The 288,358-nt window shown below is 45.9% G+C and overlaps 4 protein-coding genes across 12 annotated transcripts in view; 2 read left to right on the top strand and 2 right to left on the bottom strand.

Annotated features, from left to right (window-relative positions):
* BEGAIN (brain enriched guanylate kinase associated) overlaps positions 1-22,257 on the top strand; it is a 255,067-nt gene extending 232,810 nt beyond the window's left edge. For 2 of the 3 annotated variants that reach the window (XM_068254702.1, XM_068254704.1), the window contains 3 exons: positions 8,469-8,576; positions 9,685-9,768; positions 15,118-22,257. In XM_068254702.1, the coding sequence (XP_068110803.1) occupies positions 8,469-8,576; positions 9,685-9,768; positions 15,118-16,491 (1,566 nt within the window). In that variant the 3' untranslated portion in view covers positions 16,492-22,257. The remainder of the gene's footprint in view (positions 1-8,468; positions 8,577-9,684; positions 9,769-15,117) is intronic. The other variant, XM_068254703.1, reaches the window with a different exon arrangement.
* A 29,589-nt stretch (positions 22,258-51,846) lies between these two features.
* WDR25 (WD repeat domain 25) lies at positions 51,847-217,271 on the bottom strand. Of its 5 annotated transcripts, none has more exons than XM_068254701.1 (7): positions 217,194-217,271; positions 211,848-212,479; positions 128,947-129,094; positions 117,549-117,679; positions 87,640-87,810; positions 76,103-76,243; positions 51,847-52,556 (listed from the first exon to the last, which is right to left on the bottom strand). In XM_068254701.1, exons 2-7 carry the CDS (start codon positions 212,454-212,456, stop codon positions 52,335-52,337), a joined length of 1,422 nt encoding a protein of 473 aa, XP_068110802.1. In that variant the 5' UTR covers positions 212,457-212,479; positions 217,194-217,271; the 3' UTR covers positions 51,847-52,334. The 5 variants fall into 5 exon arrangements, with proteins under 5 accessions (XP_068110802.1, XP_068110800.1, XP_068110799.1 ...); XM_068254699.1 differs by lacking the exon at positions 217,194-217,271 and adding an exon at positions 215,248-215,348; XM_068254698.1 differs by lacking the exon at positions 217,194-217,271 and adding an exon at positions 214,879-214,952.
* On the top strand, positions 215,121-259,655 carry WARS1 (tryptophanyl-tRNA synthetase 1). Of its 2 annotated transcripts, none has more exons than XM_068254695.1 (12): positions 215,121-215,403; positions 223,184-223,352; positions 225,565-225,755; positions 229,141-229,354; positions 234,157-234,265; positions 237,393-237,512; positions 243,639-243,821; positions 248,144-248,244; positions 249,308-249,420; positions 252,083-252,256; positions 255,948-256,088; positions 259,329-259,655. In XM_068254695.1, the coding sequence occupies exons 3-12, from the start codon at positions 225,642-225,644 to the stop codon at positions 259,485-259,487; spliced, it is 1,428 nt and encodes a 475-aa protein (XP_068110796.1). In that variant the 5' UTR covers positions 215,121-215,403; positions 223,184-223,352; positions 225,565-225,641; the 3' UTR covers positions 259,488-259,655. The 2 variants fall into 2 exon arrangements, with proteins under 2 accessions (XP_068110796.1, XP_068110797.1); XM_068254696.1 differs by lacking the exon at positions 215,121-215,403 and adding an exon at positions 215,482-215,550.
* Positions 259,656-265,902: 6,247 nt separating this feature from the next.
* Positions 265,903-287,326, bottom strand: SLC25A47 (solute carrier family 25 member 47). 2 transcript variants are annotated; one of them, XM_068252367.1, is made up of 6 exons: positions 287,080-287,326; positions 279,168-279,211; positions 277,163-277,234; positions 276,895-277,077; positions 274,614-274,887; positions 265,903-268,283 (listed from the first exon to the last, which is right to left on the bottom strand). In XM_068252367.1, the coding sequence occupies exons 1-6, from the start codon at positions 287,108-287,110 to the stop codon at positions 268,003-268,005; spliced, it is 885 nt and encodes a 294-aa protein (XP_068108468.1). In that variant the 5' UTR covers positions 287,111-287,326; the 3' UTR covers positions 265,903-268,002. The 2 variants fall into 2 exon arrangements, with proteins under 2 accessions (XP_068108468.1, XP_068108469.1); XM_068252368.1 differs by lacking the exon at positions 279,168-279,211.
* Positions 287,327-288,358: the final 1,032 nt, after the last annotated feature.

Raw genomic sequence — 288,358 nt, 5'->3', positions numbered from 1 at the left:
GTGAATGGATAGGCTGCCTCCTCAGTGATGTCACTGGTCTCTAGTGAATGGATAGGCTGCATTCTCAGTGATGTCACTGGTCTCTAGTGAATGGATAGGCTGCATTCTCAGTGATGTCACCGGTCTCTAGTGAATGGATAGGCTGCATTCTCAGTGATGTCACTGGTCTCTAGTGAATGGATAGGCTGCATTCTCAGTGATGTCCCTGGTCTCTAGTGATTGGCCAGACTGCATTCTCAGTGATGTCTCTGGTCTCTAGTGAATGGATAGGCTGCATTGTCAGTGATGTCACTGGTCTCTAATGAATGGATAGGCTGCATTCTCAGTGATGTCACTGGTCTCTAGTGAATGGATAGGCTGCATTCTCAGTGAGGTCACTGGTCTCTAGTGAATGGATAGGCTGTATTCTCAGTGATGTCACTGGTCTCTAGTGAATGGATAGGCTGCATTGTCAGTGATGTCACTGGTCTCTAATGAATGGATAGGCTGCATTCTCAGTGATGTCACTGGTCTCTAGTGAATGGATAGGCTGCATTCTCAGTGATGTCACTGGTCTCTAGTGAATGGATAGGCTGCATTCTCATGGATATCACTGGTCTCTAGTGAATGGATAGGCTGCACTCTCAGTGATGTCACTGGTCTCTAGTGAATGGATTGGCTGCATTCTCAGTGATGTCACTGGTCTCTAGTGATTGGCCAGGCTGCATTCTCAGTGATGTCACTGGTCTCTAGTGAATGGATAGGCTGCATTCTCAGTGATGTCACTGGTCTCTAGTGAAGGGATAGGCTGCATTCTCAGTGAGGTCACTGGTCTCTAGTGAATGGATAGGCTGCATTGTCAGTGATGTCACTGGTCTCTAGTGAAGGGATAGGCTGCATTTTCAGTGATGTCACTGGTCTCTAGTGAATGGATAGGCTGCATTCTCAGTGATGTCACTGGTCTCTAGTGAAGGGATAGGCTGCATTCTCAGTGATGTCACTGGTCTCTAGTGAAGGGATAGGCTGCATTTTCAGTGATGTCACTGGTCTCTAGTGAATGGATAGGCTGCATTCTCAGTGATGTCACTGGTCTCTATTGAAGGGATAGGCTGCATTCTCAGTGATGTCACTGGTCTTTAGTGATTAGATAAGCTGCATTATCAGTGATGTCACTGGTCTCTAGTGAATGGATAGGCTGCATTATCAGTGATGTCACTGGTCTCTAGTGAAGGGATAGGCTGCATTCTCAGTGAGGTCACTGGTCTCTAGTGAATGGATAGGCTGCATTGTCAGTGATGTCACTGGTCTCCAGTGAAGGGATAGGCTGTATTCTTAGTGATGTCACTGGTCTTTGGGTTATGGACAGGCCAGAAAGCATATGTATTCCTGGTCCGGTAATGATTGGTCCTCACAATCTCTGCGCTTGGGAAAGGGATAATTTCCAGTGAAAGCTTCTCCTTCAGTCCTGAGATCTAACAGAGCTGAGGCCTCATTATAGGAAAGTGCTGATATGTTTGCCGCAGGCTCCCTGGTGAATCCTCCATTCATCTCTCCAAAACTAAAGTAAAAAAGTTTGGCCAGAGCTCTTTCTTGCTTATCTTATGAGGAAAGTCGAGCGGCACAACAGGGAGAGAATGATAAATGAAATGAGTTATATTGTTCAGCCATATCATAGGATGTCAGTTACAGTATCTCAGTTCTGTGGCGTGGGGGAAGCAGAGAACAATGCAATCCACTTGTTTTATTGTTCTCTGTTGTGCTGCTCGCTGGTCTTCAAGAGAATTTCTGTGCAGAATGGGGGCAGATGGGGGGCTACGTCACAACATTACACACTACCAGTGTCCAGTCCCCCTCCCCCGCATGCATGAAAGACCCCCCCCCCCCTTCCTGACGCCTAACCCTAAAACTCCGCTTCCTGATGCCTAAACCTAACCCTCCCCCCTTCCTGACGCCTAACCCTAAGACCCCCCTTCCTGGTGACTAACCCTAAAACCCCCCATGTGAGGCCTAACCTTAACTGCCCCCCCACATCCCTACCTCCACCGTAAATAAAGGTCAATATAAAAAGCATTACATTTTAAAAAATGATTTTCAAAAACAATACATTTCAAAACAATACATTTGAAACATAACTTTTCCAAAACAAAAAATTTCGGATGCACGGGTCCAGCACCTGCCATTTATCAGGCACCCAAATTTCTGCTTTTGGCACCCAATAGCCGATATTTACATTAGTGCCTAAGGGGTGCCCAAATTGTCCATTAGCCGCATGTGCCCAAATTTCCTGCCCCCCCTCCTCCAATCTCACCAACCCTTTCCTGTATGTTTTTCAATGAAATTTGAAGTGAAATGGATAGAGGTGTAACTACAAACCATAAGGGTAAAACTTTAAAGCAGGGATCCCCAAACGTTTTGGGTTGGGGGCCGGGTCAACATACTTCAGACAGCTGGGGGGTCGGAGTATACATATAGAATAAAGATGCAGAAGTCTTTGCGGGCCAGACAGTGAGGCATACCCAGGTGACAACCTGCATTGGACAGCAGTGTCACCTAATGTGGAATTTGATTGAAAACCAGCGAATAACTGCTTTCTGGCTTCCATGTGGATGGGTGGTGCCAGCACTGATATTCTATGTGCGTACCAACAATATTTAAAGATATAGCTGACCGCATCTATAAGCAATACATTTTGTGTGTGGGGGGCCGGTAAAAAAGCCTCAAGGGGCCACATTCGGCCCGCGGGCCTTAGTTTGAGGACCACTGCTTTAAAGGATCCACTTGGTTTACTCCCCCTGCTCTCCTCGGTGATGACCCCCGTGGCAAGGGGTCCATCTGAGATGGTTAAAAAACAAGTGTAGCCACCATGACTTTCCCCATGCCATCAATGTGGCCACATCAACACCTGCTCCGGTGGTGGGCCTTGTTGGAGGTTGGAGGGTGGGATGGTATCTGGAGATAAGTGAGGAAATGTACGGTGGTAACAGTTTATTTTGAGCTTTGTATGATAGGATGAGGATTTTAAACTGAATAAATGGGTGATTGGCAGCCAATGGAGGGACTGGAAGAGAGGAGCAGCATCAGAGAAGAGGTGGATGAGGCGGGAAGCAGAGATCATTAGGGATTGGCAGAGGGGCAGCATCAGAGGTGCGGGAGGAGAGGTTGACGAGAAAGAGAAGAGGTGGATGAGGCGGGCAGCAGAGGTCAGTAGGGATTGGCAGCATCAGAGAAGTGGGAGGACAGGTGGATGAGATGGGTAGCAGCGTTAAGTAGGGATTGGCAGAGAAGGCAGTATCAGAGGAGCGGAAGGAGAGGTGGAAGAGACGGGCAGCAGAGGTCAGTAGGGATTGGCAGAGAGGGGCAGCATCAGAGGAATGGGAGGAGAGGTAGAGAAGACGGGCAGCAGAGTTCAGTAGGGATTGGCAGAGAGGAGCAGCATCAGAGGAGTGGAAGGAGAGGTGGATGAGACAGGCAGCAAAGGTCAGTAGGGATTGGCAGAGAGGGGGAGCATCAGAGGAGAGGTGAATGAGACAGGCAGCAGAGGTCAGTAGGGATTGGCAGAGAGGGGGAGCATCAGAGGAGAGGTGAATGAGACAGGCAGCAGAGGTCAGTAGGGATTGGCAGAGAGGGGGAGCATCAGAGGAGAGGTGAATGAGACAGGCAGCAGAGGTCAGTAGGGATTGGCAGAGAGGGGGAGCATCAGAGGAGAGGTGAATGAGACAGGCAGCAGAGGTCAGTAGGGATTGGCAGAGAGGGGGAGCATCAGAGGAGAGGTGAATGAGACAGGCAGCAGAGGTCAGTAGGGATTGGCAGAGAGGGGGAGCATCAGAGGAGAGGTGAATGAGACAGGCAGCAGAGGTCAGTAGGGATTGGCAGAGAGGGGGAGCATCAGAGGAGAGGTGAATGAGACAGGCAGCAGAGGTCAGTAGGGATTGGCAGAGAGGGGGAGCATCAGAGGAGAGGTGAATGAGACAGGCAGCAGAGGTCAGTAGGGATTGGCAGAGAGGGGGAGCATCAGAGGAGAGGTGAATGAGACAGGCAGCAGAGGTCAGTAGGGATTGGCAGAGAGGGGGAGCATCAGAGGAGAGGTGAATGAGACAGGCAGCAGAGGTCAGTAGGGATTGGCAGAGAGGGGGAGCATCAGAGGAGAGGTGAATGAGACAGGCAGCAGAGGTCAGTAGGGATTGGCAGAGAGGGGGAGCATCAGAGGAGAGGTGAATGAGACAGGCAGCAGAGGTCAGTAGGGATTGGCAGAGAGGGGGAGCATCAGAGGAGAGGTGAATGAGACAGGCAGCAGAGGTCAGTAGGGATTGGCAGAGAGGGGGAGCATCAGAGGAGAGGTGAATGAGACAGGCAGCAGAGGTCAGTAGGGATTGGCAGAGAGGGGGAGCATCAGAGGAGAGGTGAATGAGACAGGCAGCAGAGGTCAGTAGGGATTGGCAGAGAGGGGGAGCATCAGAGGAAAGGTGAATGAGACAGGCAGCAGAGGTCAGTAGGGATTGGCAGAGAGGGGGAGCATCAGAGGAGAGGTGAATGAGACAGGCAGCAGAGGTCAGTAGGGATTGGCAGAGAGGGGGAGCATCAGAGGAGAGGTGAATGAGACAGGCAGCAGAGGTCAGTAGAGATTGGCAGAGAGGGACAGCATCAGAGTAGCGGAAGGAGAGGTGGATGAGACAGGCAGCAGAGGTCAGTAGGGACTGGGGAGGGGCCAGTCTGGTTTTTGGTAAGCCGCAGCGTAGGGTGTTACGGTAGTCAAGACAGGATATGATTAGCGCATGTACAGGCATTTTGGTTGCCTCTAGTGAGAGGAAGGCCAGAATTCTGGAAATTCTCTTGAGATGGAGGTAGCAGGAAGTATATATGTGGTTATTGGGGAGTTTTCTACATTGATGGTCACTATGGGTGGGGGAGCAGGAACTATCACAATCCCCGATTTGTTCATGTGAAGTTTAAGGAAACTAGATGACCTGAATGCCGAGAGAGCAGAGAGGCAGTCAGGGAAGATAACAGCGTAGAGAGGTCAGGGGTTGGGAAATAGATGTGTGTGTCATCAGCATAGATAGCGAGTTTCTCACTCTATCCGTCACGATGCACAGAGCACTGATGTAGACAATTTCAGAGCACAGCGGACGCATTGCCAATCCATCAAATTAATATCATTTCTGGTGTAACAGACATGCTGTGCATCTAAACCAGGAGTCAGCCGGGGGGGACAGGAGAGAATGATGTGTACACTCCCACACAGATGTTTTCTGAACTCTGCTGATGTCACTCAACTGTGATTTTGGGCCAGAAAAATAGAATTTAGTTATAAGAGATTTTTTTTTTATTTTTTTTTCAGTATATCTTAGATCGATCTACTCTTTTACCTAATTCAGTTTGGGAGGAAAACCATTATAAAAAACTTTGCTAAACTGAACTTACTTAACGGAATACTGTAGGGGGGTCGGGGGAAAATGAGTTAAACTTACCCGAGGCTTCTAATGGTCCCCCGCAGAAGTCCTGTGCCCGCGCAGCCACTCACCGATGCTCTGGCCCCGCCTCCAGTTCACCTCTGGAATTTCAGACTTTAAAGTCTGAAAACCACTGCGCCTGCGTTGCCGTGTCCCCGGTCCTGCTGATGTCACCAGGAGTGTACTGTGCAGGCACAGACCATACTGCAGGAGCGAGGACACGGCAACTCAGGCACAGTGGTTTTCAGACTTTAAAGGCTGAAATTCCAGAGGTGAACAGGAGGCGGGGCCAGAGCATCGGTGAGTGGCTGCGCGGGCACAGGACTTCTGCGGGGGACCATTAGAAGCCCCGGGTAAGTTCAACTCATTTTCCCCCGACCCCCTACAGTATCCCTTTAAAGTCAGAAAACCACGGCGCTTACGTTGCCGTGTCCCCGGTCCTGCTGATGTCACTAGGAGTGTACTGCGCAGGCACAGACCATACTGGGCTTGTGCTATACACTCCTGGTGCTGTCAGCAGGAGCAAGGACACGGCAACGTAGGTGCAGTGGTTTTCCGACTTTAAAGTCTGAAATTCCAGAAGTGAACCGGAGGCGGGGCCAGAGCATCGGTGAGTGGCTGCGAAGTCACAGGATGTCTGCGGGGGACCATTAGAAGCCCCAGGTAAGTTCAACTCATTTTCCCCCGACCCCCTACAGTATTCCTTTAAAGCACACCTGAACCGAGAAGGATATGGAGGCTGATATATGTATTACCTTTTAACTCATTAACAACTTCAATAGAGTTATCGCTTTTGAGATAAGTGCGCTGCTTCTGATCTCAGCCTGCAGAACTCTTTGTGCTGTAAATTCTTGCAATGCTTTGATCTCCCTCTGCTAGCAGAAAATATACAAAACTGAAAGCAGAAGTCCTCTGTTATTGTCTCACACTGCCCCCTAGTGACAAGTGGTCATAAATACACATTACAGCAGTACTTATTAGAAGTAAGGAAATATAACAAGTAAGAAATAAAAAAGTGCTAAAAAGATTGGCCTGAAGCATTTGCAAGCCACTAAATAAATTGGCGGCTTAAGAGTTAAACAATGCAGATTACCTGGCTATGCTGATCCTCTGCCTCATGCTTGTTTCAGGTGTGTGATTCAGACACTACTGCAGCCAAAAAGATCAGCAGGACAGCCAGGCAACTGGTATTATTTTAAAGTAAATAAGTATGGCAGTCTCCATATCACTCGTAGATCAGGCGTATTGCGTTCTCTCTTTGTATTTTATCTAAAATACCGTAATAGTTTTATGCATATCTTATTTACATTTGTACCTCTGCTTTCGTTGTTTTAGACGGTATAAGGACTTGGGGGATCTTCCGCTTCAATCAAATATCCCAATTAACTATAGATAGAACTAAGTGGGTAGCCACTCCCCTTGTGGGTGTGGTTGTAGGATGCGCCTTAGCACAGGGCTATTTATTTGCTATGGCTGCCATTAAACAACAGCTATGAGCTCTTCATTAAAATATCCCAATTGAATGTTGATAGAACCAAGTGGGTGGCCACTCCCCTTGTGGGTGTGGCTGTAGGATGTACCACAGGGCTATTTATTTGCTATGGCTGCCATTAAACGACAGCTATGACTAAGGGCTAGCTTGTCCGAAACATGTCAGCTATGTGATTTGTTTTGTCCATTAATAAAGGAAGCTCTATTTGGGCAACGTGAAGATCATCCTCTTTCTTTTGCCACAACTGAAATTTGTTGTAGTAAATTTAATGATGCGTCAAGGTACTTAAAGTGAACCTAAAGTGAAAATAAACAGGTGAGATAAACAATTGTATTTAACCCCCATACTCCTAAAAAATCCCCTTGTTTAGCTGTCCCATGGTTTTATTTTATATTGAAATATTTACAAAGTAGATTGAGTGTTTTCTTGTCTCTGCTCAATGGCAGCCTATTAAGTGTCCCAGAGTTAAAGTACGTGAACTATTGACATTTTTCTATCTCGTCCCTGCCCTCAGAAGTTGTATTCTGCCAGGAAAACTTTTGTGGCTGTAATCTGTTTATGTGATATTTACTATATTCATAACAAGGTACCGACAAGACAGAAGCTGTCACTTGCATGCCTAAAAATTAACTCTTTCAGGCAGCAAAATAAAACAAGACAAAGAACCTGGTTACTAATATGTTATGCACTGTACAGGCACATTTATCTTATCATGTCACATGTTGCCTCGGGTACACTTTAACCCTTTTGGGACCGTCTGCCTAACCCCCTTAAGGACCAGGCAATTTTGCATGGGGGGGGGGGGGGGAGGGGGTCGGGCAGCCGGATCCCTGGTAAGGCTAAGCTGGGTATGGTGTCCCCAGCGTGGTCAGGTGTCCCCCGTATTGCAGGCAGCCTATACTCACCTCCCAGGCTCCAGTGATGAGCTGCTGTGGACCCCTCAGCTCTGGCCGGCATCCCCGCTCATACTGACGTTAAGCTCCGGGTCACGGTTTGATGACGTCATCAAGCCGGGACCCGACACTTACACCAGAGCGAGTGGGGATGCCAGCCAGAGCGGAGGGGAGCGCCGATCGCCGGGGGAACGTCAGGAAGGTGAGCAGATCCTCTTCTTCCTCTCCCACCGCCGCAGCTCTAACAGTGATCACTATGATCCGCCGGCGATCATAGTGATCACGTGATCAGGAGCCACTCGTGATGGCTCCTGATCACTGAGGGGAGATGTCAGCTGTCATATGACAGCTTAATCTCCCCTCTCAGGTGAGCACAATCGCGTCGGGAGCAGAAACTGCGTGTGGCGTAAATTCTACGCCGCATCAAGCCAGAGCAGCCACAAGTGCGGTATAGGATTTACCTACGGCGGTCCCAAGGGTTAAAGATGCTTTTTCCGCTTACGGGGCCACAGGCTCTAAATCTCAGCAGTGGTTTCGGTTTAGTGGTATCCCCAAGGTTGATAACCCTCAGTAATGGATTGCATTGCTTCACACTGATTGGATCTGAGAGACAACTTATTGCCAGTGTAAATGACGTGATGTGTCTATTCACAGGGACAACACTATGAAGAGGAGAAGAGGGCGCTGGGTCACGAGGTCATTGCACTCAATAACCATTTGCTGGAGGCCAAGGTGACGATTGACAAATTATCGGAGGACAATGTGAGTAGCTGGTTGGAGCTCGCAGTAAAGGGCTAGATGAAGTCTTGTGTTAAAGGTATGCATGCCACAAGTTCAGAGGCTCGAGGCTATGTTCACACTTACCCTATAGCCTCGAATATAAGTCAACCTCGTGTATAAGTTGACTCCAATATTTGACCCTCTCAAGCTGGAATTTTGTATTGACTCAAGTATAAGTCTACCCAGCAACGTTAATGGCTGCACTTGGGGACCAGGAGAGGTAAATTACTGCACTACATACAGTATTGCAGACCCCCCCCCCCTGACCCTTAAGTGCAGCCAATACCTCCTCCAGGCCTCCAAGTACTGCAATTATCCACTACCCTTCCAGCAGCCCACTATCCCCCCCCCCCTTTTTTTCCCCTTGCTGTGGCCAGGCCTTTTAGAATTATGTTTTCTTGGCATTTCCTTTATTAAGAAAATGTCACTTACCACTGGGTATATTGCAGCAAATGGGAATGTCACTAATAGCACACACATTACTCAGTGTGCTCAGTGTTGCCCGCGACTCGTGTATAAGCCGACCCCTATACTTTTACTTAGTAAGTCAGACCTAAATTCCTAGACTTATACTCGAGTATATACAGTACATACATATGTATTTTGGCACAGATTTTTCAGACATCACATGGATTCGTATGTGAAAATACATTTGTGATTTTCCACAACAGCCCAATGTAAAAATAGGATGCAAACAGCACCTGAGACGAAGCAAATGATGGTCCATCCACACGTACACTCCAAACAAAAAATGATCATTGGGTGTGTGGTGGTTTGCGTTTCATGATTCAGAATAAACAAGTGCAAACGTTGGCGGTTGTAAACTTCGACTGAGTCTACAGAGACAAATTTGGGAAATATTAAATTCTTCTGCTGGTAGATAAGGGAACAAAATGTAAGAAAAAAAATTCAATACAGTCTAAAGAAAATATGTGTTCTCCTTTCAAAGGCCAAATGTAGCGTAAAATGGACATTATTATTATTAGAGTTGGTTTTATGATGAAATACAACATTGGCTCAGCGTAATGTTAATGTAAGCTCTGTGAAAATGCCTAACCGTAATGTTCCTTATTCCATTATGTCATCGTAGGAGCTGTACCGGAAAGACTGTAACTTGGCGTCACAGTTATTGCAGTGCAGCAAAGGCTTCTACCGAGCACACAAGCTATCAGAGGTAGGCGTAGCATTCATTAGCTGTATCCTAGTGAAGTCCCAGCTAGTACATTTGTATGTAGTTTTAAAGAGAATCTAAAGTGGATAAAAAACAAACAAAAAAAAACGCCTAGATACTTACTTAAAGGGGAACTTCAGCCTAAGCAAACATACTGTCATAAAGTTACATGTTAATTAAAATACCGTATATTCGGGCGTATAAGACTACTGGGCATATAAGACGACCCCCCCAAGTTTTCCAGTTAAAATATAGAGTTTAGGATATACTCACCATATAAGATTACCCCTCTTCCAATGCACACCAAATAAAAATTAAAAAAAACATCATACACTGGTGCTATGTATGAAAAGATACTGGTGCTGTACTGTATATGGTACCCAGTAGATAACAGTGTACATGGGATTAACTGGTTCGATTGGTCAGCTCTCCCTCTCCAAGGTCAGCTCACCTTGTCTCCCCGTTTATCAGAGCGGTATGGAAGAATGCCCATAAAACCTGCCTCTTTCACCATTCTGGCCCCGCCCTTGTATCCTATTTACCTCTTTCTCTGCCTCTCAGATCTCGCACATGTGCACCTGTGCAGTTTCACTACAGTCCTCAGCAGCGAGATCTGAGAGGCAGTAACAGGATAGGGCGTATCACCCGGCATCAATGACACCTGGTGTATAAGATGACCCCTGACTCTTCAGAAGATTTTCAAGGGTTAAAAAGTAGTCTTATACGCCATAATTTACAGTAGATAGGTAATATAATCTCTTACTTACCCTGTTTTAAAAGAACAGGTAAATGTTTGTGATTTCATGAGGGCAGCCATCTTTTTAATGGGAGCAGCCATCTTTTTGGTTGAAAGGAGGTGACCGGGAGCATGAGACACAGTCCCAACTGTCCTGTGTCCTGATCACCCCTCCCAGTTGAGTGCGCTAGACTTCAAATCTCAAATTAAAAAAAAAAAAAAATACCACCAAAACAGTAGAACAAGAACAACAACATCAGGAATCCCATCATGCTTTGCACAACATCAGGGGAAAAATGCCCGGGAAGTTTTCTTCTGTGCAGCTAAAAATGGGTCTTGGGTAAGAAAAATAAAGTTCTGATGCTGTGAAACTGTTAAAGAAACACCAAGCCTTTTCAGTGCTGCTGAGTAGATTTTTAGTCTGGAGGTTCACTTTAAGGAGAGGGAAGGCTCTGGGTCTTAATGAGCCATCTCGTTGCTCTCCCGGTCCCCTCGTTCCAGTGCTGTCCCTGCTGTTCAAATCTCCTGCCGCGGGAGGCTTCAGAAGTCTTTGAGAGCCAGAGTACCCCGAAGACAGGTGACTCTGTACTACGCATGCGCGAGTGTGTGAGAGAGTGTGCCTACGCATGGCGCAGTACGGAGCCCCCAGGCTCCCAAATACTTCTGATGCAGAGTCTCCGACCCTTCCAAAAGGTTTCATATTATAATGCAATGTTCTATTAGAAATCAGAGATCTCTTTGACTTTTTATAGAGCAGTCTCCGACCCATCGGTTGGAAACTACTAATGGGGAAGCCAGCGCAGGAATGAAGGGATAGGGAGAGGGAAGGAAAGGCTCTATAGGACTCAGAGCCTTCCCTCTCCTTAGGTAAGTATCTTTTTTTTTTTTTTATTAACTTCAGACGTACTTTAAATAGGGATGGTCAGAATTGCCGGCTTCTGTTACTGCGGAATACCGATGGTAATGCGATGTCCGATTTCTGAATTTTTTTTTTTTTTTTTTTACAAAATACGTAATATTTTGCGGATGGCTATAATTTTTGCGTACATTCGCAAAATATTACAGATTCTGTTAAAAAAACGATACTTTACATTACAATATAGTTGTAAACAGTTAATTGGCTAAATATTTCTGAATTTGGAAGCATTCAACCGATCAGAGAAGGCAGAATTTTTAAAACAGAAATCGGATTGCCATGATAATTATAGGCCAATTAAAAAATTTGGATACAGCAAGTATTTTCGAATCTTTCGATTGGCCTAAAATTTCAGAGGTTTCCCGATTTTCATGGTAAATCATCTCCTTCTCTGATTGGTCCAATACTACTGAGTATTTCCGATTTTTCGATTTACCGCAAAAATTAAGAAAATCGGTAGTACTCGGCAGAACAACGATGGAACGATTGGCCCGATGGAGGAACGGGAAAGCTTTATGCTATCCAGAGGCATTGTTCTTCTAAGGTAAGTATCAAACCTGAAGTAAGTTTTGTCATTTTAGGTTTACTTCAATTAGTCTTGTAGGCACTAATAAGAAATCGATAGGATATATACAGAAATTTTTTTTTTAAATAGTCTATAAATTAAACACAAATTATTACCAGGCTATATTCTCCAAATCTTTCCTATAATTGAGTAGAGTAGAAGAAAAAACGGGGCACCACTCCTTAAAATTAGAGATGGGCCGAACGGTTCGCCGGCGAACTTTGGGGGTTCGCGTTCGCCTGGACCAGGCAAACTTTTGCGGAAGTTCGATTTGCCCCATAATGCACTATGAGGGTCAACTTTGACCCTCTGCATCACAGTCAGCAGGCACATTGTAGCCATTCAGGCTACACTAAGCCCTGGAGCCCCCCCCCCCCTTATATAAGGCAGGCTCGCCGGCCATGACACTCACTCGTGTTTTTTGTTTGTGTGTGTTGCTCACTGACACTGACATTATACAGCCCTATCTGTTGCAGCTGGACCTTGGTAATTGTTATTACTGAGCCAGCCAGGCCCTGCCTAACTATCTATACTGGGACACCTACCTATGCCTACCTAACTACTGGGGCACCTACTTACCTATACGGGGACACCTACCTATACTAGGGGACCTACCTATGCCTACCTACCTATAGTGGGTCTCCTACCTATGAATAGCTAACTACTGGGACACCTACCTATACTGGGACACCTACCTATGCCTACCTACCTATACTGGGTCTCCTACCTATGCCTAGCTAACTTCTGAGGCACCTACCTATGCCTACCTACCTATACTGTGACTCCTACCTATGCCTAGCTAACTACTGAGGCACCTACCTATGCCTACCTACTTATACTGGGTCTCCTACCTATGCCTACCTACCTATACTGGGTCTCCTACCTATGCCTACCTACCTATACTGGGACTCCTACCTATGCCTACCTACCTATACTGGGTCTCCTACCTATGCCTACCTACCTATACTGGGACTCCTACCTATGCCTACCTACCTATACTGGGACTCCTACCTATGCCTAGCTAACTACTGAGGCACCTACCTATGCCTACCTACCTATACTGGGACTCCTACCTATGCCTAGCTAACTACTGAGGCACCCATCTATGCCTACCCACCTATACTGGGACTCTTACCTATGCCTACCTACCTATACTGGGTCTCCTACCTATGCCTAGCTAACTTCTGAGGCACCTACCTATGCCTTCCTACCTATACTGTGACTCCTACCTATGCCTACCTACCTATACTGGGACTCCTACCTATGCCTAGCTAACTACTGAGGCACCTACCTATGCCTACCTACCTATACTGGGTCTCCTACCTATGCCTAGCTAACTACTGAGGCTCCTACCTATGCCTACCTACCTATACTGGGACTCCTACCTATTCCTATCTAGATACAAGAAGATAATAAGATCATTGCTTCATTGTGGACAGACCAAATTTGATCAGCTGGACAGTCACTGTTGTTCTATCATTGAGCTACCACAGCCCGGCGACCATATGGGCTGGAAAACTGCCACGGCCTGCACTCTCGCCATGCTGCGCACCAGTCCAGCATGGCCGTCACTACGCAAACAGCTATTTGCGGTGCGTTACACAGTGAGTTTGGTGTGTCAGTGTGAAGCAGAACTCTAATTACTCCCTGATTGATGTATACACATGCAAGATGTTTGAAAGTACTTTAGGCCTGCAATTTAGCATTCAATGTGATTTCTGCCCTTAAAACGCTGCTTTGCGTCACATCCAGATTTTTCCCCGGGACTTTGGGCATGTATCCCACTCCGCCATGCCCCCCTCCAGGTGTTAGACCCCTTGAAACATCTTTTCCATCACTTTTGTGGCCAGCATCATTTTTTCTATTTTTCAAAGTTCGCATCCCCATTGAATCCTATTGCGGTTCGCAAACTTTTCCGCGAACCGAAAAACGGGGTTCGCGAACCTAAAATCGGAGGTTCGGCCAATCTCTACTTAAAATCCCTTTATTCCGGTGGGGTAAAAAGGAGGTACATAGCAGTGGGGGTATCAAGTGCCTGACAGCTGTTTCGCTGGTTTAAACCAGCTTCTTCGGGGGCAGATTCTGCCTCTGAAGAAGCTGGTTTAAACCAGCAAAACAGCTGTCAGGCACTTGATACCCCCACTGCTATGTACCTGCTATTTCCCCCACCGGAATAAAGGGATTTTAAGGAGTGGTGTCCCGTTTTTTCTTCTACTCTACTGGATTACAAAGACTTCGGATGAGCACGCTCTATGTCCCAACCCCGGTGTGTCTGTCCTGCTGCATTTGGTGCCAGGTACTGCTTTTTTCTGCTCACATTTCACTTTCCTATAATTGTTAAGAGAATTATGTAACCACTTTAACTGAACACTATACTGTTTATGTATAGCCTGGGTACTTACATGTCAAAATATTGGTCCTGGAAGTTCAGAAGAGTAGCAACAATTAATACAGCCCTATCTAAAAATATGACAGCCTAATTAGCACAATAATAGCACCTTCCGTATACCTAATTGCACTCGATTGTACCCTTATGTCGGTGGCCACCTATACAGCCAATGACAAAGCTCAAAAATCCTCAGCTAATCATTGAAGTGTTTAGGAATGTTTCGTGGGGTGATTATGACTTTCAGTTGATACACATTTTATGCAAACGTACACAGCTTGCAAATGTACTGGACTGGTCCATTTCTAAGTTGCCTATATTTGCATATCATTTCCATAACATTTGCATCAACTTGTAATTATTAGCATCTCACTGACCTCCCCTTTTTTGGCAAGTAAGACATTATCGTATATTCCCTATTTCAGCGTTTCTGCCTCGGGTTTTGCTTTAAATAGAGGCATGTTGCCAGCGTTTCTTAATCAGCAGTAGTATCATGAGTCAGGGGGATATTTTTATCAGCCGCCAGTCTGGGGTTCCAAACACACAGCCCAATCAGTTCATGGGCAGACATACGACATAATTAACATCAGACAGTGAATTAATCACGGGGCTAAAAATAATGCTATAAAAATAAAAGAATATATTTGTCTCTCGTAACCGTGCCTGTTAGAAATTGTTTGTGTGCTTCATCTACAAAATTGTAACTCGTTGCCTTTTTTATTTCCTTTTTACTATTTCTTCCCCCGCAGCTGCCAGCTGACTTCCAGGAAAGCGTAAGTGAACACTTGGAAAAACATGGGTGTAAACTAACTGTTCCCCTCTCTAACGCAACCTATGCTGACAGCGTTCCTACTTGTGTCATTGCCAAGGTGCTGGAGAAGCCCGATCCCAACAGCCTGTCTTCACATCTATCAAGCAACTCAATGAGGGAACTTAGCTATGAACATGGAGGTCAAGAACCAGAGGAGAAATTCCGCCAGAGGCAGCAGTTCAAGTCGGAGATCTACTGCAGCGACACGGCCCTGTATTGCCCCGAGGAGAGGAGGAGAGACCGGAGGCCGAGCTTCGATGTACAGGTGAAAGACGAGGTCTTCTTGCGATCTCAGAACTCTACGGACAGCACGGTAGAAGACGGCTTCCACTCAAGTTTCTCCCATGAAGCCTTCAATGAATATGTAGCATCTTTGCCAACGTCCAGTTCCTACTCCAGTTTTAGTGCTACGTCTGAAGAGAAGGAGAACAACCAAGCCAATACGCTAACAGCTTCCCAACAGGCCATATACATGGGAAACAGGGATGACCTCTTCGAGAGAAAGTCCACCACTGGCTACGAACATGCAGCCAGTCCAAGGTTCGTAAAATCAAAGTCTGTCCAACACATGGAGCACAGTCCGGAGAATGCGGTCTCTCCAAATTTCACCAGGTCTTCCTCCTATGTAGAGGAGCCATTTCACTTCTCAAGAATCCGTACTCAACAGACAATGGGATCTCACAAGTCGCACAGCGAGTGTAGGAGCTCCAACCTCTCAGAAGATGATCTTCCAACGCAGTGGAGGCAACTCAGCGTAGAAGATATTGGTGCATACTCTTTTAGCAATGACGGGCGACTTTCCCAGTGCAGTTTTACGGAACAGTATTTTGCACCAAGTCCAGTTAAGCAGTTGGAGAGCAGAATGAGTCCCTTGTATGCCAGTTACAAGCAAGACAGTTTTTCTGAAGGAGAAGAGGTTTGTCAGGGCAGAATGGGAGACTCGTGTTTTTTAAGAACAGACTCTGGCTTGAAAATTGACATCAGTGCCAGTTGCAAACAAGAAATGCTATCTACCTTTAAGTCAAAAGAAGCAAGAGACCAAAAAAGTGAGCGGATGAGTCAGTTAGGGAGTAAGAGCATAGACTCCAACTCGTCGGCCAAGAGGGAGTACGTTGACGTCAGTCCAAACAGCTCAGCCGAATCCCTTACTCAAAGTCCCACAGAGGCTCCGGACCTACACCAGTCTTCCATTGACCAAGGACATGGCAGCTTCCATGGCAAGCCCCAGCCATTCCAAAGAACTGGGAGTATCGGGCTGACCAGAAAAGATAGTCTTACAAAAGCACAAATGTACGGCACCCTTTTGAATTAACGATCTTCCAAATTACAATAAGCAACATTGCAGAGAGAGAGAAGACGTACGTACACATTAACGCAAAGGATGCTGGGAATGCTGTGTTTTTTTTCTAATGATTCTGCCATGCCAGTATTAACAGTTGTTTATCTTGTGTTTGTGTAACTTTGCACTTTTGTGGAAAGCTTCCAATTCGAGGGGTAAAAAAGAGAGTATTTTAATGAACCTACAAGTCCAGAAGCAACACCCTTTCTTATCAGATTTGGTAGTGCACAGCAAGAGAGGACAAACTTACTGTGTCATTTTTTGCACCGTTTATGCCTATGCAGAATTTTAAAGTACCCATTTTGAGCCAGTAATTAAAGTGGACCTGAACTCTTGCACAGGACAGTAGGAAAACATAGAGAAATGCCCCCTGTATGTATTTAGAGAGTTTAGCCTGTCTAATTCCCCCTCATCTGTGACTAGTCACAAGTTGTAATTTGATATCTCTGCTGTGTCAGCTGGCTGCCTTAGCAGAGCAGCACATTTGTAAACACAGGATGATAACAATATGTCTGCTACCGTGACAGCAGGAAGTAGATACCCTGGAGATTTATTTTAGGGTTTGTATCAGCTGTAACAAAGAAATGTTTTTTTAAAGGTTATTAAGCTGTTACTTATCTTTTAGAGCATAGAGGAAGTGTTGAGTTCATGTCTGCTTTAAACAATATATGTAAAGCTAATACTATTGCCCATGAAGCTGTAAATAAAGTTATATGTTTAGTTATGTCCTGACTCATCCAAATAGCATAGGTTGGGCAGATAGCTAAACAAAGTGCTGAGGACGGCCTCAAACTTTATCAGGCCAAACGTTGTTAAATATAAATCATAAATGGTATACCTACTAAATGGGCAAGTTACTGAAGCTTAATGGATAGTTTGTGGGTCTCTACAGGCAAAGTAAAGACAGGTCACAAAATGGATGATTATTTCCTGTCCTGCTGTGCACCATCAGACTTATAAGAAGGGAAGAGTAAGACCATTTGAAAAAAGGAAAAAAATTAAAAACATTTTTGAAAATTTTAACCAAATCCTAAGAGCAAGGTAAAGTAGAACACTTCATACATAGCCATTGAACCCAACTTTGAAGCTAGCCATACGCGAATCAACTTAAAGTGAACCCGAGGTGGTAAAAAGAAAATGGATACTTACCGAAGAAGAGGCAGATTTGAGGATCCTAAAGAGGGTTCTGATGTCCTCCTGGCCCCCATCGTTGCCACTCGCTAGCCCACAGAGCATATCCGACGAGCTTGTTGAATATGTTTGCGTGGCTGTGCTCCCCGTGGTTACTGCATGTATGAGCGACTTTGGCTTAGTGCGCAAGCACAACCACACTTTGAGCCATGCTCATTGATGTAGCGGACTACGGGTACGAACATCAAGGCGGTCCCGGGCAGCGGGGTTGGTCTGGAGGAGCAGATAGGAAGCCTCTGGAGGATATAGACGGTTCCAGGGGAGAAGCCCGTGCTATCATAGGGTGGCCCAGAGCTGCTTTGGGGCCCAAACTATTAACTTTCCCTTCCTCCGACACAGGGGACTACGCTTCAGATCAGGTGGCCTTGTGGCTACACTTGTTATAGGTGAGAAGATCATGATGGTCACACTTGCTTTATGACCCTTGTGAGATGGGCCCCAAGGCCGTGAAGGGCACCAAGGGGAGGCAACGGAAGGGGTTGAACATTGGGGGGGACATCAAAGGCCACTAGAGGCTTCTTCCCTCTTAGGCAAGTTCTATATTTTTGTTTTTGTTTTACTTTATGCCGTCTCGGGTTCAATTGACTTTCAGTTCTTTGATAAAAATATTGACTGGTGAAAATGAAAATCACGCTGAATCGCGAGATTTTGCACGCAAATCGTGGAGCCGAACACGATCGCGGGCAAAGCGCCAAGTGTGAACCGGCCCTAATTAATGCAGAGTTCATTTTGTAGGGTAAGTACAAAGGAAGTACAAACAGGAGAGGACAGTAGAGGTGAGCGTATGTAAGCATGCTTCTAATTTCAGTTGATCAAAAAGGCATTGATCGAGATTCGAGAGGTCTCAAAAATGTGTTGGATATTTTTACAATCGACGCAAATTTTCCAACCTTTCTTGTGGAGGTCATGTAGTCTCTGCAGTACGGATCAATCGCCTTTGGACAAAAACATTAAAAAAACTCCAAACTGATTTGTAGTGGATTAATTGAAACAATTGGTTTGACTGCTCAGTGGACTGGAAAAATTGACTCGTGTATGGCTACTTTAATATGATTGCATTGCTGCTGTCCGGTTGCAGGAAACGGGGTGATTCAGGTTTCTGTGATGCAGAATATTTGCAGTCACATATTGCAAAATGAAACCCCTTGATTTAGCAGAGATAACCCATGCTTCTCAGGCTGCTGAGAGATTTTTAGTCCCTCAAATGTTGCCCCCTGCCTTAAATTGTAGCCCAGAATTTTTTTTATCAAAATATAATTTTAAAGAGTTGATAAAAAAAAACTGAAAATATTTTACTTTTGAGTGGATGGAATTGTGCTGGGTCAAGCAACAGTAAATTTGATGTCTAGGCGAGACTTCTAGCCAAATCAGCAAGTCCTAGCTCTGTATGCCTTCTGAGGTCTTTGTGAAAGATCTCAAACTCTAAAGCAAGGCAAAATGTTCCTCCTAGTGTGCCCATAACTACCCTTATTTCATCGACCTGCAACCCTTCTCTTCTCCCTCAGTCTCCCCCTCCAGTGCTCCTCTGCTGTTCCCTTCCACCACTTTGTCCTCCTGTGGTTATTTCTGCTTTATTCCTCCAAGTCTTCTTCTCCTGTTGCCCTCACCAGTGTAAGGTTGTGCATAGAGAAGGTTAAGAGGAGGAGACAATTTTAAAGAGGGATGTTTTAAGGAACATATTTAATAATAAACGTGAACACCAAATGCCAGACAAACTGGGTGGCCATGGACCTGATAATCTCACTAGGCATCACACCATTGCCAATGCCTATGGGAAGCTGACAACTCATGTGCCCCTCCCCTAAGTATGGCGCTAATTAGACCTCTCTACAGTAGAGCAGAGATCAGAGCTCATGGACTCCTAAAGCTGGATCTCTCCACCCTGGTCAACAAATGGTATAGGAAGAAGGTCCAGCCCACCCAGAACCCATTTCCCTTTGAAATACATTTTTTTTGGTGAGTCAACCCTTTAATACTGCTTTGAACCAAAGCAAATCTCAACTACAATCCCACATTGCTAAGATTGTAGATTCACTTTCTTTGTGGCCTCTTTTTTTTTTTTTTTTTAAAAAGGCATTAGACCATTAGGTAGCGCTTGGCAAGAAAAGCTGTTGAAGCTGATTAGCATTAGGGCAGAATGGCACAAGTGTTGGTTTGTAGGGTGTTCATGTGTACTAATTAGCTTGGCAAAGAAACAGTATGATGCCACGTGACCCGGTCATCTTTGCTGCAGTGGGATGTATTGGAAGTCCAAAGTTGCAGGGACTCTGGTCTGTAGTTGGTGATGCTTTCAAAGGCAACAGGCCTCTTAGATGGGCGCCATTGGGCCTGGGGCACTTAACATTTTAATGCACAAAACTCCTTCAAAACTGTGAATAAATAAACTTAATTTGAGTTTGCAGTCAGAGTGTCCCGGTCGACGGTGGTGTTGAGGAGGACAAGGGGAGCCTCTGGATTGCCAAGACCAATGTAAGTATCTAACTTTTTGTTTCCCGGATAGTAAAAAAAAACCTTAAAATAAGAGAAGATGAAAAAATACCTCATACGAGAAAAAAATGGGAAAGGGCCAATATGTGTGAAAGTTTAAGTCAATAAAACACAGTTTGGGTTGGTAATTGATCCTGCTGTCTTGAAGTTCCTTTTCTGGGACCCCCACCTACTTCAACAGCCTTCATCGCAGTCTGGCTCACATCTTGTTGTTAGACTTCCTCTTCCACTTGACGAGGGTCTGCTGAAGATCCATTATCTTTGAGGTCTTCCACCCGACTAACAGGCTGCCACCAGTTTCTCCTTTGTTTATAGACTTGGCTACATAAGCCAGCTGCGTGGTCTGGACAAAATCATAAATAGAGTAGGATTCCAAGGAAGTCTGTTAGTTAAAAAAGCTTGAAGACTATGGGCCTTCTTCAGACTCTCTTCAAACGATGTTAAAGACTGCGATATAGAAGCCATTCAACTGTCTAGGATGATGGCTGGGGTCCTCTAGATTTTAGAATAAAATACAAACTATGTGTTTTATTGACTTTTCCACACCTTGGGCCACTGCAAACCCTGTCCCTTGCCTGTCCATGCCCTCCTAAAGCACTGTCCCCTTCTTGTCCTTGCTCCTCTTTCCTCCACACACAAGCACTATTCCTGGCCAATCCAGGTCCCTAACAAGCATTGTACCCTAGCATGCCATGTCCACCACAAACCCTGTCCCATGCCTGTCCATGTCCACCACAAACCCTGTCCCCTGACTGTCCATGTCCACCACAAAACCTGTCCCCTGCCTGTCCATGTCCACCACAAACCCTGTCCCATGCCTGTCGATGTCCACCACAAACCCCGTCCCCTGCCTGTCCATGTCCACCACAAACCCTGTCCCCTGCCTGTCCATGTCCACCACAAACCCTGTCCCATGCCTGTCCATGTCCACCAAAAACCCTGTCCCCTCCTTGTCACTGTCCACCACAAACCCCGTCCCCTGCCTGTCCATGTCCACCACAAACCCTGTCCCCTGCCTGTCCATGTCCACCACAAACCCTGTCCCATGCCTTTTCATATACATCAGAGTCCCTTTCCTCTGCATATCCATGTCCACCACATACCCTGTCCCCTTTCTGTCCACTATAAATCCTGTATCCTGCCTGTCTCTATCCATCATAGACCCTGTCCATGCCTCCTTATCCCCCGCAAGCACTGTTCCCTACCTGTCCATGACAACCTCACAAGCATGGCTTCCTGCCAGATGTCCCTCCCCACCCACAAGCACTTTCTCTAGCCTATGTCCCCTACAAGCTCTGTTCCCTGCACAACCTCCGCCCCCCTACCACCACCACCTCCACCACCACAAGAAGCACTCTGCCTTGTATTCCCGCAATTATTGAATAATTGTTTGCTTTTGGATGATCTGCTTAGAAAACATATATTTAAAAAAATTGGCAACAACATTCCAGCCGCATCACCAACTACAGTCAGGTCCGGCACGGCAATGTGGCCAGTACTGTGTATACATGAGGCATTTTCTAGTCCGTGGTAGAGAAGACTGACTCAACAGACCCTTACCAGCCCCTCATGTACTACCTCACAAGTAATTGAGGGGCGCCTGTTAATATTTTTTTCCTGTAGGCTTGCATTTATATTGGTAATACCGCATGAACTGTCCTTAATAGTGTCGTATTTTGCATTATTCAATGAAAGCACCAAGTTGAGTTGTTTTCCCCTTTTTTACAAGGATTGTGTTTTTAAGAGCGTGTTTCTAAATGAACAAAACTTTGAAAAAAAAACAACAACAAAAAAAACAAAGTGGAACAAAACCCGCTGGTTGTCCCCAGCGTTCTGATATTGATAAAGTTGGCGGATTTAATGTACCTTTATTAACCCCTAAACCCTTCTCAGGAATAGGTTTCCTTACCGTCATTTTTGGAATGGTGTAAATGTGAGAAGCAGGGCGAGATTCAAAACATTCTATTTGTTCTGGTTGTTATTCTGTTTTTGTTTTTTAGCTTCTTTCCCTTTTCTTTTAACTTGTTATTGTACCTATACCTTAAAGAGAACCAGAGACGAAGCACCCTCATGTATTTTACCATATATATCAATAGGAACATGACAGTAAACACCTGCTCTGCTCTTCGTTTCCTTTTTCACTGCTCAGTTTGCCTGTTATCAGCTCTGATAAGATTCCCCGACTTAGCATTCAGTCTGGCTTTGCCCCATAATGATTATAGCTGAGTCAGTCTTCTGTGAGGTCTTTTCAAACCCAAGCCTACCCCCTTGTGGCTCTGCTTTCCTGCTATGTATCCTCCTAGCAGGAAATCAGAGCCAAAAGAGGGCAGGCTTGGGCTTGAAAAAAGATCACAGAAGACAGATTCTGCTATAATCATTACGGGGCAAAGCTAGACTGAATGCTCAGTCAGGGATTCTTATCAGAGCTGCTAACAAGCAAACTGAGCAGTGAAAAAGGAAACAAAGAGCAGGGTAGGTGTTTACTGTCATGTTCCCACTGATTTATAAGGTAAAATACATGAGGGTGCTTCGTCTCTGATTCTCTTTAAAGAGGCCATACATGATACAATCAAATCAATCGATCTTCGTATTTGTTTCAGTCGTATAAAAAATTGTAAAGAAACTTTTTTTCAGTTGGAAAAAAAACTATCAATTTTCTATTTTTTTAATTTAAATACACATTTTATCGGTTATGTTGGAAAAATCAAATAGAAAAATATCAAAGTAATCAATCGTTTGTTAGATACTTTGGGAAAAATCACTCAATAGTGTATGGTATATTGGTTCAATTTTTCGGATTATCCAATCAAGTGGAGAAATTAATCAGATTTTTTTTTTTAAAATTACTTTTCAATTCAAGAATTACAATACATGTTTCTGTTTGTAACATTGAAAAAATCTGACCAATGTACCACACTCACGTGTGTTCAATTTATATCCAATTATGAAAAAAATTGCTGAAAACTCTGAAAAAATTGCTTGGGTCTGTACATTAAGAAATTGATAGTTGACACCCTACAACATGCAATTTTCATAAAAATTGATTATAAAAAAATACACCACTCCCAATTAGCTTATATCGAAAAAAACGAAAAAAAAAATGTAATCAGATTTCTTGAACTAATAAAAAAGTTTTCAGTTTTTCTGTACAACTGATCGTTTTATATTGAATTGCCATAAAATTGGATAATTTTATTGTGTCATGTGTGGCTACCTTTAGTGTGATTAAAGCGTGTTAAAATTAGGCTCTGATCAAAATACTGCAATATAATGTAGTATACTAGCATGACTCAATTTAGCTCTGTTTTAAAATACAGACATGTGACCCATAGTTCTTATAAAGAAATGAGTTCCAAAAAAAAGATTGTGAATCAGATTATTTTTGAGAATGTGTCCTTACACCCTGCAACCAGAATACTATCAGTATAGGCACAACATAACAGCTCATGCTGTACCTACCAAAGGAAGATATGCCAGTATTTTAAAAAGGAGCTAAACTAAGTAATGCTAGTATATTGCATTATTGATCAGGGATACATTTCCAGACATTTTAAGCACACTTAAAGGACTACTGTAGGGGGAAAGAAAGAGTTGAACTTGCCTGGCACTTCTAATGGTCCCCTGCAGACATCCTGTGCCCGTGCAGCCGCTCACCGGTGCTCTGGCCCCGCCTCCGGTTCACTTCTGGAATTTCCGACTTTGAAGTCGTAAAATCACTGCGCCTGTGCGGCCGTGTCCTCGCTCCCGCTGGCGTCACCAGGCGTGTATTGCGCAGGCGCAGACCATACTGGGCCTGCGCAATACGCTCCTGGTGACATCAGTGGGCGTGCGGATGCGGCAGCGCAGGTGCAGTGGTTTTCAGACTTTAAAGTCGCAAATTTCAGAAGTGAACCGGAGCATCGGTGAGTGGCTGCGCGGGCACAGGACGTCTGCAGGGCACCATTAGAAGCCCCGGGTAAGTTCAACTCTTTTTCCCCCGATCCCCCTACAGTAGTCCTTTAAGTGTGAGTTTACTAACACTTTAGGTGTTGCAGTGCAACAAGTATCAAGTGGACGACACAAGCTAATTAAATATTGAGTAAAAGTTGTAGATAAAGTTTGTTTAGATAGTTTTTCTGCATGCAGTCCAAACTGCTGTAGTACAATATCTGAACACCATGCGTTTGTGAGTCCAATAACCGTAACCATACCTCTCCACAACTCTTATAGAATACCCCCTAAGGGCGAGGTCACATTGGCACCTCTACGCTACCTGTACATCGACATCCCAGCATGTCTAGTGTGCCAAATAAATGGTGCAACTGACAGAAAGCAAACCTGAAATGAAAAAATAATAATAATATTAATGTACTGTATGCATAGTACAGATATAGAATACAGCATTAGTACCAAAGAAAAGAGTCTCATATTTGTATTTTCAGTTATAGAGCTTGTTTGATAACTGCATCATACTGTCACAGTGGATACATATGAATTGGCCGTCGGGAGACTTGGGCGCAGGATACAGCCAGTATGGCTTATCCTGCTGCTGCACAAGTTCCCGGTGGCGTTAAATACTATTCCCCCTCCAGGTCCACGTGGATGGTGGGGAATGCTATTCAGCTATTGCTGCAAGGCGAATTACAGTGTTTTAGAAGCAAATTCAGCTCCGTCTTCTGACGGCGCCGAAGTTATTGACTGTGCACTACTATAGCTGTAATTCCTATTACAGCCTATGGTGGCGCCGTCTGCACCCAAATCTCCTGCACTGTAATCACAGCGCTCGGTCACAGTTGCAGTTTTAAAACCACACTCTATCTTTTAAACTATAAAACACAGCAGAAATAATGACCCTTTGAACTTTCCTGCAGTAAAACCTTATCTCAAGGTGTCTCTCACCGTTTATTGGCTTTTCAAGTGCTTCAGAAAACAGGACTGTATTGTACCCAGTCGGTCGAAGAGCTCAGAGAAGCTCTTTTGCATAGATAACACATGAAGTTATTTAACGCTTCCTGTACTGGAAACAATATGAGACTCTTTCCTTTGCTACTAATGTTCTATTTCTTAGCTGTATGACACGTACATATCATCTCATAAGTTTATTTTCACTTCAGATTTGCTTTTAAGGTGATATTCTATATTGACCTGATTTAGGTGAAAACACAGAGGTAGTTTAGTAATTGAATGCTAAAATTAAATATACAATTAATTTGAGATTAACATAGAATATGTGGACCAGCTGGTTAACCACTTCGGGACCGGCCGCCTAACCCCCCTTGAGGACCATGGCAATTTGCATGGAGGGGGGGGGCGTTTGGGGGTGTCGGGCGGGCAGATCCCGTCTGTGGCTGGCTGGGTATGGTGTCCCCCATGGAGGCAAGTGTCCCCCCTGTAGCTGGCAACTTTCACTCACCTTCCAGGCTCCAGCGATGAGCCACAGTAGCCACCTCTTCTCCAGCCGGCATCTCCGCTCCAAATGACGCTAAGGTCCGGGTCGCGGCTTGATGACATCATCAAGCCGGGACCCGGCGCTGACATCAGACAGAGCAGAGATGCCAGCCAGAGCAGAGGGGGGCGCCGATCGTCGCAGGAACGGCAGGGAGGTGAGTGGATCCTCTTCTTTCCCCCCTACCGCCGCAGCTGTCAAAGTGATCACTACGATCCGCCGGCGATCGTAGTGATCACGTGATCAGCAGCCATACGCAATGGTTGCTGATCACTCGGGGGAGATGCCAGCTGTCATATGACAGCTTAATCTTCCCCTCCGGGGGCGCACGATCGCGTCAGGACGGTTCTTTAGCGCGGACGTTGAACCAACGTCCGGTCAGAACAGTAGCACCACCTGCTGGACGTTGATTTAATGTACCTGGTCTGCAAGTGGTTAAATAATTGATGACAACACAAATATAAGCTGTTTCGTGGCCTAAATCATTTCCTCAGGCCTGTGCCACAGTGACTGGCCGAAGGGGCCTCTTGTAGCGAAAACAAGTCAAGGTTTGAAGATTTAAATAGGAACTTAACTGAAAGATAGTAGTAGAGGGGAAAAAAATAAATCAATACATTGTAAGAAGTTGAAAAACAGAAGATAGATTAAGGAATGAGTAATTCGTTCAGGTTATTTTATCCACCCTGAGTCGGCTGGTCAGCATCTTTACTACGGGCAGACAAGGAAAAAACAGACAGCACCAACTGCCTTTTTCTATAAACACACCCAAGAACAGGATATCTATCTATCTATCTATCTATCTATCTATCCATCCACAGAGGGAGATACTGCTTGCTTGTCAGATGGAGACAGCCATTATTTCCCACAATGCAAAGAGGTTCACAGATGGGAAACTGTCAGGACCATGGTGATGACATCACTCTGTGGGAGGGGTTTTGCCACAATATCAGCCACACAGGCACCCCTGCTGATCTAGTGGAGAAAAGTAAAGATTTCTTGTGAGAAAGGGGGTATTGCTACAGATTGAGATGAAGTTCAATCCTGGTATAAAGTAAAGATAATTATGTGCTCTTTATCTTCTTATGCTGTCAGGAATGTTAGTCACAACATGTTCTATGACCTCTAATAAGTTATCAAAGAAAATTGGTGCTACAGAGAGACTGTGATTTATAGTCCTGGATTATTAACCCTTCTAGTAAAATAAGACCGGAACATAGGCAAATTCTACACAGGATTGGTGCTGTTTATCTCATCAAGTTTCCGTGTCACTTTACACAACAGCCAAAGGCATTATTTGAAAGTCAGAAACAATTACAGAAACCCATGTGACCTCGCCCCCCGGGATTCGCACACATCTTTGACTGCTATATATAGGTGAGATATTTGCAGTTGCACTTTATGATGTATTTTTCTTGTGTTTCCTTCTCTTCTATTTTTTTTAAACACTTACTTTATGAGCTGACCGCAGGACAAGTTGGTTTACCATCTGATTTTGCTGCTCCCCTTCTCAACACCTGTGTTGACCCCCTGAAAAAATGTGTCTATTCTTCTAGTCTTCTAACTGTGACATTTCCATTTTCGGAAACAATAATGAATGCATTTTGAAGTATTTTGTAATTTTCAAATGATGAAATCTCCTAAAAATGAATAAAAAGTATAAAAAAACTTCTGACGTATTACCGTGGCTGTTTCTAATATCATTATTTGTTGTGGCAGTGATCTGATTAGATATTTGGGATTCTCACTCCCCCCTCCCAGGAGCATTCCACATAGCTGCACCTGACAGGAAAAAAGATGACCTATGATAAATTTAAAGAGGAACTCCAGTGAAAATAATGTAATAAAAAATTGCTTCATTTTTACAATAATTATGTATAAATGATTGTGTTTGCCCATTGTAAAATATTTCCTCTCCCTGATTCACATTCTGACATTTATCATATGGTGACATTTTTACTGCTGGCAGGTGATGTCAGTGGAAGGAGATGCTGCTTGCTTTTTAGTTGGAAACAGCTGTTATTCCCCACAATGCAACAACCATGGTCCTGACTCCTGACATCACACTGTGAGAGGAGTTTCACCACAATATCAGTCATACAGAGCCCCCTGATGATCTGTTTGAGAAAATGAATAGATTTCTCATGTAAAACGGGGTATCAGCTACTGATTTGGATGAAGTTCAATTTTTGGTTGTAAAATATTGTAAAAAAACAAAACAAAAAATACTATTTTATTTATTTCACAAGCTGAAGACCCAGCGTTGCTCTGGTATGTATTTAGTTTTGTTGGTTCCGACTACTTTTTCTAACCTCAACACACAGTAACTCAATGACCAAGCTTGTGAGCTTTGGGGTCCTGGGTATAAATAATGTGAGAATGGAAGCAGTTTGAATTTTCCAATTGCAATCAAGAAAACAAATTGATTAACTGTGGCTTCCCCTTCATCTGAACTTGTATTTCAGTCACCCAATGACCGATTGTGGCAGGTTTGAGGCCTCTGCCATTAAAGGATACCACAGCCGAGCTCTGGTAAAAAGTCAAGGTGCAGCGGGTAGGGGGGTATAAGCAAATACTTACCACGCCTCCCGTTCCTCTCTGTTACTCGCCATTCTGCTACAATCAGCACCATTATTCTGGGCGACTCCTAACCCGGACATACAGCTCTGCGTATGCGCAGTATGTCCATTCTGCTCCCGTGTCGCGGCGTGTGCGCCCTACTGTAGTGAGCACCACGTGCTGAGTGGAGACATGTGGGGAGCGAGCGCGCTCCTATCCTCTGTGACATCACTTTGCGTGGCCACAGGGGAGTGGACGTACTGCGCATGCGCGTTACTGTATGTCCGGGTTTGGAGTCGCCAGAGTTGTCGAGAATAACGGGACTGAGTGTAAGAGAAAAGCAAGTGACGGAGTGGAATGGGAGGTATGGTAAAAATTTGCTTCTACCCCCCCTACCCACTGCACTTTCACTTTTTACCAGAGCCTTTTGGCTCTGGTATGCTTTAACAGTGGAAGAATGGCAGCAATTAAAATATCTACCTTGAAAATCAATACTTGAATTTTGATTGGCTGTTGTAGGCTCCACCCACTTTCCTGATTATTAATCCCAGTTGCCCAGTGAGCAACTGTGTCAAGTTTGAGAACCCTGCGATTAACAGTCGAAAAATGTATGCAGTTTACAATTTCCCATTTTGTTGTTGTTGGCTCTGCCCACTTTTCATCATCTTGACACAGTCACTCAATGACCATGTTTGTGAGCTTTGGGGTCCTTTGCATCAATAATGTGAGAATGGAAGCAGTTTATCACTCAAATCATTGTCTGTTTGTGGCTCTGCCTCCTTTTCTGAATTTGAACCCCCAGTCACCCAATGACCGACTGAACCAGGTTTAACCACTTGCCGACCGCACACTCATAACGTGCGTCGGCAAAGTGGCAGCTGCAGGACCAGCGACGCAGTACTGCGTCGCCAGCTGCAGCCTAATTAATCAGGAAGCAGCCGCTCGTACGAGCGGCTGCTTCCTGTCAAATCACGGCGGGGGGCTCCGTGAATAGCCTGCGGGCCGCCGATGGCGGCTCGCAGGCTAGATGTAAACACAAGCGGAAATAATCCGCTTTGTTTACATTTGTACGGCGCTGCTGCGCAGCAGCGCCGTAAGGCAGATCGGCGATCCCCGGCCAATCAGCGGCCGGGGATCGCCGCCATGTGACAGGGGACGTCCTGTCACTGGCTGCACAGGACGGATAGCCGTCCTGTGCAGCCCCGATCACCGGGGGAGGCAGCAGGTAGGAGAGGGAGGGGGGAATTTCGCCGCGGAGGGGGGCTTTGAGGTGCCCCCCCCGCCACCCACAGCAGGCAGGAGAGATCAGACCCCCCCAGCACATCATCCCCATAGGGGGGAAAAAAGGGGGGCAATCTGATCTCCCTGCCTGCACCCTGATCTGTGCTGGGGGCTGCAGAGCCCACCCAGCACAGATCAATCAAACCAGCGCTGGTCCTTAAGGGGGGGTAAAGGGTGGGTCCTCAAGTGGTTAAGGCCTCTGCCACTAACAGTGCAAGAATGGCAGCAATTTAAATATTCCCTTTGAAAACAAATAGGTGAATTTTGATTGGCCATTGAAGGCTCCACCCACTTTCCTGAATATTGATTCCAGTCACCCATTGGCCAACTGTGCAAAGTTTGAGAACCCTGCCATAAACAGAATGACTGAAGTCAATCAAATTAATCTGACAGGCTGTTTGTGGCCCCGCCCCTTTAATGAATTTGAACCCCAGTCACCCAACGACCGACTGTAGCAGGTTTGAGGCCTCTGCCACTAGCAGATTAAGTATGGTGGCAATTTAAATATTCCCCTTCAAAATTGATAGATTTATTTTGATTGACTGTTGTAGACTCCACCCACTTTCCTGAATATTAATCCCAGTCACTGGACAGCTCCGGTATTGTATGTCAGCACTGGACAGCTCCGGTATTGTATGTCAGCACTGGTCAGCTCCGGTATTGTATGTCAGCACTGGACAGCTCCGGTATTGTATGTCAGTACTGGACAGCTCCTGTAGTGTATGTCAGCACTGGACAGCTCCTGTATATCAGCACTGGACATCTCCTGTATTGTATGTCAGCACTGGACAGCTCTGTATTGTATGTCAGCACTGGAGAGCTCCCGTATTGTATGTCAGCACTGGGCAGCTCCTGTATTGTATGTCAGCACTGGACAGCTCCTGTAGTGTATGTCAGCACTGGACAGCTCCTGTATTGTATGTCAGCATTGGACAGCTCCTGTATTGTATGTCAGCACTGGACAGCTCCTGTAGTGTATGTCAGCACTGGACAGCTCCTGTATGTCAGCACTGGACAGCTCTGTATTGTATGTCAGCACTGGACAGCTCTGTATTGTATGTCAGAACTGGACAGCTCCTGTAGTGTATGTCAGCACTGGACAGCTCCTGTATGTCAGCACTGGACAGCTCTGTATTGTATGTCAGCACTGGACAGCTCCGGTATTGTATGTCAGCACTGGACAGCTCCTGTAGTGTATGTCAGCACAGGACAGCTCCCGTATTATATGTCAGCACTGGATAGCTCCTGTATTGTATGTCAGCACTGGACAGCTCCTGTATGTCAGCACTGGACAGCTCTGTATTGTATGTCAGCACTGGACAGCTCCGGTATTGTATGTCAGAACTGGACAGCTCCTGTAGTGTATGTCAGCACAGGACAGCTCCCGTACTATATGTCAGCACTGGACAGCCCCTGTATTGTGTGTCAGCACTGGACAGCTCCTGTAGTGTATGTCAGCACTGGGCAGCTCCTGTATGTCAGCACTGGGCAGCTCCTGTATGTCAGCACTGGACAGGTCCTGTAGTGTATGTCAGCACTGGACAGCTCCTGTAGTGTAGGACAGCACTGGACAGCTCCGGTATTGTATGTCAGCACTCGACAGCTCCGGTATTGTATGTCAGCACTGGACAGCTCCTGTATTGTATGTCACCACGGGACAGCTCCCGTATTGTATGTCAGCACTGGGCAGCTCCCGTATTGTATGTCAGCACTGGACAGCTCCTGTATATCAGCACTGGACATCTCCTGTATTGTATGTCAGCACTGGACAGCTCTGTATTGTATGTCAGCACTGGACAGCTCCTGTATTGTATGTCAGCACTGGACAGCTCCGATATTGTATGTCAGTACTGGACAGCTCCTGTAGTGTATGTCAGCACTGGGCAGCTCCTGTATGTCAGCACTGGGCAGCTCCTGTATGTCAGCACTGGACAGCTCCTGTATTGTATGTCAGCACTGGACAGCTCCTGTATGTCAGCACAGGACAGCTCCTGTATTGTATGTCAGCACTGGACAGCTCCTGTATTGTATGTCAGCACTGGACAGCTCCTGTAGTGTATGTCAGCACTGGACAGCTCCTGTATGTCAGCACTGGACAGCTCTGTATTGTATGTCAGCATTGGACAGCTCCTGTATTGTATGTCAGCACTGGACAGCTCCTGTATGTCAGCACTGGACAGCTCTGTATTGTATGTCAGCACTTGACAGCTCCTGTATTGTATGTCAGAACTGGACAGCTCCTGTAGTGTGTGTCAGCACTGGACAGCTCCTGTATGTCAGCACTGGACAGCTCTGTATTGTATGTCAGCACTGGACAGCTCCGGTATTGTATGTCAGAACTGGACAGCTCCTGTAGTGTATGTCAGCACAGGACAGCTCCTGTATGTCAGCACTGGACAGCTCTGTATTGTATGTCAGCACTGGACAGCTCCTGTAGTGTATGTAAGCACTGGGCAGCTCCGGTATTGTATGTCAGCACGGGACAGCTCCTGTATTGTATGTCAGCACTGGACAGCTCCCGTATTGTATGTCAGCACTGGACAGCTCTGTATTGTATGTCAGCACTGGACAGCTCCCGTATTGTATGTCAGCACTGGACAGCTCTGTATTGTATGTCAGCACTGGACAGCTCTGTATTGTATGTCAGCACTGGACAGCTCCTGTATGTCAGCACTGGACAGCTCCTGTATGTCAGCACTGGGCAGCTCCTGTATGTCAGCACTGGGCAGCTCCTGTATGTCAGCACTGGGCAGCTCCTGTATTGTATGTCAGCACTGGACACCTCCTGTATTGTATGTCAGCACTGGGCAGCTCCTGTATTGTATGTCAGCACTGGACAGCTCCTGTATTGTATGTCAGCACTGGACAGCTCCCGTATTGTGTGTCAGCACTGGACAGCTCCGGTATTGTATGGTTAATCATGAGGGGAGGGTGATTCCCTCACACTACATCTGTTAACCCTGTGTGCGCGAAAGCTCTCACTGGCGGCTGCCTGTGTCTCTGAATGAGCTGTCTGCAGAGAGTAGAGGAAATGTATCTTATGTGCAACATAACCATTTGCAATTGTGTGTGAAACCTGACACCAGAGGCTTTTCATATACGGTAACTCTGCATTCTGGTATGCAAAAAAAAGTATAATATTAAAACAGAGTTTCACCTTTGCAAATTAAACATTCCAAAATCTAAACACATTGAATTAAAGCTTTTGCCTCTGATAAGATATATGAAAAGTAGGAAAATATTTACACAGCTAATTAGACATTATTTGTACATTGTCATTTTAAAACACTTGGTTTGATAGCGTTCCTTTAACCACTTAAGCCTATCTGGACAAATATGTTCATCCAGATAGGCTTCGCTGCTTGTAGTGTGCGGTGCGAGCGATCGCGCGTGCTCCAGTGGCCCGCCGTTAGCCCCCCGATCAGTGAATGGGATTACAATTCCCATTCACCGATCCAAGTTCCCCACAGAAAAACTGACAGTCTCTTATCAGAGACCGCGGTATTTCTTCCCAAAAAAAGTTCCCCGTCTTCTTTCTAGTTCCTGGAAGCGTCATCGTACGCACACCCACACCAAAAATTACCGAAATAATTTTTTTAATTAAAGAGAATCTGTATTGTTAAAATCGCACAAAAGTAAACATACCAGTGCATTAGGGGACATCTCCTATTCCCCTCTGACACAATTTCGCCGCTCCCCGCCGCATTAAAAGTGGTTAAAAACAGTTTTAAAAAGTTTGTTTATAAACAAACAAAATGGCCACCAAAACAGGAAGTAGGTTGATGTACTGTATGTCCACACATAGAAAATACATCCATACACAAGCAGGCTGTATACAGCAATACCTTTTGAATCTCAAGAGATCATTTGTATGTTTCTTTCCCCCTTCTGCTCTCATGCACTGAAGTTTCAGGCTGCTCTTTTCTTCCTGCAAACAGCTTTGCCCTTGTTTGTAATTCCTCAGTATGTGAAAGCCCAGCCAGCTCAGAGGACGATTTATCTAGCTTGTAAAAGATACGAGAGCAGAGAGAAGCTGCACTAATCTAAATATCACACAGGCAGTGTGCATAGAGGGGCCAGAAAGGGTGAGTTCATAGCAGAACCACAACACTGAAGAACTTGGCAGCATTCCAGACACTGGCTGACAAGTCTGACAGGGGAAAGATACATTGATTTATTACAGAGACTGTGATAGCAGAAAGTGCTGCAGTAAGCCAGAACACATTAAAATAGCTTTTGGAACTTGTAGGATGATAAAAAACAGGATGCAATTTTTGTTACGGAGTCTCTTTATAAAAATTACAATTAAAAACAAACAAACAAACACCTAAATAGTTACCTAAGGGTCTGAACTTTTTTAAATATGCTTGTCAAAGGAGTATATTAATATAATATTTTTAAATTATAGGCTTGTAAATAGTGATGACGCAAATTGAAAAAATGCACCTTTATTTCCAAATAAAATATTGGCGTCATACATTGTGATAGGGACATAATTTAAATGGTGTTATAAACGGGACAAATAGGCAAATAAAATACATGGGTTTTAATTACAGTTATATGTATTCATTTCAAACTATGAAGGCCAAAAACTGAGAATGAATTTTTTCCATTTCTTTTTCGTAATATTCCTGTTAAAATGGATTTAGAATTGTAACGATTGGTGTCAGCATGCAGAGAGAATCTGATTATTGGTGATCTGCAGTATCACCAAGAATACAGATATATACCCGATTATTAATGATCTGCAGAATCACCGATAATACAGATACATTGCTAACCTCTGGACACCTGAAGCGTGTAAGTGTTTGGTGTAACAGTAGTAATTGGACCACCGGGGTAGCAGGTGGTCCAAAGAGTAGAGACAGACTCTACTGCAGTCAAGGACTCTAGGAGGAGACCCTGACTGATTTTGCAGCAGTGCCCCCTCTGAGGAGCAGGGGGCCCCTGCAGGAGGGCTGAGCACCCAAGGGATGGGTGACAGCCAGAAAGGTCGGGCAGGCCGGGTCGGCAACACACAGACAGATAAAGTACAAAGACAGGAAGCTGATTCGGTATCCAAGGCAAGCAGGGTTTGGCAACATGTAATCAGAAATGCAAGGTACCGAATCAGAAAGCAGAGGGAAAGTCAGGAAAGCAATAAGTCATAACAGATATCAAGCAATGCCTAGTCTAGGTGTGAGGTCCGTGGTATCTACACACTGGAACTAGTCTGATGTATAACAGAATGATAACACAGGTTCCCTAGTCTGGGTGTGAGGTCCGTGGTCTCTACACCCTGGAACTAGTCTGATGTATAACAGAATGATAACACAGGTTCCCTAGTCTGGGTGTGAGGTCCGTGGTCTCTACACCCTGGTACTAGTCTGATGTATAACAGAATGATAACACAGGTTCCCTAGTCTGGGTGTGAGGTCCGTGGTCTCTACACCCTGGAACTGGTCTAAGGAATAACACAGATGATACACAGTATTCCTAGTCTGAGGTGTGAGGTCCGTGGTCTCTACACCCTGGAACTGGTCTAAAGAATAACACAGATGATACACAGTAAACTGGCTCAGTGTGGATTCCCAGGTCCACCTGGTTCCACCACACTGAAGGATCTGACTAAGGTCTGAGTGCTAACACATAGGTATTCGCAACGCCAGACAACCAGCAACTGAACAGCAAGAGATATATATAGTAAAGCTCTCCACAGCGCCGCCCAGCACCCATCAACCAATCACCTGCTGAGCTGGGATCAGCTGACCGCCTCGATCAGCTGACCCTTCTCCTATTGGCATAAAGAGCCTGTGTTGCGGCGCGCGCAGCTCTCCATCTGTGTGCACTACTAGGTCCAGACAAACCAGAAGCATGTTGCTGCGGGGAAACCGCCGCTCTGTGCGCGGATTCCGCCGCCTCACTGTCAGAACACGCGGCGGTTTCTCCGTAATCCATCACAAGAATCATTTAATTCTTAGCAAAATGTATCACCCAAAAAAAGCCTAATTGGTGGCGGAAAAAACAAGATATAGGTCAATTCATTGTGATGAGCAGTGATAAAGTTATTGGCAAATGAATGGGAGGTGAAAGATGCTCAGATGCAAAAAAGTTTACAACCCTGAGGTTCTTATGCTGTTGCTTATCTTTTAAAGCAGAGAGGAAGTTCTGAGTTCAGGTCCACTTTAATGCTTTGCTGTATGTGACTTCTCAGGGCCCAGCTGCTGCACATATATATGGGAATAAGTCTTTTAGATTTGTAATTTAGGTGCAGCAGACGCTCTCCCCGGTCGGCAGGCAGCGTGTCGAGAATACAGACAGCAGATTATGGAGTCCGCTTTCCTCCCGGTGAAATAATGGAGACAGCGGGAGGCGGTCGTTGCCGGATCCTCGCGCTCTGATCCCGCTTGATCTTGCCGCTGTTTGTTTATCCTCCACCTCCCGCGTTTGTCGGATTTTCCTCGGGCAGATGGCGCAGCGCTGTGAGTCACGGATCTTCCCCTTCTGAACAATGCCACTTTTTCTGGATGGGTGCCACGCTGACGGAGGGGCTGGAGCCAATAAAGATAATAATCCCTAATGCCCGGGAATTTCCAACACTTTCCTGTAATGGAAGCCAACATGAGGTTTGACAGTGAAGCGCGAGGCTTGCTGAGAATATCAGCCATTCTCTCCACCCAGCGACATTTCAGCTTTGTGATTATTTTGTTTTTTTTAAGACCGTCTTTTGTCGCAGAAACAGGAAAGTATTACTTTCCATGCAGTTAAATGCTTCATTCACACCTAATAATGAAAACGCAAGTGTTTTTCATTTTTGTGCACTGTTTTCCCCCCCCTCTCGGCACTCCACTGCACACTGCATTTTTGGAAAAAGCGCTTTTCTCAGCGCTTTGGCAGGGCGGTTTTGAGATTCACTCCCTGACGCAAGTCAGGAAGTGAACTCTTTGACCCGGAAAAGAATAAATAAAATGTGGTTGATGCATAAAGCCATGCTAACTCTTAGCACGACCGTGCTATGCTTCGCGCAGGGTTTACCGCGCATTCAGAGACACAGGCAGCTGCCAGTGAGAGCTTTCTCACACACAGGGTTAACAGATGTAGTATGAGGGAATCCCCCCTCCCCTCATGATATAACAACCGTTTGCGCATGTTCATACAACACAACGCACGCAAAAGTATGCATTGCGCCGCGTGAATGCACGCTAATGGTTGTTACAGCACATGTAAAATTTTATGCGAAGCATAGCGTGGCCATGCTATGAATTAGCACGGCTTTGTGATTCAACCCTGATGTATTTATTCTAAAAAACGTGAACGCAATCGCAGCATAAAGCAGTTTTGTGAGCGTTTAGCGCTCTTCCTATACCTTCCATTATACGAAAATCGCCCCAAAAATGGTACAGGCAGCGCTTTGCTGATCGCACAGCGCAGGAACCGCGCTGGTATGGACCTTCTCAAAGAGATTCATTGCACAAAAGTTTTGTAGGCAATTTTCAAAATCGGTTGAAAAAAGTCTGAAAACTCCCCTAGTGTGAATGAGCCCTCAATCCAACTTTCTCTTTTGATTGTTACTATAATTATAAACTGTTGACTGTTGTGACCAATTGACCCTATAGATTGATGTATGAATGGCCATTCTCTTCCTGCCCGGTGTCAATTTCTGCCTTTGATCGACATAATGCACTGCTAGCTTTACCTCTGTGTGTTCTCTCAGGTCTGCTTTCAGCAGTGGCGGCCCCAGCTTCACATTTTTGGGATGGCACATATGGGGCCCAATGGTTGGCTGGTGGGGCCCATTCGTGTGATCAACATCGTTTGTATGGCGAGCTTTAGATGTTTTTTACCTAACTCAGGTGATAAAATTGAGGCTAGCTAGTTCAGCAATGAAAGGGACCGAATGTAAGCATCACAAACGGTACAACTCACAAACACAACTCAGAATCTTTTAAGTAGATTGTCCAAATGATGGTTCTATTATTTAAGTTACCTACAGATGTACTTGGCTAGGTTGCTGGAATGCTCAAATCCTTACGTGCTAGCCAGTTGCTCTTGTGTGGGCAGATAACAGACAAATCACTTTAGCCCCCAGCCTGTGTCTGAGGACTCTACAAGCAAGGGGAGGGGGAAGAGGCAGGGGGGAGAGAAACACTGTGGGCTTGATTCACTAAGACAAATAGCATGCCATATCAGAGTTAACACGCCTTATCAGAGTAGCATAGTGAGCACTATGAACTTATGCCTGCTAATTGACAATGACAAGAGCTCCTCTCATCCTGCCCTGAGCCCCTGCGGGTCCAATCACTTTAAAGGTCATTACCTTTGCACTTTGATTGGCCCAATAGGCCGCCTGTCACTTGACAGCACACCTGGCGGGCAGCCTATTGGGCCAATCAAAGTTCATAGTGCCTGCTATGCTACTCTGATAAGGCATGTTAACTCTGATAAGACGTGTTAACTCTGATAAGGCATGCTATTTGTCTTAGTGAATCAAGCCCGGGGTGTGCAATTCCTTATCTTAGTAGCTAAGCATTGCTGGAGACTAGAGCTTTTGTTTTACAGACAGGAAGTTTTGAACCAGGATTATGTAAATTAGAAACTCTAGTTTATTGGCTAATTTAAATGAGTTATCAGGCAATCCTTAAGAAAATAAGTGCTACTTACCCAGGGCTTCCTCCAGCCCCGAGCTCCCAGCATGTCCCTCGCCGCAGCTCTGCCGTCAGCCGTTCGCCGCAGCTCGCTCCCGGTCCCCGGCGATGAAGTCAGGGCGATCTCCAGGTCGGCCTGTACTGCGCCTGCGCGAGCGGCTCTGTCAATCACTGCCATGTGGGCCAGAGCGGACTGCGCAGACGCAGTAGTTCTGGCTGGAGGAAGCCCGGGTAAGTAGTACTTATTTTCTTTAGGATTGCCTGATAAGTCCTTTAACCACTTGAGGACCCACCCTTTACCCCCCCCCCCTTAAGGACCAGCGTTATTTTTTGTGATCTGTGCTGGGTGGGCTCTGCAGCCCCCAGCACAGATCAGCTGGCACGCAGAGCGATCAGATCGCCCCCTTTTTTTCCCCCCTATGGGGATGATGTGCAGGGGGGGTCTGATCGCTCCTCCTGGCTGGCATGTTGCGGGGGGGGGGCACCTCAAAGCCCCCCTTCGTGGCGAAATTCCCCCCTCCCTCTCCTACCTGCTCATCCCCGGTGATCGGGGCTGCACAGGACGCTATCCGCCCTGTGCAGCCAGTGACAGGCTGTCCCGTCACATGGCGGCGATCCCCGGCCGCTGATTGGCCGGGGATCGCTGATCTGCCTTACGGCGCTGCTGCGCAGCAGCGCCGTACAATGTAAACAAAGGAGACAAATGTCTCCTACGTTTACATTTAGTCTGCGAGCCGCAATCAGCGGCTCGCAGGCTATTCACGGAGACCCGCTCCGTGATCTAACAGGAAACGGCCGCTCGCGCGAACGGCCTTTCCTGATTAATTAGGGAGGCACCTGGCGATGCAGAGTTGCGTCGCTGGTCCTCCAGCTACCACTTTGCCGCCGCACGGTATGAGTGTGCGGTCGGCAAGTGGTTAAAAGAAAAAAACAGTAAGCTTTTAGCTAGTAAGCTGCCTTCAATCCTGTTGACTTACAGTCAGAAGGAGTTAGAGAGATATTTTTTTGCAAGTATAAGTGTCATTCAGATACATTCATTACAAGGGATCTTGCAAGGATTGTGAGGTATTTATGGCAAATAGATAAGACCCTTGGATTACTTAGAGGCTACATAGGCTCAGGCTGATATGGAGAGGTTTTTTTACAGACCCTATCCTGTTTAGTGTACACTACTAGAGCCTGGAAACAGTATGTTACTGAGCAAGGGGGGTGGGGACGCTCGGAGGGGGGGGGGGGGCAGTGATTCCTGGGGTGGGCAGGCACTGGGCCAGTGCCCCAGTGTAGTGCCGTCACTGTCCCTCAGCCTTATCTGCCTGTGATAAATACTTTCAGCAATGTATTGAGAGCGTAGATTCACATATACGGCCACCACCAGGAAAAAAGTAAGTGGGGTGTGTCTAATCTCTATAGCACAAGTAAAGAGCTCCTTTCAAATATGTATTTTATATTTTACTATTTTTCATGATAGCGCTCCTTTAACTATCACCAGCAGGCTGCTATGGACGGTGTAACCGGCGTGAGCCGAGCACTTATAGAAAGTCCCCTGAGCTCGGTGGGGTGCCGGCGGCTCTAAGGATGGGCTTCTTCCAGCATGATTGAGCTGCAAGTTGGAAGACCGGAGACTGACCCAGCTGTGCGATTCCCGTCCGTCCAGAACATTTTAATTGCTGCCGCCTGTCAGTCAAACGTAGGCCAGAAACGCCATGGAAACCGGGGGAATGTTCTGCTGATACAATCACAACATTGCCTATTCCTGCGTCATCCCAGACTAATATCACCGCAGTGATAGGAACCGGCTAACCTGCTGATCCTCCAGCCCCACCAAACACCATCCCAGACTAATATCACAGCAGTGATAGGAACCGGCTAACCTGCTGATCCTCCAACCCCACCAAACACCATCCCAGACTAATATCACTGCAGTGATAGTAACTGGCTAACCTGCTAAACCTCCAACCCCACCAAACACCATCCCAGACTAATATCACCGCAGTGATCGGAGCCGGCTAACCTGCTGATCCTCCAACCCCACCAAACACCATACCAGACTAATATCACTGCAGTGATAGTAACTGGCTAACCTGCTAAACCTCCAACCCCACCAAACACCATCCCAGACTAATATCACCGCAGTGATCGGAGCCGGCTAACCTGCTGATCCTCCAACCCCACCAAACACCATACCAGACTAATATCACTGCAGTGATAGTAACTGGCTAACCTGCTGATCCTCCAACCCCACCATACACCATCCCAGACTAATATCACTGCAGTGATAGCAACCGGCTAACCTGCCAATCCTCCAACCCCACCATACACCATCCCAGACTAATATCCCCGCAGTGAAAGGAACCGGCTAACCTGCTGATCCTCCAGCCAACCAAACACCATCCCAGACTAATATCACAGCAGTGATAGGAACCGGCTTACCTGCTGATCCTCCAACCCCACCAAACACCATCCCAGACTAATATCACCGCAGTGATCGGAGCCGGCTAACCTGCTGATCCTCCAACCCCACCAAACACCATCCCAGACTAATATCACCGCAGTGAAAGGAACCGGCTAACCTGCTGATCCTCCAACCCCACCAAACACCATCCTAGACTAATATCCCCGCAGTGATAGGAACCGGCTAACCTGCTGATCCCCCAGCCCCACCAAACACCATCCCAGACTAATATCACAGCAGTGATAGGAAACGGTTAACCTGCTGATCCTCCAGCCCCACCAAATACCATCCCAGACTAACATCACAGCATTGATAGGAACTGGCTAACCTGCTGATCCTCCAACCCCACCAAACACCATCCCAGACTAATATCACTGCAGTGATAGCAACCGGCTAACCTTCTGATCCTCCGGACCAACCAAATACCATCCCAGACTAACATCACAGCAGTGATCGGAGCCGGCTAACCTGCTGATCCTCCAACCCCACCAAACACCATCCCAGACTAATATCCCCGCAGTGATAGGAACCGGCTAACCTGCTGATCCTCCAACCCCACCAAACACCATCCCAGACTAATATCCCCGCAGTGATAGGAACCGGCTAACCTGCTGATCCTCCAACCCCACCAAACACCATCCCAGACTAATATCACTGCAGTGATAGGAACCAGCTAACCTGCTGATCCTCCAACCCCACCAAACACCATCCCAGACTAATATCACCACAGTGATCGGAGCCGGCTAACCTGCTGATCCTCCAACCCCACCATACACCATCCCAGACTAATATCACTGCAGTGATAGGAACCAGCTAACCTGCTGATCCTCCAACCCCACCAAACACCATCCCAGACTAATATCACCACAGTGATTGGAGCCGGCTATCCTGCTGATCCTCCAACCCCACCATACACCATCCCAGACTAATATCACCGCAGTGATAGTAACTGGCTAACCTGCTGATCCTCCAACTCCCCAAACACCATCCCAGACTAATATCACAGCAGTGAGAGGAGCCGGCTAACCTGCCGATCCTCCAACCCCACCAAACACCATCCCAGACTAATATCACAGCAGTGAGAGGAGCCGGCTAACCTGCCGATCCTCCAACCCCACCATACACCATCCCAGACTAATATCACCACAGTGATCGGAGCCGGCTAACCTGCTGATCCTCCAACCCCACCAAACACCATCCCAGACTAATATCACCGCAGTGATAGGAACCGGCTAACCTGCTGATCCTCCAACCCCACCAAACCCCATCCCAGACTAATATCACCGCAGTGATATTAACTGGCTAACCTGCTGATCCTCCAACCCCACCAAACACCATCCCAGACTAATATCACCGCAGTGATAGGAAACGGCTAACCTGCTGATCCTCCAACCCCACCAAACACCATCCCAGACTAATATCACCGCAGTGATCGGAACCGGCTAACCTGCTGATCCTCCAACCCCACCAAACACCATCCCAGACTAATATCACTGCAGTGATAGGAACTGGCTAACTTGCTGATCCTCCAACCCCACCAAACACCATCCCAGACTAATATCCCCGCAGTGATAGGAAACGGCTAACCTGCTGATCCTCCAACCCCACCATACACCATCCCAGACTTATATTTCCACCTTCCTCTATTTCTATCTTTTCCCTTCCTTTTTCCCTTGTTTTATCTTCTATAACAAATTTTGTTCACGTTTTTATATTTTTTGGACTATAAGACATACTTTTTCTCCACCAAAAGTGGGGAAAAGTCACTGCGTCTTACAGTCCAAATGCAGGGAGTTCCTGACTTGTGAAGGACACAAAGAGGCATAGAGTAGGACACCGAGAGACACAAGAGGTACAAGGAGGCATAATCCACAGGATGCCCCTTCATCATGGAAGCACCAGGTTTAGTATATATTTCCCCCCTGGTTTTGTCCTCTAAACTAGGTCCAAAAAAAGTATTTGTTTCTGCAACATGTAGTGCATCTCTGATTATAATGTAAAGGACTCAGCCTCCCTGATTTGAGCGGTCTGCATAGTCATGTTTATTGGATTCTTGTAATCAGATATCTGTTTTCTATAACCACGTTTGCAGTTACTTTCCTGCATATATTCTGTATATGTATATGAGCAATAAAACTTGATTTTCAAAACAAAAATAAAGAAAAAGAGTTTTAGAAGCAGATGGAGGTGACGCTAGTGTGTGTCCAATGACCCTGTTCAACTGCAAGGGCAGAAGCTGGTGTCAGCTGGTGGCAGAGAGGGCAACCAATATAGTTATGTGAGGATCAACATTTCAGGTTATAGCGAAAACAATTTCTAAAGAAGAAGAAGCTATTGGATCTCAGCCTGGCTACATGGAAAGCACTTACACTCTTATTTTAGAGACCACAGATACACTTGATAAGGGATCTACAGGGCTCATACAATAATTTACATCGAGCCCGCCGTTCTGACCATATGCGCAACAAAGCGAATGAAAGTCGGTGTTAATAAACGTTGGATATGGGGGTTATTAATCCATGAAGCAGAGGCAAAGCAATTAGCACTAGGCTGACTACAGGGCCAGCAAAGAGCCGACCCCATTGGCTGACTTAGGTGAGCTGCACGGTTACTGCAGAAGAACGGCGATAATGCGGCCAATATCCATATGCATTGATTGGCTTTACATGTCGATCCTCAATGGTTTTCAGCTGGGTCTCTGGCTTTAAAAACACTTTCCTAGCAGAAAATGGCTTCTGAGAGCAAGAAAGAGGTAAAAAGGGGAATTTCTTATCAGTGACGGTCACACTGTAGTCACTTCCTGTCTGAGTCAGGACAGAGTCAGCCACTCACATATCTGATATTTAACTCTTTCAGACAGAGAAAAAGAAAAAGAAGGAACACCGCCTAGTTATTTGTGTGCTAGGCACTGTACATATACATGTCTATCTCATCATGTCATGTCACATCAGGTGTCCTTTAAGGATTGACTGATCGGGTCTTCTTGCAGTCCAAGGGACTCTCAGAAGTCTTCTCCAGCTCCATAATTCAAAGGCGTTGATTCTTCTGCGCTCAGTCTGCTTTATGGCCCAACTCTCACACCCATATACATTGCTACTGGAAAACCATGGCTTTGACTATAAAAACTTTGACGAGGTAAAACCTCTGCTTTTTATTACATTGGCCTCAATTCACTAAGCTAATCTCCTGTCTTTAATAACGTTTGTAGAGTGATCACCATGGTGATAAGGCATGTCGTATTCAGAAAACATTTTACCTCAGGCAAACCTAAAGTTAACTCTTCTGTCTTTAACTTAACTCTACAATCCTTAAAATAACTCCAGAGTTAAAGACAGGCTGTTTATTAACTGTGTGTGAAAATAACTACAGAGGAGGTAACTTAAGGAATGAAGAGATAAGATAACTCTCTCACTAAGAGGTGGTAAGTTTTCTCTTGCCTTATTATCGCCAGCATGATCTTAGTGAATTGAGGCCATTGTCCAAATTTGGTTACATAGTGAGTCTAAGGCCTCTTGCACACTGCAAGCGATTTAGATTCAGATTCCGCTTTTTAATCTGTTTTTACTTCCGATTCAGATTTGCAGTTTTCTCCCTGCACACTGCAAATCGGAATCTGAATCTGATGTAAAAACTTATTAAAAAGCGGAATCAGAATCGGAATCGCTTGCAGTGTGCAAGAAGCCTAAGGGCGGCCAAACTATTTATTTTAATATTAAAATAAATGGTTTCACAGAAAAAAATGTTTTTCTTTTTTTGATGAAGAAATGTTATCGGATTTCCCATTGTTTAAAAATATTTTTCAAAGGGCTGTGGTGGAAATTTCCGATCAATTTTTAAGAGAATTGAATTGGGTAGGATAGATGCAGGGTTGTAACTAAAGGGGAGCGGCTTCTGCAATCGCAGGAGGGCCCCCAACTTCTAACTTTCCTTTCCTCCCATACAGGAGTCCATCCTTCAGATCAGGTGTGTTTGTGGCTACACTTGTTATGGGTGTAATGATCATGATAGCCACACTTGTCCTATGACCCTTGTGAGATGGGCCCCAAGGCTGTGAAGGGCACCAAGGGGAGGCAAGGGAAGGGGTGTGACCATTGGGGGAGGGGCATCAAAACGTTGCTGCAGAGGGCATGTTTTCTAGCTATGCCCCATATAGATTGTAAATGTCTTGATTTAGTCCTTCAATTTAATTTTGAGTTTTCAATTATATTATTATTATTATTGGAGAAAATTGAAGACAGATGTGCGATACATTGGTCAAAAGTTACAATCAGTTGGAAAAATCGATCCGAATTCTTGAAAATATTTACATTTTTCTCTCATGAAATATACAAAAAAATTGTATTGTGTGTGGGGCCACCTTAACCACTTGAGGACCTAGGGCTTTCTACCCCTTAAGGACCGGCCACTTTTTTTCCATTCAGACCACTGCAGCTTTCACGGTTTATTGCTCGCTCATACAACCTACCACGTAAATGAATTTTGGCTCCTTTTCTTGTCACTAATAAAGCTTTTTTTTTGCTGCTATTTGATTGCTCCTGCGATTTTTACTTTTTATTATATTCATCAAAAAAGACATGAATTTTGGCAAAAAAATGATTTTTTTAACTTTCTGTGCTGACATTTTTCAAATAAAGTAAAATTTCTGTATACATGCAGCGCGAAAAATGTGGACAAACATGTTTTTGATAAAAAAAAAACCCATTCAGTGTATATTTATTGGTTTGGGTAAAAGTTATAGCGTTTACAAACTATGGTGCAAAAAGTGAATTTTCCTATTTTCAAGCATCTCTGACTTTTCTGACCCCCTGTCATGTTTCATGAGGGGCTAGAATTCCAGGATAGTATAAATACCCCCCAAATGACCCCATTTTGGAAAGAAGACATCCCAAAGTATTCACTGAGAGGCATAGTGAGTTCATAGAAGATATTATTTTTTGTCACAAGTAAGCGGAAAATGACACTTTGTGAGAAAAAAAAAAAAAAAGTTTCCATTTCCTCTAACTTGCGACATAAAAAAATGAAATCTGCCACGGACTCACCATGCCCCTCTCTGAATACCTTGAAGGGTCTACTTTCCAAAATGGGGTCATTTGTGGGGTGTGTTTACTGTCCTGACATTTTGGGGGGTGCTAAATTGTAAGCACCCCTGTAAAGCCTAAAGGTGCTCATTGGACTTTGGACCCCTTAGCGCAGTTAGGCTGCAAAAAAGTGCCACACATGTGGTATTGCCGTACTCAGGAGAAGTAGTATAATGTGTTTTGGGGTGTATTTTTACACATACCCATGCTGGGTGGGAGAAATATCTCTGTAAATGACAATTTGTTAATTTGTTTTACACACAATTGTCCATTTACAGAGATCTTTCTCCCACTCAGCATGGGTATGTGTAAAAATACACCACAAAACACATTATACTACTTCTCCTGAGTACGGCGATACCACATGTGTGGCACTTTTTTGCACCCTAACTGCGCTAAAGGGTCCAAAGTCCAATGAGTACCTTTAGGATTTCACAGGTCATTTTGAGAAATTTCGTTTCAAGACTACTCTTCACGGTTTAGGGCCCCTAAAATGCCAGGGCAGTATAGGAACCCCACAAATGACCCTATTTTAGAAAGAAGACACCCCAAGGTATTCTATTAGGAGTATGGTGAGTTCATAGAAGATTTTATTTTTTGTCAAAAGTTAGCGGAAAATGACACTTTGTGAAAAAACACAATTAAAATCAATTTCCGCTAACTTGTGACAAAAAATAAAATCTTCTATGAACTCGCCATACTACTAACGGAATACCTTGGGGTGTCTTCTTTCTAAAATGGGGTCATTTGTGGGGTTCCTATACTGCCCTGGCATTTTAGGGGCCCTAAACCGTGAGGAGTAGTCTTGAAACGAAATTTCTCAAAAATGACCTGTGAAATCCTAAAGGTACTCATTGGACTTTGGGCCCTTTAGCGCAGTTAGGGTGCAAAAAAGTGCCACACATGTGGTATCGCCATACTCGGTAGAAGTAGTACAATGTGTTTTGGGGTGTATTTTTACACATACCCATGCTGGGTGGGAGAAATACCTCTGTAAATGGACAATTGTGTGTAAAAAAAATCAAAAGATTGTCATTTACAGAGGTATTTCTCCCACCCAGCATGGGTATGTGTAAAAATACACCCCAAAACACATTATACTACTTCTCCCGAGTACGGCGATACCACATGTGTGGCACTTTTTGCACCCTAACTGCACTAAGGGGCCCAAAGTCCAATGAGTACCTTTAGGATTTCACAGGTCATTTTTGTTTCAAGACTACTCCTCGCGGTTTAGGGCCCCTAAAATGCCAGGGCAGTATAGGAACCCCACTAATGACCCCATTTTAGAAGGAAGACACCCCAAGGTATTCCGTTAGGAGTATGGTGAGTTCATAGAAGTTTTTATTTTTTTGTCACAAGTTAGCGGAAATTGATTTTAATAGTTTTTTTTCACAAAGTGTCATTTTCCGCTAACTTGTGACAAAAAATAAAATCTTCTATGAACTCACCATACTCCGTACGGAATACCTTTGGGTGTCTTCTTTCTAGAATGGGGTCATTTGTGGGGTTCCTATACTGCCCTGGCATTTTAGGGGCCCTAAACCGTGAGGCGTAGTCTTGAAACCAAATGTCGCAAAATGACCTGTGAAATCCTAAAGGTACTCATTGGACTTTGGGCCCCTTAGCGTACTTAGGGTGTAAAAAAGTGCCACACATGTGGTACCGCCGTACTCAGGAGAAGTAGTATAATGCGTTTTGGGGTGTATTTTTACACATACCCATGCTAAGTGGGAGAAATATCTCTGTAAATGACAATTGTTTGATTTTTTTTACACACAATTGTCCATTTACATAGAAATTTCTCCCACCCAGCATGGGTATGTGTAAAAATACACCCCAAAACACATTATACTACTTTTCCTGAGTACGGCGGTACCACATGTGTGACACTTTTTTGCAGCCTAGGTGCGCTAAGGGGCCCAACGTCCTATTCACAGGTCATTTTGAGGCATTTGTTTTCTAGACTACTCCTCGCGGTTTAGGGCCCCTAAAATGCCAGGGCAGTATAGGAACCCCACAAGTGACCCCATTTTAGAAAGAAGACACCCCAAGGTATTCTGTTAGGTGTATGACGAGTTCATAGAAGATTTTATTTTTTTGTCAAAAGTTAGCGGAAAGTGACACTTTGTGGAAAAAAAACAATAAAAATCAATTTCCGCTAACTTTTGACAAAAAATAAAATCTTCTATGAACTCGTCATACACCTAACAGAATACCTTGGGGTGTCTTTTTTTCTAAAATGGGGACACTTGTGGGGTTCCTATACCGCCCTGGCATTTTACAGGCCCAAAACCGTGAGTAGTCTGGAAACCAAATTTCTCAAAATGACTGTTCAGGGGTATAAGCATCTGCAAATTTTGATGACAGGTGGTCTATGAGGGGGCGAATTTTGTGGAACCGGTCATAAGCAGGGTGGCCTTTTAGATGACAGGTTGTATTGGGCCTGATCTGATGGATAGGAGTGCTAGGGGGGTGACAGGAGGTGATTGATGGGTGTCTCAGGGGGTGGTTAGAGGGGAAAATAGATGCAATCAATGCACTGGGGAGGTGATCGGAAGGGGGTCTGAGGGGGATCTGAGGGTTTGGCCGAGTGATCAGGAGCCCACACGGGGCAAATTAGGGCCTGATCTGATGGGTAGGTGTGCTAGGGGGTGACAGGAGGTGATTGATGGGTGTCTCAAGGTGTGATTAGAGGGGGGAATAGATGCAAGCAATGCACTGGCAAGGTGATCAGGGCTGGGGTCTGAGGGCATTCTGAGGGTGTGGGCGGGTGATTGAGTGCCCTAGGGGCAGATAGGGGTCTAATCTGATAGGTAGCAGTGACAGGGGGTGATTGATGGGTAATTAGTGGGTGTTTAGGGTAGAGAACAGATGTAAACACTGCACTTGGGAGGTGATCGGACGTCGGATCTGCGAGCGATCTATTGGTGTGGGTGGGTGATCAGATTGCCCGCAAGGGGCAGGTTAGGGGCTGATTGATGGGTGGCAGTGACAGCGGGTGATTGATGGGTGGCAGTGACAGGGGGTGATTGATGGGTGGCAGTGACAGGGGGTGATTGATGGGTGATTGATAGGTGATTGACAGGTGATTGACAGGTAATCAGTGGGTTATTACAGGGGAGAACAGATGTAAATATTGCACTGGCGAATTGATAAGGGGGGGTCTGAGGGTAATCTGAGCGTGTAGGCGGGTGATTGGGTGCCCGCAAGGGGCAGATTAGGGTCTGATCTGATGGGTAACAGTGACAGGTGGTGATAGGGGGTGATTGATGGGTAATTAGTGGGTGTTTAGAGGAGAGTAAACGCTGCGCTTGGGTGGTGATCTGATGTCGGATCTGCGGGCGATCTATTGGTGTGGGTGGGTAATCAGATTGCCCGCAAGGGGCAGGTTAGGGGCTGATTGTTGGGTGGCAGTGACAGGGGGTGATTGATGGGTGATAGGTGATTGGCAGGTGATTGACAGGTGATCAGTGGGTTATTACAGGGAAGGATAGATGTAAATAATGCCCTGGCGAATTGATAAGGGGGGGGGGTCTGAGGGTAATCTGAGCATGTAGGCGGGTGATTGGGTGCCCGCAAGGGGCAGATTAGGGTCTGATCTAATAGGTAACAGTGATAGGGGGTGATTGATGGGTGATTGATGGGTAATTAGTGGGTGTTTAGAGAAGATAACAGATGTAAACAATACATTTGGGAGGTAATCTGACGGCGGGTTTGCGGGCGATCTAATGGTGTGGGTGGGTGATCAGATTGCCCGCAAGGGGCAGGTTAGGGGCTGATTGATGGGTGGCAGTGACAGGGGGTGATTGATGGGTGATAGGTGATTGACAGGTGATCAGTGGGTTATTACAGGGAAGAACAGATGTAATGAATGCACTGGTGAATTGATAAGGGGGGGTCTGAGGGCAATCTGAGCGTGTGGGCGGGTGATTGGGTGCCCGCAAGGGGCAGATTAGGGTCTGATCTGATAGGTAAAAGTGACAGGTGGTGATAGGGGGTGATTGATGGGTGATTGATGGGTAATTAGTGTGTGTTTAGAGGAGAGAATAGATGTAAACAATGGATTTGGGAGGTGATCTGATGTCGGATCTGCGGGCGATCTATTGGTGTGGGGGGGTGATCAGATTGCCCGCAAGGGGCAGGTTAGGGGCTGATTGATGGGTGGCAGTGACAGGGGGTGATTGATGGGTGATTGACGGGTGATTGACAGGTGATTGACAGGTGATCAGGGGGGATAGATGCATACAGTGCATGGGGGGGGGGGGGGGGTCTGGGGAGAATCTGGGGGGTGGGGGGGTGATCAGGAGGGAGCAGGGGGCAGGGGGGGGGTATAAAAAAAAATAGCGTTGACAGATAGTGACAGGGAGTGATTGATGGGTGATTAGGGGGGTGATTGGGTGCAAACAGGGGTCTGGGGGGTGGGCAGGGGGGGGTCTGATGGGTGCTGTGGGCGATCTGGGGCGGGGGGGGGGGAGAAAATCAGTGTGCTTGGTGCAGACTAGGGTGGCTGCAGCCTGCCCTGGTGGTCCCTCGGACACTGGGACCACCAGGGCAGGAGGCAGCCTGTATAATACACTTTGTAAACATTACAAAGTGTATTATACACTTTGTATGCGGCGATCGTCGGGTTAACATCCCGCCGGCGCTTCCGTATGGCCGGCGGGATGTTGCGGCGAGTGAGCGGCGACAGGCGGAGGCGGAGGATCGCGTCACGGATGACGCAATCGCTCCGCCCATGCCCAAACAAGGACCGCCGCCATTTGTCAATACGGCGGTCCTTGCGGCGTCTGCTTCCCGGCCGCCATTTGTCTATACGGCGGTCGGGAAGTAGATAAAGTGAACCTAAAAAAATGAGATTAACTCACCTGGGGCTGCATAGGGGGCGATATACAGGGCGAGGGCACCGATCGTCTGCAGGGGGCTGAGGGAAGCCCCAGGTGAGTTAATCTCATTTTTTTTTGTTCACTTTAGGTTCATGAATCGCATTTTTTAAAAAAATGAAGCAAATACTTACCTAAGGAGAGGGAAGGCTCTGGGTCGTATAGAGCCTTCCATCTCCTCTCTCGGTGCTCTCTATCCTGTGCTGGCTCCCCCCCGTTTCACTCCCCCACCGAAAGAGTATTTGGAAGTCTTGGGGAGCCGTGTCCTTCCAAAGACGTGCGGCTCCATACTGCACAGGCGTGAGCGTGCAAGAGAGCGTGCTTGCGCAGGCGCAGTACAGGGCGGCCCTTCTTCAGGAGCACTCGGGCTCCCTGAAGACTTCTGAAGCCTCCTACGGCCGGGTAAAGCAGTATTTGCCTAAATTAGTCAAATACTGCTACCAGGCGAGCCAGCACTGGAACGAGGGGACCAGGAGAGGAGCCGGAAGGCTCTATAGGACCCAGAGCCTTCCCTCTCCTTGGGTAAGTATCTATCTCATTTTTTTCAATGCGGTTCCCATTCACTTTAAATGAAAAGCTCCTGTAAAATCAACACAGAAAGTACATTTCTTAGAAATCCATTTTAAAGCTCAAGTATGTTTACACTTTAAAAATGAACTTTACTGAATTTTACCTAATGAATATTTTTTTTTTCACAATATTCATTCATAAATTATTCTTAGAGTGTTTACCCAGAAAATGTTTCCTCACCCTGATTCACATTCTGAAATGTATCTTGGGTGGCGACATCTTTACTGCTGGCAGGCGCATCACTGCGGAATGCTTGTTTGTTTGCTACAAAGTGAGCAGAAATAACACCTGCGCCCGTATGCAATTAACTTTTCATTTAACTCTTTTTCTCCGAGGCGATATTTTTACACCTTGTCAATGTAAACCCTTTTAAACCACCAACAAGGAATAAAATACTAAAAATAATCTCGATAGTACTTTTTTTCAACTACTTTTTGATACTTTTTCAATTGCCATGTGCTGAAAAGTTACTTTAAAGAGAAGATGAAAAAGTATCTCCTACCAAGAAACTCAGGATAAAAAGTTAATTGCAAGTGGTCTCTGTTCTCCAGAGTGCATTGGGAGGAGAACAAGGCTGTATTTATACTTTTTCCGCCCCTAGGCCAACTCTCTTGCAGCTTCCCTTCCATGTGCAGCAGCCCCCTCCAATTCCATGTGCAGCCCCCTCTTCCATGTCTAAGAATCACGTACAGCCCCTCCCCCTATTCCTTGTGCAGCCCCCTCTTCCATGTCTAACCATCGTGTACAGCCCCTCCCCCTATTCCTTGTGCAGCCCCCTCTTCCATGTCTAACATTCATGTACAGCAGCCCCTTCAGTTCTATACAGATCCCCTTGGGCAGCAGCTTCCTATTTCCATTTGTTGCTCCTTATTAGCAACCCCTCTATTCCATCTGCAGCCTCTACTTCCATATGCAGCAACTCCTCTTCCATGTCCAACCGCAACTTGGCCAACTGCCGCCCAAGACCCGGGCCTTGGTGGCCTTTGCAGAAATCCGGTCCTGGAGGAGAAGGATTTGGGACATCATATCCTGGGCTAGGCATCACTGGGAGGGAGGAGCTATATACTGCTATATATACAACATATATAGAAAGCATTTCTGCTGCTGAAATCAAGATACTTCATTTTGTATCCTGAACAATGTATTCAATTCTACTATTTGTTGTTATGGTGCCCCTTTAAATACCAACTGTGCTTTGTGAAGGTGTTTTGGGGCTGCAGCTCCTGGGATATGTCCAACTTCGTGATGATCATCTCCGGCCATGAATGCTCACTGCCAAACTCTGATCTGTCCGTCCCAGTAAGCTGTCGCCAGGAGGGAGGTCAGAACCGGGTGATAATTAACAGTCACACACGCGTTGCCGTCGCCGGGCAGAGATCTGATGATCTTTGACGTATGATAATTGTAGAAGTACACCGCGCCCTCAGAACTTCCCGTCACAATCAGAGACCCATCAGGCGAGAACTCGCAGCCCACAGCGAAACCTTCCACCTGTAAGAAATGCAAAAAAACAATGAAAGAGACTTAATGAGCTTTTCTGGGAATAGGTCAGGCTCTCCCCCATTGGGGGCCAATCCGGGATGATTCTACATTCCAAACAAGCGTGCAGCATTGTCTGCTCTGCAGCTCACACTAACTACATTCCAAACAAGCGTGCAGCATTGTCTGCTCTGCAGCTCACACTAACTACATTCCAAACAAGCGTGCAGCATTGTCTGCTCTGCAGCTCACACTAACTACATTCCAAACAAGCGTGCAGCATTGTCTGCTCTGCAGCTCACACTAACTACATTCCAAACAAGCGTGTGGCATTGTCTGCTCTGCAGCTCACACTAACTACATTCCAAACAAGCGTGCGCCATTGTCTGCTCTGTAGCTCACACTAACTACATTCCAAACAAGCGTGCGGCATTGTCTGCTCTGCAGCTCACACTAACTACATTCCAAACAAGCGTGCGCCATTGTCTGCTCTGCAGCTCACACTATCTACATTCCAAACAAGCGTGCAGCATTGTCTGCTCTGCAGCTCACACTAGCTACATTCCAAACAAGCGTGCGCCATTGTCTGCTCTGCAGCTCACACTAACTACATTCCAAACAAGCGTGCAGCATTGTCTGCTCTGCAGCTCACACTAACTACATTCCAAACAAGCGTGCGCCATTGTCTGCTCTGCAGCTCACACTAACTACATTCCAAACAAGCGTGCGCCATTGTCTGCTCTGCAGCTCACACTATCCACATTCCAAACAAGCGTGCAGCATTGTCTGCTCTGCAGCTCACACTAACTACATTCCAAACAAGCGTGCAGCATTGTCTGCTCTGCAGCTCACACTAACTACATTCCAAACAAGCGTGCGCCATTGTCTGCTCTGCAGCTCACACTATCTACATTCCAAACAAGCGTGCAGCATTGTCTGCTCTGCAGCTCACACTAACTACATTCCAAACAAGCATGCAGCATTGCCTGCTCTGCAGCTCACACTAACTACATTCCAAACGAGCGTGCGCCATTGTCTGCTCTGCAGCTCACACTAACTACATTCCAAACAAGCGTGCAGCATTGTCTGCTCTGCAGCTCACACTAACTACATTCCAAACAAGCGTGCAGCATTGTCTGCTCTGCAGCTCACACTAACTACATTCCAAACAAGCATGCAGCATTGCCTGCTCTGCAGCTCACACTAACTACATTCCAAACAAGCGTGCAGCATTGTCTACTCTGGAGCTCACACTAACTACATTCCAAACAAGCGTGTGGCATTGTCTGCTCTGCAGCTCACACTAACTACATTCCAAACAAGAGTGCTGCATTGTCTGCTCTGTAGCTCACACTAACTACATTCCAAACAAGCGTGCAGCATTGTCTACTCTGGAGCTCACACTAACTACATTCCAAACAAGCGTGTGGCATTGTCTGCTCTGCAGCTCACACTAACTACATTCCAAACAAGAGTGCTGCATTGTCTGCTCTGTAGCTCACACTAACTACATTCCAAACAAGCATGCAGCATTGCCTGCTCTGCAGCTCACACTAACTACATTCCAAACAAGCGTGCGCCATTGTCTGCTCTGCAGCTCACACTAACTACATTCCAAACAAGCGTGCAGCATTGTCTGCTCTGCAGCTCACACTAACTACATTCCAAACAAGCGTGCAGCATTGTCTGCTCTGCAGCTCACACTAACTACATTCCAAACAAGCATGCAGCATTGCCTGCTCTGCAGCTCACACTAACTACATTCCAAACAAGCGTGCAGCATTGTCTACTCTGGAGCTCACACTAACTACATTCCAAACAAGCGTGTGGCATTGTCTGCTCTGCAGCTCACACTAACTACATTCCAAACAAGCGTGCAGCATTGTCTGCTCTGTAGCTCACACTAACTACATTCCAAACAAGCATGCATCATTGTCTGCTCTGCAGCTCACACTAACTACATTCCAAACAAGCGTGCGCCATTGTCTGCTCTACAGCTCACACTAACTACATTCCAAACAAGCGTGTGGCATTGTCTGCTCTGCAGCTCACACTAACTACATTCCAAACAAGCGTGTGGCATTGTCTGCTCTGCAGCTCACACTAACTACATTCCAAACAAGCGTGCGCCATTGTCTGCTCTGCAGCTCACACTAACTACATTCCAAACAAGCGTGCAGCATTGTCTGCTCTGCAGCTCACACTAACTACATTCCAAACAAGCGTGCAGCATTGTCTGCTCTGCAGCTCCCACTAACTACATTCCAAACAAGCGTGCGGCATTGTCTGCTCTGCAGCTCACACTAACTACATTCCAAACAAAAGGGAGCTCATAGCAAAAGAATATAAATTTATTAATACACAAAGCAATGAATAGCAATGAATGCAGAACTGTCAACAATATAAAAACACCCTCCCTAAAACCAAACCAGATCAATGGGGTAAATAGCATGTGTCCCTAATAGGAGTGCACTTCCTATATACTGGAGATTCAAGCATGCATAATATCTTCAGGCCCAATTGAACTGTAAAGTGATGGTGTGCAGCTGATCAGCCTCATAAGTGTGGAAGATCTTCAGATTCCCCCCGTGTGCAGATAAGCACGCCTCTGTGTTAAACACTTACGCAGCCATTACTGACACAGGCAGTGTCAAACCTCCCCAGCGTCAAAGGAAATTCAAGCCAGCTATATGCAGTAGTGTTGGTCCACTCACGTGTGCAGCCTCGGGGCCCCGGCTGCCATTCAATTCCTCACTTCCCAGACGGGACTCGTGGTGTGGCAGCTCTCTCCTCCGTAGGTTGCGGGGTGCGGCGAGTGTAGCCGTATGCGACCCGACCCTGGACCTTGAATGCTGCTGCTGTTTGGAGGAAGGTTGCGGAGGCACGGGGGGAAGCCACGCCTACCGGCCGAGGAGCGTCACCACCACGTAGCACGTGACGCGTTTCATCCAATCAGGATTTCATCAGACGTGTGACGTCAGGGTAAGACGCTTTGCTTTTATGCCCATCTTGGGCTTCCCAAATTTGCATAAAATTTAAAAACGACAGTTCAGCGTATGCCATGTATGAACCATGCAAGAGGCAGATCAGGTGTAGCAACACAATGCTCCTATTCATAGGAACACCTTAATGTTCAGATCTTTATTTAAACCAGTTGGCATCAGACTCCCACATCTATAGATTAACTCCGACTCCTTCTTTCTGAGTTCACAATCAAAGTCGCCCCGTCTGGGGCTAATGTTCAGTTTATATATTCCCATGGCCATCAGACCTTTTGGGTTTGCATCGTGATCAGATTTGAAATGTAGCACCATTGGGTTCAATTTCTTTTTATCAACATTAGGGTTCCTTATATTTGCCACATGTTCTCTTAAGCGTACATTGAGGGCTCTGTATGTTTTGCCAATGTATATACGATCGCATGGACAGCGGATCTGATAGACAACCCTTTCAGTATTGCAATCAATTCTATCGTTGACATGAAACGATTCAGATCGGTCCCAATTGTAGTACATAGTGTCTTTTTTAATGAACCTACACATATCACAACCTGCACAAGTATACATTCCCTTTTTCTTTTTTTGTATTTCTTTTTTGCGCCTGTCCCAACCAAATTCACTGCTGACCAGAATGTCACCCAAATTTGTACTCCTTCTGGCGGCTATATGGGGGTACCCTCCCACAGCCTTTGCTATTATCGGGTCCCTCCCCAACAAATGCCAATGTCTATTAAGAATATCCCTAACTTCTTTAAAATGAGCCCCATAGGTCATCACTATTCTAGACACTCCTGCGTCAGTTTTTGATCTGGTTGAGGCAGGCTCCATCCCCTCTGGGTTAAATTTTGGACCAAGGAGGGTCCTTCTTTCCCTTTTTAGTGCATTGTGGTATGCCGTTTTCACAATTTTGTTCGGGTACCCCCTTGCCTTTAATCTAGTCATCAAATCCCCTGCTTCTTTTTTAAAAACATTGATATCAGCACAATTTCGCCGCAGCCTTAGGAACTGGCCCGTGGGAACAGCCCATTTTTGTGCAGGTAGATGTGCGCTATATGCAGACAAGAGGGTATTGCCCGAGGTTTCCTTCCTATAGGTTCTGGTTGTTAGGGAGGTGCCCATTTTTCCTATCAGTAAGTCCAAAAACGAAATTTCCTGCAGACTATAAGTGAATGTCAAAAAAATATTCCTATTGTTCATATTCAGCTCAAGAACAAATGACTTCAAATCTGCCTCTGTACCTTTCCATAGGACAAAAATATCGTCCACATAACGTATCCAGAGTGCGACGTGCTCCCCATACCCACGAGTGGCCCGCACCACCTCCTGCTCCCAGAATCCAAGGTGGAGACACGCGTAGGCAGGGGAGCACGCCGCCCCCATGGTCACGCCCCTTTTCTGTCTATAAATGTTTCCATTGAATTCAAAAAAATTGTTATTCAAAATTATCTTCATGAGGTCAAGGATAAACTCACCCTGTCCATCATAGTCAGTGTAATACACCCCCAAATAATGTTCGAGAGCTTCTAGGCCTTTATCATTGGGTATGGAGGTAAAAAGCGCTTCCACGTCCAACCCGACGAGTAGCCAGTCCTTTTCGACATGTACCCCCTCGATGCCTGCCAGCACATCCCTGGTGTCCATAACAAAAGAGGGTAAATTGCTTACAATGTGTTTAAGCTTCAAATCTACATATTTTGAGATCCTTTCTAGAGGGCTATTATTCCCTGAGACGATAGGACGTCCCGGGGGAGCCTGCAAATTTTTATGAGTCTTCGGCAAAATGTAAAAGGTTGGAATAGTATACTCTGTCACCATTAGGTATTTTAATTCCCTTTCAGCCAATATTCCATCTAAAAAGGCCCACTGTAATTTTAAATTAATTCTCTCTATCAAATCCTTAAATGGGTTGACTCTCACCCTCTCATAAGTGGATTGATCACTGAGAAGTCTCCTGACCTCAGCTTCATATTTGATTCGAGTCATTATGACTACATTTCCCCCCTTATCACTTTTCTTTATTATGATATTAGGATTTTCTTGTAATTGAGTTAAGGCCAGCCTCTCATCTTTAGATAAATTATCCCTACCTTTTTTTCGCCAATCAATATTCTTTAGGTCTTCAGCGACTAGATCCATAAACATGGATACATACCTATTTGAACCCAAAGGGGGCATAAATGAAGATTTAGGGCGTAATTTTGTAAATCTAGAGCAACGGTCCTGAGGGCCATCATCTGCCTCAATAAAGAGCTGTTCAAGATCTATATCGTCTACATCGATAGGGGATTGGGGAGTCATGGACACCACGGACGCGCCGGGGGCATCAGGGGAGTACATCCGTCTCAAAAGCACACGTCTCAAAAATAGCTGGATATCTTTAAAAATTTCAAATTCATTACCGCCACTAATTGGGCAAAAACTTAATCCATATTTCAACAAAGTTAATTGTGTATCCGAAAAACTTTCATCAGTTAAATTAATTACATCAAGGGTTTCTGGGCACCCCCCTAAAACTAAATCATCGACCCTCCGCATGTTACCAGACTGGGAGTCTGAATGTAAGGCACACGGTCTGAGAATTATGAAAATCTTTGTGAAAGAGGAGAAAATACAAATCATAGATATTGAAAAAGAGTTGGAGATAAGTGCTCTAAAATTAAATGAATGTAAGAAAATGGATGGCTTCAGTGAACTTAATGAAAAACTGAAGCGGGAAGTGGAAAAAAATCTTCATTTATGCCCCCTTTGGGTTCAAATAGGTATGTATCCATGTTTATGGATCTAGTCGCTGAAGACCTAAAGAATATTGATTGGCGAAAAAAAGGTAGGGATAATTTATCTAAAGATGAGAGGCTGGCCTTAACTCAATTACAAGAAAATCCTAATATCATAATAAAGAAAAGTGATAAGGGGGGAAATGTAGTCATAATGACTCGAATCAAATATGAAGCTGAGGTCAGGAGACTTCTCAGTGATCAATCCACTTATGAGAGGGTGAGAGTCAACCCATTTAAGGATTTGATAGAGAGAATTAATTTAAAATTACAGTGGGCCTTTTTAGATGGAATATTGGCTGAAAGGGAATTAAAATACCTAATGGTGACAGAGTATACTATTCCAACCTTTTACATTTTGCCGAAGACTCATAAAAATTTGCAGGCTCCCCCGGGACGTCCTATCGTCTCAGGGAATAATAGCCCTCTAGAAAGGATCTCAAAATATGTAGATTTGAAGCTTAAACACATTGTAAGCAATTTACCCTCTTTTGTTATGGACACCAGGGATGTGCTGGCAGGCATCGAGGGGGTACATGTCGAAAAGGACTGGCTACTCGTCGGGTTGGACGTGGAAGCGCTTTTTACCTCCATACCCAATGATAAAGGCCTAGAAGCTCTCGAACATTATTTGGGGGTGTATTACACTGACTATGATGGACAGGGTGAGTTTATCCTTGACCTCATGAAGATAATTTTGAATAACAATTTTTTTGAATTCAATGGAAACATTTATAGACAGAAAAGGGGCGTGACCATGGGGGCGGCGTGCTCCCCTGCCTACGCGTGTCTCCACCTTGGATTCTGGGAGCAGGAGGTGGTGCGGGCCACTCGTGGGTATGGGGAGCACGTCGCACTCTGGATACGTTATGTGGACGATATTTTTGTCCTATGGAAAGGTACAGAGGCAGATTTGAAGTCATTTGTTCTTGAGCTGAATATGAACAATAGGAATATTTTTTTGACATTCACTTATAGTCTGCAGGAAATTTCGTTTTTGGACTTACTGATAGGAAAAATGGGCACCTCCCTAACAACCAGAACCTATAGGAAGGAAACCTCGGGCAATACCCTCTTGTCTGCATATAGCGCACATCTACCTGCACAAAAATGGGCTGTTCCCACGGGCCAGTTCCTAAGGCTGCGGCGAAATTGTGCTGATATCAATGTTTTTAAAAAAGAAGCAGGGGATTTGATGACTAGATTAAAGGCAAGGGGGTACCCGAACAAAATTGTGAAAACGGCATACCACAATGCACTAAAAAGGGAAAGAAGGACCCTCCTTGGTCCAAAATTTAACCCAGAGGGGATGGAGCCTGCCTCAACCAGATCAAAAACTGACGCAGGAGTGTCTAGAATAGTGATGACCTATGGGGCTCATTTTAAAGAAGTTAGGGATATTCTTAATAGACATTGGCATTTGTTGGGGAGGGACCCGATAATAGCAAAGGCTGTGGGAGGGTACCCCCATATAGCCGCCAGAAGGAGTACAAATTTGGGTGACATTCTGGTCAGCAGTGAATTTGGTTGGGACAGGCGCAAAAAAGAAATACAAAAAAAGAAAAAGGGAATGTATACTTGTGCAGGTTGTGATATGTGTAGGTTCATTAAAAAAGACACTATGTACTACAATTGGGACCGATCTGAATCGTTTCATGTCAACGATAGAATTGATTGCAATACTGAAAGGGTTGTCTATCAGATCCGCTGTCCATGCGATCGTATATACATTGGCAAAACATACAGAGCCCTCAATGTACGCTTAAGAGAACATGTGGCAAATATAAGGAACCCTAATGTTGATAAAAAGAAATTGAACCCAATGGTGCTACATTTCAAATCTGATCACGATGCAAACCCAAAAGGTCTGATGGCCATGGGAATATATAAACTGAACATTAGCCCCAGACGGGGCGACTTTGATTGTGAACTCAGAAAGAAGGAGTCGGAGTTAATCTATAGATGTGGGAGTCTGATGCCAACTGGTTTAAATAAAGATCTGAACATTAAGGTGTTCCTATGAATAGGAGCATTGTGTTGCTACACCTGATCTGCCTCTTGCATGGTTCATACATGGCATACGCTGAACTGTCGTTTTTAAATTTTATGCAAATTTGGGAAGCCCAAGATGGGCATAAAAGCAAAGCGTCTTACCCTGACGTCACACGTCTGATGAAATCCTGATTGGATGAAACGCGTCACGTGCTACGTGGTGGTGACGCTCCTCGGCCGGTAGGCGTGGCTTCCCCCCGTGCCTCCGCAACCTTCCTCCAAACAGCAGCAGCATTCAAGGTCCAGGGTCGGGTCGCATACGGCTACACTCGCCGCACCCCGCAACCTACGGAGGAGAGAGCTGCCACACCACGAGTCCCGTCTGGGAAGTGAGGAATTGAATGGCAGCCGGGGCCCCGAGGCTGCACACGTGAGTGGACCAACACTACTGCATATAGCTGGCTTGAATTTCCTTTGACGCTGGGGAGGTTTGACACTGCCTGTGTCAGTAATGGCTGCGTAAGTGTTTAACACAGAGGCGTGCTTATCTGCACACGGGGGGAATCTGAAGATCTTCCACACTTATGAGGCTGATCAGCTGCACACCATCACTTTACAGTTCAATTGGGCCTGAAGATATTATGCATGCTTGAATCTCCAGTATATAGGAAGTGCACTCCTATTAGGGACACATGCTATTTACCCCATTGATCTGGTTTGGTTTTAGGGAGGGTGTTTTTATATTGTTGACAGTTCTGCATTCATTGCTATTCATTGCTTTGTGTATTAATAAATTTATATTCTTTTGCTATGAGCTCCCTTTGGTTTACCAAATTGTTTGATATATCTATAGAAAGGTGAGACGAGCACTACATACATATTGTAGATACACAGGTTGATATCCCGTAGTGTGGGGTGTTCAGCTTAGGTACATTCCAAACAAGCGTGCGGTATTGTCTGCTCTGCAGCTCACACTAACTACATTCCAAACAAGCATGCATCATTGTCTGCTCTGCAGCTCACACTGACTACATTCCAAACAAGCGTGCAGCATTGTCTACTCTGGAGCTCACACTAACTACATTCCAAACAAGCGTGCAGCATTGTCTACTCTGCAGCTCACACTAACTACATTCCAAACAAGTGTGCAGGATTGTCTGCTCTGCAGCTCACACTGACTACATTCCAAACAAGCGTGCAGCATTGTCTACTCTGGAGCTTACACTAACTACAATCCAAACAAGCGTGCGGCATTGTCTGTTTTGCAAGTCACACTTACTACATTCCAAACAAGCGTGCGGCATTGTCTGCTATGCAGCTCACACTAACTACATTCCAAACAAGCGTGCAGCATTGTCTGCTCTGGAGCTCACACTAACTACATTCCAAACAAGCGTGCAGCATTGTCTGCTCTGCAGCTCACACTAACTACATTCCAAACAAGCGTGTGGCATTGTCTGCTCTGCAGCTCACACTTACTACATTCCAAACAAGCGTGCGGTATTGTCTGCTCTGCAGCTCACACTAACTACATTCCAAACAAGCGTGTGGCATTGTCTGCTCTGCAGCTCACACTAACTACATTCCAAACAAGCGTGCGGCATTGTCTGCTCTGCAGCTCACACTAACTACATTCCAAACAAGAGTGCAGCATTGTCTGCTCTGCAGCTCACACTAACTACATTCCAAACAAGCGTGCAGCATTGTCTGCTCTGCAGCTCACACTAACTACATTCCAAACAAGCGTGCGGCATTGTCTGCTCTGCAGCTCACACTAACTACATTCCAAACAAGCGTGCAGCATTGTCTGCTCTGCAGCTCACACTAACTACATTCCAAACAAGCGTGCAGCATTGTCTGCTCTGCAGCTCACACTAACTACATTCCAAACAAGCGTGCAGCATTGTCTGCTCTGCAGCTCACACTAACTACATTCCAAACAAGCGTGCACCATTGTCTGCTCTGGAGCTCACACTAACTACATTCCAAACAGTAAAAGAGAGGATAGAAACCGCTCACCCCAATAGAGCAGTGCCAGACCAGGATAGCTAGTCCCATGCAAACTTGAAACAACGAAAGGGTCTGCACAATGCTCCTAAGATCCTTTGTCTTTATTTATGGACGTATCCAAATAGGTCAACACACAAATCCAGCTGACATGTTTCGGACCCACTGGTCCTTAATCATAGCCAGAGTGCAAATGGTACAAAGCCTCCTATGTACCCTCCTCCGATGGGGTGGGCGGCTCCCGGGAACACGCCCAGGGAGACGCCCCTAACCCCACAACAGGAAGGGACATGTACAACATAAGATACAAAATAAACATAGCAATACTGCTTGATCCATGGCTAGAAATTGGGTCAAAGCAGGAGGCATACAGGCATAACATACAGAGTACCAATCAAATCCAACACCAAAATGTATGTCAGAAAGGTAATATAATAAAAATTATAAAATTATGTAGAAATTGTAAATTGTACAGTTAAAACCATCGAGGAGCAGCGTGTACAGAGAAAATGCAGTCTAAGTTAAAAGCGCCAAGTCCCAGCGGGAATTCAGGCCATTTGGGAGCCTTGTACCCAATCTAAAGATCCATAAGGCTTCCCGGCTCTTCAGCCGTTTGGTTGTATCACCTCCTCTCTGTGCAGAAAAAACCCTCTCTAAGGCATGGAAGGAAAAAGAGGACATGTCACCCTGATGAACCTGGCGAAAATGTTTCGCCACATTGGAGACGTTAGCGCTAAGCCAGGCCGGACCGCAGTAATGTTCCCCTATTCTAGCGCGTAAAGGTCTCGTGGTGCATCCCACATACTGTAGGGCACAAGCCCCACAGGTAATGAGATACACCACATTCGACGTCCCGCAATTGATAAATTGTCTAATGGGGAAACTGCGTCCATTCGATGTCGACGTGGCAACCCGAGTGCGGGTATAGACTTTGCAATAGTGACAGGTCCTCACCCCACATCTGTATGATCCCAATACATTTAACCAGGTGGAAGACCTGGTTCGGGACTCATACAGGCTGGGGGACAATGACTGAGCCAAGGTTGGAGCACGCCTGCTTGCAAAGCGTACCCCCTGCTGCAAAACACAACGTAGATCTTCGTCACCCTCCAAAACTGGTAGATATTTTTTGAGAATAGACACAATCTTATCATATTCCTTACTATATGTGGTAACAAAAGTGGGTTTGGATACCCCTAAGTGCCCCTCCGGCTCATCCGTACTTTTTAGCAAGTGATCCCTACTTTTGGAAAAAGCCTTGGCCCGCGCCCTGTTGATCATCCAGGTAGGATACCCCCTCTCCTTCAATCTAGTCCCCACTGCTGTGAACTCCTCCTCGAGCCAGGCCCCCCTAGAACAATTGCGGCGGGCCCTGATAAATTCCCCAACTGGAACCCCCCGTATGGTATGTTTTGGATGACAACTGGTGGCCCGGAGGGTTGTGTTCCCACTACATGGCTTTCTATAGGTCCTGGAATGTATCCTACCCTCATGAGAATCTCCCACCAGAGTGACATCCAAATAATCGATGGAACTGGCCCCCCAATTTGAGGTGAACTGTAAATTCAAGGTGTTAGCGTTCAACTCTCCCACAAAAGAGGGGATGTCCTCAGGGCTGCCTCTCCATACCAACAAAAGGTCGTCAATGTACCTCCCGTACCACGCAACATCCCCCAGACGGCGGCTCCCACCCCCAAAGATGTAGCACTCCTCCCACCAACCCATGTAAAGGTTGGCTAGAGACGGAGAGAACTTCGCCCCCATGGAGGCGCCACACCTCTGGAGGTAGAAGCCACCATCAAACGAGAAATAGTTGCGGGACAGGAGGTACCTGACGGCCAGACATATGAAGGCTCTCAGATCCTCAGAGTATGCGGAGTATTTCTCCAGATGGTGCTCTATAGCCCGGATGGCCAGATCATGGGGGATGCATGAGTACAAAGCCTTGACATCAATTGTCACCCACACAAAATGATCGTTCCAAGGAAATCCCTCCAAACTTGCAAGCAGGTGCTTTGTGTCTCTAATGTAACCTGGGAGTCTCATCACAAGTGGCTGCAACAGAGAGTCAATCCACTCACTCAGGCGCTCCCCCAGAGAGCCAATGCCGGCCACAATGGGCCTGCCCTCCGTGGGTGCGCCCGGCTTGTGGATTTTGGGGAGGTGGTGAAAAATCGGGGTGACCGGATGGGTCACAGCCAAATAGTCAAAGAGTCTCTGATCCAGGACTCCTAAGTCTCGCCCAAAGGACAAGAGCTCAAAGAGCTCCATTTGGAAACCTCTCATAGGGTCTCCCTTAAGTTTTAGATAAACTGTGGGGTCTCCCAATTGTCTTAGTGCCTCCATTTTGTAACTGTCACTATCAAGAACGACAACGGCCCCTCCTTTATCCGCATTTCGAATAACAATACTAGAATTGCTCTTAAGGCTCTGTAGGGCCTGTCTCTCGCGATGCGAGAGATTGGAGTTCCCAGAGCTTCGGGTCCCCTCCAATTCAACCAGGTCCCTCTCCACCAATTCTTGAAAGGTTTCTACATGGTGGGTCCTACTGGTTAGAGGGTAAAAATCTGGATTTCGGGTACGGATGGGCTTTACATCATCTATGGAGATTAATCCTGAGTTTTCAGCTGCCAGGCAGTCCAAAGCCCATCTGGCCCGCGTTTCCTCAAAATCTCCAATATCAGTCGCGCCCACCATAGCCCTGTTACCAGACACTCCACTCTCACATTTCAGAAAATGCTTTCGCAAAAGGATGGTTCTCACAAACCTATTTACATCAATGATGGTTGCAAACACATCCATGTGATTGGTAGGTGCAAATGAGAGACCCTTTGCGAGAACATCTCTCTCAATATCAGTGAGTACATGTTTGGACAAATTGACTACGCTGCAAGGTGCGGCTCCCCCGGACTACCACATCTGGTCCTATGTTTCACTCCCGCCCGTCTGGTCTTTCCGTCTCCTCCTCCCCTGCCCCTCCTGCGGCCCTTTCTCTGCCTCCTGTAGGGGGTAACCTGGCCTCGGGGGTTTTTTGGGTGCACATCAATATTATGGTCCATAACTCTCCTGGACTGTATAGGTTTTCTGGAATCTGAGGAGTCGGAAACATCCGACACCTCCGGGGAGCTGAAGCTAACTCGTCTGCCGTGGTTCTGTCGTGAGCCACGTAGGATAGGCCTGGGTGGCCTGGGTGACCTGGCCATGGATTCCCATTTTCCCCACTCATATACCACCTCGCGTCTGTAGTCCTCCACATCCCTTAGGTACTTAGTCCTTTTTGTTTCAGTAATGATGGACTCTAATTTAGCGATATTCTCACGCATCCTGTTATGCAATTTGTCATATTGTTCAAATTTCTCAAATCTAACAATATTAGTTTCTAACTCAGTGATTTTAAATCTCAAGTCCACCAATTTAGATTCTTCATAAGAGATGATGAGTCTCATCAGAGCCAGGGAACAGTCCGTAAGGATCCCTGCACAGAGAGGAGGTGATACAACCAAACGGCTGAAGAGCCGGGAAGCCTTATGGATCTTTAGATTGGGTACAAGGCTCCCAAATGGCCTGAATTCCCGCTGGGACTTGGCGCTTTTAACTTAGACTGCATTTTCTCTGTACACGCTGCTCCTCGATGGTTTTAACTGTACAATTTACAATTTCTACATAATTTTATAATTTTTATTATATTACCTTTCTGACATACATTTTGGTGTTGGATTTGATTGGTACTCTGTATGTTATGCCTGTATGCCTCCTGCTTTGACCCAATTTCTAGCCATGGATCAAGCAGTATTGCTATGTTTATTTTGTATCTTATGTTGTACATGTCCCTTCCTGTTGTGGGGTTAGGGGCGTCTCCCTGGGCGTGTTCCCGGGAGCCGCCCACCCCATCGGAGGAGGGTACATAGGAGGCTTTGTACCATTTGCACTCTGGCTATGATTAAGGACCAGTGGGTCCGAAACATGTCAGCTGGATTTGTGTGTTGACCTATTTGGATACGTCCATAAATAAAGACAAAGGATCTTAGGAGCATTGTGCGGACCCTTACATTCCAAACAAGCGTGCGGCATGGTCTGCTCTGCAGCTCACACTTACTACATTCCAAACAAGCGTGCGGTATTGTCTGCTCTGCAGCTCACACTAACTACATTCCAAACAAGCATGCATCATTGTCTGCTCTGCAGCTCACACTAACTACATTCCAAACAAGCGTGCAGCATTGTCTGCTCTACAGCCCACACTAACTACATTCCAAACAAGCGTGCGCCATTGTCTGCTCTGTAGCTCACACTAACTACATTCCAAACAAGCGTGCAGCATTGTCTGCTCTGCAGCTCACACTAACTACATTCCAAACAAGCGTGCGCCATTGTCTGCTCTGTAGCTCACACTAACTACATTCCAAACAAGCGTGCGCCATTGTCTGCTCTGCAGCTCACACTACCTACATTCCAAACAAGCGTGCGGCATTGTCTGCTCTGCAGCTCACACTAACTACATTCCAAACAAGCGTGCGGCATTGTCTGCTCTGCAGCTCACACTAACTACATTCCAAACAAGTGTGCGGCATTGTCTGCTCTGCAGCTCACACTAACTACATTCCAAACAAGCGTGCAGCATTGTCTGCTCTACAGCCCACACTAACTACATTCCAAACACGCGTGCAGCACTGTCTGCTCTGCAGCTCACACTAACTACATTCCAAACAAGCGTGCAACATTGTCTGCTCTGCAGCTCACACTAACTACATTCCAAACAAGCGTGCGGCATTGTCTGCTCTGCAGCTCACACTAACTACATTCCAAACAAGCGTGCGGCATTGTCTGCTCTGCAGCTCACACTAACTACATTCCAAACAAGCGTGCAGCACTGCCTGCTCTGCAGCTCACACTAACTACATTCCAAACAAGCGTGCAGCATTGTCTGCTCTGCAGCTCACACTAACTACATTCCAAACAAGCGTGCGGCATTGTCTGCTCTGCAGCTCACACTAACTACATTCCAAACAAGCGTGCGGCATTGTCTGCTCTGCAGCTCACACTAACTACATTCCAAACAAGCGTGCAGCACTGCCTGCTCTGCAGCTCACACTAACTACATTCCAAACACGCGTGCAGCACTGTCTGCTCTGCAGCTCACACTAACTACATTCCAAACAAGCGTGCAACATTGTCTGCTCTGCAGCTCACACTAACTACATTCCAAACAAGCGTGCAACATTGTCTGCTCTGCAGCTCACACTAACTACATTCCAAACAAGCGTGCAGCATGGTCTGCTCTGCAGCTCACACTAACTACATTCCAAACAAGCGTGCGGCATTGTCTGCTCTGCAGCTCACACTAACTACATTCCAAACAAGCGTGCAGCATTGTCTGCTCTGCAGCTCACACTAACTACATTCCAAACAAGCGTGCAGCATGGTCTGCTCTGCAGCTCACACTAACTACATTCCAAACAAGCGTGCGCCATTGTCTGCTCTGCAGCTCACACTAACTACATTCCAAACAAGCGTGCAGCATGGTCTGCTCTGCAGCTCACACTAACTACATTCCAAACAAGCGTGCGCCATTGTCTGCTCTGCAGCTCACACTAACTACATTCCAAACAAGCGTGCAGCACTGCCTGCTCTGCAGCTCACACTAACTACATTCCAAACAAGCGTGCGGCACTGTCTGCTCTGCAGCTCACATTAACTACATTCCAAACAAGTGTGCGCCATTGTCTGCTCTACAGCCCACACTAACTGATAACTAACAAAAACAGACTCTGTTCAATTTGCTTAAAAGTGCACTATGGCAAAAAATTGTAAAATGTTAAATATGTACAAACATAGACAAATAAGAAGTACGTTTTTTCCAGAGAAAAATGAGCCATAAATTACTTTTCTCCTATGTTGCTGTCACTTACAGTAGGTAGTAGAAATCAGAAGTGACAGAAGTGACAAGTTTTGGACTAGTCCATCTCTTCATAGGGGTTAGACTTAACAACTGTCATTCAGGAAATGCTTTTGAAAACAAAGAAAACCCTGAGAATCCCCCCATTAGGAGATGGACTAGTCCAAAAGCAGTCCGTTTTAACTGCTTAATTTTTTTGCGCTGGAATGAATCACTGGAATTACTCTACACATTTCCATGAGTTCTAGACATGACCATCACTTTTCCTCCCAGTTTTCCAACTGAACTTTCATTAAAAAAAATAAAAAATTAACCTTTCCCAAGTTTTTTATTATTACGATTTGTTCAATGTAATGTTTTTTTCATTGTCTAAATAAGGAAGTAGCTGCTGAGGAAGTGGCTGGATAGTGTAATGGTTTCAAATCTCAGCTCTGCCTGTTCAGTAAGCCAGCACCTATTCAGTAGGAGACCTTGGGCAAGACTCCCTAACACTGCTACTGGCCTATAGAGCGTCCCCTAGTGGCTGCAGTTCTGGCGATTTGAGTCCGCCAGGAGAAAAGCGCGATATAAATGTTCTGTGTCTTGTCTTGTGTTATTTGTATGAGTGAGTTTTTCATTGTCTGACTCGGCGGCACATCACAGCAATTGTCCCCGACATCCGACAGATTCCCGTAAATTAAACATATTCTCTGTTTCAAAGCATGAAACCTAATATTAGCTCGCCCCGCTCCGTGCGACGCCAGCCGCGGCTCCGGTGATACCGCCACAGGTAACACTGTTTAGAGGAACTCGCGACGCAGACAAAGGGAGGAAGGATGAATAATGGATAAGGCGGCTGTGAATCTCGGGGCTGCCAGGTACAAAGGGCGGCATCTAACCGGGATCTCCGTCTCTATCCCTCGGCAGGCGTCTGATCTCCTGCGCTCGGTGAACCTGCATCGGCAGCTTAAAAGGCTCCGCTCCAAACACAAACGTCTCTGTAGTCACTAGAGACGCTTGGATTTCTGAGCATAACTTAAAGGGAACCTGAACCGAGTAAAATTATTAAAAATAAACACGTGAGGTACCTGAAAATGAATATTACATACTTACCTCGCCATCAGTTCCTCTCAGAAGCTCACCATTTCCTTCTAACAATGATTCCTTCCTGTTCTGACAAGATTTGGTCAGAACTGAAATATATCAGTGGCTGCCAGTTATAGATCAGTCGCTGTCAGTTATAACTGAAAGGACAACTGATGTGCAAGGTCCATGTTTTACTATAGCTCGAATGTGCAACGTTACAGTGTGCTGACCAGGAAGCTGTTATGGCCATTTTCAAAATGGAGAATACAATGGAACACAGTGGACAAACAGGACGCAGGAGAGGAGAAAGAGATTGATGAGTAGACTACACGGCAGGTAAGTATGACGTATGTATGTTTATTTTCACTTTTAATTTTCAGTTCAGGTTTGCTTTAAAGGGAACCTGTACTGAGTAAAATTATTTAAAATAAACACATGACGTAGCTGCAAATGAACATTACATACTTACCTCACCGTCAGTTCCTCTCAGAAGCTCACCATTTTCTTCTTACAGCGATCCCTTCCAGTTCTGACAAAATTTTGTCAGAACTGAAATATACCAGTTGCTGTCAGTTATATATCAACTGCTGTCAGTTACAACTGAATGTGCAAGGTAATGTCCATGTTTCCCTATGGCTCAAGTGGGCAATATTACAGTTTAACAGTGAGCTGACCAGGAAGCTGTTATGGGGTCATGGCCATTTTTAAAATGGAGGACGGAGAATTCCATTGATCACAGCTGACATAAAGGACACAGGACAGGAGAAAAAGATTGAGGAGTAGACTACCTGTGTATGGTTATTTTGACTTTTTATTTTCAGTTCAGGTTCTCTTTAAGGTTCCCTTTAACAGAATTCAGGTGCGATTTCCTTGACCTTTGCACATCTAGTGTATTTCAATGGCATCGCATTGACATTGCATTTTCGTGTTTTCACATTCGATTTTTCGAAATTTAAAAAAAAAAAAACTGCCTGCATTTTTTGTGTACAATGTGCGAATACCATGAAATGAACGTCAAAAGGAAGTCATAAAATTTCCGATTTGAAGAACAAAAAATATATGCACTAAAAAAGGAGGGGGCAGGGGGGTGGGTGTTGGGCTGGGTGTCACAATTATTTATAACTTCTTAAAGCAACAGTCGAGCTCCTTCCACGACATCAGCCTGTTCCACTCTACCCCCACCAAGCCCCCCTTTACAGCTTCCCGAGACTGGATTCTCAGTTACACAAGGCAGGGAATTCTGGGTAAGTGATAATATTAAATGTGTCAATCAAACATGCCTGGATGGTGTGTTTAAAGACTTTGTGCAATTGCTTGAAAAATATCATCTGTCACGATATTACTTATTTGATTATTTTTAATTAAGGCACGCCGCTAGCGAACGGTCGGGCTTATGTCAAGTCTGGGGGCTGCGAGGGGATTATTAGAGGCGGGTAAACCCAAACAAATCTCAAGGTATCATCACTCTCTATTAAAACAGAAATTACAAAAGAAAGGAATAATAAACCGAGAGATATGACAGGAGAACGTGACATGCTAGGTTCTGAAGGAACCTGACATACTGAATAAAATTGCTTATTTTTTTTTTACAATACTCATTAATCGATTACAGTATTTAGCCAGTGTTTGCTCATTGTAAAATCTTTCCTCTACCTGATTTACATTCTGAAATGTATCACTGGTGCTGATTTTTAGTTCTGCTAGATGATCTGTACAGAAAGGGCTTCATTCACAAAGCGGTGCTAACTGTTAGCACGCCTGTGAAAACCCCCTTAGCACGTCTAAACGAGCTTTTTGCGCGCAAAACTTTACGCGCGCACTGCACAGAGCACAGGGCGCTCCACGTGAAGTGCCCATTAAAGCCTATGGAACTCAGCGCGCGCATAGGACTTTGCGCGCGGTACTTAGCGCGCGATCTGATTGAGAAAACCGGTGCTAACCTACTTAGCACCCTGGTTAGCGCGCCTAAAGACTTTAGACGTGCTAAGTAGGTTAGCACCGCATAGTGAATCAAGCCCAATGTTTGTTTCTGAGAGTTCTATGCAGGGAGATATTGCTTGCTTGGCAGTTGAAAAAAAGCTGTTATTTCCCATAATGCAACGAGGTTCACAGACAGCAAACTGTCAGGGCCATGGTCCTGACATCACACTGTGGGAGGGGTTTCACCACAATATCAGCCATACAGCGCCCCCTGATGATCTATTGGAGAAAAGGAGCAGATTTCTCCTGGGAAAGGAGGTATCAGCTACTGATTGGGGTGAAGTTCAATCCTTGGTTACAGTTGCTCTTTAAAATGAAAAACATATATGGAAACTGATCCAGTCTTAAAGGATACCCGAAGTGACATGTGAGGACTGAGTCAGCCACTTACATACCTGATATTTAACTCTTTCAGGCAGAGAAAGGAAAAAAAAGGAACGCAGCCTAGTTATTTGTGTGCTAGGCACTGTACATACACATGTCTATCTCATCATGTCGCATGTCACTTCGGGTATCCTTTAATGACCTCAACAAATTGAAGGGAGACAATAGCAACAGCCCATAGTAAAGTGTGATAGATAGATAGATAGATAGATAGAGTGGTCGTATAATTATCATCTATCTATCTATCTCTCTATGGGCCTAATGCATGAACCGCTGGTAATATTGCCACGCATGGTACTAGCGCAAGCATGACCGGCGGTACATGGGTAGTACAAGGGTTGCTATGGTAACACACGAGTAGAGTGAGGAGTAGAGAGGTCTCCAAGAAGATAGAGAAACATTGAAAACACTTTAAAGGGGTTCTGTGGGGGTTCCTGAGGAGAAAAACTGCCACTTACCTGGGGCTTCTATCAACCCCATGCAGCGGTAATGTCCCACGACGTCCTGCTCCCATCTGCCGTTCCCCGCAGCCGGCACCGGGCTATTATTCGGCTGTCACACAGACGAATAATGTGCGTTGCCATGCCTCCGCTCGCGTCATCTGAGGCTTACTGCGCAGGCGCAGTACAACGGAGCCTTGTACTGCGCTTGCGCAGTAAGCTTCCGATGACGCAGGCGGAAGCAAGCGGGTGCGCGGCCACTGTAGCGCAGCCGCAGTTCGATCCCATGCCGCTTAGACCGGGGCCGGCGGCGGAGAACAGCAGATGGGAGGAGGGCGGCGTGGGACATTACCGCTGCACGGGGCTGATAGAAGCCCAAGGTAAGGGTCTGTTTTTCTCCTCAGAAACCCCTAACAGAACCCCTTTAAAGCGGGATTATTGGCCACAAAATCAAATTCCATTTACCCACTGCTCTGTGTTTATTATGTACTCTACATCCTCACCCTGCATTGCATGCATCCCAATATAATCAGAAATGTGCTTGCTGTAATTAATCTTATTTCAGTCAGCCTGGCTCTATTCTGGTAGATAGCCGGGGAGAGGAAAGCGTGTTATCTCCCCTCCCTCATTCCTGCTCCTCACTGATTGGCTGAGGGCAGTTCAGTGCGACACGAGGTTGAGAAGAGAAATACACCTCCCCCTCTGCAGAAGCTTCTGAAATACTATCTATGCAGTGCTCACATGTGTTTACAAAGCAAGCTAGATATGACAGTGCATTTTGTAGGAGGAATAAAAAGAGTAAGGGGGAAATGACACCAGGATTGGCTTCAGTCAGAAGCAGTAAAGATGGAAAATGCCTGGAACAGAATTCTCTTTATTTACTGTATAAAATTCACTGAAATCAAAACATGGGACAGTACAATGCATATGTTGTAGAACAAGTGTTTATCTAGTTATATATGTGCTTTTATTCCTGCGATAGTATGGCTGTGACTGCTGCTTTAAAATGTGGTGGGAAGGGGTCACTTAGCTTCCAAAAAGGTCACATATCAATAAGTACGACTAACATACTTTATACCAGCACTGCCGGGCAACACAAGTGTTTCTCGACTCCTCGGGTCAATTTTGTGTATGTTCATTTCACTTGTTTGTAGACGGCATTTTTCTGAAAGGTACCGTACCACATTTTTTTTTTATAAAACTGTTTTATAAAACCGTTTTTTTTATAAAACTTGGGTGCCCCCATAACACCCTCCAATGTACATAAAAATTGAACTGATTGAGGGATAAATGGCTCTGTTTGGATGGTACCGGCAGATTTACTACGCTCCTGGTAATCTCATTAGAATGGGCTTGAGAAGCAGTAATTTATGTAGAAGATGTCCTAATTCTGGGGGAGAATTCCTTCATTACAGGCATATCTGGCAGCATGTTAGCACGGTCATGCCTCTGATATTGATTATACCTACAATGGGTTTCTTTAAAGGGGACATGAAGTGACAGGCATATGGTGGCTGCCATATTTATTTCAGTTGTCTGGGGTCCTGCAGATCTCTGTGGCTGTTGAAGTGTCGAATGCTGGGTACACACGTTGAGATTTCCAGCTCGATTCGCGGGATCGAATGGATCAATTTGATTATTTCAAACATACTCGATTGGATTTCGATCTTTTTTTTATGTTAAGTATGCAAAATAGACGACAGGACCGATCATAATCCGATTGAGCATGTTTGAAATAATCGAATCGATCCGCGAATCGAGCGGAAAATATCAACGTGTGTACCCAGCATAAATCACACACCTAAAAGCAAACCTTGTTTAGGACAAAAAAAAGTAGATTTTTACTTACCCAGGGCTTCTTCCAGCTCCCCATAGTCTGTCAGATCCTTTCGGGGTCCCCTGGACCCCCTACAGTGTGCCGCTGCTCCTTAACCACTTTATCCACCACTACAGAATATCTACGTCCTCTGTGACTTCATCTAAGCCACGAGTCAGTAGATATAAGTCTTGTAACAGAAACAGTGCTGTGCAGGATTGGCCTTGCTCCTGTGCACATTTCTGGCACTATCTGATGCAGCACTAATTGGTGAATGGGAATATATGTTTCCTGAGCTAATGAGATTGATTTGTACCATTAAAAATACTTTTATTTTCTCAGTTCATAGTGAAAAATATACTCTGTAGCATAATTTCAGAATCAAATATCTTCACCATATATTGTGACAGGAACATAATCTAAGTTTTGTGATAAGCGGTAAGAATAGCCAAACAAAATGTGTGTTTTTTATCTACAGTAGCACTTTTTATTTTTAAACTGGAATTGGTAAAACTGAGAAATAATGTGTTTTTTTTTTCTATTTTTTTCCCATTAAAATTCATAGAAAACAACATCGTTCGAGGGAAAAAATGACATACAATGAAAGCCTAGTTTGTCTTTAAAAAAACAATATATATTTCATTTCTGTGTCATAAGTAGGGATAAAGCTATTGCTGATTAAATAAGGACATCGCTAAACTGTCAAAACTGCTCTGGTCCATAAGTGGGAAACATGGTCTGGATGCAGAGTGGTTAAAGTTGAACATTAACGGTACAATTTTTCCTTCAGATTTGATCATTCAACACGATTTGAACGATCTCTAAACTAATCGGAAGGCAATTATCGATTGATCCCTTTAACGGAATGATTTAAGAAGGTTGTACATTCCATTTGGATCATAAAATCCAACTTTTGGATCAATATTTTTTGCCTTCTCCAATCGACCAAAATCGTTTCACATTGATTTGCGCCACTATACAATTTGACCATAAAAATTGCGCCGAAAGGTCAAATCTGAAGGAAAATTTGTACCATTAACCACTTAAGGACCGGGCTTGTTTGCGCTGATTTGTGCAGCGTGGGCTCTCCAGCCCACAGCACAGATCAGCAGGCAGCCAGGGCGACCAGACTTCCCACCTTTTTTCCCCACTAGGGGGATGTCCTGCTGGGAGGGGTCCGATCGCCGCCGGCTATTTTCGTTCAGCGGGGGGGCTCCTCAAAGGCTCCCTCCGCAGCGATTTTCTTTCTTCTTCCCCTTCCCTCCCTCCTATGGGTGGCACAGGACCGCGATCCGTCCTGTGCCGCCTCTAATAGGCTTCAGCCTATCAGATGCCGGCAATCCCCGGCCAATCAGAGGCCGGGGATCGCCGAACTCCTTTACGGCGCTGCTACGCAACAGCGCCGTATGATGTAAACAGTGGGGATTTCTTCCTCGGGTGTTTACATTTAGCCTGCCAGCCACGATCGGAGGCTCGCAGGCTGTTCACGGAGACACCCTCCTTGAACTGACATGGAACGGCCGCTCGTTGGAAACACCACTGCGACCTGCATCCGCCTATTGGCTGACGTTGGTCGTTAAGTGGTTAAGGGGCACCTTTAGAGTGATCTGCGACTGGGGCTCTAGTCCCAGCTTGTACGCATGTGCAGTCCCGTCCTCAAACTTTCTGCGCATGCGCGGTACAGTTCTGTGTGGTAATAGGAGCGCAATTGAGGAGGCTCGCGGATGGGACCGGGCATGTGCAGTAGCTGTGACTAGAGCCTCAGTCGCAGATCTTTCTGAGGGAGCAGCAGCACCATGGAGAGCAGCCAGAGGACACTGAGACACCTGACAGACTACGGTGGGCTGGAGGAAGCCCCAGGTGAGTAAAAATCTACCTTTTTCTTGTCCCATTTCAGGTGTGCTTAAAACAAACATGCAGCTAATCCAGTCAGACTTCAGTCAGAGCACCTGATCTGCCGCATGCTTGTTCAGGGTCTACGGATAAAAGTATTAAAGGCAGATTATCAGTTAGACGGCCAGGCAGTGTGCATTGTTTAAAAGGAAATAAATATGGCAGCCAGCTCATACCTCTCACTACAGGTTCCCTCTGAGGCTGATCCTCCAGTTACAATAGTTCCTCAAAGTCACCGAGATCCGGGAGGCAGAGCAAACAGAGATTGCACCGATCTATTCATGTATAGGAAGTCATAACGAGACGATTTACCTTGTGCCCCTCATATCTCTTCCTCTTGTTCATTTTGTACGGCCGCTGTGCAGAAAACAAGGCGATGTAGTCTCCATTCGTCTGCGCTACGAACGCGCTCTCCGTCGGGTGCAGGGCGAGGCTTGGACAGGTGTATCGCTCCTGGAAGACAAGCATTTTGTTTTTCTTTTTGTAACATTATTATTTTTACCATTTTTCAGCATTAAGGAATGTATTTATTGAAGTATTTATTTCAGCATTCAGCTATTTGGCAGGATCCTCCCTCCCTGGGTAACATTGGTTAATGTCCTAATGACCCCCCCTCCCCCCTATCTATTGTACAGCGCTGTGTAACAAGTCAGTACTTTGTAAATAAAGTTAATAACAAATAAAGCGCTTGATTCAAAAATTTAAGGAGAGCTAAATCATTAGTTAAGCCATTTATCCACTTAAGGACCACAGGCTTTACCCCCCCCCCCCCCCCCCACCCAGTGACCAGGCTATTTTTCACAAATTAGGCCACTGCAGCTTTAAGCGCTCGCTGCAGGGCCGCCCAACTCAGCACACAAGTGACCCCGCCCTTCTGCCCAACAACAGAGCTTTCGGTTGGTGGGGTCTGATCCCCGGTGGCATGTTTATTTATGATTGTTTTTTTTAATAAATTTTACCTTTTTTTAATATTTATTTTCCAGCCCGTCCTCCCTCCCCCCGCCCGCCAATCACCGTGATCAGCCTATGACAGCCGATCACTCCTGTGGGTCACAGGGGGAAAGCCGTGTAACACGGCTGTCCCGAGTACAGCGCTGCCGTAGATCGCAGCGCTGTACGAAGTAAATAGACGGTGATCGCCACTAGGAAACTGATGACGGAGCGGAGCAAAACACGCCCCCCCCAGGACTGCACGCCGATCAGCGTTAGGCGGTCCTAGGGCTGCCGCCGCGTTCAAGCTGATTGGCGTTGAGCAGACGTTAAAAGGTTAAGGAGAGATAAATTAAGGCCCTGTTCAGACTGTCAGCGTTTGTAGAACGCGTATAAATTCAAAGAAATGCAAGTTGAAAACCGCATGCGGTTTTCTTGCGTTCGAATGTGTTTTCTATTGCGTTTTGCACACACACGTGACCCGGGTAACAGAAAAGTATTATGGGAACCGCAGAGGAAAACGTACGCTAAAAACGCAATAGTACGCGTTTTTGATACGCATCTATAGACTTTCATCGCGTCGGTTTCTGTGCGTGATGCACAGAACTGCGTGCAGCAATGCGGATGAGAAACGTATGCGTCTCATACCCATACATGTGAACGAGGCCATTCGAAAACATTAGTAGCCGTTCTATTGCGTAAAATCTTTCTGTATGTGTTCTGTAAAAACGGCTAGGAACGCACATAGTCTGAACGGGGCCTAAAAACTCCAGGTTCCAGGCTCAAATCTCTGCCTGGGCGCTATCTGCATAGAGTTTGTATGTTCCTCCTCTGTACACATGGGTTTCCTCCAGGCACTCCAGTAATAATATGGTAGGACATTAGAATATAGGTGCCCATAAATGGCACAATTTTTTCATTAAATGCGATCTTTCGATGCGATTTGAATGATCGTAAGTAAATTGAAGGCAATTATCGAATGTTCATATTTACTGAACGATTCTTTCTTCAAATTTGATCATAAAATTCAACTTTCGGATCGATTTTATCTCATCTAGCAATCGACCAAAAAATCGTTCACTATAGCTTGCCTTCATAAACTGTGAATTTTCGATACAATTTGATTGCAAAAATCGTTTCGATAGATCGCATTTGGTGAAAAAATTGTACTGCTAATGGACACCTTATGACTACGGTATGTACTCCACCGGGCAGCCCGGTGGTGTAGTGGTTAGCGCTCTCGTCTTGCAGCACTGGGTCCCCGGTTCGTATCCCAGCCAGGGCACTATCTGCACAGTTTGTATGTTCTCCCCATGTCAGTTTGGGTTTCCTCTGGGATGTGGGGTTTATACAATACAATACAATAACATTTCTATAGCGCTTTTCTCCCATAGGACTCAAAGCGCTTAGGCTCTCTCAGATTCAGTAATTAGTAGGATGAAGTATTCACACAACAAAAGTTATATTTCTGCAAATGCCAAACTGAACAGGTGGGTTTTCAGTCTGGATTTAAACACGTCCAGGGATGGAGCTGTCCTGATCTGTTGAGGTAAGGAGTTCCAAAACGTAGGGGCAGCATGACAGAAGGCTCTGGGACCAAACGTTTCCAGGTGGACTCTGGGTATGACTAGATTATTAGAACCTGTTGATCTGAGAATGCGGGGATTGCTACGTAGCTGCAACATATCCTTCATGTATCCAGGGCCTAGATTATTCAGGGATTTAAATGTCAGTAGGCCGATCTTGAATAGGACCCTCCATTCTATAGGTAGCCAGTGAAGGGAGTGCAGGACTGGCGTTATGTGGCAGTGACGGGGTTGGTTGGTTAGCAGTCTGGCAGCAGTATTCTGTATCAGCTTTTTTGGAAGACCAGTGTAGAGAGCATTGCAGTAGTCCAGTCGGGATGTGATGAAGGCGTGGACTAAGGTTGGCAGATCTTCTGGGGGGATGAGGTGCTTGATTTTTGCAATGTTCTTCAGGTGAAAATAGGATGATTTAACCACAGCAGAGATTTGAGTTCTGAAGTTTAAATCCCAATCAATTAGAACTCCCAGGCCATGATCAGAGCTGCGTAGATCCGTGCCTCCTATTCCCAGTGGTGAAGACTGCAAGTTAAGTTGTTTTGTTATCATGCTCTGCCCTCCTATCAGAAGGACTTCAGTTTTGTCTGCATTTAGTTTCAGCCAGTTGTCATTCATCCATTGCTGTAGTTCACGTAAGCAGGCGTTTATAGTTAGAGTTGGGTCTGTCACACCAGGCTTGAAGGAAAGATATAGTTGGGTGTCGTCTGCATAGCAGTGGTATGTCCTCCCACAAACCCAAAAACATACAGATAAGTTAATTGGCTTCCCCCTAAAATTGGCCCTAGACTACGATACATACACTACACAATACATACATAGACATATGACTGTGATGGGGACTAGATTGTGAGCTCCTCCGAGGGACAGTCAGTGACATGACTATGTACAGCGCTGCGTAATATGTCAGCACTATATAAATACTTAAATAAATTATAAATAAATATAAAGTGCTGCAGAAGATGTCAGTGCTATATAAATACATAATAATAATATGTTAGGACATTAGACTATGACTATGGTAGGATTAGATTGTGAGCACCTCTGAGGACAGTCAGTGACATGACTATGTACTCTGTAATGTGCTGCAGAAGATGTCAGTGCTATATACATAATAATAATAATAATAATATGGTAGGAGATTAGACTATGATAGTGATCTGCACACTTGACTCTCCAGCTGTTAAGGAACTACAAGTCCCACAATGCATTGCAGGAGTCTGACAGCCACAGTCATGACTCATAAAGGCAAATGCATTGTGGGACTTGTAGTTCCTTAACAGCTGGAGAGCCAAGTTTGAAGATCACTGGACTATGACTATGGTAGGATTAGAGTGTGAGCTCCTCTGAGGACAGTCAGCGACATGCCTATGTACTCTGTAATGTGCTGCAGAAGATGTCAGTGCTATATAAATACATAATAATTGTATGGTAGGACATTAGACTTTGACTATGGTAGGGATTAGATTGTGAGCTCCTCTGAGGACAGTCAGTGACATGACTATGTACTCTGTAATGTGCTGCAGAAGATGTCAGTGCTATATAAACACATAATAATATGGTAGGACATTAGCCTATGTCTATGGTAGGATTAGAGTGTGAGCTCCTCTGAGGACAGTCAGTGACATGATTATGTACTCTGTAATGTGCTGCAGAAGATGTCAGTGTTATATAAATACATAATAATAATATGGTAGGACATTAGACAATAACTATGGTAAGGATAAGATTGTGAGCTCCTCTGAGGACAGTCAGTGACATGACTATGTACTCTGTAAAGTGCTGCAGAAGATGTCAGTGTTATATAAATACATAATAATAATATGGTAGGACATTAGACAATAACTATGGTAAGGATAAGATTGTGAGCTCCTCTGAGGACAGTCAGTGACATGACTATGTACTCTGTAAAGTGCTGCAGAAGATGTCAGTGTTATATAAATACATAATAATAATATGGTAGGACATTAGACAATAACTATGGTAAGGATAAGATTGTGAGCCCCTCTGAGGACAGTCAGTGACATGACTATGTACTCTGTAATGTGCTGCAGAAGATGTCAGTGCTATATAAATACATAATAATAATATGGTAGGACATTAGACAATAACTATGGTAAGGATAAGATTGTGAGCCCCTCTGAGCACTGTTAGTGACATGTCTATGTAGTCTGTAAAGTGCTGCAGAAGATGTTAGTGCTATATAAATACATAATAATAATATGGCAGGACATTAGACTATGACTATGGTGGGATTAGAGTGTGAAGGTGGCAGAGAAGGACCCAGAGAGGCTTCCACCTTCTGAGGTAAGCATCTTAATTTGGCCATCACAAACCTCACAGGTCTGCTTTAACCTCCCTGGCGTTCTGGACGAGCTAGGCTCGCCGGAGGTCCCCGCTGGGCCGATTTTAATAATTTTTTTTTAACCATCCTGGCGGTCTATTAAAAACCGCCAGGGGGCAGCGCAGCCGTTTTTTTTAAATCATGTACTGAGCCTAGGGCTCGCTACATGATAGCCGCTGTGCAGCGGCATCCCCCCACCCGCTTCGATCGCCTCCAGCGATCTGCGATCAGGAAATCCCATTCTTTGAACGGGATTTCCTGGAGGGCTTTCCCCCTCGCAATGGCGACAGGCGGGATGACGTCACCGACGTCGTGACGTCATTGGGAGTCCCGATCCACCCCTCAGCGCTGCCTGGCGCTGATAGGCCAGGCTGCGCAAGGGGTCTGAGGGGTCTGCTTGCTGTGTGTCCTACCTGATCGCCGTTGCTCGCCGCCTATCCGCCGCTACACAGGCCCCTTGCCCCCCCCTCCCCCCCGAGACCCCGTGCGCTGCCTGGCCAATCAGTGCCAGGCAGCGCTGAGGGGTGGATCGAGACTCCCTGTGACGTCACGACGTCGATGACGTCACGACGTTCATCGCCATGGCGACGGGGGAAGCCCTCAAGGAAATCCCGTTCAGAACGGGATTTCCGGACGGGTCTTTGCGCCGGCAGCGATCGGAGGGCAGCGAGGGACGCCGCAGGGAGGGGGGATAAAAAAAAAAAAAAAGTGCAAAAAACGTTCCCGCGGGAACGCCAGGCAGGTTAATTAAGTATAATAAATACAGAGTTTTAGAAAATTTTAAATCAGTTTATCCGTTAATCGTTTATGAAAAACAACTCCAAATAACTATTTCAGCTAATTAAATGGAATAGCAAACTTCTTGTTTAGAAATAATTACTGTGTGTTACTGTGTCAAGAGGTACTTGAGATAATGTTTACGTGCCAGGGGTTGCTTAGTAAACACAGGCTTTCAAAAGCTGTACATATTAAAGTGGACCTGAACTCTTGCACAGGACAGAAGGAAAACAGAGAGAAATCGACCCTGTGTGTATTTAGAAAGTTTAGCCTGTCTAATCCCTCCTCATCTGTGACTAATCACAACTGTAATTTGATCTCTCAGCTGTGTCAGCTGGCTGCCATGGCAGAGCAGCTAATTTGTAAACACAGAATGTTAACCCTGCGTCTGCTTCTGTGAAAGCAGAAAGTAGACACACTGCAGATTTATCACAGGATTTGTATCAGCTGTAATAAAGGAATGTTTTTCTTTAAAGGTTATTATGCTGCTGCTTATCTTTTAGAGCAGAGAGGAAGTTCTGAGTTCAGGTTCACTATAACTACTTTAGGACCAAGATGATTGAAATGTACGCCCTGTTTTGGTGGTTACCTGGCTGGCAGGGCGTAGATTTCAATCACTTCCGCCTCCGGCTTTCTCGTCGCTCCCGCCAACCTCGCCGCTGAATCCCCGCCGTAGCTCACTGGCTCTGCCTGTCTCTATGACGGCAGAGTCATGTGAGCGGGTCAGGAGCAGATTTCATTGGCTCCTGGCCCTGTCTATCAATGTAAGCAACTCCCATAGGCTTACATTGATAGGCAGAGTCAGGAACCAATCAAAGCGGCTCCTGACCGGCTAACATGACTCTGCCGTCTCTATGAGTCTATGTCAGGAGGATCCCGGCGTGCGGCGGTGACGGCGGGTATATGTGTCAAATTGGCAGGATTCCGTTGTTATTGTACCAGCGGTCTCTGGTCCTTAAAGTGAACCTCCGGACTAAAAATCGACTCAGCAGCACTGAAAAGGCCTGGTGTTTCTTTAACAGTTTCACAGCATCAGAACTTTGTTTCTCTTATCCAAGCCTCATTTTTAGCTGCACAGAAGAAAACTGCCCAGGCTTTTTTCCCCTAATGCTGTGCAAAGCATGATGGGATTTCTGATGTTGTTGTTCTCGTTCTGCTGTTTTGGTGCAATTTTTTTTTTTTTACATTTTGAATTTGACATTTGAAGCCTAGCGTGTGCAGCTGGGAGGGGTAATCAGGACACAGGACAGTTGGAACTGTGTCTCCTGCTCCTTGTCACCTCCTTTCAACCAAAAAGATGGCTGCCCCCATGACAAAGATGGCAGCCCCCATGAATCACAAACATTTGCCTGTTCTTTTAAAACAGGGTGGGTAAAAAAGTATATTACCTATCTATTCTAATTAACACAACTAATGTAACTTAATGACAGTATGTTTGTTTAGGCTGAAGTTCCCCTTTAAGGGGGAAGAGATCGCTGGTACTTAAAGGGAGACTGAAGTGAGTTAAAATTCATGTTTTTAACTTTTATTTATGTTAAGCACTATAGCTAATGCTAACACGCTGCATCTCTGTGGCAAAACAAGCGGTTTATACCCCCAAATCCCCTGGGCTAAATGCGGGGAGCACTTCCTGATCGAGGCAGAGCTTAGGGCTGTAGTTCTGCCTCTCCGCGCGTCAATCCCCGCCTCTCCCCGCCCCCCTCAAACATCCTTCATTGAGAGGGGCGGGGAGAGGCAGAGATCCACGTTGGATTGACGCTCATGGAGGCAGAGCTGCAGCTGAAAGCTCTGCCTCCCCGGGCAGCAAAATACACGATCAAGAAAGTCGTTGATTTTTGCCCTGTGATTTGGGGGGTATAAACCCCTAATTTTGCCCGCAGGAATGTGGTGTTTTATCACTAGCTATAGTGTTTAACATAAATGAGAGTTAAAAACACGGCTTTTAAGTCGCTTCAAAGTCTCTTGAAGTGGTTAATAAATGTTGAGAAACACTGCTGTACACCACAGTGACACGAGAGCCGGTCTGCCTTCCTTTCGCTGCTGAGCGAACGCGGTTAATGAAATCTTATGAATCGCGAGCGAGGAATAATCTTCACAACAGCGTCACGCTCGCCTCTCATACACGGGAATATTAATAGGCCCCACTACAAGCGCAGAGTTATTTTCCACATGACAGACTCTGCGGCCCCGCGCTTGTAATGGAGAGGGACGCGAGGGCTTAGCGTAGGCGAGACACGACCCTGCGCGAAGTGACAGCTTTCCCGCAACAAATCCTCTGTTTGTTTGCCGGCGAGGGAATGTACTCTGAAGCCCGCAACGTGGCAGCGATGACTTCCGCTGCGTTTGGCACACTCAAGCGTGGTAGTAAACAATGCAATGTTTACCAGCAGCGGGGCGCCAAGGACGCCTTTCCTTTCACACTGAGGTCTTGTTGGAGAAAAAATACACAATTCGCTTCGTGTCACCTGAATGTTGTATGAGGATGCAGCGAAATGCATTGCAGATCATTGCCCGCAATTCACAACCAGACAAGGACCAGACAAGGATGGGCAGCACGGTTAGCAATCTCGCCTGGCAGCGCTGGGTCCGCGGTTCAAATCCCAGCCGGGGCACTATCCCTTTGTATGTTCTCCCCGTGTCTGTGTGGGTTTCCTCCGGGTATTCCGGTTTCCTCTTACATCTCAAAAACATACATATTAGTTAATTGGCTTCCTCCTAAAATTGGCCCTAGACTACAATCCATACACTACATGATACATACATAGACATATGACTATGGTAGGGATTAGATTGTAAGCTCCTCTGAGGGACAGATAACCGACAAGACAATATACTCTGTACAGCGCTGCAGAAGATGTTGGTGCCATATAAATACTAAATAATAATAATGGTTTTGTAGCTACAAAGAGGAGTTACAGAATGGCATACTTTTATAGTCACATGTCGGCACATTAGCTAAGAGTTGAGCGCTTTTGTCTTGTAGCGCTGGATTCCCAGGTTTGCCCCTGTGAGGGACAGTTAGTGACAAGACTATATATACTCTGTTAACCTGCTGCAGAAGATATCAACAACAACAATACATTTGTAAAACACTTTTCTCCCATAGCACCCAAAGCGCATAAGCTTGTCTTAGATCAGTACATAGTGATGTGATCATACAGTGGTTTGCAAAAGTATTCGGCCCCCTTGAAGTTTTCCACATTTTGTCACATTACTGCCACAAACATGCATCAATTTTATTGGAATTCCATGTGAAAGACCAATACAAAGTGGTGTACATGTGAGAAGTGGATCGAAAATCATACATGATTCCAAACATTTTTTACAAATCAACAACTGCAAAGTGTGGTGTGCGTAATTATTCGGCCCCCTTTGGTCTGAGTGCAGTCAGTTGCCCATAGACATTGCCTGATGAGTGCTAATGACTAAATAGAGTGCACCTGTGTGTAATCTAATGTCAGTACAAATACAGCTGCTCTGTGATGGCCTCAGAGGTTGTCTAAGAGAATATTGGGAGCAACAACACCATGAGGTCCAAATAACACACCAGAGAAGTCAGGGATAAAGTTACTGAGAAATTTAAAGCAGGCTTAGACTACAAAAAGATTTCCAAAGCCTTGAACATCCCACGGAGCACTGTTCAAGCGATCATTCAGAAATGGAAGGAGTATGGCACAACAGTAAACCTACCAAGACAAGGCCATCCACCTAAACTTACAGGCCGAACAAGGAGAACGCTGATCAGAAATGCAGTCAAGAGGCCCATGGTGACTCTGGATGAGCTGCAGAGATCTACAGCTTAGGTGGGGGAATCCTGTTTATAGGACAACTATTAGTCGTGCACTGCACAAAGTTGGCCTTTATGGAAGAGTGGCAAGAAGAAAGCCATTGTTAACAGAAAAGCATAAGAAGTCCCATTTGCAGTTTGGCACAAGCCATGTGGGGGACACAGCAACCATGTGGAAGAAGGTGCTCTGGTCAGATGAGACCAAAATGGAACTTTTTGGCCAAAATACAAAACGCTATGTGTGGCGGAAAACTAACACTGCACATCACTCTGAACACACCATCCCTACTGTCAAATTTGGTGGTGGCAGCATCATGCTCGGGGGGTGCTTCTCTTTAGCAGGGACAGGGAAGCTGGTCAGAGTTGATGGGAAGATGGATGGAGCCAAATACAGGGCAATCTTGGAAGAAAACCTCTTGGAGTCTGCAAAAGACTTGAGACTGGGGAGGAGGTTCACCTTCCAGCAGGACAACGACCTTAAACATAAAGCCAGGGCAACAATGGAATGGTTTAAAACAAAACATATCCATGTGTTAGAATGGCCCAGTCAAAGTCCAGATCTAAGTCCAATCAAGAATCTGTGGCAAGACCTGAAAACTGCTGTTCACAAACGCTGTCCATCTAATCTGACTGAGCTGGAGCTGTTTTGCAAAGAAGAATGGGCAAGGATTTCACTCTCTAGATGTGCAAAGCTGGTAGAGACATACCCTAAAAGACTGGCAGCTGTAATTGCAGCAAAAGGTGGTTCTACAAAGTATTGACTCAGGGGGCCGAATAATTATGCACACCTCACTTTGCAGTTATTTTTTTTTTTAATGTTTGGAATCATGTATGATTTTTGTTCCACTTCTCACATGTACACCACTTTGTATTGGTCTTTCACATGGAATTCCAATAAAATTAATTCAGGTTTGTGGCAGTAATGTGACAAAATGTGGAAAACTTCAAGGGGGCCAAATACTTTTGCAAACCACTGTAAATGTCAGACTAAACAGGTGACTTTTCAGTTTTGAATTAAACGTGTCCAGGGTTGGAGATGTCTTGATTAAGTTTGACAAGGGATTCCACAGGGTAGGGGCAGCATGACAGAAAGCTCTGCCACCAAAGGCTTTTACTTGAACTCTGGGGGTGGATCCTTTTGATCAGAGGTTGTGGGGGTGTGATGCAGTTGCAACAAATCCTTCAGGTATCCAAGGCGTAGGTCATGTAGGAATTGAAATGTTAGCATGCCAATTTTAAAAATGACAATGGCGGGGATGGCACGTTAACAGTCTTGCGGCAACATTCTGTACTGGCTGCAAGCGGTGTACATCTTCATTAGCAAGTCCTGCATGGAGGGCATTGCGGTAGTCCAGCCGCGATGTGATGAACTACGATTGGAAGATCCTCCGAAGGAATGAGGTGCTTAATTTTTGCAATACTCCTTAGGTGAGAGAAGGAATATTTCACAACAGCTGAAATCAGCACTATAAAAAATACTAAAATAACAATAAATAAAAAAGGACCTTGGCTTATAACTCACAGAAAGCCAGCAAATGTACTCAAAACCTAACCCCCCCCCCCCCCTCCCAAAGATTGTTGGTTTTACTGATCCACAGATACACGTGAACAAGGCCCCCAGCTGGCGGCAAGCCAATATCACTGAAGTGGGATTACACATCAAAGCTAAAATTTCAGCAACTACTCTTCGTTACATAAAAGAACATTTGAAAGCAATCCCAAGTATTCCCTCTGTGTAAAAACCTTTATTTTCACCGCAGACAGCAGTAGAAGCTTGCTTATCTCTGGTGTGGCTCTGGCTCATAGACACTCCAGCAGGAGGCACGGTTATGGACCTGAGGAAGCGGCTCTTGCTGTGAAACGTGTTGTCAAGTGCAAAAATTAAAAACAATTTGAATTTTGTCCTGATCTCTACACTTCCTATTTCCTGATCAAGGCTTTCAAAAAGAAGTTACCTGCTAGGTTTTTTTATAGCGGATATTGCTTTATACATCTATATATATTTCATTCAACATCGGAGGCCTCCAGCTACATATACAGCAGAGCTTCTTTATTGATTGTATTGTTTGAAAAAAACAAAACAATCCATTATACACTGTTCATTTTTTGTAAAAATGTATCCGAATTTTTAAAGATGGGACGAGTCCCAAATTTGCTTGAATCCAACAAGTTTCTCGATTTTCTTGAATCTCGAATCTAACGAATCCTGCACACTGTGTGATCCGCATAAGAATAGTACCTAGACTTAGAATATAGTATTCTTACACGGATCACGCAATTCTTATGTACAGGATTCTTTAGATTCAGGAAAAATCAACAATCTTTTTGGACCCAGATTCGGGGAAAATTGGGATTCGTACCACTGCTAAATATTTTCCAAAACTCCCCCCCCCCCCCCCCCCCCAAAAAAAAATAAAAAAAACAAGCTTACATGGAAAATCTGATTAGATATTTTGGCGGCCGTGCCAAAATCCCAGGCGATGATGGTGCGGTCCGCAGAATCTCGGCTCACCGAATCTGTCGTGCTGAGGAATTCTTTTCCATCACGGAGGAAGAGGACGTCAAAGTGCTGCTGGACAGAAGCTCTGTATACATGAATCACCTGCAAGAGAAGATTGGACAATCACTGCGCTGTGCAGGTCTATCAAGCTGGCCACTAACGATAATTAATCTGATGTACGTCAGTGGTTCCAAACGATCATTCATACGAATAATCGTTCCTAAACAATCGTTTACCAAATTTTATCATTAGTGGCCACCTTTACTGTATACACCAGTGCGATAAAACATAACCATAATCATATATTTCATCTACAAATAATAATGAATTACATTAATGTCAGACAGGAAACCACAGTAAAACAAGCCACTGTTCTGGTGACAACTATACAGTATCCTGGTGTCAGACGGTACAGGAACAGGAAGTGATGTCAGGTGGGACAGGAACAGGAAGTGAAAGGAAATGTACCATACAGGATCACAAAACCTTATGTTGAGTCTAATCCTTCCTCATCCAGTGTCCCAACTTCGTTGTCAATTGCGCGTTTGGGGGTGATTCAGTGGCAGGGGGAGGGAGCAGTTAAAAACTCACCTTCCAGGATCCACACACTGCATCTATCTTCTTCCTCCTCAGTGGCCGGCGTGGTGATCACATGCGCTTATGTCAACACAGGGGGCGCTGTTACCAACACGAGGGAGGCCTAGGGGGAGGAAGATAGACGCAGCATGTGGATCCCAGAAGGTGAGTTTTCATCTGCCTCTTTTACCCGTCGCTGAGGGGTGGTGGGAAGACAATACTTTGTGTAGGGGTGGGAAAGGGAGGAGGGATCTGGCTACCTACACTGGGGGGGGGGCTACTATTTTTTACACTCGCCCTGGCAGCAAATTCCCCCAGGAACTGCCATGCTCAGACTTTGAAATGAATCCATAACATTAGTATAACCACCAAGCACAACTTTACTTTTAGGGAATAAAGATGAAAGACAGCCTATTTTTATGCACTTCTGTCATCACAGGGGGCGCAGTTGCCAACACGAGAAAGGCCACGGAGGAGGAAGATAGATGCAGCATGTGGATCCCGGAAGGTGAGTTTTCATCTGCTCCCTGTACCCGTCGCTGAGGGGTGGTGGGAAGACAATACCATACCTCCCAACTTTTTGAGATGAGAAAGGGGGACACTTAAGCCACGCCCCTGCCACACCCCTGATAACGCCCCGGACACACCCTTAGTCACACATACCATAAAGATTTCATAAGAAACATATGCTGTTTTATAATTCACACCACACTGGTCCTTTCTGTCCTGGTTCATTTTCCTTCATAGTAACATTTTACAATTAGTAATATATCATTTTAAAGGATGGGAATAAAGTTTAGAGTCAATCAAACATATTTTGTAGTAGCAAAATATATATATTTACATAGAAAGAGGGACAAAGTCCTGGAAGAGGGACAAATAGAGAGACAGAGGGACAGGGCTCCCAAAGAGGGACTGTCCCTCCAAAAAAGGGACAGTTGGGAGCTATGACAATACTTTGTATAGGCGTGGGAGGGATCTGGCTGCCTACACCAGGTGGGAGGGGGGAGGGGGGGTTACTATTTTTTGACACTCGCCCTGGGAGCAAATTCACCCAGAAACTGCCCTGCTCAGACACCGGACTGAATCCACAGCATCAGCATGACAACCAGACAACTTTAACCTTAGGGAATAAAGATGACAGCCAGCCTATTTTTATCACTTTAAAGGGATACTGTAGGGAGGTCAGGGGAAAATGAGTTGACCTTACCCGGGGCTTCTAACGGTCCCCCGCAGACATCCTGTGTTGGCGCAGCCACTCACCGATGCTCCGGCCCCGCCTCTGGTTCACTTCTGGAATTTCAGACTTTAAAGTCTTAAAACCACTGCGCCTGCGTTGCCGTGTCCTTGATCCCGCTGATGTCATCAAGAGCGCACAGCGCAGGCCCAGTATGGTCTGTGTCTGCGCAGTACACTCCTGGTGACATCAGCGGGAGCGAGGACACGGCAACGCAGGCGCAGTGGTTTTCTGACTTTAAAGTCACAAATTCTAGAAGTGGACCGGAGGCGGGGCCGGAGCATCGGTGAGTGGCTGCGCCAACACAGGATGTCTGCGGGGGACCATTAGAAGCCCCGGGTAAGTTCAGTTCATTTTCCCCCGACCCCCCTACAGTATCTCTTTAAACCTCCTTCAGTTTGTATACGAGATCCAGGATATCTAAACACAGAAAACACTTTCATGATTTACAAATCCTGCAACTAATAGAGAGGATTTCTTTCTCCCCAGCTGGAATAAAGCAACATGTAATAGAGAGCCGCGCCCGCCAAGCGGATGGGAAGGTGCGACATTAATGAGCGGCACATCCTGCATAATGCCACAACCGCCGCGTGCAGCCGGTGCCAAATACACCAATTATAGCGAGAGAGGGAGGGTCCCGCTTCAACTGGAGTTTGCTGAACATCAGCGGGGTTTCTCCTAAAGTTTGCTTGGAGGGGTGATCAGCTGAGACAAACACTGCAAGAGTTAATCAATAATAAGCAGATGAGGATTCCGGCTACACACCCCTATTTCACAATGCGGTGCAAACAACAATCAGTCCACCAGAGCACCAGGCAGGACACGAGTACATCGGCATACATTTGAAAAAGTCGCAAGCTAATTTACGCGTGACGTTAAATAACCATATTACTAGCAATATCGGTAAATAGCAATTTCAGTGTGACATTAAATAACAAAAACGATAACAAAGGCGGTAAAAATTTAATTGCGATATTACATGATCGGTAAATTTACAGATAATCTTGAACCTATCTATAACCTAACCTCTCCCTACTCTCACACAGAACACTCCTCTGGTGGTGCCTAACCCTAAGATCACCCTGGAGGTGCCTAACCCTAAATCTCCCCTGGTGGTGCCTAACCCTAAGACCACCTTGGTAGTGTCTAACCTTAAGATCCCCCTGGTGGTGCCTATCCTAAAACCACACCAGTGGTGCCTAACCCTAAGACCCCTAGTGGTGCCTAACCCTAAGACTGCCCTGGTAGTGCCTAACCCTAAGATCCCCCTGGGGGTGCCTTACCCCAAGACCCCCCTGATGGTGCCTAACCCTAAGACCCCCCATCTCCGGTGGTGCCTAAGCCTAAGACTCCCCTGATGGTGCCTGATGGTCCTGTACTGCCCCCACCCAACCATTCTGTGCTGTGCTTTAGGGGAGCACAGCACAAGAAGGGGTGGAGCTCAGGACCAGTGCTCCACTGCTTGCCCCTGTGGAAGCAGGGAGGTCCCAGACTGGCTTTGTGACTGCTGCAGTTTACATGTTTGGGAGTTAAACTGCCTTTGTGTGCCAGTCTGCTGCCGGCCCCTTAATTCCTGGTGCCCTAGGCCATGGCCTTTGAAGCCTTTCCTCAAATCCGGCTATGCCAGTCACTGGCAATAGATTGGCATTAGAAACTCCCAAAAACCATCAACATGTCTGCTGGTAGGATTGTCTATTAAAGGAACACTAGCAAACCAAGTGTTAAAATGACACTGTACAAATAATGTCTAAGTGGCTGTGTAAACATTTTCCTACTTTTCATGTTAAACATAGTCAAAAGCTTTAATTCATTGTGTGTAGATTTTAGTTATGTTGGAATGTTTCATTTGCAAAGGTGAATCTCTACTTCAATGTTACACTGCTCTTTGTATGTCAGACTGCAGAGTAATGGCCCATACTCACGGGCTACAATTGTCGCAGCAACACTCGGGGCGCGCGTGTTGCGGCGACAGGTCGCCCGTGAGTATGGGCCGTCGCACGGGCGCGCACCCCGAACTGTCGCCCGTCGCTGATGCCGCCAGGTGATTGAAAGTTTCAATCGCCTGGCGACAGTCGCCGCCGCACCTCCGCCGCAACTGTCGCTAGTCCGCGTGAGTACGCGGACTAGCGACAGCAACCTCCATTGAGGTATGCGGAGCTTCCGGCGGGGGAACGTCGGCGACAGCTTCCGTCGCGACGCTGGTCCCTCTTCCGCGTGTGTACGCGGAGGGACCTGGCAAGGAGCCGTCGCCGGCCTGTCGCCCACACGCTCACGTGTGCTGCCGACAGGCCACTTTTGCTGCCCGTGAGTATGGGCCATTACAGTATATGAAAAGCCTCGGGTGTCAGGTTTCACACACAATTACAAACAGGATCATTTCCTCTGCTCTGGTGCAGACAGCTCAGTCAGAGATGCAGGCAGCTGCAGCTAGTGAGAGCTTTCTCACACACAGGTTTAACAGATGTAGTGTGAGGGAATCCCCCTTCCCCTCATGGTTCACTGGCCCGTCAGATTTGGGGTCAGTAAGTGTGAAAGGAATTTGATAACAGTAAACAAAAAAGTTAAGCATTGAAATGTATACACCAGTACTTAGCAGCACTTCCCAAACTATTCCTATCTCAATTGAAAAAAAAAAAAAAACATGTTAATCGATAGTGTTCCTTAAAGAGGAGCTGTTAGGTATAAGGTCTCAGAGAAAATAAACACATATATCAGTAGCTAAAGATTGGCTGTACTTACATTACATATGCATTTCACTGTCCACGTTTGGATTTCACAGAATTTTTATATAGTATATGCAGAGAATGATGCTCCTGACAGCCCATGGCAGGTTCCATGTTTGTGAAGCCAAATGTGTCGTCATGTCCTGCCTGCTTCTGATCACAGAACAGCTTGTACAGAATAACACAGTGTGCAGTGAATATTAATGAGCCATGTGGCTAGGAACAATAGCGGACTCCTGCAGAGTACTCTTCCAGGAGATTTATCTGTGCTGTGGCTGGACTGAGTTAGAAGCTGCTGAAACTTGATCCTGTCTTCTCCTTAGCAGCCGAGGGGAGGGCCCCAGAATGCTTTGCAGTATGGAATGCGGCTTGCGTCTTCCTTAGGAGCTTAGCTTTGCTGATAAGCACACATTAAATGTAAGAGAGATTTTTATCTTTAGTAATGTCTTTTTGGCTTCTGTCTAAACTGTTTAACACAGGAGAATAGAGGTTTAAATTAGCTTCTGCAGCCTGACAGTTACTCTTTAAAGAGACTGTAAAAAATGTTGAGCTATATTTATTCTGTCCTATAAGTTCCTATTACTGTTCTAATGTGCTCTGTCTTACTGCAGCCTTTCCTACTTGCACTGTCTCTGTAATAAATCTTATCTCCTTTCCTCTGTCGTGTCTGTCGGGCTGAGGCTTGAAAGTGTGGAATGTGCAGCACTGCTTGTCATTGGCAGAAGCTTTACACACACCCTCCAAGCTCTGCATGAGTCACACGGTAAGCTAGTTCTCAGCTATTGATACTGTGGTTAGAAGCCAGTCTTTTGTTTGTTAACACTGCCTAAAACTGTTCATTACAAGCCAGGATTGCAGCAGGGAGTGGCAGAAACCGCACAGAGGGGCACAGGAGAAAATAAGGAATAGAATGGTATGCTTTTTACTGTAAGGATTTTAGAGTACAGATTCTCTTTAATGCTAATTTAATTTAATGCATTTAGTGGAGTGTGCTGATCTATGTGAATCAATAATAAATACAGAATACGATCAACCTGTGTTTATTGAAGCAAATCTGTAATCAGCAAAAAAGAAAAAAGTTAGATACCTCAGTAGAGGGAAGTCCCCAAAGGCTCAACCAATCCTCCTAAACCCCTCCTCTGCCAACCAAGAACCTCTTCATCTTTGCGGCTGCACCCCCTTCCTTGCACAAGCATGGCTGCACTGCACAGGCACTAGCGGGTTTGCGCCTGCGCATTAAAATGGAGCTTTCATACACAGAAAAAGAAAAGCACAGCAGAAGTTGCTGCGTACTATAGTGCAGGCAAAAACCGTATTCTGCTGTCGCGTTTGTACGCAGAGCGATGCACGGCTGTGAACCATATTTGACATTAAAGTGGAGCTGAACTCTTGCACAGGATGCAAGGAAAACACAACAGAAATGCCCCCTGTATGTATTTAAAGAGTTTAGCCTGTGTAATTCCCCCTCATTTGTGTCTAATCACTAGTTGTAATCTGATCCTCCCCTGTGTCACATGACTACTTATGGCAGATAAGATATCAATATGTCTGCCTCCATGAAGCAGGAAGTAGACACACTGCAGATTTATTGCAGTGTGTGTATGCTGTAACAAAGACATGTTTTTTGTTTAAAGGTTATTATGCCTCTGCACTATCCAGGGACCCCTGTCCAGCAGGAAGTACATCACCAGTGGAGGGGGCGTGTGGGGGCGGAGCTATGCATATGACGCTGTCGGTGCACTCTGCTGCAGGGTCAAGTGAATGAAGCTTTGTGCGCTGCTGTGTGATGCGATGGGGCGGAGCATCGCACAGCAAACGCAATGGCCAGGTGTAAAACCGACCAACAGGTGTTCCTGTAGTTGGTCATTGAGTACCGATCTCAATGGCAGCCGTCACAAACAGGGCTCTACTGAACACTCGACTTACAAACATCTCACACATGCATACAAAGTTGTCCTAAGGTACAGAGTTCACTTACTATAGCGGTTTTTGTTATTGCATATTTCAGTTATTATAGGTTGCTGTATTGTATAAACTGTTGTAAGTTGTTGAAACCACACAAAAAAACTTGTGTCGGAACTGGATACTTCTACTGACTGCAAAAAATGTGAAAGTCTCATTAATCATTGCTTTTGCGCAGGGCTGGTTCTCTCATGAAGCAAGGTGAAACACTTGCATCAGGCGCAGGGATCACAGGCGCAGCATGTTTGTATTGTGTTTACACTTACAGCATGCAGTCAGAGTAGGAGGAGAAGCAAGAGGAGAGCGAGGTGAAGAGGTCATCATTGGGGAAAAAACAGCTTGTTGTGCTGTGGGAGGAGTCTGACAGTGAGTGAGGAGGGGGGAGGCAGGAGAGCATCATTGGGTAAAACCAGCTTATTGTGCTGTGTGAGGAGTCTGACAGTGAGTGAGGAGGGGGGGGGGAGGCAGGAGAGCAGCATTGGGGGAAAGCAGCTTGTTGTGCTGTGTGAGGAGTCTGACAGTGAGTGAGGAGGGGGGAGGCAGGAGAGCATCATTGATGAAAAGCAGCTTGTTGTGCTGTGTGAGGAGTCTGACAGTGAGTGAGGAGGGGGAGGCAGGAGAGCATCATTGAGGAAAAGCAGCTTGTTGTGCTGTGTGTGGAATCTGACAGTGAGTGAGGAGGAGGGAGGCAGGAGAGCATCATTGAGAAAAAGCAGCTTGTTGTGCTGTGTGAGGAGTCTGACAGTGAGTGAGGAGGGGGGGGGGGAGAGCATCATTGGGGAAAAGCAGCTTGTTGTGCTGTGTGAGGAGTCTGACAGTGAGAGGAGGGCAAAGGCAGGAGAGCAGCATTGGGGAAAAGCAGCTTGTTGTGCTGTGTGTGGAATCTGACAGTGAGTGAGGAGGGGGGAGGCAGGAGAGCAGCATTGGGGAAAAGCAGCTTGTTGTGCTGTGTGAGGAGTCTGACAGTGAGTTAGGAGGGGGAGGCAGGAGAGCAGCAGTGTTTCATTTGACTTGCACAGCAGAAGGGAGGAGCTGGCATTGCTGTCCTGACTGAGGAGGAATGGAGTGGCTGAGGGTGGCCAGTGTGCTTGTCACAGACTCACAGCCAGCCAGTGTGCTATTGTGTTGAGCTGCAGCATGTCATGTGAGGACATTAAATGAAGCAGAGTAAATTGGGTGCTGTGTGATCAACCCAAATTGGGGGGGGGGGGGGGGTGGCGTCATCCTCACAAGTTTGTTTCAGGCAGCAAAAACTTTTTTGACAAAATAGAGTAATGCAATGCAGGTTTACCCTGCTGCTGTAAAGAAGGCCTAGGGAGAAAAAATATAAAATCACCAAAAAACAAGATGAATATCACACAGTTTGTTTTATCTCATTGACTGCATCGACTTACAATGTCCAGTGTAGCAATGAAGGGACTACTTGTTCTTCCTGTTTGTAGTAGAGGTTGAATAACAAAATGTAAACCCATCAACGGGTGCCCACACTTTTGTATTTGGCCGTCTACACTCTCAGATGCCCATTATCTATTATTCTATTTAGCCGCGTTCATTTGCTCGGCCGCCATAAAGAGAAATGACTACACTAGGGTCATTTACAAAGTGTCCACACAGTCCATTAAACCCGCAAGTGACTAGATGACACTAATAAGCACTTTAATGCCCAGAAATCGCCTGTCTGTTCCAGGGGACCATTACTGCTCATCGCTCGCGTCCACAAGCAATTAAATGTCGTGGTATTTCTGGGAATGACAGCTGGAGCTCTGCCCAGGGAGGCCAGAGAGCGGCGGGGGGGGGGGGGGGGGACGCGGAGACGGGAGCGCGCGTGTCCTGCGTTCTGCTGCTCTGCCACCCTCACCTACTCTACATGCCGGGGACAGCGGCTACCGCCCAAGCGCTCAACACATTGGGCAGGGGAAGACGCAGAGATGGGAGCGCGTGTGCTCTGCGTTCTGCTGCTCTGCCACCCTCACCTACTCTGCATGCCGGGGACAGCGGCGCCGTCACACCGCTCAACACCTCGGGCGGAGGAAAGATGCGACGGTGGTAGCGTGTGGTGCCCTGCGTTCTGCCACCCTCACCTACTCTGCATGCCAGGGACAGCGGCGCCGTCACACCGCTCAACACCTCGGGCGGAGGAAAGATGCGACGGTGGTAGCGTGTGGTGCCCTGCGTTCTGCCACCCTCACCTACTCTGCATGCCGGAGACAGCATATTTATTTCCTTTTAACGCAGGATGACCGCCACAGAGTAGCTCACTTATTTCTTCCTGGATTTCATATGACGTCATCTCACAATGCGTGAGATTTGTAGGGAGCTCGTAAATGAACATTTCGAGGATCCGTAATCAGCCTGCCAGCTCGCGATTGTGGCTGGCAGGCTGTTAGGAAAAAAAAAACAGCCTACTTGTATTTGTACAGCGCTATGATCTAGTGCAGCGCTGTACGGGGGACAGCTCTGTCACTGAGCTGTCCCCAGGAGAGGCTTAAAATCTGATCCCTCTCACAGGCTTGTGCCTATGAGAGGCGATCCTACTTCTGGATCTCGGGGGATGGAGAAAAAAATGTATTTAAAAATATACTTCATAAATTATTAAAAAAAATAACAACATTGCAGCAGCAATCAGATGCCAAGATTAATTTGTCTGCTAAGTTGTATGGCCGTGCAATATACTGTTAAACCTGCAGTGTGCTGAATTGTAAAAAATGATCTAGTCACTGGGGGGTGTAAGCCTGTGCTCCTCAAGAAGTTAAGCAATACCAGTTACCAGGCCATCCTACTGGTCCTCTGCCTCTAATAATTTTAGCCACAGCCCCTGAACAAGCATGCAGCAGTTCAGGTGTTTCTGACATAATGGTTGATTCACTAAAACGAACACGCAGAAGTAGTGTGGGATAAAATGATCGCTCACACTCTATGGGCGGTCCTGTCAGCGTAGTGTGCGCTCTGAAGTTACGCATGGTCCTTACAAGTGACGCGCAATACTTTGCGATACTCCGGTAGCGTGGCCACGATACTTCACTAGCGCGACCTCTACTACGGTAAATAGATCAGCAGGGCTGCCAGGCAACTGGTATTGTTCAAAAGGAAATAAATATGGCAGCCTCCATATACCTCTCTCTTCAGTTCCCCTTTAAAGTGTACCAGAGCTTATGAAATGAAAACGTTTTATACATACCTGGGGCTTCCTCCAGCCCCATAAGCTCGGATTGCTCCCGCACCGCCGTCCTCCCGTCTGCAGCTTCGGTACCGGGTCCCGGCACTTCTGTCAGTTGGAGCCCGTCTGATGTAAGTGAAGTGTGCTGTAGCTGTTTGCGTATCTATCCAGCAGCCGCTGGAGAGATACGCAGAGGGCGCACATCTCCTGCGTAAACTGGCCCCGACTGGCTGAAGTGACGGGATCCGGTACCAGAGCTGCAGGCAGCGGAGGAGCGATCTGCGCGGATGGGGCTGAAGGAAGCCCCAGGTAGGTATAAAACTTTTTCATTTCATGAGCTCTGGTTTCCTTTAAAGAGACTCCGTAACAAAAATTGCATCCTGTTTTTTATCATCCTACAAGTTCCAAAAGCTATTCTAATGTGTTCTGGCTTACTGCAGCATTTTCTGCTATCACAGTCTCTGTAATAAATCAATGTATCTTTCCCTTGTCAGACTTGTCAGCCTGTGTCTGGAAGGCTGCCAAGTTCTTCAGTGTTGTGGTTCTGCTATGAATTCCCCCTTCCAGGCCCCTCTATGCACACTGCCTGTGTATTATTTAGATTAGAGCAGCTTCTCTCTTCTCTCTTATCTTTTACAAGCTGGATAAATCGTCCTCTGAGCTGGCTGGGCTTTCACATACTGAAGAATTACAGACAAGGGCAAAGCTGTTTGCAGGAGAAAAAAAGAGCAGCCTGATACTTCAGTGCATGAGAACTGCAGGGAGAAAGAAACACACAAATGATCTCTTGAGATTCAAAAGGAAGGCTGTATACAGCCTGCTTGTGTATGGTTGTATTTTCTATGTGTGGACATACAGTACATCAACCTACTTCCTGTTTTGGTGGCCATTTTGTTTGTTTATAAACAAACTTTTTAAAACAGTTTTTAACCACTTTTAATGCGGTGAGGAGCGGCGAAATTGTGACAGAGGGTAATAGGAGATGTCCCCTAACGCACTGGTATGTTTACTTTTGTGCGATTTTAACAATACAGATTCTCTTTAAGTGCCTTTATTTCTATAAACTGCTGTAGTAAAAGGGGGAACCAGAATTGGGGCTTTAAAGCTAACGTGACCCCATATTTAAATAAAAAAAATCGGATACTCACCTAAGGAGAGGGAAGGCTCGGTCCTAATGAGCCATCCCTCTCCTCTCCCGATGCTCTCCGTGCTGCGCTGGCTCCTCCGTTCACATCCCCCGCCGCGGGGACTTCGGAAGTCTTCGGAAGCTGAGTCCTCCCGAAGACAGGCGGCGCACACGCGAACGCGTCATAGAGGGCGCTCTCGCATGCACAGTGTAGAGCACTCGGGCTCCCGAAGCATCTCCAAAGCCTCCCTTTGGCCGGGAGACAGCGGTATTTGACCGAAACGGTCGAATACCGCTACGGGGGAGCCAGGACAACAGTGGGGACCTGGAGAGGAGAGGGAATGCTCTATGGGACCCAGAGGCTCCCTCTCCTTAGGTGAGAATCTGACTTTTTTTTTTTTTATGTAAAAACGGGTTCCCATTCACTTTAAAGAGGAACTCCAGTGAAAATAATGTAATAAAAAGTGCTTCATTTTTACAATAATTATGTATAAATGATTTAGTCAGTGTTTGCCCAGTGTAAAAGCTTTCCTCTCCCTGATTTACATTCTGACATTTATCACATGGTGACATTTTTACTGCTGTCAGGTGCAGGAGATGCTGCTTGCTTTTTTGGCAGTTGGAAACAGCTATTTCCCACAATGCAACAAGGTTCACAGACAGGAAACTGCCAGGACCATGGTCCTGACATCACACTGTGGGAATAGTTTCACCACAATATCAGCCATACAGCGCCCCCTGATGGTCTGTTTGTGAAAAGGAATAGATTTCTCATGTAAAAAGGGGGTACCCACTACTGATTGGGATGAATTTCAATTCTTGGTCACGGTTTCTCTTTAAGCAACTCTTAAGCACCCAATTAGCATTCGGCATCTCCGTGCCAAAAGAAATCAGGTTAGATCAGCGTCGGCCTCCCCCTGGCGCGGGGCTCTGGCTAATATCCATGTTTGTGTCTGGGAGGGACTCGCGGGCGAAACGTGTGCTCTGTCTGCTTCCCGCCATATTCTATATTTAGCAGAGAGGATGCAAACAAATTCAGCTTTCCTGACACATTCTCCTCACGCCGGGTACAGAAGATGCTTCTCTCTCAGAGATAAAAGTCTATTTTCATAGCGGCTTTGTTCTGCTCTGTGTCATGCGGCAATCAGAGCGCTGTGAAGGTTAAGCAAAGCGCACATCTTCGGGGTGAGAAATTGCTGTCACTCCGCTTGCTTTAATCAGACGCGTGTCGACTTTCTATGGAGGATGAGGGTTTGATGCGTCCGGACGGGGAGGGGGGCTGGGTAAACATACCGGAGGATGAAAGGTAAATCCAGATCTGTTCATTGTATCGTTGTTTGTCTGGTATATGAGGCTATTCAAGGCAGGGGCAGAAAGTGCTTTAATCGCCGTTCACACAAGTGACATTGGTTTGCATTAAAGTGAACCAGAGACGAAGCACCCTCATGTATTTTACCCTATATATTAGTGAGAACATTAGAGAAAACACCTACCCTGCTCTCCGTTTCATTCTGCACTGCTCAGCCTGCTTGTTATCAGCCCTGATAAAATCCCCGACTGAGCATTTAGTCTGGCTTTGCTCAGGGATCATTATAGCTGAGTCATTATAGCAGAGTCAGAACGGGGCAGGCTTGGGCTTAAAAAACCATTACAGAAGACAGACTCAGCTGCCTGACCACCCCAAATGCGCCCCCCCCCCCCACATGTAAAATGGCCTGGTCTTAAAGGGGGGTTAGTCCGCCGGTCCCCAAAGGGTTAAGCACCGTACCCCCCCCTTCCCAGTGGTTCCTGTTATCCCTCAGGCATGCCAGTTGGGTGAGACTTCCAGTTGCCTGAGTTCTGAATAACGGGGACAGTAAACACATTATAATTCTGTATATCTACTAATCCAGTGTTCTCCCCAGGCTCTTTTAGGCGGGTGCTCCGCCCGGCTAGTTTTGGTGAGCACCCGGCTATCCTCCTCCTATGCTGTAAGCAGTGTTGCTCACAGAAGCACCGGCCCGGCAATCTCTCATCTCGCCCCACCCGGCTACTTTTTCATTCCACCCGGCTGGAAAAAAAATTCTGGGGAGAACACTAATCCAGCAATATCACACCATAGGGCTCCTGATGTCTCCCATCTTACAGAAACTTGGAGGTTACGGGTAACTATCAAGAGTCAAAAACCCCTTTGTATAAAAAAATCTGATCCATTTACAGCTGACCTGAGTTCAGAACCTCCTCTCTGCCCTAAAAGATAAGCAACAGCATAATAACCTGTACAGGGAAACATTTCTTTGTTACAGCTGATACAAATCTTGCAATAAATCTGCAGTGTGTCTACTTCCCGCTTTTATAGAACCAGACAGAGGGTTAACATCCTGTGTTTACAAATTAGCAGCTCTGCCGAGGCAGAGGAGATTCCTGAGCTGACAAAACGGAGAGCTCAAATAACACTTTTGATTAGTCACAGATGAGGGGGAATTGGACAGGTTAAACTCTCTAAATACATACAGGGTGGATTTCTCTATGATTTCCTTCTGTCCTGTGCAAGAGTTCAGGTCCACTTTAAATGGAAACAGATCCATTTTGACAGGGTCGGTTTTCCATCCGATGCAGTGTGAACTGGAGATGTGGAGAGAACCCACAGCAAGCGCAGCCCTGTAATCTGTAGATATAATAAGGCCAGCGTTTCCTCGGGGTGCTATAATTAGACACAAAGCAATTGCCCTGCGAGAGGCCGTGTGTCAAAAAATAATGAAATGGGCGAGTATTGATCGCGCAGTAATAGCGGGTCACTGGTTTCCTCTCCCAGCTCGCAGAAGCGCGGCGCTCAGCTGAAGGTCAGAAGTCTCGCTGCTAATATCCTCCGTCTCTATCTGAAATTTCACGGATCGCAGGACGCCGCAGCTAACACACTGCACAGCGGAAAGTTAGGATACTTTATATTTGTAACTTACACAGTTTACATAAGGCTGGATTACCCGGCTTGCCTCAGACATGTAACGGAATGATGTTCTTTGCTATAGAAACTGAGGCTAATCAGCACATGAAATATACCTGCTGCCGTTTTTTTATAGCGGTCAGTGGAAGGTCATAGTCACCGTAGAGACGTAGCTAGGCGTTTTCAGGGCCTGGGGACAAAGACATAGTTTTTGCGACCCCTTCGCCCAAATTGGGCACAGCCACGCATCACAATGTGGGTGTGGTCAAGGGTGGAGCCAAATGTAAAAATGCTGTTTAGATAGCCAGATGTGCCCCCTATAGTTAGCCAGATGTTCCCCATTGTTCTGCTGTTGTTAGCACTTCTGTACTCCTCTGCAGAGGGAGGGAGAGAAGCAGGGGCACTTCTGGCATCCAGCCAGCTGCCTCTCACTCACTTGGGGGTGCAGTGGCCATGCTCTGTGCCCCCTTACAGAGCTGCGCCTGGGGACATGTTTTCCCCCTTGCCCACCCATAGCTACGCCTCTGAGTCACCGGCCATTTAAGGGTGAAGAGTACACAGCAGTCCAGATCCAATTACTTTAGATTGTAAGCTCACAAGGGCAGGGCTCTCTCACCCTTTTGTGTCTTGGATTTTGTAGTTCATTTCCTAACTCGCACTCGAACTTTACCTCAATCAGTAGCTGATACTCCCTTTAACATGAGAAATCTACTCCTTTTCACAAACAGACCATCAGGGGGCGCTGTATGGCTGATATTGTGGTGAAACCCCTCCCACAAGAAACTCTGAGGATCGTGGTACTCCTGGCAGTTTCCTGTCCTGAACCTTGCTGCATTGTGGGAAATAGCTGTTTACAGCTGTTTACAGCTGCCAAAAAAGCATGCAGCAGCTACATCACCTGCCAGCAGTAAAAATGTCACCATGTAATAAATGTCAGAATGTAAATCAGGGATTTAAAAGAATTTTACAATGGGCAAACACTGACTAAATCATTTATACATAATCATTGTAAAAATGAAGCACTTTTTTTATTACATTATTTTCACTGGAGTTCCTCTTTAAGTAAAGAGAAGGATGATGGGTAGAGAGACAGCAAGAAAGCGAGACAAACCAAGAGCTGGGGAAACAAAGAGAGAGATTAGAGAGAGGGAGATGGGAGGATGGGGTTCAATTTCTGATAAACTTCCTTAATACACAGCAAACAGGGAGACCCACTTCAAGAAAGTGCTGGACTTTAACTTCTTAAAGGTTCCCAAGGGAGGAAAGCTGTATATGTCTCAATCAAGAAATGTTTTCCTGTAAAGGTTATTATGCTGTTGCTTATCTTTTAGAGCAGAGAGGAAGTTCTAAGTTCAGGTCCACTTTAGCACGCATTACGAAGACTTGCGCCGGATTCATTTTCACGTTTTCAAGGATGAATCTAACTATAAAACTTAAACTTTATTGAGCCACCGTGTTTTTGACATTTCTTAATTTGCGGATTGTCCGGGAGAGGAAAGTCACTGGTACGGCAAATTAACTTTCTGTACCTTATACGGCGGAATTTTAATGGCGAATTTAATTACAGTAACAGATGGAATCGCGGTGGATAATAAGGTCAGGAAAGCAATGCTCGGAGGGCTTACGGGAGGCCGGGGACCAGAGACAACGACCTTACATGATTTCCACAGGCAGAATATCGCTACTAGGCAGGCCCTAATGTGCACAAATGGTTGCTATGGAAACTACAGATATAGAATGGGGCTTAGTAAACCATTATCTTGTTATGGCTGCTTAAACCCCGGCTACTGCTTCACCAGCTACAGATGAGCATCGCAAACTTCAGAGCTTAATACCCCTGTAAGTAAAACACCAGCCAGGTCCTTCTGATGCAGCGTCTCGTCCAATCAGATGCCTGCACAGGTATACCACAGACACAATGGTTCAGGGGCTCATGGATGGATAAAGGGATATGAATGAATAAGGATATGAGGATGTGGGTGTAAGGATCAGGAGAGTTAGTTAGATATGGATTAATGGATGAACATAAGCCAGAGAACGGGTTATTATTATTATTAATTATCGATTGTATTTATAAAGCGCCAACGTATTACGCAGCACTGCACAATAGATAAATCGGTTAATATACAATGCACGACATACAAGGCTCTCACAACAAAACAAGATCATGTAAATGTCTTTGATAGCAATAGTCAGCCCTGTTTCTAGGGGCGGGTAGGACGGGTGGCCACCTGGTGCGCTGTGAGAGGGGGGGGCGGTGCAGTAAAAGAGGGGGGGAGCAGCAGCAGCACATGGGAATCAGCCACGGGGAGAGGGACCCAACTTCTCCCTCTCCTCGGGTCCCCTATGGCTGGTTGACCTGCACTGTGGCACCTGTAGCTGACTACCTATACTTGGGGGCTAACTATCGAAACTTAAATAACATTTTCGAACCCACATGTTTGCATAATTTAAACACCTTCACACTGGGAACAATTTAGCCTAGAAACTGCCCTGGCAGTAATTCAGAGTCTTTGGTAAAAATAGGGTCTGTTCTAGTCAGCAAGAGGGTGTGTCAGACAGTGAGATTGCATAATCAAGCTGGAAACACTAGGGGGTGCTGCCTGAGGCTTACAATCTAAAGGGTGGGGACAGAGACAATAGGTGCATCTGTTGAGAGGGTGCCCAGAAGAATATATTATGGTGCTGATGTAGGGGTTGGGCGACCATGAAAAGGTGAGTCTTGAGGGCTCGTTTGAATGTATTAAAGGTGGGGGTGAGGATTATGGCTAGTGGGAGAGAGTTCCGGAAGGTGGAAGTCCTGCAATCGTTCATGGGAGTGAGATATGCGCAGTGTGACCAGGCGCAGGTGGTTGGAGGATCGGAGGGGGCGGGCCAGTATGTGCCTGTGGAGAAGATTGGAGATGTAGGTCAGGCAGATCATGTGCAGCAATTGAAGGGCTTTAGACTATGACTATAGTAGACATTAGATTGTGAGCTCCTCTGAGGACAGTCAGTGACATGACTATGTACTCTGTAATGTGCAGCAGAAGATGTCAGTGCTATATAAATACATAATAATAATATGGTAGGACATTACACTATGACTATGGTAGGGATTAGATTGTGAGCTCCTCTGAGGACAGTCAGTGACATGACTATGTACTCTGTAATGTGCTGCAGTAGATGTCAGTGCTATATAAATACATAATAATAATATGGTAGGACATTAGACTATGACTATGGTAGGATTAGATTGTGAGCTCCTCTGAGGACAGTCAGTGACATGACTATGTACTCTGTAAAGTGCTGCAGAAGATGTCACTGCTATATAAATACATAATAATAATATGGTAGGACATTAGACTATGACTATGGAAGGATTAGAGTGTGAGCTCCTCTGAGGACAGTCAGTGACATGACTATGTACTCTGTAAAGTGCTGCAGAAGATGTCACTGCTATATAAATACATAATAATAATATGGTAGGACATTAGACTATGACTATGGAAGGATTAGAGTGTGAGCTCCTCTGAGGACAGTCAGTGACATGACTATGTATTCTGTAAAGTGCTGGCTGCAGAAGATGTTAGTGCTATATAAATAAATACACAATAATAGTAATAATGGATAGATGGATGAGGAGAGAGAGCACGCTGGTTACATATATACATATATTTATATATATATCTATATATATGTATATATATACATATATATATGTATATATATGTATGTATATATATATGTATATATATATATATATATATATATATATATATATATATATATATATATATATATATATATATATATATATAGAGGAGTCGGGACACATGGGTGGGAGGGGGTGTACAGATAGGGATGGATAGAGCTACATTGATGGATGGATACAGGTGAAGGACAGATGGGTGGGTAGATAAGGGTGGGTGTAGATGGATGGCTTGGATGTAATCAGATGTATAGATGGGGGGGGGGGGGGGGGTGCACAGTAATGGCGGCCGCACCACTATGTAAGTAAAAGCTCTTTTTATGAATAATTTATTAGATGGATAAAGGCAGAGCGATTACAGCTGCATATGCAGCACTCCCCCTGGTGTTTTGGAATAGAAGTTCTTTATCAAGATATCCGTCTGACATATCAGCTTTAAAGAGGAACTGCAGTGAAAAGAATGTAATGAATAAAATTGCTTATTGTTTAACCACTTTACCACCGCGGGTGCGTGTATCTACACCCCTTTTAACACCCTTTCCCCACCAGGGGCGCAGATACACGCACCCCCCGCCGCTACCGCTGCTGTCTGCGCTCCCGCTCTCATGCACGCCGCCGCCCGCTCGCCCGGAGATCAATGATTGGGAAAAAACGTTCCCGTTCGTTCATCTAAGCCCCCCAGCAATGATCGGCTGCTTCTATGAGAAGCAGCGCGATCATTGCGATTTTCCCAGCCTCATTGCACCTCCTGTAAGCGTACTTCCTACGCTTACAGGACGCTTGCACAAAAAATTACTGTGGCCATCTTGTGGCCAAATAGTAAAACTACACCCAAAAACATTTTTCATATATAAATACAGTGTTACATTATAAATTAACTCATTACCTCCCACACTCCCCATTTTTTTGTTGTTGTTTTTTTGTAATAAAAAGAAAAAAAAATTACAATAAAAAAAATACATAAATAGTTACCTAAGGCTTAGGGACTGAACTCTTTAAATATTTATGTCAAGAGGGTATAATGCGCCTTTATTTCCAAATAAAATATTGGCGTCCAATATTGTGATAGGGACATAATTTATACGGTGTAATAACCGGGACAAATGGGCAAATAAATGTCATAGATTTTAATTACAGTAGCATGCATTATTTGAAAACTATAACATCCAAAAACTGAAAAATAATGATTTTATTCCCACATTTTTTCCTATTTTCCCATTAAAACGCATTTAGAATAAAATAATTCTTGGCATAATGTCCCACCTAAAGAATGCCTAATTGGTGGCGAAAAAAACAAGATATAGTTCATTTCATTGTGATAAGTAATGATAAAGTTATAGACGAATGAATGGAAGGAGCGCTGAAAGGTGAAAATTGCTCTGGTGCTCAAGGGGTAAAACCCCTCTGTGGTCAAGTGGTTAAAATATTAATATATAGATTATTTAGTCAGCATTTGCCCATTGTAAATTCTCTCTTCTCCTTGATTTATATTCTGACATTCATCACTGGTGGTGACATCTTTAGTTCTGCCAGGTGATCAGTACGGAATGTTCGTCACTGAGAGTTGTATGCACAGAGGGAGATATTGCTTGCTTGGCAGTTGGAAAAAGCTGTTATTTTTAACACATACTCAGCTGCAATTACTGTGCCTTTTATTCATTTCAGTGACTCATTCATCATAGAAACTTAGAGCTACACAGTGGTGCCCCAGGTGGTACGGAGGGATTTGGGTCAAAGGACTGGAAGATGCCCTGATTTACGGATACATGGGGGGTTTACCGAAACAGGCAAAAAGGGTGGCGGAGGTAAAATGGTAATGAGGCGACCACAGGCTGGTATTAGTAGTAATTTTGGCACCAGCAACCAAAATATCAGTGGGTAAGGCTAGGCGGACTGGGTTGTGTCTTTGGGGTAAGGTACCAGTGGGGGTAGTCCTTAGTGTGGGGAGGGGGTTATGGTTAGGCAGGGGGTTCTTAAGGATACACACTGTTGAGTGGGTTTTAAGGTAAGCTTCACTGGGGTGGGGCGTCCTTAGAGTTAGCATTAGGCATTGAGAAGAAGGGTTCATGTGATGGTAAGATTAGCTTATATCGTAGTCTAGGGGCAATTTTAGGGGGACGCCAATTAACTTATCTATAATGTTTTGGGGATGTGGGAAGAAACTGGAATACCCGGAGGCAACCCACACAGACACGGGGAGAACATACAAACTCCTTGCAGATGTTGATCTGGCTGGGATTTGAATCGGGGACCCAGCGCTGCAAGGCGAGAAAACTAACCACTACACCACCGTGCTGCCCAAATATATAAAAAAACAGTAAAATATTGGTAGAGATAACCGATATTTTACTATCGTAATTACCAAGTAGAATATCAGTCATTTTACCTCTCTGGCGCCCTTTATACACATACGCTGCTTTCCGGCACCTAGCTGACATCTAGGGGCAGAGAGAGGAAGGGATGGAGAAGCAGATATATGGCCAGGCACGACGCATGGATATACTTACCAGACCTCAACTTTTTTTAACCTGTGAATAGGAGGTAAGTTATCCTCCCTTTGCCTATTTTTATACATTACTAGCTGATGATCCGGTGTTACCCGGTTATGTATTTGGCTGGTGTTGGCTCCGTCCACTTTTTCTAACCCCAACACACAAACACTAAGTGATCAAGTTTGAGAGCTTTGCGGTTTTTGGCATCAATAATTTGCATTGAAATTAAACAAATCTGATTGGCAGTGGGACAACTTGAAAAGAGGTGGGCCGGCACTCAGAATGAACCGTGATGACAGTATGATCAGCTGTATAGATGGGCAAACTTCAGCAAAAACTGCGTGCTCAAGACAGTGTTGGAAACATGGCATCAAACGTAGAAAAGAAAAAGGAAATGATGTCTGGCACTGTAGTTTAATTTTCAGCAGCAAGTGTACAACAGTAGTATACAAACATCCATACAGGGTATGTGACACAAGATGTGGTACTTATCGTGCTGGTTGCTGGAGGTGGGAGGCACTGTGGGCGCCAGTGGGTGCACGGCCGTGCACCCACTGGCGCCCACAGTGCCTCCCACCTCCAGCAACCAGCACGATAAGTACCACATCTTGTGTCACATACCCTGTATGGATGTTTGTATACTACTGTTGTACACTTGCTGCTGAAAATTAAACTACAGTGCCAGACATCATTTCCTTTTTCTTTTCTATGTCTGATTGGCAGTGGCTCCACCCCCTTTCCTGAATTTGAACCCCAGTCATCCAATGACCAACTGTACAAGGTGTACCAGGTTGGATTGACCAATGACCAACTGTACCAAGTTTGAGGCTTGTACCATTAACAGTGCAAGACTGGCAGCAATTAAATATTCCCCCTGAAAATCAATAGGTGAATTTTGATTGGCTTTTTTAGGCTCCACCCTCTTTTCTGAATATCAATCCCAGTCAGCCAGTGACCATCTGGGCAAAGTGTGAGAACCCTGCCATTAACAGTGTAAGAATGGCTGCAGTTTATATTTTCCCAGTGAAATTTGTATTTTTCTCCGCCCACTTTTTGGTTTTGGGAATAAAAAGTATCCTGTATGTTACTCCTGGTAATGTACTATGTGTGCCAAATTTCATTCAAGTCCGTTCAGCCATTGCTGCGTGATTGAGTAACAAACATGCACTTTTACATTTATAATATTAGTGAGATATCTACTTTTAAGAGGTTACTTGTAGTGTTGGTGTTTGAATTCTCCTGAACACCGGACTGCAGCCCCCCAGCACGTGGACAGGGTCATGAGGAGGTCACTTACGTGCCATTCACGTGACTCCAATGCTCCCATCTTACGGCTAAGAAGGAAGAAGCTTTGGAACCAGTGGCGTAGTTATAACTTTCGGGCCCTGATGTGGAATTTGGACAGCCCCCTACCACTAGCTAGATGAGCCCCCCTCCCTCACCACCCCCCCCCCCCCCCACTCCAGTATGGTAGCTAGACAAGCCCCACCCCCACCGCAGTAGGGTAGCTAGATGTGCCCCCCTCTGTAAGATAGTTGTGCCCCATTTCTTCACAATCCACTCCCCCTTCCCCCACAGTTTTACATAGGGCAGTGGGAAAGATTAGAGTGAGCACTTACACTCACCTCTTACAGTATCCAGGGGTTGTCCAATCTGCGCCACCACCCCTCTGTACTTCCTGCTTTTCAGATCGGGCACTAGGGCCCAAACTGAGAAGCAGGAAGTAAGGAGCAGCGGTGGTGCAGAGTGGACAGATGGGAGCTCCGGAGCCTGGAACCTGTAAGAGGTGAGTGTGAGTGCTTACTCTATTCTTCCCCACTGCCGCTGCGCTCTTCAGGAGGGCAACATGGGCCCTGCTGCGACCGTGGCCCCTACGCCACTGATTGGAGCCATGAAGCACACCTAGCTGCACAAGTGACCTCCCTGTGACCCCGTCCTGCTCCCGTGTGAAGTGTGGAGTTCAGGAGAATTTGAGTTTCCAGGTGAGATACAACCTACTCCCTTCAGTGGGAACACACATACCTTTGTTAGTATCAAAATTAGGGGTGACACCAGGAGATGAACCTTACTTTTTGGTTGCAATGAGTAGGAGGGCGGTCCTAAGATTCTACCCTTGGAGCGTTAGAAGTGGTTGCCTGACATTCTGGCACCTGGGAGTAGGTGAGTATACGTACACAATTATATTTATAGCACAGTGAGTTAATACACCAGATACCGGGTGTATTCCTCTGTTTTCTTCTGTATTCTTTAGCTACACCTCTATGGGATACGGACAGCCACTGATCGTTACTGAGGACGGCTTTTCTGTTGTCTCCATCTCTCTGAAGCCAACAAAATTTCCGCATGGAAGTTTTCCATTCACCACAGCATTACAAAAGAATAATCATCTGAATCCATGGCAACGCCTTCTCTGTGTCAGGAGCGAAGGGGGAGATGTTTGTAAAATCGATGTGCATAGGAAAAAATCTATACGTTCTGCGACAGCGTGTGCGTTCTGCTGGGGCGCAAGTTCCATGCGGCCGGCTATCAGTTCCACAACAACGGAGGGGGGAGTGACTGTCCTAAACCTACAGGATTACTGAATGCAGGTCGGAAGTATTAGCACTTCACTGCAGAGGTGTAACTAGACTTAATAGGGCACCCCTGCAAAAATGATAGCATGGGGCCCCCCCAAGGGCGTTACTAGGATCTGAAGAGATCCGGGGCACTTTTGAGCACTCTAGCCGGAAAATGGGTATGGCCATGCACCAGAATGTGGGTGTGGCCATGGGTGGAGCCAAGCCACACCAAAGCGGGCCCGTCTTACAAATGAATCCAGGTCAGCCTCCCCTTGTAGGCCATCAGGCTTTCATCAACACTTATGTCCCTCCGGGGTACATACATTTTATGGAAGTTGTTCACTACCAGCTGATAAACCTCCCAATATTTTTGAGCTTTTGCGCAGGGTGGGCGGACTCATCAAAGGTGTCATTGTCTGAAAAAAATGCAAAAATTTCATTATGAGTCCAAAACGGTATTCAGACATTACGGTGCCAAAGAAAGGGGTAGCAATTATCTTGGGTGTGGCCATGGCTGGCCCCAAATTTACATGAATTTAACAGCAGTCTAAGTAGGCCTGCCCAGCAAAATGTTGGATGAAGTTCCCTCTCCATTAATGCAAAAAAAAAAAAAAAAAAAAAAAAAAAAAAAAAAAAAAAAATTCAGCCTATCGGATTAATAGGCAGTGTCACTGCCGCCAGGTTATCTGGCAGTTCCCCCTAACATTCCCTGATCTTCTAGTGGACCCCCTCCCATGCTCTCACGGACCTCCCATTCAACAACTCCCAGCATGCCCCGGTAGAAGAACCACAACTCCCTGCATGCCTCCATAAAGGCATCAAAGTACCCAGCATGGCACCACAGCACCCAGCATACCCCTGATTGATGCACTACAGCTCCCAGCATGTCCGCCATTGAGGCAACACAACCAGAGGCCGGTGTAGAGACTCGTTTGTGAAAAGAGTCATAAGCTGCTGGGAGAATCAGTCCCATCTACACCATATGATTCTTTGTCAGATTCGATTCAATATGATTCGATTCATTTTGATTCAATCTGACATGTCCGATTCATGATTATTTTTTTCCTCATTCATGAAAGAACCCCTTTAAAGGACCATTATCATGAAAAAAAACTAGGCAATTAAAATCTGACAGAACCAGCCAGTCCATCTTCTCATGGGGGATTCTCAGAGATTTATTTGTTTTAAACAGCATTTCCTGAACAGCAGTTGCAAAGTGTAACTGACAGAATAGTGTGTGAGAGAGTAGGGAGGCTGGCTGGTATGTTACTATTTTGGCAGTTAAACTGCTGTTCAGGAAATGCTGTTGAAAACAAAGAAAACCCTGAGAATCCCCCAGGAGGAGATGGACTGGCCCAAAACCTGTCAGTTCTGTCGGATTTTAACTGCCTACTTTTTTCGCGATAGTGGTCCTTTAAAGAGGAACTCCAGTGAAAATAATTTAATATAAAAAGGTGCTTAATTTTTACAATAATTATGTATACATGATTTAGTCAGAGTTTGCTCATTGTAAAATCTTTCCTCTCCCAGATTCACATTCTGACATGTATTACATGGTGACATTGTTACTGTGGGCAGATTATGTAGCTGTTCTGGCTTTAACAGACAGCTATAAACAGCCATTTCCTGTGTGTGTCATTGTTACATTGTGGCAGTTTGCCCAGAGTACCGTACGGTACCAGAGCCTCTTGTGGGAGGGGTTTCAGCACAAAATCAGTCATACAGCGCCCCCTGATGGTCTGTTTGTGAAAATCATTATATTTTTCATGTAAAAGTGGGTATCAGCTACTGATTGGGATAAAGTTCAATTCTTGGTCGGAGTTTCTCTTTAAGGGCTGGGACCTACATCGGCACGAGGCAGAAATTCCAACAACTCTAGGCTAATGAAAGTCAATCAGGGTGATTCCACAGGAGCGATTGCAATTTCCACAAAGCGCAAATGCAGGTCATGCCGCATTTTGGCGATCACATTCATGGCCCTTACGGGCAAACCACGATCGCTCCGGCACTCACGCCCATCCTCGCCGCTGTTCTGTCGCTGCAAAAGCTCGCTCTGCTGTCTCAGTGACAGCAGAGGCTCCCCACAAGGGTGGGGCTACTGGGCACCGGTCCTCAGTTAACGTAGCCAGGAGACACACTTGTCTTTCAGTTTTCTGGGTGTTGTTTTCTGCATGCATTTTCGGCACACCTGTGTATTTGCATAGAGAAAAACTTGCACGTTTTTTCATAGCAACTAATGTAATTGAAAGAGAAACCTGACAAAATTGTGCAGAATTATCATGCAGAATGTTAGTTTTTTTCCTGCGAGAGAAATTAACCACTTAAGGGCCGTGGTGTTAAGCCCCCTAGTGACCAGGCCTTCTTTCACAAATTGGGTTACTTCAGCTTTAAGGCCTCGCTGCAGGGCTGCACAACTCAGCACACTAGTGTCATCCCACCCCCCTTTTTCCCCCCACCAACAGAGCTCTCTGTTGGTGGGGTCTGATTGCTCCCCCACTGTTTATTTTTTTTATAAATATTTTTTTTTTACAAATTTCCTTATTTAAAAATTTTACCTCCCTCCCCCTCCCCCAGTCAGCCTATCGCAGCGGATCACTTCTGTGTCACACGGCTGTCCCCAGTACAGTGCTGCCTTAGATCCTTAGGTACCGGGATACATTATGGATTCTAAACATCTGTAAGCAAGCCTGGGGAATTTGACCTGGGAACATAATTGGAGTTGGCTTACTGTCGATGTGAAATCCCTGTATTCCTGTATACCCCATCATTTGGCCCTGGTAGCACTCCAATATCATCTAGAGAAATACTCGGAGTATCTTTCTGATCTCCAGGTGTTTCTCTACACTGCTGTGGAATATCTCCTGGCCCGCAATTACTTTATCAGTGTTCTTCCCAGAAATTTTTTCCAGCCGGGTGGCATGAAAAAGTAGCCGGGTGGGGCGAGATGAGAGAAAGCAGGGCTGGCCCTTCTCTGCACAACTCTGCTTACAGCAGAGGAGGTGGTGAGCCAACAACAGCTGGGTGGTCACCAAAACTAGCCGGGTGGAGCACCCAGCTAAAAGAACCCGGGGAGAACACTGCTTTATGTTTGACGGCGTCTTCTATCTTCAGAGGTGTGGAGCCTCCATGGGAGCCAAATTCTCCCCATCTCTCTATATGGGATGGTGGGAGGAGTTCCACATCTTTGGGGATGGGGGGCGCCTGACGACAGGGGTTGCGTGGTACGGAGGATTTATTGACGATATATTGATTATATGGAAGGGTGATTCAATCGGGTTTGATGCTTTCATGGCCCATCTTAATGACAACAGATGTAATCTCCAATTCACCCACATGTGGCAGCAGGATAGCATAGATTATTTGGATCTGACTCTGAGGGGCGATAGGGATTCAGGGATTATTTGCGCTGGTAATTCTATTTTACGTGCTAATAGTTGCCATCCAACTCACACTGTCCGAGCAATTCCAGTTGGTGAATTCGTTAGGGCTCGGAGGAACTGCTCGGACACAGCCAGCGCAAAACAGGAATTTGACATAGTAGAGGAATGGTTGTTGGCCAGGGGTTACCCGAAATGGACCATAGACAAGGCAAAAACCAAAGCCAATGCCACCCCCAGGGATCAGTTAGTTAGACAGGGTGGGTCCAAAAAGAACCCTAGGGAGAAACCAGTCTTCGTCACAACGTATAGTGTTGAGTTGCATCAGGTGACTAACATCGTGAGGAAGTACCTACCTATTTTAGATGGAGATGGAGATTTGCAGCCACTTCTTCATGAGGGAGTTAGCTTTGCGAGTAGGAGGGCACCTACTTTGGGCAGTCTTTTATCGCCCAGTCTATTTAAATCCCCCTCTGGACACCCGACGTGGCTAACTGTTAAGGGTTCATATAAATGTGGAGTGGCCTCTTGCCATTATTGTCCCATGCACTCCAAAACCCAGACTATTGTCTCCCTTTCTAATGGACAGGTTTTCCCCATTAAACATTTTAATAATTGCAATACCAAAAATATAATTTATTTGGTTACCTGCGACATTTGTTCCATTCAATACGTGGGTTGTACCACTAGACCCCTAAAAGCTTGGATTGCTGAATACTATTTGGGAGCCGGCTGGCTCACCAATAGTATTTTGAATGTCGTGAAACTTTTTCGCTCGGAACATGGGGGAAATATGTCCAGTTTTTCGGTAGAGGGTTTTTCTACCGAAAAGACAGGGAGATATTCTAGCCATGATCCACAAGAAAGAGGCCCTGTGGATCTTCCATTTGGGGACCAGGGCCCCTCTTGGTATGAACGCAAGATAAGATCTGGCCTTGGTAACAAAATAATTAAACCCCCCCCCCTCCCCACGGATATAGTTGTTATCCATTAGTTTCTTGGTTTGGATTAAGTCATTTGCTCATATAAATTTAGAATGTAGAATATTGGTATGTCTATGTATTAAAGTGCGTTCTCTTTGCTTTTATCTTCATTCACTTTTGGGTTTTAAATATGTACATATTAAATTGTAAAGGCTGGTGTGGCAGCCAGTTTAGAGGGTGCGGACCCTAGTGTTCCCGCCCATAATGGGCGTGGTGGGTTTGTTACCCCCCCTGGCTCTGCCCACCATCCTCTATTTAATCCTGTTGGTGTGAGCCATACAATGGCTATGATTAAGAACCGTGCTGGTTCGAAACATGTCAGCTTGGTACTCTTATCTGATTGGGATACGTCCTGATTACATTTTTGGATTGTGGGGACATCGTGAGGACCTTCACTTACTTGTCATTGTGTCTGGGCAGCCCTTGTCTCCGCCCCTGTGAGTAGAGCGGTATCCTTCCTCCCTTTGTCTGCTGCCTTAGATCGCAGTGCTGTACAGTCCTATTAGACAGGGTTTCGCCATCTAACAGTCTCCGTACGGCTGGGAGAGTGAAGCGGAGCTCCGTCATCAGAGCGAAAATGCATGCGCATCAGTGGGCACACTCTCCTGCAAAGCCCATTACCAGCCGTTCAATCGCCGTGGAGCGGTCCTAGAGCTGCTGCACTGCCAATCAGCATGGAGCAGTCGGCAAGAGGTTAAGCATGAACTAGACCATTGATTTAACATCAGTTCTCTCGTGTCCCCTGCTTTTATATATAGATTAAAATGTCAGTAGCTACTCTTAGTTACATAAAAGAACATGTGAAAGCATTCCAACACATTCCCTGTGTGTAAAAACCTTTATTTTCACTACAGAGAGCAGTACAGGCTTGCTTATCTCCAGGTAATCGGCAAATGTAATCATTGCAGGCTGAAGCTCTCTGAGGCATGTGTCTTCACTATGCCCCCTCCTTTTCTGCTTAAGCGGATCCGAGATGAAAAACGAACTATAACAAGTAACTTGTCTATATTTCTTATCTAAAGTTTAGATAGTTTACACAGCAAATCTAGCTGCAAACAGCTTTAATAGAATATGATTGATTATTCAAGTGATACAATTACAGCAGCCATGTTGTTTGTAAACATTACACAGAGGCAGGCTTATCTGCACCATCAGCACTCAGACTGTGAAAAAAACCTAATCCCCCCTCCTCCCCTCTGCCTCTGAAATCAATGGCTAGTAACGCCTCCTCCTCCCCCTGCCCAGACTGAGCTCCCATGCGCCCTTGCTACTGCCAAGGCTCTCTGAAAACCTGTGGGCGTGGTTTATTTAGTTTATAGGGAATTAGAGTATTAAAACAAAAACAAAAAAGTATTTGGCTTGAGGAATGCCCTATAAACAATAGTAAAGGAACACAATTATGCAATGAGTAAAAGTTCACCTCGGATCCACTTTAAGTGACTCAGCTGTTGCCAGGGCGATGTTTATTCAGCAGAGGGAGGAGGGAGCAGAATTAAAAAAGAGGCAAGAGTGTCTTCTGCCTTTGCCGATGAGACAGATATAAGCTATCTCGTACTGCTCTCTGCAGTGAAAGTATACGTTTTTACTTACAGGGAATGCTGTGAAAAGGGCTCTTATGTAACTAAGAGTAGTTACTGAAATTTTAGTTGTGGGAGTATGATCCCTCTTTTATGGAACATCCAAACAAATGAAGAGGCGGCACACTACTGGCTGCAATCACTTTGCTTGTATTCAGGAACAAGTACACACTACAGTTTCGGATTTACATCCTTCCTCAGGTGTTAAACAGCAAGCAAATGTACATACAACAGTATAAATACATACACCAGGGTAGGCCACCACACCCAACCTGGATGGCCCCACCTACACCAACATGAACCCATTGTCTACCCAATCCTTCATGAGTAAAACATTTCTCAACATACTATGGTCATTTGGCACTCCTTAATGGCTACCAAAGTTCATAATTAAACTGACCGTTGTCCTGACACTTCCAACAATGTCAGTAATGTCAGATTTCTACTACCTACTGTAAGTGACAGCAACATACAAGAAAAGTGAGTTATGGCTCATTTTACTCTGGGAGAAATGTACTTCTTATTTGCATGTGTTTTAATTAAAATCCTCTTTAAAGTGTAACTGTCAGGCATAAAATAAAAAAATCTATTCTTTATTTTTATCTGGTAAACAAGTAATAAGGATGCTAACCAGGCAATCCAAACGTTAAAATCTCTATTACTTTTCTTGTTTATAAATGATAAATTCCCCAGTTTACCTGACTCTAAGGGCCCGTTCTCACCTGAGCGGGAATCGCGTGATTCACGCTCACGGCAAACCGCTAGCGGTTCTGCAAAAACCGCTACACAATGTAGCGAGTGGCAGTGTTCTCACTGCATGCAGCGGGTTTCCGGCGACGAGCCTTCCGCGATTAGCGATCGTGATTAGTGTGCAAAGCACGCTAATCGCGATCACTCCAAAACCGCCGCAGTGTCCAGTGATTTTTCCACGCTAATCGCGGGAAAATCACTCCCGCAAAACCTGGCGGTAATCGCCGGAGTTCTGCGATTATAAGTGTGAACGGGCCCTTATTTGGTACGTTGCCGCACAAAGAGAGTTGCAGGGCATGCTGGGTTGTCTTTTTTTGCTTCTTTATTTCCCCTCAGACTTAACTAATGTACAGAAGCAAAAAGGACAACCCAGCATGCCCTGCAACTTTATTTTTGCGGCAACGTACCAAATAAGAGTCAGGTAAACTGGGGAATGATCATTTATCATGAAGAAAAGTAATAGTGATTTTAACTTTTTGATTGCCTGGTTAGCATCCTTATTACTTGTTTACTAGATAAAAATAAAGAATTGATTTTTTATTTTATGCCCGACAGTTACTCTTTAAGGACAGGGTCTCGTTTTGACTGTCTGAGTATTTTAAAAGCATTGTAAAGTCCAGGAGCTCCTCCCCAAACAAGCTGAGTGTCTGCACAGCACCGAGAAAAACATTTGTTGGCCATCAGCAAATGAGAAATCTCGTCTCTCACCTTACTCGCCCTCACGTCCCAGGCTTTTATAGCAGGGGAGAATCCTCCACAGATGAAAAGATTTGGGTCAATCGGGTGAAACCTGACCACACCAATCTTCCAGTCGTTTTTTGCATTGAACAAGTCTTTTCCTGCACACAAAAAAAAGAAAATATAACTGCCGGATGAGATAAAATTACAATGTACGGGGCAGTTTGCAAAGTTTTACGTGAATTTACTTCCCCTGAATCTCACGAGTTAAAGAGGAACTCCAGTGAAAATAATGTAGTAAAAAAAGTGCTTCATTTTTACCATAATTATGTATAAATGATTTAGTCAGTGTTTGCTCATTGTAAAATCTTTCCTCTCCCCGATTTACATTCTGACATTTATTACATGGTGACATTTTTACTGTGGGCAGGTTATGTAGCTGCTCCTAGCTGTTTTGGCTGTTAGAGACAGCTGTAAACAGCTATTTTCTGTCTGTGAACCTTGTTACATTGTAACAAACTGCCAAAAGTACCGCGGTCCCAGAGCTTCTTGTGGGAGGAGTTTCAGCACAAAATCAGTCATACAGCGCCCCCTGATGGTCTGTTTGTGAAAAGCAATACATTTCTCATGTAAAAGGGGGTATCAGCTACTGATTGGGATAAAGTTCAATTCTAGGTTGGAGTTTCCAGAAGCAAAAAATAAACTGATGAGATAATGAATTTTATGTGCAATACAGCTAAGAAATAGAACATAAGTAGCAAAGAAGAGAGTCTCATTTTGTTTTCTAGTGCAGGAAGAGTTAAACAAAACTTCCGTTGTTATCTATGCAAAAGAGCTTCTTTGAGCTATTCCGTACTGGGTGGAATACAGTCCTGTTCTGCAGCACTTAAAGAGGAACTCCAATGAAAATAATGTAATAAAAAAGTGCTTAATTTTTACAATAATTATGTATAAATGATTTAGTCAGTGTTTGCCCATTGTAAAATCTTTTAAATCCCTGATTTACATTCTGACATTTATTACATGGTGACATTTTTACTGTTGGCAGTTGATGCAGCTGCTGCAAGCTGTTTTGGCAGTTGGAAACAGCTGTAAACAGCTATTTCCCACAATGCAACAAGGTTCACAGACAAGAAACTGCCAGGAGTACCACGGTCCTCACAGTTTCTTGTGGGAGGGGTTTCACCACCATATCAGTCATACAGCACCCCCTGATGGTCTGTTTGTGAAAAGCAATAGATTTCTCATGTAAAAGGGGGTATCAGCTACTGATTGGGATAAAGTTCAAGTCTTGGTTGGAGTTTCTCTTTAAACAGCAAAGTAACAGTAAGAGGCACCATGAGATAAGGCTTTACTACAAGAAAGTTCAAAGGGTCATTATTTCTGCTTTGTTTTACAGCTTAAAAGACAGAGAGTGGTTTCAAAACTGCAACTGTGATCATATGATGCAATGTTATAAAAAAAAAACTATATACCTGAAAATAAAAATATGAGACTCTTCTTTGCTACAAATGTTTTATTTGTTATCCTACACATACAATTCATTACATTGTACGTTTTTTTCCCTTTCAGGTTTGCATTAAAGAGACCATGTTAGCACACAAGTAATGCTGAAGAACCTTTCATCAACACCCCTGCTGGTCACTTGGCCTGTGTACCCATTTCCGAAACCCCTTCAGATTAGCTTACTGGGAGGAACTTTGAAGGCCTCATAACCTTCCCCAGCCTTTTGGGTTGTTACTTTATCTAGAGGGGAGCTCCAGGGTGCATAAATCTGTTACAATGTAGCCAAATTCAATATCAGAGTGCTGTCCTCGTCGCTTCCCCCGCCGCTCCAATGCCAAATTTAAGAACAGCTCTGTAATGGCCAAATGCCCAGTTATCTCTTACCTGAGGGTCACAATCATGCACCAAAATTCAGCTCCCCATAGCCGCAAAGTTATATTGCAGTACAAACGCTTAACCCTCACCTACAGAGCTCTTCACAATCTCTCTCCCCTGTACATCTCCTCATTAGTTTCCAGATACCAACCCAACCGCAATCTCAGATCGGCACATGATCTTCGTTTGATCTGCTCTAGAATGACCTCCTCCCATTCACATATACAAGATTTCACATGTGCTTCGCCCCTCCTCTGGAATCCACTTCCATAACACATCCTTAACTCTCCAACCTTTGATATCTTTAAATGTTCCCTCAAAACTCTCATATGCTCTACCTTGGGTCATTCTCCCTCTGACCTAAGGCCAAATTGTACTCTTACTAGATATCCTAAAAACACACAGCCTCTAGGTATGTTTATTATATACTACCCTACCTCTAGTTCCCCCTATTCCTTTAGATTGTAAGCTCACAAGGGCAGGGCTCTCTCACCCTTTTGAGTCTCGGAATTTGTTATACATTTTATTCATCATGTTAATTTTGTACCTGTAATTACCAATTCTGCACTCTGTATCGATTGTTACAAATTCTGTATTCTGTGTATTAGGTGTACACCATTGTCTGTATTATTATGTACCCCTGTTTGTTTCTTATTTTGTACAGCGCCACGGAATATACTGGTGCTTTATAAATCAATAGTAATATTAATTAGTAGCCGAGGCATCAGGGCTGTGGAGTCAGAGTTGGAGTTGGTGATTTCATAAACTGAGGCGTCGGAGTCGGATGATTTTGTACAAAATCCACAGCCCTGGTGAGTAATAGACTAAGGAGTTGGAGTCATTTTGGGTACTCGGAGTCGGAGTCGGTGGTTTCATAAACTGAGGAGTCGGAGTTGGAGTCGGAAGATTTTTGTACTGACTCCACAGCCCTGCGAGGCATGACAGGTGTCCTGTACAACAAAAAACCTGCTTCAGAATGAAGAGAGGTAAAACCACCTCATGTGCCTGTATGTAAACAAATACGGATGCTATCCAGGAATATCTAGAGCAGGGGTCTCAAACTAAATTTACCTGGGGGCCGCAGGAAGCAAAGTCAGGATGAGGCTGGGCCGCATAAGGAATTTCACAATCGGGGCGCATCGCCGCCTCTGCCCGCCCCTCTCACTCTTCCTTCGCAGAGAGGGGCAGGGAGAAGCGGCGATCCGTGCGGCGATTGACGTCAGGAGGGGCAGAGCTGAAGCTGAAAGCTCTGCCCCTTCCAGGAAATGCCGGCGGATTGCCCCCCGGGCGATTTGGGGGCTCTGCTGCCCTCGTTTAGCGGCGGGGATGCGGCGGATTACTTGGGAGCACTGAAGCGAACTATAAGGAAGCTTTTGCCGGCGAGGGCCACAAAATATTGTATTGAGGGCCGCAAATGGCCCGCGGGCCGCGAGTTTGAGACTCCTGATCTAGAGAAAAGGGCTGGGTTTTCTGACCTGCTCTTTCAGCGGCAATACAAGCTGAATTTGTTGTCTGAGAGCATAAGAGGCGCCTGCATGACTTTTCAGACGACATCAGCAGGACGGTATTCCTATAATAAGGTGGAATAATCATGGATTTCCGAAGTCTATTCCTGAGGCTGGCGATACAGTTAAAAAGACGCCAATAAATGAACAATTATGTCGCAGGGCCTCCCTGGCAATTACAGCGTCGTCAGAACAGCGGCCAGCGCACGTTCGGGTTCCGCGCCGCCATACCTAATCAAGAGAAAATGGTCTTCATTGTATTCTTTTTTTTTGTAATACACAAACACAAAACGTGCGAATGGACTTGTTTTAATTTCCCCACGGAAAATATTGCGGAGATATTAAAGGGGGAGGGAATGCGGTTGCCATGGGGACGCTGCTTGAGATGTAATTACGGACAGAATTATTAGCACGATCCAGTAGTTAGACACAAAAAAGTTTATTAACAAAACCTTCGGCTAAATTCTTCTGACAAGCGAGAAAATAAAAATAAAAGAATGATTTGCGTAAGTCGTCGGGAGGGACTGTGAAACCCGCGTAATGGTGGAATGTTTCTGCTGTAATTACACATTGCGTGGAAAGAGCCGCATTCTGACAGCACCGCCCCTTTATTATCCGCTTCCAGGGCTGGTGCACACCAAAACCCGCTAGCAGATCCGCAAAATGCTAGCAGATTTTTAAACGCTTTTTTTTATTTTTATGAGGCGTTTTGCTAGCGTTTTGCGGATTGCTGCTGCGGTTTTCAGTATAGTAGATTTCATATATTGTTACAGTAAAGCTGTTACTGAACAGCTTCTGTAACAAAAACGCCTGCAAAACCGCTCTGAAGTGCCGTTTTTCAGAGCGGTTTGCGTTTTTCCTATACTTAACATTGAGGCAGAAACGCATCCGAAATCCAAAAAATGCCTCACCCAGGCATTTTTCGTTTCTGCAAAACGCCTGCCACTCTGGTGTGCACCACCCCATTGAGATACATTGACCAAGCAGATCCGCAGCCGCAAGCGGATCTGAAAACGCCCAAAAAGCCGCTCGGTGTGCACCAGCCCCCAGAGTTTATGCTGCTTTTTGGATTATGAGATTGTCTACATTACATGGTGCAGAGGAGAAGTTGCAAGCAGGAAGAGGAAGAGGCAGGAGAGAATTACCCAGACTGCCCAGGGTGACCCAGAACCACCTGGAGAGTATAAAGGTGAGAGATAGAGATTAAAGTGTAACTGTCGGGCATAAAATCAGTTCTTTATTTTTGTCTGGTAAACAAGTAATAAGGATGCTAACCAGGCAATCCAAAAGTTACAATCTCTATTACTTTTCTTGTTGATAAATGATCATTCCCCAGTTTACCTGACGCTTATTTGGTACACACAAAGGAAGTTGCAGGGCATTCTGGGTTGTCCTTTATTGCTTCTCTATTCCCCCTCAGACTAATGCAGCATGATTGGCTGAAGCACACAGCCCGCTAAATAATAGGCTTTACTAATGAACTGTGTTTTGCATGGAGTTCTAGTAAAAAAACACAAAAACTGATACACCAGAGCGGAGAAAATACCAGTTATAGGATTTATTTGGTAAACTCTATCGGGGGATGTGTTTATTTTGTGCCAAAGCGTTCATCTCTGGTTTCCTTTAATATCTCAGCTTTTATTTAGTCTTTCACAACTAAGCCCCTGAAGTAGACTCATCCGTGTTTTAACAAGATTTACGCTTGCAGACCATTTTGCCACCCTTCCTATAAGCTATACGCTGTCTAATGCAGGTCCAGTCCCCCTCCCCCATATTACAAGAAGGTTTTGTGAGAATAGAATATGCAGCTGTGTTAGTTTACGTCATTCTGTAAATAATGAATGTACCATCTAGTTATTTACATCTGTGGTCGTCAAGCTCAGGGCTGTGGAGTTGGAGTTAGAGTCGGAGTCGAGGAGTCGGAGCAATTTTGGGCACCTGGAGTCAGAGTTGGAGTCGGAGTCGTGGTTTCGTAAACTGAGGAATCGGAGTCGGGTGATTTTTGTACAAAATCCACACCCCTGTTAAATATTAGACTAAGGAGTCGGAGTCGAGGAGTCGGGGCCATTTTGGTTAGGGGTTAGAGTCGGAGTCGGAAGATTTTTGGACCGACTCCACAGCCCTGGTCAAGCTAACCAAGTGTTAGGGCAGGGTCTTATCTAAACAGAAAAAATTGCAAAGACAATTATTACTAACGAACTAACCTAATTAAATATTCCTGTCACCTAACTATGAATGTATTCAGGAATGTATTACTGTATTATCCAGCAGTTCATTATTTACATGTCAGGACCCAATCGGTGGTCAAGGTAGGCAGAATAATCATAATCTATTATTCATTCCAAAGTGTATATCTATCTGGTCCAAGCCTTCCTTGGGCAGATAGATTGCTATAATTCATTGTATGCCTTTTGTGCAGGTAAATAAATTCTTACTATGCTTCTAGGGGACTGAGGGGTAATATTTCACTGCATCCCCAACTGCACCTTAGACGTTATCAGTTCTCGGCTTTAGTTTATTTGTTTGTAAAACTTTTTGTTTGTCAATAATATCATTAGCCACCTTTTTATATCAGCAGCCAATTTTGCCGGTCTGACTTTCTATTACTCTGGGACAACTCTTGGTGGCCGTGCTCCCCACCGCCAGCACTCTGCAATGAGAGAGACCAGGGCCCATATGCAATTACGTTTTTCTCATGTGTTTTCTCCTAAAGAGACTCTGTATACTGGGGGGTACACATCTCGGAGAGGCTTTCCCCGTCCTCCTCCGTCCCATGGAGTAACAGGCCCACACCTGTTACTTGCCCCATGTGAGTTTAAAGGAGTATTGCATGCTTGAAACAATCTTATTTATCCACAATTTTGTAAGGGTGCCAATAATTTTGTCCAGCACATTTTTAGAGTTTTGTGTGGCATTATGTCCAATTTGTTTTTTTTCCTCCCTTTTTTGCTTTGGTGCAATACACACAAAGGGAATAAACATATATAGCAAAATGTGTTACTGCAATACTTTTCTGTAAGAAATACTTGATTTTCCAGGAAAAAAAAATCTGGGGTGCCAACAATTTTGGCCATGACTGCACGATTATAGCTTTAGGAGTAGTAGGATCTTACTTCCTTCAATAAACTAACCATGAGTCGCAGAGGTGACCCCTGGGAAGGGGGAGGAGACAATGCAAGATGGGAGGAGAAGCCTGAATTGTGAAATAATGTATAGTGGGTGGAGGTAAGTAACAGGAACAGTCTTACCTCATGACAAGTGGATAAGGTTCTGTTATTGTTAGACAGCAATAAAAACACAACGCGTTTCACAGGACCTGCCCGCTTCCTCTGGTCAATAAAGTATCTGAGCTGTGTATCTCCGTTTCAGTGTCTAACAATAAAAATCCTAACTTCTTATCCCGAGGTAAGACTCTTCCTATTACCTCCGCTCACTACATATTGTATCACAATTGGTACACCTCCTCCCATCTTGTATTACTCACAAACTCTGATTTTCTACCCCAGTTACGGTGTACGGAACAAAGCCGTGTACGCAATGCTGACAGCGCACTGAGCGTTGCAGTCGCTGCACGTGAGAAACCTTTACAGCAGTTGACGCCTGTCATGATTTGTAGGCTGATATTAAACTGACATTGAATGTAACAAATTGTACCTGACGTAGTAATTAGGCTAACCGTGCTGCCACTCTCTGAGGTTCTGCGCTGAAATGGGGGAAGGTAATTACACGTGCGCAGCTAGGAGCTGATTGGTTCAGAGTGAAAGTAAAATAAACGTTATAATCTAAAACGCTGACGCAAAACGCCAGGGCGTGCAACACCCCCAGATACACGATGCCAAGCTGCAAGTGCGCCAGCAGTCCGGCGATCAGCGTGTATAAAAGAACATCAGGATAAGCATCTCCTATGCAGCTCTCAGCTACGTTTCCATCTAATTATTCTGAGAACAAAAGTATCGCTTCTGTGATGTCAAATGACACATAAATGTTGTACTGTAATCCTACAGAAATCAGTCACTTTAGTGAATACTCAGAAAAAAAATTAACAATTTGGCTGTATTTTAACCATTTGTGTACCGGGACGGTTCTGGCCCCTTCAAGAGGAACTATAGTGAAAATAGCATAATGAATAAAATTGCTTATTGTTTACAAAATTTATTTATAGATTATTTAGTCAGTGTTTGCCCATTGTAAAATCTTTCCTCTCCCTGATTTACATTCTGAAAAGTATCACTGGTGGTGACATCTATAGTTCTGCCAGGTGAGCTGTACGGAATGTTCGTTACTGAGAGTTCTATACACAGAGGGAGATGCTGCTTGCTTGCCAGTTGGAAAAAGCCGTTATTTCCCACAATGCAATGATGTTCTCAGACAGCAAACTGTCAGGACCATGGTCATGACATCACACTGTGGGAGGGGTTTCACCACAATATCAGCCATACAGACTAGAGATGTAGTGAACGGTTCGCCGAAGTTCGGTTCGCCCCATAATGCATTATCGAGTAGAACTTTGACCCTCTACATCACAGTCAGCAGGCACATTGTTGCCAATCAGACTGCACTCACTCCTGGAGCCCCACCCCCCTTTATAAAGGGCAAGAACCTTGTGCCGTTTTACTCACTAGTCTGCCTGCACTAATTAGCTAAGGGACAGCTGCTGACAGACGCTGCTAGGGAGAGTTTAGTTAGGCTCTCTCCCTCCTCCCTCACTCCCTCCTCCCAGAGGAGGGTCTCATCTTCCAGGGAATTGTAGGCTTTTAAAAGCCAGCTTACATACCTTGGCTGGGAATTGAACCCAGGTCTTGGCCGGGAATTGAGCCCATGTCTGAGTGCTTGGTAGTCAGCTGTCTTAACCGCTATACCACAATCAACACTACATACTGAAGGCAGCCTAGCATGTACCATTATGATATATCCTAGAGAAAAATGAGCTTGCTCTCTCTCTCTCTCTCTCTAGGACTTGATGGTTTTAAGCTGAACATTCACTTCAATGGCATCAATGGATACCAGCAGAATTTCACAGGCAATTTCAGAATTCTGCCGGATTGAAAAAGCAATTCCGTTCCGACCAAACGGAATGGAATGACCAATTTCTGCCCAAAATTACGCGGAAAGCGGTGACCATCCCTACTAGAGAGAGAGAGAGAGAGAGAGAGATGAATCTACCTGGCTATCTGGGGTTCTCTTCGGACAACTGTTGAACACAAAAGGCAAGGCCATGCCTGGGTGGGGTTGAACCACCAACCTTTTAGTTAACAGCTAAACACGCTAACCATTTGTGCCACAGAGACTGTGTTCTATTCCTGGCCAATGTGAGTTGGCTTTTGACATACTACACATCCGTAAAGGGATACTGTAGGGGGTCGGGGGAAAATGAGTTGAACTTACCCGGGGCTTCTAATGGTCCCCCGCAGACATCCTGTGCCCGCGCAGCCACTCACCGATGCTCCGGCCCTGCCTCCTGTTCACTTCTAGAGTTTCAGACTTTAAAGTCTGAAAACCACTGCGCCTGCGTTGCCGTGTCCTCGCTCTCACTGACATCACCAGGAGTGTATAGCACAATCCCAGTATGGTCTGTGCCTGCGCAGTACGCTCCTGGTGACATCAGCGGGAGCGAGGACACGGCAACGCAGGCGCAGTGGTTTTCAGACTTTAAAGTCTGAAATTCTAGAAGTGTACCGGAGGCGGGGCCAGAGCATCGGTGAGTGGCTGCGCCAACACAGGATGTCTGCGGGGGACCATTAGAAGCCCCGGGTAAGTTCAACTCATTTTCCCCCGACGCCCCTACAGTATCCCTTTAAGCAAGCTCATTTTTCTCTAGGATATATCATAATGGTACATGCTAGGTTGCCTACAGTATGTAGTGTTGGTTGTGGTATAGTGGTTAAGACAGCTAACTACCAAGCGCCTGGGCTCAATTCCCGGCCAAGACCTGGGTTTAATTCCCAGCAAAGGTATGTAAGCTGGCTTTTAAAAGCCTACAATTCCCTGGAAGATGAGACCCTCCTCTGGGAGGAGGGAGTGAGGGAGAGAGGGATACAATGCCTGATGTTGTAAAGCAGTGTAGGCCTGTAATTGAACATTGAATGAGATCTGTGCCCTTAAAATAGGGGTTTATGTGAAATCTAGATTTTTGCCTGGAACTTTTGATGTGTATTTCACTCAATCATGTGTTCCTCCAGGGATTAGAACCCTTGAAACATGTTTATCCTTTTTCCAGCCGGTAGAGATTTTTCTAAAATTTGAAGTTCAGCTCCCCATTGAAGTGTATTGCGGTTCGCAAACGTTTCCGCGAACCGAACCTTCCGCGGAAGTTTGCGAACAGGGTTCGCGAACCGAAAATCGGAGGTTCGCGACATCACTAATACAGACCTCCCTGATGATCTATTAGAGAAAAGGTAAAGATTTCTTGGGGAAAGGGGGTATCAGCTACTGATTGGGATGAAGACCAGTCCTTGGGTTAAAGATCCTCTTTAAGGACCAGAGCCGTCCTTTTACTATTTTCACACTGTGATTACCGTGATTGGCTCACATTGAAATTGTATCCTGACCGGCGTACAGAGCGACCGGACTGCAGCATCACCAGAGTCACGGAACCACGCAGGGGTGAGTGAGGTCTATCACCTCTGCTCGAAAGCAGTTAGAGAGGAGCTGTCAGCCATACTATCTCAGAAAAAAAACACATATATAAGTAGATAAATACTTTCTCTTCTTACATAACACATGTATTGCACTGTCCACATTTGGATTTTAGTGATTTTTCTACAGTAAAAAAAAAGAGAAAATCTTTCTTAGGATTCTCCATTTTAACTGTGCCTATCTTGAAGCCAATCCTGATGTCATTTCCTCCCTTACTCTCCTCTGCCTGATTGTGTATGCATTGCCTGCCCTCCACTATAGAAAGTGCATTGTCTCAGCATGAGACATATTGCCCAATCAGAGAGGAACAGAGGTGTGGGAGGGGAAAACAGAAAGGAAAGAGGCTTCAGTCAATCAGGCTGCATTAGTTAAGTCTGAGGGGGAAGTAGAGAAACAAAAAACGACAACCCAGCATGCCCTGCAACTTTCTTTTTGTGTACCAAATTCTGTGTGTACCAAATAAGAGTCAGGTAAACTTGGGAACGATCATTTATCAACAAGAAAAGTAATAGTGATTTTAACTTTTGGATTGCCTGGTTAGCATCCTTATTACTTGTTTACCAGATAAAAATAAAGAATTGATTTTTTATTTTATGCCCGACAGTTACACTTTAACCACTTCAGCCTTCAGTCGTTTTTCACCTTATGCATCCGAGAAATTTTCACCTCCCATTCATTCGCCAATAACTTTATTACTAATTATCACAATTAATTGATCTATATCTTGTTTTTACCGCCACTAATTAGGCTTTCTTTGGGTGGTACATTTTGCTAAGAATTATTTTTTTTAAATGCATTTTAACGGGAATATTAAGAAAAAAAGTGGAAAAAAAAATCATAATTTTTCAGTTTTCAGCCATTATAGCTGTAAAATAATACATGCTACCATAATTATAACCTATGTATTTTATTTGCCCATTTGTCCCAGTTATTACACAATTTAATTTGGAAATCAAGGTGCATTTTTTCAGTTTTGCGTCCATCACTATTTGCAAGCTAATATAAAAAAAATATTAGTAATATACCCTCTTCCCATGCATATTAAAAAAGTTCAGACCTTTAGGTGACTATTTTTGTTTTTTTTATTGTAATTTTTTTTTAATAAAAAAATTATTTGGGTATTTTTGTGTGGGGATTAAACAGTTAATTTTAAATGTAATAAATAGTATTTATTAAAAAAAATAAAATGAATGTAGATGTAGTTTTACTATTTGGCCACAAGATGGACACAGTCAAAAAAAAAAAAAGTTTAGTCCTGTAAGCGAGCACTCTCAGAAGTGTGAGCGCTGGCTTAGAACTGGAAATGTTATATTTTGAGATATCACGCCATGAGAGGTCTTTGTTAGTGGATTGCAAATTCTGCTAGATTAAGCTGCAAAAAATTTTTTTTTTTAAAAATGACTAACCTGTTTCCACATCCGTTAGATGCAAAATGGAGTCAAAACCGCCCGAAAGAATCTTCTGACCACAAAGAGACCACTGAGCATCACGCACCGCCATGCGGTGACTGTGAATTGTGCGCAAGCACCTCCCGCTGTCCACGCCGTCCCACACCTGAAAAAGATACGCAAGCAAGCAAGTTACACCACCGAGACCTGACAGCATAAATACTATGCTTGTATTGGGGGTTTTCTTTATTATAGTAATTTGCAAATGCCGGTAAGACATAAAATATACAAATCTATAAAAGGTAAGGGTTGTGCTACCTGATAACAGAGATCCATTGTCCCGCCCGCGAGAACATCGGCTCCAACAAAAACACAAGTTGCCTGAAGCTGCACTGGGGACACAGGCATGGAGCTGGGGGACATTGGAGGACATGAGGACAGTGCGGCAAAGAGGATGGTTGTTGAGTGTGGTGACTGGCCCAATAACAGAGTCATGGTCCCACCTGCAAAACCATCGGCTCCAATACAGTACAAGCTCCAGTACAGTACAATGCATAGGAGGGAGAGGCGGCCAGCAGCGGGGACACAGCAGTGTGCTGCCGATTGGGGCACCGGTCCTGTCATCCCAGCACAAAGCAAGGTTATCACCTGTTTGCTGGGATGACCGTGCCTGATCAGTACACCGTGTTCATAGAAATAGAAGACATCACTGAAAAAGCCCTAGCACCTCTTTTGGAGCAAATATTAATAAAATACACTGTCTTTTTTTTGGGGGGGGGGGGGTACATATGCTAATTTTTATCTTTATAACATCATTAGATGATGGAGACCGGGGCCAGTAAATTAGGGTATGTAGAAGAGAAATCTGTACAGTACAATGAAACAGGGGCGCACCAACAATCTAGGTGTCCCACCTACAAAATTGTCACGGGACCCAAACTTCCGCACACCACTGCAGAGTATTTCAGGGAGCGGAGTCATTTACCTGCTCCTACCGCCTCATGATCATGTGACTCACATTGGTCATGTGATCTGGAGCCGGCGGATGACAGCAGAGAGTGTGCAACTGTGAAGCATGGTGGAGACTCTTAGTTCTGAAGCAGGTAAATATTACACCGCTCCCTGTGCTACTCTGCATGCAGGTGAGGAGGAGGAGTGCGCCACTCCACGATCGCCGGGGTATTGTGGGGACTATTGTTACACACCTACTCTGAACCCTACTTACCAAACTCTGGTTAGTGCAAATTGGTTACCACTAATGCACAAAAGGAAATAATCAACCTCATTAATAATGCATTAATTGGCTATGGACAAAATGTTGTGCATTGCCTGGATCCACTTTGTAGAGTAAATATACAAAAAAAAAGCACCAGGTTTGCTGGGTTCTCTAGTTCCTTACTGCCAGGAGAATGAGGTCTTGCTTTCCTAGCACAGAGCTGATCACATGATTCCTTCCTCTGCTGCTGAGAGTTCAACTCTTTGTGGTCAGCACTGGAGCTGTATAGCTCGGCAGTCTCATCATCTTCCTGTTCAATGTGAAATATAGCATTTAGTCCACCCTATTCCCTTCCCGGGTATTTATAAGAGCTGTGTGTACCTCTCATCACCCTGCTGTCTGCACACGGACAGCAACCATAATCCTGGTCTGTTCAGTAACACTGCACTGTCATCAAAACAGGAAACAGACCCACCGAACCCGGCCAGCCCAGTGCTTTCAGTATATTTATTTCAAAGAGTGCAGATAGGCAACACTCAGGACTTTGTGCACTTCCAATAAATGAAGAATCACTATTATAGAAATCTTGTCCATTGCCAAAGAACTCCTAAATTAGTTTTCTTTAGTTGTGCATAAGGCTCAGGTCACATTGACACAAGAAACGTTCTAATTAACCTAACAAAACGAAACCAAAGGATGGGGACAGGGAACTGAACACACGGGTGAAAAAACTGACGTCCAAATATACAAACTGGAAAACGAAAGGAAGAAAATGACACAAGAAAAAAAACTATCTCAGAGCACTTAAAGGGGAACTGAAGTAAGAGGTATACGGAGGCTGCCATATTTATTTCCTTTTAATCAATACCAGTTGCCTGGCAGCCCTGCTGGTCTATTTCTCTGCTGTAGTATCTGAATAACACCAGAAACAAGTATGCAGCTAGTCTTGTCAGATCTGACTTTAAAGTCTGAAACCCCTGATCTGCTGCATGCTTGTTCAGGGGCTATGGCTAATAGTATTAGAGGCAGAGGATCAGCAGGACAGCCAGGCAACTGGTATTGCTTAAAAGGAAATAAACATGGCAACCTCCATATACCTCTCTCGTCAGTTGTCCTTTAACCTCTTCCAATTTCTTGGCGTACCTCATGCGACCAGATCTGTACCTCTCTGTGTTCCTGGATGTATGAGGTACGTCCAGTGTACAATGCCACCGTTCGCGCGACCACGCATGTGAACTCTTCTAATAGTAGTGAATGATTGCTGCTACCCGTATCATTCACATAAAGTTAGTTAAAAAAAAAAGAGAGCCTGAGGTGGGATCCTAGATTTTAAAAAAAAAAGTAGGCTACTTGATCCATGTGTGTGTGTGTGTGTGTGGGGGGGGGGGGGGGGGAGGGGGTGCTGAGTGGATCAGGTAGCTGCAAAAAATGCCACTCCTGTGGGCTGCACTGGCCCACTTTCACTTTCGTGACCTCTGAAGGAGAGACGTGCAGGGAGGCGGGGGAGCGGCAGGGGGTGCGGCTAGGGAGAGAGAGCTGCCCAAGGGGGCTACAGCATAGCGGTGGGGTCAGAGTGGCGGTGGGGGCACAGAGGCCTCACTTTTTCTCCCCCAAAAGTGGGGAAAAAACGTCACTGCGTCTTATAGTCCAAATACAGGGAGTTCCTGACTTGTGAATGCTTGCCAATACTAACCTCTAACCCGCTGTAATGTCGGGGACTCCCTGTACTGTGCCCATGCAGAGGAGGACACAGGGGGCCAAACAGAGGACACAGGGACACAAAGAGGAATAGAGGAGAACACCAGGAGGACAGAGGGAAACACATGGAGGACACAGGAGGGACACAAAGGGGCATATAGGACACAGGAGGATGATGGGAGCATGAGATACAAAGGGGGTATAATCCACAAGATGCCCCTTCACCAGGGATGCACTTGGTTTAGTATATATTTTTTCCCCTGGTTTTGTCCTCTAAACCTAGGTGCGTCTTATGGTCAGGAGTGTCTTATGGTCAGGAGTGTCTTATGGTCAGGAGTGTCTTATGGTCAGAAAGATATGGTATATCTATTGTCTACAATAGCATAATAAGTATTTAGCAATTTTGAGGACCTGTTTATAAATGTAGTGATGTCCAGATCTGGACTGTCTGCAACAACACCAGACCAATGGCTAAAAACCTTATTCGTGAACTGGCCAACGCGCCATTGGATTTATAATCCCCCTTAGCTAGTCTTGCCAGGGTGCGGCCAACATATTATTTTATTCTGCGGTGTTGGAACTTCAGTGTTTTGTTGTTGTTTTCTTCTCTTTTATTTAGTTTGCTTTCACACCGAATGAAACCGCTCAAAATTGGTCTTTAGTTTTTCTTTGTCAAGTCAGGTTTATCACTTCTTGAGAAAGTTGCGGCATTGATATTCCATCGGGGTCCGATCCGATTGCTACGCCTTGTAATTCAATTGAAGTTTGTTAAGGATTTTTTTTCTATTACCGTCTCGCAGAACATTTTGTGCGCAGAATGGCGGTAAAAAGAAAATGAGTGTTTACATAATTTATGGCGCGCACAAATAGCTACAGTGCGGACGACTGGCGGAAAGGCTGATTTTCCTCCAGCAGGGTAAAGAGATACATTTCACTTTCAACGCATCAACATTTGCATGACTGGAGCTCGGAGACCGAGGGCCTCAATTACAACTCCTGCATGAAACATCTGCATTTACATCCATCAGCCACATATCAACCACCGACCGCGGCCAAGGGGATAATATGGATTATCTCGTTACGATGTCACACGTTGTGAGGGGGGGGAGATGGAAGACGGTGTACAAACAAGAACATTCTTAAATGTAACGAGTTGGAAGTAGGAGAAACAGGCTAGTGTGAGTATGAGAGCCAGATTGTGAAGGCAGGACCACTGGGTCAGATATAGCTATAGCAGTGCTCCTCTTCCCACTATCAACTCTCTTCTTTCCTTCCGGTTCCTCTCTCTTCTCTCCTCTCCGTTTCTACCTCTTCTTTCCTCCTCGTTCCTCTCTCTTCTCTCCTCCCTATTTATCTCTTTTCTCTCCTCCCTATTTCTCCCTCTTCTCTACTCCCCATTCATCTCTCTTCTTTCCTTCCCGTTCCTCTCTCTTCTCTCCTCCCCGTTCATCTCTCTTCTCTCCTTCCTGTTCCTCTCTCTTCTCTCCTCCTTATTTCTCCCTCTTCTCTCCTCCCCGTTCATCTCTCTTCTCTCCTTCCTGTTCCTCTCTCTTCTCTCCTCCCTATTTCTCCCTCTTCTCTACTCCCCATTCATCTCTCTTCTCTCCCTCCTGTTCCTCTCTCTTCGCTCCTCCTTATTTCTCCCTCTTCTCTCCTCCCTGTTCATCTCTCTTCTCTCCTTCCTGTTCCTCTCTCTTCGCTCCTCTCCATTTCTCCCTCTTCTCTCCTTCCCTGTTCATCTCTCTTCTCTCCTTCCTGTTCCTCTCTCTTCGCTCCTCTCCATTTCTCCCTCTTCTCTCCTCCCCGTTCATCTCTCTTCTCTCTTTCCTGTTCCTCTTTCTTCTCTCCTCCCTATTTCTCCCTTTTCTCTACTCCCCATTCACCATTCACCTCTCTTCTCTCCTTCCTGTTCCTCTCTCCTCCCTGGTCCAGGGCCAAAAGGATAACAACTTGAACCCTCCTGCCCTGGATTATCTCGTTACGATGTCACACGTTGTGAGGGGGGGGAGATGGAAGACGGTGTACAAACAAAAACATTCTTAAATGTAACGAGTTGGAAGTAGGAGAAACAGGCTAGTGTGAGTATGAGAGCCAGATTGTGAAGGCAGGACCACTGGGTCAGATATAGCTATAGCAGTGCTCCTCTTCCCACTATCAACTCTCTTCTTTCCTTCCGGTTCCTCTCTCTTCTCTCCTCTCCGTTTCTACCTCTTCTTTCCTCCTCGTTCCTCTCTCTTCTCTCCTCCCTATTTATCTCTTTTCTCTCCTCCCTATTTCTCCCTCTTCTCTACTCCCCATTCATCTCTTTTCTTTCCTTCCCGTTCCTCTCTCTTCTCTCCTCCCCGTTCATCTCTCTTCTCTCCTTCCTGTTCCTCTCTCTTCTCTCCTCCTTATTTCTCCCTCTTCTCTCCTCCCCGTTCATCTCTCTTCTCTCCTTCCTGTTCCTCTCTCTTCTCTCCTATTTCTCCCTCTTCTCTACTCCCCATTCATCTCTCTTCTCTCCCTCCTGTTCCTCTCTCTTCGCTCCTCCTTATTTCTCCCTCTTCTCTCCTCCCCGTTCATCTCTCTTCTCTCCTTCCTGTTCCTCTCTCTTTGCTCCTCTCCATTTCTCCCTCTTCTCTCCTTCCCTGTTCATCTCTCTTCTCTCCTTCCTGTTCCTCTCTCTTCGCTCCTCTCCATTTCTCCCTCTTCTCTCCTCCCCGTTCATCTCTCTTCTCTCTTTCCTGTTCCTCTTTCTTCTCTCCTCCCTATTTCTCCCTTTTCTCTACTCCCCATTCACCTCTCTTCTCTCCTTCCTGTTCCTCTCTCCTCCCTGGTCCAGGGCCAAAAGGATAACAACTTGAACCCTCCTGCCCTGGCAGCCATTTCTTTAATCTCTTCCCCTCAGGCCGGCACTACAGGATCATCTCCACCAAAAACCTCCAGGCACAGGAACACCTTCTTTCCCCAGGCAGTCCTCCACCTAAACTCAAGCTCCCTCCTCAGCAATACCTTCCAGACTCCCCCTCCAGCTTCTCTGGACTCCTAGTTCACTGCACCTACTGTGTTTCCTTCCCCAAAGGACAGTGTCTTATATTTTTGCCCTAAAAGATGTCCTGGGGCTTATTTTCCGGGATGTCTTATATTTCTTATATTTTTATGAACAAGGTGTACTGTTCAGGCACCTGCGCTGTCATCCCTTCACACAGGTGATAGCCTTGCTGTGTGCTGAGATGACAGTACTGGTGCCCAATCGGCACTGCACCGCTGTGTCCCCTCTGCTGGCTGCCTCCCCTGCATGTGCATTGTACTGTACTGTACTGAAGCTTGTACTGTATTGGAGCCGATTGTCACACGGGCGGGACCATGGCTCTGTTATTGGGCCAATCAATGCACTAACAGCGTAGCAGCGAGTGCAGTGATTTACCCAATGATGTAGCCATGGTCCCATCTGCAAGACCATCAGCTCCAATAGGCTACAAGTTGCCTGAAGCTGAAGCTGCACTGGAGACACAGGCATAGAGCTGGGGGGCATCAGAGGACACGGGGATAGTGCTGCAATGAGGATGGACACAGTTGAAGACGGAGAGGACACTAGGAGGACATGGGGGACAGGGAAGACACAGTGGAGGACAGGATACATAATGGTACAGTAATAACACAAGTTGCCACTTTTTCCCAACAGTAACTGCCACTAGGGCTCACATTCAGGGTAGGGCTTATATTTTTGGCATGCTTGAAATTTCAACTAGGGCTTACTTTCAGGGGGTGTCTTTTTTTCGGGGAAACACGGTAGTACTTGGATCTTACAGTATCTAATTACATCTCTCCAGGGACAGCAGGGGAAAAGGGAAAAGGTTATATTTGCACGTTTGCGTACCGTGTCTGGGTGGAGGAGCCCAGATGTGTTAAAAAGTAAATATATTCTCTGATAACTGTCAATATTTTCTTGTTCTGAAGTCAAAAATCACAGGAGAAATGCTCAGTTACTAACTCAATATGCTCTGAATGTTTTTGCAGGATGGAGGATTTGTTCTATCTTAACTTGCGTTGAATGCAAAAGCGGCGATTATTTAGGGAAAAGAAGAATGAACGCGGTGTACTTTTCCTTGTTCTTCTCTGCATTCTAATTGCTTCACCGAAGAGGATATGTGAAATTACTGATTGTTAAAGTGAATGTAAAACGAAAAAAAAAAAAAAGATACTTGCCGTGTTTCCCCGAAAAATAAGACACTGTCATATTAATTTTTGTTCCAAAAGATCAGCTAGGGCTTATTTTCAGAGGATGTCTTATTTTTTGGGGAAACACTGGTAGATTTCCTATACAAAATGTATATGCTGCATGCCATGCTGAAACACAAGCAGCATACACAGAGCTTGTGGTTTGCAGATATTGGCTCTCGCTTACAAGAAATTGATTCTGCAGCTTACGTGGGTAATGCTGGGTACACACACGTCAGACACGTCTTCAGCTTCTCTTGAGTTTCAGCAACATCAGCAATTTCCCCCGAGAGCCAGACAGGAGAAATACAGACTAACAGCTTGTACAATAATTTAGCTGACTTGGGGGTTGACTCACTTTGTAGGATGAGATCCTCGCACTTTGGCCCAATAGGCTGCCTGCCAAGTGACAGACAGCCAATTGGGCCAATCAAAGTGCAGGGATCTCGTCCTACAAAGTCACTGGACCTGACAGGATCCAGGGTAGGACAATTGGAGTGGCCGTTAGTTTTAAGGGAGCACGAGTAAGTTTGTGGTGCATGTTACAGCAGTAGCGTGCACTGCTTTGAAAATTTGATTTGCGTTGCCACATTAAGCTGCGCTGCTTGAGCCATGTAGCTTAGAGAATCAACCCCTAATGATTGTGTGTGAGCCAGATGTAGCCATCAAAAGAGCCACATCTGCCTCCCGAGCCATAGGTTCCCTACCCCTGCTCCAGAGGCTTCCCGCACCGTCCTCTGCTCCTCCGTAGGTGATTGCAGTCCCCCCCCCCCTCCCCATAAGTATCTGATAGGGTCCTGTTGGATTCCACACTCTTCTAGCAGCTGTACTGCACCTTTGGGAGCACAGCCGGGCCTACACAGTAAGTTATTTAGTACATCTTCTCACAATCTAATACATGTATCGTAGTCTAGAGCCAATTTAGGGGAAAGCTAGTTAACTTATCATTTTGTTTTTGGGATGTGGGAGGAAACCGGAGTGCACGGAAGAAACCCACACAGACCTGGGGAGAACATACAAACTCCCTGCAGAGAGTGCCCTGACTGCAAGGCAAGAGTGCTAATTCCAACGCCACTGGGCTTCTCTTGGGTTCTCAGTAAGATGCCAAATTCTAACCTCTCCTCACTTTATCAAACTAAAAATAACAAATTTGTCTGGAGTTGAGCTCTACATCAATATTCAGTCTAGTAAAATTACTCGGTAAATTTCAGTTTACGACAAGCTAGGTAAAAAAGTCTTTGCACACAAACCAACGATGTCGCTCAGATATTTCCCGTCAAAAAGAAACCACGGGTAGTTTGACAGACATTATCCACACACCAATATTCCAAACAATTACTGTATTTTTTAGCATATAAGACCCTCCGGACTATAAGACGCAACTAGGTTTAGAGGGCAAAAAATGGGAGAAAAAAATACTAAACCTGGTGCATGCATGGTCCAAGGCGTCTTGTAGATGCTCTCCCCCCAATTATTGTGTCCCCATTGTACCTCATGTGTGCTCCTCTGCCCCCTCCCGTGTCCCACTCTGTCTCCCATGTCCTCTTCAGCTCCCCATGTATAAGTATATGCAGCGGCATCAAAGCTCACCTGATCCTTCGACTCCAGCCACCTCTCCTCTCCCTTATGGCTCCCCTTGTGCCGGCTTCTGCTGATCGTGTCATCAGCAGAAGCCGGCACTAGGGGCGCAGTGAGAGAGAGGAGAGGTCTCTGATCGCCGCTGGAGCCATGGATAAGGTGAACCATGCTGCCACTGCATATACTAATACATGGGGGGCAGAGGAGGACACCGGGGGGGGGGGGGGGTAGAGGAGAAGGACACACGGGGAGAATACAGGGAGTCAACAACATTGTGGTGGGTCAGAGGTTCGTGTCGGCGTGTGTTCGTAAGTTGGGGACTCCCTGTATTCGACATATAAGACGCAGGGACCTTTTCTCCTCATTATGGGGAGTACAAAATTGCATCTTATGTGCCGAAAAATACAGTAGGTCATTCAAAAACTGTGTGTGCAATCGGAAAGTGATATTTCACACGACATGCGTAAATGTTGCAGAGCAATGTCGTCTGAATGACTCGTACACACCGGCCGACTGAACAAAAGCTGCCCAATAGGCATCTGAGTTGATCCGCCAGTTGGATCGGGCAGAATACCCCATATTGGTCGCTCCTCATTATTGTTTAGCTACTTTTTTTATGACTGTCATCCGAAATGGGGAAATCTGATGTTTTTCTGACGTTTCTTACATGCACAAGGCTTTAGTCAATCCATTCGCATTATCTGTGAGCTGCGCAGTGAGCGGGATTGAAGGTTATAGATACATCCCCTTCCGATGCCTCTCCTGATACGGTAATTACCGCTGTAGGCGCAGCCGGCTCACAAGGCCTCTTCTGCCGGATCCCGAGGGAGGCATTGCGGTATAAATCTTCTAAACAGATGAAGCGTTCGGAGAGTTATGAACCCGCCGCAGCACGGGATAGATAATGAAAAATGAAGACCTGACCTGCAGCAGGAAGACTCCTGCGGCGCCTCTGCTGAGACCGGCCGTCACCGGGGCCAAATCTCACCGCTCACGGCACAGCCGAGCTTCTGCAGCACACAAGGTGACTTACAGGGGGCTTTCCATACCTAGAGGGGGCTATGCCTTAAAGGGAACCTGAGACTCTGAAGCAAGTTTAAAAACTAGTTTTACCTTTTATTTAGCTTAAAGCGGAATATAACCCTGCATTCCAACTTTGCTCTAAAACATTATTTACAGCATATTATATGCAACCAGCATTTTTTTTTTTACTAGACCAGCATTGGAAGGGTTACACACAGAGCTTTAAAGTTCAGTGGAGAGAAATGCAGACGCATCCGAAGTTTGGATAGATACATTTAAGTAAACACAATGTAACAAGTGTGGAATGTGACACACACTCTATGACTGTGCAGGAGCTGGAGGACAGCCAGAGTGTGTAACATTCACCACTTGTTACATTGTGTTTACTTAAATGTATCTATCTAAACTTCGGATGCATCTGCATTTCTCTCCACGGAACTTTAAAGCTCTGTGTGTAACCCTTCCAATGCTGGTCTAGTAAAAAAAAAAATGCTGGTTGCATATAATATGCTGTAAATAATGTTTTAGAGCAAAGTTGAAAGGCAGGGTTATATTCCATGTTAAGGATGATGGTCACTGCTAAAACGACACATTCCCAGAGCAGAACGAGTGTTTTATATCCCCCCAATCCCCAGGGCAAAAATCCACGATTTTCAAAGTCGTGGATTCCGCTACCCGTGGAGGCAGAAATTAGTGCTGTAGGTCTGCCTCCATCTGTCCGCGGATCTCCGCCTCTCCCTGCGCCTCACAGTGAAAAAAGAGTGAGAGGAGCGGGAGGAGGCGGAGATCCGTTGAGATTGATGCGAGTAGAGGCAGAGCTAAAGCGGTAAGCTCTGCCTCTACCAGGAAGCGCTCCCCGGTTTTTGCCCCGGGGATTTGGGTGTTATAAAACCCTCGTTCTGTTGCGGGGAATGCGGTGTTTTAGCAGTGACCATATTCCTTAAAGAGGAACTCCAGTGAAAATAATGTAATAAAAAAAGTGCTTCGTTTTTACAATAATTATGTATAAATGATTTAGTCAGTGTTTGCCCGTTGTAAAATCTTTCATCTCCCCGATTTACATTCTGACATTTATTACATGGTGACATTTTTACTGTGGGCAGGTTATGTAGCTGCTGATAGCTGTTTTGGCCGTTAGAGACAGCTGTAAGCAGCTATTTCCTGTCTGTGAACATTGTTACATTGTGGCAGTTTGCCAGGAGCACCGCGGTCCTCAGAGCTTCTTGTTGGAGGGGTTTCACCGTAATATCAGTCATACAGCGCCCCTTGATGGTCTGTTTGTGAAAAGCAATATATTTCTCATGTAAAAGGGGGTATCAGCTACTGATTGGGATAAAGTTAAATTCTTGGTTGGAGTTCCTTTTTAAGCTAAATAAAAGTTAAAAACTAGTTTTTAAAATGGCTTCAGTCTCTCTTTTAAGTGGAACTGAAATAAACAAAAAAATATTTCCCTTACCTGAAGCTTCTGCTTCTGATATCCTGGAGCGATCTCCTCCTAAATTTTCTTCACGCAGCGGAAGCCGAATTCTAAGGCGACCTCCACTGCGCCCTGACCATGCTAGTACGCATTCCTGTAGCCAGGAGTGTCTTGCACAGGCGCAGTATGAGAAAATCTCTACTGCGCTTGCGCCATATGCTCCTGGCTGTGGGAGCTTGAACGAGGACGCGCGCCGCCAGGGCCACTCAGGTGCAGTGCACTCCAACTGTGCCAAGTGAAAGTGAGCCGCGGCGGAGGAATGAAGGATCGTTGTGGAGCGGCGTGGGCACACGTCGGCTGCAGGGGGCTGGCAGAAGCCCCAGGTAAGTGAAACTCTTATTTTTTATTTGTTTATTTCAATTCCGTTTTAAAGGACCACAATCATGAAAAAAGTAGGCAGTTAAAATAGGACAGGACTGACAGGTTTTGGGCCAGTCCATCTTCTCATGGAGGGATTCTCAGGGATTTCTTTGTTTTCAACAGCATTTCCTGAACAGCAGTTGCAAAGTCTAACTGACAAAATAGTGTGCAAGTGAGTAGGGAGGCTGGCTGGTATCTTACTATTTTGGCATTGAAACGGTTGTTCAGGAAATGCTGTTGAAAACAAAGAAAACCCGGAAAATCCCCTATGAGTAGATGAACTAGTCCAAAACCTGTCAGTTCTGTCAGATTTTAACCTCCCTAGCGTCATGATTATTTCCAGATTTTAGGTCCTAAAAGCGGTGCAATTGTTTCACCTGTGGCGCGAAAATCTTAAAATTTAAAATACATGTATACATATACAAATAAGAAGTATGTTTCTTCCAGAGTAAAATGAGCCATAAATTACCTTTTCTCCTATGTTGCTCTCACTTACAGTAGGTAGTAGAAATCTGACATTACCGACAGATTTTGGACTAACCCATCTTCTCTTGGGGGGTTCCCAGGGTTTTCTTTATTTTTTAAAAGCACTTAGTGCATGTTGGCTCCATCCAACTGCCAAAAAAGTGTGCAGCGAGCAGGGAGGCTGGCCAGCATCTTTGTATAAATCTTTTTCAGGGAATGTCTTTATAAAGAATAAAAGCCTTGCTGAGAATCCCCTATGAAGAGATGGACTAGTCCAAAACCTGTCAGTAATGTCAGATTTTTACTACCTACTGTAAGTGACAGCAACATAGGAGAAAAGTCATTTATGGCTCATTTTACTCTAGGAGAAATGTACTTCTTATTTGTATGTGTTTTACATTTTCAGATTTTCTCGACGGTTCCTCTTTAAAAATCATACCACTAGGTAGATCTGCGGCAGCCCTGCACATTACACACTTCCCATGGATCCAGCTCGGGGATATCCCTCTAAGCTGCAGATTTCCAGCCCGAACCTGACTGGGGTTTACCGCTAAGGAGGTTAATTGCCTACTTTTTCCGTGATAGAGGTCCTTTAAAAAAAAATGTACTTCCTCCAGCCCCCTCCAGGCTTATCACTCCCTCACCGTCTTGCTCCGCCTCCTCATGCTTCCGCAACTGGCCCCAGAAAGTCCTCCAGTCCCGCCGCGCGCTCCCGCGTCGTACTCCCACCACCGGGAGCGTCCTATGCCTAAGCAGGCAGTGGGAGCACGTGCAGCTAGCCCACGCATGTGCGGTATGCCCCAGACTGGAGGACTTTCCAGGGCCAGTGACAGGGAGGTAAGTATGTAATGTTCATTCACAGGTACTTCATGTATTTATTTTAAATAATTTGACTCTGTTCAGGTTCCCTTTGAAAAAAAAGTTCTGTAAAATGTGTATAAGACCTCTTCCTGAACCGGGACATTTGAGTGAAAGGCCGCCCCCTCCCCCCTTGCCGATGTCCCCCTCCTCTCCCCGCAGGAAGCATATCCACCTTCTCTGCCTCCATCCCTGCAGCGACATCTGCGCACAGGACATAAAAGAATGATGTGCCGGCTCTATGCATTATTCTGCCACAGCCACAGTGTGTGTTTTCTACAATAGGAAAAACACTGGCAGCTCCTCCGGGTGGCGGAGATGTGAAGGCCTGCAGGAACGCGCCATAAATAGAAGAATAGAATATTTTGTATTTTTTGTATGACTTTGTCAGCGATGAGAGGTGGAATTTGAGGTCACCGTCGCTGTACGCCGGCTGTCACGCCACAAGGTTATTTCGGGATGAAATCTGCACTAGCGCCTTATTACGCCGCAAATGGCGATCGCTAACCTGCTGCAATCTGAACGCGATTTGCAACTATCTTACAAATGCGATTCTCTGTGCGTTGCGCCACGACTGTACGTGTGATCGTCGTTATTCACGGTGTGATCATGCTTGAGACTTCCTGAAGATACGGGGGAGGAGCTTCATGCAGCATAGAGGAATCACAAGATAGTCATATAGTACCGCGATTGTTACGCAATTTTTATGAACTCCCATAGGGCCCTTTTCCACTCGCTGTGAATCAGATCGATCGCGTTTTGGCGATCGGTACAGCCCTGCGATTAATATGTAAATCCCAGTGCTGTTTTTCCACTGCTGCAATTCGTTTTTATTCCAAATCGCAATCACTGGCTGGCTGAATTTTTGCAACGTGCCGATGGACAGGTGATTGTAAGTTCTGCTGCCTACACTCTGCACAGCCTGGGGGCTTGAGGAGGGGGGGGGGGGTGTGGCAAGTAAGATGGGAAGACCTGGTTGGGCCAGCATAGCTAATTAGCCTAGGCCAAGCATCACTGGGAGTGCAGGGCTGAATACTAATATACAGCAACGTAGTATGGATACAGAGGCCCCAGTAGGATAAAAAGATCTAAAACATTTAAAAATGAGGAGGTAGTGGTGGACTTACCGCCTCCGGGCAGACAAAAGAAAATGCAGATCAATTTTCAGCAAAACAATTTATTTACAAACTTCAGTAAAATACAACGCGTTTCGCAAGAGTGACCCACTTCCTCAGGCAAGAAGATGAAGCATATACAAAACAGGTCTGGTACTATGCCAAGCGCCTGGTACTATCAGCAACATACTGATATAGGGATCATTGGTCAGGCCCCTTGAGTTTACTATAAAGGGATTCTACTGCATACCACTATATATATGTATGCGTAGATCCAGAAAAATTGCTGCAGACTCTAACTTGCACCCATGCGGCTGAACGGACAAATGTGAATGGATCCATTGGTTAACATTGGATCCGTTCTCATCCGTTACTTTAAACAGTTTTTAGACCAATGTCAACCAGGCCCTAGAATCCCCAGTTTTTTTTATTGCTGTCCATATTTCACTGTCCTCTAAGAGCTGATTCACACTACAGAAGCTTTTCAAACGCCAGAGATTTTAAAAGCTGCAATCCTGTGATGGATTTTTACAAAATCACATCTCTCCAGTGTGAACACTCACATAGGATAAGGGATTAGCAAGAGCTTTTAAAATCACAAGTGCTTTGAAAAGCTCTTGTAGTGTATACGAGCCCTAAGGAATGAACAAGTATTTTTCCAGCGTGAGCAATGACAGCAATAACCTCCAATACTTCCTAAACTCTTTCCTTACCTACCAAAACAAAGCTAAAAAAATAAATTCTGGAATCAAACTTTAAAGAGAACCCGAGGTGGGTTCTAAGAATCTTATTAGCACACAGAGGCTGAGTCTGCATATAATACCCAGCCTCTGTTGCTATACTGTTTCCCTCCAGGCTTTCCCCCAGCGCTCTGCTCTGCCCCCCATAAATCACACAGCCGTGCTAGCGACATGCAGCGACATGTGTCGATAGCCGGCTGTTTACCTCTGCACTGTCACTCTCCGCCGCTCCCCCGCCTCCTCTATGTCGCCGCTCCCCGCCTGCGTCCCTTCCCTCCCTGTTGATTGGAGGGAAAGGACACAGATGGGGAGCGGAGGTATAGAGGAGGCGGGGAAGTGGCGGAGAGTGACAGTGCAGAGGTAAACAGCCGGCTGTGACACGCTGCGTGTCCCTAGCACAGCTGTGTGATTTATGGGGGGCAGAGCAGAGCGTGGGGGGGTGAGCCTGGAGGGAAACAGTATAGCAACAGAGGCTGGGCATTATATGCAGACTCAGCCTCTCTGTGCTAATAAGATTCTTAGAACCCACCTCGGGTTCTCTTTAAAGAGGAACTTTAACCCAGGAATAAACATCATCCCAATCAGTAGGAGATACCCCCTTTCCCATGAGAAATATTTTCCTTTTCTTGAATAGATCATCAGGGACAACTGTGTGGCCAGTACTGAGGTGAAACTCCTCCCAGAGTGTGATGTCATGGCCATGACTGTTTCCTGTCTGTGAACCTTGTTGCATTGTGGGATAACTGTTGTGGCCAACTGCCAATCAAGCAGTATCCCCCTCTGTGTATCTATCTATCTATCTATCTATCTATCTGTCTATCTATCTATCTATACACACACACACACAGACACAACAGTTATCCCACAATGCAACGAGGTTTACAGACAGGAAACTGTCATGGCCATGACATCACACTCTGGGAGGAGTTCCACACACTATTAGTGGGTGTGTTTCTACATAATGGAATTTTGTGCTGTCTGTTGTTGTTTTTGTCTTCCAGCACTAAAGATGCTAACCTGCAGGCTCACGGTGGATCAAACAACATGAATGAATGGTGAACGGCGAGTATCAATCATTTATTGATCTATGTTCTTTTTTTTTTTTTTTCCTTCTCACTGCTGAAAGTCTCATTTTATTTCCCCCCTGCTACTATCTTTCCGTAAAGTTGTTCTTTAAGTACTCTTTAAAAAAAATAATGGGCGGATGTAAGATGAAAATGGGTTAAATCGCCTTCAAACGGAAAGCGAGATGAGTTTAGCGGCTCCCGGGAGATGAAAGGAAACAGGAGCCGTTTACACTTGAAGCTTTACGGTTATAATTATATTCCCCTAAGCATTGTGTTTTATTTTTAAGCCAAAAATACACCCCAACCTTACATAAGCATCTGACAATGCGTTTCGCCGCGCTCCAGTATTCGCCGGCCGCCGTCTTTGCCCGTCGAGCGGTATTAATTGGTGAGCCGCTTAACATCCTCTTCAAATGTATCAGATTCTGCAAGAAAATAATTACCCTCGCCCCGTTTGATGGCTTCGGCTGCGCAATTATATAAGAGCCGCCCGCCGCTGACAGCGAGTTTGTTAAAGATGTGAGATGGACTGCGAGAAGAAAAATGAAGATTAAGAGGAAAGAAAGGAACAAGCGTACGAAGAAAAAAACAAGAAGGACCGAGATGACATATAATTTAACTTTACAACTTATTTACAGGGGGGAAAAAAAGACGAGATTTCATTAGATTTCAATCGCTGAACGTCCAACGGACTGAAACAACCGAATTTAACGACAGATGATTTCCACGCTCCCTGGAGTCATTTAAGGCACAAGTGACGTGAGAGGGATATGGAGGCTGACATATTTATTTACTTTTAAACAATGCACATTGCCTGGCAGTCCTGCTGATACTCTAATACTACAAAGTGTACCTGAAAAGAGGAATTAAATAGAAAATATACATACTTCGGGCTTCCTCCAGGCTTATCATTTCTACACTGTCCTCCTCCGACCTCTTCGTTGGACCGCAACTGGCCAGTCGTCCAGTCAGGGCCGCGCGCGCTCCTCTCCCACTGCGAGCTCCCGTCACATGCACACGCCTCCTTGTATGCACAGTTTGCCACCGGACCAGGGGACTTTCCTCTGGTCCGGGGTCTATTTCAGGCAAAAAAAGAGGCGGAGGAGGATGGCAAAGGAACAATAATCCTAGAGGGGGCTGGTGGAAACCCCAGGTACTGTATGTATATTTTATTTTAATTCCCCCATCTCGGGTTCTCTTTAAAGAGAATCTGTATTGTTAAAATCACACAAAAGTAAACATACCAGTGCGTTAGGGGACATCTCCTATTACCCTCTGTCACAATTTCGCCGCTCCCCGCCGCATTTAAAGTGGTTAAAAACAGTTTTAAAAAGTTTGTTTATAAACAAACAAAATGGCCACCAAAACAGGAAGTAGGTTGATGTACAGTATGTCCACACATAGAAAATACATCCATACACAAGCAGGCTGTATACACCCTTCCTTTTGAATCTCAAGAGATCATTTGTGTGTTTCTTTCCCCCTGCATCTCTCATGCACTGAAGTTTCAGGCTGCTCTTTTCTTCCTGCAAACAGCTTTGCCCTTGTCTGTAATTCCTCACTATGTGAAAGCCCAGCCAGCTCAGAGGACGATTTATCCAGCTTGTAAAAGATAAGAGAGAAGAAAGAAGCTGCTCTAATCTAAATAACACACAGCAGTGTGCAGAGAGGGGCCAGGAGGGGGGAGATGCATCACAGAACCACAACACTGAAGAACTTGGCAGCCTTCCAGACACAGGCTGACAAGTCTGACAAGTGAGAGATAAGTTGATTTATTACAGAGACAGTGATAGTATAAAGTGCTGTAGTAAGCCAGAACACATTAGAATAGCTTTGGGAACTTGTAGGATGATAAAAAACAGGATGCAATTTTTGTTACGGAGTCTCTTTAAGCGATAGACCCTGAACAAGCATGTAGATCATATGTCTCTGACTCAAGTCTTATTGGGTAAACGCTGATGTTTTAAACCAGGATGTGACGGCAAACGTTTGGCAAACACCAGTAAACATCTCTGCGAATGAACCCCAAAACAGCTTAGCAACAGTGAATGCAGCTTTAGAGTACAAACACTGAAGGTTTTTTCGGGTGGCAAGTTCAAACAAGTGCAGAAGCAAGCCATCACCTTGCCGAAAAACGTGCCATTCGCATGCTCATCTTTGCGGCCTGCACTGAATAGCTCTCTGTATACAGCAGACACGCAGCCTGCAGAATTATGACTATAAGCCCAGAATGGGGAAAAGAGGATGCAGAAGGCCTTATGGGAAAAAAAAACCGGTACCGCCATAGGCGCTATGATAAAAACCGTGATTTGCAGCAAAGGACGGAAATTTGTGCACACGGCAGCACCCACTATCAGTTGCCTCCTGGCACCAAAATTTACCTTCTTTGTCTTCCTTTATAATGGCCGCAATACGTGGCAAGGAAGGTAAATTTCAGCACACAGAGGTGTCCGATTAGTGGCAGTGAAAGGCACCGGGGGTTGTGGAAATGTTAATTGCGGAATTGCGTAGAGGGCGCTCTTTAGATTTCCGCAAGCCCCCGGCGCACGCGATGCTATCGTGCGCCGAAATTTACTTCCACTGCCCCTAATCAGCTTCCTTGTCACATATTGCGGCTTTGCAGCGGTTTTAAGTTTTAGGAGGGTGGCAGGTTTACGCGTCCCCAGAGGAGTTAAGCACCAGGGGAGGGGTCTTAGGGTTAGGCACCACCAGGAGGGTCTTACGGTTAGGTACAACCAAGTGGGATCTTAGGGTTAGGCACCACCAGGAGGGTCTTAGGGTTAGGTACCACCAAGGGGGTCTTAGGGTTAGGTTAGGTACCACCAGGGGGGTGTTAGGGTTAGGTACCACCAAGTGGGATTTTAGGGTTGAGTACCACCAGGGGGATGTCATGGTTAGGCACCACCGGGGGGGGGGGTCATAGGGTTAGGCATCGGTAAAGGGAGGGTTCTGTGTGAGAGTTGGGTTAGGGTTAGCCATAGTAAAATATCAGTAAACAGTACCGTTACTTTTACTCTCGAAATCCAGTAGTAGAATATCGTTAATTGTAGCGATATCCTACTAGTGGCAATCCCTTGCGCCCTTTGTTCCAGGCGCCTTTTTTGATGTATAAGCCTTGGCTGCACACGCCACAGAAGTTTTCCCAGCGTCAGTTCGTCAAACTATATTTTTCAGAATTAAGCCACGGCGTCTATTTTAAAACCTGACGAGGCATCCCGCGTTCCTGACCTTCCGTGTCAACCGGCAAAAAAGTCAAAAAAGACCACACGAGGCATAAAAATGGATTATCTCCGCCTGATCCCCGTTTAATACGAATAAAAGAAAAAAATCTGCCACAATGCGTTTCCCGCGGAGTACCTTTGCCTTGTTTTACATGACTGCCGCAGTTTTTCCCCCCTTTATTTCTTGCGTTGAATGGTTGGCGTCATGACCTTCCCACACACAAACGCGCCCGCCACCGCCATTGTCTCGGCTCGGTCTCTCCGTCTTGTCTCGCTGCGCGGAATAATGGATCCTCAAGTTTGATAAATGGTTAGATTTTTTTGCAGGATAAGAGTTGCCCAGATCTCTGATTTCCACTGCTTTGTGCCCTTTGCACAGAATGTGACACGTTCGGAAGGTTTGCGTTGGGCACCTGCTGCGACCGAGCGGAATCGGAAAAGACAAATTATTATTCATTGCCCTTGGAGGTCTCGATATTAATCACCGGCCCCGCCTTCCCATTTGACAGCTCCTCCATTAGCGATGCAAGGCCGTGTTAAAAGTCTTAAGAGCACTGAAGGGATAAGTATTATGGTTTTTGTCAAGAATATTTAAAGTGTGATTCCGCTGACAAGAAACAACTATGAAAAATTCTCCCCACGTTGATTATTATGTACATGGCAAAGTGTTTTCGCAATGTGCGTTTTAGGGCAGCTTGCTTGGCTTCCACGCTTTGGAGGCGACACAGCAATGCGCTGCATAAACAGGGCATCCCTGGCGCAGAGCATGTGGTCACGGCGCCATTTCCCAGCTGCAGCACCTGCTTTGGTGAGGTACAGCTGGTGAACTGGGCACACAACCCTAAAGCCAGGACTGCTTCTGCTGTTCAGTTAGACAGAGGCAGTGAATGGGGGCCAGTGGTGAGTTTTATTTAGGTAAGAGTTGTGTGTGTGTGTGTGTGTGTGTGTGTGTGTGTGTGGGGGGGGGGGGGTGTTAGCAGGGTTACCAGTAGGCCTGAACGATTTTAGGAAAAAATTCAATTGAGCGATTTCTGTCTGAAATTGTGATTTCGATTCAATTCATGATTTCCTTCAAATCAAGCTTTGTTCCCCCTCGTTGCCCGTTTGTTCCCCTCTGTCCCCCTGTCTCTCTTTATGCCCCTTTGCCTCATTTATGCCTCCTCTGGGTCTCTCTTTCCCCCTTTGTGTCTCTGTGCCCACTTTGTTTCTTTCTGTCTTTCTCTGTGTCTCTCTCTGTGCCCCGTCTCTTTTTGTGCTCCCTCTGTGTCTCCTGTGTCTCTCTCTGTGCCCGCTCTGTGTCTCTCTGTGCCTCCTCTGTCCCCCAAGCTGCATGAGTTCTGGACATAGCTTCCAGCGATGCCCATCTATCCACTTCGACTCCTGCAGGCTCTAATGCACAGCATACTTCCTGTATGTCATGTGACATACAGGAACCCAGAGTTTTGCCAAGCACAAGAGCCGGCAGACGGCGATAGAGGACAGACAGCTTTTCAACTTGTGCGGAAAGTATGGCCAACACTGCAGGCCTCACATGCCAGGACTTTGGGGAAGTTCAAAGCCACTTCTTCAAACTTCCCCCATGGGGAAATGACGTGATCGCAATAATTTCCGCTTGGACGATTCCGAAATTGTGATCGCGATTTCGATTTAAATTCGATTTATCTTTCAGGCCTAGTTACCAGTATTTGGTAAGAGGGGATAGGGTATGGACAGCTTTATTTAGTAAGCGGTAATAGGGTAGGGTAGCTTTCCTTGGTAGAAGGGGAGAGGGTAGGGGGATGGAAGCTTTATATGGTAGGAGGGGATAGGGTAGGGGTAAGGATATCTTACAGTCAAGCAGGAAGGGATTGGGTACGGGGAGGATAGCTTTATTTGGTTGGACGGGATAGGTAGGGAGAGAGTAGATTTGTTGGGTAGGAGGGGATAGGGTAGAGGGAGGATTTCTGTATTCAGTAAGAAGAAATAGGGTGGGGAGGGGGATATCTTTATTTAGTAGAAGGGGATAGGGTGGGAGGGTATCTTTATTCAGTAAGAGGGCATAGGGTAGGGGGAGGGCATATTTATTGGATAGGTAGGGTAATGGTAGATTTATTGTAAGGGAAGGAAGGGATAGGGTAGGGGGGAGGATATCTTTATTCAGTAGGAAGGGGTGAGGGGTATCTTTATTCTGTAAGAAGGGTGGGGGTATCCTTATTTGGAGGGAGGGGGTAAGGAGAGGGAGAGTATTGTTATTTGGTAGGAGGGGATAGGGTAGGGTGACTTTATTTGGTAGGAAGGGATAGGAAAGGGAGAGTATCTTTATTTGGTAGGAGGGGTAAGGGAAGGGGAAGGTAGCATTATTTGGTAGGAAGGTATAGGGAAGGGAGGGTATCTTTATTTGGTAGGAAGGGATAGGGAAGGGGAAGATATCCCCGTATCTTTATTTGGTAGGAGGGGATAGGGTAGCGTAACTTTATTTGTTGGGGGATGGGGGGTGTAGGGTAGGGTGAGGGTAGCTTTATTTGGTAGGAGATAACAGAGTAGGTAGAAGTTCAGCTTTATTTGGTAAGAGGGGATAGGTACCGTCTTTCCCCAAAAATAAGACACTGTCTTATATTATTTTTTGCTCCAAAAGATGTGCTAGGGCTTATTTTCAGGGGATGTCTTATATTTCTACTAGGAAGTGTCTCTCAGCAGAACATTTCCTGTTCCTTTGTACTGTGATGTTCATGGATTTAAACTGTACTGATCAGGCACCTGCCCTGTCTTCCCTGCACACAGCTAATAACCTTGCTGTGTCCTGGGATGACAGGATCACTGCCCGATTGGCACTGCACCACTGTGTCCCCACTTACTGGCTGTCTCTTCCTACCCTTTAACTTCCGCTAGGGCTTATATTTGAAGCATGCGCAAAATTCCAGCTAGGGCTTATTTTCAGGGTAGGTCTTATTTTCAGGGAAAGAGGGTAGATGGAGGTTAGCTTTATTTGGTAGGAGGAGATATGGTTACCATTCTGCTGAATACCTTGTTGATTGGATATCAGGCACTTATGTGTATAAAGCAGATTTATCAACAGTGGAGTGAGCGGACGTTCTGGATTTATAATCCGCTATGGGGCGGTGCTCACTTGTGCTCCTCCTCCTCCTCTCTCCATGGAACAGAACTCGCTGCCCGGCTGGAAGCTGAACATCATGTCTGCGCAACGCTCGTGTTGTAATTGTAACGATCTGTAAAGCAACAAGCGCTGAAACTATTCATTCAGACTTTAGGCTTTAAAGGACAACTGTAACGAGAGGGTGTATGGAGGCTGCCATATTTATTTCCTTTTAAGCAATAGCCCCTGAGCAAGCATGCAGCAGATCAGGGACTCTGACATTATTGTCAGATCTGACAAGATTAGCTGCATGCTTGTTTCTGGTGTGATTCAGACACTACTGCAGCCAAATAGATGAGCAAGGTAGCCAGGTAACTGGTATTGTTTAATCCATTAGTAGCGGCAAACAAAATTTAAAAAGCTGCTGTGCACTGTAAACATCTGCTGGCAAATGCCAGCCTAACCCCTTCCCGAGCGCCTAAAGCCGATAGGCGTCAGAAAGGTGGCTCCCCCAGCGGGGATCGCGTGTGCGAACGTGCGCGCATCCGCTCTGAGTTACGGAGCGGAGCTCCGTAAACAAACCTGCTAGCCGCGAACATGGCTGGTAAGCTGAAGAAAAAATGTTTTAAAGACGCCCGAAATGACTTGTACAGCGCTGCGATCTAGTGCCATGCTGTATGGGGGACAGCTCTGTTGTGAGCTGCTTACAAACGGACTGCTCTCATACGCTGATGCCTGTGAGAGGTGATCACATTTATTGCCTCTGGGGGGGGGGGGGGGGGGGGGGGGGGGAAACAACCAAAAATAGACATTTTTATTAAAATAAAACATTTAGATTAATAAAAAAAAAAACCTTGCAGCAGCAATCAGATGCCATCTACAGAAAGCTCTGTTGGTGGCAAGAAAAGGAGACAAGATTCATTTGTGTGCTAAGTTGTATGGCCGTGCAGAGAACGGTTAGCCCCGGTTCACATCTGCGTTTTGGGCCAACACGGATCCGGTGTCCGCTTCACCGGATCCGGATGGCTCTGTCCGCGGCTCGGTTCACATAGTGAAAACGGATCTGATCAATGATTTAACGGATCCGTTTCACTCAGCAAATACATACCTTATCTTGAGCAGCAGCTGGCAGTAGAGGCTTCCTCTTCTTCCGCTGTGATTACACAGCGCGTCATGTGACTAGTCACATGACGCATCAGGTAGTCACATGACTTGGAAGAAGACGAAAGCCTCTACCGCCGGCTGCTGCACAAGATAAGGTATGTATAAAGCCTCCCTAGCCCACCCGCCACTCAGGTTCGCGTCGGCCCATGTCCATATCCCCCGTGGAACGGTCCGTTTTTTTCACTAGTGTGAAGAAACATTCCGTTTTCCATTGCCCCCAATGCTGCAGTATTTTTTCCCGGATCCGTTCCACTAGGCAGAACTGTCCGGAAAATTAGGGCCTGCAGCATTTTTTGGATCCGGGGGCCGGAACGTACGGAACGTATCCGTACCAACGGACGCATGTGAATGGATCCATAGGTTAACATTGGATCCATTCACATCCGTTCCGTTTGTACAGTATACGTTCCGCTTACGTTCCAGAAAAAACGCTAATGTGAACCGGGCCTAAAACCTGAAGTGGCCTAAATTGTAAAAAATGGCCTGGTCACTAGGGGGGGGGGGGGGGGTGTAAACCTGTGGTCCTCAAGAGGCTTGTGCAGCCTCATGAGTGGGCGACAAGGAGCAGTTATACTTACCTGTTCCGGACAGCTTCTTCTCTTCCTCCACCCGCGGCTCTGAAATTCCAACAGGTCTTCTGGGTCCCGATCACATCCGATCACATGATATGACAAGTGTTCGGGATCCAGGAGACTGTGTCAGCGTTACACCACCTGGTGGTGGAAGAGGGGTGATGGAAGAGATGATAGAAACTCTTACATCACCCCACCGGGTGGCGCTGTAATGGTGACACAGTCTCCTGGATCCAGATCACATGTCATATCATGTGATCGGTACCCAGAAGACATGTCAGGATTACTTTGCCACCAAGGTGGAGGAAAAAGTACATAAAAAAGGCAAAAAGATGGGCAAGCACATCCAATGCAATTAGATTTAGTATCTTCTATTTCAAAAATAAATACATGTAGGCTACAGACTGTGCAGAGAGAAGGTACAAGTAGTGGGGGTGTCAACAGCTGTTTCACGCCAAAGTGCTGTGGCGCTTCATCAGGACAGGACATCAGGACAGGACATCAGGACAGGACAGGACAGGACATCAGGACAGGACAGGAGAGGACAGGACATCAGGACAGGACAGGACAGGACATCAGGACAGGACAGGACATCAGGACAGGACAGGACAGGACATCAGGACAGGACAGGACAGGACATCAGGACAGGACAGGAGAGGACAGGACATCAGGACAGGACAGGACAGGACATCAGGACAGGACAGGACAGGACAGGACATCAGGACAGTGGAGGAAAAAGAAGCTGATCCAACCGTCTGTACAGGTAACTATAAACGCTCCCTGCCGCCTGCTCTGCATGCCCTGCTAGCCTGCCAGGCTGGGGAGGCACACTCCCCCAGTGGTAGGATAAATTCTGCCCCGCAGCCGAAAGTAAAACTTAATTTGGCTGCTAAGGGTTCAAAGTGAAATAAATATGGCAGCCTCCATATTCTTCTCGCTTCAGCTGCCCTTTAAATTACAGCAACCGGCTAACACATTGCTCATCTGTGGCCGTCCTCAGAAGCTGACGGTAATTCTCAGGAAAACATATGGTGTGAGATCACCACGGGAGATCTGGGGAACGCTGCAAAACACAAAGCTCGGGATTTGTGGATAAACCCAGAAGAAAATGAATGTCCTCATTTACCTCAGAAGATGGATAAACAACTCCTGCAGAAATCATGCAAGGCCTAACAGGCTGTCCATGTTACATGATGTACCAGAGCGTGGGCTGATCCATGCGCAAACACGCTAAGTGCTTACAGCGCACAGGGCGGGGGCTGATCCATGCGCAAACAAGCTAAGCGTTCACTACTGCAGACAGATTCCCCCACCTCGCTGTGAGATCATACAAGGCCTAACAGGCTGCCCATGTTACATGATGTACCAGAGCAGGGGCTGATCCATGCGCAAACACGCTAAGTGCTTACAGCGCACAGACCGGGGGCTGATCCATGCGCAAACACGCTAAGCGTTCACAGCAGACAGATTCCCCCACCTCGCTGTGAGATCATGCAAGGCCTAACAGGCTGCCCATGTTACATGATGTACCAGAGCAGGGGCTGATCCATGCGCAAACACGCTAAGTGCTTACAGGGCACAGACCGGGGGGCTGATCCATGCGTAAACACGCTAAGTGCTTACAGGGCACAGAGTGGAGGCTGATCCATGTGTAAACACGCTAAGTGCTTACAGCGCACAGAATGGGGAATGATCCTTGTGCAAACACGCTAAGTGCTTACAACGCACAGAGCGAAGGCTGATCCATGCGTAAACACGCTAAGTGCTCACAGCGCAGATAGCGGGGGCTGATCCATGCGTAAACACGCTAAGTGCTTACAGCGCACAGAATGGAGAATGATCCATGTGCAAACACGCTAAGCATTCACAGCAGACCAACAGATGGATTCCCCCACCTCGCTGTGAAATCTGTGTATAGGCAAATAAACGTAGTGGGAAATCTGTAATTTTTAGGTGAAATCGCTCCCAGGGCAAGCATCACAAAAGTGCATGACAATCAGGGCGGGGCTTCAGGATGTCGGCTAAGTGCTGTCAGAGAGGTAGGGAAGGAAGAGGTAGGAGCAGCCTCATGCAGCGGCTGTACTGTGCGGCCAGCATCGAGGGCAAGGGAGGAGCAGAGGAACAGCTGCTGGAGGCGGGCCCTTGTAGAAGCACGTGCCTGCTCCTCTCCTCCTTATGCGCCCACTGCTCCCCCCCCCTCCTGCACTGCACCTCAGGCGGTGATCTGCCCTGCCCGCCCCAATAAAGCCCCAATGGTGTGCTAGATGCAATCTGAAGCAAAGCAGACATTACACACCTGGATATTCGAAGGCTAAAGGCTTGTGCCACTATTGCTATGAACTATCGTCCAAACTTGGTCTGTTGGACGACAGTTGGGCGTGTCAATTGACTAGACAAATGAATGATAACAGGCGGTTTGCCCAATCCAACCAGCGGATCAACTCACATGACCATGTCGTGCAGTTGCCCACGTGTGTACAAGTCGTTTCAATGACTTGTACTTGTCTTGAATGCGTCCATATCGCGCAGTCCATCGTTCCGCTTGCGTGCGCAGTATGCAAATGAATTGGTCGTACAGATGGTTGGTGCGCGTTAAATACAAGTCATGTAATCGTTTGGTCGTGCGGTCGGTCATGGCGTCGGGTTTGTCGTGCACTTTGTTGGGTGTGTGTTGAGCCTTAACGCGCTAGCTGTACAGAATAGATGACGCTAATGTAATTACTTACAACAAATTCAGAAACCTGTGTCTTAAGCAATAAACTGCCCCCTTAAAGTGCCCATACACCAGATCGACTGTCAGAGAGGCATCTATTGCCTGCCCATACACCGCAGACAGATTTCCAACAGATTTTTTGCATGAAACATTGGAATTTAGCAGCGAGTGTGCTAAGCCAGAGCACTATCTGTGCGAAGTTTGTATGTTGTCCCCGTGTCTACGTGGGTTTCCTCAGGACACTCCGGTTTCCTCCAACAATTCAAAAACATACAGTTAAGTTAATTGGCTACCCCCTAAATTGGCCCTAGACTACAACAAATACGCTACGCGATACAGACATATGCCGGCGTTCTATACTGTAAATACTAAAAAATAATAATAGATATGGACACCGGTACAAAATACAGAATTGGTAATTTGATGAATAAAATGTATAACAGATTACACGATGCAAAATTAATAACAAATTCCGTGACACAAAAGGGTGACATAGCCCTACCCTTGTGAGCTTACGATCTAAAGAGACTACCTGTATGTCGGTCTTTTTTACATATAAAAATAATAAGAAAGAGATTGAGAGCCCACTATAGTGTAGTATCTTAGGTCAACATACAAGTAAGGTAGAGTGTAGAGATATAAAATTGTGCGTTACCTTTAGGCAACCACTTTTTCAGCAGTAGGGCAACTGAAAGTGAACCAGAAACGAAGCACCCTCATGTATTTTACCATATATATCAGTGGGGATATTAGAGAAAACACCTACCCTGCTCTCTGTTTCATTCTGCACTGCTCAGCCAGCTTCTTATCAGCCCTGATAAAATCCCTGACTGAGCATTTAGTCTGGCTTTGCTCAGGAATCATTATAGCTAAGTCATTATAGCAGAGCCAGAAGGGGACATTAGAGAAAACACCTACCCTGCTCTCTGTTTCATTCTTCACTGCTCAGCCAGCTTCTTATCAGCCCTGATAAAATCCCCGACTGAGCATTCAGTCTAGGTTTGCTCAGGAATCATTATAGCTGAGTCATTATAGCAGAGCTAGAAGGGGACATTAGAGAAAACACCTACCCTGCTCTCTGTTTCATTCTTCACTGCTCAGCCTGCTTGTTATCAGCCCTGATAAAATCCTCGACTGAGCATTCAGTCTGGCTTTGCTCAGGAATCATTATAGCTGAGTCTGTCTTCTCTGATGTATTTTCAAGCCCCAGCCTGCCCCCTTCTGGCTTTTTCTATCTATACTTGTTAGTCGTAAGTGGTTTTTAGAAATGGTGATTTCATTTTGCACACAGCCCACTAAATAATATGCTTTTCTGATGAACTGAGTGTTGCATGGAGTTATAGTAAAAATAAATAAATAAAAAAACGGCACACCAGAGCGGCGAAAATACCAGGTATAGTATTTATTTAGTAACATTTATTGGGGGATATGTTTATATCACTTCCCGTCACTTCCGTCAGTCGGAGCCAGTCTGACGTAAGGGAAGTGCGCTGTTTGCGTATTTATCCAGCAGCCGCTGGAGAGATACATAGAGGGCGCACTTCTCCTGTGTAGACTGGCCCTACTGACGGAAGTGTGGGGACCCAGTACCGGAGCTGCAGACAACGGGGGACAGCGGTGTGGGAGCGATCCGTACGTATGGGGCTGGAGGAAGCCCCAGGTATGAATAAAACGTTTTATTTAGAACAGCTCTGGTTTCCTTTAAAGAGAAACTGTGAACAAGAATTGAACGTCATCCCAATCAGTAGCTGATACCCCCTTTTACATGATAAATCTATTCCTTTTCTCAAACAGACCATCAGGGGGCTCTATATGGCTGACATTGTGGTGAAACCCCTCCCACAGTGTGATGTCATGACCATGGTGCTGACAGTTTCCTGTCTGAGAACCTCATTGCATTGTGAGAAATAACAGCTGTTTACAGCTGTTTCCAACTGCCAAAAAAGCAAGCAGCATTTCCTGCCCTGCGGGGACAGACAAAGTGGAATTCCAGTGAAAATGTAATAAAAAAGTGCTTCATTTTTACAATAATTATGTATATATTATTTAGTGTTTGCCCATTGTAAAATCTTTTAAATCCCTGATTTACATTCTGACAATTATCACATGGTGACATTTTTACTGCTGGCAGGTGATGTATCTGCTGCATGCTTTAATGGCAGTTGGAATGCAACAAGGTTCACAGACAGGAAACTGCCAGGACCATGGTCCTCACAGTTTCCTGTGGGAGGGGTTTCACCACAATATCAGTCATACAGTGCCCCCTGATGATCCGTTTGTGAAAAGGAAAAGATTTCTCATATAAAAGGGGGTATCAGCTACTGATTGGGATGACGTTCAATTCTTGGCCACGGTTTCTCTTTAAAGAGGAACTGCCGTGAAAATCTTAAAATTTAAAACACAGACAAATAAGAAGTACGTTTCTTCCAGAGTAAAATGAGCCATAAATGACTTTTCTCCTATGTTGCTGTCACTTACAGTAGGTAGTAGAAATCTGAAATTACCGACAGGTTTTGGACTAGTCCATCTCTCCATAGGGGATTCTCAGCATGGCCTGTATTCTTTATAAAGTCACTCCCTTAAAAAGATTAATACAAGGATGCTGGCAGTTGGACAGAACAACTGCCATTCACTAAGCGCATTTTGAAAATAAAGAAATCCCTGTGAACCCCCAATGAGGAGAAGGGCTAGTCCAAAACCTGTCGGTTCTGTCAGATTTCTACTACCTACTGTAAGTGACAGCAACATAGGAGAAAAGTAATTTATGGCTCATTTTACTCTGGAAGAAACGTACTTCCTAAATGTATAATTTTACATCTATTTAAAATTTTCGCGACAGAGGTCCTTAAAAAGTTCTACGAAACGCTTTGCATTTTTGGAAGTTTTGGAAATTAAAGTTTTTGCTGATATAGTTCATATTGATTCTTCAATGGGGAGTGAAGTCATACCTTCCCCCCTTTTTATTCATTTTAACTATGATTGGCGTGTCTTTACATATGCATCACATCATAACGAATGTAAGCTGTACATTGTGCATGTCCTCGGGGGGCTACAGTACCCACAAGAATCGAGCAGTGTGTCAGTTACTGCGCACAGGCGGACAGAAGCTGTCGGCAATGGAGCAGTATGCTGCTAATTGCCCCAGCAGAGAGTCAGGACTCTCCTATTTACTATCGGCTGGGTAATTATCTGCACAGTGCTGCACGGCACACAGATTCTGTCTGACCATGTATATTTATTGAAACGTTGCTGGATGCTTGCATGTATCGGAACCCCCGAGGGCGCTCGGAACGTACAGCTCGCGCTCATAATGTATATGCAAATAGAACCTGGCGGGCTCCAATGCCATGCTCAGGCCTATGGAGACTTTAACCATTTCAGCCCGTGGGGATTTTTCACCTTATGCATCAGAGCAATTTTCACCTCCCATTCATTCGCTAATAACTTTATCACTACTTATCACAATTTATTGATATATATCTTGTTTTTTCCACCACTTATTAGGCTTTCTTTGGGAGGTACATTTTGCTAAGAATTATTTTTTTATAAATGCACTTTAACAGGATTAATAAGAAAAAATGGAAACAAATAATTATTTCTCAGTTTTCGGCCATTATAGCTTTAAAATAATCCACGCTACCATAATTTAAAACCTATGTATTTTATTTGCCCGCTTGTCTCGGTTATGACACCATTTAAATTATGTCCCTATCACAATGTATGGCGCCAATATTTTATTTGGAAATAAAGGTGCATTTTTTCCATTTTGCGTCCATCACTATTTACAAGCTTATAATTTAAAAAATGTTCGGAGTATACCCCATTCAAATGCATATTTAAAAAGTTCAGACCCTTAGGTAACTATTTATGTCTTTTTTTTTTTTTTTTTTTTTAATTGTAATTTTTTTTTCCATTAAAGAGAGTCTGAAGCGAGAATAAATCTCGCTTCAGACTTCATAGATAGCAGGGGCATGTGTGCCCCTGCTAAACCGTCGCTATCGAGCCGCTAAACGGGGGTCCCTTCACCCCCAAATCCCCTCGGTGCAGCGGGGGAGCGCTTCCTGGTTGGGGCAGGGCTAACCGCCGCAGCCCTGCCCCACGCGCGTCTGTCAGCCCGTATCTCTGCCTCTCCCCCGCCTCTCTCAGTCTTCCTTCACTGAGAGGGGCGAGGGAGAGGCGGCGCTGCGCCGCTGACAGACGCGACTGGAGGCAGGGCTGTAGCCGTTAGCCCTGCCTCCAGGAACGACCAAGTCTGCGACCAAGTATTGCGGGGGTGGGTTTGGGGGTGAAGGGACCCCCGTTTAGCGGCGCGATAGCGGCGGTTTAGCAGGGGCACACATACCCCTGCTAACTATGAGCTCTGAAGCGAGATTTATTATTATTTCAGAGTTTCTTTAAAAACTTTATTTGGGTAATATTTTGGTGTGGGAAATAAACAGTTAATTTTTAATGTTATTATATGTCTAAATTGTAATGTAAAAAATATGTAGATGTAGTTTTACTATTTGGCCTTGAGTTTTTTTTTCTTCTTGTGCTTCTCGCTCAGCGGAAGCACAAGGGGGACGGGGAAAATTTTATGTGCAGAAAGACTGAAGCCTCTAGTAAGAGCGCTTTGGTTTTTCTGCTGGGGACACGGATCGGTGATCGGGAACCATGTTCCCATTCACTGATCCCAGGGCTACCGGGGGACAGCACGGGGGCGCGCCCGCGAGCACTCTGAAGCGCGGCACTGCAGCAGAGCTGTTAAGACCTCCCCTGGTGGTGCCCAGCTCTAAGACTACCCCTGGTGGTGCCTAACCCTAACCACTCCCCTGGTGGTGCCTAACCCTAAGACCTCCCCTGGTGGTGCCTAACCATAACCACCCCCCTGGTGGTGTCTAACCGTAAGCACCCCCCTTTGCCGCAAAGAAAGTAGTGCCTGCCGCCTTTTGCCACAAATCGCAACTCCTGTGCCCTTTTTTCCTGTCTCCATTGGGCAGATGGCTGTATTGCTTTGGCCGATTAGCGTATATTATTGTAGGTGAATATGCATTAAAGATAACAGCACTTCACAGAGTCTCTCCTCGGTATGAAAAGAGCTCTATCCGAGGAGGAAAGACTTGTTGCTAATGTCATGGAAACCAGAGATCTATATTTAGAAGAGGACAATGGACATGTTTATAGAGGATATACAGGGAGTGCAGAATTATTAGGTAAGTGGTATTTTTGAGGAATAATTTTATTATTGAACAACAACCATGTTCTCAATGCACCCAAAAAACTCATTAATATCAAAGCGGAATATTTTTGAAAGTAGTTTTTAGTTTGTTTTTAGTTTTAGCTATTTTAGGGGGATATCTGTGTGTGCAGGTGACTATTACTGTGCATAATTATTAGGCAACTTAACAAAAAACAAATATATACCCATTTCAATTATTTATTTTTACCAGTGAAACCAATATAACATCTCAACATTCACAAATATACATTTCTGACATACAAAAACAAAACAAAAACAAATCAGTGACCAATATAGCCACCTTTCTTTGCAAGAACACTCAAAAGCCTGCCATCCATGGATTCTGTCAGTGTTTGATGTGTTCACCATCAACATTGCGTGCAGCAGCAACCACAGCCTCCCAGACACTGTTCAGAGAGGTGTACTGTTTTCCCTCCTTGTAAATCTCACATTTTATGATGGACCACAGGTTCTCAATGGGGTTCAGAACAGGTGAACAAGGAGGCCATGTCATTAGTTTTTCTTCTTTTATACCCTTTCTTGCCAGCCACGCTGTGGAGTACTTGGACGCATGTGATAGAGCATTGTCCTCCATGAAAATCATGTTTTTCTTGAAGGATGCAGACTTCTTCCTGTACCACTGCTTGAAGAAGGTGTCTTCCAGAAACTGGCAGTAGGACTGGGAGTTGAGCTTGACTCCATCCTCAACCCGAAAAAGCCCCACAAGCTCATTTTTTATGATACCAGCCCAGACCAGTACTCCACCGCCACCTTGCTGGCGTCTGAGTCGGACTGAAGCTGTCTGCCCTTTACCAATCCAGCCACGGGTCCATCCATCTGGCCCATCAAGACTCACTCTCATTTCATCAGTCAATAAAACCTTAGAAAAATCAGTCTTGAGATATTTCTTGGCCCAGTCTTGACGTTTCAGCTTGTGTGTCGTGTTCAGTGGTGGTCGTCTTTCAGCCTTTCTTACCTTGGCCATGTCTCTGAGTATTGCACACCTTGTGCTTTTGGGCACTCCAGTGATGTTGCAGCTCTGAAATATGGCCAAACTGGTGGCAAGTGGCATCTTGGCAGCTGCACGCTTGACTTTTCTCAGTTCATGAGCAGTTATTTTGCGCCTTGGTTTTTCCACATGCTTCTTGCGACCCTGTTGACTATTTTGAATGAAACGCTTGATTGTTCGATGATCACGCTTCAGAAGCTTTGCAATTTTAAGAGTGCTGCATCCCTTTGCAAGATATCTCACTATTTTTGACTTTTCTGAGCCTGTCAAGTCCTTCTTTTGACCCATTTTGCCAAAGGAAAGGAAGTTGCCTAATAATTATGCACACCTGATATAGGGTGTTGATGTCATTAGACCACACCCCTTCTCATTACAGAGATGCACATCACCTAATATGCTTAATTGGTGGTAGGCTTTCGAGCCTATACAGCTTGGAGTAAGACAACATGCATAAAGAGGATGATGTGGTCAAAATACTCATTTGCCTAATAATTCTGCACTCCCTGTAGTGTAGAATTGCGCGTTTGTTGAAAATACCCCTTTTGTGAAGCAAGGCTCAATAAAATACTCCTCCCTGTACAAAGATGTGCTTTCTCCAGTCACAGGAATGGGAAGAGCAAGGCAATACACAGACATGGTTTGTGCCTGAGATTTCAGTAGATCCCATAGCCAGTTTCAGATCTGAAAATCTTCATTATCACAGCTGTTTACTGTCAGGCTGTGGACCCTCTGTCTCTCCTGAGGACCCTCTGTCTCTCCTGAGGACCCTCTGTCTCTCCTGAGGACCCATTGACCTCAATTCACTAAGATCATGCTGGAGATAATAAGGCAAGAGAAAACTTACCTCCACATAAGAGAGAGTTATCTTATCTCTTCATTCCTTAAGTTACCTCCTCTGTACTTAAGTTACCCCCTCTGTAGTTATTTTACCTCCTCTGTAGTTAATTTACCTCCTCTGTAGTTATTTTCACATGCAGTTAATAAACAGCCTGTCTTTAACTCTGGAGTTATTTTAAGGATTGAAGAGTTAACTTAAAGACAGAAGAGTTAACTTTAGGTTTCCCTGAGGTTAAATGTTTCCTGAATACTACATGCCTTATCACCATGGTAACAACTCTAGAAGAGTTATTAAAGACAGGAGATAAGCTTAGTGAATTGAGGCCTATGTCTCTCCTGAGGACCCTATGTCTGTCTCTCCTGAGGACCCTATGTCTCTCCTGGGGATCCTCTGTCTCTCCTGGGGACCCTCTGTCTCTCCTGGGGACCCTCTGTTCCTTATGAAGACCTAATGTCTCACCAGCCAATCCTCTGTCTCACCTGTAGAACCTGTCTCACATGAAGACCCCTAGCACACCTGTAGAGTCTGTGTCTGACCTTTGGACTCTCTGTCTCACGTGTAGATCCCAATCGCACTTGTGAACTTCGTCTCACCTGAAAACATCTTGTCTCGCCTGTAAGACCTGTGTCTTACCTGTGGACCCCCTGTCCTACCTGTGGACCCCCTGTCTTACCTGTGGTCCCTTCTCACCTGGAGACCCTTTGTCTCACCTGTGGACCCCCGTCACACCTGTGAACCTCCAGCTGTCCAATGCCTCAATCGACTGCAAATATCCAGTTAATATCCACATGTAAACTTAGGAAAAATTATGTTCTAATGGATCAAAGGTATAGATAAAAACACTAACCAAAAATAAAATAAAATAAGTTTTAGCTGGAGTTGCACTTCAGTTTCTGCTAGCTAGCATTGTTGGGGGAGTCCACATTTAGGGATGGTTTCCACAGGCGACCACCAGGGTCTGGGCACGTCATTTAGCACTGGCTAATTTAGCAATTACCATATATAACTCGAATAGAGATGGCTCGAACCTCCGATTTTCTGTTCGCGAACCTCGTACTCTAACTTCCGAAAAAGTTCCCGAACCTGCAAACTTTTCGAACCACAATAGACTTCAATGGGCAGGCTAACTTGAAAAACTACAAACACTGGTTCTGGGCACAAAAGTGATGGAAAAGATGCTTCAAGGGGTCTAACACCTGGAGGGGGGCATGGCGGAGTGGAATACACGCCAAAAGTCCTGGGGAAAAATCTGGATTTGCTGCACTGCAGGGTTATAATCCCTAATAGGCAGAAATCACATTACATTGCTAAATTAGTTTAAAGTGCTTGAAAACATCTTGCGTGTGTATACATGGATCAGCAGTTAGTGTAAGTAGTGTACTGCTTCACACTGACAGACCAAACTCACCGTGTAACGCACCGCAAACAGCTGTTTGTGTAGTGATGGCCGTGCTGGACTGGTGCGCACCATGGCGATAGTGCAGTCGATGGCGGTTTTCAAGCCCATATGGTCGCCAGGCTGAGGTAGCTCAATGACAGAACAACTGTCCACTATGAAGCAACAACCTTATTATCTTGGGTCAGGTGTGCCCCCCAAAACACTGATATAGCCGGTCATTGCTTTATTGTGATACGCAAGCCCCTTCACCGCGGCAAGGTAACGATCACGAAGGGGAATTGACACATGTACATGCCTTTTGTTTTGTTGTTGCAGCCGCACTGCAGCCAGAAAAATTAGGCAGGCATGTACACGCACCAGAAAAATTATTATTGCTTTTGTTAGCGGCCGCTGCTAGCAGCAGCCTTAAAAATTCAGGAATCCACCTGGAGTCCTGGTCTGGACCCTGTTGGTGGTGGCGGAGAAAGCAGTCAAGTGGCCTGCAAGCAGAGATGCTGTATGGAGAGTGACTTAGTCTTCGGGTGGGCAGTAGCTCTCCGGGATCCATGCCTCATTCATACAAAGTGCAGTCACACCGAGGCAGTGAAAGGTAGGCACTGAATGTGCTGGACCTGGCACAGTACAGCAATTAGCAAGAACCAGCTGCGACAGACAAGGCTGTATATGCAGTGTCAGTGGCACACACACACAAAAAAAAACACATCAGAAAAACATTAGCTCTCAAAAAAGCAGTTCTGGGGTGCTCTGCATCAACAAATTTCAGCAAGGAGCAAGCTAACAGACCCCCTAACTATCGCTTTCCCTATCTCTCCAATGTCTCTCCCTTCTCTCACTAATACAGCAGCACACAGAGTGAAAACATGGCCGACGCTGCTGGCTTTTATAAGGGGGAGGGGGCTCCAGGAGGGAGTGCAGTCTGATTGGCTGCTATGTGTCTGCTGACTGATGTACAGGGTCAAAGTTTAGCCCAATGATGTAATATAGGGGGCGGATCGAACTCGCTAAGTGTTCGCGGTTCACCGTAAACTCGAACCAGCTAAGTTCGCGCGAACAAGTTCTCCGGCGAACCGTTTGGGCCAGCTCTATACTCGAATACAAGTCGACTTCGTGTATAAGTCGACTTCAATATTCAACCCTCTTAAGCTGGAATTTTTTAGTGACTCAAGTATAGGTCTACCCAGCAAAGTTAATGGCTGCACTTGGGGCTCAGGAGGGGTTAATGACTGCACTGCATACAGTATTGCAGCTATTAACCCCTCCTGTCCCGTAAGTGCAGCCAATACCTCCTGCAGGCCACCAAGAGTAGCAATTATTCACACCCTTTTATGCTGCCCAGTATTTCCCCCCGCCCCTTTCCTTGTTAATTGTTGTGGCCAGGACTTCAGACGTGTTTTCTAGGCATTTCCTTTCCTCATTGTATCACCACTGGGTAAATTGCTGCAAATGGGAAGGTCACTATTAGTACACACATTACCCAGTGTGCTCAGTGTTGCCCATGACTCATGTATAAGTCACTATTAGTACACACATTACTCAGTGTGCTCAGTGTTGCCCATGACTCATGTATAAGTCACTATTAGTACACACATTACTCAGTGTGCTCAGTGTTGCTTGTGACTCCTGTATAAGTCACACCTATAGTTTTATGAAGTGAATTAGACCAAAAATTGTAGACTTATACTTGAGTAGTGTATATACAGTATTTAATAGCTAATAGTATGATTGATAAATATTAACAGTGTACAGAAGCAAAGTACTGGACCTTTCTCATAACCCAAATGTGCATAAATGATCAATTAAAAAAAAATTCTCTCCTCAATGGATTCAGCTGGTGAGGGGGGGGGAACAATCAGGCATGACTATGTTACAGAAAAGTAAGCTGAACGCTAGAAAAGTAACCCTTATCATTTACAGGAATCAACAGTTTCAGTATGTTATCTTGGCCAATAAAAGCCTGAAGAAGCATTTCTGAGCTTGTGCTATCCGTTACAAACACATGAACTAAATTGGAGAAATACGGGTATAACATGAACAAAACACTGGGACTGAGACAACAAACCCTTATGGTCCTTCTTAATAGTACCTAAAATATAACTTTTAACAATATTCGATTAAAAAAACGGGCTACACAAAAATCACCACCACCCAATGGTATATGTGGGGTATGGAACAATATGTGTTGTGAGATAGTTGTCCAGTTAGTCAAGGAGTGATATAAATGTACTGCACCACAATGGTGGGATCACTCTGGCTCTGACTTGGGCTATCTGTATATACACACGTATAAGCCTAATATTTCCGCATGCAAAATGTGCTGAGAAGTTACCCCCTCGGCTTATATGCAAGTCAGTGGAGCAGAACTGATGGTGGAGCAGGTTTTGTTACTGGCAGAGGAGCGTAAGGCTTGTACACTAGTGATCCTGCTCTTACCAGCTTGCGCCCTGCTGCATCCCCCACAACACGGTGTGCAGAGCACGCTGCTCAAGTCTATCTGTGTCCCCTGGCTTGTGGAGCAGAGCATGCAAGCAACGTGTCAGCAGTGCAATAATCGGGGATTCTTCTTGTGTGGCAATCGCTGTGCCTCATATCTATGACCGCATCTAGTGGCTTCTTGAGACACAGCTGTATCATCCTTGTGGCACATCTGGCTATGGGAAGAGGTGCTGAATTGTACTGGGGGGCACTGGGGGCAGATCTGGCTACTGTGGAGTGGGCTATATTGGGGAGGGGGTTTATACGCGAGTCAATCACTTTTTCCTGGTTTCTGGGGGAAAAGTGGGTACCTCGGTTTACATGCGAGTATATACGATATATCACTTGCACTATGCACTTACAGTATAATGCACTGCACTTTGCCTATTATTATTTTTCCTGATGAAGCCTAATCAATAGGCGAAACATGTTGAAATCGCGTAAACTAGGGTGTTAAATTGTTATGTGTGAGAGTAGATTATGTAGATTATGTCAGGTGACGCAAAATTTATGTGTGAGATCGATGAGACAGCTATACCCCTGACTGATACTACCTGAACATATCTTTAACCACTTCTCCCCATAGGAGTTTTTACCCTAATGGACAAAATCAATTTTCAGCTGTCAGTGCTCCTCCCTTTTACTGGCCAATAACATTACTACTACTTATCACAACAAAATGATCTATACCTTGTGTTTATCGCCACCAATTGGGCTTACTGTGGGTAGTACTTTCCACACATTTTATTCGCCCAATTGTCCGATTATTAAAACGTTTAAAGGGGAACTGAAGTAAGAGATATACGGAGGCTGCCATATTTATTTCCTTTTAATCAATACCAGTTGCCTGGCAGCCCTGCTGGTCTATTTCTCTGCAGTAGTATCTGAATAACACCAGAAACAAGCATGCAGCTAATCTTGTCAGATCTGACTTTAAAGTCTGAAACACCTGATCTGCTGCATGCATGTTCAGGGGCTATGGCTAATAGTATTAGAGGCAGAGGATCAGCAGGGCTGCCAGGCAACTGGTATTGCTTAAAAGGAAATAAACATGGCAGCCTCCATATACCTCTCTCTTCAGTTCCCCTTTAAATTATGTCCCTACCACAATGTATGGCGATAATATATAATTTGGAAATATAGGTATTTTTCTGTTTTGTTTCTTTTTTGTCCGGTCCATAATTACAAGCCCCTATGTAGTAAAGTTAAATTATAGTAATATTCCCTCATATAGATGAAAAAAGGGGAGTCCCTAAGGCAACTATTGATGTAATTATTATTTTTTTTAACCTATTTTGGTTCCTGGACGTAGAAACTACGTCCAGGAACCATGTGCGCTACCGATCGCGCACGTGCACGCGCGCTCCTGGCCCGCGGTTCATTAGCCAAGCAATCAGTGAATCGGGCTATGGTGCCTGATCACCGATTCCTCTCCCCCGCTGAAAAAGCGACAGCTTCTCTCGGAAGCTGCGCCTTTTCTGGCTGTTACCTCCCCCATGCGTCGCTCTAAGCGTGTGTTATGCTTAGAGTGACGTCATGTAAACCAACTCATGGCCGCCATCTTGTGGCCAAAAAGTAATACTACAACCAAAAGTAAAAAAAAAATTAAAATCAACACACATTTACATTTTAAACTTATTGTTTACATCCCACCCTCCCTAAACTACCCAAATAAAATGTTTAATATAAAAAACAAAACAAAAAAACATTACAATAAAAAAAAAAAACATGTAAATATTTACCTAAGGGTCTAAACTTTTTAAATATCAATGTAAAGATAATATATTTCTATATTTTTTTTATTTTAAACTTGTAAATAGTGATAGATGCAAAACGGAAAAAATGCACCTTTATTTCCGAATAAAATATTGTCGCCAAACATTGTGATAAGGACATAATTTTAACGGTGTAATAACCGGGACATATGGGCAAATACAATACATGACTTTTATTAAATGCATTTACAGTAAAGTGGCTCTTAGCAAAATGTACCCCCCAAAGAAAGCCTAATTGGTGGCGGAAAAAACAAGATATAGTTCAGTTCATTGTGATAAGTAGTGATAACGTTATAGGCTACTGAAAGGGAGGTGAACATTTCTCAAGTGAAAACGACGGAACGCGAATGGGTTAATCTTTTTTTTGCTTGCAAGGTTTTTGTCTTTTTTTGGGGGGGGGGGGGGGGGGGGCTTTGTAAGTGTAAGTTATTAATTTTATTAATATTGTGTAGGTATGTATGTGCCTGTATGTGTAATTTTACTTTTGAATACTCTCCCATTTTATAGGAAGTGTTCACTTCTTTTTTTTACATTTTACTATACTGTGACTGTTTCCTGTTTTATGAATGGACTTGGCCAATGATCGCGGTCATGTCCATTCATTCCAGGCATTGCGATTGGGTGGAGAACCGCTCGGTCCTCTTCCCCAATCTCAGAACGCGGTGTCCCGGAGTCGTTAACAGGCTCAAACAGGACGTTTTAATAAGTCACCATGTCATAAAGTGGTTAAAATGTAGTTGATAGTTTTCACATTTTGATGTGACTTAATGTTGTCCAGATTTTGGATTTAAAGAGACTCTGTAACCTCAAAAAGATCCCCTGGGGGGTACTCACCTCGGGTGGGGGAAGCCTCCGGATCCTAATGAGGCTTCCCACGCCGTCCTCTGTCCCACGGGGGTCTCGCTGCAGCCCTCCGAACAGCCGGCGACAGAGCCGACTGTCAGTTCAATATTTACCTTTGCTGGCTCCAGCGGGGGAGCTGTGGCTGCTTTCCGCTCCGAACTACACGGAAATACCCGATCTCAGTCGGGTCCGCTCTACTGCGCAGGCGCCGAAAACTTGCGCCTGCGCAGTAGAGCAGACCCGACGGCGATCGGGTATTTCCGTGTAGTTCGGAGCCGACAGCCGTCAGAGCGTCTGCGCTGGAGCCGGGAAGGTAAATAATGACATCATCTTGTACGGAGGGCTGCAGTGAGACCCCCGTGGGACAGAGGATGGCGTGGGAAGCCTCATTAGGTTCCGGAGGCTTCCCCCACCCAAGGTGAGTACCCCCCAGGGGATCTTTTTGAGGTTACAGATCCTCTTTAACTTTAGATTTTGGGGGGCTGGTCAGTCTGGAGTGATCCCCCCATTGAGAAGCAATACATTTATATCACCCCTTGTCTAAATGGATAACTATCTGGCAAAGTGTTTATAAACTACATTTCCATACTCCACACATACGATTGGGTGGTAGTGAATTTGTACAGCCCATTTTTAATAGAATATTGTTAAAACTTATATTTTAGGTACCGTACTATTGAGAAGAGCCAATAGTGATTGTTGTCCCAGTCCCAGCATTTTGCTCTGCTCTCCGTTAGTCAGGCTGCAGTGCTGCAATCTATTAAAGCACAGAATCTTTTCCTCTCGTGACTTCTATGGTTTCTAAATGGGCCACTTTAAGGACATTAATTTTCAGCTACAGGAAAGAGAATACAATGCTCTACAGTGAGGCGTTGGGCCATTCTTCGCTGGCTCTCTCCGAGGCACTGAATGGTAAAAGTAATTACTGTGCATCCTGAGATTATAGCAAAATGCCTGTTCTAAGTACGGTATTTATCATTGATTTGAAAGGAGGCAGACGGAGGCTGAAAGAATACATTTCCTGAAGCTATTGGGAAGCAACCATGTGAATGTCTCTGGAGCTGCTCATGTGAGGTGCGCTGCAGTGTGTGGGAGGCTAGTCAGCAGACGCGAAGCCAACTTTTACACGCTACTTAAAGTGGAAGTAAACTCAAAACTTAAAGTGAACCTCCAGACTAAAAATCTACTCAGCAGCACTGAAAAGGCTTGGTGTTTCTTGAAGAGTTTCACAGCGTCAGAACTTTGTTTTTCTTACCAAAACCTGATTTTTAGCTGCACAGAAGCTAAGCTCCGCCCCATCAAAGAAATCTGCCCGGGCATTTTTACCCTGATGCTGTGCAAAGCATGATAGGATTTCTGATGTTGTTCTCGTTGCCTAGCAGTTGAGAGGGGTGATGAGGACACAGGACAGTTGGAACTGTGTCTCATGCTCCCTGTCACCTCTTTTCAATCAAAAAGATGGCTGCCATCATGAAATCAAACATTTGCCTGTTCTTTTAAAACAGGGTGGGTACGAGATTATATTACCTATCTATTTTAATTAACAGAACTAATGTAACTTAATGACAGTATGTTTGTTTAGGCTGAAATTCCTCTTTAAGGTGGCCATACATCTCATGACTTGGCAGCCGATCGACTATATCACCATAAAAATCGGTGCCAAAAGCGCACCCGATTAACAATGCAACCAATATCGGGCCGAAATCAGTCACATGTATTGATCAGAATGCTGCAAGATGTCTGGCCATCGTGGTCGATCAGGTGCGCAGCAGTAATTGCAAGCAATCAGCCTGTGGTGTGTGGGCAGCCGACAGATCTCTCTCTAATCAGATTGAATCAGAGAGAGATTTGTCTCTTGGTCGGATCTGCCCAACATCGCTAGATGTGTGGCTACCTTTACTTTCTGCTCTATAAGATTAGCCACAGCAGGATAACCTTTATGGAGGAAAAAATCTTCATTACACTTTATGGAAATCCTAAAAAAAACAAAAAACGGAAGATTTGTTTTTATTTTTGCAGAAGGCACTAAAAGGGCTAGGGCTGCTACACACCATGATTTTTTTCTGTCAGATCGATGGGAAGTTTCCCACTGTTCGATAATTTACAGCATGTCTGATCTGCTTCCCATTGAGAAAGATTTTGAGATCAGTACTGCACAAGATTGATCCCTTTCTCGATCGGAAGCAGATTGGACATGCTGGAAATGATCAAACGATGGGAAATTCAATGGTGTGTACAAGGCAGTAAGACAAGTGTTAACTAGACGGAGAGCTGACTAGGCAGAGCTCCTGCAGTCTATTCACAGCTACTGTTAAGAGCTAAATAGACACATCAATATGCCTAAACAAACACAACATAGAGAAGTGAATTTCTACAGCAATATATGTGGAATAAAGACTTTTTATTGCATGCTGTGCAAGAGATCCAGTCCACTTTAAAGCAGGCCTAAACTAAAACACAAACACCCTTTCCCCCGGTATAACCAATCATTTAAAGGACCACTATCTTGAAAAATTGTAAAAATTAAAATACATGCAAACACATACAGTACAAATAAGAAGTACATTTCTTCCTGAGTAAAATGAGCCATAAATTACTTTTCTCCCATATTGCTGTCACTTACAGCAAGTAGTAGAAATCTGACAGAACCGACAGGTTTTGGACTAGCCCATCTCCTCATGGGGAATTCTCAGGCTTTTCTTTATTTTCAAAAGCACTTAGTGAATAGCAATTGCTCCATACAACTGCCAAAGTAGCATGCAGCGAGCAGGGAGGCATATTTGTATAAATGCTTTTCTATAAAGAATAAAGGCTGTGCTGAGAATCCCCCATGAGGAGATGAGCTAGCCCAAAACCAGTCAATTCTGTCCCTTACCTACTGTAAGTGACAGCAACATAGGAGAAAAGTAATTTATGGCTCATTTTACTCTGGGAGAAACCCATTTCTTACATGTACTGTATGTGTTAACTTGTATTTTAAATTTTTACGATTTTGGCGATGGTGGTCCTTTAAAGAGAACCTGAGGTGGATCTGCGGGGGGGGGGGGCAGATGGGAAACAAACGCATGTTCTCTGCCTTATGACATACCTCTGTGCCCCCCAACAGCCGCTCTCTGCCCCCCCACCCCACCACCACCACCACCACGATTAAGTTTTAATCGTTTTATTGTTTTTGAAAAATGTATAAAGAGGACGGCGCTGATTAATTGCACATTCAATATATAAATATTAAGATCAATGAAAAAAGAAATAGAACCTTTTAATAGGATTCCAGAATATCTTAGTATGGAAAGTAATATTTAAAAAGGACTGGAGAGTCTAGAAATAGACATCATAGAAAAAAAGAAGAGGAAGTTTCTACGTGACTCAATACCTCTCCATATCCTCGAATCCGAAAATAGGGATTCAGGGAAAGAGGATTGTGAATGAAGTGTGTATGAGGGATCACTGGAGACTATAGATACAATAGAAAGAGAGGAGGAACAACCTGAGGAGAAAAGAGTGGAGGATGAGGAATGGACAGGGCTGTGGAGTCGGTCCAAAAATCCACCGACTCCGACTCCTCAGTTTAGGATTCCACCGACTCCGACTCCTCGACTCCGACTCCTCTAATTTGCATATTACAATTTTGTTGATTAAAAGTATGTAACATGAAATTCGTCTCTTAACTGCCAACGCTTAGGAATTTTACAAGACAACTGAAGTGAGAAGGATATGTAGACTACTATATTTATTCCCTTTAGACTAAAACTAGTCCTTGGTAAGAGTACTTGTAAAAGGTACAAACCGGAACAAAGAACATCTATCAGGCCCTAGGCAATGTAAGTGTGGGTACATGTAAGAATGATGTGCAGGTACTCTGCAGGGGAATGAGGAGATTGTAAACAGACAACACCTCTGTGTTCAATGTGCACAGCATTCTCAGTGGATTCCCTGCAGCTCTGTGGGGAGTGCATATGTAGAGTATACTACTACTGTGTAACAAAGTAAACCTGAGACAGATGAAATTAAAGTTTTATACATACAGTGGAGGAAATAATTATTTGACCCCTCACTGATTTTGCATGTTTGTCTAATGACAAAGAAATGAAAAGTCTCAGAACAGTATCATTTCAATGGTAGATTTATTTTAACAGTGGCAGATAGCACATCAAAAGGAAAATCGAAAAAATAACCTTAAATAAAAGATAGCAACTGATTTGCATTTCATTGAGTGAAATAAGTTTTTGAACCCTCTAACAATAAAAGACTTAATACTTAGTGGAAAAACCCTTGTTTGCAAGCACAGAGGTCAAACGTTTCTTGTAATTGATGACCAAGTTTGCACACATTTTAGGAGGAATGTTGGTCCACTCCTTTTTGCAGATCATCTCTAAATCCCTAAGGTTTCGAGGCTGTCTCTGTGCAACTCTGAGCTTGAGCTCCCTCCATAGGTGTTCTATTGGATTAAGGTCCGGAGACTGACTAGGCCACTCCATGACCTTAATGTGCTTCTTCTTGAGCCACTCCTTTGTTGCCTTTGCTGTATGTTTTGGGTCATTGTCGTGCTGGAACACCCATCCACGACCCATTTTCAGTTTCCTGGGAGAGGGAAGGAGGTTGTCGTTCAGGATTTCACGATACATGGCTCCGTCCATTTTCCCGTTAATGCGATTAAGTTGTCCTGTGCCCTTAGCAGAAAAACACACCCAAAGCAAAATGTTTCCACCCCCATGCTTGATGGTGGGGACGGTGTTTTGGGGGTCATAGGCAGCATTTTTCTTCCTCCAAACACAGCGAGTTGAGTTAATGCCAAAGAGCTCTATTTTGGTCTCATCAGACCACAGCACCTTCTCCCAGTCACTCACAGAATCATTCAGGTGTTCATTGGCAAACTTCAGACGGGCCTGCACATGTGCCTTCTTGAGCAGGGGGACTTTGCGAGCCCTGCAGGATTTTAATCCATTGCAGTGTAATGTGTTTCCAATGGTTTTCTTGGTGACTGTGGTCCCTGCTAATTTGAGGTCATTCACTAACTCCTCCCGTGTAGTTCTATGATGCTTTTTCACCTTTCTCAGAACCATTGACACCCCATGAGGTGAGATCTTGCGTGGAGCCCCAGAGCGAGGTCGATTGATGGTCATTTTGTGCTCCTTCCATTTTCGAACAATCGCACCAACAGTTGTCACCTTCTCTCCCAGCTTCTTGCTAATGGTTTTGTAGCCCATTCCATCCTAGTGCAGGTCTACAATTTTGTCTCTGACATCCTTGGACAGCTCTTTGGTCTTTCCCATGTTGGAGAGTTTGGAGTCTGCTTGATTGATTGATTCTGTGGACAGGTGTCTTATATACAGGTGACTAGTTAAGACAGGTGTCCTTAATGAGGGTGACTAATTGAGTAGAAGTGTCTAACCACTCTGTGGGAGCCAGAACTCTAAATGGTTGGTAGGGGTTCAAAAACTTATTTCCCTCAATGAAATGCAAATCAGTTGCTATCTTTTATTTAAGGTTATTTTTTCGATTTTCCTTTTGATGTGCTATCTGCCACTGTTAAAATAAATCTACCATTGAAATGATACTGTTCTGAGACTTTTCATTTCTTTGTCATTGGACAAACATGCAAAATCAGTGAGGGGTCAAATAATTATTTCCTCCACTGTACCTGGGGCTTCCTCCAGCTGCCTTCAGGATAATCAGTCCCTCGTTGTCCTCCTCCACCACCTGGATCTTCTGCTATGAGTCCAGGTACTTGAGCCAGTCAGGCGTAGTGCGCATGCACACACTCCGCCGCCAGGAGCATACTACACCTTTGCAGCACTATTGCGCAGGTGCAGAATGTTCCTGGCTGTGGGAGCGGCATGCGGCCTGACAGCGCTGACTGGCTGAATTACCAGGACTCATAGCAGAAGATCCGGGTGGTGGAGGACAGTGAGGGACTGATTAGACTGAAGGGGGCTGGAGGAAGCCCCAGGTATGTATAAAAGTTTACTTTTCATCTGTCTCAGTTACCCTTTAATTTGTAGTCACCAAACCAAATTTTAATAACATATCAAATTATTTGATTTCATCAGCAAAGGGAGTGCATACATTTGCATAAATCAGCATCAATGCAGAATTATTTCCATCTCGTTGACCATCTCTATTAGTGACACAGCTACACATCAGGCTTTATTCTTACAGCATAGATGTTATTTAGTATATATAAGAGATTCCTATGTACACATCATATATACAGTCACAATCAGATATGTATATCTGACCTTAAAAATACGGGGACTGCTTTATTGAAGCAGCACAAGTAACTAATTTTGATTGGTTTATTTCATTTTTGTGGACTAAGCACAGCTATTACTGTATATATACATTATTTTTAATGACTATTATCTGAGAAATAGAACATTTTATCATATTTTCTATTTTAATTACAGTTACAAATTCATTAGGAGTCGGAGTCGGAGTCGGTGCATTTTTTCCCGACTCCGACTCCAGGCACCCAAAATTGCCCGACTCCACGACTCCGACTCCACAGCCCTGGGAATGGACATGGGAGGACCTCTATGATGAAAATCAAGATGGTGAGTATACGTCCTCTACTAATATATTGAATGTGGAATTAATCAGCGCCAGCCTCTTTATAAATTTTTCTTGTTCTAATAATTGGTAGGGGGAAGATTACACCCCAGACCCTGAGGAATAGGCAGCTCTGAATTAACATAGCAGCGCCCTTCAATTAATCTGCTTGTTTTATTGTTTTTGCTCAATGACACATTCATTGAAGTATGCCAGAGCTATTATCTATGAACTATTGACCCTTTTTATCGCTTTCCTGCTCTCAGAAGACATTTTCTGCTAGGAGTTTTATGGCCCATACTCACGGGCAACTTTTTGCGTGAGCGTGTGCGCGACAGGCCGGCGACAGCTCGTCGCCAGGTCCCTCCGCATACACACGGCGGAGGGACCTGGCAACTGACGCGGCGGAAGCTGTCGCTGTTGCACCTCCCCCCGCCGGAAGCCCAATGTATTACTTATCTTGTTGCTGTCCGTGTACTCACGCGGACTAGCGACAGTTGCGGCGGCGACTGTCGCCAGGCGATTGAGCGGTTCAATCGCCTGGCGACATCAGCAACGAGCGACAGTTCGGGGTGCGTGCCCGTGCAACGCCGCATACTCACGGGCAACCTGTCGCTGCAACACGCGCGCGCCGCGTGTTGCGGCGACATTTGTAGCCCGTGAGTATGGGCCATTATAGTTGGAATTTCTTATCAGTGAGAGTCACACTGTAGTCACTTCCTGTCTGAGTCAGGACTGAGTCAGCCACTTACATACCTGATATTTAACTCTTTCAGGCAGAGAAAGAAAAAATGGAACCCAGCCTAGTTATTTGTGTGCTAGGCACTGTACATACCCATGTCTATCTCATCATGTCACATGTCACCTCGGGTGTCCTTTAAGTGTGAGCTCTGAGGTTAGTGGAGATGGCGGCGTGTAATTGTCGCAGATCGCAGGGGTTTCGTCTGTCTACGGCCCAGGTAGAGTCGCCTGTATTTTACGCCTGGCGTTGTATGACATGACTGATGGAGACAAAGATAGGGCGGAATTACTGCAGCCGCGCAGCAATGAAACGATCGGCGCGGATTTAATACAGTACTTGAAAATCCGCAGTGACGGCTGATTGAAGACGCATCCCTTTGTCAAGCGTAATCCACGGGGTGATAAATCCACTCCCTACGTACATATATAAAGAGCTATACACTGCATCACAGCGGCGGAATAAATCTCGATATAAATATCAATCTGCCGCCTGTCGCAAACGCAGAAGACGAAGAGATCGCGGCGCGCCTTATTTACTAACGCTTCTTCATGACTGGGACTTGCCAGAAGATCTGCTCTGAATTTATCGGGAAAGGTAATGCCTGGTACACACTGTGCAATTTTCCAGCAGATTAACGAAAAAAATCGATTATTTCAAGCAGGTCCAATCTGATTTCCGATCGTTCTACTGATTGTTGTTCAGATCACTTCTATACAAAATCAATCAGTAAAACAATTAAAAATAGGATCGGACTTGTCGGTCGGTCTGTCTGTCAATCTGACGTAAAAATTGCATCGTGTGTACCACACATAATAGGTTGCCAAGACATTCCTTAAAGAAGACATTACCTGGAGAAGAACTGTAGTGAAAATATCATAATTAATAAAATTGCTTATTTTTTTGTAATACAGGTAGTCTTCAGTTAAAGAACGAGATAGGGACTGTAGGTTTGTTCTTAACCTGAATAGGTTTTTAAGTCAGAACACTGTGCCATCTCTGTCCCCTGTACCGCCTCTGTGCCCCCCTGTGCCTCCAGTGTCCCCCTATGTGCCACCTCTGTCCCCTGTACCTCCTCTGTGCCCCCCTGTGCCTCCAGTGTCCCCCTATGTGTCACCTCTGTCCCCTGTACCTCCTCTGTGCTCCCCTGTGCCTCCAGTGTCCCCCTCTGTTTCACCTCTGTCCTCTGTACCTCCTCTGTGACCGCCTGTGCCTCTAGTGTCCCCCTCTGTGTCACCTCTGTCCCCTGTACCTCCCCTGTGCCCCCCTGTGCCTCCAGTGCCCCCCTCTGTGTCACCTCTGCCCTCTGTACCTCCAGTGTCCCCCTCTGTGTCACCTCTGTCCTCTGTACCTCCTCTGTGCCCTCCTGTGCCTCCAGTGTCCCCCTCTGTGTCACCTCTGTCCTCTGTACCTCCTCTGTGCCCCCTGTGTCCCCCTCTGTGTCACCTCTGCTCTCTGTACCTCCTCTGTGCCTCCAGTTTCCCCCTCTGTGTCACCTCTGTCCCCTGTACCTCCTCTGTGCCCCCTGTGCCTCCAGTGTCCCCCTCTGTGTCACCTCTGCCCTCTGTACCTCCTCTGTGCCCCCCTGTGCCTCCAGTGTCCCCCTCTGTGTCACATCTGCCCTCTGTACCTCCTCTGTGCCCCCTGTACCTCCCCTGTGCCCCCCTCTGTGCCACCTCTGCCCTCTGTACCTCCTCTGTGCCTCCAGTGTCCCCCTCTGTGTCACCTCTGTCCTCTGTACCTCCTATGTGCCCTCCTGTGCCTCCAGTGTCCCCCTCTGTGTCACCTCTGCTCTCTGTACCTCCTCTGTGCCTCCAGTGTCCCCCTCTGTGTCACCTCTGTCCTCTGTACCTCCTCTGTGCCCTCCTGTGCCTCCAGTGTCCCCCTCTGTGTCACCTCTGCTCTCTGTACCTCCTCTGTACCTCCTCTGTGCCTCCAGTGTCCCCCTCTGTGTCACCTCTGCCCCCTGTACCTCCTCTGTGCCCTCCTGTGCCTCCAGTGTCCCCCTCTGTGTCACCTCTGCTCTCTGTACCTCCTCTGTACCTCCTCTGTGCCTCCAGTGTCCCCTCTGTGTCACCTCTGCCCCCTGTACCTCCTCTGTGCCCCCGTGCTACCAGTGAGTCAGACATACCTGATTTTTTCTTCATATTTGATCGTTTTTCTAAGATTTTTGTAAAATTCAAACATTTGTGTATGGTACCTCGAAAATAAAATGATAAAATTGTAACGTGTATGGGCACCATTAGAGACTGAAGGAACATGTAAAACCTTCCTGCACCTGCACAGTCTGTCACCAGCGCGTTGTCAGTGCGGCTCAGCTGTGATTGGACGCTAGGATCGCACAGAGGGGGCGGTCAGATCTGCGCGGGTTTCCGCCGCTCCACGGGTGATCTGTAAGCATTTATACTGAAGTATGCATCGCCAGCTGTGTCAGTGGTAATTTCATATCTCATTTGACACTGCCGGCGTACACCAGAATAAACTAATTAAACATTGCGGTGATTACCCAGGGACCGCAAATTAAAACGCTGCCGAGCACAATCAAAAGAGCGGCTGTCAGCGGAGATGAAATGACAGCTTTGCTTCGCCTCATTTGCATGTTTGCCGTTTACGGAGCGTCGATCTTTCCCACACGGGTGAGAGGCAGATGTGATTCGTCCGTGAGACGTGATTGGTGGACTGTGAGACGACGGCTGGTCCCAGGACCCCTGGAATTAAGGCGTTATAGCAAAATGCACCAATGCCCCCCCACCCTTTCCCCCCAGTCCCCAGGGTGCCAGGGTTGTTCGCGCTTCGCCGTTAATTAGTCTATAATTAGACTGTATATGGCCTAACTTGGCTGTTACAGAAATAGATACTGGCTGTTTAAATCATCTACAACCTGTCGCATCGCTTTCTCACTCGCGAAGCTCCAGGACTTCTCCAGAGCAGCCCCTGCTCTATGGAACTTCCTTCCTCCCTCCACCTTCAACTCATTCCAGCATGCTTTAAAGTGTACCCGAGATGGCATATGGGGATGGCAGATGGGACACAGAGGCACGATCCCTGCTCCATGACATGCTTCTGTGCCCTCCTTGCTCTTCTCTCTCCCCCCCCCCCCCCCATGGCGCTGCCACCCCCAGAAAACAAGCAGCTTGTCGGCAGCTAACAGGGGGAAGGGGCGGGCCCTTGCAGGAGAGGCGGTCCTGGAAACCACCCCTTCCCCGGCTGTCATTGGCCCTACACTGCCTCTCCTCCGCCCATTCCCCGCCTCCCTGCATTTTGTTCTGTGATGAGACTCACAGAGCAGAGCTTGCAGCGACGTGACCCCAGGGTTGTGGCCATTTATTTCTTTTTAAACAAACTGAAACACATCGATTGCAGGGAGAAAGAGCGACGGGGCCCAACGGTAATGTGTGCTACCTGGTCCTGCTAGCCCAGTGGATCAGGTAGTGTGGTTATTTTACCGCCTCAGGCTTTTTCTAAAGCACACCTTATAAGTCTGTGTCCCCCCCCCAACAGTTCAACAGAGAGATCTACTTACCCGGGGCTTCCTCCAGCCCCTGGCAGCCGTCCTGTGCCCTTGCCGCAGCTCTGCTTTCAGCTGGTAGCCCGGGTTCCCCTCCGGTGCAGATGTTGACCTCGCCAGGTCGGCATCTACAGCGCGAGCGGCACTCATGCAGGAGCAGTAGATTTTGTGAGGTCGGCATCTGCACCGGAGGCGACCCTGGGACAAAGGCTGAAAGCGGAGCTGTGGCGAGGCAAAGGGTGGCTACCAGGGGCTGGAGGAAGCCCTGGGTAAGTAGATTTCGCATCTTTTCTTTAACCTCTTGCCAACCACTCCACGCCAATTGGCCTGAAGTCCTGGGGGACTGGGGGCGTGTTTTGCAGAAGATCACGCGCACCGATTTTTTAAAGAAGACAAACAAATAAATAAACATTGTGGGAGCGATCAGAGCCCACCAACAGAAAGCTCTGCTGGTGGGCAGAAAAGGGAGGGTGGAGGGGAAATCACTTGTGTGCTGAGTTGTACGGCCCTGCACCGAGCCTTTAAAGTTGCAGTGGCCTGAATTGTAAAAAATAGCCTGCTCACTAGGGGGGTGTTGGCCTACGGTCCTGAAGAGGTTAATGTAAACTTGAGAATGATACAAAAATGATACAGCCCCCTCCAGGCAAATCGTTCCCTCGCCATCTTTCTTCGCCACCTGGATCCTCTGCCATTGTCCCCGGAAAGTCCTCCGGTCCTGGCCTTGCGCAAGTCCCCAGCGCGATCCCGCTACCGGTACTACTGCGCAGGCGCAGAACGCTCCTGACGATGGAAATACGACGTGTGAGCACGTGCGGCCGGACTGCGCCGACTGGAGGATTTTCCAGGGACAATTGCAAAGGGTCCAGGCAGTGCAGGAGGACGACGAGAGAGCGATCAGCCTGGAAGGGGCTGGAGGAAGCACCAGGTATGTATCATTTTTTTTCTGGGAGTCATTATTTCATAGGTCTCACCAGTTAATGCAGGTACAGTACTGATAGTGTGCTCCTCTGTCCACATGTCTGTGTAGCCTGGATGATACTGTAGCATTGCAGCCATGCACAAGCAAGTCACAGATGACAGGCAATTCCCTCAGTAATCAGGCAGCAGCTTGTACAGGAAGCATAGGTCTCACCAGGTATTGCAGGCACAGTACTGATAGTAAACTTTTCTGTCCACATGTCTGTGTAACCTGGATGATACTGTAGCATTGCAGCCATGCACAAGCAAGTCACAGATGACAGGCAATTCCCTCAGTAATCAGGCAGCAGCTTACACAGGAAGCATAGGTCTCACCAGGTATTGCATGTACAGTACTGATAGTGTGCTCCTCTGTCCACATGTCTGTGCAGCCTGGAGGATGCTTTAGTATTGCAGCCCTGCACAAGCAAGTCACAGATGACAGGCAATTCCCTCAGTAATCAGGCAGCAGCTTACACAGGAAGCATAGGTCCCACCGGCTGGTGCTTTTGAGGTAATCCATGCAGGCCCAGAGTAGTGTGCTGATAGCAAGCAGGCTACAAGTGTGGCTGCCAGCCCGCTCATGGATCTCTGACTGAAGTAGGACACACGCCCCGCCCACTTTCCACTATAGCCGGATACAGAATACTGCTGGAGCCAAAAAACAGGTTCACTATAACAGAAATTTTATTATATCAGAGTTTACTACACCAGGCGTTACTCCCATATTTAATATAATGAGACTATACTGTATTTTGTAGCGTCAAGCATAGCGATGATTGTAATCAGCAAAATTACAATTTCGCTAAATTTCGAACATTTTCGCAATTACGCCTATATAGCAAATAATAAATAATAGCAAAGCTCCCCATACATACTACTGACACCAAAATTGCTACCTATGTTAAAGGGAATAGTGGGTACAGGGGAAAAAAGAAAGAAAAAAAGAATTTCCTAAAAAGACCATATCGTTTTTAAACCATGTTTCTTTGCATTTTTAAAATCAATTTTCTCAAAAACTACATTGGCCTCAATTTACTAAGATCATGCTGGAGATAATAAGGCAAGAGATAACTTACCTCCACACAGTGAGAGAGTTATCTTATCTCTTCATTCCTTAAGTTACCTCCTCTGTAGTTAATTTACCTCCTCTGTAAATAAGTTACCTCCTCTGTAGTTAAATTACCTCCTCTGTCGTTATATTACCTTCTCTGTAGTTATTTTCGCACACAGTTAATAAACAGCCTGTCTTTAACTCTGGAGTTATTTTAAGGATTGTAGAGTTAACTTAAAGACAGAAGAGTGAACTTTAGGTTTGCATGAGGTAAAATGTTTCCTGAATACGACATGCCTCATCACCATGGTGATAACTACAGAAACGTTATTAAAGACAGGAGATAAGCTTAGTTAATTGAGGCCAATGTCTTTTTTTTTAAATTCTCTTTTTTTTTTTACTTGTACCCAATATTCTACTTAACATATGCGGCAATTTTAGTAGCAATAGCACGTATGAGGGCTTTGCTCTTAACCACCAAAGTCGGCACAAAATTTCGCGAAATTGCGCAACAATTTACGCGAAATTATAAACTACTACTTTTATATACGAAATCAATTACGATTTTCCCTGAAATTTCGCATTACGATTTCGATGCGTGAATGCGAATTTCGCATATGCGAAATTTCGGCCCATCACTAGTCAAGCATGTTGGACTCATGCAATGGGTATCCTGCCAAGCACCTGGCTACACTTTATTAAATCACATATACTTCTGTTTGCCATTACAATTTGCCTGGTTTCAGATTCAGCTGGGCTTTAAATAGAAATATATGCAGGCTGCCATATTTATTTCTTTTTAAACAATACCAGTTGCCTGGCAGGCCCTGCTGATCTATTTGGCAGCAGTTGTGACTGAATCACACCAGAAACAAACCTGCAGCTAGTCTTGTCAGATCTGACAATAATGTCAGAAACACCTGATCTGCTGCATGCTTGTTCAGGGGCTATGGCTAATAGTATTAGAGGCAGAGGACCAGCAGGGCTGCCAGGCAACTGGTATTGTTTAAAAGGAAATAAATATGGCAGGCTCCAGATACCTCTCACTTCAGTTGTCCTTTAAATGCATAAATTCAGGCTTTAAACATCACCTCGGAACAATTACGAGCTACCAAAAAAAAAAAAAAAAGTACTGTCCCTTTAAAGAGAGAAAAAAACAAAACATTTAATATTGATATCTCAGTGTTAAGGCCAGGAACACAAGGACTTGTGCATAAGCGCACGCCTCTGTTGTACGATCGGACAAGCCAGTTCCAAATAAACATTAAACGTGTCTAAACAGGCAAACAGTACAAAGATTCCCATTGCCATGGCGACAGCATCGCCTAAGCGGAGAAAGCGTACCGCAGCCACGGCAACGGGAAACATATGGTCATAGAAGAGATGTGGAGACATGCTCCCGCATATTCATCAAATCGCTTTCAGCGTGTCTTACGGCGAAGACAATAAATATTTAACTCCCGCCCTTCTGGGATAAACTAAAACAGACGCAAATGAGTACGTCATCGGCTGAGCATCAAAGCAAGCCGGCGTCGCATTTCGCACTCCACGGGGTCAGCGCTGCCGAATCGCACATTATTCCAGGGAAAAAAACAAAAGTACGTCTCTTGCCAAAGATTTCAAGCCCATCAGCGGGAAAAATATTAGAGCGTACCAAAATATAAATGATATGTGATGAGATAAACATATACACCTATAGTACTATCCCTACACCTGTAGAACTGTAGTATAGTATTATCCCTAAAAAAATGATCAGAAGTCTCTTTCTACTTTCCAGTACAGCAAGAGCTAAAAAAACTTAAAGTGAATGGGAACCGCATTTAAAAAAAAATGAAGCAAATACTTACCTAAGGAGAGGGAAGGCTCTGGGTTGTATAGAGCCTTCCGTCTCCTCTCTCGGTGCCCTCTATCCTGTGCTGGCTCCCCCCCACCCCCCCCCCCCCCCCCCGTTTCAATCCCCCGCCGAAGGGTATTTGGAAGTCTTCAGGAGCCGTGTCCTCCCGAAGACGTGCGGCTCCATACTGCACAGGCGTGAGCGTGCAAGAGAGCGTGCTTGCACAGGGCGCAGTACAGGGCCGCCCTTCTTCAGGAGCACTCGGGCTCCCTGAAGATTTCTGAAGCCTCCTTCGGCCGGGTGAAGCAGTATCTGACTAATTTAGTCAAATACTGCTACCGGGCGAGCCAGCATCGGAACGACGGGACCAGGAGAGGAGCCGGAAGGCTCTATAGGACCCAGAGCCTTCCCTCTCCTTGGGTAAGTATCTGTCTCATTTTTTTAAATGTGGTTCCCATTCACTTTAAGTTGTTATCAAGGCTAAAAGAGCTTGTTGACAGCTCGTGGAATTCAGTGTGGTTTCCTGAACTGTGAATAGAAGCCAAAAAAGCTTAAACACTTGCCGACCATGGGATTATTCAATGATCAGTGCTGCGTGGGCTCTACAGCCCGCAGCACCGATCAGGAGTGCAGCAGGGCGATCAGACTACCCTCCTTTTTTCCCAACTAGGGGGATGTCCTGCTGGGGGGGTCTGATCGCCACCGGCTGCATTTGCTTAGCGGGGGGGGGGCTCTTCAAAGCCCCCCTCCGCAGCGTTCTCCGCCGTCTCGCCGCTCCCTCCCTCTCCCTCCCCCTGTGAGCTGCGCAGGACGGATTTCCGTCCTGCGCATTGAAGGATAGGCTTCAGCCTATCATATGCCGGCGATCCCCGGCCAATCAGAGGCCGGGGATCGCCGATCTGCCTTACCGCGCTGCCGTATGATGTAAACAGCGGGGATTTCTTCCCCGCCTGTTTACATTTTGCCGGCGAGCCGCGATCGGCGGCTCTCCGGCTGTTCACGGAGACACCCTCCGTGAACTGACATGGAAAGGCGGCCGTTTCCATGGTAACTCGCAGACGACCAGTTTACGCCAATCGGCGTTAGCTGGTCGTCAAGAGGTTAAACAGTGAGATGAGGATTTGAACAAGGTTTTACTGCAAGAAAGATCAAGGGGTCATTAGTTCTGTATCCTCTTTAACAAAGCAGAATGTGGATTCTAAACAGCAACAGTTATTGGGCGTATTATTATCACAGTATGGGCTTGATTCACAAAAGTGTGATAACTGCTATCACAGCAGTTATCACACAATCTGTCGCGCACTACGGTTTGCGCGCGTAAAGGACTACTCCGCGTAATAAACGAATGTTTGCAACACACACATGATTGTGCGCAAACGTTCGTTTATCACACAGAGTAATCCGTTACACACGCAAACTTTCGCATGCAGCAGATCATCTGACGAAGGCGCTATGCGCCGAAACGCGTAATGACGTCACACGTGCTAAGCGTAAGCCACGCCCACCTCTAGCAAGACGGAACCCTGGCGATCGTGCCCGGCGCTGCTGCCACAGCGCGTCATCCTCCACTGAGGTTAAGCGGTTGGCTGTCCGCTGACACGCGAATAGTATTATTACTTTTGTGAGTATAACTTTTAACTTTCAATAAATGATCCCCTCTGATTTAATGCACTATGGCGCGCTCCATTCTTATTTAGTAAATCTGTCCACAAAACCTGTCCAACCTACATTTCTGATCTTACTCAGAGGTACACACCTAGCCGCTCACTCCGCTCCTCCAATGAACTTCGCCTAACCGCCCCCCGCATCACCCAGTCCCATGCACGCCTCCAGGACTTCTCAAGAGCTGCTCCAACACTATTGAACTCCCTACCTCCACCCCATTAGGGCAGCCCCCTCCTTCAACATCTTCAAGAAGGCCCTCAAAACTCACCTTTTCACTCTGACCTACCACCCCTCACAAGTGCTCTAAACCCACAGCTGAACTCTGGTCCCCTACCTTTCGTGTCCCTATCTCTTCCTCTAGATTGTAAGCCTTTGGGCAGGGTCCTCCTCCTTTTGTGCCCTACCTGATCATGCACCTCCATTACCGTACACCCATCATATGTATCGGAGTGAACTTGACTTGCCTAATCTCCATGTTCCCATCCAGTGACTAAGCATTACCTTGTACTCATACTGTGCTGTGTGATATGGTTTGCATGTATTCCTGTATTGTCATATTGCTGTATGTCACCCCTAAACATTGTCTGTAACCTAAACTAATGTCCAGCGCTGCGTAATATGTTGGCGCTTTATAAATACAATAAATAAATAAAATAAAATAAATGTTATCAAATAATTGTAAAAAACCAAATGATTTGGGTTGTATCATGTATGGCCTTCTTAAAGCGTACCAGAGGCGACATGTGACGTAATGAGATAAACATTTGTATGTTCAGTGCAAAACCGATTAATAGCCAGGCTGTTTTACTTCTTGTATTTTGCTGCCTGAAAGAGTTAATTTCTAGGCATGGAAGTGACAGCTCCTGCCTTGTCGGTACCTTGTCAGGAATACATCACTGATAAGCAAATTACAGCCTCAAAAGTTTTCCTTGCAGAATACAACTTCCATGAACAACTATTGGCCTTTTACTAACTCTGGGACACTTAATAGGCTGGCACTGAGCAGAGGCAACAAACATTCAATTTAGTTTGTAAATGTTTAAATATAAAATAAAACCATGGAATACCTTATATACTTGCATACAAGCCTAATTTTTCAGCACGAAGAATGTGTTGAAAGTCACCCCTTTGGCTTATATGCGAGTCAGTGGAGCAGAACGGATGGTGGAGCAGGTTTTGTTAGTGGCAGAGGAGTGTAACGATCGTACACTAGTGATCCTGCTCTTATCAGCCTGGCTGCTGTGTCTGTGCCCCCATCCCTGTAACATGGTGTGCAGAGTGCGCTGCTCAAGACTACCTGTGTCCCCTGGCTTGTGGAGCGGAGCGTGCAAGCAACAAGCCAGTGGTGCAATGATCGGTAAATATTCCTGTGTGGAGATCGCTGTGTGTCTTATATCTATGACACCATCTAGTGGTGTCTTGAGACACAGCTGTATCATCCTTGGGGCACATCTGGCTATGGGGAGGGGCACTGACTCGTACTGGGGGCACATCTGGCTACTGGGGAGGGGGCTTATGCATGAGTCAATCACTGGTTTCTGAGGGAAACTGCTTATACCCGAGTCGGGTTATACACGAGTATATATGGTATCTAGAAAAATCATTTTAGGAGGATAAATACAACTCTTTATCTCATCAGTTTATTTTCAGCTCAGGTTCACTTTAAAGCAGATCTGAAGTGGGGTGGGGCAAAGATACTTACCTCAGTCGTGGGAAGCCACTAAATGGTTCAGACACGTCCGTGATCCAGAATGTGGCAACAGAATCAAAAGCGGAAATGTAAAATATGGCTCAAACTTCAAATTTAGATTTTCAACCCCCAGGCTGGTTTAACACCAGACACTAGCGTCACACCCAATGCACTGCATCGCACTGTCAGGCCTTCAGGGAGCACCGGGCTATTGCGTGGTGTTCCCCGTCTGGCCACCGGCCAAGCAGGAAGTGACGTGCTTGCCGTCACTTCCTGCTTCGGGTATGCAGAAGTGCACGGAAGCATATTGTAAAAATACGCACCTGCGCATGCGCACCACTACATCTCGTCAGGGATTTTTTAAAAATATACCCTTCGCCATAGACTTCGAGACCGACTCAGATCGCCGCAACTCGATGCAAAAGCCGCACGGTAACGTATTGTTTGACCTGTGCCAGTGGTGCAGCGAAAATGTCACTTCTGTTGCGGCGAAACGTAGCCGTATGAAAGTCTTCATAGACCTTCATTGCACGGCGGTGGGGTGCGGTCGCCTCGGTGTGAAAGGGCCCTCAAAAACTAAAATATGGGACTCCAGTAAAGTTCTACTCAGGATTAGTTCTACACATACCATTTTTTTATTTTACTTTGGATTTGCCTTCCACGGATCTCTGGCTTCCTAACAATCAGTCTTTTCCCCTCGATTACATCACCCACCAAGCACAGCGACATATGTTTCCGCGCTCCTCTTCCTGTACATTCCTCCAACGGTTATCGCCTCACTTCAAAGACTTCAGAAACTCTTACAAATGCTGATGGCCATATGGTGCCTAAGTCGGGAAGTGACAAATTGTCTCAGGCAGACAAGGCAACCCAAATGCTTCGCTGGAAGGGAGCGCTGAGGTTTAACCGTTTCCTAAACAGTACTAAAAAATGATGTCGCTTCGGAAGGATTTAGGTCAACCAACGCCTAAAATCGTTAGGAGTCTCCAAGTGAGGATGAGAGAAAATATTTTACTTAAAGAGGAACTCCAGTGAAAATAATGTAATAAAAAAAAGTGCTTCATTTTTACAATAATTATGTATAAATGATTTAGTCAGTGTTTTCCCATTGTAAAATATTTTAACACATGTGAAGGAAAAGTACTGTGCACCTGTCTCCTTGTTTGATCTGCCGTTTATTTCCTTTGCACAGCCTATAGTATACAGTAATGACAAGTGTGGATAGACAACGTCAAACCTGTATTGTAGAAGGTGCTGCAGTGGTTGAGGGAAGGGTGACCAGGGACAGATAGGACGGCACTACAGCCGTTTCACGCCGCTCAGGCGTTTGCTCACGTAAATAATAATAATAAACGGCAGATCAAACAAGGAGACAGGTGCACAGTACTTTTCCTTCACATGTGTTAAGCGTTTTGTTGTGCTCTGCACTGACTCTACTTGCTGCACGCCTCCTATATTGGACTGTGAGCCTATGTGAAGGTCCTTATTCAAGAGTGGTGGGGATTTTTATGAGTAACAATAAGTTATACATGCGACAGGTGCTTTTTGAGCGGAGCCCTCAAACCCCCAAGAGTAAGCATTTGAGTGCCGGACGACGTTTGTTTACTACAGTGTACTAGTAAAATATTTTAAATCCCTGATTTATATTCTGACATTTATCACATGGTGACATTTTTACTGCTGGCAGGTGATGTAGCTGCTGCTTGCTGTTTTGGTAGTTGGAAACAGCTGTAAACAGCTATTTCCCACAATTTAACAAGGTTCACAGACAGGAAACTGCCAGAAGTACCTTGGTACTCAGAGCTTCTTCTGGGAGGGGTTTCACCACAATATCAGTCATACAGCGCCCCCTCATGGTCTGTTTGTAAAAAGGAATAGATTTCTCATGTAAAAGGGGGTATCAGCTACTGATTGGAATAAAGTTCAATTCTTGGTCGGAGTTTCTCTTTAAAGAACCACTATCGCGAAAGACTGTAAAATGTAAAATACATGAAATCACATAAATAAGAAGTACATTTCTCCTAGAGTGAAACATGCTATAAATGACTTTTTTCCTATGTTGCTGTCACTTACAGAAGGTAGTAGAAATCTGACAGAACCGACAGGTTTTGGACTAGCCCATCTCCTCATGGGGGATTCCCAGGGTTTTTTTTATTTTCAAAGGCACTTAGTGAGCGGCAGTGGCTCCGTCCAGCTGCCAGATAGTGTGCAAACAGGTAGGGAGGCGGCCAGCATCTTTGTATAGATGCTTTCCAGGAAGTGCTTTTGTAAAGAATAAATTAACTACTTAATGGATTTGAGATAGTATATCTATGCCCCGAGGGAGGACTGTTACCGTTCAAGGGGCGTAGATATACGTACCTCGCCACGTCACCGTTTTGTGTGCTCCTTTCGCCGCCTGTTAGTACACAGATCAGTGCCTGGTCATTATGAAAAATAAAAGTAAAACATACACACATTACTTCCTGTAAAGCCTGCATGCAGTAAACAGTAAACACTAGAAATAGGGTGGGGGACATCTAGTGGCCAAATAGTAAAACTACACCCTACATGCATTACGTTACATACAAATACATAAATCCCCATTACAATTAACTCCTTACTACCCACACTCTCCCATAGTTTTCAAAACAAAAACACAGAGACAAGAGGAGCCCGAATGGTGCAGTATGTCACAGTACCAGAAGTATGTAAAATATGCGGATGTATTATACTCACAAAGGTGGGTTGCAGAAGGGCAACCGACCACTAGAAGCAGGTGGAGATGTATAACCCCGACTCCACTCGGGTGACCAGACAGAGCAGGCGATGGTCGCACTGTTGGTAAAAGGCAAACCTCAAATGACCTAAACTGGTCAAAGAGGGTTGATCTCCCGCCGAAAGGAGGGTGAAGGCACAAGGTAAAGGGGGAAGAGGCGCCCAGAGAAGATAAAATGTGTTGAAAACAAATAAAATGAAAAAAGTGAGGTGACTTACCTCAATGAAGACAAAATCACGTATTACTAAAATTTTATTGCACTGGCAACGCGTTTCGAGGGTGCATACCCACTTCCTCAGGCCACACAGAAGTGCCTAATAGTGCTTGTAGCCACAAATAAGGTGCATTATTTGTGGCTACAAGCATTATTAGGCACTGCTATTTGGCCTGAGGAAGTGGGTGTGTACCCACGAAATGCATTGCCAGTGCAATAAAATTCTATTAACATGTGAATTTGTCTTCATTGAGGTAAGTCACCTCACTTTTTTCATTTTATTTGTTTGTAACACATTTTATCTCCTCTGGGCGCCTCTTTCCCCTTTACCCTCTCCTTAGAGCCCGTTCACACTTAGAACCGCAGAACGCCGGCGATTACCGCCGGCGTTTTGCGGGAGTGATTTTCCTGCAATTAGCGCGGAAAAATCACTGGACACTGCGGCGGTTTTGGAGCGATCGCGTTTAGCGTGCTGTGCACGCTAATCACGATTGCAAATCGCGAAACGCTCAGCGCCGGCAAACCGCTGCATGCAGCGCGGTTGCGGTTATCGCTAACTGCAACCGCGGCAGTGAGAACACTGCCACTCGCTACATTGTGTAGCGGTTCTTGCAGAACCGCTAGCGATTTGCCGTGAGCGGGAATCGCACGATTCCCGCTCGGGTGAGAACGGGCCCTTAGGTAAGTATCTGGCTGATTTTTTTTTAACAGTTCCCATTGACTTTAAGCTGAAAACACCTGCGGGTTAAAATGTTTTCCCACTCGGTTTTATTCTTTCTCCTGTCAGGAAATTGCAAACGCAATCACGCTCTACACCTATCGGATAGTGGCGAAATCGTGGCACTGGAAAGGAAAAATAAAAGTCGGGTTTCTCAGTAAAGTAGGATCCCAACAAGGCATACAGTACTTTGTAGCTGTGAGCACCAACAGGTTTTACATCCGGCAGCAGCTACCAAAAATTGAAATATCAAATTTGGGGTGGACGGGCGGTTTAATTTTCCGCATACCCTGGCAGGTTACTAGGGCGATCTATCATGTCCATTGAGCTAGGAATTTAATCATCTCTCCACGGAAATCTCTTCTGCACCAAAACCCCAACAGGGACTTGGCTGCCCAGAGAATGTGACAGAGAAATAATCATTTATTTTCATCCTTGGCACCAACCAACACTAACTCTGTCTGCAATGAATTGTGAGGTAACGCTCGACACTGCGCGCCATGGCCATCGACAACTACTGTACATATGCTGCCACCGTGTGGACACGTCCTGCAATGACGCCTTCTGCCAGCGCTGCTGCTGTGCACGGAAACTAGAGCAGTTAGGTTTGTGTCTCCTTGACAACAAGACATCTACACTGATACATAACAAAAAGAGACATTAAAAAGTCTTTTCTGCCTTGTAGGTGAAATAATTGGCTGAATACAATTACATTAAAATGCAGATTGAGAGGGTGATTAAAACAAACAATAGGAAGTGCTACAGAGATCTCTGTAATGGATCTATCCCCAGGGAGGCACCAATTAGCCCATGAACCACAGACTAATTACATCACTAGGAGTACAGCATATCCATTCACTAGAGACCAGTGACATCACTGAGGATGCAGCCTATCCACTCACTAGAGACCAGTGACATCACTGAGAATGCAGCCTATCCATTCACTAGAGACCAGTGACATCACTGAGGATGCAGCCTATCCAGTCACTAGAGACCAGTGACATCACTGAGAATGCAGCCTATCCATTCACTAGAGACCAGTGACATCACTGAGAATGCAGCCTATCCATTCACTAGAGACCAGTGACATCACTGAGAATACAGCCTATCCATTCACTAGAGACCAGTGACATCACTGAGAATGCGGCCTATCCATTCACTAGAGACCAGTGACATCACTGAGGATGCAGCCTATGCAGTCACTAGAAACCAGTGACATCACTGAGAATGCAGCCTCTCTATTCACTAGAGACCAGTGACATCACCGAGAATGCAGCCTATCCATTCGCTAGAAACCAGTGACATGACTGACAATACAGCCTATCCATTCACTAGAGACCAGTGACAGAACTAATATGTAGACTTTTAAAAGGAGCCTGTCAGAACAGATAGATATCAGCTGCCACTGTCAATTTAATTTTAAAGGTACAAGCTCTAGGACTGTCTTCCTTGCTTCCGTTCTCAGTAAATGAATGGCACGGCACAAGCATGCATAGCGGCTACTGATACTGCATCAGATGCATGCCCGTTCTGCCCTGAAGCCCAAATCTTTCACAAACAGAAGTCTGCAGGGGCAGCTCCCATGTGTCTGCTGACAGGTCCCCTTTAACCTGCAGCAGCCACCCATCCATCGCCGTTCCGTGAGTGGCACTCGCAGGATAATTGCAGGAAGCTGCGACTGCATGGTAATTTCATAAGCAAGCCGTAGGATCTGCATTAATAAGCGAGGAAGCCATCGGCGGTGACAGAGTGACTGGCAGCCGCGGATCCCGCCTGGCACGATATAGGGGCATAATTGAGCCTCTTCGGAGCGCTGTAATAATGACCCGTTTTAATTACGTTTGGAAGCGTTCCGCTATCTTCCCCGGCATACTAAGCCCTAAATTAATAAAGTCTCTGTGTTATTAAATAGCCGAGAAAAGCCTGGCTGCCAGGGACGACTTTTTAACCCTGGATACGCCAAACGCCTGCGGAATTAAAGGGGAACCCCGGGGATGAATAAGCATATTGAAAAACAACACACATCTGTAGGGAAAGAGGCACAGTCAGCCATAAAGAAGAATACAATCCGGGCACCAGTCTCAATTTTTTGGAGCACAAATTTATTTAACATCTTCCACAAACAGGGGTATGCGGTACGCCCTGACCTGTTTTGCTTGTTCACCCTGCTTCATCAGAGGCCAAAGCACTGTCTCCGATGAAGCAGAGGAACTCAGAACACGTCTGTGCATACATAAAATAGAGGCGCCTGGAAAAAGGGAACAGGGGATTGCCACTAGTAAAATATCGCTGAGGTTAGCGATATTGTACTAGTGACTTTTGATAGTAAAATATCAGTAAGTTTTACCAATATTTGATTATGGCTTAATCTAAAACAAAAATAACAAACACAGAAAATTTATATCGTGCCTTTCTCCTGGCGGACTCAAAGCGCCAGAGCTGCAGCCACAAGGAAGCGCTCTATAGGCAGTAGCAGTGTTAGGGAGTCTTGCCTAAGGTCTCCTACTGAATAGGTGCTAGCTTACTGAACAGGCAGAGCCGAGATTTGAACCCTGGTCTCCTGTGTCAGAGGCAGAGCCCTTAACCATTACACCTTCCAGCCACAGCTGGATCTAACCGTTCTCTCACACAGGACACTTATGTGGTGGTGCCTAACACTAAGAATCCCACCCCCTGGTGGTGCATAACCCAAGACCCGCCCCATCCCCCCCCCCCCAGAGATGCCTAACCCTAAATCCACCCTGGTGGTGCCTAACCCTAAGACCCCCCACCTTGATGGTGCCTAACCTTTAAAAGCCCCCTGGTGGGGTCTAACCCTTACAAACCCCCTCCCCTTCGGAGGTTTCTAACCCTTACTCTCCCCCCTTCCCCCCGGTGGCATCTAAACCTAAATCATCCTCCTTAAGCTAAAACACCCCCCACCCCACCGCCGTGATAGGCACCCGATTGCCGGCAAGAGGGGCAATTTGCATAGCGGGTGGCAATGCCACAGTGTAGTTATCTGCTAGCCATTTTTTTTTTCTGCAAGCCTGTCCGCAACAAATGGCCCCTCTTGCCGGTAATCGGGTGCCACAGAGAGCCCAAATTTACCTTTATAGCTGCATATCGCGGCTTTGCAGTAGCTGCGATTTGCGGGGAAGTAGCTCAAATTGGGCGCCCTAAAGCATGCTCAAGCAGCCGCCACCATGCACCCAAGTTTCCATCTTATGCTGATAAATGCAGCTTTATCTAGATGCGGCTTTTATCATAGGCGGCTAGGGCGGCGCCCTTTTATCCACAAGGGCTTCTGCGCCCATTTTTTTTACCGCACGTCTGTCAGGTCATACTACATACTTCTATTGTCTATCATTAGAATCACCTTTATTTGCCAAGTAAGGGGCTAGAGTGCTGCAGGAAGGCAGACCTGGCGGGAGGACTGGAGTGCAGCACGAGGACTGCTTGGGGCTACACCTAGTGGTTCTGGAGGGGATGGTCGTCTATGGGCCAATGGGAGGAGCTTGAAAGAGGGGCTGCCTGGGTGGGAGGAGTCGTGTGAAATCCTGGTGGCCCTCGTCCTCATTCTGGCAGTATGGAGGGGGTCCAGCCATGGCAGGGAAAATGAGGCTGAAAATTTCCGTGGCGCTAATCACTCTTTGGAGTTTGTACTTGTCAATAGCAGTTGCACCTGTATACCAGACAATGGCGTTCTAGGGGGCCCTATAGACATACCTGGGGCTTCCTTCAGCCCCCTTCAGGCTGATCGCTCCCTTGCCGTCCGCCTCCACCGCCTGGATTCTCCACTAATTCATCAAGTGGAGGGGGACTGCACATGCGCGGCTCAGACATGCAAGCGCCCCATAGCGCTACCATCGCTGGGATCATTCTGCACCCGCGCCGACTGGCCCCGACGGCCTGAATTACCAGGCCACCTAGTGGAGCAACCAGGAAGATGGCGAGGGACTGATGAGCCTGAAGGAAGCCCCAGGTATGTATTTTTTTTTCGTGGTATCAGGTACACTATAAAGTTTAAAGGAACACTATCAAAGTAATGACATTTCTATAAACAGGATACATGGATGTGGTAACCAAGACAAAGCATATATTAGCACTGTGCAGCCGCCACACACTCACAGAATGCTTGCAGGTATGCACCGCCTGGCCCACCAACATTGAAAACATTTGGCTCCCGGCTTCAGTGGGATGACGCGGCGGCTGTGCACAACAGAAGTGAGAGGAGGGAGAGACACTATTGGCCGGTCAGGATGGGAGCGAGAGTGGTTGTCTCTCGCTCCTAACACACAACTTATTGCTACTGCAAAATGCGCTCAAGTGTGGGGGAAGGATGAATATGGAATACTGCAGTATATTCCTAACTCAGAGGCCGCACCTGTGAACATGGACTATTCCACTATCCGTTGCCATCAGAGTCTTCAGGGGACACCGTCTATAGGGTACATCAAACACTGAACCGTGCTAATATATGCTTTGGCCTTGTTACCACCTTCATGCATTCTGTTTATAGAAACGCCATTACTTTTAAGAGTTCCTTTAAAGTGGACCTGAACTCTTGCACAGGACACAAGGAAAACATAACATTTTTAGCCATTTATTTAGGAAAAGGTTCTTTACAGAAAAAGCGCGTTTCCACTTGAGCGGAAACCGCCGCGAATCCGCAGAGTTTCCCTGCAGGCGAATAGTGCAGGGAAACTCTGCCATAGGGTGCAATGGTAACGCTGGCTGAATCGCTACCGCTAGCGATTCGGCCGGCTTTTCCATCCTAATCGGCGCGGGAGGCTGCGGATCCCATAGCCGTGCATGGCACGGCTGATGGGATTCGTCTGCTTTTCCCGCAGACCCGGAGGAGCCGTCTCGCCTCTCGCAGACGCGCGCCGCTCTAGTGGAATCGCGCCCTAAGAGTGATTAAGATGTGGAATGCATTGCCACAGGAAGTCGTTATGGCAAACTCTATACCTGCATTTAAAGGGGGCTTAGAAGCTTTCCTTGCGATGAAAGACATCCATGGCTACAATGACTAGGTAATGCCTAATGATGATGTTGATCCAGGGATTTTATCTGATTGCCATCTGGAGTCGGGAAGGAATTTTTCCCTTTAGGGGCTAATTGGACCATGCCCTGTAAAGGGTTTTTCGCCTTCCTCTGGATCAACAGGGATATGTGAGGGAGCAGGCTGGAGTTGTACTTTGTACTGGTTGAACTCGATGGACGTATGTCTTTTTTCAACCAAAATAACTACGTATGTAATAACAGAAATGCACCCTGTATGTATTTAAAGAGTTTAGCCTGTGTAATTCCCCCTCATTTGTGTCTAATTACAAGTTGTAATCTGATCTCTGCCTTGTGTCACATGACTACCTATGGCAGATAAGCAGATACGCCCATTTGAAAGTACAGGCTGAAAACAATATGTCTGCTTCCATGAATCAGGTAGTAGAAACTGTGCAGATTTAGTTTAGGATTTGTATCAGCTGTAACAAAGAAATGTTTTCTGTTTAAAGGTCATTATGCTGTTGTGTATCTTTTAGAGCAGAGAGGACGTTCTGAGTTCAGGTCCGCTTTAAAAGAGTTCTCTGGATTAAAAGAAAAAAAAACACACACACACAGACACTTACCTGGGGCTCCTATCGCCGCCCTGTAGCTGTCATGTCCCGCACCATCCTCCTACAATCCTCCGTTCCCTGCCGCCAGTCCTGGTCTAATCATCCCTTCAGCAAGACAGCGGCAGCGGGGCCGTGGACGTTCTCGCTCCCGCGTGCGAGCGGGAGCACGCATTATTCGTCTTTTTAGACGAATAATTGACTAGTGCCAGCGGCGGGGAACAAGTGATCGGAGGAGGACGGCATGGGAAATGACAGCTACAGGGAGCAGATAGCCATAGGTAAGTGTCTGTTTGTGCTTTTTTAAAACTCCACAGAACCCCTTTAAAAAGGGAACCAGAGAGGAAGGACAGTAAAAAATAGGAAGAGCTTTTATACATACCTGGGGCTTCCTCCAGCCCCATACGCCTGGATCGCTCCCACGCCGCCATCCTCCGCTTCCTCTATCGGCGGTACCAGGTCCCGTCACTTCCGGCGGACGCGACCAATTTTCCACATGCACAGGGGCTCCCTCCATACCCTTACGCATGCGGCTGCACAGTAGGACGCCACACGCGTAAGGATAAGGAAAGAGCAAGAGTGATGTGGAAAATTGGCCGCGTGCTTCCGCCGACTGGCCGAAAGTACGGGACCCGGTACCGGCGGATACAGGCAGCGGAGGACGGCGGCGTGGGAGCGATCCAGGCTTATGGGGCTGGAGGAAGCCCCAGGTATGTACAAAAGCTTTTCCCTTCTTCAGCTCTGGTTCTCTTTAAGCCTTGTATGCAAGAATGTGGCATATTGCCATAGAGGAATCGGGATTTAAAGTGGATCCGAGATGAACTTTTACTCATCGCATAATTGTGTTCCTTTCCTATTGTTTATAGGGCATTCCTCAAGCCAAATACTTTTTGTTTTTGTTTTCATACTCTAATTCCCTATAAACTAAACAAGCCACGCCCACAGGTTTTCAGAGAGCCAAGGCACTTTCAGACAGTAGCAAGGGCTCATGGGAGCTCAGTCTGGGCAGGAGGAGGGGGAGGTATTACTAGCCAGAGATTTCAGAGGCAGAGGGGAGGGGGGGGAGGGGGGATTAGGATTTTTTTTGCTAAAGATGCAGATAAGCCTGCCTCTGTGTAATGTTTACAAACAACATGGCTACTGTCATTGTATCACAGGAAGAAATAATCATATTCTATTAAAGCTGTTTGCAGCTAGATTTGCTGTGTAAACTATCTAAACTTTAGATAAGATATAGAGACAAGTTACTTGTTATAGTTAGTTTTTCATCTCGGATCCGCTTTAACCCCTCCAATAGAGACGTGCTACTAGTCTCCAGGTTGTTGACGGCTTGTTGATCCGGCCCCCGCAGTCTGCTGGTCGAGGCATTGAGGGCGGTTAGGGACTACTACATATGCTAGATTCTTGGAAGAGTACTTCTGCTGTGAACAAACTAGCATGTGTATAAAGCTTTAGTCACAGCACAAGTCACCCCATCTCCTCCAGCAGGACATGAGCCATACTGCCAATGGTCACGCTTCAAATAGCAGGACCCCATGAGGAAAATAGACCTGCCTTTTGGACAGTTAGATGGTAAGGGTTGACCCCAAACCAGCAATGATACTGGCCAGGGGGAAGAATGGCAGTGTGAGAGATAAGGGGAACCAGTGTGCTTGATATTCGCCATGTCATTCGTTCATGTTGTTTGAGCCTGCAGGTCATCATCTTCACTGCGGGCACACATGGGAAAAAAAACAACACCAACTGCAATTATCTATAAGCACACCCACTAATAATGTGATAGGCTAAAAGTTTGGGGGTTTTTTTATGTATATATGCACAAAGAGAGATACTGCTTGCTTGGCAGTTGAAAACAGTCATTATTTCCCACAATGCAATGAGGTTTACAGACAGCAAACTGTCAGGACTATGGCTCTGACATCACACTGTGGGAGGGGTTTCACCACAATATCAGCCATAGAGACCCTCCTGATGATCTATTTGAGAAAAGATAATTTCTTATGAGAAATGGGGTATCAGCAGCTGATTAGGATAAAGCTCAATCCTGGGTTAAATAGAACGCGAGGTGGGTCCTTGAGGGGTAGATGGGACACAGAGACGTGTTCTCTGCCTCATGACATACTTCAGTGTCTCCACAATGCCGCTCTAGAACACCCCCCCCCCCCACACACACTATAGCACCCAGAGATTGGCAACATTATTTGTCGCCATCTCAGAGGTAAACACAAAGGAGAGGAATTCCCTGCTCAAAACCCCCGCCAAGGGCGTTCCCACGGGGATACCAGAGCTGCCATTGGGCAGCTCTCTCCCCTGGCCGCGCCTCCTGCTGCTGCCCCGCCTCCCTGTACGCTATGAGAGACACACACTCAGTGCAGCGTTGTGACCCAGAGGTCAGCAAAGTGAAAGTGGGCCATTGCGGCCCACAGGAGCGGCGGGTAACTGTGGTTTTTTGCGCCTACCTGATCCGCTTAGCCCTGCAGATCAGGTAGCCTACTTTTTTTTTCTTTTTGAGCCCACCTCGGGCTCTCTTTAAAGTTACTGTAACGAATGAGGAATTATCTCCGTGGTCAGCGCACAAAATGTGCGCTGACACTGCGGAAACCCTCCACAAACGCTTAAATAACAGAACCCAGCTTTGGTGCAATGCACCTGTAGAGAGGAATTCCTACCGGCAGATGGAGCTGTGGAGTGCAGAGGAATAAACCCTCTGCACTGCCACAGATGCCAGCTGAGAATTGTACGAGGTGAAGCTATACAGGGCAAGATAGCCTCTCTCTCGAGAGAGAGAGAGTGAGCACAGAGACAGAATGTATGTATGTCCAACAATCTAGTCGCCACCGGGCGACGGTGGACACACAACAGCGAAGACCAAGCGAGAAAGCAATCGCAAGAATGGCGATTGCTAACAGTGACACAAGACTGAGTAAAGACAGAGCATAGGAAGGATAAAGACAGAACCAATAACAAACTGTAATCCAACACGAAGAAGCAAACAGGACTAGCTACACGCGGTCACCACACGAAAAGCGCAATAGCGACAAAGCGCGTGCCCGGTACGGTCACCGCACGAAAAGCGCAACAGTGACAAAACGTACCAACCCTAACTAACACATAAACCTGACAAAGATGACAGACAAATAACACGAACGCTTGGTAATCGGTTGCCTCCCACCAGACAACAGCAAGCGTTTGTGCTGGACAAGACAGACTAAAGGAGTAACCAGTAGCAACCGCAGCTAAGGTTATACTCCAAGACAGACAAAGGAGATCCACCGCCTCTACTGCCAGGGCGAATGCGGTCTAGGAACTAAATCAAACGATTTACTGCCAGCCGCCGCAGGCGACAGTACAATCGCAGGGACCAGACAAAAACAGCACAGGAATAAACAGTACAAATAATACAAAGCCTGACTGCACTATAGAGAATGCAACATGCACTCCCCAATAATTAACTACACTAGAATCTTCGCCAACAATCAGCAGAGGGGCTGAAACTCAAGGCAAGTCCAGCGGAACCAAACCTTTATGACCAGCAGGGAATTCTGGGAGGAAATGGTATTTATACTGCAAGCCTTCAAAGGAAGTAGCTAAGCAATTTGCATGACAAGTGGATGCAAATCCCTCACCAGAACAGCATATCTGAAAGTTGCAGAGTGAAGACAGGTCTCCTTTCCAGGGACCTGCAGCATTCAGACCTGAAAAATGGTCAAAAAGCTGCCTGCCTGTGCAGACAGCAGAGCAGATCATTGCGGTTACTCATAAAGTCACTCTTTTGTCCCTTTTCTTGAGTATATTTGATGCCCTCCCCCCTTAGCAACATCTTCTATTTACCAGGCTGTGTTACCAACTTCCGAGATTATCCTCACAGACCGGCGTTGCCTGAATTTGCATCCGGCGAGATCTGCGGCCCGAAAATAATGATTCTTTTGCTGGGAACGGCAGAAAATAAATGGCACGCCATTGAATGATCATTAGGGCTAAGCGTCTTCTAAATGCGGAGTAAACATGAAATAAATTATTCTGATGGCTCATTTTACTCCGCGCACAACACCCAGGAGACAAACGAGTCAGCAGAGCTGGAATAGTGAAACTTTTAAAAGAGGAATGACATCATCGTTAGCGCCGACCTGAACTCAGAACTTCCTCTGGGCTCTAAAAGATAAGCAACAGCATAAAAACCATTAAAGAAAAACAGTTCTTTGTTACAGCTGATACGAATCCTGCAATAAATCTGCAGTGTGTCTACTTTCTGCTTTCATGGAAGCAGACATAGGGTTAACATCCTGTGTTCACAAATTAGCTGCTTTGCCGAGGCAGCCAGCTGACATAGCTCAGATATCAAATTACAGTGGTGATTAGTCACAGATAAGGGGGGATTAGACAGGCTAAACTCTCTAAATACATACGGGGTGCATTCCTCTGTTTTCCTTTTGTCCTGTGCAAGAGTTCAGGGCCACTTTGAGGGAGTTCTCTTGCAGAATTGTGATCCTGCCTATTTTGGAGTACTTGAGGCTGAAAATTACAGAATATGTACGATCCACAAGAATGCCAGTTTGTTTATACTCCATAGAGAGGAAATTATGGCATCTGCTGTACACCGACTTAAAACTGCAGATGAAAGTGCAGGTCAGTGTACATCCAGAAGATGTAATACTGGGCGGAAAGAGGCCCAAAGGATGTGTAAAATGATTAAAAACAGCTTAAAAGGCAAAAAAAAAAAAACTTAACCCAAGACGAGGGCTGATATTAGATACAAAATAATGTATTCAAAAACACCCAGACAACGCATTTTGCGGGCCTTCACCCGCTTCCTCTGGTTAAACAAACATTGTTTCAAGGTAAGATTGATATAATTTGCAAATCCGTGGGCAGCACAATGGCATAGCGGACAGCACTCTCGCATTGCAGTGAGGGGTCCCTGGTCCGAATCCCAGCCAGGGCACTATCTGTAAGGACAGTGTTCTCCCCAGGCTCTTTTAGCCAGGTGCTCCACCCGGCTAGTTTTGGTGACCACCCGGCTGTCACTGGCCCTCCTCCTTCTCTGCTGTAAGCAGAGTTGTGCAGAGAAGCGCAGGCCCTGCATTCTCTCATCTCGCCCCACCCAGCTACTTTTTCATGCCACCCGGCTGGCAAAAATTTCTGGGGAGAACACTGAAGGAGTTTGTGTTTCATGTTCTCCCGTGTCGGCGTGGATTTCCTCTGGGCACTCCGGTTTCCTCCCACATCCCAAAACATACGGAGGGGGCTTGGAAAAGACACAAATGAAACCCGAGAGCCCAATATAGTGCAGTATTTCAGATAGTATCGGTATAGTATAAGTAATATAGTAGTTATACTCACAAGCAAGGGTCACCGCAAAGGCAACCACTGGACAGGCAGGTGGGGAGAATTATAACCTGACCCCACTCAGGTAATAAGAAGTCGCTCCCTGTAGACAGGAGATATGAGGATACACCCCTCCACCAAGGGTGGACTAGATCAATTGCAAATAGATGAAAAACAGAGGCGCCAACAAGAATAAAATAGTTAAAATCAGTTTAAAAAGGGGGAAGTTGGTGGACTCACCTCCCTCGTGGGCAAAAACCAGACAATGACAAGTTACTATGATTTACAGTAACATTTATTAACCCTTTCAGGACCGGCCGCCTAAGCCCCTTTCAGGACCAGGCATTTTTGCAGACGGGAGGGGGGGGCGCGTTTGGAGGGTCAGGCAGCCGGATCCCTGCAGGATCTCGCTGGGCTGTCTCCCCCCTGAGTGGCCAGGTGTCCCCCCTTGTCAGCAGCAATCACTCACCTTCCAGGCTCCAGCGATGAGCTGCAGCGGACCCCTCCACTCTGGCCAGCATCTCTGCTCCTACTGCCGCTCAGTTCTGGGTCATGGCTTGATGACGTCATCAAGCCGGGACCCGGTGCTAACGTCAGACGGAGCTCGGCCACGCTACAGACCAGATATTGTGTTCTTCAAACCTATTGCCTGATGAAGCGGGATAGTGACCCGTAAAACGCGTTGCATACTTCGAGCTTCTTAATAAATGTTACTGTAAATCATAGTAACTTGTCATTGTCTGGTTTTTGCCCACGAGGGAGGCGAGTCCACCAACTTCCCCCTTTTTAAACTGATTTTAACTATTTTATTCTTGTTGGCGCCTCTGTTTTTCATCTATTTGCAAAAACATATCGGATTTGCCCTAGACTGGATTAGAGGCAGAGGATAACAAGCTATCCTGCTGATCCTCTGCCTCTAATACTTTCAGCCATAGCCCCTGAATAAGCATGCAGCAGATCAGGTGTTTCCGACATTATTATCAGAACTGACAAGATTAGCCGCATGCTTGTTCCTGGTGTGATTCAGACACTACTGCAGCCAAATAGATCAGCATGGCTGCCAGGCAACTGGTATTGTTTAAGACGAAATAAATATGGCAGCCTCCTCATCACTAACACCTCGGGTTCCCTTTAACCTCCTTGGCGGTAACCCCGAGCTACAGTCAGGGCAGAAAACCACAGCTCAGAGCGGTAACCCCAACCAACACTCGGGGTAGCCGCTGGAGGTTCTATGCAGAGCAATGCGTGCAGCGGGCGTTTCAACTCACCTTCCGGGGGATCCCGACATCGGCCGCCATTCTTCTTCCTCTCCTCCGAGGCTCTGCTTACCCCTGGTGAGATCGCTGTCTGTCGTCATGACGACAGCCAGAAATCTCACTATAGGGCTACAGCACCACCCAGAGGAAGGATGGAAAACTGCAGTGTTGGTCCCCAGGGAGGTGTGTAAGTGCTGGGCTGCTGCACACTCTCACGGCCTATGATTTTTTTTCATGCTTTTAGGGTCTAAAAACACATGAAAAAAAATGGTTTAGACCCTAAAATCAGAAGGAATCATACCGCCAGGGAGGTTTAAGTATAGTAAAGGGAGACTGTCCTATGCTCGATATGCTGTGAGGGTCAGTGTCATGGAGGAAGGCACAAGGGGTTAACATCTAGCTCTGTAGGTAGCCCCAGGGACTGAGGGCTGGCGGGAGACATGTGACTCCCCTACAGGTGAGGATGTGATCATTAAACCCAGACAGGAGCAGGCTGAAGCACAAGACATCCACACAACCTGACAAGCGGCTGTTTTTCAGAGCAGAGGATGATTGGGGAATACAGTGCACAGGGCTGATAATTGATCCCACTGGAATGCCGGGAGGCAGGTACAGGACACCGAGCGGTTACACCGACCTGCTACTCGGCACACAGAGCCTATGCCGGGAGGCAGGTACAGGACACCGAGCGGTCACACCGACCTGCTACTCGGCACACAGAGCCTATGCCGGGAGGCAGGTACAGGACACCGAGCGGTCACACAGCCCGGCTACTCGGCACACAGAGCCTATGCCGGGAGGCAGGTACAGGACACCGAGCGGTCACACCGACCTGCTACTCGGCACACAGAGCCTATGCCGGGAGGCAGGTACAGGACACCGAGCGGTCACACCGACCTGCTACTCGGCACACAGAGCCTATGCCGGGAGGCAGGTACAGGACACCGAGTGGTCACACCGACCTGCTACTCGGCACACAGAGCCTATGCCGGGAGGCAGGTACAGGACACCGAGCGGTCACACCGACCTGCTACTCGGCACACAGAGCCTATGCCGGGAGGCAGGTACAGGACACCGAGTGGTCACACCGACCTGCTACTCGGCACACAGAGCCTATGCCGGGAGGCAGGTACAGGACACCGAGCGGTCACACCGCCCGGCTACTCGGCACACAGAGCCTATGCCGGGAGGCAGGTACAGGACACAGAGCGGTCACACCGCCCGGCTACTCGGCACACAGAGCCTATGTGCCAGATTCACTGCATCTCCTGAGATCTGCATACATCTCTAGCGGGATATCATGACCTAAAACCTGGCTAACCCGGAGAATTAAAGAGGCCCTGTAGTGACATAGAACAAAAGAGGGACACACCCAAATTGGTGTAGTATATACTGGTGGTAGAGGAAGAGAGGATAGAGTAAATACAATATACTCACAAGTCACGGTCGCCTCTCAGACCACCACTGTATAGGCAGGTGGAGAGATTAGACCTGACCCCACTCAGGGTTAAGAAGTCGCTCTCTGTAGATAGGAGAAAATGGGGAAAAAAACATACCCCTCCACCAAGAGTGGACTGTACAATGTTATAGGTATACAGAGGCGCCAAAAGAATAAAAGTATCTAAAAAGTTTAAAAACAGAGTAGGCAGTGGTGGACTTGCCTCCTCCAAGCAGACACAAGATAATATTGATGCAATATCAATGAGCAGTTTATTTATACACTCCACAAGATCATACAACGCATTTCGCAGGATTGACACCACTTCTTCAGGCAATAAGGACGGAGCATATACAAACAGCTCTGTAACTCAGCTAAGCGCTTCATGTCTCTATCTCTACAGAGGTGCTTAGCTTAGTTACAGACCTTTTTGTATATGCTCCATCCTTATTGCCTGAAGAAGCGGGGTCATTTCTGCAAAACGTGTTGTATGATCTTGTGGAGTGTATAAATAAACTGCTCATTGATATCACATCAATATTATCTTGTGTCTGCTTGGAGGAGGTAAGTCCACCACTGCCTACTCTATTTTCAAACTTTTTTTAGTTACTTTTATTCTTTTGACTCCTCTATATTCCGATAACACTGTAGTGAGTAGAATGCAGTACATTATTCAGGATATCCACTTTGACAGAAATTATTCTAGTTTCAGTATCAGAAAAACTTCCTATTTCTATACAGTGGGTTGCAAAAGTATTCGGCCCCCTTGAAGTTTTCCACATTTTGTCACATTACTGCCACAAACATGCATCAATTTTATTGGAATACCACATATAAGACCAATACAAAGTGGTGAACATGTGAGAAGTGGATCGAAAATCCTACATCATTCCAAACATTTTTTTACAAATAAATAACTGCAAAGTGGGGTGTGCGTAATTATTCAGCCCCCCTGAGTCAATACTTTGTAGAACCACCTTTTGCTGCAATTACAGCTGCCAGTCTTTTAGGGTATGTCTCTACCAGCTTTGCACTTCTAGAGACTGAAATCCTTGCCCATTCTTCTTTACAAAACAGCTCCAGCTCAGTCAGGTTAGATGGACAGCGTTTGTGAACAGCAGTTTTCAGATCTTGCCACAGATTCTCGACTGGATTTAGATCTGGACTTTGACTGGGCCATTCTAACACATGGATATGTTTTGTTTTAAACCATTCCATTGTTGCCCTGGCTTTATGTTTAGGGTCATTGTCCTGCTGGAAGGTGAACCTCCACCCCAGTCTCAAGTCTTTTGCAGACTCCAAGAGGTTTTCCCTGTATTTGGCTCCATCCATCTTCCCATCAACTCTGACCAGCTTCCCTGTCGCTGCTGAAGAGAAGCACCCCCCGAGCATGATGCTGCCAACACTATTTTTCACAGTGGAGATGGTGTGTTCAGAGTGATGTGCAGTGTTAGTTTTCCGCCACACATAGCGTTTTGCATTTTGGCCAAAAAAATCCATCTTGGTCTCATCTGACCAGAGCACCTTCTTCCACATGGTTGCTGTGTCCCCCACATGGCTTGTGGCGAACTGCAAACGGGACTTCTTATGCTTTCTGTTAACAATACCTTTCTTCTTGCCACTCTTCCATAAAGGCCAACTTTGTGCAGTGCATGACTAATAGTTGTCCTATGGACAGAGTCTCCCACCTGAGCTGTAGATTTCTGTGAGGCCTGTGAGTTTAGGTGGACGGCCTTGTCTTGGTAGGTTTACAGTTGTGCCATACTCCTTCCATTTCTGAATGATCGCTTGAACAGTGCTCCGTGGGATGTTCAAGGCTTTGGAAATCTTTTTGTAGCCTAAGCCTGCTTCAAATTTCTCAATAACTTTATCCCTGACCTGTCTGGGGTGTTCTTTGGACTTCATGGTGTTGTTGCTCCCAAGATTCTCTTAGACAACCTCTGAGGCCATCACAGAGCAGCTGTATTTGTACTGACACTAGATTACACACAGGTGCACTCTATTTAGTCATTAGCACTCATCAGGCAATGTCTATGGGCAACTGACTGCACTCAGACCAAAGGGGGCTGAATAATTACGCACACCCCACTTTGCAGTTATTGATTTGTAAAAAATGTTTGGAATCATGTATGATTTTTGTTCCACTTCTCACATGTACACCACTTTGTATTGGTCTTTCATGTGGAATTCCAATAAAATTGATTCATGTTTGTGGCAGTAATGGGACAAAATGTGGAAAACTTCAAGGGGGCCGAATACTTTTGCAACCCACTGTGTATTGCTGTATATTGGTATGTAGCCACGCCCTTCTGGTAATGCTTAGCTTTTTAGCTGTGCGTAACTCTCCTCCAAGAGCATTCTGGGAGATCAGGTATTATTTGTACTGACTTCGGAACGCTGAGTATACAAATATTCCGCAAAGCTGCACCTGCCAGATGTCACCACCTGTGATAAATTACAGAATGTAAGTCAGGGAGAGGAAAGATCTTATAATGGGCAACCCCGACTAAATAATCTATAAATGATTGTTCACAATAAAAATAAATAAAATGACAGTTCCTCTTTAATATCAACCCCTAAGTCCGGGTTCACATAGACAACCTGCGTTTTCATTGCGGTGCAATCAGATGATTGTATCGCACCACCAAAAAAAAGCTTCAGAGATACTTCCATTAAGGTGGCCACACACGATACAATAAAATGGATCTCCCGAAAAAAATCAATAGCTTTTTTTCATTTGACTGAAAAATCCGATTGGATTTCCCGTTTTTTTCGATTTTTATCCGGAATGCCAGATATTTTTCTTCAGTTTCTCTAAAAATTGTATGGTGTGTGTTAGATTGTCAATTTATTAATATACACACCCTAGTAATTTCCTCAGAGTTTCCAATCATTTTTATCATAATTGGGGAAAAATGTAGCTTAGGTATGTGGTACATTGGTCAGATTTTTGAAATGTTACAATCAGTCAGAAAAATTGATTGCAATTCTTAAATTGAACATATTTAAAAAATTGTATGGTGTGTGGCCACCTTAACGCTCCTCTGCCTGATTGTGCATGCATTGCCCGCCTTCCACTATAGAAAGTGCATTGTCTCAGCATGAGGAATACTGGCCAATCAGAGAGGAACAGAGGTGTGGGAGGGGAAAACAGGAGGAAAAGAGGCTTCAGCCAATCAGGCTGCATTAGTTAAGATTGAGGGGGAAGTAGAGAAGCAAAAAAGGACAACCCAGCATGCCCTGCAACTTCCTTTGTGCGGCAATGTACCAGATAAGAGTCAGGTGAACTGGGGAATGATCATTTATAAACAAGAAAAGTAATAGTGATTTTAACGTTTGGATTGCCTGGTTAGCATCCTTATTACTTGTTTACCAGTTAAAAATAAAGAATTGCTTTTTTATTTTATGCTCGACAGTTACTTAAAGGGGAACTGAAGAGAGAGGTATATGGAGGCTGTCATGTTTATTTCCTTTTAATCAATACCAGTTGCCTGGCAGCCCTGCTGGTCTATTTCTCTGCAGTAGTATCTGATTAAAACCAGAAACAAGCATGCAGCTAGTCTTGTCAGATCTGACTTATAAGTCTGAACTACTGAAACACCTGATCTGCTGCATGCTTGTTCAGGGGCTATGGCTAATAGTATTAGAGGCAGAGGATCAGCAGGGCTGCCAGGCAACTGGTATTGTCTAAAAGGAAATAAACATGACAGCCTCCATATACCTCTCTCTTCAGTTCCCCTTTAAGGGAGGAAATGACATAAGGATTGGTTTCAAAATAGCCACACTTAAAATGGGAAATGCTAAGAAGGATTTTCTCTTTTTTTACTGTAGAAAAGTCACTGAAATCAAAATGTGGGCATTGCAATACATATGTTATGTAAGTAGAGCAAGTATTTATCTACTAATATTAATAGTATATGTGGGGAGGTTTTCTGAGATAGTATGGCTGACAGCTCCTCTTTAATGTGATTCTTCTTTAATGTGACTCTCTACTGCTCACTTCCTGTGGCGGAGATACGTATTGCAAGCATTTTTTTCGCTGCAGAGGCAGATTACATTGGCCTCCGCACACCGCAGCGCTGACACCAAACAGTTTAAAATATCAATAGCACCATTGAATTACCTGACTTCCGGTGCATGTGCGTTACAGCACATGCTGTCTAATAACGTGCTGATGACCTAGCGTTAGAGCGGATGCTTCCGGCGCATCGCATCCGATCTGAAATGTCCCATAGACTTTCTGTCAGCCTGCGCTAAAAATGGTTCATGCAAAACAATGAAAACGCGCCAGTGTGAATGAGGCCTACGCGAAGAATGTCAAAGTTCTGCCCAATCAGACATTTTCCCTCCCTCGGTCATTTGACCGGTTAGTGTTACAGGGTCTCAGGTGTGACTGGGGAGCAGGAGGTGTGTTACATTTGGTGTTATCGCTCTCACACTCTCTCATACTGGTCATTGGAAGTTCAGCATGGCTCCTCATGGCAGAGAACTCTCTGGGGAGGAGCTTATAAAAGAATTCTGCCCAATCAGACATTTTCCCTCCCCGGGGTCATGTGACTGGTTAGTGTTACACGGTCTCAGGTGTGACCGAGGAGCAGGTGTGCTACATTTGGTGTTATTGCTCTCACACTCTCTCATACTGGTCAATGGAAGCTCAGCATGGCTCCTCATGGCAGAGAATTATCTGAGGAGCTTAAAAAAAGTATTGTTGCTCCACATAAAGATGGCCTAGGGTAGAAGAAGATTGCAAACACCCTATCACTGAGCTGCAGCATGGTGATCAAGGCCATACAGAAGTTTAACAGGACAGGTTCCACTCAGAATAGGCCTCACCATGGTCAACCATAGCAGTTGAGTGCATGAGCTCAGCATCATATCCAGAGGTTGTCTTTTGCAAACAGACGTATGAGTGTTGGCAGCATTGCTGCAGAGGGTGAAGGAAAGGGGGGGGGGGGGGGGTCAGCCTATCCGTGCTCAGACTACACACCACACACTGCATCAAATTGGTCTGCATGGCTGTCCTCCCAGTAGGAAGTCTCTTATAAAGATGATGCAAAAGGAAGCAACAGTGAAGAAACAGTGCGCTGAAGACAAGCAGACTGAGGACATCGATTACTGGAACCATGTCCCGTGGTGTGATGAGACCAAGATAAACTTGATAATTGATTCAGATGGTGTCAGGCCTGTGCAGAGGCAACCAGGTGAGGGAGTACAAAGACAAGTGTCTTAGCTACAGTGAAGCATGGTGGTGGGAGTGTCACGGTTTGGAGCTACAGTTCACTGATGGAACCATGAATTCCAACATGCACTGTGCCATACTGAAGCAGAGCATGATCCCCTCTCCTCAGAAACCAGAAACTGGGCTGCAGGGCAGTATTCCAACACGATAATGACCCCAAATACACCTCCAGGATGACCACTGTCTTGCTAAAGAAGCGGAGGGTAAAGGTGCTGGACTGGCCAAGCATGTCTCCAGACCTAAACCCTATCGAGCATCTGTGGAGCATCCTCATATGAAAGGTGGAGAAGAGTGAGGTCTCTAACATCCACCAGCTTCCTCATGGAGGAGTGGAAGAGGATTCCAGGGACAACCTGCGACGCTCTAGTGATCTAGATGCCCACGAGAGTTAACGTACCCCTGACATGGTCTTGATATACTTTTAAATAGTTTTATTACTGGTGCTGTGTGACTTTTTCACAGCACACAACACCATCCCCCCCCCCCCTCCAGTTCCCCCCTGTGGCCCATTCTAGCAGCAGTTATGGTCGGGGAGGAAGTGACAGTTCTTCCTCCCTGCTGTGCGTACAAAATTCTGCCCCCTCCACCTGCCGCTTTAGTTCCATATGTGTTTCACTGTACACAGTGCGCAGGGGAGCAGCGCTGTGTGCGGACTTGTAATAAATGACAAGACAAGACAAGACAAATAACCTTTATATCGTGCTTTTCTCCTTGCGGACTCAAAGCGCCAGAGCAGAGCAGCAGCCACTAGGGCGCGCTCTATTGGCAGTAGCAGTGTAAGGGAGACTTGCCAAAGGTCTCCTACTGAATTAGTGCTGGCTTACTGAACAGACAGAGCCGAGATTCGAACCCTGGTCTCCTGTGTCAGAGGCAGAGCCCTTAACCATTACACCATCAGCCCACACACAGCGCAGCCCCCTGCATGCTATTTGCAGTGAAACACATATGGCACTAAAGCGGCAGGTGGCGGGCGGAGTTTTGTACGCACAGCAGAGAGGAATAACTGTAAACTTCCTCCCCGATCATATCCGACGTTCTGCCTCAGTCGAATACTTTAATTGAGCAGAACAGGGGTTAGAGGAGGCCCAGGAGTGGAGAGGCTGGTGCTGTGTGCTAGTCGCAGCACCAGCAATAAATATTAAACGTTTAAAGGGAAGGTTCAGGGTGGCTCTTAAAAAAATAAAAATGCCCATCCACTTACCTGGGGCTTCCTCCAGCCGTGGGCAGCCAGGACGTGCCCTCGGCACCGCTCCGCAGGCTCCCCGTCCCCTCCGGTGGCCGACCCGACCTGGCCAGGCCGGCTGCCAGGTCGGGCTCTTCTGCGTTTCAAAATGCGCCTCATGGGGGCGCGCTGACGTCATCAGACGTCCTCTGGGCTGTACTGCGCAGGCGCAGAACTACAAGCGCCTGCGCAGTACAGCCCGGAGGACGTCCGATGACGTCAGCGCGCCCCCGTGAGGCGCATTTTGAAACGCAGAAGAGCCCGACCTGGCAGCCGGCCTGGCCAGGTCTGGTCGGCCACCGGAGGGGACCGGGAGCCTGCGGAGCGGCGCCGAGGGCACGTCCTGGCTGCCCACGGCTGGAGGAAGCCCCAGGTAAGTGGATGGGCATTTTTATTTTTTTAAGAGCCACTGTGAACCTTCCCTTTAAGGGGAGGAGGGGAGGGGGTACTTTAAAGGGGAACTGAAGAGAGAGGTATATGGAGGCTGTCATGTTTATTTCCTTTTAATCAATACCAGTTGCCTGGCAGCCCTGCTGGTCTATTTCTCTGCAGTAGTATCTGATTAAAACCAGAAACAAGCATGCAGCTAGTCTTGACAGATCTGACTTATAAGTCTGAACCACTGAAACACCTGATCTGCTGCATGCTTGTTCAGGGGCTATGGCTAATAGTATTAGAGGCAGAGGATCAGCAGGGCTGCCAGGCAACTGGTATTGTCTAAAAGGAAATAAGCATGACAGCCTCCATATACCTCTCTCTTCAGTTCCCCTTTAAGGCAGTGCTGGAGAATAATGGTGGGCACACAAAAATATTGACACTTTTGGCAGAATTTTTCACTTTTCACTTAGCGGTGTACTCCATTTTGTTGCCAGCAGTTTAGACATCAATGGCTGTGTGTTAAGCTATTTTGAGTACTTTTGAGTTGACTGACTACTTTACATTGTGTCACAGTGCCATATCTTCAGTGTTGTCCCATGAAAAGATGTAATAAAATATTTACAAAAACATGAGAGGTGTCCTCACTTTGTGAGATCCTGTAGGTGGGTGCAGCAGGTGGGCACTTACCTTGACGGTGCTATCCATGGAGGCAGAGAGGAGTAAATGGCTGAACTGCTTTACCGGACACCACTGGACGCGGTTCACCGGGCCGGAGTGCTCCTGCATCTGAAACACCACATTCCTCGGAATCCCAGTCTCCTTGTACTTCTCAGGTAAATACGGCCCCAGATAGTTGGACACTTTGAAGATACTCCGTGCTGATTGGACGGTGTGGTCATGTGACTTCTCCTCCACGTCACATTTTACCTCTTTGGGTACTTCGGACTGTTCCTGACGGAGTCTTTTAGGAATATAAAGTCTCACCGTCTCTCCACCGGGAGGCCTTTTCTGTGGGTTTGGGGGGCAGTTTATAAAGTTGACCTCTGACTTGCTGAAAGCGTCCCCCGTCCTGGTAAAACTTGGTACAGCGGTGGGTCTGCTATGAGGGCCAATTGGGTAGAGGTTTCTGGCCACGCCCACTGCAGCTGTCCCACAGCAAAGAGAGGAAGGGGCAACATCATTCGCTGTACCAGACGTCAACCCATGTTCAGTGGCTGGAGGTGTCGAAGGGCTTGGGCCGTCCTCAGGCTCTTCCGTGTCAGACTCAGAATCCTCATAGGCTACTAGAGAATTCATCCTCACATCTCACCGAAGTGCACCTGCATAAACAAGAAAGGAGGTACAAACATCTGTAAACTCTTGCAATGAGATAAAACAGAGAGAGAACGCAGAGAGCCCGATATAGTGCAGTATGTACTGGAATGATGTGGATGATGAAAGGCTAGTTTATTAAGTTATACTCTCAAACAAGGGTTACCATCCAGGCAGCCACTGTAGATGCAAACATAAAAACCAGGTGACACGCCAATGGCTGCAAAACATTGCTTGTATTGCAGAACAGTAATGCTACGTACACACATGCGACAACGATCGTTCGTTGAGAACGACGAACGAACTTTTAATTGATGAAAGAACGACCTATGTAAAGTTAGTTTTTAAATGTGTGTAACGATCTGATCGTTAGAACGAACGTTACATCACATAAAGCGACTATTGCGCTTGCGCATAAAAATGAGAAGTTTCATGGAGAAATAGCGAAATGCGCATGTCAAGCCTAGTACGAACGACCGTTTCCAACGATGTACTACTTTTGCAAACGATCGTCGTTGGTAAAAATCCGCCAAGCTAGATCGTTTGTTTTTAACGATCTAGCTCGTCCGTCGTTGGTTGCTTTTTTTAAACGATCGTCGTTTGAAACGATCGGGGAACGATCCTTTCAAACGACTATAGTCGCATGTGTGTACGCACCTTAACACTACATGTTATGGACACGCAGGTCCTTCATCAGGTGCATAACCTGATATATACACCAGATGAAAGACCTGCATTTCGGTAACATGTAGTATCACTCTTCCGCAATACAAGCAATGTTTTGCAGCCATTGGTTTGCCACCTCTTATTTACGTTTCGTTGTACCAGAACCGTTTCAGCAATCCGGTCGAGACAAGGCACCGGCATAACCCCAGGCAGTTACACCGGGGTGCTGTCTCTTTGGGCCATTACTTGGTTAAAACACTGCACAGTTTTCTCCCCAGGCTGTTTTTGCCGGGTGCTCCACCCAGCTAGTGTCGGTGAGCACCCTTCTGCTATCTGCTCACCTCCTCCTCTGCTGTAAGTCGAGAAGCACCAGCCCTGCATTCTCTCATCTCACCCAGCTACTTTTTCAGTGTACAGCAGTAACACTAAAGAGAAGACAGGTGGATCTGCAACGCGAAAGGGCGAGACTGCGCCTGTCACCACTGCCTCCGGAGTGCTGGCGGATAGTTGGGGGTCCCTACAGATGCTGGGGCCATTGCCCCCTTTGCCCATATGGTAGCGTCAGTCCTGATTAAACCAAACAATGTATTCTGTATGGATGGAAAGACGGTAGGAAGAAAACTGAAACATCGCCTCCTCCCCCCCAATACATTGATCATGGTGATCTACGTTTTGTGTTAAAAAATGATCACATTTTTGATGGTGCTAAATAAAAATAAATGAATGATTGAATAATAATAATGTATATATATATATATATATATATATATATATATATATATATATATATATATATATACACACACACATATACACATATATATAGTGTATATATATTCTTCCTTTCATCATATCGTACTTCTTACCATAATTACTGTATATTCCTGCGTATAAGACTACTTTTTAACCCTTGAAAATCTTTTTGAAAAGTTGGGGGTCGTCTTATACGGCGGGTGTCATTGATGCCGGGTGATACGCCCTATCCTGTTACCGCCTCTCAGATCTCCCTGCTGAGGGAGCGCACTCTATTCTGCTCTGACAAACAGGTAGACAAGGAGAGCTGACCAGTCTACTTAAGGAGAGTTGACCAATGCAACAAGTCAATTGACTATATACTGTTATATACCGGGTAACACATACAGTACAGCACCAGTATCTGTTCATACACAGCACCAGTACATGATTTTTTTTATTTTTATTTTAATTTGGTGTGCGTTGGAAGAGGGGTAGTCTTATACGGCGAGTATATCCCAATCTCTATATTTTAACTGGAAAAGTTGGGGGGTCGTCTTATATGCCGGAATATACGATATTTGTAAAGGTTTAGATTTAGATTGTAAGCTCGCAAGGGCAGGGCTCTCTCCCCCTTTTGTGTCTTGAAATCATTATACATTTTATTCCTCATGTTACTTTTATCAGTTATTACCAGTTCTGTATCTTGTATTCTGTATCATTTTTGTATTTTGTCACTAATTATGTATCTTGTATTTAGTGTACACCATTGTCTGTATTATGTACCCCATGTTCGTTTCTTACTTTGTACAGCGCCACGGAATATGTTGGCGCTTTATAAATCAATAATAATAAGGTTGCTTTAGCAAGTCAGCCAATAACTGGTAACTCTTTTTAATTCAACTGATGGTCACACTTATTATAATAACTATATATGTACATATATGAAAATAATAACATAATGACATGATGATATAATAATGTGATAGTCACCCCGCACCCAACACACCTCCCAGCCAGTGGGAAGTGCAGCACTCAGCAGTCTTTCAGCTCTCCCATACCGGGAACACGCGCTTCCGGTGCGTCCTGCTGTAAATGCTGTCCTTCCAGAAACAGATATTTATTATTAGGTTCCGCTTAAAAAATATCATTAAAATAAAGGCTAACTGAAAAGCAACAGCTAACATTCTTCAGCTAATAGTGGAACAGCTGCCAGCGCCAGCATGCCATCGGGGACCCATCAGCTCACCGCTAAAGCTCTATACAATGTACACGTTAGGTGTTCAACAAACCTCTCAATACTCTTAATGGTACTAGTAATAATGTCTTATTTTTCTAAAGAGATAATTCTAGGCGTTTATATAACCGGAGAACTTACTCAGGAACACAGGAGGAGCCAGCTCTGTGCTAGGAACTGAAGAGCGTGTCTATGTTTCCGGAGTGGAAGGGATGCGGGGTGCACGCTGGAACGCTGCGTGGTTCTCCAGTGATTGCAGCATACGGGCAGTGGCTGGCAGTGGCACGCGCCGGTGAGGTAGGTGGGATGGTACAGCCCGGTGTGGGGGGAGATAGGGCGATGGAACATACCATGTAAAGCTTTACATTGCTATTGGGGGGGGGGCATTAGAATATTCCTCCATATGGATCTGTAAAGCTGTCCCCTGTAGCAGTCAGCTCACCAGTTAAGAACACCCTCCTTACCCCTCCTTCTGTTTAGCTGATAGAAGTTTTAGATATTTCTCTTTAATACTTATGTGGTGTCACCTCCCCAGTCTTGTCTATGGGAGGGTAGAGATTGGGGTCTGATCTAGCTAGTGGTAATGTCCATAGCTCACAACTGTCCCTCTTTTGAAGGGACAATCCCACTTTGGGAGCCCTGTCCCTCTTTCCTCCTCATTTGTCCCTCTTTCAGGACTTTGTTCCTCTGTCTAAGTAAATATATATATATATATATATATATATATATATATATATATATATATATTTCTAATGAAAAATGTTTTTAATTGACTCTAAACCTTATCCCCATTCTTTAAATTAATATATTACTAATTTTACAATGTTAATATAAAGGAAAATAAACCAGGATAGAAAGGACCGGTGTGGTTTGAATATACTATATATATAATATAGGGTTATGCTAGCCATACATAGGTCAATAATGGGCTGATCCAGAATGCTGTCAATGCCTTCTTCAAGGACCACTATAGCTGAAAAAAATTAAGTAGGTAAAACCTTACATAACTGTCAGGTTTTGGACTAGTCCGTCTCCTCAAATCTGTGCCGCCAAGAGCATGCCCGATTGATGATGCAACCAAATTCTAGCGGAAATTGGTCGCATGTATCAATGGGACATGCTGCAAGATGGCTGACTTGCTCGATCGGAGGTGCGGCGGTAATGACAAGGCAATATCAGTACAAGCGACAAATGCAACGGAATTCCGGGCGCTGTCCTCCCTAATGTAAAATGTCCGCCCGGTACGGTATACTTTTCCTGTTTGTCGCGGGCTCTGTCCGCATATATATGCCCCAAGTGGTTGCTGACTTATACATGGGTGTGTGACATCACACACGTACCCACATTGCGCTGGAAACCATGTAGGGTGTGTGTATGCGGACAGAGCCAGCGACGGACAGCTAAAGTATACTGCACAGGGCACCGCGGCTGAACATTTTACATCAGGAGAGGCAGTGGATGCGGCACGCAAGGCAGATTCCCGAGAGATTTCATGCTGAAATTGACCGGGAATCAGCCTGCGGTGTGTGGGCAGCCATCAGATCTCTTTCTTATCAGATTCGTTCAGAGAGAGATCTGTCTCTTGGTCGAGCTGCCCATCTTTTATTAATTGATATATCACAGAGTACTCGGCTCATAGTGGTAACCCAGAAGCACTAGGCAAGTATAAAGGTGGCCATACACTTATAGATTTGCAGCAGATTCGACCATCAGAGAGATTTGTCAGATGCCTGTCAGGTTGAATCTGACAGGAATGTATCTGATGTGTGCCACACAATAGGAACAGATTTCCAATAGATTTCAGAATGTAATCTATTGGAAATCTATCTAATGCTGTAAATACACGAGTCGACCCGGCGGCTCGAGTAGCCGCCGGATCGACTCCCGCCACGTCCCCGCGTGCGCCCGGATCGATTCCCGCTCGAGCACAGAATCGATCCGGCGGGGTATCAGACACGTAGGAAGTTATCAATCGAGCCATCAGCAGCTCGATTGATAAGGAGGAAATGACTCGTGTATTCCCAGCGTTAAAGAAAACCTGAACTGAAAATTAAAAGTCAAAATAAGCATACACAAGTCATACTTACCTCCCATGTAGTCTACTCCTCAGTGTCTGTCTCCTCTCCCGCGTCCTGTGTCTTCACTGTGATCAAGGGAATTTTCCGTCCTCCATTTTGAAAATGGCCATTACCCCATTCTTTCTGGTCAGCTTTCTGGTCAGCACACAGTTAAACTGTAATATCGCCCACTTGAGCCATAGGGAAACATGGGCATTACCTGGTACATCAGTTTTCCTCTCAGTTGTAACTGACAGCAACTGATATTTTACTGACAGCAACTGATATATTTCAGATCTGACAAAATATTGTCAGAACTGGATGGGATTATTGTCAGAAGAAAATGGTGAGCTTCTGAGAGGAACTGATGGCAAGGTAACTATGTAATGTTCATTTGAAGTTACCTCATGTGTTTATTTTAACCACTTTGTCCTCCTTGACGTATAAAAACGTCAAGGAGGACAGGCGCGCTCCCGCGGCCGATCGCGCGCGTGCACGCGCACTCCCGGCCGCGGAGTCGGTAGCCACGGAATCAATGTATCGGGCTGGGGAGCCCGATCATTGATTCCTCTCCCCCGCTGAAAAAGCGACAGCTTCTCTCGGAAGCTTCGCTCTTTCTGAAGCTGTGTCCCTCTAAGCGTACATTGTACGCTTAGAGTGACGTCATGTAAAAAAAATCGAGATTGCCATCTTGTGGCCAAAAAGTAAAACTACAAGCAAATACCCAAAAACATTACACTACACCAATATTTCCCCAAATAAAACACTTTTATATCCCACCCTCCCAAAAATGCCCACATAAAATGTTTAATAAAAAAAAACAAAAAAAACATTACTATAAAAAAAAAAAAAAACATAAATATTTACCTAAGGGTCTAAACTTTTTAAATATCTATGTAAAGATGAAATATTTCTCTCTATTTTTTTTTTATAAGCTTGTAAATAGTGATGTATGCAAAACGGAAAAAATGCTCTTTTATTTCCAAATAAAATATTGTCGCGATACATTGTGATAGGGACATAATTTAAATGGTGAAATAACCGTGACAAATGGGCAATAACAATACGTGGGTTTTAATTATGGAGGCATGTATTATTTTAAAACTATAATGGCCGAAAACTGACAAATAATGAATTTTTTCATTTTTTTTCTTATTCTTCCTGTTAAAATGCATTTACAGTAAATTGGCTCTTAGCAAAATGTACCCCCCAAAGAAAGCCTAATTGGTGGCGGAAAAAACAAGATATAGATCAGTTCATTGTGATTAGTAGTGATAAAGTTATAGGCTAATGAATGGGAGGTGAACATTGCTCGGATGCATAAGCTGAAAACGACTGAGATGTTAAGTGGTTAAATATTTTTACTCAGTACAGGTTCTCTTTAAGGCATTATTGGGCCATTAGATCCAATACAACTCTACGGCTGCCAGCAGCAGATTGACCTAGATTTTCCATGCTGTCAGATAGATCAAATTGATTGAAATCGGCCACAAATCGATCGATTGATAGATTTGAAAGAATCGATTTCTGATTGATTCTATAGAATCGATCTGTAGCTGAAATTGACCAGTGTATGGGCCCCTTAAGAGACTGAAAAGCCCTCTTAGGGCTGGTGCACACCACAGCGGTTCTGGAGCGTTTTTAAAAACACTAGCGGTTCGTAAACTGCTTGGCTAATGTATTTCAATGGGCTGGTGCACACCAGAGCGGTTTGTTTTTTCCACAAACGCAAACTCGGGCTGTAGCATTTTTTGGACTTCTGCCTTTCTAAACATGCCTAGCGTTTTTGGAGTGTTTTTGTCTAGCAGATTTCATATATTGTTACAGTAAAGGTGGCCTACACTGGCCCGATTCGCGGCCGTTTCGACAGCAGATTCGATCCTGGGATCGAATCTGCTGCCAATCGTTCGCGCTAAACGCACCCGTCGATCGCGCCGGTCCGTCGATCGCGCCGTGCGGGAAATTACCCTCGATCGCCCGCGTGTAGGGAGCGCGTCGCTAGCGGCGGCCGATCCGATCAGGTATACATTACCTGATGCTGGCTCCCGGGCGTCTTCTCCGCATCTTCTCCGCATCTTCTCCGCGCTGCACCTGCTCCATCCCGGCGCTTCCTGTCACTGCAGTGACGGAGTGACACAGGAAGCGCCGGGATGGAGCAAGAACAGAGCGGTGCGGTGCAGCGTGGAGAAGATGCGGAGAAGATGCCCGGGAGCCAGCATCAGGTAATGTATACGGGGGGGGGGGGGGGGACAGGCGGCAGCGGCGGCTCCACAGATTGTGATCGGTTTCAGGCTGAAATCGATTCACAATCTGTTTGCAGTAAAGGCAGCCATACGATCCCTCTCTGATCAGATTCGATCAGATAGGGATCTGTCAGCTGGTCGATCTAATGGCAAATCGACCAGTGTATGGCTACCTTAAAGCTGTTACTGAACAGCCTCTGTAACAAAAACGCCTGGAAGACCGCTCTGATCTGGCGTTTTTTAGAGCAGTTTCCACTTTCCTATACTTTAACATTGAGGCAGAAATGCGTCAGAAACCTAAAGAATGCTGCAGCCCCCGAGTTTGCGTTTGGGGGAAAAAACGACCCGCTCTGGTGTGCACCATCCCATTCACTTTCATTAGCCAAGCGGTTTTCCCCCTGCAAGCGTTTTAAAAACTGCTCCAAAACCGCTCTGGTGTGCACCAGCCCTCAAAGTTTCAAATGCAACAGTAGTGAGCAATTAACTGCTGTTCATGATAGTCTCTAGCCTATTTTTAACACCTGTTAGGTTAAACATTAAACCCTCTTATCTCAAAGTCTAAATAACAGAGTGATGCAGAACAAATTACCGTTCACATCAATATGGGGTTCTAGGCTACTTTCAAACCAATTGCGTCAATTACTACTCAGAAAAGGGTTAAGATAAAATGGAGCCCTAGGCAAGATAGCAGTTTATGCCCACCCCTGATGATCCCCTGCCTTTTTTTAGTAAGATTTGGTGGGGGTGGCATCCACAAGGCCCCTAGACTCTCTCCAGACCCTAAGCAGCTGCTTAGGGTTTCCTTGTGGATGCGGCTCTGGTGGTACTGTCGCGAGGGCAATGTAAGTCTGAAGGGACTTACACACTATGGCGGTGACAGAAGTAGCGAAATCTATGCTATCCAGCTGCAAACTCTCCAGTGTGTTGCCACATTATCCATGCCTACCGCACAGATTATGCAGCTGTCACTGTCAACGGCACAATCATCCGCCTAACCGCACAAGCCCGCTGCCTGGGTGTCACCCTGGACTCAGCTTTCTCCTTCACCCCCCACATCCAAACCGTAGCTAGGGCCTGCAATTTCCATTTATGCAACATTTCCAAGACCCAACCTTTCCTGACCTCTGACACTGCCAAACTCCTTGTCCATGCCCTCATCATCTCCCACCTGGACTACTGCAACTCCCTCCTGTCAGGCCTTCCTCAAAACCGCATCAACCCCCTACAATCCATCATGAATGCAGCAGCCAGACTAATCTGCTCCTCCCACCGCTCTGTCTCCACGACTCCCCTACACAAATCCCTTCACTGGCTTCCAGTTCGCTTCAGGATCAGCTTTAAGGTCCAATGTTTGGCATACAAATCTGTACACAAGTCCTGCCCAACCTACATCTCTGACCTGGTCAGCAGAAACACACCTGGCTGCCCACTTCTCTCCTCCAACTACCTCCTCCTAACCACCCCACGCATCTCGCACTCCCATGCATGACTGCAGGACTTCACTAGAGCTGCCCCCATCCTGTGGAACTCTCTCCCACTGCCCATCAGGCTTGCCCCCTCCTTCAACACCTTCGAAAAAGCACTCAAAACTCACTTCTTCAAGGAGGCCTTATCCCCCCACCACCACCACCTTGACGCTGCCTTATCAGAGTAGCATAGCGAGCGCTATGAAGTTATGCCTGCTAATTGGCAATGACGAGAGCTCCACTCGTCCTGCCCTGAGCCCCTGCGGTCCAATCACTTTAAAGGACATTATACCAGCACTTTGATTGGCCCCAATCAAAGTGCGGGGATAACGTCCTTTAAAGTGTTTGGACCCGCAGGGGCTCAGGGCAGGACGAGTGGAGCTCTCGTCATTGCTAATTAGCAGGCATAAGTTTGTAGCGCTCGCTATGCTACTCTGATAAGGCATGCTATTTTGTTATAGTGAGTCAACCGCATAATGTAAAACTAGCATTATCCATCCTTAGGCCACATACACACATCAGACCATTGTCTTTGGAAAATGAAAGATCACAGACCAATTTTACCCCCTACAATGTAGTATGAGAGCCATACCTACACAGTCTATTCTATGGAGCTGAACTACCCATCAGAAAAAAATCTTTGCAAAATGCTGCACACACAGATGCTGTACACATGCAACAGATCAGTTCCTGCAAAAGATCTGTTCCTGCCAAAGATCCGTTCCTGCAAATTGCATTCATAGTCTATGAGATCTGCAGATCATCATACACACCTTGTTTAACTGACATTCATCTGCAGATCAGACAATCATCTGCAGATCTGAAAGTCCATCCTGGTGGATCTGATCTGCAGATGAATGTTTGTTAAACAAGGTGTGTATGATGATCTGCAGATATCATAGACTATCAATGCATTTTGCAGGAATGGATCTTTTGCAGGAACAGATCTTTTGCAGATACTGATCTTTTGTGTCTGTACAGCATCTGTGTGTGCAGCATCTTGCAAAGATTTCTGTCTGATGGGGAGTGCAGCTCCATAGAATAGACTGTGTAGAGTATGGCTCTCATACTACATGGAAGGGGTAAGATTTCTGTCTGATGGGGAGTTCAGCTCCATAGAATAGACTGTGTAGAGTATGGCTCTCATACTACATGGAAGGGGGTAAGATCTCTGTCTGATGGGGAGTGCAGCTCCATAGAATAGACTGTGTAGGTGTGGCTCTCATACTACATGGAAGGGGGTAAGATTTCTGTCTGATGGGGAGTGCAGCTCCATAGAATAGACTGTGTAGGTATGGCTCTCATACTACATGGAAGGGGGTAAGATTTCTGTCTGATGGGGAGTGCAGCTCCATAGAATAGACTGTGTAGGTGTGGCTCTCATACTACATGGAAGGGGGTAAGATCTCTGTCTGATGGGGAGTGCAGCTCCATAGAATAGACTGTGTAGGTGTGGCTCTCATACTGCATGGAAGGGGGTAAGATTTCTGTCTGATGGGGAGTTCAGCTCCATAGAATAGACTGTGTAGGTATGGCTCTCATACTGCATGGAAGGGGGTAAGATTTCTGTCTGATGGGGAGTTCAGCTCCATAGAATAGACTGTGTAGGTGTGGCTCTCATACTACATGGAAGAGGGTAAGATTTCTGTCTGATGGGGAGTGCAGCTCCATAGAATAGACTGTGTAGAGTATGGCTCTCATACTACATGGAAGGGGGTAAGATTTCTGTCTGATGGGGAGTGCAGCTCCATAGAATAGACTGTGTAGAGTATGGCTCTCATACTACATGGAAGGGGGTAAGATTTCTGTCTGATGGGGAGTGCAGCTCCATAGAATAGACTGTGTAGGTGTGGCTCTCATACTACATGGAAGGGGGTAAGATTTCTGTCTGATGGGGAGTGCAGCTCCATAGAATAGACTGTGTAGAGTATGGCTCTCATACTACATGGAAGGGGGTAAGATTGGTCTGTGATCTTTCATTTTCAAAAGACTATGGTCTGATGTGTGTATGAGCCTTTAGACCTTTTAAACCTCCACAGTAGAGGCTCCCTATGTGTGCTGCGGCAGAAAGATATTTAGCACAGACTCGCCTCCAAACAGTTGCTAAGTCCAAATCTCGAATAGACTTGATTTTAGAGACTGTTGCCACACTGCTTTATGGCAAGAAGGAGAAAACACGCGTCAGTTAGGTATTTTTTTTTTTTTAATATTTACTTTTAACTTTAGACTTGACCCTGTGATTATAGCTAATATAAAGTCCAGGCAGAAGGGAGTTTGGTGATTTGTGCTATTGTCTCTCATTATTTTACAGTAAGAGTCCTACATTACTACGGGAGGGTCCAGAGATCGGAGGCTGTCTGAAGAGCAGGAGGTGGAGTCACATGACCACTGCGCCACAACAGCAGCACAAGGTACAGGTGATCGCCCGCGGAGCCCCGAGTGTGCTTCAGGCGGCCTTATAGCCCCCGTTGCTCTGACAGGTAGGTCTTCAGCGTGGAAGAGTGTTAACCCTTTAGCAGACAATTCATTTACAGGCGGGCAAGTGCTCCAGGCCAATTTATTTTAGCATATTTTTTTATTGGTTACATTTCCCTGCTGCTAATTAGTACTGCCGAAGCAGGTTATTTCGGTACACGGCGCTGAAATTTAGCGGCAGCAGGGAGAGCTGTCCTTCAGCTCGCCCTGCGCCGAGACGCCATGTGCTCAGTACTGCTGTAATGTGTATTTATGGCCACTTGCCACTAGGGGGCAGTGTGAGACCATAACAGAGGACTTCTGCTTTAGTTACTATATTTTCCGCTAGTAGAGAGACATCAAAGCATTCCAAGAATTTACAGCACAAGTTCTTTTGACTGAGGTCAAAAGCAGCACATTCATCACAAACAAAGATCTTTCCTTTGAAGCTGCTAATGGATTAACACCTGTAAAGTGATGAACTGCACATCCCAGGGGACAATTTTAACTTTCTGTAGGAGCGAGACCAAAGTAGGGCAGCAATAATGCTGTTTCAAGAACATTTCTGATAGATTTTAATTTTGGCGACTGTTTATAACTAAGGCCCCCTTCACACTGCACGCGTTTCCAGCCGCGTTTTGGAAACGCCTGCAGGTGGCCGACACGCACGACATCAGACATTGCATAGAGTGCAATGTCTAATGTTCACACTGCATGCAATCCGGACCTGTGCGGTCCGGGAACGCATGCTGCACGCATTTTTTGCAAAAACGCGTGGCTGGCCCATTCACTTTTCAGTGATGGGATCAGCCACGCAACGCATACAAACGCGGATGGCGTGCGTTCGTACGTGTTGCGTTTCACGTGCGTGCCTGTCCGCGTTTGTAATGTGAACGGGGCCTGAATCTGTGCGTGGATTTATTTTGTCCAGCGGCATGTTAGTTGAAAACCGGTGGGTGGGGCTTAATTGGGGCCTGCCTTTATTTCTCCTATCCAGACATGCAGATTAGCACACATAGATGCTGTGCTGTATTCCTCCGCTGGGCGTTTTGTATGTTGTATGCCATGCATCGGGGGCCTGGTGGAGGAATGAATACTCATGCATGCTGAATGATGAAAGTACTCAGTGCTGAAACCGGTATGCGCTGCATGATTGGGTAGCGGGTGCCTGGGGGCGTGGACACTTATGGACAAACACTCTCCATTATATTTGCATGCAAGCAAATGTTTGCCTCCATAGGAACTGTATCAGATTTGACTGCACAGAAGGGCATTATGTCCCCTACATTAGATCGGGGCTGGACAATGTCCAAAAGCCAAGTTCCTTAAAAATTTCAGCAAATCTAAATAAAAAATAAACTTATGAGATAATAGATTGTATGTGTAGTACAGCTAAGAAATAGAACTTTAGTAGCAAAGAAAAAAAGTCTCATGTTGTTTTCCAAGACAGGAAGAGTTAAAGGACAACTGAAGCAAGAGGAATATGGAGGCTGCCATACTTATTTCATTTTAAGCAATACAGGTTGCCTGGCTACCCTGCTGATCCTCTGCCTCTAATACTTTTAGCCATAGCCCCTGAACAAGCATGCAGCAGATCAGGTGTTTCTGACATTATTGTCAGATCTGATGAGATTAGCTGCATGCTTGTTTCTGGGGTTATTCAGACACTACTGCAGCCATATAGAGCAGCAGGGCTGCCAGGTAACTGGTATTGTTTAGAAGGAAATAAATATGGCAGCCTGCATATTCCTCTCTTCTCACTATAGTTGTCCTTTTAAAACACTTGCGTTGTTATCTATGCAAAAGAGCTTATCTGGGCTATTCCACGGGACTCAGTCCTGTTTTCTAAATAGGTTACACAGCCAGGAAACAGTGAGAGGCAGCTTGAGATAAGGTTTTACTGCAGGGAAGTTTAAAGGGTCATTATGTCTGCTTTTGCTTTACAGCTTAAAATACAGAAAGTGGTTTCTAACCTGCAAATATGGCAATCTGATGCAGTGTTAAAAACATGAGACTCTTATTTGTTACTAATGTTCTATTTCTTAGCTGTACTACACATACAATTCATTAGATCATAGGTTTATTTTCACTTCAGTGTCACTTTAACAGTTCAGTTTCATGACACGGCTCCTAAAATGTTCCCCTCACTCCGGGATCCCGTATTTGTTGGCTCCTGTGTTGGGTTTATTATCAGCATATGGAAAGCAGCCCTGAATCCTGGTTATGTTTATTTGTCAGGTTTCAGCTGTTTGGAGCCTCCTCAGGCCTGCCGAGCCTCCAGTGTAGCTCCTTACTAAGCGTCACGTGACCAGATCATGGCAGACCCGGCGTCATGTGACTGCGGGCCGACTACGCCTCTCCAGCTGTACAACCAGGTGACGGAGCAAGGCGACAGGGTGCGGGCGCTGAAATCCGACAAGGCTCCAAAGGTAGGTCGTCTGTACGCTGTATATTTATCTGTGATGGGCAGAGCGTGAGTCTGAACGTCATAAATGTGCATTTGTAGAGCTAAGTACACACATGCGAGAGATGTCGCCAATCGGGGATCGAGAAACAATCCATCAGGTGACAATTTGGGGAACGATGCTGTACAGACACCTCCCTACCTTGAGGCTAGCAATATGTTCTGTTGCTATGGAAGGGGGAGGAGGGACGACGACCAGAGGACGAAGGAGAGGCTTCAATCAGTCGGCGGGGTTTGTAAAAAGCAATTCGAACTGTCGTGCTCAGGCATCATTAACAACAGGATCTTTAACAACGCCTGAGCAATATAGCTTGGCAGCCGCTGTACACGCATAACAATCGAAGGCTTAAACAGTCGTTATTGGCTGTTTCAGACAGTTTACATGTGTGTACGTAGCTTAAAGGACATCCGAGGGGAAATAAACTGATGAGAAAAACAATTGTATCTATCCTCCTCCTAAAAATGACTTTTTTTTTTTTAGATATCCCACAGTTTTATTTTATAATTAAATCTAGTTTTTAAAGGACTTACGAGGCCAACTGTGTAAAAAAAGTTAATTACTCGCCTCTCCGTTTCAGGCACGGAGGACGCCGTCCGCGCCCTCCGTGCCGCTCCGCCGGGTCCCCCCGCTCATTATCCCCCGGGGCCGGCTCCCGACCCCACGGCCCAGGTCGGGCTCTCCTTCCCCTCCAAAGATGGGCGCTTCCTCTGGCCGCGGCTGCGCACTCCGCCTGGCCGCGAATGCGGCTGCGCAGCTCTAGGGCCAACCCCTCCGATCCACGCTACGTAGCGTGGATCGGAGGGGTTGGCCCTAGAGCTGCGCAGCCGCATTCGCGGCCAGGCGGACTGCGCAGCCGCGGCCAGAGGAAGCGCCCATCTTTGGAGGGGAAGGAGAGCCCGGGCCGTGGGGTCGGGAGCCGGCCCGGGGGGATAATGAGCGGGGGGACCCGGCACAGTGGCGCGGACGGCGTCCTCCGTGCCTGAAACGGAGAGGCAAGTAATTAACTTTTTTTTACACAGTTGGCCTCGTAAGTCCTTTAAGTTTTTACTGTTTTATTGTCTCTGCTCAATGACACCTTCATCGAAGTATACCAGAGCTCAGATCTTTGAATTATTGACCCTTTTTATCTCTTTCCTGCTCTCAGAAGCCATTTACAGACAAGAAAGTGTTTTATGGCTATAATTACTCATCAGTGAGGGTTATGCTATAGTCTGACCCGGTCCTGACCTGGACAGAAACTGTCACTTGCATACCTGATGATTAACTCCTTTAAGGCAGGAGAAAAAAATGGAACACAGCCACGTCTATCTCATGTCACACGTCATCTCAGTTGTCCTTTAAGAGTCTCGGGGTCTCTTCTCCAAGTAAATTAATGCCCTTCTCCCTTACATACTCGCCAAATTGGTGGTGATTATTGTCCCACAATGATGACATCATGCAGGCACTCCCTGCTGGGTCCCCTGGCTGTGTAGGAGGTGGGGTTTTTTGTCAGTTTGAAGGCTCATACACACGTCCAACTTAATGCACAACAAGTTGTTTACCTGACAAGAATGTGTACACCAACGAACTAAACAACCAACTCACTTAAAGAGAATCTGTACTCTGAAATTCTTACAATAAAAAGCATACCATTCTATTCATTATGTGCTCCTGGTCCCCTCTGTGCTGTTTCTGCCATTCTCTGCTGCAAACCTGGCTTGTAATTGCCAGTTTTAGGCAGTGTTTACAAACAAACTAACCAGCTTCTAATAGGCTCAGCTAAGCAGAGTGTGTTAGTCACACAGAGCCTGCAGGGGGTGTGTACAGCTTCTAGCTAATCACAAGCAGCCCTGCACATTCCAGTCTGACTGCCTCAGCCTGACTGTGCCGACTATAGAGAGAAGATTAGATCATATAACAGAGATAACACAGCTACTGTGCAATTAGGAAAAGCTGCAGTAAGCCAGACCACATTAGAAAAGGCATAGGAACTTATAGCATAGAAGAAATAAAGATAAACAATTTGTTACAGAGTCTCTTTAAATACTATACGCGCAAGCTAAATGAGAAACTACACAACATTTCCGCATTCAAAAACAACAAAGTTGTTCTAAAAACTTATACACACATTCCAACCTGCATATCAGTTGGTTAGATTGATCCACCGGTTGGATCTGGCCAACAACCTGTTATCGGCTGGTCATCTGGTTGTTTGTCTGCTGTACACACGCCCAACTTATCTTCCAACAGACAAATCTGGAAGATAGTTGGACAGATTGTTGGTACGTGTGTATGAGCCTTAATACAAATCTGGAATTACCTTTGCTGTTGTAAAAGACGTGAAGGTCAGGATCACTTGCGCCTTTTCAGTTTCTGGTGATTCTAGCTGACATTCACTATCATTCATCCTCCGATTGGATCTGGCAAACAACCTGTTATCAGTTGGTCATCTGGTTGTTTTCCTGTTGTACACACACCCAACTATCTGCCAACAGACAAGTTTGGAAGGTAGTTTGAAAGATTGTTGGTAGGTGTGTTTAAGCTTTTAGCCATAGCCCCTGAACAAGCATGCAGCAGATCAGGTGGTTCTGACATTATTATCAGATCTGACAGGCAGGGCCGGATTTACCATAAGGCACTGTAGGCACATGCCTACAGGCGCCTGATGATGGGAAGGCGGCTAACTCCCCTCCCCGAGCTCCTCCCTCCTTCCCTATGCAGAGTCTTGATGAGATAGTAAATAAGAGATTACTCAACCTGCTCTCAGCATTCAATTGACAAGATCTCCCTTCAGTGAGGGGCTACCTAATACTAGCTACTTAATATTGAGGGTGCTTCTGGCTACCTAATACTAAGGGACACCTGTAGCTACCTAAGATGGGCAAGGGAAGTAAGGGAGAAGTGATGGCTGAGCCAGCCAGTACACTTGCAGTGCGGTTCAGCGGGGGTTTGAAGGTTCATGGAGGGTTCAGCGGGGGTTTGAAGGTTCATGGAGGGCGGAGTCTATAGTGCCAGGACATCTGTGCCTATAGGCTCCTGTGAGGTAACTCCAGGCCTGCTGACAGGAGTAGCTTCATGCTTGTTTCTGGTTATTCAGACACTACTGCAGCCAAAGAGATCAGCAGGGCTGCCAGGCAACTGGTATTGTTTAAAAGGAGAAAAATATGGCAGCCTTCATATTCTTCTCACTTCAGATGTCCTTTAAGTTTATATTTGTATTCATACTGAATACTTTTATACTGTATTGCAAAAATGGCTGCTCTGTTTCAGATCCATGTGCAACATAGAGACACTGGAATTGTTTCTTTTTCCTGACTTCAGTTATGTCTTCATGTCTGAATATACTCAGTACTGTCTCTCTTTATCACAGGATGACGTTGAAGCTGCAGTGAAGCAGCTGTTGGCTCTGAAAGTGGAATATAAAAATGCCACAGGACAGGATTACAAGCCTGGCTCACCGCCTACAGAGTCCACCCCCATGGAGAATAATGGTCTGCCCCCTACCAATGACGAGGATGACTTTGTGGATCCATGGACAGTCCAAACAGGCAGTGCCAAAGGGGTGGATTATGATAAGCTTATAGGTAGGTGAAAAAGGGGTGGACTATGATAAGCTTATAGGTAGGTGGTGGTGAATTTGGGGAGGAGTCTGCCTGTGCCAGAGGTCTGTCCTGTTGTCTGGTGGTCCTGGAGAAAGCTAAAGTGCTTCTTACAGTTTAGTGAGTCAGGGCCATGACAGGGCGTAACTAGACTTAATAGGGCCATTCTGCAAAAATCATAGCATGGGGCCCCCTTTGTCCCCGAACCCCATGCGGGTCACGTGATCGGGAGCCGGCGAATGGCAGCAGAGAGTGTTCTGCTGTGAAGCAGCATCTGGAAGCAGTAAAAAATGATACACGCTCCCTCTACTCTCTACTCTGCATAGTGGGGGGGAGGTGGCGTGGATGTTTTTTGTGAGCAAAAGTGGATTTTTTTTTTTTTTTGCTAATTGGCTGCACTGGTGTTTGGGGAGAGGGAGGAGGAGGGCGCCCCCGAGCCCCAGTTGCAGGGGTGATTGTTACACCCATGGGCCATGATGAGATGTACAGTATATGTACATTCTCAACAATACTTACAACTAGGCTATATTGCTTTCCCCCTCACTGTAACTTGGAGAACCTGTAACCAAAAAAAGTCCTCTATGGGGTACTCACCTCGGGAGGGGGAAGCCTTAGGGTCCCAGTGAGGCTTCCCCCACTCCTGTAGCTGCAGGCAGTCCAGCGCTGGTTCCCCCGAAGTGTCCCGGTATCCTCCCTCAACAAGCCTGACAAGGCTTGCTATATTTACCTTTCCTGGCTCCAGCGGGGGCGCTGTTCTGGCTCTCAGCACGGAGATAGGCGAAAATAGCCGATCTCTGTCGGGTCCGCTGTACTACGCAGGAGCAGGAGATTTGTACCTGTGCCGTAGAGCGGCCCGACAGCGATCGGCTATTTCTGCCTATCTCCGAGCGGAGAGCCGATACTGCGCCTGCGCTGGAGCCGGGAAGGTAAATATTTACATCCCCGCTGTTCGGAGGGGCACAGCAAGAACGCCGTGGGACACAGGAGGATGGGGGGAGCCTCGATAGGATCCGGAGGCTTCCACCTAGTGAGTAACCCCCAGGGGAACTTTTTGTCGTTACAGGTTTTCTTTAAGAATCCAGACATCTAAACATCCATTTCTCTGTAGTCCAAGTTGAAACAGAGTGGCCACAAACGATCCAATTTCTAGCGAAAAATCTTTAGAGCGATCAGATAATTCTGATCAGAAGAAAAATCGTTCACTGCACCATCAGCGGACCAATCTTTGCTTTCTATCTATCACAACCAACAAGAAAATCCAAATTTTGGTTTGCCGAAAATCCAATCGGACGACTATTTTTATAATCGTTCGTAATCGATTCTGCCCATCAACTGAGATTATTTACAGCCAATCTGATCAGAATTTCTGATCACTCGAACGATTTTTCGCAAAAAATTGGACTGTTGGTGGCCACCTTTAGGTTGGGTTCACATTGTACCGGATGAAAAACTGATCCCATAAAAAACGATGTGTTTTCCATTTGAAGTGGACCTGAACTCTTGCACAGGGCAGAAAGAAAACACAGAGAAATGCACCCTGTATGTATTTACAGAGCTTAGCCTGTCTAATCCCCCCCCCTTACTGTGCAACTAATCACAAGTGTAATTTGATCTCTCAGCTGGCTGCCTCGGCAGAGCAGCTAATTTGTAAACACAGAAGGTTAACCCTATGTTGTCTTCCATGAAAGCAGGAAGTAGGCACACTGCAGATTTATTGCAGGATTTGTATCAGATATAACAAAGAAATGTTTTTCTGTAAAGGTTATTATGCTGTTGCTTATCTGTTACAGCAGAGAGGAAGTTCTGAGTTCAGGTCTGCTTTACACTTATTAGTTTGTTACATTGGGCATCAGTTTTTCATCCGGGCCCCCGTTCTGTTTCTGTACTCGTTCCATGCCGCGGCCCTCCACCGTCGCTGTCCATTCCGGGCCCTGCATGCTATAAACGCTGGTGTATCGATCCCAGACCCCCATCAGAAGCATCACACTCCAATTGATTTGCAATAGACCAATGGGAATGCTCCCTGAGCACCATGGAGGATTCTCATTGGTCCACCACTCAGTGAACCAATGAGCATCCTCCCTGGGGAGGGGCAATTTATATTGGTCTGTTGCACACCAGTTGTAGCCTGATGCTTCTGCTGGGGGTCTGGGATCGGTATACCGCCGTTTGTAGAGTGCAGGGATCCGAATGGATGGCGGGAACCAGCAGTGGAAAATCTGAATGGATGGCAGGAGGTGAGTAGTTTGCAAAACGCACGCGGCAAGCAGCCTAGTGAGAATGAGCGCTGTCAATTCTCATAGGCTAAAGGTGGCCACATACCATGCAATAAAATGATCCAATTTTACAGCAATTCCATAAAAACGATCGGTTGTCTCGAAAAATCGAAAACTTTTTTTTTCCATTCATTCAAGAAATCTGATCGAATTTCCCCTTTTTTATGCGATAAAAGAAGATCAGGAGTTTTGGATTTTTCTGATCAATTTATATGAAAATTGAATGGTGTAGGGTAGATTGTCAGTTACTGATGTATAGACCCAGGCAGTTTTTTTCTGAGTTGTCAATCATTTTTATCATAATTGGGGTAAAATTGAATATGTGTGTGGAGCAGGTGCAGAGACAAGCAACAAAATTGATACGTGGGATGGAAGTTCTCACTTATCAAGAAAGGTTAGATAAACTGGGTTTATTTAGTCTAGAGAAAAGACGCCTTAGAGGGGATCTAATTAACATGTATAAATACATCAGAGGGCAATATAATAGCTTGGCGGATAAGCTTTTTGTCCCTAGGCCTTCTCAAAGGACTAGAGGACGTGATCTGCGCATGGAGGAAAAACGGTTTAGCCATTTATTTAGGAAAGGGTTCTTTACAGTAAGAGTGATTAAGATGTTGAATGCATTGCCACAGGAAGTCGTTATGGCAAATTCTATACCTGCATTTAAAGGGGGCTTAGATGCTTTCCTTGCGTTGAAAGACATCCATGGCTACAATTACTAGGTAATGCCTAATAATGATGTTGATCCAGGGATTTTATCTGATTGCCATCTGGAGTCGGGAAGGAATTTTTCCCTTTTGGGGCTAATTGGACCATGCCTTGTAAGGGTTTTTTCGCCTTCCTCTGGATCAACAGGGATATGTGAGGGAGCAGGCTGGTGTTGTACTTTGTTTTCTGGTTGAACTCGATGGACGTATGTCTTTTTTCAACTAAAATAACTATGTAACTATGTAACATTGGTCAAATTTTTGAAATGTTAGTCAATCAGAAAAATTTATTGCAATTCTTGAATTGAAAAGAGATTTAAAAAATCGTATGGTGTGTGGCCACCTTAAGACGATGATTGCATCGACCTCCATTGACAGCTGCTTCGCCAGTCCAATCCAGAAAAGTTGTGAAGGGCCCAAAGTTGCGTTCTGCTTATCCGCAAGGAGTGATGTCAGCAGCGCACACATAGCACTATGGGGGGGGGGGGGACACTGCTGAAAATTGGAGACCACTTTAGTAAATCCAGTTGTTATTATTAGCTGATTGCATTTACAAGTTACAGTATATCTCGTTATAATAAACTCTGATATGGTTAACATTTGGGTATAGTAAACTACCTCTCCAGGTCACGGCCAGTCTCCATTATAAGTCTATGGGAGCAACGCCTGGTATAGTAAACTCTGATATAATAAAATTTCTGTTATAGTAAACATGTTTTTTTGGCCTCTACATGACACTGACTCTGGATATAGTAAACAGTGGGTGGTGCATGCGTCATATGTCAGTGGGCGGTGCATGCGTCATACGTCAGTGGGCGGGCCATGCATCATGTCAGTGGGCGGTGCATGTGTCATACGTCAGTGGGCGGGCCATGCATCATGTCAGTGGGCGGTACCTGCGTCACTGTGAAACCCATGGCCTGCTGCTCTCTTCAGGCTGGTTGCAGATGAGTTGATGCCTGATAACATTTGTACAGTGTTCTCCCCAGAAACTTTTTCCCTCTGGGCGACATGAAAAAGTAGCCGGGTAGGGTGCAACAGGGGAACGCAGGGCCGGCACAACTTTGCTTACAGCACTGGAGGAGGATGAAGAGGCAAGACGATGACAGCCGGGTGGTCATCAGAATTAAGCGGGTGGAGCACCCGGCTAAATGGGCCTGGGGAGAACACTGTTGTAAGACGAGAAGAATGGTACCAGCACTGGATGTATAGTACTGTACTGTACAAATAAGCAGCCTGGGGAAAATTAGGAATAATGTGAACATAATTAAAAGAGGATGCAGCATTACCACTTCCATGTTGAAATCACTGATAAAAGTATCGTCACAGTCCTCCCACAGGATTGTTCGCACTGCCAAGTATCTCTACCCTTGTTAGCAATGACGCTCCTGGTAGCGTGTAGAGCGCAGTACAAGCTGCTTCCACTTGGGGCCTACTCGCTGAAAAACTAAGGAGAGTGGAGAGGAGAGCGCTAAGTCCCGCCCATGGAGGTACTGTTACAGGAAGCGAGTGGCTGCCTCTATTCAGCGACGGCTGCAATTTTTTTAGGAGCCCTGGATACTGTGCCAGCAGTTTGTCCAGCCTGGCTATGCTGCCCTAAGGTATACTTAACCTTGTACAAGCAAACTACAGCGAGTCCCTGTAGAATAGACCTAGTCAGGTCTATGTAGCCGGTACACAATCCCTGTGTGGGTCACCACTCCACACACCGTTCAATAAAGTAAATACAAAACTGTGAACAGGTTGTAATGTAAGTCAGCATTTTATTTACTATTAATGTTGATGTGTTTTTTATTTTTTGTAGTGCGCTTTGGGAGCAGTAAAATTGAGCAGGACCTCATCGATCGGATAGAGCGTGTCACGGGTCACAAGGCACACCACTTCCTGCGGCGGGGGATCTTCTTCTCCCACAGGTAAATCATCTCTCTTCAGGGTAAAGGGCACCTGTCCTAGCACAGATGTCCCCCAGCACTATAGGCTTTGGCAGAGCTGCTAGCCATTGGTGACAGATGCTGGTACAGTGGGTTGCAAAAGTATTTGGCCCCCTTGAAGTTTTCCACATTTTGTCACATTACTGCCACAAACATGCATCAATTTTATTGGAATTCCACGTGAAAGACCAATACAAAGTGGTGTACACGTGAGAAGTGGATCGAAAATCCTACATCATTCCAAACATTTTTTACAAATAAATAACTGCAAAGTGGGGTGTGCGTAATTATTCAGCCCCCTGAGTCAATACTTTGTAGAACCACCTTTTGCTGCAATTACAGCTGCCAGTCTTTTAGGGTATGTCTCTACCAGCTTTGCACATCCAGAGACTGAAATCCTTGCCCATTCTTATTTGCAAAACCGCTCCAGCTCAGTCAGATTAGATGGACAGCGTTTGTGAACAGCAGTTTTCAGATCTTGCCACAGAAACTCGATTGGATTTAGATCTGGACTTTGACTGGGCCATTCTAACACATGGATATGTTTTGTTTTAAACCATTCCATTGTTGCCCTGGCTTTATGTTTAGGGTCATTGTCCTGCTGGAAGGTGAACCTCTGCCCCAGTCTCAAGTCTTTTGCAGTCTCCAAGAGGTTTTCTTCCAAGTTTGCCCTGTATTTGGCTCCATCCATCTTCCCATCAACTGACCAGCTTCCCTGTCCCTGCTGAAGAGAAGCACCCCCAGAGCATGATGCTGCCACCACCATATTTGACAGTGGGGATGGTGTGTTCAGAGTGATGTGCAGTGTTAGTTTTCCGCCACACATAGCGTTTTGCATTTTGGCCAAAAAGTTCCATTTTAGTCTCATCTGACCAGAGCACCTTCTTCCACATGGTTGCTGTGTCCCCCACATGGCTTGTGGCAAACTGCAAACGGGACTTCTTATGCTTTTTGTTAACAATGGCTTTCTTCTTGCCACTCTTCCATAAAGGCCAACTTTGTACAGTGCACAACTAATAGTTGTCCAGTGGACACATTCCCCCACCTGAGCTGTAGATCTCTGCAGCTTGTCCAGAGTCACCATGGGCCTCTTGACTGCATTTCTGATCAGCGCTCTTTGTTCGGCCTGTGAATTTAGGTGGACGGCCTTGTCTTGGTAGGTTTACAGTTGTGCCATACTCCTTCCATTTCTGAATGATCGCTTGAACAGTGCTCCGTGGGATGTTCAAGGCTTTGGAAATCTTTTTGTAGTCTAAGCCTGCTTCAAATTTCTCAATAACTTGATCCCTGACCTGTCTTGTGTGTTCCTTGGACTTCACGGTGTTGTTGCTCCCAATATTCTCTTCGACAACCTCTGAGGCCCTCACAGAGCAGCTGTATTTGTACTGACATTAGATTACACACAGGTGCACTCTATTTAGTCATTAGCACTCATCAGGCAATGTCTATAGGCAACTGACTGCACTCAGACCAAAGGGGGCTGAATAATTACGCACACACCACTTTGCAGTTATTTGTAAAAAAAAATGTTTGGAATCATGTATGATTTTCGTTCCATTTCTCATGTGTACACCACTTTGTGTTGGTCTTTCATGTGGAATTTCAATAAAATTGATTCATGTTTGTGGCAGTAATAAGACAAAATGTGGAAAACTTCAAGGGGTCCGAATACTTTTGCAACCCACTGTAGATGACAATGGCAGCTGGCAGGACAGGATCACAGACTTGAGTAACAGCTGTCCTGCTAGCTTCCTGCTATGCTAGACATACATATAAGGATGTACATGCATTGTTCTTAAAGTAAACCTGAAGTGGCAGAATAAAAGTAAAAAGTTTGTTTCCTGGGAAGAGGGAAGCTTCTTGTACTCCAGAGGCTTTCCATGTGCTTCACGTCACCACCGCCGCTGGCCAGAACACTCTGGACATATCTCACAAACGCTTGTTGGATATCTTCTCATGGCCGTACTGCACCTCCACAGTAAGCCAAAGCTTCTCGTCCACAAGCAGCTTTTGTGCTACTGCGCAAGTGCAGCCACGTTTATGTCTCTCTACCAATGCCTAACCCTAAGACCTCCCTCTACCGATGCCTAACCCTAAGACCTCCCTCTACCGATGCCTAACCCTAAGACCTCCCTCTACCGATGCCTAACCCTAAGACCTCCCTCTACCGATGCCTAACCCTAAGACCTCCCTCTACCGATGCCTAACCCTAAGACCTCCCTCTACCGATGCCTAACCCTAAGACCTCCCTCTACCGATGCCTAACCCTAAGACCTCCCTCTACCGATGCCTAACCCTAAGACCTCCCTCTACCGATGCCTAACCCTAAGACCTCCCTCTACCGATGCCTAACCCTAAGACCTCCCTCTACCGATGCCTAACCCTAAGACCTCCCTCTACCGATGCCTAACCCTAAGACCTCCCTCTACCGATGCCTAACCCCTAAACCTCCCTCTACCGATGCCTAACCCCTAAACCTCCCTCTACCGATGCCTAACCCTAAGACCTCCCTCTACCGATGCCTAACCCTAAGACCTCCCTCTACCGATGCCTAACCCCTAAACCTCCCTCTACCGATGCCTAACCCTAAGACCTCCCTCTACCGATGCCTAACCCCTAAGACCTCCCTCTACCGATGCCTAACCCCTAAGACCTCCCTCTACCGATGCCTAACCCCTAAGACCTCCCTCTACCGATGCCTAACCCCTAAGACCTCCCTCTACCGATGCCTAACCCCTAAACCTCCCTCTACCGATGCCTAACCCTAAGACCTCCCTCTACCGATGCCTAACCCCTAAACCTCCCTCTACCGATGCCTAACCCCTAAACCTCCCTCTACCGATGCCTAACCCTAAGACCTCCCTCTACCGATGCCTAACCCCTAAACCTCCCTCTACATTTTTTCGCAGACTTTAGTTTCCCTCTAACCTTAAAGAGAAACCGAGGCGAATTTATTAAATCTTAAGAGGACACAGAGGTATGCTCTGTGCACAATCACATGCCTCTGAGTCTCTCTATTGCCGCCTCTATTCTCTGGGTTATAAACTGTACTCCCCTTCCTGCATTCCTCAGCATTTCTCTGACACATGATTCTTGTTTTTCCTCCCAGGGACATGCACCAGATTCTGGACTCGGTGGAGCAGAAGAAGCCATTTTACCTGTACACGGGCCGCGGGCCGTCCTCGGAGGCCATGCATGTGGGACACCTCATCCCATTCATCTTTACCAAGTGAGCAGAACTGGTGTACACAAGAGGGATGGGCAGCAGGGCGCTAATGATTCTGGATTGTAGGCAGGGTGGAAATGGGTCAAAAGCAACAGGAACCTCCATTTCCAGGGACGTAACTACATTGTGACTGGCCCCTCCGCAGAGATGACAGCCAATCACAGCACTTAAAGGGGAACTGAAGAGAGAGGTATATGGAGGCTGTCATGTTTATTTCCTTTTAATCAATACCAGTTGCCTGGCAGCCCTGCTGGTCTATTTCTCTGCAGTAGTATCTGATTAAAACCAGAAACAAGCATGCAGCTAGTCTTGTCAGATCAGACTTATAAGTCTGAACCACTGAAACACCTGATCTGCTGCATGCTTGTTCAGGGGCTATGGCTAATAGTATTAGAGGCAGAGGATCAGCAGGGCTGCCAGGCAACTGGTATTGTCTAAAAGGAAATAAACATGACAGCCTCCATATACCTCTCTCTTCAGTTCCCCTTTAAAGAGGAGCTGTCGCGAAAATCTTAAAATTTAAAACACATACAAATAAGAAGTACATTTTCTCCCAGAGTAAAATGAGCCATAAATAACTTTTCTCCTATGTTGCTGTCACTTACAGTAGGTAGTAGAAATCTGACATTACCGACAGGTTTTGGACTAGTCCATTTTCTCATGGGGGGGGGGCGATTCTCAGGGATTTCTTTATTTTTAAAAGCATTTAGTGAATGGCAGTTGCTCAGTGAGCAGGGAGGCTGGCCATCATCTTTGTATTAATCATTTTCAGAAAATGTCTTTGTAAAGAATAAAGGCCATGCTGAGAATCCCCCATGAAGAGATGGACTAGCCCAAAACCTGTCGGTAATGTCAGATTTCTACTACCTACTGTAAGTGACCGCAACATAGGAGAAAAGTAATTGATGGCTCATTTTACTCGGGAAGAAATTTACTTTTCATTTGTGTGTGTTTTTAAATTTTAAGATTATCGCAACAGTTCCTCTTTAAAGAGACTCTGTAAGAACACACACACACACACACCACACACACACCACACCACACACACACACACACACCAGACACACACACACACCAGACACACACACCACACACCAGACACACACACACCACACACACGACACACACACCACACACGACACACACCAGACACACACACGACACACACCACACACACACCACACACCACACACACACACCACACACACACACCACACACACACACCACACACACACACACACCACACACACGACACACACACACACGACACACACACACACGACACACACACACACCACACACACACACCAGACACACACACACACCAGACACACACACACCAGACACACACACACACACACCACACACCAGACACACACACACACACCACACACGACACACACTAGACACACACCAGACACACACCAGACACACACACGACACACACCACACACACACCAGACACACACCACACACACACACCAGACACACACACACCACACACACACACACACACACCACACACACACACACACCATACACACACACACCAGACACACACCATACACACACACACCAGACACACACACACACACACACCAGACACACACACACACACCAGACACACACACACACACCAGACACACACACCACACACCAGACACACACACACACCAGACACACACACACACCAGACACACACACACACACCAGACACACACACACACCAGACACACACACACACACCAGACACACACACACACACCAGACACACACACACACACCAGACACACACACACACCAGACACCAGACACACACACACACACCAGACACACACACACACCAGACACCAGACACACACACACACACACACCAGACACACACACACACACCAGACACACACACACACACCAGACACACACACACACCAGACACACACACACACACCAGACACACACACACACCAGACACACACACACACCAGACACACACACACACCAGACACACACACACACCAGACACACACACACACCAGACACACACACACACCAGACACACACACACACCAGACACACACACACACCAGACACACACACACACCAGACACACACCAGACACACACCAGACACACACCAGACACACACCAGACACACACCAGACACACACCAGACACACACCAGACACACACCAGACACACACACACACCAGACACACACACACACCAGACACACACACACACCAGACACACACACACACCAGACACACACACACACACACACACCTTACCTTGGGAGAGGGAATCCAGTGAATCCTAATGAGGCTTCCCCCGTCGTCCTAAATCTCAGGGATCCAGCACTGTCTGCCCTAATATTACAGCCGACAAGGCAGATGCCGTAGCCACAGGCAATATTTACCTACCGCCATCCTGCGCAGGCACAGTAGCTTTCCGATCTGGCTCAGGCAGAAATAGCCGAACCCGATCGGGTCCACACTACTGCACAGTTGTGAGTCACATGGCCTGCGCAGTGGAGGAGACCTGATGGGGGCTCAGCTATTTCTGCCTGAGCCCGATCGGAAAGCCGCTGCTGTGCCTGCGCAGGATGGCGGTAGGTAAATATTTACCTCACCAGTGTTCAGGGGATGCCAGCGCTGGATCCAGGATGGTGAAGAGGACCGGGGATCCCTCACTAGGATCCAAAGGCTTCCCCGTCCTGAGGTAAGTATCCCCCCTAGGGGGCGTTTCTTACAGATTTTCTTTAACCTCCATCACGGGGGCTTGGAATGGGGGTCTACTCCAGTACATAATGCAGGGTGACGGCGAAGCATTATACACTACCTGCTTTGTGCAGCGGGACAGGTCCTCTTTACTCCTCTTCAGTATACAAGGGCCGTACAGCCAATCGCCATGTACCTTCCATCTCTGCATGTCATGTGACAGGGACGGAAGCCGCATGGTGATTGGCTGTATGGTGCTTGTACACCGAGAGGTGTCGAGAGCACCTGTCGCCGGAAGGCCGTCATGTATAACGTTCCGCTGCTGCTCTGAATTACATACAGGAGCAGTCCCCCCCCCCCACCCCCATGATGGAAAGAGTCGCAGGGGCTTTTGTTATGCCCAATTCCAAGCTCATGTACATGAAATCTGCATGCAGACCAGAATCATTAGCATGTCGTCGACCACCTCTTGCAGCAAGCAGTGAGTTGGACCCTCTACATTCAATACAATTAAAAATTCCATTGAGGTTGGTTATTCCTAAAGGATACCTTGGCACAAAAAGAATTTAAAGCGGGGGGAGCAGGCATGTGTAGTGGGCTCTCATGCCCACCGCCCCCCCCCCCCCCCCCGTTCTCCGCCCCCCTCCAGTACCGCCTACCGACCTCCCGATCTTACCTCCTGGTCAGGGTGGTCGCGGCTGACTGTGCATGTGCTGCCTGGCGGCTCGCGTCCTTTGATCACATGAGCGCTCTGCCCATGCGCACTACATAGTTGTGATGTAGTGCGCATGCAACACTGCCTGCGCAGGAAGCTCCCGGCGATTTCAGCGGGAGCGAGGACGCCCCGCAGGCACAGTAGCTAGGGACAGTACATTCACAAAATCCGGAATGGAATTGTGGCGGGAGACTGGAGGATTGTTTTGTCCCGGCACAGGATGTCTGCAGGGGGACAGTAGAAGCCCCAGGTAAGTTAAACTCTTTTTTTCTTTTTTTTTTTTCTTTTTTACCTGTAGAGTACTCCTTTAAGTTTGTAATAGTTTGTGCCGCAAGAATAATGATTTGTGCTGCTTTCGTTTTGATAAAGCAATTATTTTTTGATTAAGCCATTACTGTACTTAAAGCCAATTCTTTCTTTGTTCTTGCTATAAGCAATTCTTTTTTTCTGGACAAAGTTGTCACACTAGAGCGCAGAGACTCAAAACCGGTATGGTTGGGTATTGCTGTGTTTGGGCCCATTTGTGCTGTAAAGGTCATTGTTCTATCTTTTCTAGTTTATGAGATATTTAAAGAGAACCCGAGGCGGGTTTTTGACATGAATATCAGGACACAGAGGCACATTCTGCATACAATCACCAGCCTCCGTGTCCTTATAGTGTGCCTCCAGTCTCCCCCCGGGCTCTGCTGTCCCCCAATATAAAACCTGCCAGGCTAGCGACACACAGATTGTCGCTAGTCGGCTGTTTACCTTTAGGCTGCCATTCAGCACCGCTCCCCCGCCTCCTGTATAGCGCGGCTCCCCGCCTGTGTCCCTTCTCTCCATCATAAGTGGATTGGAGGAAGCTTACGGAGGCGGGGAGGGACACAGGCGGAGAGCTGCGCTATACAGGAGGCGGGGGATCGGCGCTGAATGGCAGCCTAAAGGTAAACAGCCGGCTAGCGACAATCTGCGTGTCGTTAGGCTGGCGGTTTTTATATTGGGGGACAGCAGAGCCCGGGGGGAGCCTGGGAGCGCATTATAAGGACATGGAGGCTGGTTATTGTATGCAGAATGTGCCTCTGTGTCCTTATATGCTGGCGGTTTTTATATTGGGGGACAGCAGAGCCCGGGGGAGACTCGGGGGACACTATAAGGACACAGAGGCTGGTGATTGTATGCAGAATGTGCCTCTGTGTCCTAATATTCATGTCAGAAACCCACCTCGGGTTCTCTTTAAAGCGGAAGATAAAACAAAAACAGAGATCCACCTACCTGGGGCTTCTGCCAGCCCCTTGCAGCGTTCTGTCCCGTGCCGGTCGTACACAATCCTCCGTTCCTCCGCCGCAAGCTAGTTTAGGTTTCGCAGATGGGCCACTGCGCCTGCGCAGCTCTGGCCATGCGTAGCTTCGCTGGAGTTCCTTTCCGAAATGGCATCCTGCACAGGCACAGGATGCTATTGCGGAAGGAGAACGCAAACAAGGCTATGCGTGGCAGGGCTGCGCAGGCACAGTGGCCCATCTGCGAAACCAAAACTAGCTGGCGGCGGAGGAACGGAGGATTGTGGAAGAGCGGCGCAGGACAGGTCGGCTGCAAGGGGCTAAAGCACAGAAAAAAAGCTAGTTCGAGCCTCGCTTACCAAAACAGTATAAAGTTTATTTGGACAGTATCTCACGGGGTGCAAGGGGCTGGCAGAAGCCCCAGGTAAGTGAAACTCTTTGTTTTTTTTTGTTTTTTTTTATTTATTTTCAGTTCCGATTTAAAGTGGAATTGTCACCATAAAAATCAAATTTCATCAGCAACTGGTCTGAGTGTATTAAGTGATAAAGATGCTTATCCTGCATTGAAAACTTTCAAAACTTTTTCTGCTGTTATGGTTTGGCGTTATCACATACCTTAGGAGCACTGGCCCTTTAATTGCTATTGCCATCAGCTAGCAAAACAGTTGCATGCTGGGGGGTCTTTTTAGCTATAATATATTCCTCCTCTTCCCTTTATTTCCCCCTCCTTCTAATGACCTAAGACAGTACACTTCCTAGTATAGACCTCAGTGGGCGTGTCTGAAGACTCTGGGAGGAGGGTGGGTAACGAATACACGATTAGCTAGAGGAGAAAAAAGAGTGAGGGAGGAAATGTCAGGATTAGCTTCATTCAATGGTAACCAAGATGGAAACTGTCTAGAATAGGATTCTCTGCTTTTCCTTTATAAAATTCACAGGAATCATAACGTGGACAGTGCAATACATCTATTATGTAAGTAGAACTAGTATTTATCTACTTACATATGTGTTTTTTTCTAGGTTAGCATGTGTGTCACTTGTTCTTTAAGTTTTTATAAAGTTTAAATGTTCTGTCATCCACCCCTACCAAAGTGCTCCGGCTGGGTGATCGTTTGACTTTTACAAAAACTTTAATATCTCAAAAACTATAGGAGGTAGAACGATTCTTGCAGCACAGATTGGCACAAACGTGGCATAACCCAACCATACTGGTTTCGTGTCCGTCCGCTGCTGTTCTAGGGGGCTGGGTGATGATATTGTCTGAAGAAAATTGCTTTTATCTTGAAAATGGAAGCTACACAAATCTTAATTTTTGCAGCACAAATGGGCACAAACCAAACATAATGATTTTTTTTTTATTTGTGCTGATTGTTCGGGGGGGGACTTTACAGAGTCTTTTTTGTTTGTTTGTTTTGGTAACACGTATGATTCTTGACAGGTGGCTGCAGGAAGTGTTTAACGTTCCGCTGGTTGTGCAGATGACGGACGATGAGAAATACCTCTGGAAGGATCTGACCCTGGAGAAGGCTTATCAATACACGATCGAGAACGCCAAAGATATCGTAGCCTGTGGATTCGATGTCAATAAGACCTTCATTTTCTCAGACCTGGAATACATGGGGTGAGCCTTAACCTGACAATATTATATTGATTAAATCTAAGCTCATAATTAGATAGTCTGGATCTTTATATAAAGGACACAGTCCTCATTAACCACTTCCCTGCCACAGGTTATTTTCCCTTAAAGGGGTTCTGTGGGGGTTCCTGAGGAGAAAAACTGCCACTTACCTTGGGCTTCTATCAACCCCCTGCAGTGGTAATGTCCCACGCCGTCCTCCTCCCATCCGCCGTTCCCCGCAGCCGGCACCGGGCTATTAGTCGGCTGTCACACAGACGAATAATGCGCGTTGCCGCGCCTCCGCTCGCGTCATCTGAGGCTTACTGCGCAGGCGCAGTACAACGGAGCCTTGTACTGCGCTTGCGCAGTAAGCTTCCGATGACGCAGGCGGAAGCGAGCGGGTGCGCGGCCACTGTAGCGCAGCCGCAGTTGGATTCCATGCCGCGCTAGACCGGGGCCGGCGGCGGAGAACGGCAGATGGGAGGACGCCGCCGTGGGACATTACCGCTGCAGGGGGCTGATAGACGCCCAAGGTAAGTGTCTGTTTTCCTCCTTACTAACCCGTAACAGAACTCCTTTAACCACTTCAGGATTCTGCGTACGCATATGTACGCCCCTGAATCCTGAAGCGGTTTCCATGGAAACGGCCGCTCGAATGAGCGGCCGTTCCATGTCAGTTCACGGAGGGTGTCTCCGTGAACACCCTGCGAGCCTCCGATCGTGGCTCGCAGGGTAAATGTAAACAGGCGGGGAAGATCTTCCCCGCTGTTTACATACATACGGTGCTGCGCAGCAGCAGCGCCGTGACGGAGATCGGCGATCCCCGGCCTCTGATTGGCCGGGGATCACCGGCATCTGATAGGCTAAAGCCTATCCTATCCGGCGCAGGACGGCTTTCCGTCCTGCACCGCACACAGGGGACGGGAGAGGGAGGGAAGGCGGCAGAGGGAGGACTAGTGCTGCGGAGGGGGGCTTTGAGGAGCCCCCCCTGCTAGGCACAGCAGCGCGGCGGCGATCAGACCCCCCCAGCAGGACATCCCCCTAGTGGGGAAAAAAGGGGGGAAGTCTGATCGCCCTGCACGATTTCTGATCTGTGCTGCGGGCTGAAGAGCCCCCGCAGCACAGATCAGCCAAACCACCCGGTATCCGGAAGTGGTTAAAGGACACCTGAAGGGAGAGGTATATGGAGGCTGCAATATTTATTTCTTTTTAAACAATACCAGTTGCCTGGAATCTTGCTGATCTGTTTGGCTGCAGCAGTGCCAATAACTTTATTGCTACTTATCACTCTGAAATGGTCTTTTTTTTTTTTTTTTTTCCGGAACTAACTAGGTTTTCTTTGAGTGGTACTTTTTTGCTAAGAAGTCTATTTCATATGCATTTTAAAGGGAATAATAATTTGAAATTAAAATAAGCCATTAGAATTTGAAAATAAAAAGTGCTACTGTAGATATAACCTACACATTGTGTTTGCCCATGTGTCTCGGTTATTACTATCCCGGGTCCCTAGTACAGTGCATGGTGACGAGTGGAAGTGCATATACAGAGACACTGAAGCGGAAAAAAAAATGATGATATTATGATTTGTATGTGTAGCACAGCTAAGAAATAAAACATTAAGATCAGATACATCAATCTAATTGTTTCCAGTACAGGAAGAGTTGAGAAACTCCAGTTGTTATCTCTATGCAAACAAGCCATTAAGCTCTCCGACTAAGGGCTCGTTTCCACTATCGCGAATCCGCATGCGTCCAACGCATGCGGTTTCGCACATGTAATGCAAGTGGATGGGCCTGTTTCCACTGTAGCGTTGTTGAGATGCGTTTTTTTCAGCGTTAAAAAAACGCACAAAAGAGCCAACGAATTCGCCTGCGAGTGGAATGCATGCGAATCGCCGCTAATGTATTTAATAGGGAATTCGCATGTGGCTATGGTATGCGAATTTTCATGCGAATTCGCATAGGTACCAATGTAACTTCAAACAGGCAGGGACATGGTTAAATTCGCATATACCCTCACCTATGCGAATTCGCGGCAAAAAACGCGAAAAAAATCGCATCCGCATGCTATTTCATCAGCGGTGGAATCCAGGCGATTCTGCACCGCAATAGTGGAAACGAGCCCTAAGTTAGTCTTGGAGAGGGCTGTTATCTGACTTTTATTATCTCAGCTGTTAAAGTGAACTGTTTACTTTTCCTCTGCTAGAGGAGAGGTCATTACTTCACAGACTGCTCTGAAAGAATCATTTTGAATGCTGAGTGTTGTGTAATCTGCACATATTATAGAATGATGCAATGTTAGAAAACACACTATATACCTGAAAATAAAAGTATGAGAATATTTTCTTTGCTGCTAATCTTCTAGTAATTATTCATAGTACACAACCAATTCATTCTATCATATATTTTTTTTTCGCTTCAGTGTCTCTTAAAAGAGTCTAATTTTTCTGCATCCACTGCAATTACAACAGTCCTCCAGCAGATGTCCTCAGTGCAGCACTAAATGGCATCTCCAGGAAATAAAGCTAACCAGACAAACGAATGCATCCTGGCAGAGAAAGATCAGCTGCTTAGTAGAAGGTTGGTGCAATGACTGGTATCAGCCAGTAGAGACAGCAGTAGAGTAGAGCAGTAAGGTTTAACTTACCTGGGGCTTCTACCGATCCCGCGCAGACGTCCTGCTCCCGTGCCGGGATAAAACTATCCTCCATTCACCCGCCGCGGCTCACTTCCAGTTTTTGTGACTTTAATGTCGCAAGCCACTGAGCACGCGTCCTCGCTCCGGATGATGTCGCTGGAATCTTCCTGCCCTGGTGTTTTTTTTGTTTCATTACAATATTGTCCTGAAGTGAGAGGAATATGGAGTCTGCCATGTGTTTTTTTTTCCTTTTAAACAATAGCAGTTGCTTGGCAGTTCTGCTATCTTTCATGCATCAGTGATGTCACACACCTGAAACAAGCATGCATCTAATCCAGTCCGATTTCAGCCAGAAACACCTGATCTGCTGCATGCTTGTTCAGGGGCTATGGATACAATTACTAGAGGCAGAGGATCGGCAGGACAGCCGGGCAATTTAGTGTTACTCCATTGAGGGAGGCAGGGATCGGAGGCACAATATCTGGACTGCAGGACATGCAGCTGATGCATTCGAGCACCAAATAGGTGAGTATGGGGAGAGGAGCATCTGTCTGTTCTATGGGGTGTGATAGGTTACATATTAAAATGTGAAATTTGGCACTGCTTACAGTTGTACCACACAAGTATCATCTGACCAGCTGGAGAAGTCAGAGCCATTCTGTCATTTTTCAAGGCGGTGAAATCAGCACTGTAAATTCTGCTGTCCCGGCGGCAGATCCTCACACTGTAAATTCTGCTGTCCCGGCGGCAGATCCTCACACTGTAAATTCTGCTGTCCCGGCGGCAGATCCTCACACTGTAAATTCTGCTGTCCCGGCGGCAGATCCTCACACTGTAAATTCTGATGTCCCGGCGGCAGATCCTCACACTGTAAATTCTGCTGTCCCGGTGGCAGATCCTCACACTGTAAATTCTGCTGTCCCGGCGGCAGATCCTCACACTGTAAATTCTGCTGTCCCGGCAGCAGATCCTCACACTGTAAATTCTGCTGTCCCAGCGGCAGATCCTCACACTGTAAATTCTGATGTCCCGGCGGCAGATCCTCACACTGTAAATTCTGATGTCCCGGCGGCAGATCCTCACACTGTAAATTCTGATGTCCCGGCGGCAGATCCTCACTGTAAATTCTGATGTCCCAGCGGCAGATCCTCACACTGTAAATTCTGCTGTCCCGGCGGCAGATCCTCACTGTAAATTCTGATGTCCCAGCGGCAGATCCTCACACTGTAAATTCTGCTGTCCAGGCGGCAAATCCTCACACTGTAAATTCTGCTGTCCCGGCGGCAGATCCTCACATTGTAAATTCTGCTGTCCCGGCGGCAGATCCTCACACTGTAAATTCTGCTGTCCCGGCGGCAGATCCTCACACTGTAAATTCTGCTGTCCCGGTGGCAGATCCTCACACTGTAAATTCTGCTGTCCCGGCGGCAGATCCTCACACTGTAAATTCTGCTGTCCCGGTGGCAGATCCTCACACTGTAAATTCTGCTGTCCCAGTGGCAGATCCTCACACTGTAAATTCTGCTGTCCTGGCGGCAGATCCTCACACTGTAAATTCTGCTGTCCCGGCGGCAGATCCTCACACTGTAAATTCTGCTGTCCTGGCGGCAGATCATCACACTGTAAATTCTGATGTCCCGGCGGCTGATCCTCACACTGTTTTTTTTTTTTTTGTTTTGTTTTTGTAGGTCGAGTTCCGGTTTTTACAAGAATGTTGTGAGAGTCCAGAAGCACGTCACCTTCAACCAAGTAAAGGGGATATTTGGCTTTACGGACAGCGACTGCATCGGTAAGATGGGGGTCCAGATCCCCGGTGCTGGCCTGCCACAAACGTCTGCTCATACTAGCGCCCCTATAGGAAGGGATATTGCCCTAATCCTGCTCAGCACTGAGGTTCTGAACTCACAGTTGTGTTGGCTTCTGTCAGCTCCTGCTGATTGTGTCATCAGCAGGGGCCTTCACTAGGGAGAGCTGCGTGGTGCAAGAAAAGTCTGCAGTTGCCACGGGGAGCTGTGGAGGAGGTGAGCCGCTGCTGCCGCTTCTCCATGTGTTGTACAGGGGGGCAGAGGAACATGAGTGTACTTTTACATTGCGCTAGTTTAACTACACGCTGGCCCTTTAAAATATTTGCAGTTTACACACTACTCAGCATCCTCTATAATAAAACCTAACTGTCCCTGCCTCATCCTCTTTCCCTGTTTGTGCGTCCCTGGCTTTTTTGTACTGAGCATGTGCGCAGCCAGGGCAGTGAGGACACAGGGCCGGATCTGACAGTTTGCTGTGTGTGGTTCACAGAGGTTTTCACTGCATTGTGGGAAATAACAGCTTTTTCCAACTGCCAAGCAAGGAAGCTCCCTGTGTGCATATACTTCAGACAGTGGTGGGGAACGAGCAAGCGGGACTTGTATGTGCGCGCATTGCGGGGGGGGGGGGTAGCGGCTGTGACCTAGCGCCTGTTTTTTAACGAGCGGGCCTTTTCACTAGTTCTAAATGATTTTACAGAGCAGGATATAGATAACTATTGACCTGTCCTCTACAGAGAAAAAGAAGATACCGTGACTGACAGTTGAGATAATAAGCTTCACAAAACAGAGCTCTCTGCGACTTTGAAGGTTATGAAGCTCAATGGCTCTTTTGCATAGATAACACCTGGAGTTTCTTAACTCTTCCTGTACTGGAAACCATATTAGACTTATGTCTCTGTCCCTAACGTTTTAATTCTTAGCTGTACTACACATACAAATCATTTATTTTTCGCTTCAGTGTCTCTTTAAGCAACTGCCAAGTCAAATTTCTTATAAGTGCAAACTTTCTTGGCCAAATAAATTGATTCTGATATTGTGTGTTTTCAGGGAAGATCAGTTTCCCGGCCATCCAGGCCGCCCCGTCCTTCAGCAGCTCCTTCCCGGAGATCTTTAACGGCAGAAGAGACATCCAGTGCCTGATCCCCTGCGCCATCGACCAGGTACAGCGACGCTCCATACTTGCTTCAGTCTAGTCACCACCACCTGGTGCATCCCTGATCATTGACTGTTATATACCCCTGTTTATTGCCTGATGAAGCAGGTCATACCTGCGAAAAGCATTGCAACACTTTGGGGAGAATGTCAATACATTTATGTCATTTTGAAATTGACAGTTTTGTGTCTGGTTTTAGGAGGCAAGTCCACCACTGCCTTACAAGCATTTTTAAGAATTTAATTTTATATATATTTTAATTTTAATATATCTCTAGGCCTCTCCCTCCCCTATACAGTTCCCTGGTATCTAGTGGTCCTCCTCCCTCCCCTGTACAGTTCCCTGGTGTCTAGTGGTCCTCCTCCCTCCCCTGTACAGTTCCCTGGTGTCTAGTGGTCCTCCTCCCTCCCCTGTACAGTTCCCTGGTGTCTAGTGGTAATCCTCCCTCCCCTATACAGTTCCCTGGTATCTAGTGGTCCTCTTAGTGCTTTCCCCTTCCTCCCCATATGCCTTCCCTGGTGTTTTAGGGCTTCACCTCCAATATATCTTCCCTGGTGGTCTAGAGTGGGCCAAACATAATGCAAAATGGGGAAACCACTTGAGGGCCAAATTTAATAGCTCTGAGGGCCAGATTTGGCCCACGGGCCGGAGTTTGACAAGTATGGCCTAAATGAACACAAACACCCCTCCTTCCTTCCCATTTACAGTTTTGCCGTAAAGCACCCCGGGGGGATGGGGTGGGGGGGATTTTTACTTAGCTGGGGCTTCATCCACCCACTGTTGTATTCGAGGCCTCTCAGTGTCCTCCAGGTTCCCTCCCTTGTGCGGCTCTCACCCTAGTTAAAGAGTCCGTCCCTGGCCTGGGACTTGAGCTAGGGTGCATGCGCTGTCCCGACTGCACGCCTCCTCAGTCGCGCTCTTGTAGCAGGGGCGTTCTGCGCATGAGTGATCACAAGTCTTTATGAGCCACACATGTGCAGAACGCTCCTCGCTACTGGCTCGCTATCGTGGAGGCGTGGCTAGGCCAGCACTATTTGTACCTGTCGTTTGTGTAGTGAAGATCGCGGGCTACTAACATGGGCACCTATGGCGGTGCCCAATCATACGACAGAAATCAGCGCGGGGTGGGGAATTGGGGCGGTCGGTTAAAGGGAACCTAAACTGAGAAGGATAGGTATTTTCCCTTTTAAAATAATACCAGTTGCCTGACTCTTCTGCTGATCCTGTGTCTCTAATACTTTTAGCCACAGCCCCTCAACAAGCATGCAGATCAGGTGCTCTGACTGAAGTCAGACTGGATTAGCTGCATGCTTGTTTCAGGTGTGTGATTCAGCCACTACTGCAGCCAAAGAGATCAGCTGGACTGCCAGGCAACTGGTATTGTTTAAAAGGAAACATCCATATCCCTCTCAGTTTAGGTTCCCTTTAAAGTGTACCCGAGGTGACATGTGACATGATGAGATAAACGTGTATGTACTGTACTAAACATATTAATAACCAGACTGTTTTACTTGTTTTATTTTGCTGCCTGAAAGGTTTAATTTCTAGGCATGGAAGTGACAGCTTCTGTCTTGTCAGGAGCTTGTCAGGAATATAGTAAACATCACTGATAAGTGAATTACAGCCATAAAAGTTTTCCTGGCAGAATACATTTTTCTACATGTTTCTGAGAGCAGAGGGAGAGAGAAAAGGATCAATATAGTTCATGTATTTTCATTTAGGGACACTTAATAGACTGCAACTGAGCAGAGACAACAAAACATTCAATCTATTTTCTAAATTTTTAAATATAAAATAAAATCCTGGGATATCTAAAAAAAAAGTCATTTTTCGGAGTAGGAGGATAAATATAATTGTTTATCTCATCTGTTTATTTTCACCTCAGGTTCACTTTAAAGCGGATCCGAGATGAAAAACTAACTATAACAAGTAACTTGTCTATATATCTTATCTAAAGTTTAGATAGTTTACACAGCAAATGTAGCTGCAAATAGCTTTGATAGAATATGATTATTTCTTCCTGTGATACAGTGACAGCAGCCATGTTTGTAAACATTACACAGAGGCAGGCTTATCTGTATCTTGAGCAAAAAAGCCTAATCCCCCCCCCCCCCCCTCCTCCCTCCTCCCCTCTGCCTCTGACATCTCTGGCTAGTGACTGAGCTCCCATGAGCCCTTGCTACTGTCTGAAAATGCCTTGGCTCTCTGAAAACCTGTGGGCGTGGCTTGTTTAGTTTATAGGGAATTAGAGTATTAAAACAAAAACAAAAAAGTATTTGGCTTGAGAAATGCCCTAAACAATAGGAAAGGAACACAATTATGCAATGAGTAAAAGTTCATCTCGGATCCACTTTTAGGTTAGGCATTTTGTGTCCGGTTGTGGGCTGGACATCGGTTGGTTAGGGCCAGGCATTTCGCGGAGTGGGGATCAGTTAGCGCTGGGCATCGGTAGAAGGAGGACTTGTGTAACAGTAGGGTTATGTTAAAATTACAGATATTAACTGTTGCAATTAAGCAGTGGAATGTTGGTAATTTTACCGATATTCCACTAGCAGTTATCTCCGGCGTCCAAATTACTGTCCAAAGGCCCCGTCTTTGAATGTATGCAGCTTGTGTGAGAACTGTGTGCTGACTTGCAGATTCTTCCATCGTTTCTTCCTCTGTCTCAGGATCCGTATTTCAGGATGACTAGAGATGTGGCCCCTAGAATCAATTACCCCAAACCGGCCCTGCTGCACTCCACGTTCTTCCCCGCCCTCCAGGGGGCGCAGACCAAGATGAGCGCCAGCGACGCCAACTCGTCCATCTTCCTGACAGACACCCCGAAACAGATCAAGACCAAGGTAACCCCAAGGAGCCGCCTACCCAGAGCCACGCCCACTTATATTGTCAGCGTTTACCAGTTGGGGTCATTATAGTAAATATTAATTTTAAAAAAAAGTTATTCTTCAATATCCTCCCATAAATGCATTGGTGTGCAGATTTTTTTTTTGTTAAAGCGGAACTGAACTCAGAACTTCCTCTCTGCTCTAAAAGATAAGCAACAGTTTACAGATTAGCTGCTCTGCTGAGCCAGGCAGCGGGGACACACAGCCTGCTATAATTCTTATCCCAGATGTCTGCTTACCTGCCTGGATCTGATTACTGTATATACTCGAGTATAAGTCTAGAAATGTAGGTCTGATTCACTTCATAAAAGTATACGGGGTGACTTATACACGAGTCACAGGCAACACTGAGCACACTGAGTAATGTGTGTACTAATAGTGACATTCCCATTTGCAGCAATTTACCCAGCGCTAAGTGATACTTTGAGGAAAGGAAATGTCAAGAAAGCTCAGGTGTGAAAGTCTTGGCCACAACAATTAACAAGGAAAGGGGCGGGGGGGAAATACTGGGCTGCATAAAAGGGAGTGAATAATTGCAGCACTTGTGGGCCTGGAGGAGGTATTGGCTGCACTTAAAGGGAAGATCTGCGCTGCACATAAAAAACAAACTGCGCTCACCTGGGGCTTCTTCCAGGTCCTGGCAGTTGTTCTGTGCCCTCGTAGCAGTTCCTCTCCCTCCCGGCGTCCAGCAATGAAGAAGCCGACCTCGCCAGGTCAGCTTCCGGGTCGGCGTCAGGTGCGTTACACGGCGCGGGTCACGTGGTGTATGTGACGTCATCGGTAGTTCTGCACCTGCGCAGTAGAGACCCGATGACCCCCCCCCACCACCGTGGAGCGCACAGAAGCCGACCTGGAAGCTGACCTCGCTAGGTCAGCTTCTTCACCACTGGACGCCCGGAGGGAGAGGAGCTGCTACGAGGGCACCGATCGACTGCCAGGAGCTGGAAGAAGCCCCAGGTGAGTGCAGTTTTTTTTTTTTTATGTACAGCGTGAACCTTCCCTTTAAGGAAAAGGAGGGGTTAATGGCTGCAATACTGTATGCAGTGCAGTCATTAACCCCAAGTGCAGCCAGTACCTTTTCTGGGTAGACTTATACCTGAGTCAATAATTCCAGCTGAAGAGGGATGAATATTGGAGTCGATTTAAACACAAGATCGACTTGTATTCAAGTATATACGGTGCATCCCTTTACACAGTGGGTGTGGGCTGGGAGCAGGACATGGGGGGTGGATTCATGACATTAATCCCCCATATACCCCTGGGTGCCCAGGGCTAGGAAAGAAAACAAAACTGCCAGGGCCCGATTTCAGATAAGGGGCAGGGGTTTCAAGCCCATTTGTGGAATACAGACCCTGGGGATGAGAAAATCCTACTTTATTATGTGTGATTTAATATATCTTGGCAATTTATTAGGTTTTATGGGTAGGTACACGTGATGAGATTTTCTGGCAGATTTACTGTCAGATCGAGTATTTCCAACATGTCCGATCTTATTTCCGATCGATTTTTCCGTTCGCCTTTGTGGAAAATCGATCGAAAAATTATCGGAGATCAGATAGGATTTGTTGAAAATAATCGATCTGACAGTAAATCTGCCAGAAAATCCCATCACGTGTACCTAGCATAAAGCAAACTAATTTATAATTTAGGTACTGTTTAACTCAGAACTTTATCTCTGCTGTAAAAGATAAGCCACAGCACGATAACCTTTATGGAAAAAAACAAAATCTTCATTGCAAATTATGTACCGTAAATCCTGAAAAATTTTTAGTTTTAACTTGGTTTTACTTTGCAGGGAGCACTGAAAGCATTAAAGAGAACCCGAGGTGTGTTTAAAGAATGTTATCTGCATACAGAGGCTGGATCTGCCTATACAGCCCAGCCTATGTTGCTATCCCAAACCCTCCTAAGGTCCCCCTGCACTCTGCAATCCCTCATAAATCACAGCCGTGCTGTGAGGCTGTGTTTACATCTGTAGTGTCAGTCTCAGCTGCTCCCCTGCCTCCTGCATAGCTCCGGTCCCTGCCCCCGTCCCTTCCCTCCAATCAGCAGGGAGGAAAGGTATGCAGGCGGGGACCGGAGTTCTGCAGGAGGCGGGGAGAGCAGCAGACTGACACTGTAGAGATAAACACAGCCAGCTCTGACAAGCTGTTTGTCAGCAGCGTGGCTGTGATTTATGAGGGATTGCAGAGTGCAGGGGGACCTTAGTGGGGTTTGGGATAGCAACGGAGGCTGGGCTGTATAGGCAGATCCAGCCTCTGTATGCAGATAATAATCTTCAAACCCACCTCGGGTTCTCTTTAAGCCTCAGTGTTTACTGTATGGGGAGAGCTGCCTCTGCAGATGCTGCTAGTAAGAACTGATTAGACACTTTGATCTGGCTAAACAAACTCGGAACACAGAGCAGTGAATTTCTTTCTTCGCATGCTGTGCAAGAGTTTGGGTCTGCTTTACAGATGCGCTTTAGACGGCAGCCTTGCAGCTGTTATGCGTTTCTGTGTGAGCGTGCAAAGGGTTAATGGTTTGTGATGTTTGGAAGTTGGCCACACCCAGGACTATCGCTCCCCCCTCCCCATTTGACTCGTTTAATGGTCCATTTGGGGAAGATAAGCCCAGATCTCTATACAGCAGGGGTGTCAAACTCACATACAAAGTAGGACAAAATTGAACTCTAGGAACAAGTCGCAGGCCAAACTTAATGTCTAGTGGCCACCTCTCTCCCTGATGTCTAATAGCCCCCTCCTTCCCCTGTACGGTTCCCTGGTGTCTAGTGGCCCTCTTCCTTTCCCCTGTACAGTTCCCTGGTGTTAAAGGGAACCTAAACGGAGAAGGATATGGATTTTTCCTTTTAAAATAATACCAGTTGCCTGAATCGCCTGCTGATCCTGTGTCTCTAATACTTTTAGCCACAGCCCCTGAACAAGCATGCAGATCAGGTGCTCTGACTGAAGTCAGACTGGATTAGCTGCATGCTTGTTTCAGGGTGTGATTCAGCCACTATTGCAGTCACAAAGATCAGCTGGACTGCCAGGCAACTGGTATTGTTTACAGGAAACAGCCATATCACTCTCAGTTAAGGTTCCCTTTAAGTAGTCCCCTTCCTCTCCCATACAGTTCCCTGGTATCTAGTGCTGCCTCCCTCCCCATATGGCTTCCCTGGTGATCTAGCGCTTACCCTACAATATAGATTCTCTGGTGGTCTAAAAAGGGGGAAAGTGGGAAAACCACCGAAGGCCAAATCTGTTGGCTCCGAGGGCCAGATTTGGCCCACGGGCCAGTGTTAGGTCCCTAGTATCTGGCACCAGCGACGTCTTGCAGCCTTCCTGCGGCTCCTAGTGGCTTTCCGGTGTCCTCCGTGCAGGAAAGCTGTCGTGTCACCTGACCTACATAGGGACACATGACTCGCCGGGAGCCGTGCACGGAGGACGCCGGAAAGCTGCTAGGAGCTGCAGGAAGGCTGCCAGACGTCGCTGGAGGCTGAGTGAGTATTTTGCTTCCTGCAAACACCCCTGAAAACCTCCCAAAGTCCCCGTTATGCCCTCAGGCCTGCCAGTTAGTTGACACTTCAAGTTTCCTGAGTTCCAGATCCATATTTTTTTTTTTTGGTTTGTTTCTAGATTCTTACTTAGGCTTTCTTGACTTCCAGATCAACAAGCACGCGTTCTCTGGAGGAAAGGACACCATAGAAGAACACAGGCAGTATGGCGGGAACTGTGAGGTTGACGTGTGCTACATGTACCTGACCTTCTTCCTCGAGGACGATGAGAAGCTGGAGAAAATAAGACAGGTAGGAGGAGGCGGTATTTTGGCGAGCTTATAAGACAATCTTATAATACTAATCTACTGTTGTAAGTATCCCTGGGCACACTGCAGCCAGATGACAGTGAAGCTGCAAAGTTAGCAAGCAGCAACTGTTAATTCAGCAGCTGTTCTGCCAGGAATCTTATATGAACATACCCAGAAGCACCTGTGGGTGGTGGCCTTAGTGTGGGTAGCGGCTTAGTGTGTAGGCTGCTCAATGAGGTGGTTTTGGTGCGCTTCAGCAGGTGCTTCCGTGGATCCTTAAAGGGGCACTGTGGTGAAACTTATGGTGTTCCATTATCCCCACCATCAGTTATTTGATATGGACAGCATAAATTTCATCATAGAGCTTGTGTTAAAAAAAATAGCTCCTAGCACCTAATTTTTTTCTTCAACACAGCTTTATGGTTAGTAAATCAGCTGTTCCTGATGCTGATACAACGGGGCTGGCTGTTCCTTGCTAACTGCTAGCAGCCTTCTGTCTCTCTCTGCCACAGCTGATTTATAATGCAGCTCCCACACTCTAGAGCCCTGCTGTTGCTTCTCATATGTGCTATAATGTAACTAAGTAACTAATTAGCAACCTGTTTATTTAGTTACTTTATAGTTACATGTGACAAGCAACAACACAGCTCTAGAGTGTGTGAGCCACATTATGAATCAGCTGTGGCATAGAGAGACAGAAGGCTGCTAGCAGAGAGCAGGGAATAGCTAGCTCATTGTCTCCCCATCAGGAACAGCTGATTTAGTGATACAGATCATCAGTGTAGAAGAAAAGAATTGGTGTTTGGAGCTATTTTTTTTAACACAATCTCTGTGGTGAAATTTACAGTATGCTATCCATATTAATTAACTGATGGTGGTGGGGATAATGGAACAACATCAATTTTTCCATAATGCCCCTTTAAGTATGCACAAATGCACTTGTGGGCAGTGCAGATGTGGGGGTTGGTGTAGCATGGGCAGCGGCTTAGTGCGGTGTGTGTGTGTGTGTGTGTGTGTGTGTGTGTGTGTGTGTGTGTGCATGCATGCAGCTGCATCCGTGCATACTTATGTATGCACATGGGGTGTGGCTTAGTGAGGATGGCACAGTTGTGGTCGGTGGCTTAGTGTGGCAGATATGGTATGTGGGCACAGGTACATCCTCGCATACTTAACCACTTGAGGACCGCAGTGTTAAACCCCCCTAAAGACCAGGCCATTTTTTTACTTAATTGGCCACTGCAACTTTAAAGGATACCCGAAGTGACATGATGAGATAGACATGTGTATGTACAGTGCCTAGCACACAAATAACTAGGCTGTGTTCCTTTTTTGCTTTCTCTGCCTGAAAGAGTTAAATATCTGGTATGTAAGTGGCTGACTCAGTCCTGACTCAGGCAGGAAGTGACTACAGTGTGACCCTCACTGATAAGAAATTCCCCTTTTTATCTCTTTCCTGCTCTCAGAAGCAATTTTTTTTTAGGAAAGTGTTTTTATAGTTGAAATTTCTTATCAGTGAGGGTCACACTGTAGTCACTTCCTGTCTGAGTCAGGACTGAGTCAGCCACTTACATACCTGATATTTAACTCTTTCAGGCAGAGAAAGCAAAAAAGCAACCCAGCCTAGTTATCTGTGTGCTAGGCACTGTACATACACATGTCTATCTCATCATGTCACACGTCACTTCGGGTATCCTTTAAATATACACAGTGCATAGTTGAAGTAATCCACACTCCTTAATAATACTGGTGTGCAGCTTCCAAGACAATGAACATCATACAAGAAACTAAGGAAGAAAAAGAGGGCTTGTGAAAAATAGGCTGCACCACCATTCCAAGTATAAACAGTCTTTACTAAACACTATGCAAAAATACATAAAAACACTTAAAAAGCCAGCTGACATGCAGCAACTCACCACAATACATGAATTGTGGACCAATCATCAATGTGCCTCACCACCTCAATATACAATCAGCCCTTAAACTGCAAAGATTGTCAAAATTGGGTTCAATAAATGAACCCAATGTAAGGCAATACCAGATCCGGGTCAGAAAACTAAAATTAAAGTGCAATGCTATAGAGCCCCATCAAGGCCAAAAGTGCTAAGATAAAGAGTAAAAAATAAGCAATATGCTCAAGAATATGAGTGTTCAGGATAAGGATGTATGGACATTGCATAAAGGATCAGTAATGCAAGTCAAACATAGATACACACGCGTGTGGGGTACATAATTATACATACACCGGTACCAAAGGGCCCTGGATTGCCAGCAGTGTTGAGATAGGGGCGGTGGGAGGCACGCTAGACACTCCACGCGTGGCGTGGTTCAAAGATAACCACTTCCTCAGGAGCCTTTAAATATCAGGTATGTAAGTGGCTGACTCAGACAGGAAGTGACTACAGTGTGACCCTCACTGATATTTAACTCTTTCAGGCAGAGAAAGGAAAAAAGGAGAACAGCCTAGTTATTTGTGTGCTAGGAACTGTACATACACATCTATCTCATGTCACATGTCACTTCAGGTATCCTTTAAGGGCTCGCTGCAGGGGCTGCACAACACAGCACACAAGTGATTCCCCTAGGCCCCCCCCCCCTTTTCTCCCCACCAACAGAGCTTCCTGTTGGTGGGGCTGAACACCCCCCCCCCACACGCACGCACGCACACACACACACACACACAGCTCCAGTGTTTTATTTCTTTTTTTTTTTTATAAATATTATTGTTTTTATAATAAAAATTAGTTTTTGTTGTTTTTCTTTTTTACACCCCTCCCTCCCCCCGCCAACCAATCACCGTAATCAGCTGTCATAGGCTTCAGCCTTCACTGCAGATTGTCCCAGGGGGACAGCCGTGTCACACGGCTGTCCCCAGTACAGCGCTGCTGTAGATCGCAGCACTGTACTATGCTAACTAGACGGCACCGCGATCACCCCTGGGAGACTGAAGGCGGAGCTCCGCCTACCAAGCGGAGATGCGCGCACATCCGTGGCCACGTTCTCCTGCAGAAGCCAGCCCCAGGACTTGACGCCAATTGGCGTTAGGCGGTCCTGAGGCTGCCGCCGTGGTCACGCCCATTGGCTTGACACGGTCTTCAGGTAGCACATGTGAGTGGCACAGTTGTGGGGGTGGCTTAGTGCGGCGGTTGTGTTATGCGCGCTGTGTTGTGCAATTCTTTCGAGAATCAGGTTTTCTGCTAAAGAAGTAAATGCCACGTTGAAATAAATCATCTTTACTTTTCAGGATTACTCCAGCGGAGCGCTGCTAACAGGAGAGCTGAAGAAGATCCTGATAGAAACGTTACAGCCGATGATCGCCGCCCATCAGGAGAGGAGGAAGCAGCTGACGGAGGAGGTGGTGAAACAATTCATGACTCCGAGGAAGTTGGCGTTTGACTTTTAAGTCGCGTTTACATGTTGGGCGCCATGCCACTTCCTACAACCTTCCAATAAGTTCACCAAATGCCATCTCAGCCTAGCACAGCGGAATGTAACCCGGTCCTTATCCAGGCAGCTCACGGCCAGATCCATCAGAGACATTCTAAGTTATTGTAATAAACAATTAAACCAATTTGTCCCGTCAGTGTGTCCCTGGTCTGGCGATAATATGAAATGAAGTCAGGAAAAGAGCATAACCAGCGAGCTCTTAGTGAACCAGAACTCCTAGGAGTGTGAAAGGGGCTACAAAGGACCAAAAAGCCCTCTTACTAAAATGCTATGCAAAACAAAAAAGTTTGCCTTCTTAAAGAGGAGCTGTCAGCCATACTGTCTGAGAAAAAAAGCACTTATATAAGTAGATAAATACTTGCTCTACGTACATAACAGATGTATCGCACTGTCCACGTTTTGATTTTAGTGATTTTTCTACAGTAAAAAAAAGAGAAAATCCTTCTTAGCATTCCCCATTTTAAGTGTGGCTATTTGGAAGCCAATTCTGATGTCATTTTCTCCCTTACTCTCCTCTGCCTGATTTGCCCACCCCCCACTATAGAAAGTGCATTGTCTCAGCATGAGAAATATTGGCCAATCATAGATGAACAGAGGTGTGGGAGGGGAAAACAGGAGGGAATGAGGCTTCAGCCAATCAGGCTGCATTAGTTAAGTCTGAGGGGGAAGTAGAGAAGCAAAATAGGACATCCCAGCATGCCCTGCAACTTCCTTTGTGTGTACCAAATAAGAGTCAGGTAAACTGGGGAATGATCATTTATCAACAAGAAAAGTAATAGTGATTTTAACGTTTGGATTGCCTGGTTAGAATCCTTATTACTTGTTTACCAGATAAAAATAAAGAATTGATTTTATGCCCGACAGTTACACTTTAAAACAGAAGGTATTTGTGATTATTCAGATTGGAGTGAGCATATGATATCTCCCACAATGCATCACTGCTTAAAGTGGATCCGAGATGAACTTTTACTTCTTGCATAATTGTGTTCCTTTCCTATTGTTTATAGGGCATTCCTCAAGCCAAATACTTTTTTGTTTTTGTTTTAATGCTCTAATTCCCTATAAGCTTAAAGAGAACCCGAGGTGGGATTCAATTATGTTAGTGGGGCACAGAAGCTGGTTGTGCACACTATCACCAGCCTCTGTTGCCCCATGATGTGCCCCCAGGACCCCCCTGTGCGCTGCTATATCCCCGCAGTGCTAGCGACACACAGAGTGTCGCCAGCACAATGTTTACATAGGTAAACATTGTGCTGGCGACACGCTGTGTGTCGCTAGCACTGCGGAGGGTATAGCAGCGCGCAGGGGGGTCCTGGAGGCACACCATGGGGCAACAGAGGCTGGTGATAGTGTGCACAACCAGCTTCTGTGCCCCACTAACATAATTGAATCCCACCTCGGGTTCTTTTTAATAAGCCACGCCCACAGGTTTTCAGAGAGCCAAGGCACTTTCAGACAGTAGCAAGGGCTCATGGGAGCTCAGTCTGGGCAGGAGGAGGGGGAGGTATTACTAGCCAGAGATTTCAGAGGCAGAGGGGAGGAGGAGGTGGGATTAGTTTTCTTTGCTCACGATGCAGATAAGCCTGCCTCTGTGTAATGTTTACAAACAACATGTCAGAATTAGAATCACTTTTATTTCGCCAAGCACGACTGGGTCGTGCCCAGAATTGGGCTTGGCACATGAATACAGGGCCTATACATAGAAACATCTGAGACATCAGAACATAGGACATAATAGACATCAATACAACACATAAATCTACATATATATATATATATATATATATATATATATATATATATATATATATATATATATATATATATATATATATTTACATAAACCACAATTCTCCATTAATAGGTTGGTTACAGGCAGAAAGTCTACGGGGGGAGAGTTTATGGAGTTTAGCGAGTTTACTGCTGAGGGGAAGAAGCTGTTTTTGTGTCACAGGAAGAAATAATCATATTCTATAGAAGCTGTTTGCAGCTAGATTTTTCTGTGTAAACCATCTAAACTTTAGATCAAATATATAGACAAGTTACTTGTTATAGTTAGTTTTTCATCTCGGATCCGCTTTAATATGCAAATTTGCTATGACTAAGGACCAGTTTAGGTCCGAAACATGTCAGCATTGTGTTTGTAATGCTATTTTGAGATAAGTCCCTAATAAACCTTGCGTAAAATTGAAGCGGACCCCCCTTTCTTTGTACAAATCATCCTTAGTTGTCCCTGGAAGCTAGCCACACCTCCAGATCCACTGGAATGCAATGATGTATCAGCTTGGTAATATTACAGAGCCACACTAATCCAACATGCATACAGACTGTTTGGGATTAGTTCAGCCTCATCAGTTCAGACCTACCTCACAGATCCGCATTAATCCATGCCATGCACTGATGAGGATCAATCAATCCGAAACAGTCTGTATGCATGTTGGATTATTGTGGCTCTGTGCAAATAACAAGCTGACACATCATTGCATTCCAGCGGATCTGGAGGTGTGGCTAGCTTCCAGAGACAACAAAGGAGGATTTTCCATATTCAGCAGTTATGCATTGTGGGAAACCTCAGCGCTCACTCCAATCTGAATAATTGCATTGTATATTGTGGCATATAAAACTACTTTTTAACCCTTAAAAATCTTCTGAAAAGTCAGGGGTCGTCTTATCAGCGGTGCTGATACCAGATGCTTGTACGCGACATGCTGTTTTTCAATTACCGGGTGCTGGTGATTATGCTGGGGGGAGCTCATCGCTCTAGCTGCAAGGTCTGGGACGCCCAAGATATGAAGAAAGAGATTGCGCTGTTACCATAAAACACGCCTCTTCCACCCATCTGGCCCGCCCTATCCTGTTACCGCCTCTCAGTTCTCGCTGCTGAGGACTGTAGTGAAGCGGCGCAGGCACACGTGCAAGATCTGAGAGGCGGAGAAGGAGGTAAATAAGATACAAGGGCGGGGCCAGACAGGGGAAAGAGGCGTGTTTATGTTCACACAGCGATCTATTCCATACCGCTCTGATAAACAGACAGGGAGAGCTGACCAATCCACTTAGGGAGAGGGAGAGTTGACCAATCCAACCAGTCAATCCCCTGTATAGTGTTATATACTGGGTACCACATACAGTACAGCACCTGTGTCTGTTCATGCATAGCACCCGTATATGATCATTTTTTAATTTTTATTTGATGTGCGTTGGAAGAGGGGTAGTCTTATACGTCAAGTATATCTCAAACTCTTTATTTGAACTGGAAAAGTTGGGGGGTCGTCTTATACACCGGAAAATACGGTACCTTCTGTTTTAAGAAGGCAAACTCTTTGCAGGCAATGTAAATTTCAACGTTTGCATAGAACAAGATGGCCGTCCCCGGGTCACATGGACAATACAAATCGGCAAATCAGTCCAGCCAGGTTACATGGCAGTGTGTGTTGGTAAAACAATGTTATGCAGACAAACCCCACCCCAATCGAGATTGCAGATTCCAGACATCATCGAGGGAATCTGGCAGAGATTTATGCCTCCACATGACCACTGATCTATCGGGCCTGCTGGGAAATCTCTGTCGCAAGGGCTCCAATAGATGTGCAGCGGTAACATCGTCTGATGGCTGACAGACCCCTGGCCAATCTCCCCCCCACACACACACACGTATATATGTAGTGGTGAGTGACGTCAATACATGAGGCATGGTACAGGCGCTCGCCGTGGCAACACAGACGCCAGACACAGGAGGAGGGCCAGGTGTCTCGTCAGGGTCACATGTGACTTGCCGAGGGGGAGGGGGCAGGCTGAGACTGCGGTGCTGGGTCAGTTTCCAGTGGATTTCATGATGAAATACATTGTTTATTGGTGTGCAGTGTGTGGGCAGGCAATATATCCGTTTCCCCTGTTGCAGTCACTGCCAAGTATTCCTGAGTCGTGCGATTGGCCAAAACTTTAGTGGTTTTCCGATTACCTGCAGAAAAATTCTCCATTCTCCGATTGGGCTAAAGGTGACCCCCTAGTGGTCTGATTTCTAGCGAACAATCGTCTGAGCAATCAGATAATTCTGATCAGATTGGTTGTAAATAACCTCCGTTGGCACAATCAATTACGAACGATTATGAAATCAGTCGTCCGATTGATTTTCCGCTGAATCAAAATTTGGATTTTCTTGTCTGTTTTGGTAGATAGGAAGCACCAGCCCTGAGGAGGAGTGAAGAGTCTGAGAGTGAGCAGTTTGTTTTGGAAGTATTTGGACAATCAGAGGATGCAAAAAAAAAGACTCCTCAGAAATCTGTGGAATCTGTAGTCGGCATTTCTGACCTTCCCTTTTTCAGTACGCTTTGCAATGTTAAAGGGAAGGTCCAAGGAACTAAAAAAAAGAAATCCACTTACCTCGGGCTTCCTCCAGCCCCTGGCAGCCGTCCTGTGCCCTCGCTGCAGCTCCGGTGGCTCCTGGTCCTCTTCCGGTGCAGATGCTGACCTCGCCAGGTCGGTATCTTCCTGCGTTCCACTGTCCGGCTCACCGAGTCGCACTGACGTCATCCGGGCTGTTCTGCGCAGGTGCAGGTCCGGATGATGTCAGCGCGACTCTGAGAGCCGGTTGCACAGGCACAGTGGGCATCTTGCGCCAGAGGGTATCCCGGACCACCAGCGTGGAGCGGAGCTGCAGGATGGCTGGCAGAGGCTGGAGGCCCCAGGTAAGTGGATTTTTTTTTATTTTTAAAGTCCTCGGATGTGTCCTTTAACCTCCTTGGCGGTCTGATTCTTTCCAGATTTTAGGGTCTAAAAGAGGTGCAATTTTTTTCCACTCATTCAGACCCTAAAACCTGAAAAAAATCATTCTGTCAGGGAGATCTGCAGCAGAATAAAAAATTTACCTTCCTGGGCTCCAGCACTGCAGTTATCATTTTGGCCACAAGATGGCGCTAATATACATATAAACGAACTTCTCTATATTTCTCTAATATAGAGAAGTTCGTTTTAAATATTAGCCCTGCCCCCGATGATGTCACGCCGCTCCGATTGGCCGCCGGGTTCCCTGGAAGAATAACGGGGACATGGGGATCCCGGCGGCCAGGGAAAGACCCCACACTGCCGGGGAGAGAGTCTGGAGTCCCGCTGCACAGCACGATCCCGCGCGGGACTCCACAACTGACAGGTAAAGCGCTGCACTGCCTACCCCGACCTGAGCTCAGGATCACCGCTAACAGCTTCTTTTTTTTTACCCCGAGCTCAGGTCGGGAAAACCGGCAAGGAGGTTAAAGTGTACCAGAGCTCAAAATAATAAAGTTTTATACATACCTGGGGCTACCTCCAGCCCCATCGGCTCGGATCGCTCCTGCGCCGCCATCCTCCACTGCCTGCAGCTTCGGGAACCGGGACCCGTCACTTACGTCAGTCGGTTCCGGTCTACGCAAAAGAAGTGTGTTCTTTGCGTATCTCTCCAGCAGCCGCTGGAAAGTTACGTAGAGGGCACACTTTTCCTGAGTAGACTAGAGCCGACTGACGTAAGGGCGGGGACCCGGTTCCCATAGCTGCGGGCAGCGGAGGACGCGTGCATGGCAGGGATCTGAGCGGATGGGGCTGAAGGAAGCCCCAGGTATGTATAAAACTTTTTACTATTTTGAGCTTTGAGTCCCTTTAAGATGCTCTTTCCAGAGAAGCGTCGTGTACCCAGTCTGCATTCCTGCGTGTTGCGATTGTCTGACCCTCACCGGGGAACACAATGTCCTTTCTGATCTAAGGAGGAGTTATAAATAGAAACGTATCTCTGCCTTTGTCCAGCCAGAAAAGAAGGCCTCGTGAGTGACAACTGTTCTAAAGAAACAGCTTCTATATTATCATCAGCAACCAATCTGCTCTCACTTCTGGATTTTACAGTCCAGCTTTGAAAATCGAGCACTAAATCTGACTGGTGATTCTGTGCTATAAAAAATCATGTCTGCTTGACGCAGTTTATTGCAGGGTGTCCTATGTGAGCGGACCGGCGCCCCTATCCAAATGCAGATTTTTTAAATATCCCTATAATGGCCTTGATTCATAAAGCATTACTGCATGAGAAAATGCTGAAAACAGCTGACTTTACCGAGCACTTAGGAAAATGTCAATTCATAAAAGCTGTTACCGCATGAAAAGCTGACATTCCCGAGCAGTGAGGTAAATTACCGACTTGTGCAGTACTTACCTCAACACGTCAGTAAATGTCAATTCATGAATAGATTTCTCATGGGAAAGGGGGCATCAGCTACTGTTTGGGATGAGGTTCAATTCTTGGTTACGGTTTCTCTATAAACATGAAAATGTATGAACCCGCTGCAGCATCTGCCACATTTGATGGATCAGTTTGAAACTGCCTAGCTAGCACTGCAATGAAACACAACCAGTCTTAGAAAAATAATTTAATGACCTACAACATACATGTCAGTTAACAATTTCGTACCCTCTCCCAACATTGGGGGGCGTAGTGGAGCAGTGTGATATTTATTCTCAACGCTGTACTATACCGTTCTTCCCGGCAGGTGCATGCTCTATGCTTGCACTCCTCCTGATCATGTGACATGACTTCAGAGTATGCAGCGTGTCTGTCAGGAAGATCAGATGAGACCAGAAGCAGCACTGGGGCAGGTAAATATTAAACTGCTCCACTGTGCTACTCTGCAGAAGGGGGAGGAGCAGGCCTGACAGTGCTGGGGCAGGTAAATATTAAACTGCTCCACTGCGCTACTCTGCAGAAGGGGGAGGAGCAGGCCTGACAGTGCTGGGGCAGGTAAATATTAAACTGCTCCACTGCGCTACTCTGCAGAAGGGGGAGGAGCAGGCCTGACAGTGATGGGGCAGGTAAATATTAAACTGCTCCACTGCGCTACTCTGCAGAAGGGGGAGGAGCAGGCCTGACAGTGCTGGGGCAGGTAAATATTAAACTGCTCCACTGCACTACTCTGCAGAAGGGGGAGAAGCAGGACTGACAGTGATGGGGCAGGTAAATATTAAACTGCTCCACTGAGCTACTCTGCAGGAGGAGGAGGAGCAGGCCTGACAGTGTTGGGGCAGGTAAATATTAAACTGCTCCACTGCACTACTCTGCAGAAGGGGGAGGAGCAGGCCTGACAGTGATGGGGCAGGTAAATATTAAACTGCTCCACTGCACTACTCTGCAGAAGGGGGAGGAGCAGGCCTGACAGTGTTGGGGCAGGTAAATATTAAACTGCTCCACTGCACTACTCTGCAGAATGGGGAGGAGCTGGCCTGACAGTGATGGGGCAGGTAAATATTAAACTGCTCCACTGCACTACTCTGCAGAAGGGGGAGGAGCAGGACTGACAGTGATGGGGCAGGTAAATATTAAACTGCTCCACTGCACTACTCTGCAGAAGGGGGAGAAGCAGGACTGACAGTGATGGGGCAGGTAAATATTAAACTGCTCCACTGCGCTACTCTGCAGAAGGGGGAGGAGCTGGTCCCTCACAGTCACTATGGTTATGCCACTTTATTTGAGAATGTCCAATAAATGTTAAAGGGGAACTGAAGAGAGAGGTATATGGAGGCTGCCATGTTTATTTCCTTTTAAGCAATACCAGTTGCCTGGCAGCCCTGCTGATCCTCTGCCTCTAATACTATTAGCCATAGCCCCTGAACAAGCATGCAGCAGATTGGGTGTTTCAGACTTTAAAGGCAGATCTGACAAGACTAGCTGCATGCTTGTTTCTGGTGTTATTCAGATACTACTGCAGAGAAATAGACCAGCAGGGCTGCCAGGCAACTAGTATTGATTAAAAGGAAATAAATATGGCAGCCTCTGTATACCTCTCACTTCAGTTCCCCTTTAAATCTTCATAAACAGTTCGGCCCGTGACTTAAGGTGACCACGCACAATACAGTAAATGTATCCGATTTTACAGCAATTTCGATAAAAATGATTCTACAGAAAAAAATCGAAAGGGGTTTTTTTTTTGTGTGTGTGTGAAAATTCTGATCAGATTTCCCGTTTTTTTTTCGATGGGGAGTGGTGTAAATTTCTGATTCATTTTTTGCAAGATAGTACGGTGTTTGACAGACTGACACTTTCGTAATGTAAAAATGCAAACAGAGTTTTTAATTATTTTTTTGGGGAGAGAGCGTGTGTGTGTGTGTGTTACATTGGTCAGATTTTTCAACTGTTATAATCAATCAGAAAAATTGATTGTAAATTTTGAATTAAAAATAAATGTAAAAAACTGTATTGTATGTGGCAACCTTTAGACTATCTTTTAGATTTTGGCCCCTTCCGTTATTGAGTTGGACACCTTGCTCTATGGTATCAGGGCTGCTGGCTCACGTTTGTTTATTTCTGTTTGTTGCGAATAAAGTTCTCTTCGTCCGCAATAAGCAGGAAGGCAACTTGGATCCTCCCAGTAAACACTCCCTGCATGGCTCCTGCAGTTCAGCAGCAATAGTTCATCAGGCTGAGCTTTGGCATTGACGACGGTCCCCCTCTCGGCCCCTCATCAGCTACAGAAGGGTTTGATTTGCTTCAGGATGGCTTCGTAGGTGAGGAAAACCACCATGTTTACAGGAAAGGCTCGGATGCAGTTCAGCGAGAGTCCTTTGAACAAGACGGTGGCGCCTTCTGTCCGGACGCTGTGGGTGAGGCAGTGAATGATCCCCCTGTACCTCCGCTGTGTGACGCCGTCCACCTGCAGACGGGCCTTAATCACGTCCATCGGGGTGGCAATGCTCCAGGCTACGACGCCGGCCAGACCCCCGGCCAGCAGGACCCCCATAACATCTGGAAAGACAAGGAAGGGAATATTAACACCGACAGGCAGCTGATGTGAGAATATGTATTTTGTTTTTCTACAGCTGACCAAACTGCTACAGTTTTCTAAGAACCAATGCTTCCACTTCAAAGGACACCTGAAGTGAGAGGGATATGGAGGCTGCCATATTTATTTGATTTTAAACAATACCAGTTGCCTGGCTGTCCTGCTGATCCTCTGCCTCTAATACTTTTAGCCACAGACCCTGAACAAGCATTCAGCAGATCAGCCAGGCAACTGGCATTCTTTAAAAGGAAATAAATGTCAGCCTCCATATACCTCTCGTCCTCAGTTGTCCTTTAAAACAATACTAGCTAGCATCCCTTTATGCTCTATGCTTGCATAAAGATCACCAGTGTACCCAGCTCTTGACTTTACATGGGGACACCTATGAATTATACAGGTCTTGTGGCTAGTTAGATGTTGTTTAGACACTGGTTATGAGATGAGCGTAATGACTTAATTACGATTTCGCGAAATTTCGCGTAATTAGTGTAATTACGATTATGGCCGTAAGTACATAATCGTAATGAAGAAGGATTTCGCGGAATTCCGCGTAAGCGTAATTTTCGTGTAATTTTCGCATTACAGTGGGTATCACGAAATTACGTTTGCCTTGCATGCACCCGTTTGTAAGCGTAGTTACATAACGTAATTTCGCGATAGTTCATATTACTGTAAGCGTTAATTTTCGCGTAGTTTTCGCGTTACGGAATGCTGAGTTGTTTTTCGAGACAAGTTGTACTGTCTACATGTGCTATTTCGCATAAAAAATTCGCCATGTAGTGATATTTCGCATCAAAATATGCCATGCAGACGAATACGCGAAAAAAATAAGCTAAATTTTGCGAAAATTAAGCGAACCCTTTGGCGAAAATTCGCGAGCAACCCTGCTAACAAGTAATTATGAAATTCGCGAAATTACGAAGAAATGCGAAATTACGTTATGGTTTAACGCGAAATTACGTTATGGTTTAACGCGAAATTACGCGCTGAAAATTACGCTTACGGTATTTTCAATTACGATTTTAATGGCAATTACGCTACCATAATTTTGCATCGTAACAGCAAATTTCGCATGCGTAATTATAGTAACGCGAAATTTCGGCTCAACCGTATGTGTAAGTAGCCCCAGAACCTGCATAACGTATATGTGTCAGTATTTGAAGGGTTGATTGGCAGCCCTTCAGATCATGTGACATGCAGCATGGACCATTTGGCTATCCGTGAGATCAGAGATCTGAGGGAGCACTACAGCAGTAAATATGTTCGGATGGGCGTCCACTTGCGTTTGCCAATCGCAATCGCTCAACTTTTTCTAGCATTTTCTACAGCCATTTCTGGCGCTTTTAGAAGCATTTTTTTATTCATGCTCATGTTTGCAGAACGATTTGCAAATGCAAATACATTTTTTTGTTGTTCGGGTGGTGAAATCACAGCAAAATCGCTTTTGTACAGCAATTGCAAAGTGATTTTGCAACATCTACCTTTTGTATTGAAGTTTAATCGCTCGGAAAGTGCTGCAGGAACCACGTTTGCAATTCCCCTAATTGCTCCTGGGTGCTCACCTCCATTGGCTTTCATTAGCTTAACCTCCTGAGCGATAATCCCGAGCTGAGCTCGGGGTATGTCGCGCAGGAGGATTTCTCAGGCCCCGCTGGGCCGATTTGCATAATTTTTTTTTGTTACACGCAGCTAGCACTTTGCTAGCTGCGTGTAACTTCCAATCGCCGCCGATCCGCCGCTACCCGCCGTGCCGCGCAGCCCCCCCCCCCCCCTCCCCAACCCCTTGCGCAGCCTGGCCAATCAGTGCCAGGCAGTGCTGAGGGGTGGATCGGAACTCCCTCTGAGGTCACGACGTCGGTGACGTCATCCCGCCCTGTCGCCATGGCGACCGGGGAAGCCCAGCAGGAAATCCCGTTCTGAACGGGATTTTGTGCTTACTCTGATCGCCGAAGGCGATCGGAGTGGGTGGGGGGATGTCGCTGCGCTGCGGCTATCATGTAGCTAGCCCTGGGCTCGCTACATGATTTAAAAAATAAAAAAAAATTAAAAAATAGTGCTGCGCCACCTCCTGGGCGATATAATTGTATCGCCCAGAGGGTTAACGTCAGCCGATAATAGCCGTTTCAGCCAACGATTGTTATGTGTGTACAGCGGCCACCAATCGATATTATTCGGACATCGTTTAAGATCCATCTTGTCGCATTCTTACCGACCCCGATGCCCGAGCACGACCTTTCGCAATGCTTTTTATAAGCCCCGCCGACCGAATGAAGCCGCTCTGTCATCCGCCAATTGTCACTCCTCCGCCCCCTCCAAAGCAACAGAACACATTGCTAGCCTCAAGGCTAGGGATGTGTCTGTACAGCGTCATCCCATGATCTGTCACCTGAGAGACCGTTTCTCGATCCCCGATGGGTAACAATTCTCGCATGTGTGTTCTTAGCTTTAGTGCTTTTGGAATCTCTGGTGATTCCAGTGATAGAAGGGACAGTCAGTGATAGCAGTGGGACAGTCAGTGATAGCAGTGGGACAGTCAGTGATAGCAGTGGGACAGTCAGTGATAGCAGTGGGACAGTCAGTGATAGCAGTGGGACAGTCAGTGATAGCAGTGGGACAGTCAGTGATAGTAGGGGACAGTCAGTGATAGCAGTGGGACAGTCAGTGATAGAAGGGGGACAGTCAGTGATAGCAGTGGGACAGTCAGTGATAGCAGTGGGACAGTCAGTGATAGCAGTGGGACAGTCAGTGATAGCAGTGGGACAGTCAGTGATAGCAGTGGGACAGTCAGTGATAGTAGGGGACAGTCAGTGATAGCAGTGGGACAGTCAGTGATAGAAGGGGGACAGTCAGTGATAGCAGTGGGACAGTCAGTGATAGCAGTGGGACAGTCAGTGATAGAAGGGGGACAGTCAGTGATAGCAGTGGGACAGTCAGTGATAGCAGTGGGACAGTCAGTGATAGCAGTGGGACAGTCAGTGATAGTAGGGGACAGTCAGTGATAGCAGTGGGACAGTCAGTGATAGAAGGGGAGCAGTCAGTGATAGAAGAGGACAGTCAGTGATAGCAGTGGGACAGTCAGTGATAGCAGTGGGACAGTCAGTGATAGCAGGGGACAGTCAGTGATAGCAGTGGGACAGTCAGTGATAGCAGTGGGACAGTCAGTGATAGCAGGGGGCAGTCAGTGATAGCAGTGGGACAGTCAGTGATAGCAGGGGACAGTCAGTGATAGCAGTGGGACAGTCAGTGATAGAAGGGGGGCAGTCAGTGATAGAAGAGGACAGTCAGTGATAGCAGTGGGACAGTCAGTGATAGAGGCACATAGACACCAGCTGGGCTCTGAGTTTATTCTGGAAGCGGAGCTACGAATGTGCATGACAATAAGGGACAGGCTGTACCTCTCCATTCATTAGTATTCAGCATTTCAGGAGGATACAGTTACACTTGGAACACTCCCCCCCCCCCCCCCTCTCTCTCTCTCTCTCTATTTCTGCTTCTTCATATCAGGAACATTAACCCATTCCTCCCACCAGCGAGAAGCCAGGGAGTATTCTTAGCACAATGACCTACATTCAGCGCAGAGCAATACACAATTATGTGCGGTAAAGTCTTCTACACACATCACTGCAGCGTTGGAATTGATTGCTGTACAGATGCACTGATTGGCATCCACTGTTCTATGGAGAGGGCAGGGGGGGGGGGGGGGGACGGCAAGCGAACAGTGCTAGTAACTATAGGGGGAGAAGCCCGTGCACCTGCAGAAGGGCTCAGGGTGTGGGGACCATAACTACTTACACTTCCTCCAATACAGAACAGCTAGGGTGAAGAGGCGCCCAGGATGAATAAATCTTTGTTAAAATCAAATAAAAAAATAGGAGGTGGCTTACCCCTCCCCAATGACACTAACGAGGATTTCAAAACAAAAAGATTTTTATTTGCACAGGCAACGTGTTTCGTGGATCTCACCGACTTCCTCTGGCCAGTAACAGTGCCACTTCAAACAAGCCAGATAGCCAAGGACAGCATTCCTTGGGACCGGGCATGATAAGGGATGAGCTGGCAAAAAAAACCTTAATTTCACGGTTAATCTGGCTGATTCTTGCCCAGGGAAAATTTTGCAAAAGCTTCCCCACCAGCGGTTATTTCCACTTAAAGGATAAGATTGTAAGAACAGGAGGGGGAGCAGGAATGTATAGGGAGCATTGCTCCCCCCTGTTCATCTCTGTCCTCTTCGCTTCTCTCCTAAAAGCCAGCAGAAGTTGCTTCTGGGTCAGCAGTGCGCAAGCATTAGGCCCAGCAGTGCGCACACATTAGGCCCGGCAGTGCGCGTCAATGATCGCACTCCTGTGGCCGGGAGCACTCAGCGCACTACGGTGCCACTTGAGCTCGCAGGTTGTTTTCACCTTATGGGCACAAGCAATTTTCACATTTCAGCGCTCTTCCTGTTCATCTGCCAATAACTTTATTACTACTTTATACCCCTATATAATCTACATGTTTTTTGGGGGGAGTTTTGCACAAATTCTGCTTTTTTGGTGGTGATACTTGTTTTCAGTAATTATTTTCTATTCATTTGAAAGGGAAAATAAGGGAAAAAATACACTATTTCTCCAATTCAATCCCCTGTAGTGTTAAAACAATACTACTTTAAGGCCTCTTTCCCACTAAGACGTTGCGTTAGATGCGACGTTAAGGTCGCATAACGTGCCCCTAGCTCAACGCGTGGTGGTGTTGAAGTTGGACGTCAGATTGAGCCGCGTTATGCGGCTCTTGATGCGTCCATGATGCATACTTTTTGACGCATGCGGACCACGTGGTCCCGCCAGCCAATCGCCGCACAAAGCGGCCACTCCAGGAAGTAAACACTGCACGTCACACAGTGCAGTGAATATTAATTAGCCATGTGGCTGGCTGCAATAGCGGACTCTCCCCTCCTCTTCCAACAATACTGAGCATGTGCAAACAGCCGTGTATAACGTACTGCATGCAGTACTTTCACTTAACGTGTAGCGTTACAATGTAACGCAACGTGGGCACGCACTGTGAACAGCCCATCGATTTTTCATTACTGTGCGTTGGGCTGCGTTACAGGCTGCACCAACGTGCGCCTGTAACGTCTAACTGTGAAAGTAGCCTAAATAGAACCCACACATTCTATTTTCCCATTTTGTCCCTGGAAATAAAGGTATATTTTTTTATTTTATTTTTATTATTATTATAAATGTATAAACTTATTTGCCCTAAGGTAATAATTTATGTATTCCACTTTAAATTCTGTCACTTTGTTTTCTTTTTACAAGCTTTTTTGTTTTGGTACAGAATATATGAAAATATAAATTTTATTGCATATGATTCAGTTTGTCATAATTTGTCACTAAAAAGAATCCACAAGACATAGGCCTTAACCCTAAAATACCCTAAAATCTATTCTACAACTTATCACGGTTAAAATAATACCACATATCTCTCAATTGATCGCCAGTTGGTATCTAGCAAGTTATTAACTCCAAAGTGTGCATGTGGCGTTGTACAGGCCAATTTTTTTCATAAAGTATTTAGCACCATACTTTGTTTGCATAGCCCCAGAAGAGTCTAGACATCAGAAAAAGTCCACAAATGTCACCAGTAAGCTCTTCAGCATATTTCTTAATAGAGAGAGTCAATGAGGTACTAATAATTTCAAGCTGATGTGACATTTATGTTCAGGTTTGTTGCTGGTACACTGCAAAGCATGATGGAAGCTGAGAGCAGTGGGTGATCCCTCATGGAGCCAGAGCTCAGCAGCTGCATTCAGAAACTAGTGTGTTGTGATTGTCAGCATACCTCAGCCTGAAAACCCCACCCCATCCCCAGCCTGAAGCAGATGCAGAGCTGCCTGTTGGCTGTAAACATACTGCCTCCACCTCAATGGAGTCATATGAATGAAAATTAAGATAACTAGACGTGTGACCTGAAAAAAAAAATAGATCTATCCTTTTATGTGGATAATAAATGCTTAATGACAAGTAAATTGTTCTGCAGTAGTTCAGATAACCTCTCAAAGTATATAAATATGTTTTTTTACGTATTGTAAGCTCCCTGATGAAGGGGACTTGACCAACAAAACACATTATTTGTTTCGGTCAATAAATTGTCTCTTCCCAATGTCAACTGTCCTACTGCAGAAGGTAAGTACACTCAACCACACTCCTTTTAGCATTTCAATTATATTATGCTCCGTAGGCACCTCTTAGACCTCTATCTATATTCAGGTTCTAGCCAGATTACTGGGCGTGTCTCAGTCATGAGGGGCATACCTGTATGACTCTGCTCTGAAGACACAAACCATTCCCGGAAAACAGTGTAAGACAGGAAGTATGTGGCGAAGGAGTGGCAGTCTCGGAACATTAGTGCAAAGCTTCCTTTGTACAGCCCAAGGAATCCTTCCTCCTTGACGATGGTCATCAGGCAGTGCACAGGGCCGGTGTACTTGGGTCGGGTGAGAAGCGCGCACGTGCCGGAATGGTGGAGCGGGGACACCTGCGTCTGGAGGCGGACTTTGGCCATGTCTGCTGGAGAGGACACTAACACCTGGTGACAGGAAGAAATGCAGATTAGAGTTAATTGTGAAGAAGAGTAAAAATCTGCGATGTTATTTCTGCGACTCACAGGACTTCCTGTCTCCTGCTGTGATGTGTGACGGCAGGGCAGGAAATGCAGGGAAATATCCTCTGCCCCATGGTACCTTGCTCTGCCATCATGTGTAGACTTTGTACAAGGCACCATGAATCATTCCTAAAGAGGAACGTTAACCTAGGATTGAACCTCAGCCCAATCAATAACCTTTTTCCCATCAGAAATCTGTACCTTTTCCCAAATAGATCATCAGGAGGGTATGTGTGACTGATATTGTGGTGAAACCCCTCCCACAGTGTGATGTCATGGCCATGGCCCTGACTGTTTCCTGTCTATTGCATTGCAGAACATAATGGCTGTTTCCCACTGCCAAGCAAACAATATATACAGTATACATACTGCCTAACCGGTTCAACATTACGCAGTGCGATAAAATAGAACTGCAGAGCAGGAGCGGGGCTGGAGGAGGCGCAAAGTGGGAGACGCAGGATGCGGATGGAACTAAATCAGTGTGGAGGGGGGAAATAGGTGATGAGTGTGGGGGTAACATGGAGCAGCGCTGCTGAACTCTCTTCAGTAAAGCTTTCTTTGGGACTAGACTGGCCAGGTCCTGTCATTTTGCATTTTGGCCAGCCCGATAAAGGAAGACTTATTTGTGTATTGGCATCACCCGAAATGGCAACTTGGGGATCTGGCCGTAACATCTATTTTTTTATTATTTTTATATATTTTATATATCCTCTATAACAAATACCTTCAGTCACTCCCACCCACACCCCTAACAATATGGCCGCTCTTTCAGGCTCCAGGGCTGCCGTGGCTCCTGATTGGCTGTCTGGGAAGCCCGGGAGAAGCAGAGCGGACTGTTTGTGGAGGGGGAGGAGGCAAATGGACGAAGCTGCCATGGGTTCTAGCACCTTCTAAAGGTCTGATATATATACTGTATATATAAACATTCTACTGTTAGATTGTGATAGTAAAATATCAGTAAGTTTTACAGATATTTTACTAAAACTAAAACTAACCCTACTCCCACACAAAACACTCCCTCTACCAATTCCTAACCCTAAGACCCCTCCTGGTGGTGCCTAACCCTAACCACCCACCTGGTGGTGCCTAACTCTAAGACCCCCCTGGTGGTGCCTAACCCTAACCACCCCCCTGGTGATGCCTAACTCTAAGACCCCCCTGGTGGTGCCTAACCCTAACCACCCCCCTGGTGATGCCTAACCCTAACCATCCCCCTGGTGGTGCCAAACCCTAACCACCCCCTGGTGGTGCCTAACTCGAAGACCCCCCCTCCCCCCCTGGTGGTGCCTAAAGACCCCCCCCCCCCCAACAGTGGTACCTAACTCCTCCCCCCGTGGCACCTAACCCTACCTCCCCCCAAACCTTAACTCCCCCAAACACAAAGCCCCAATATGTGGCTAAGATGATACATTTGGCACTCCTATGCAATGCTGCAATTTGGATTTCCACAAACCCCCGGGGCCTCCAAGTGTGGATTTTACCCTTGCTTGTCACAAATTTATCATCTTAGCTGCATTAAAAAACTGCAGAAAAAAATGGTAAATTTTGGCACCCACAGGCGCCTGATTGCGGCCGCCGCCATGTGCCTAAATTTCCTTTTTCACCTCTAGTCACGGCTTTTATAATAGGCCCCTATGGCGGCGCAGTTTTTTTACATAAGGGCTCCTGGGCCCTTTTTACCTGATTCCGTTTGAAGCTAGTGGCTGAATAGAGTACTAGTTAAGGGCACTGCTTTTGACATGGGAGACCAGGGTTGGAATCCTGGCTAGGTCAAGTACCTATTCAGTAAGGAGTTCAAGGCAAGACTCCCTAACACTGCAGGGTGGCCTCCTGAGCGCGTCCCAGTGGCTGCAGCTCTTGAGCGCTTTGAGTCCGACAGGAGAAAAGCGCTATATAAATGTTCTGATTATTATTATTAGGGTAGGTAGTTACCTGAACTCCGCCGGCTGCGTAGCCGGACAGGAAGATATCCAGCTTGGACGGTTTGACGTTGGCCGTTCCGTATTTCAGCATGCACAGGTTATGAAGGCAGCTCCTGTAGACCCCGAAGACGATCGATGAGCTGATGGACACGGTGGAGATGGGCATCGACATCCCCTTGAAAAAGCCAGACACCTTGCGGGAAAACAGGATGTTTATTATTATATATTTCATATCACGTTTACTACAGATGGAGCGAAAGAATGACACCTCCTCTTACTTTCTCCGTCTTATACGTGGAGTGGATGCAGTGCCAGATCCCGCTGTAGCTTCTCTGCGTCTGAATCCGCACCTGGAAAGCAACAATCGTGGCATAAACGGTAGAAGCATTTACTGTACATGTGGCTGTATGTTCCATAAAACGACTGTCAGCGTGCATATATACATCCAATCTTATGGTGAATCTGGAGACCAATTACTGTGCCTCGACAGAAGTTACGTAAACCGGAATTAGGGTGCATACACACATCCAATTTTTATTGGCCAATCACTCGCCAATTTTATCACTTCCATGTATTATGAGAGCCAACATTTTTTGAATAATATGAACAGATTGTGTAGGTAGCTAAGCTCCTAAAGAGACACTGAAGCGAAAAAAAATTATGATATAATGAAATGGTTGTGTAGTACAGATAATTACTAGATCATTAGTAGCAAAGAAAATATTCTATTATTTTTATTTTCAGTTATATAGTGTTTTTTATAACATTGCATCATTCTCTAATATTTGCAGTTTACACACTACTCAGTATTCTACATTATTTTACAGAGCAGGCCAGTGAACTATTGACCTGTCCAGTGCAGGAAAAAGAAAAGGCAATGATTGACAGTGGAGATAACAAGCTTTATAAGACAGAGCTCTCTGCAACTTTGAAAGTGGTGGAACTCAATGGCTTTTTGCATAGATAACAACTGGAGTTGCTTAACTCTTTCTGTACTGGAAACAATATTAGACTTACCGTATGTCTCTGCTGCTAATGTTTTATTTCTTAGCTGTACTACACATACAAATCAATTTATCATAATTTTTGTTCGCTTCAGTGTCTCATTAAGGTGGCCACACATGATACAATAAAATGTATTTATTTATTGTATTTATAAAGCACCAACATATTACGCAGCGCTGATCCGATTTTATGGCAATACGATAAAAACATTTTGATTTTCAGAAAAATCCAAAGCATTTTTTTTTTATACTTCGCATATTTGCTGATCAATTTTTATGAAAATTGACTGGTGTAGGGTAGATTGTCAATTTCCATATATATACTCCCAAGCAATTTTCTCAGAGTTTTCAATCACTTTTTTTTTGCCATCAGTGGGTAAAAATTGAACACACGTGTGGTACATCTGTCAGATCAATCAGAAAAATTGATTATAAACCTTGAATTGAAAATAATTTTAAAAAATTGTATCATGTATGTAGGCCACCTTACTACATGGAATTGGGCAAATTGGCCAATCAAAACTGAATGTGTGCACACAACCTAAATTGTAATGCCTGGGGCTCCAAATATGCCATATGGCTTCCTCCAGCCCCATAAGCTCGTCTGAGTCCCACGCCGTCCTCTTGTGGTCTGCCGTTCAGCCGCAATCAGCCCCGGTAACAGCTCATTCATGTCCAGTCTGCTGACCTCTCACGCATGCGCCGTAGACCCAGACTGACGAGACTGAGTCTGTTACTGGAGCTGATCGCGGCTGAACGGGAGACCCCGGGAGGACGGCGAGGGACTCAGACGAGCTTATGGGGCTGGAGGAAGCCCCGGGTAAGTATCAAATCTTTAGTTATTTTGATCTCTGGTACACTTTAAAGGGCATTTTATTGACAAAGGCCTATATGTAATTCACCTGTTCTCCTTAGTTATCTACTGGGAAATTATTTCATCTTCTTTGTAAATTAACTTTTCAGCATTTTACAATTTATAAAATCAGACCACACCAACAGAAAGCTCTGTTGGTGGGGAGAAAAGGGGGGGATCCCTGCAGCTAGGCCTTAAATCTGCAGTGGCCCAATTTGAGAAAATTGGCCTGGTCTTTAAAGGGGGTTTAACACTGTGGCCTCAAGAGATTAACGGGTATTTTGTTGACAAGTTTAAAAATAGTACATAGGAGAAAACTCAGGAGAAAAAGTTAATTGAATAAAGGGTTAAGCTGGGTGCTGCGCTGGCTTGACAAGAGTATGACAGACATTCAATAGAATACAATACAATCTAATGGTGCTATACCTTCACTGTATCCAGAGGGTACCCCACCATGACACCACAAGCCCCTGCAGAAAAGACAGAGCATATCAGATCTATGCAGACAGAAGAGGACCTCGCACACCTATATAACAGCACAGGAACTCATTCTTTGTCTATACATAACGTAATATAAAACGGCTAGGTTCACAGTGGGACGTTACATTGTAAAGGTGCAATGCAGCATTACAACACAACAAAAAAAGGTGGTCGCATACAGTAGGTACAGTGAGGCATACAGGCAATGAAAAGCATGCTCTCCTGTACCTGGCAACGTGTGCATTAAGTGAAAGACAACTTCCGATAAGGTTTTATTGCAGGGAAGTTCAAAGGGTCATTAGCTCTGCACTGTTTTATAGCTTAAAATACAGAGTGTAATTTGAAACTGCAAATATTAGAGAATGATGCAATATTAAAAAACAAAACAAAAACCTATAACTGAAAATAAAATTACGAGACTCTTTTCTTTGCTGCTAATGTTCTATTTCTTAGCTGTGCTACACATGCAATTCATTATAAGGTTTTTCTTTCGATTCAATGTCACTTTAAGGGCTCGGCCTCTGACTCAGGAGATCTGGGTTTGAATCTCAGTTCCTCCTGTTAAATCGGAATGAAACCCAGCATTTCTTATGTGCTCTGAGGCCTAGTGCACACCAGAGCGGTTCTGCTGCGGTTTGCGATCCGCTTGCGGGTGCGGATCCGCTTGGGTAATGTATTTCAATGGGCTGGTGCACACCAGAGCAGGAGGCGTTTCGGAGAAACCCATACTCCCGGGCTGCTGCAGATTTTGGATTGCGGAGGTGTTTCTGCCTCAATGTTAAGTATAGGAAAAACGCAAACCGCTCTGAAAAACGGCACTTCAGAGCGGTTTGCCAGGCGTTTTTTGTTACAGTAGCTGTTCAGTAACAGCTTTACTGTAACAATACATGAAATCTACTACACCAAAACCGCTACACAAAACCGCAAAATGCTAGCTGAAACGCTACAGAAAAATAAGAAAAAGCGTTTCAAAATCTGCTAGCATTTTGCGGATCTGCTAGCGGTTTTTGGTGTGCACCAGGCCTGATAGATTATTTACAGCATATTATATACAACAAGCATTTTTTTTTTTTTACTAGAACAGCATTCAAAGGGTTACACACAGGACTTAGAAGTTCCCTGCCAGGAAAGCTGGAGGAATCTGAAGTGGAGATAATGTTATCTTGTGTTTAATTGTATCAAGTGAGGAATGTAAATAAACACTTCTCTGACACTGCAGGCTCTGCTGAACAAAGTCAGACAATCAGAAAGCATTTTAAGTTAGAAGATGAATAAAGCAGTTCTGAATAAAATGCAAAGTCAGCTTTCAGAGCAAAAAAAGTACTTTGGGAACGTATAACTTCTAAATGAATGATAATACTTATGCACAAAAGCAAATATGATAACCGTATGGCAGATAAAAAGTAGGAAAACATTTTATTGAATATTATGTGTTCAGTAAGCCACTACCTATTTAGTAGGAGACCTTGGGCAAGACTCCCTAACGCTGCTACTGCCTATAGAGTGCGCTCTAGTGGCTGCAGCTCTGGCATTTTGAGTCCGCTGCGTGATATAAATGTTGTGTATCTGGGATTGTGCAGCAGGGCACATGGCTTAGGGTCACCGCTGGGGACATGGATGGTTAGCGGGTCAGTGACGTCAGTCCGGACAGGACAGCTTAGTGAAAGCAGCTTTGTGGCTCTGGATCTGGGACATCCCAGGTATAATGCGGGGAGGGTGTGACATGCTGGGGAGGTCACACTGGAGACAGAGGAGCAGGCACAATGTTTTGTCCTCCTAGAATGAGAGCCGGAACTACCGATCTGCTCCAGTCACCATTATATACTTATATATATCAGTGCAATATCATGGTCTGACAGATAGTGCCTGAGTTATTCATTGCAGCTATCTATCCATCCATCCCATCTAGCTGTCTATCCGTTTACAGTATATGTCTATCCAGAGCAGGATTATCCACCAGGCTGCCTAGGCAGGTTCCTGGGGCCTAGTGGGTGACAAGGGGCCCACCCGTCGCCTTATCTGGCCTCTCTCCACTTCAGCTTACCAAAAAGACATGCAGGGGTCCGAAATCTATTACCTTGCCTAGAACCCCATTGCATTTTAACCTTTAGTCGACCGCTCCACGCCAATTGGCGTCAACGGCCTTCTATGGGGCTAGCAGGAGATCGCTCATGCCGATGCGCGTGCATCTCCGCTTAGAGGGCGTAGCACCACTCCGCCATCACTCTCCCGCTCAGAGACTGTTAGATGGCGAAACTGCCTTCGAATTAGGCTGTACAGTGATGTGATCTAGGGCAGCGCTGTACAGGGGACATCCGTGTGACACGGCTGTCCCCCTGGGACACAGGAGAGCGTTTGGCTCTCATAGGCTGAAGCCTATGACAGCCGATCGCCGTGATTGGCTGGCTGGGGGGAGGGAGGTATTTAATAAAAAAAAAAAAATAAATAAATACTGGAATTTATTAAAAAAATAAAGCACATAACTGTATAAAAGAAAAATATAAACACTTAGAGCTCTGTTGGGGGGGTGGGGGGGTGGGGGTAAAAGGGGGGGGGGATTTACTTGTGTGCTGAGTTGTGCGGCCCTGCAGCAAGGCCTTAAAGCTGCAGTGGCCTATCTATCCATCCATCCATCTATCTATCAATCTATCTATCTATCTATCTATCCTTCTAACTATCTATCTATCTATCTATCTATCTATCTATCTATCTATCTATTTATATGTATGTCTGTCTGTAATGCTGGGGATATACGGTACATTTCTGTACCGTGTATCGAGCAGCTGATCCGGCCAGCTGATAATATTCAGCTGGCCCGATCAAGCCGCTCGACCTCCCGCCCGCTCGATTCCCGCCGGCGGACAATGGCAGGGAATCGAGCGGCTGATAAGGAAGCGCCAGCGGGGACGCAGTGGGAGTTGATCCGGCGGCTAATCGGCCGCCACATCGACCCGTGTATGCCCAGCATTAGTCTATCTACAGTGGTGCTGCGAATCCCTGAAATGTTTCTATATTTTTATATGAACGTGACGCAATCTAATCTAAAAATAATCAGATTTTTGTTTTTAAACATGCCCTAAGAGTAGATGATGTAAAACTAAACAGTCAAACAAACAAAACAAATATTACTATATTGGGTAATATGTTTATTGAAAAGCGTGACACGATAACGTATCTCTGTGTGGCAGAAGTAAGTCTGGTCTTCCCATCTAGGTGTGAGTGAGAGCGCCGTGTAAGCTTCAAGGAGCCAAACTTGATAACACATACAGCACACTATGGATGAGTATCAGGCCTTGGGCAGAGGACCTGCCTGAAGACCCCAGAGAGGCATTGATGCCCCTAAACCTGGGAAAGCTTACAAGACTAGCGATGAGCCGAAATTACACCCATGCATAATTACGCATCCTAATACACAATTACACATCGTAATCATAATGCGAAATTTCGGGGGGATAGCGTAATTCATTTCATAGTTGTTTCCATTCGTAATTTACGCATGATTTTACGCGTAATTTCGTGCAGACTTTGGTGGTGAATAGCTAAGCTCCCATACATGCCATTGCTACCAAAATTGCTACACATGTTAAGCAGAATACTGGGTAAGAGTTACAAAAATAATTGTTCAAAAAGACATTGCAGTTTTTGAGAAAATCGATTTTTAAAAAAAATAAAAAAATGTTTTTTTAAACTGTCATTTTTCTGGGTTTAAAAAAGCATTTTTCTTTGCATTTTTAAAATCGATTTTCTCAAAAACTATAAGGTGTTTTTGGAAAATTATTTTTTTCTCTTGTATCCACTATTCTTAACATTCGTAGCAATTTTGGGGCTATAGCTTGTATGGGTGCTTTGCAATTCACCGCCACATTCAGCATGAAATTACCCGTAAATTACACATAAATTCATGCGTAATTACGAATGATTATACAAAGCCAATTGAATTAGGAATTTGTAATCACGTATAGACGTACTTGCGATAATTTAGGCATAATTTTGCGTAATCATAACTAGCAGATTACAGTCATCACAAGACTACTTTTATGAGATAGTGAATGCTAATATGGATATTGGGAATGCTGTAGATGTAATATACTTGGACTTTGCAAAGGCCTTCGACACTGAGGATGCAAGGACTGGGGAAGAGTCTGTGTGCATGGATAGGGAACTGGCTAATGGACAGAAAACAAAGAGTTGTGGTCAATGGATCGTACTCAAAATGGGAGCCTCTTAGCAGTGGGGTCCCACAGGGGTCTGTACTGGGTCCAGTGCTCTTCAATTTATTTATTAATGACCTAGTAGATGCAGTAGTGAGCAATGTTGCTATTTTTGCAGATGATACAAAACTGTGCAGAATCATCAACTCTCAGGAAGATAGTGTCATATTGCAACAGGATCTGGATAGGTTGGCTATATGGGCACATAAATGGCAGATGAAATTCAATGTTGAAAAATGTAAAGTCATGCATTTTGGTCGTACCAATGGTCTAGCACCATACAAAATAAATGGGATACAGTTGGGGACATCAAACTTGGAGAAGGACTTAGGAGTACTTATCGACAACAAGTTAAATAATCGTACTCAATGCCAAGCCGCTGCAGCTAAAGCTAACAAAATTTTGTGATGCATTAAAAGGGAAATAAAAACTCGAGATGCTAGCATTATATTGCCCCTGGTTAACTCTCTAGTAAGGCCACATCTGGAATATGGAATTCAGTTCTGGGCACCACATTACAAAAAAGATATTGCAGTTTTAGAGCAGGTGCAGAGACGAGCAACAAAATTGATACGTGGGATGGAAGGTCTCGCTTACCAAGAAAGGTTAGATAAACTGGGTTTATTTAGTCTAGAGAAAAGACGCCTTAGAGGGGATCTAATTAACGTATAAATACATCAGAGGGCAATATAATAGCTTGGTGGATGAGCTTTTTGTCCCTAGGCCTTCTCAAAGGACTAGAGGACATGATCTGCGCATGGAGGAAAAACGTTTTAGCCATTTATTTAGGAAAGGGTTCTTTACAGTAAGAGTGATTAAGATGTGGAATGCATTGCCACAGGAAGTCGTAATGGCAAACTCTATACCTGCATTTAAAGGGGGCTTAGATGCTTTCCTTCTATTGAAAGACATCCATGGCTACAATTACTAGGTAATGCCTAATGATGTTGATCCAGGGATTTTATCTGATTGCCATCTGGAGTCGGGAAGGAATGTTTCCCTTTTGGGGCTAATTGGACCATGCCTTGTAAGGGTTTTCGCCTTCCTCTGGATCAACAGGGATATGTGAGGGAGCAGGCTGGAGTTGTACTTTGTACTGGTTGAACTCGATGGACGTATGTCTTTTTTCAACCCAAATAACTATGTAACTATGTAAAGAGCATGGACTCCACTGAGGGTTGTATCAGTAGTCATTGCAGCCATGGCAGCCGAGCACTTTAATTACAGCGCAGGAGATTTGGGCGCAGCCGCCACCATAGGCCATTATAGGAATTACAGCTATAGCAGCACACACAGAGTAACTCCGGCGCCATCAGAAGACGGAGCTAAAGTTACTTTTAAAACACAATAATTCGGCTTCCAGCAATTACTGGAAGCCGAATTATTTCATTCCCCACCATCCATGGCGGCCTGGAGGGGGAATAGTATTTAGCGTGGCCGGGACCTTGTGCAGCAGCAGGATCAGCAATATACCGGCTGTAGCCCAAGTCTCCCGGCACTGATTTTATATGTATCCATGGCAGCTGCTATGGGGTCCTGAAGCAAAGGGGGCCCAGGCTACAACTGATGTATTCACCATTAACTTTCTTGTATTCCACCACCCTCTGACTGTATCTCAGTGCCCATGGACTACATGCAGAGTAGGTGAGCATGAAAATTAACCACATAGGCATACAGAAGGGGCAGGTGGTATTGCTCAAGAATGCCCATCTCTGAAGATGCCATGAAGGTTCAGCTGTGGGGCCCCATAACCTCTAGTTATGCCACAGACTTCACCAGTCAACAGTCAGCCAGATTGTGTAAAACTGGAGGAAAAGCAACAATCAGCCATTAAAGGTAACCCTTTCTGAAAGACGTGTAGTAGTCTGAAAGGTAACGAAGGAACCCAGGATAACCTCTGAGAAACTGAAGGCCTGTCTCACATTGATGAAAGCTGATGTTCCTGAGTCCACCATCAGGGGAACAATGAGCAGCATTGGTGTGCACGACGGGGTAGCAAGGAGAAAGCCACAGCTCTCCCTCCCAAAAAATTGATTTCCTTCTAAAGTTTGCTAAAGATTGTGTGAAGGAACTAGAAGGCTACTAAAATAATGCTTTGTGGATGGATGAAGCCAACCAGAACGTTGTGGCTTGAATGAGAAGAGTTTTAGAAAAGAAAAACACTGCATTACAGCATAGGAGCCTTATGCCAACTGTGAAACATGTTGGTGGGAGTGTTCTGGATTGGGCTTGGGCTTGTTTTGCTGCATCTGGGCCAGGGTGGCTTTTCATCATTCATAGAACAATAAATTCTGAACTATACCCAGAAATTGTTTCTAATACCTTTTGTGTTTTGTTTGTTTTTTGGCGTGTTACATATTCACTTGTCTTTAGAAATGTAGCTTCTATATGTCTTTTAAGGTATTAATATAAGCTATATTTCAGCTGGTAGTTGTGAAGTTGTGGAAACCCACCAACATCCAAGAAGAGCTGGAGCTGGTTGTAAAGGGCTACATTCTATTCAATGCACAGAACACCCAAACTTTATGACAGTTACCTTTATAATGTTTATCTGCCCTTTTACTTTGCAGAAATGAAACTCGCCCCTCTGCCTAGTCCTATTTATATTCCAAGGAAATACCTAACGCCGTAAAGAGACATAAATATATTCATATATGCTTCATGTACCAAAGTAGCTCTGAAAAAAAACAATGATAGATATATATTCAGAGCTACTTAGAAGCATGAAGCTGCCAACGTACGGCACATAAAGGTACACAGATACATAGTATCCCGTAGATACATATACATAAAGTCACATAAATCCATAAAGTTTAAGTCACACTGATATCATATAAATTCATACAAAATGTCACATACATACATACATACATCTAATCTGACTGAGCTGGAGCTGTTTTGCACAGAAGATTGGGCAAGGATTTCAGTCTCTAGATGTGCAAAGCTGGTAGAGACATACCCTAAAAGACTGGCAGCTGTAATTGCAGCAAAAGGTGGTTCTACAAAGTATTTACTCAAGGGGCCAAATAATTACGCACACCCCACTTTGTAGTTATTTATTTGTAAAAAATGTTTGGAATGATGTATGATTTTCGTTCCACTTCTCACGTGTACACCACTTTGTATTGATCTTTCACGTGGAATTCCAATAAAATTGATTCATGTTTGTGGCAGTAATGTGACAAAATGTGGAAAACTTCAAGGGGGCCGAATACTTTTGCAAACCACTGTACATACATAAACCTATACAGATACATAAAGTAACATAAATGTAGAAAGTCACACAGATACGTAAATGCATAAAGGTACAAAGATACATAAAGTCACACAGATACATAATACATCAAGTCACACATACACAAGAAGTCACACAGATACGTAAAGCTACATAGATACAAAAGCTACATAGATACATAAAACAATATAGATAATAGAACATAAACATATAAAGTCACATAGCTACATAAAGTAACATAAATACATAGATCCATAAAATCACACAGAGATCACAAAGATAAATACAGTCATAGATTCAGAACTTCACACACATATATAAAGCCACATAGATACATAAAAAGTTACATTATAAATACTTAAAGTCACACAGATATGACACAGGCACAGCTACACAGCTACATGTCACTCACCTCCCAGGCCTCCTGCTATGAAGTCAGCCATGTGCTGGAATGTCTCTGCCGGTCACCTTCTCTCTGTGACTGTCACCCTCTGTGCAGCTGACCAGTGTCCTGACAATATAATATATCCCTGAGTGATATCTCAGCTCTTCCGCCACTGAGGAGGCAGAACAGGTTACCTGCCCTGCCAGGAGGGTAAATAAATAGCCTAGCTAGAGCCAGAAGGACTGGCAGCCACAGCAGTGCGACAGGTCAGGTGACAAACTGTCCTACTTACTAGTGTTATAAAGGTGACACTAGCTGGAAGTCACAGTCTGCTACTGTTCAGTACACACCACTGTACAACATGCACTGTATCTGTATAACATGCACTGCTGCTGTGCAGTACACACCACTGTATAGCATGCACTGTGTCTGTATAACATGCACTGCTGCGCAGTACACACCACTGTACAACATGCACTGTATCTGTATGACATGCACTGCTGCTGTGCAGTACACACCACTGTACGACATGCACTGTATCTGTATAACATGCACTGCTGCTGTGCAGTACACACCACTGTATAGCATGCACTGTGTCTGTATAACATGCACTGCTGCTGTGCAGTACACCACTGTACAACATGCACTGTATCTGTATGACATGCACTGCTGCTGTGCAGTACACACCACTGTATAGCATGCACTGTGTCTGTATAACATGCACTGCTGCTGTGCAGTACACACCACTGTACAACATGCACTGTATCTGTATGACATGCACTGCTGCTGTGCAGTACACACCACTGTATAGCATGCACTGTGTCTGTATAACATGCACTGCTGCTGTGCAGTACACACCACTGTACAACATGCACTGTATCTGTATGACATGCACTGCTGCTGTGCAGTACACACCACTTTATAGCATGCACTGTGTCTGTATAACATGCACTGCTGCTGTGCAGTACACACCACTTTATAGCATGCACTGTGTCTGTATAACATGCACTGCTGCTGTGCAGTACACATCACTGTATAACATGCACTGTATCTGTATAACATGCACTGCTGCTGTATAACATGCACTGCTGCTGTATAACAAGCACTGCTGCTGTATAACATGCACTGCTCCTGTATAACATGCACTGTATCTGCATAACATGAACTGCTGCTGTATAACATGCACTGCTCCAGTATAACATGCACTGTGTCTGTATAACATGCACTGTGTCTGTATGTATAACATGCACTGTGTCTGTATGTATAACAAGCACTGCTGCTGTATAACATGCACTGCTGCTGTGCA

This window comes from Hyperolius riggenbachi, chromosome 9 (genome assembly GCF_040937935.1).
Source record: "Hyperolius riggenbachi isolate aHypRig1 chromosome 9, aHypRig1.pri, whole genome shotgun sequence".
NCBI lineage: Eukaryota > Metazoa > Chordata > Amphibia > Anura > Hyperoliidae > Hyperolius > Hyperolius riggenbachi.
The sequence above is the reverse complement of the archived record's forward strand: the minus strand, read 5'-3'. Positions and strand labels throughout refer to the sequence as shown.

What these genes read in the sequence shown, in the direction of transcription:
- WDR25 (XM_068254701.1), bottom strand. Translation starts at nt 212,456, where the DNA reads ATGAATTCTCTAGTAGCCTATGAGGATTCTGAGTCTGACACGGAAGAG. An exon ending in GGGACGTGAGGGCGAGTAAG is followed by an intron (nt 87,811 to 117,548) that starts GTGAGAGACGAG and finishes CTTCTCTTGCAG; the next exon opens with GTGATTCATGTATACAGAGC. An exon ending in AGAGATATGAGGGGCACAAG is followed by an intron (nt 52,557 to 76,102) that starts GTAAATCGTCTC and finishes CATTTCTTACAG; the next exon opens with GTGGAAGGTTTCGCTGTGGG.
- WARS1 (XM_068254695.1), top strand. Translation starts at nt 225,642, where the DNA reads ATGGCAGACCCGGCGTCATGTGACTGCGGGCCGACTACGCCTCTCCAG. An exon ending in TCCCCTGCGCCATCGACCAG is followed by an intron (nt 249,421 to 252,082) that starts GTACAGCGACGC and finishes CCTCTGTCTCAG; the next exon opens with GATCCGTATTTCAGGATGAC. An exon ending in CGAAACAGATCAAGACCAAG is followed by an intron (nt 252,257 to 255,947) that starts GTAACCCCAAGG and finishes CTTGACTTCCAG; the next exon opens with ATCAACAAGCACGCGTTCTC.
- SLC25A47 (XM_068252367.1), bottom strand. Translation starts at nt 287,110, where the DNA reads ATGGCTGACTTCATAGCAGGAGGCCTGGGAG. An exon ending in ACCCTCTGGATACAGTGAAG is followed by an intron (nt 277,235 to 279,167) that starts GTATAGCACCAT and finishes GTTGCTTTCCAG; the next exon opens with GTGCGGATTCAGACGCAGAG. An exon ending in TTCAGAGCAGAGTCATACAG is followed by an intron (nt 268,284 to 274,613) that starts GTATGCCCCTCA and finishes TTGTCTTTCCAG; the next exon opens with ATGTTATGGGGGTCCTGCTG.